Here is a 232,795-nt window from a genome sequence, read left to right as displayed (position 1 = left end):
TGTATCTACTGATACCACAATCACAAAAATCCTTGCCCAGAAAGCCTTATTTGGAGAGTGGAGCCTGTGTCGCTCGTTGAGTGGTGCCTGTTGATTATGGCGTACTGGTGAGTTGGGCTCTGGAAGTGAAACTTGTCTCCCAGCTGGACGACCTGGAGGTGTTTTGGGAGGTTATGATTTTCTCTCTTGCAACGTCTGTGTAGCTATGACAAAACTATTGAAAGAAGCATGTTATGTGAAAACACATTTCTCTGTTGAAAATAAAAAGGATCCTCTTTTTTAAGTCAGCGTCTTACTTTTCCTCGTTCTCCTTGGCTCCGTACCAAAGCTGTAGGAGGCAGAATTACTTAATATCCATTTTAGATGACCCGCAGAATAAGATAATTAGGTGTATCATCTCCCTACCAGCTGCAGAGTGATTAAAAAAAAAAAGAAGAAACTGCACGAATGTGCTCACGGTACACACAATTATATAAAATTAGTAAATAAGAAAAGTGCAATGAACTGCTTGAGGTTCATGTTGCATAGATAGGAATGTGTAAAAGAGCCCCTAATTGCAGAGATGTATAATTTTGTTAGAAATTGGTCACAGTGATATATTTTTAGACTTCATGTTTTAACTACTTTTATCTTCTACAGTATTTTACAGTGACTAGACTTTAGTTAATATGTAATTATAGAAAGACTCTTATGCAAACACCTATTACATGTAGGCTGCTCCGTGGTTCTAGAGTTACTGCAGGTCTGCAATTGGCTTGAGAAATTGCCAGTAGAAAATGGCAAAGATCCTTTTGAAACCATTTTATCTTCATTATTATCTTCTTTATTCTTGCTCTGGCCATCTGTTAATACACCACCTAATGTGTTCTTGAAGCTGTGCTTGAAGAAAGGGGAGACTTCCATTTTTGTTTCACATCTCTGTGATTTTTTAGAACTTTTTGTTCCCTAAAGTAAGTGAGCACTTTGTATCTCCTTCTGGGGTGATGTGGGGAAAGTTAATAAAGATAGCCTGGAGGAAAGGAGGCTCAGGGAGAACCTTATTGCATTCTACAACTACCTGAAAGGAGGTTGTAGCGAGGTGGGTGTTGGTCTCTTCTCCCAAGTAAGAAGCAATAGGACAAGAGGAAACGGCCTCAAGTTGCGCCAGGGGAGGTTTAGATTGAATAATAGGAAAAATTTCTTCACCAAGAGAGAGTTGTCAAGCATTGGAACAGGCTGCCCAGGGCAGTGGTGGAGTCACCATCCCTGAAGGGATTTAAAAGCCCTGTAGATGTGGTGTGGAGGGACATGGTTTAGTAGAGCGCCTGGCAGTGCTGGGTTAATTGTTGGACTGGATGATCTTAAAGGTATGTTCCAACCAAAACAATCTTATGATTCTAAGATCGTGACCAAAGGGTGGTCATGGGAGTGGTGGTTGTCCTCTGAAATTGTGCCATTGCAGAAGGAGGCAGGGAAATAGGCTGGAGACAGACACGTGCCATGATTTGGGGGAGAAATGACGAGGAAAAGACAATGCTCTTCTGCATGGATAAATAACGGGCTGGATGCGTGGTGCAGCCACTCAAGGACTGGACGCATTGCCCTCAATGACAATAACACAGTGTATTTTGAGTAATCCTCCAATGACAGCGGTGTAGTCTTCAACAGCACTGTCAGGGAAAGGGAATTACCAGTGTATTCCAGACTGCCGATTTATAGAGAAATAAACCAGTGCTCAAGTATTATATCCACATTGGTTCTTCGTGACTAATGTTGTTACAATGAATACCAGAGGAATTAGTAATGAATACCCACTTACTGTAAAGTGTCGCCAAATATATACTTAACTTGTAATGCTACTGGGAGCACATATATAATTTTTGTGTTTGTTATTATGTAAAAATATAACTTTGAGGGCTCATTGGTCTAAATTTAATTATGTAATGGCAGAAGTTAAACTGCATGAAAGATATATAATTATGGGCTGACTGTTCTAATACTATTAGCTGATGTTACAAAACCAACATTTTACTTCTATTTGTTTTAGTTTTGAGAGGTTTCACTTGCTCTGTTTGTGACCCAAAGAAAATGAAAGTTTTGCAACAGAATCTAACAATCAGAAAATGCCTATAATAAAAGCAGCTCTGTTTCACTCTTCCTTTCATACATAATATGAGATTAAGACCTAATTGATTTCATTCTGCCATGATGTATACCACAGTACTTTTTAATGATTTCTCTCAAGTTTCCCATTAGGAATATTTATTTTTCTTTAAAAACACCAAAAAATATGCTCTCCTACTAATTTACTGTCCCAGCATTTATGATGATGGATGTTGCATTGTTTTGTGGTTTGCAGAGGCCTAGACAAGAATGTTAAAAATATATGACTTCATAATTTTTAGTCTGAGTTGAATACTGTCCTCTTGTGAGACATGTAAAAATCTGTGGGGTTTTTTTTCTTTCTTTTGTTTTCAGGGAGACAGTGAAATTTGTAGCAACAGATCAAAGTCCTTATTCTCAATGTCTGGTCTGAAGTAAAAAAAAACATATTTAATGGGTTATTTGTCATATTTAAAGGGATTTTAGCACAGGAAACCCTCCTGCCATGCTCTCATAAATGTCCTGTGTGATATAAGGATCCTGCTGGAGAATCATCACTGCTCAGAATGACTATTAAAATTAGTAGGAAAGCTTAAAATGATATTTTTTCCACTGTGGAAAAATAAGGATCTATTCAGGTGGTCTGAAAAAATAAGGACCTTTTCAGGTCCTCAGGGGGAAGGTATAGGATGTCCAGAACATAGGCACAAATTACTCTGGTTTGGACATTTTCAGGATTTTTCTGTAACAGGTTGTTGGGCAGAAAAACCCTAGTGCTTCTTCCTAGGTGGCAGAATTTCATTCCCACTACAGCACATAGGGGGTTGATCAACAGCAGAGCACCAAATGGGAAGAGTGTGAAACCTTTTTTCTTTTTTTAGTTTTGCAGAATATTAATTCCTGTCTGGTAGCATTAACCAAGCAGGCGTGCGACAGGTCATCGCTGTGCGCTGCAAGGGAGAGCAGGGGTCATCAGTTACTGCCATAGGTTTGAGTAAGGAAATGGCAACACCAGAATGAGAAGTGGAGTTTTAGGGCTGTGCAGACACGTTGAAGAAGATTATTTATTTATTATTAATGAAGATAAGTATTCGGTCATGTGTTACTAAAGCAGAATAAAGTTTAGCTAGTGTGGTTTTTTCCTCTTCCTGGAGAAAGGCTGGAGGAGGAAAATGTCGCTGGCTAATTCTGTGAGGGGTGAAGCCGGGAGATGAGCCCTCCATCCCCCGGGATATCGATGCTGTCGGGTCAGGGTGCTGGGGGCTGTGGGGGTGCCCCAAGGCAAGGAGGGTTGAGCCCCCAAGGGAGGCTCAGCTGTGGGCTGGGGGCATGGGAGGCTCAGCTGCCGGTGGTGGCTGTGCTCGTGGAGAGCTCTGTGTGTTTGCACAACCGAGGGTTTATGCTACAAGAAAAGAATGTAACTAGGGACCGTGTGAGGTTTGGGTTTTTGTGTTTTAACTGCCGAAGAATTTAGGGGGTTGCTGTTGTTGTTGTTAAGGTCCTGTATCCTTGGAGCGGTGGGTTTCTTTGTTTGCTCTTGCTTGAGCTTCTCTTGGCTTTTTCACCCTTGGCCCCGTTACAGCAGCCTGCAACAGTCTCTGTGTAGTTTCCCTATAAAGTAGTATATAGAGCTTAATCAGCATTAAAGCAGAGCTCACTCCCCTGCGTGGTTAGAGGAAAGGAGCTGTTTTCCAAAATGATGTTCCAGTGGAGGGGTGGGACAAACTGGGCAGAGCAGGCAGTGGGGGAGAGGAACGTGATGAGCAGGTACCACTCGCCATCAGCCCTGATACCCTCCTTCCAGGGAGAAACGATGCTAGCAGGCAGTGTTCTCTGAACATGGCTTAATGGAAGGGGCTTGCTCCCCCAGATTATATTTTATCCCTGAGACAGATGAAAAATACTGCATCTCATTTATTAAACATATAAATAACTTCAGAGAGGCTGTGTCAATTTTACTTATATTTGAATATAATGTTATAACGCTTTACCATTCAAACAAGGTAAGGGTTGGTTTAGTTTCTTCTCTATCAAAAAAAAAGGGGTATCTGGAAACATTTCAGTTTTGGGGTTCTGTGATCCATGATAAAATTAATTCAGTATTATACCCTGTTGACAGGCTGTAGTGGTTCAAGGTTCTCTACAAGTACAAAGGACCGTGTTACCAACTGAGTAATCCTTGGTTCTCAAAGTCAGGAGATGTCTGTCCCTGGGTATGATATAGGGTATGATGTGGTATGATATCATATCACGGTATGGCTCAACTGGTATGGCTCTGGCTATGGTAGCTCAGCTGAGCTCTGTTGAAGTTCATGGGACACCAGCTGGGCACTGGGAGTCCATGGACTCGGACAACCAGGCAGACCGTGGCCTCGTGGCCGGCGGAGGGGAGACGTGAGGTCTGGATGCAGCAAGGTGCTGGCTGGCTTGCCCTCTGCTTACTGCTCCCAGCTGCACTGGCAAATTCAGAGTTTTAGGGCAGAAATGTCACATGGATTTGACATTATGGTACCTTTAGGGCAGGAAAGGAAAAGGTCATAACCAAAGCAAGGGGAGTGGAGGGGCAGGTAGGGATGTATTTATTGATAACAGAAAGGTAGGATTGCTGACCTGGCATTGCATTTCCTGCGCTGAACGACGCGGTTCAGAGCTGCTGTGCTGCTCAGGACAAGGCGTGCTGGAGCACACACTCGCTAAGGATACGGAGCGTGGAAACTCGCCCTTGTAGACCAGGAAATCTATAGCAGGTAACTTCTCTCAAGTACGTGCAGCGAACAATATTTACGGCCAGCATTTTGTTTCAGCGAGCAGAGCTGACGGATGCTGGTCTCGGGAGCATGCTATTTTATGTCTGAGCGTTGTGACAGAAGTCTCCAGCAAAGCCCTGTGGCTAAAGGTCACGCTGTATTGCGCTGTATCTGTGCCCGTTAATTACAGAGGACTGTAATCTGCCACTGCAGTCACAATTCAGCAGGATCTTGATTTTGCAGAGAGTTAATGAAGTGAGGGAGGACTGGAGACACAAAGTCTCAGCAGCTGGCTAAGGGGGACACAGATTTCAAAGGGAAAAGCTTTTTTATTTTGTTTTGTTTACTCTAAGAAGCAAAAACTTCAGCCTGGAGGCCCCAAAACTGTAGATCCCCGTAGCTAAGCCCAGACAAGTCTTTATGCATTTTGGCACAGATGGGAATAAAAGGACTTGGATTTATGGATAATACTCGATGCTGTGATTACAGTGAGGTTTCCTGGATATCCAAAAGGAGATCACAGCTGATCCAGGAAGATGTGAGAGCAGTGTTACAGAGGTGCTTTCTCCCCACCAGAATCTCTTCTCTTGAAATTGTTCAACTATCTGAGGTGGTTTATCCACTCTTCATTTAACTCAGGCTGAAATGCAGGATGCAATTCCTGCTCTAGCAGAGAATAGTAGTAGACATAGCTTTCTTTTTCTCTTTTTCTGTTTTTCTTCTTCTTCTACATTTTCTTCTTCTACATTTTCTTCTTCTTCTACATTTTCTTCTTGTTTTCTTCTTCTTCTACATTTTCTTCTTCTTCTTCTACATTTTCTTCTTCTTCTTTTTCTCTTTAATACTCCATACCCTATATCATACCATAATCCATCTCACAAGTGCCATATTGTTACAGTGCCTTCCATCTGTCACAAAAGCATACAGTATCATAGTCCGGAGGTTTTAAACTTAATATATGCTCTCTCCACTCCTTTTTTTTTTCATGTTGTCTCAATCAGTCACTGACTCTTTCTCACAACTCCTTCCTCTTTAACCAAGGGGAAACTAATGGAAGTTGATGTTTCCTTCAGTGCATCCTTCTCCTTTCTGGTGTCTGTACTAACCCATATGTTATGCTTGTTTTCAGGTAAGTTACTACAAACTAGTCTCTTCCATATGGCTCTCTTCTGAACTGACCTTTTCAGTGCCATGTGAACTAAAGCTCCTGCATGCATTAGTAATTTGATAACCAGAGTCCAAGCCAACTCCTGTATTTTCATACAGTCAAATATTAACTGTTAAAAATCACGAGTGCTCTTTACATCAAGTTATTTTCACATGTAAATGCAAACTGAAAGTTAAGCTGCTTCAACTCAACCTGTTAAAGTGAGACAGTGACACAAGTCAGAGGCAGGTATAAGAGCTGGAGAGAAAAGGATGCATAGCTGTAGCCCTGCTCCATGAATGACAAGAGGTAACGATTAATGCAGGACACATTCCTGAGCACCCTCTAAGCGTTACCAATTCTCACAGTGTCCTGCTCAAAGAGGCATGTTAAATGTTTCCAAACCACTTTGCCGGGAAGTGGGGGCGATACAGTTGAAAGAGGTGCCTGAGGAGGAGTCCTGATAGGATCTCAGAGATCCTTGTCACTTCATTCCTTGGTCTTTCCTCTAGCCACAGGTGACCCACAGCCCCGGGGTGAGATTTTTCATCCACACATCTCAAAGGACAGAGATGCTACAGCAGTGGGATCTGTGCTCTTCAGTCTGTAGCTGGTGGCTGGCTTGCTGTTTCTGCAGAGCAGAGGCTGAGGCTCAAAGCCCAAGTGCAAACCAAGCTACCAGCATATGCCACCCTCTGTCTATAGTAATAGAGAAGAAATAGCAATGTGTTAGGTTTTCCTTTCCTCTTCCCAAGGACATAAAAATGAAGAGCAAAAAGACTATTTAGCTGTTCATGTGCTGCTGTTATTGCAGGAAAACCCTAAACTAGCGTAGAGTGGAGTTCATGCTTTGGAAAGAAAAGCTACTCGTGCTTGAAGTAAAGAAAAACTAAATACATGGAGCAAGGAAGATAGGGAAGAAAAAAATGAAGGGGGGGGATGACACATAAAGAACCACTAGCAAAAGATACAAAGGTAAAGAAAACCCCAGAGGCAGTGAGACACCCCCACACCCCCTATTCCTGTTCCCCTGACAGTGCTAAAGAACAAAGCTGGGAAGGATGGATGGATGGAGAGCCATCGCCCGCGGGAACAACCTGGAGAATCGGGACTGTGGCCCTTTGAAGCAGCCACACAACCTGGATGCAATTTTCATTTCCTGCGGGGAAACTCAGCCTTGTTCTTCTGAAGTGGATAAACCAAGCCTCGTAAAACTAATTGTGGGAGGTGGTTTGACATGAGAAATTAAAAGTCAAGGTTTGGCCTCTCTTACGCACACAGTAGTGAAGCAGGGGCACTTCAGATTAACTTCGCTTTCCCTTGATTTTATTTTTCCCCAAAGTTTTGAAACTACTGTGAAATTGTAAGGTTGTTCTCCAGAACCAGAGGTAACTAATTCAGTAGCATTCCTACATGGATGTCGTTAATAAAATATTTGGGGGGTCTTTTGTGATAAGCTATCAATTTATCAACTTCAAGCCCATAAAATTAGTGTGGTAAAATGCGTTCCTTTCTGGTTAAGTGTCGGGGAAGGAGGAGGAACTCTGATAATATCTACTTCATTCATGCTAGTGAATGACCAAGTTATAATTGGCTCCACATTCTCTGTTAGTGAATCTTGTTACTCAAAACAAAAAATACTACCATTTAAGTGAAAAGCCATGTGGGATTACCAAAACTCTGTTTAGAAATCTTTAGTCCCCTTTAACTGACTTTTTTAATGGAGAAAATACCCTCAAAGAATAAAAATGTCTAAGTGGCTTTTATGGTGGCCTTCCACAAATGAATCATCTGGTTTAATTTTAATATTTTTAACCAATGTGCTGTGTGGAGCACGTGTGTCCTTAACAAGATAGTCGATAGAGTTCATTAGTTTATATTTTAAGGGATGAAATGTTGCTGACTATAGCTGTTAAAATGTAATTGATAATGGGTGAGTAGGGAAAATTAAGCATGTGGGTATTTAAAGCTACACATTGGATAATCCCCAACTGCTTGCAAGGAAAGGAGTTTCCTAGGAAGGGGCATGATGAAGAAAAAGTGTGCTGCTGAGGTGAGACTTGGGGAGTAAATGTAGACAGAGTTCAAAATTCGGAGCAACTGGACGTGAGTCCATGGGTTTATTTTTGGGTGGAGAGGTAAGGGGAGAAAATGGGCTTTTCAACTATGAAGAAAAGCAGCTGATCAGAGGCCTTTCTGCATATGTTTCACCATCCCAGCTCTTTTCCAGGTTTATTTGTGCTGAGATGGCCTGACATCACCACTGTTATCCTGGGGATGTGACTGTCCCCAGGGTGTTCAGAGATGCTCTCAACCACATGAAGCAGGCACTGTGCAGGACTTCAGCTTGGGAACCGCAGCGTTTTGCACCCATTGAGTTTCTGATGGCTCATTTATCTTCTGAGCTGGGGAGAGGCATAGTCCGGGTCACTGTGAACAGCTACCAGCCTCTGCTCCAGAACAGACCCAAATCCTTGGTTCCAAAATCAATATTTTAAGGGGGATTGCATGGCTGTTGTGCCTTCTGATGTACAGTCACATATTAGGCCAGTTTTGCCAGCTGTTCCATGCACAAGAAACATGGGGCCAATCTGCAGAATTAGGTATCAATATCCAAACAGTGAGATTTGCAAAGAATCTTAATAAATAAATTAAAAACAAAAGCGCACAGTAAAATTCTGTGAGGATTTACAGGATTAGAATCTTTCTTTCTACTGCTCTACAGCAACATGTGGGCATTATATGTGGTTTGGTGGTACATTAAGGAATAGATAATCTGTATTTGGTTATTCTCCCAGACAGTCAGTAATAATAACTTGAATGAGGAAGAGTTTAAAAAAATCCATCTGGCAACTCTGTTGGGTGTGTTGGGTTTTTTTCTTTTTAAAAAAAACACAATATAGAGTAAGTCGGAGGCACCAGAAACAACTCCGAAATAATTATCCCCGAGCTCTAACGTACGCAGATGACTTTCCAGAGGAAGCAGCCAGGGCTGCGTGTGCAGCAGAAATGGGGAAACCTTGGCAGCGGCAGGGGGTGGGAGGGGGGACCCCAGAGCCCCCCGCGCTGCCTGCGCGGCAGCGGGCGGTAGGACCCCGCGGAGGGGCGGCCGCGGAGCTCATTTGTGCCGCGGTGAGGAGCGCGGGGAGCGCAAGCCAGCCCGGACAGGCTGCTCTTTTATTGCAACGGTCAACAGAATTTTCCTTGCCAAAAAAAAAAAAAACCCTAAACCAAAACCCACCAATCCAAAAAAACCCAGCCCCGAACCTCTTTAAAAAGAAAAAAACAAAACAAAACAACCCTTTTTTTTTTTTTTTTTTCCCCTAAGAAAGCAGAGCCCAACTCATCAGAAGCTCATGCAGGAGCAGGAGGGGTTTTGGAGTTAACTGCATGCAGGAAATCTCTCACATCCTGAGTCCCAGCTCGCTCCTCTCTGTAACTGTATATTATGGTGCTGCTCTCCAGCCCCAGCTGATGAAAAGTTTGTCTCCCTCAGTCTGGGCTAAGATGTCAAAGCGTCTCCAGGCAGGGCAGCAGCGCTCCCCTCCGCCGCACCCCCCAGCCCAGATTTCCATGCTGCTGCCGCTGCTGCTCAGCCTCAGCTGCCTCCTCTCAGCATCACCCCGCGCTCAAGGTAAGTCAGCGAGACACACACACATTTTTTTTCTGAAATACTTCCTCACCCCACGCTCCGTTTTAGGGGGGCGAGCAACAGAGAAACGACTTTAACGCGGGGAGCGCGCTCGGCTGCGCGGGGGCCGCTGCCCCCGGCGCCTACTTTGCGCCCCCCGCCGCGCTTCTCCCTCCCCTCCCCGCGCTGCCCCCCGGCCTCCCCCGCTCCGCTCCGCGCTGCGGGGCGGTGGCGCCTCCGCGGTGCGGGGGAGGGAGGCGGGGGCGAGCCGCGGAACTGCCGCTGCTCTGCGCGGAGTGAGGACTTCCAGGCCCTTCCCGGTAAAACCCTGCTCTGCAGCCCCCCGGTCCTCCCTACCCCCCCGGTACCCCCTTACCCCCGCCGGCGTCCCTGCCCCCCGGTGTGTGTGTGTGGGGCTGGTCCCGGGGACCCCCGGGGGCGTGGGGTGCCCTCCGCGGCCCGCGGAGCAGTGATCCCCTAAGGGTGCCCTGCAAACAGGCACCCGCGGGCTGGGGCTGAACTGGGGGGTCTGAGGGTGTTGTCGGAGTTGGGGCTCTGTTCCCAGCCGGGCAGAATTGCCTGAAAAAGCCGAATATTGCTGGTAAAAGCGTCCGCGCTGGGTAAAAGTTTGCTCGGCGCTAATGTTCATTCAAAGTGAGCACAAGGCAGGGAGGGGTGGCTTCGGCTTTGGAGATGTTTTGCAGTGCTGGCTCTGTGTGATCCACGTTACAGATGGGGGAACAGCCTAGAAAAAGTGACTTGTCTCTTTGTACGCCAAGTCTGGGGCTTATTCGGGAATCACCGGAGGGCCCAGGCCCTGTCCTCTGCGTTAAGCAGCAGCTGACAATGCATATTTTATGTGAGAGAGGAAGGAGATTCTCTTGTATAAATATATGTAACGGCGCTGAAGAGGAGTGTGTGTGTCCTTGTGTGTTACTACAACTCTTGTCTTGGGTCTTTTTTCCATTGTAACTTTAAACTTCGTAAATGTTTGCTTGTCTCCAAAATTATTCACAGCAACTTTCACTGGGACTTTGGCTCTGGACTTGCTAAGAGAAAGATGGAGATATACTTTAGCACATGTTAGCCAGCACATTGAAATCCTAGGGTAGGCGGAACAAGTTGTTGCATTTAATTGAACACTTAGGATTTATGTTAATGAGTTAACAGGAGTTGAGGCTTTGCTTTGCCTTTGTGAGGGGTGTTAATTTCTCGTCAACATTTGTATTTACACCAAATCAGCATATTGGGGCTGAAGAAATTCTCAGGTAGATGAGGAGAAACAGGTCCTCCGTTCTGTTCCCTTTGCATGGGTCAAGGGTGGGTTTGTGTGGGTCAAGGCAGCAGATGCCCCTTCTCTGAGCATGGGAGATACTGTGGTGGCCAGGCCCCTCCGTGGGTTGGAGGTGTGATAGGATGGAGGGTAACGTTTGAGGGAAGGTGCTTCAAGCATTCACATGTGACAGAAATGAAGAAATGAATACAGCCCGAAGTAATTGTCCCTACAATAAAGTAAGAGGGCAAACTGTAGATGACTTAGATCTAGCATGCAGGTGAGAGAGACGAACGGTAAGCGGGGGTGGAAATCCTGTTACATGTGTTTTGGGATTCCCTAAGTGCGAAGCTGGAGCTCTAAGGTTACATTTGCACTGATGAATTAAGCTCTCTGTGAAGTTTGTGTCAACTGCTCATCTTTATGGTGCCCATCTTTAGGCGTCGAAGCTTGAGCAAGAGTGCTGCTTGCTAACCCTTGCAGCTCAGCTGGATTGCGGGTTTGCCTTGCTACATCTCTCCTACTCCTTTCCGTAACACGTCTATGTCTTGCTCTTTTGCGTCTGCAGCCAGAGCGCTCAGCGAGCATCCTCTCCTTTAATGCCTTTTTTTTTTTCCTCCTGTGGAAGTAGAGAACAGCTTTAGCTTTGCCAGAGCATGCGCTGCTTTCTTGATCGCAGAGGTGCTGAAAGTTACAGCCGCGTGCTTCTAGACCCAGCGAAGCTGCCCGGTGACGAAAAGTCCTCTTAGCTGTGCTGGCACGCAGCTCCACGCGGCGTTCTGAAGCTTTGCAACTTATACCTCAGCTGGCTTTACTGCTGCGCCTGCTCTGGGCCTGGTGATAGTGATTTGAGGTGCTGCCAGGACATCCTAATTTTTACATGAACACACGCTTAGTGATTAAGACAGAAGTTTAAGTTACGATACGCCTTGAAAACTGGTTTTGAAATGTGGCAAGAGACATGCATAATGTGGGACTGCCCTCTAACAACTCTAATATTAAACAAATTATCAGGTTATGAGCTAGACAACTTAAAAGTAGCCTTGCTGCTCACTTTTAGTATGACTTTCCTCTCCAGTTTTTATGGTTTTACAATTGCCTTTTCCAGTTTTCAGTATTGGTAGCTCTTGGTTGCTGACTAAAGGACCTCATGGCCAAAAAGGAAAAGTAAGTGAAGTACCAGCCTCAACAAAGCAAGATTAACTTTGTGTTTAAGAAAAGACTGGACATGGCACTTAGTGCCATGGTCTAGCTGACATGGTGGTGTCAGGGCAATGGTTGGACTCCATGATCCCAGAGGGCTCTTCCAACCTGATTGATTCTGTGATTCTGCTATCCTGGTGGAGGACAGTATCTAGTAGGTTAAGGTCTGATCTTATAGATTTAGTCAAATCTAGATCTAGATCTTGTGTAAGCTTTTTGCGTAGTCAAGGCCTTCCTGTATCTGCAGGGCAATGAAAGCGATGGTGTGTAAAGTTAACCTCCAAATTAGTGTGTGTGGGGAAACTCTTAAATCTCTTTTAGATATTAGGTGTTAGCTGGAAGAGCAGCAGAAAAAGGAAAATCCTAAAATTGCGGTCCGAAATTCTTCACCTTCAATTAAAATAACTTCTGTCAGATTTTCTTTTTGTTACTGATTGCTGCTGCGTTGGCTGTAATGGAAATAAATTACAGGAGAAGAAATCTTTCCTTGTCTCTCACTTTAAGCCTGATCTCTCCAACACGCTCTGTGTTTTAGAGCTCACTTTCAAATACTATCTTCTTTCAAACTGTTCCAGCATTTGTGGCAGATATTTATGGTCTGTGTATAATCACCTTCTTGTCTGATGATTATCCCGATCGGGTCCCCTGCAGATAGCCTGGCAGGAGCTGTCACTGGCCATGGGGCTCCATACATCCATGCCAAAACACACCAGCTGAGGATATTGTGCCCACTCTTCAAATCGTGTTCGCATCATTAACTCTCCTGCTCGCCGGGGAGCTGGCGGGTTGTTCGCTGGTGTTTTGTCAAGCTTCTCATCTCTTGCTTTCCTCGAGGTTTTTGGAAAGGTCTCCATCCAGCCACAAAGAACATCCTCGAACTAATGATTGACAGGCTATGTTTTGGGTGGCTTTATGTCCTGCTCCAGCGCAGGGGCTGCCCCAGTGGCACTTCCTAAAGACACATGAGTGACTGCAGCGGATCAGGGCCGTGTTTAGCTGTTACTTCCACTCAAGCAGTCAGCTGCCACCGATGCTATTGACCATGAAGTTCTGTTTTAAAAAGGCTGAATTCATGTAAATGCTTATTTGATCCTCCACCAGCCTTGTTCAGATCTTGCATGTCCTCATCCTGACAGATTTATCACTAGCGGTGTCTGTGTTTCTAACACGTCTCACATTGCGTCTTTGGGGGCTGATGGGGTGGATTTTATTTTGACTTTTGTTGTGAGAGTTGTTGTAAACCAAGAAATGACGTTTCTAGGGTGTTTGCTATTAGGTCTGGAAATATTGTTACATTTCTATGGCCAGGCTCTGCTACACCAGCAGTCTCATCCCAACTCTGCATCTCACACAGCATCCAGTCCTGCTAGGAGTCACCATCTCTGGATGTGTTTAAGAAAAGCCTGGACATGGCACTTAGTGCCATGGTCTAGTTGACAGGGTGGTGTCAGGGCAATGGTTGGATTCTATGATCCCAGAGGGCTCTTCTAACCTGATTGATTCTGTGATCTAACCAGAAATGCTGACTCCTCTGTTAAATCACTTCATGTTGTATCATTAATTTTTTACACCCCATATAAATGAGTTTGCTGCTTTCCATGACTTGGAGCTAGGATGAGAAATATTTGGTAGATTGCAGGCGGGGGGTTGTCCATTCATAAGGTCAGTGTGACGGAACCGTTGATTAGATGAACACGTTCTTTCTTGTCTGAAATATATTATCCAATAGGGCAAGAAGTGAAATGTTTCATGGTGTGTTAACCACGCTGTATAATATACAGCAAGGCATAAAAATCTGGATGCAGAATTTGGCACAAAAGAATCTTTAACTAGTATATTCCGAGATATTTATTAAGAGGAACTGTGTCAGTCCCTACAAATATAGTCTCATAGTATATGTCACATGCATTAAGTGAAAAACATTCTTCCGACAATGGTGAAAGTTTGCTGTTTTCTTGATTCTGTTTGATGTTTTCTAATTCTGAAAACAGCTGATCAAGCAAGAGAAATAAACCCCATGTGTGGCTGCTTACCTTTGAAAGAATGTATTATAATATTAACATCACTGAATCCAAGTGTCTATGGGATTTTGTTTTGATATAGGCATGCAAAAAAAAATTAAAAAAAAAATAAAAAATCTGGCCTTTGTCATAATGCTACCTTTAATAAGGTGAGCATATGGGCCTGACCATGCATGGAGCTGAGCATCACCAATATCTTTATTCAGCAGCAGCGGTAGTGTGATGAAGATCCTCTGTTACTTCACAGATTAGAAGATATGAAGAAAAGAACTATCCAGCCCAGATTATTTAAGTCTATATTGCGTTTTCTGCCCTTGAGAGCACTGCGGTGACAGAGCTATAGCTGAGAATAAAATGTAGCCTCTGCAGCTTGTGGGGAAGGATACAGCATCTCGTTGCTGATCCATGTTTCTTTTTGAATTGGAAGTCAGAAAACTGCATCCAGGTTAAAAACCACTCTTGCATTTTGACACGGATTTTAAAGCATGAGAGAAGCATTCCAAGCAAAATAGTCTTTATGTGTTCATCTATTGCCTCTTAAGAGAGGAAAACGTACCCCACTGAAGAGACACTTTGAGTAAATGCTTGTGGTTAAGGGGAAAGTGCAGGGTCATTGCAGGAGAAATCTTCACACTTTAGAAAGAAAGAGCTTGTCTCTTTATTTTGTGTCATATATGTTCCTTGTTTGTGGGTCTCATACTGGGGATGAAGTGTCTTGCCTCCATGGATCTGGCTCCTTTGTACAACTTGGTGCTGATGTTCTGTGCTATTCATTTAAAATCTGCTTGACAGGATCAGAGGATATGTAGGTTAGGTGAGCAAAGCTGGGAAGATATCCTGCCCTGAAGAAACAATAAAAATAAATATTCATTACTCCTGTAGCTCATCTCCTGAAGAAGTCTGTGAAAGTCAGAAGTTATGGATTGATCCAGTGCTTATGGTGACGTTTGTTGTAAGGTTGCACACATAAACCTGATAGCCACCAGGATAGGTGGCTTCAAGAACATTAAGTAGCTCTCAGTTTTCTGTTCATTCATGTTTCAAAAAATAGGAAGACAGACTTCAGTGACAGCTTATGTTAGTCCAGGTGCAGTTAATTTTTCTTTTTCTGCTGTTGTGTAATGTGAGTAGCAGGTATTCCCCACACAAACAAAAAACCCTGATGGATATTAACTCCCCAGCCCAGTAGCTCATTAGGTAGGCTTGGAAAAGAGCTACAAATCATTTGCCATGCACATTGACCTAAATTAATAGTGAAATTTGCTTCATCTGGATTTGCTGTGTTTTCAGTGCGATTTCCTGGAGAACATCTGAGTGAATGTGCCGAGCACAACGCAAAATCCCACGCAATAGTTTGTTTCCCTGATGATTGTATATGGGAAGGAACATCCCTCGATACAGCTATGCTAAAGATTCCTTGCACTTGGTGAGGGAGGCTGGTAAATCGTTGGAGAAAAGGATTGTACTGTACCTTTTAAAAGACCGAGAGGGAATTATATTTTGGCGAGTAATTTTGAACTTTATTCAGTGGAAAGTAGCCTTTCTTGAGGGTTTGGAGGGGAGGAGCTGGAGAGGAGCACTGCATCTGAATTTTTGGCTATTATGTGGACTCATTGCTGAAAACTTAATGTATTCAGTACTTTTTTCTTTGACATTGGAGCTCTACGGATTAGTTGTGTCTGTTCTTGTAAAGCACAGGTTATTCTTTCTCTACTCGAGTGTTTTTGTTAGGTGCTGCCTCGCTGATGCTGAAGGGGGCAAGGCTGAGTTTAGAGTCAAAATGAGAATCTCTGGGACTGGGATCCTTTGGGGAAGGAGCAACAGTTTAGGAAGAAGCAGATGTGCCCCAGTACTGCTTATGCTGGGATGATGCTGGGGTGATGCTAAGATAGGACATCCTTCACTATGGCATCCTGGAAATATCTGTGGGAAAATACCCACGAATCCATGGGCCCCAATGGGATGACCCATGACTGCTGAGGGAGCTGGCAGATATTATTGCAAAGTCACTCTCCACCATCTTTGAAAGATGGTGAACAGGAGAGGTGTCTGGGGACTGGAGGAAGGCCATTGTCACTCCAGCCTTCAAAAAGGGCAAGAAGGAGGACCCAGGAAGCTACAGGCTGGTCAGCCTCACCTCCGTCCCTGGGAAGGTGATGGAACAGCTTGTTCTGGATGCCATCTCTAAACATGTGGAGGAAAAGAAGGTTATCAGGAGTAGTCAACATGGATTCACCAAGGGGAAATCATGCTTGACCAATCTGATAGCCTTCTATGATGACATGACTGGCTGGGTAGATGAGGGGAGAGCAGTGGATGTTGTCTACCCTGACTTCAGCAAGGCTTTTGACACTGTCTCCCCCAACATCCTCATAGGTAAGCTCAGGAAGTGTGGCTTAGATGAGTGGACAATGAGGTGGACTGAGAACTGGCTGAATGGCAGAGCTCAGAGGGTTGTGATCAGCGGTGCTGAGTCTAGTTGGAGACCTGTAGCTAGTGGTGTTCCCCAGGGGTCAGTACTGGGTCCAGTCCTGTTCAGCTCATTCATCAACGACCTGGATGAAGGGACAGAGTGTACCCTCAGCAAGTTTGCTGATGACACAAAGATGGGAGGAGTGGCTGATACACCAGAAGGCTGTGCTGCCATTCAGCGTGACCTGGACAGGCTGGAGAGTTGGGCGGAGAGGAACCTAATGAAGTTTAACAAAGGCAAGTGTAGGGTCCTGCACCTAGGGAGGAATAACCCCATGCCCCAGTACAGGCTGGGGACTGACCTGCTGGAAAGCAGCTCTGCAGAGAAGGACCTAGGAATTCTGGTGGACAACAGAAGTTCACCATGAGCTGACAATGTGCCCTTGGGGCCAGGATGGCCAATGGTGTCCCGAGGTGCATCAGGAAGAGTGTGGGCAGCAGCTTGAGGGAGGTTCTTCTCCCCCTCTACACTGCCCTAGTGAGGCCACACCGGGAGTAACCGTGTCCAGTTCTGGGTCCCCCAGTTCAAGAAAGACAAGGAACTCCTGGAGAGAGTCCAGCAGAGGGCTACAGAGATGATCAGAGGACTGAAACATCTCTCTTATGAGTGAAGGCTGAGGGAGTGCTGTGCTCTGTGTGAACCTGCTTTGGCAGGGAGTTGGACTAGATGATCTCCAGAGGTCCTTTTCAACCCCAATCAGTCTGTGAAAGGCAACCCTTGGTATTTTTCATCTTTTATTAGTCCCGTTCTGCTTGGTTTTTATGAGAAAGAATGACCAGGCCAATTTATATGGTGTGCATCAGGACTTGGAAAAGAAGCAAGCTTAAAACAGGGTTTGCAGCAAGAGGACAGAAGTTCTCCTAAGCCAATGTGTCCTTCACTTTTCAAAGCTGCTTTGGGTTCGAATCTTACATTTACAACTGGCTCTTTTCTGTGAACTCCAAGCACTGAGCTCTTCCATGGGGAGAACTTCTCAATACATAGGCATCCCCCGGTGTGCCGAAATGCCCTCTGGTTCAATGCTTCGCTGCTTTATTCCTCTCATATTTTGAAATGCTCTCTTCTAGGAAAAAAAGACAACTCTGTCTTTGGACTGGTCCTGAATAGTAGTTCCTCATTCAAGCATAACAACATCACAAATGAGGCTGGACAGCTGTTTCCCAAATATAGTATACGTATATATCCTATACACGGTAATAAAGCTTGGTTTTCACTATTTGAAATGTTCTGCAGTCTCCCCGCCCCCTCCTGCAGTCAATGGCAAATGTTGTTCTCAAAGCTCCACTTGTCACATTTTGTTCTCGAGAACAGGGAGGATATTGAGATATACTGGCTTCTTTCCTTGAGTGCATTTCAATATGTATTCTGTATAATGAGAGCCCAAATCCTTCTCGCGTTACTTATGCTTTAATCACACTGTGCTCTCCCAAGATTGCTTTAATCGCATTTGCATCAGCAGGAGTAACTCTGTATGATGAGCAATATTTCATCTGCAAACAGAGGAGAAAGATCGCGGGCGCACGATGAGGAAGGAACTGGCTGTCCTGGATTTGTTACAGCACAGCTCTCTAGTGAAGAATGGTGTAGCATCCTGATTGGAGAAATAGGTATTCAAGAATTAGAATGAACAAAAGCTATTTTTACAGTTTTCTTTTGAGGACCTGTCAAGTGTGATAGCTCCCTTTTAATTTTCTAGTAAATGACTTTTTGGCATGTGTTATCTCCCAAGAAGCTCAACGCTGCCTAGTGCAGCAGACATCATTTTGTACTTCAGCCATGACATTACCGTATATGAGAACTGAAAAGTTATATAGATATTACACCAATATATAAACCATGTGTGTTAGAAAGACAAGTTCGGGTTTGAAATATTTGACTTAGCTATGCTTTTCACTTTCAATCTGTGCCAAACATGTGCTTGAATGACTGATGGAGTCATATGGTTCCCTGAATAAAGCACTTTATTGTGCGCAGACTTAGAGCCTTCCAACAGTTGTATTACAGAAGCTTGAAGATTAAGATGATCCAACCGCTTAGGGGGTATGTTCCACAATGAACATTTTATTTTTCTTTATTTCCCCTCTCTCTCTATTTTTCGCCTTAATACGTGTCATTAGTTTGTTCAGCTGGTCGTGCAGCGACACTGACCGCAGAGCCTTTGGTGGTGAAGAACAGCAAGTTACCTTCAAACTTAAGCTTTCACTCCCATGTCCATATTAAAATGTTGAACACATGACTTTTTCCGTGGAGTTTATGGAGTTTTGTGGGGGAGGAGGGGGAGGGCTGTTCCCTGTCGCACATTATTTCATCAGCAGAATTAGATTTAGGAAGGGAATAACTCATGCAAGAACAAGTGATGACAGGAGATAGTTCTTAGAATTATAAAGCTGAAATATTAAAAAGCATGTTTTTAATGCTGTTTAGTTAAAGGGGATCAGTGCGTCTCAAACTCCTAGTTCTCATCCGAACAGTCGGTGCCCGTGAAGCTGCTTAGTGTGAAAGATCAAGTGGACACGCTGCAAAGTCATACACAGATCGGTTCAAAGCTGACAGACCTGTCAAGCTGGAGAGAGGATCTTCTTTTATTAGAAGCAGAAAGAACAGAAAATTAAATTCAGAAATGTGTGGAGTCGTCTTGCTCCTGTCTGTCCTCAGGCTCATCAAAGACCTTTGCTGACTTTTGATGTTTTAAAAATTTTGTCCATGAGTTGCAATTTTGCAATGCGAAGGAAAAGACAAGATTGAAGCCCAAGAAGATCCATGGAATTAGTAGTTTTTCAAAAGCTACTTGTGCTTAAATGCCTGAGGTCTTGGGTTTGGGAATGGGGAGAGGAGCGAGAAAACAAGTAAAACTTTGTGCATAGTTATGTGGCTTGGTTTTTTTTTTTTTTCCTTTTAAATAATTATTTTCCAGGCAGGCCATGAAAGGACTAATTTTACTAGATTTTTTAGAGAGAATCAATGTACTGCTCAGATGTGCAAAGGTTAGTTGGAAAAATAATTTATGATTTTGAACTAATAAAAACTTTACTGCAAGAGATAAGATTTTTATTTTATGCACAGTCAAATCTTGCACAGACTTTTGTGCTTACATACAGATGAGGGCAGAGTCTGGCACGTTATGTGCTGTCTTTTTTAAAGCTGTGCAAGTGCTGTTAGTGAGATAATGGGAGGCACCTTATCAGTGTGGTGGAGTTACTGATTTTTGTCCTCTCTTTTGAGAAGGTGGCTATGATTTCAGCTGGTGGTTAATGCAAAATTTAAGATGGATGGATGGTTGACTTCAAGACAAACTATTGCTTATTTGACCCTATGCAAGTTACTGGGTTTTCTTTCTTTAGCCATTATGCACTGGAAATCTTGTACTGGTCTATTTTGCAGCATTTTCATATTCATTATCAGTTATTATTATAACTTGCATTCTGGTTGTATTAATAAGTGACAATTTGGTATTTTTCCTGTGTCAGACAGAACGGGTACCATTCTAGAAGGTGTTTTCAGCAAGATCTGTGCCTGGATAATGTCTAGCTTGGGTAATGTTTTGGCTTTTGCTGGGAGATGGAGTGAGATAGAGGACTGGAAGCACACAACCCCACTCCTGGGCCAGATAGTTGGAGAGTTGACCCTTTTTTTTTTTTTTGGCATGATATAGTCTGAGTCCTAATGTTAACAATTTCGATTTAAAGCAAGTTGATTTTTAATTTTTTTTTCCTTGATGCACAAGAGCTGGATGTGCTCCTCTTTGCTCAGAAGCTCTACACTGCAATCCAATCTAACTTTATGTATGGCCACTTTATACTCTTGCCATTTATAAATGTATCAGCACTGGCAAGATATACACCAAGAAGTATATAAAGCTAAAGGATGATCATGGGTCCTGTCATCTTTGGTTTTCTAGATCATGCAAAATAATTCTTATAGTTCCTTTCCTGTAATTCAGTCTTTCCACTTCCCTGATCACCCTGGCAGCCTTTCCAATCCACCAGCCCCAGGCTGAATTAATCTTTTGTGAACGCAGGTGAGGACATGGTCCAGTTGTGCTTCTGTCACTAACTCTCAGGAGTAACTTCAATATCTGATATTCACTGGAAACACCTCTTTTGATGCATCATTCCAGGACTTTCTTTGCTTCATGTAACATCAATGCTATACTGAATAGCATGTATGGGTCTTTCTTGTGTCATTTGCCTTTGAAGATTACTACTTAGAGCAGAAAATTTACTAGTCCCTAAGGGGGTTCCTCCATTCTGTACTGCTTGGTTTCAACCCTTTGCTCTAGCCCGCAAGTTATTGGATTCTTTTGTAATATTTCTCTCCTTCTCCATGCAGATATTGTCTCCTGACTTGGAGGATTGGATTTGAGGAGGACACTTGTGCATGTTGAGTAAAGGTTACTGATAGAAATATTAAGACTGATCCTAATACATTTTCTTACGGAACCCTGGTAGAAACCTTGCTTTAAGTGGTTGGTTAGCGATGTGCTTAGTGGGTAGTCTCTACTCCTTACCTAGTTTCACCCCTTTCCTAAATCACCGAAGTTCACTCCCATCTTGAAGGCAAATGCTTGGTCCTCTTCTCTCAGTGTATAAGCTTCATAATTTTGGATTAAAGAAGTTCTATTTTGAGTCTGGAGGTGATAAAAGAATCATCCCAAATAAGATCTGAGAGAGACGCAGCCGAAGGAGGGGATAAAGCTCTTTCCCATCTGCTGGGCATCCATGCCAGCAGTGGGTGGCTCTGTTGGGGCTTCTGTCCAGCTCACCAGGGTTGGGGGCACAGAGCAGCCCCAAGGAACCCTGAGCTACAGGGGAAGCTGTCTGGCAGCGGAGCCTGTGGGGATGCCTCAGTACCCTGCCACAAAACTAATTGCCAACGGTCCAGTGAGTGCTGGAGGCAGACACCTATGTACAGCCCTTCCTCCAGAGCCAGAAAAGACCCGTCCAAATCGTGGATCCCACTGACTGTGAACGAAGCTGAGGAAGCTGGAGAAAACGAGGAGGGAAATGGATCAAGTATGCCCTCTCTGTCTTCCACAGCATTGCCAAAGCCCCGCGAAACAGAACAGTGCCAGTAGTGGTTTGCAGTTTGCAGGAGGATTACTCTGTTCTATTAGTCTTTTCTATCCTAGGATTATTCTGGTGCATAGGTGTTTAGTTGCAGAAGAAAAAGCAGATAGGCTGTGACTTATGATTCTGAGCCCATTTGTAATATGAAAGGTAACACGAGGATAATTTAATTTAATTTAATTTAGCCTTTTTTTATTCCCCCACTCCCCCTTCTGTTATTTTTGTAACTCAGCAGTAACTGCAGTGGGTGACATGAAGGGTGTCTGGGCACAGTGTGCCGGGGAGAGGGCTGAGGTCTGGGCTGGATGTGGGCTGGAGATCGGCACCCCGCAGCATGGCTGGGGCTGACGGTCCCGGGCTGGGCTGCAGTGGGGTGCTGGGGCTGTAAGAGCCCTTGGGATCCTTGGGACCCTGACGGAATCACAGTAATGTGTGTGGGACGTGCGGGTGGGACTCCCAGAACATGCATATCCACAACGGGAAGGAAGCACGGTGCTGTACGTTGGCTTTATTGTAAATCTTTATGTTAAGAGATGGATGGTAGTCATAAACCACCCCAGGTCTGACGCCTCTCTCCTGTGCTGTGCCAGGGGAGAGGGCAGCAAAACCAGCACTAGCAGGATGGCAGGGCTGTGCAGTTGGGGGGGATATTTTTTTTTTCCCTTCCCCTTCAGCCTGTTTTATCCAGACCCACTCAGTATTGAGAGCATTCACCTTTTTTGTTTATCATAAGGACAAATAAATTGCACTGCCTGACTAAAAGCTTATTAATTTTAAGTAAATGCAAATCTGAAGTGTGTCTGGGCTTCTTCAGGAGCCAGCAGCCATTAAACAAAGATGTCACGTCACATGCTTAGAGTTTATGCTACATAGAGCTCGGAGGAACTGAAATACAAAGCAAAAAGATGAAAACTCTTCTTAACTTCTTTGCCACCAAGTCCTTGTATGATACTGTGCAAAGAGGAAAAGTTGTAGAAGTACATGGCAGATAAAAAACATTTAAGCTGCACAAAAGTCACTGACAGATAACATCTATTCATCTCGCTGTTTGTACAAAGTATCTTTTATATTTCTGAAAAAAAAAAAAGAATAAAGGGTGCTATATCAGCTTGTGGGCTGCTTGTGGATCAAAAGCGTTACCTTCGGTGCAGGCTGAAAATAGAAAACAGACATGACTGTGAAGTTTTTCATGTGAAAAAGTGGGAGACGAGCTTGCGTCAGGAAGAACTGGACAGAATTTCACTGAAATGGAAAATAAGTAGGTGAGTAAGTAGGTGCATGTGACACAAAAGATAGGAAACCTGGGTCTAATAAAAGTTTCTGGTAATACAGATGGCCTGATTTTCTTCCCCTCTCATGACACGTTACCGAAATTTAAATTCTCTGATTTCAATTATTACATTATTTATATTGCTGTAATACCAAGAGTCCCCGTAGAGAAGAGGCCTAGTTATTAATGTAACGCAAACAACTCTAATGGTTCCGGCTTCAAAGAAATCCTAATGAAAATGGGTAAAGGGGATGAAGAGTGGCAGAGAGGAAATACCAGCACGTCTGCGTGCATGAAGAACTGCAGCACTGGGAGCTCACGGGATGTGATGGAGGTGATGGAAACCCTTCGTTAGCACAGATCGCCAGTCCTGCCCCATCGCGCTCCTCTCCTGGTGCTCCTCGGGTGCCCTGTGGGAGGACTCTGCTTATGCTCAGAGATGGGTGGCCCGAAACCAACAGAAGAAAACTTTGACTGTGTTTTGTTCAGGCATTGTGCAAGAGACTGGGTGAAGTAGCCCTCGCTGGGGTAAATTCTTTGGTGTTTCCAGCTTTGAGGCCGGGGCCGTGCGTGCCGAAGGCGCTCCATGGGTGCCAGCAGCCGTCCCACCTGTGTAGCTGCTCAGCAGCCACACGGCTACTCAGACCAGGGCTGCTCGGGGGCTGCACAGCTGTTTGTCCCATTTTTTTAGTTTCCTGCACAATTCAGTTTCTATGCCTACATTTTTTTTGGCTTGCCTCTCTTCTTGTGTTTTTTGTTTTTTTGTTTTGTTTTTTTTTTTTATTATTCCTGACTTCCAGTTTTCCTCTACACATACCTTTTCTGTCTGCATCCCATTGTTCGGTTGAGCTCAGTGGCCCTTTAGGTGCTGTCATCTTTCCCATCTCAGATGGATATGTGTGGGTCGCTCTTTGTTGGCTGTGATCCCTTATTTTCTGCAACGTGTTTTCCCTCTGTACTCAGCACTGGTGAGGCCGCACCTTGAATACTGTGTCCAGTTCTGGGCCCTGCACTTCAAGAGAGATGTTGAGGTGTTGGAGCGAGTCCAGAGGAGGGCAACAAAGCTGGTGAAGGGTCTGGAGGGTCTGACCTACGAGGAATGGCTGAGGGAGCTGGGGTTGTTTAGCCTGGAGAAGAGGAGGCTCAGAGGTGACCTTGTTGCAGTCTACAACTACCTGAAGGGAGGTTGTAGTGAAGTGGGAGTTGGCCTCTTCTCCCAGGCAACTAGCGATAGGACAAGAGGACACAGCCTCAAGCTTGGCCAGGGAAGGTTCAGGTTGGACATTAGGAAGCATTTGTTCTCAGCAAGGGTCATTAGACATTGGAAGGGGCTGCCCAGGGAGGTGGTGGTGGAGTCACCATCTCTGGAGGGGTTTAAGACAAGCCTGGACATGGCACTTAGTGCCCTGGTCTAGTTGCCATGGTGGTGTCAGGGCAATGGTTGGACTCGATGATCCCAGAGGGCTCTTCCAATCTAATTGATTCTATGATTCTGTGTTTTTTGAAGCTTTGCAATCAGGCTGCAGAATCCTATTTAAAGGATCTACCTTTTTCTCCTTCCCCTTCTTTTGTATCTAAAGACTGAACTAGAGTTTACCCATCAGTTATACAGGTTTCTTTATTTTGTGGTCTTTCAGAAATACACACAGCAAGTAAATATAATGACCTTAAATCAGAAAAACATTATTATTTGATTTACAAAAGAAACCGTAATGTGCATACATCACACTGAGGAGAGTTGGGAGTTGAGCAAGTGCATAACATTAAGCATGTGCCCAAGTGCTCTTCAGAATGAGGCCCCATGACTGGGCTGCAGTGCTTTCTCCGCCTTCTGCAGGAAGCTGTGATTTTTATCACACCCAATAATTTAAATAAAAACATTCAGATAAGCAGCAAAATATTTGGCTGAAGGAATGCAACTAGACAGAAATTGATCTTGTGTTTTATAAATGCTACGGCTTCAGAAGAGTTTGCAAACCCTAAAGCTTGTCTGGTTTGTTTCCTCCAAATAAATTATCTTTTCCAATAAAGATATAACTGCTGCCTATAAACCTGTCTTGATGTCTGTCTCCAGGCTCTCAACGCTTCTGCACAATATGCATTTTCAGTGTGCAGATAAATAAGCATGTGTGTAAGATTGAATTTGCACATTGTAACCTTACTTTGTTATGCACCACAAGCATCTCTTTGTAATGATGGAATAGGGGTGGCAAAATTGAACCGCACTTTGTGTATATACTGTTCCCTTTTCCTGTGATGTTTTTATAGCGGTCACACTTTCCTCCACCACGCCATGTAATGAGGGAATAACACATCTGTGCATGAATGCTGATCCCTCCCCCCTCTCCTTTTTTCTTCTGTTTCAGGTAATGTTGTGATGTTAATGCTTTGCAGAATTAATAAAAAAGGCAGCTTGCGCATGTAGGAGTACCAGAAAGACATTGATTCTTCCTGATATCTAGCTGTAGCTCCATGGTATAAGACTGTGTGGCAGCAATGTAGACAATGCATCCGTGGGAGGAAAAGTATGCTCACAGGGTTTCTTAAAATTTAGATTTCATGAAACTTTCAGAATGCAAATCCTACAAAATAATAGAAGGGCCTGAGTCATTTAATTCATATAGTTGAGACTGCTCCAGTGAGCCAAGAAAAAAAAAAACGGGGCTAGAGCCAAACTTTTCTCATTTCTCTGAGATACGCTTCATAAATTTCAGTTCTGTGCAGGGAGATTCATGCCTGATAATCAGAAAAAAAGAGCTGTGAGGTTCTGTCTAGACCGTCCTAGGCAGACGAGATGGTATCTTGAATGCCTCCACAGGGGTGAACCCAATCGTGTGCAGGTTTTGGGGCATCTCTTCCAAGGACCGACACTCCCAGACCCCTGTCAGTTGGGCTTGAGCTGAGCTGAGGGTGAGGTCTCTACAGGAACATCCATATAACAAGCGACTTTCCTCTCCCAAATATACTTTATCTTTTTATCTTAGACTTTTTTTTTGGTGTTTTAGGGAAAGTGTCATGTTTTTCAAAGCATGCTGGAAAATACTGAACTTGTCTTCCTCTCACTTCAGCTGAACACTGATGACTCTGTAGATGCTTTTAAGCTCATTCTAACAGTGACTGAATTGGGCTCATTCTTCCCAAAACGTAGCTCTTGATCCTCAGTGAGAGTGTTAGGTGACCAGAGAGGGCAGGTCAGGTTGCTGGGATGGCAGTACTGAGCACTGGGCTGTGTAGGCAGGTCTGACCCTACAGCTATCCTTTCTCTCCCGTAAAAGGGTTCAGCCCTGAGCCATGGTTGGGCTGCTAAAACGCTGCCCCATCACCTTCCCTCTGCACCTCCTAGCACGAAGGCAATGTACGGCAGGAGGAAGAGAGGTAACGCTGGCCTTTCTTCATCTTCATGGAGGATGGACACATTTCTAGAGCACCTGCAAAGACTCAGGTCTCATCCTCATGGGGTCCAAGGGCTCAATGTGATGGCAGGTCAGGAGTGTGGCAAACCCTGCCAGCGTTTTGACTGTCCCACGGCACCTGGAAGCCGTCCCTGTTTTCTCTTTAAGATTTATTCTCAATGCCATTTCCAGCTCTTGTACTATGATACTGGTTTTAGGACTCTGCTTTGACAGGCACAATGCCATTAGTATGTTTAGTGAGAGGAAAAACACTTGATAGATGTTGCATGTAAATAGCTTTTTGACATTGCACTATGAATTGAAGTCGTCTGACTCTGTAGGAGTAGAACATGATTTCAGTGAGAGTTTATATTCTCTTTCAGACCTTTTTTTTTTTCCCCACTAATGAGAAAGTGCATCCTTGATGTTATGGGGTTCTCAGTGCTTCGTGACCTCCTTGCATGTTCAGATAGAAATGCTGAGGCTGCTAAGTAAATATTCAGTCTTTTGTTGTACACACTTCAGACTTGTTAAAACGGAGTACAACCGCACATTTCCATGTTTAGTGGAGTAAGATGGTGCATTAAGGAGCGTTTGGCAGATAATAAAATACTGAGGATTAAACCTGGTAAATCTGCTGTGTGCAATGAACCTGGAGCTTTCAGGAACCCCCAGCCAGGTTGTTCCATCTATGCTGTGACTCCAACTTGCAAAGCGTGAGGGCCAGCTGCCCCCACTGCAGAAATGGGAAAGACATAAGGGAAAATCTGGGATCACTGTCTGCCCTTAAGGAGCCTGGGTCCTGCAGCCGCAGGGTTTGTTCGCCCCAGTTACACCCCAGGGGCACTGTCCCCCCTCCTGGCACCACTGATTTGAATCTGATCGAGTGCGACTGTATCAGGGAAGAGGCATGGGGAGAAGAGGGATTGGGGAGTCTGGGAGGAGGGATGGGGAGAAGAGGGATTGGGGAGTGGAATGATCAAGGCTAATTTCTTACCTTAATTATGGAAAAATAGTCTTGATAAAATCTTCTCTCTTCTAAATCCCTGCAGCTTGCTTACCCTCTTAATGATGACCCTGAAAAGACAGCCACCTCCTGCGTTCCTCCCTGCTATCATCTTCAAAGGAAAAAAAAAAATCCTAACTCTAGTATGATTATTAATGTAGCACTTTAAATAACAGTGCCAAATTTTTTTATTTAAGTCTTGCATCCCAACTCCTTATCTTTGCATCCTGAAATCTCTACTCCTTATGTGCAGTCTTTGTCTTCTGCTGCGACAGAAATGCACCATTTAATCAACAGTGGAAATCACCTCGACACTTCTCTCCCAGAACCCCAACTCTCTTAGAAATTTGTGCAGGTTTCGACACTGACAGCATGACTTCACAATGTTTTAATGTTTAATTCTTTTCCTGAATTATTTCCTTTTGAAATACGCTGCCAGTTCCCTTAAATAACAAGGTTTGTGTTGTCAGATGCTGTTCCCGACTAATGTGAAGTTCTTTTCCCTGTCCCTAGGTGAGAATGTGGACAGCAAATTGGAGTCCTCAAGACAGCAGATGCCAAAGGACCAGTCAAAAGATTATGAGATAACAGTTCCCTTCCTTTTGAATGGAGAACAGTGGAGACCAGTAAATGGCATTTATTCAAAGGTTAGTCTTCATTTTGCCTGCTATTTTATTGTAAGATGTGTAACAATTGGAAGGCTTTAGGGGAAAGTAAATGCACTTTTTTCATTGTATCTGTTATAAGTGTAATTTTTTCTATTTTTGTAGAGTGTCTGCTGTCTAAAATTGTTATTTGCCTGATCAACCAAACACCTTATCCATTTTTGTTAAAATTAATACTTTTTTTGCTGTAAAGTGGCATCCTTATTTCCGATGGCAGAAATGGAAGCTTAAAGTGAAAGTTTGTTCGATTAAATACAGCCTGACAGCAAGAACTTTAAGAAAAGGTGTAAATAATGTTGCTTTGTGGGCTGCAGCCTGAGGCATTACCTGGAGCCCATCATGGGAGATGGCCCACAAATACTGTCCCATGAACTTCAGAGGACGAGTCTCCCTTCACACTCTGCTTTCCCTTTGCCTAACAAGGGGATAATCTGTCACTGGCTCTGACTAAGCAGGGATTGTTTCCCCCTCTTGACAGGACCTGATAAGCTTTCCTCCTTTTTTTAGACATGGGCTGATGATACGGGTAGCTGTTTTTAGGAGAAAAGGGCTGTTTTCTGTCTCCTTAGTCTCCTGCTTGAAGTATGAAGACAGTTTGTTTTCATTTATTATCACAAAAGATGTCACGGGAATCTCTTACCCAGCCGTCTTAACCCAAGTCCAGCCTTGTGCCAGTTTATTTATTATGCTGGTTTTTTTAACTATCAGAATTAGGAGAATAAAGTTAAATTTTTAAACAGATTAAAAAAAAAAAAAAAAAGAAGAGGAAAGAAAAGCAAAAAACCTCACACAGAAACAATGCAAACAGCCCAGACAGGCCATTAGAAACAGCTTGCTTTGCTGCATTGGGAAAGTCTTTCATGGAGAAATCCTTCTTGACTACTGCCACCGTTTGCGGGATGCATTTTGAATCATGCTGCTGATTGACAGAAGTAGGTGTGAAACGAGATTCCAAAACAATGGATCTGACTTTCAAAAAATCTGATCTGGATTAAAATTTTGCTTCCTTTTTCTTTTTCCCTTCCTAAATGGGAAAGAAGGGCCAGTCCTAGTTTTGAGTATCTGCAGTGATGAAAGGGGTATCACTGTGGGTGTGTAATAGCTTATCTTAGAGAGATAACACAGACGGCTTGGTCCTAGATGTATGTGCAACTCTATTTTTAGATCATTTAATTAGAAACAGGCGTTCTCCATATAGAGTTCTTTCAGCTACTCACTCTAGCTTTCTGAAAGAATTACAACAGAGTATCTTTATGTGAGTAATGATAATGTGATTTATATCATTAATTTGTTTCCCAGAATTGCTTTCAGTTTGAGATGAACATTAGAAAAGATTTGTGGTTTGGTAGAAAGATCCACATGCTGTATCAGCACTTTTTTTCTTTGAATACTTCTTTTCCATGGAAACTGTTATAAATTAAATACACAAAAGTGCAGATCAGGCTGTGGGAAGAACAACGGCATTAAACTGGTAAAGGAGAAGAGTAATGAATAGCTTGTCACATAAATATTGATCAAAAGCACAAAAGTTAAATACTGTTGTATTTGCTGGTTAAATAGGACCTATTGTTCTTCAACTCATTTCAAAGTGTTCCTCCATTTTATATCAATTTTATATGAAGTAAAAAAAAAGTATAAAGTACTGTGTAGTTGTAACCAGGGGAATGGTATTGCAATAGAATACACAGTAAAATAAATAATGTAGTGGTTATAAAAATGCCAAAGTATTAAAATTATTTGTGTATAGATAATTGCCTCTCAATGATAGCCCCATTCTCCAATCCTTTGATCATAAATACTCCTGCTTAACAATTAGTCCCTGAGAAACAACGTTAGTCATTTAGTGCAGCGTACTCTTTCTTTCCCATCTTGAAGATAAAACTGTCCTTTTATTTAACCCAGGAGTCACTGCAATATTGGTTGGAGTATCTCATTCAGAATCTGTCAGGAATTATTATTAAGCTAATGACTTTCTCGTTGAGGGCCATCTATGCAGTACACTGCGCAGAGCAGAAGTAAAAAAGCTGAAAGGAGTCACACTGTCTAATGGCACAAACACACGGACCTGCTCACCAGCAGCAATAAAACTACATTTACTGGGAAGAAAAAAATACAAAAGTTACTTAGCTATAACCTGGTGTCCTGGTTTGGCCTAAACCAGGCCAATTTTCCTTTCAGTGATTTTTACTTTCAGCCAAGTCTCTTCTAAGTAACTGCACTTTCTGAAGCTAACTGCATGTTTTGCAGACAGTGTCTGCTTCCAGGACTGATAACGCTTAAAGTTTGTAGTTATCACTGAGGCACTGGTAGAGATGTTGTGCAGAAAGGCTCTTGCTGTACTTGTTCTTAGAGAAACCAAGGTCACTGCTAAATTCCTCACTGCTTATGAGTGAAGAGCCGAAGGGGGGTCGCACCTGCAGGGAGGAGCAGACAGGGCAGGTGACCCAAAATTGACCAAAGAAGGTATTCCATCCCATACACATCATTCCCGGTATAAAGCGGGGGGATCACGAGGGTCTCAGCCTTCTGCTGTTTTGGGGGGCCTCTGCTGTTTTTTGGGGGCCTCTGCCTCCTTGGGCTGCTTCTGCTGCTTCGGGCTCCTTCTGCAGCTTGAGCCTTTGGCCAGTGTCCAAGGAGGACTCTGTCCATTTTCCTGCTGCCCCCGATCCCGATCCGGGCATCCCTGAATCCAGCTCTCGACCGTCGCTGGGCCCAGCCTGGGCCTTCCCGGAGCCTGCCCTGCAGTGCCGGTGGGGACATGGCCGACATCGGGGGAGCTCGATCTTGGTTTGGTATATATTTGTATATATTTGATTATTCCAATATTATTATTATTATACTCTTTTTTCATTATTATAGTTTTTTAAAACTGTTTTAACTTTCCAACCCGGAAGTCTCTCTCCCTTTTCCCTTTCCCTTTCCCTTTGGGGGGAGGGGGAGGGTTAACAGAGAGCGTCTGCCACAGGTTTGATAGCAGGCCCAGCTTTAAACCGTGACACCTGGTTTTACTTTAATACAGTTAGGCTGTACTTTTTCAAGGACATCTAATGATTTAGGTACTTCCTAAGAATGACAGTTAAATTAATGGTAAGGAAACCCCCAATTTTAAAATCAGACGTGTAATCAAATTATATTTAAAGAATTTGGGTTTCCCTAAGTATAAATGTAGTATTTTGTTTCTGGAGAGAACCTATCATTTACAAGGCAGACTGGTTTTTTTTTTCTGCCCTCCCCGCTCCAAGTCAGAGCTATAAAAGACCAAGACCAGGATCTCATTGTGGTAGTATTATTTCAGAAATTATATCGCTTCTTTCTTGTTTAAAAAGATGCACACGCTCATGCAAACACTTTATATAGTGATGCACATTTAAAAAATGAAATATGTGTACTTAAGAGAAGTTACTATGGAAATGCATGTATGTTTTTGCAACTGTACGATGCTGTTCATCTAGTTAGTGGTTAACATTTCTCCTGGCATCTTTTGTTGAATTCAGAAAATTTAGATCATTTTCAGTCAGAATACTTTAGCAGTACCTAGCTAAGTTCTTTTATTAACTGGATATAATATTCAGTTGCTAATCCTGAACAGGCTTCTAAAATTAGTGGCTACTATTTTGAGTATCCAGTTGTTGCTAGTCAGGACTACTGATGAGTAACTGTATTTGTGGGCGTGTGACAGCAAAATCAGGACCCTGAAGTGTTGTGCAACGTTGCTCTGTGCTTTCAAACAAGAGCTGCCCATATTCAGTGCAGATGTGATTTCCGTCTTCGATGAAATTTTGTGTGCATTATAGAATGTGTTGATAGGTCATTATACGTTATAGCTCCAGTTCTCCTTCCACTTCTCTCTTTCATTTGCTCATCACTTTGCAGTCTGTGTCAATTTTTTTTTTCCTCAGTTCTTGGTTTAAACCCGAGAGGTTTGGTTCTATTTTTCTTAAATTTTTCTAAGGTTTGAACAAAATAGTTTCATTTTTATATTATTCAAGTGCAGCAAAAAGACTCTTTTTCCCTGCATGTTTCCAGCTGAATATTTTTCTTCAAACTTGGCTTGAGACTCGCAAATCAAGCCAAGTGTGATGAGAGTTGGGTAAGTGATGTTTTAGTACACAGAACACTTTAGGGAAGATTTTTAGAAGACCATCTGTTTGGCTTCAGCTTTTATCCTCACACCCTGTTAGGGACACACACTGGTTAATGTGTGCCAGATCCCTCCATCACCGGAGCTGTAGGTCAGGTAATATTGGTTGTGTTAGACCGGAGCCTGAAGCATGTGCCTTCTCTTTGAGAGACGAGAGCTAGGCAGGAAGCTTTTCACATGGGCATTAAGGGTTTCTTGGCTCATTTTCTATGCTTAAAAGGTAGTAACTGTGGGGAAATGCTGCCTGCCAGAGACCATCCAGGGCAGCCATGAAATAGCTGTAGTGCTGGGGGGGTCCCAGCATGGCATTGCCCTGAGCTGACATTCATTCTCCTGGAGTGACACAGCCATTAATGAAGTTGGCTTTGTACCCAGGGTTTAGTGCAGATCTTAAAATACATAAAGTTTCTGGGAAATTGAAAGCATTTTTGTGCGTATATGATGTGATCAATTATGCAAGTAAACATAAGTCCTCGGGTTGTGGCATCTGTCACTCAGGTGTGGGGTTTTTCTCTAGCCTTGGCTGTGCAGGGTCTATAATACAGTTTCTGACACCTGCAAGGACTCAAATATAATCATGAGGCTGATCAAGTGCTTTGAAAGGTTTAATACTCTGAGGCTGCTAACAGCATACAAGCAAGTTAGGTGAAACTCCCCTTACTGGGTGATGCTTTGCATCCTCTGATGCTTATGCATATGCTTTTGTAATTCTGATCTCTGTATCCATCTAAGTGTAGTATTAAACTGCTCCATACATAGGTGCATGCTCCAGTCAGGCTAGGATTGCCATTTGTAAAGACAAATTTGAATGTAGGTGAACCCGAGCAGGGACTGAAGGACCTATAGCCAGGCAGCACCGAGCTAAGCATGGTTTCTGAAGAGCCACGTGAGAAGCTGGAAAGCCCTGAAATGCTTCAGGTTGCTTTGAGTTTGCAAGTTGCCAGTCCAGGTTGCTTTCAAATGATGCAGAGAATTTGGTTTTTAGCACTAAATTTGGGTGATGTATAGAGGACAATGAGCAAATTTTGCTGTGTAACTTGTTAAAAATAATTAACTATGAGAAAGTAGATGCACAAAATATACCTGTCAGTGGATTAGACCCTTAATCCACTTGAATCACAGTGAGTCTCACCTGACTCTTTTAAAGTACTGCCACTGACCTCAATATATAAAAAGTATATCGGAAAAGCAACCTCTCCCCCACCTTGCAGAGAGTTAGACCTCTTGTTTGGTGGCAGACACCAGGTGATTCGGATCTGTTGCTGTTTGGGTTAGTGACAAGCAAAGGAAAAGAGGATGGGAAGACCTGCAGAGGGTTCCCTGATGAAGAACAGCTATGACTCCCAACACCGATGACTTTTAAATCTAAATAAATCAGCAATTCGTTTCCCCTTGGGGGAGGGAGGGATGGATTCAGAGAACATTAAAACTGCTTCACCAAGGTTAAGCTTTCAAGGCCAGATTCTGAGCTAGTGTGGATCAGTTTCCTTCCTTTGGCTGGGCTGGTATAAATCAGGTTTGCAAACAGAAATCTTAAAGAAGTGTTTTCAGAAAAAGGAGAAAAGAAGGATGAGAAGACAGAGAGTCCCTTTTCTTGTAGCAACACTTTTTTTTTCTTTCTTGGAGTTATGTTTTACTTTGAATATAAACTCTAGCAATGAAATGCAAAGATAAAGATGAAGGCCAGCTATAAATATACACTTAGACCATATTTCTTGTGGTTTTTAAGTGTACGCTTGTCACAGCTCAAAAGATTCTGCCTGTAAAGTGGCAGAAGATGACCGTTATTTACTGCTTAGCATGCGTTGCATCTCACTGAGCTTGCAAAGAAGTAGCTTTTGCATTTCTGCCTGCCTCATTCACGAAGCATTGTGTTATGGATTGCGTTCATAAACAAACACCAGAATCTTCATTATCTGTATGTCATTCTGGACACTGATTACTTGAATCTCAATGGAAATTCTCCACTAGCTGTAAAAGTATCATGTGCTCTGACAGTTGTTAGTTATCTTTTTGGTTCTCCTGATTTATCAGATGTATCAGATATTACAGATTCTTTTCACCTTTTTTGCACTTTTTTCATGCCTTCACTGTAAGGGCCTACTTCAACACCTACTGAAGTAGGGATTTTTGCCATTGAAACAAAAAATCATTGGAAGGAACAAGAAATAACTTTAAATTTGTTAAAAAGTCAGGGATGAGCCTTACCTGTTTGATCCTATCTTTATGCTCTTGCATTACTGCATTTCTCTCACAAACTGGCAGAACAGGCACAGTCTATCAAAGTCCAGTCTATCTGCCAGAGTTATGGTGTGCACACCAGCTTCAGTATTGTTATGAAGTTATTGGTGCACCCCTTAGAAAGACCCCAATTTAACAAGATCTCTGTGTCAGTTCACATTTCACTTCTTTGCTGTACCTCTTGGTGTTCTCGCGTGACTCTAATATAGGGTTTGATGCATGGAGTACAGCTGAGAGGCCTGCTATGTCAGATAATTAATTTAGTGCTCGGTGTTTTCAAGAGCAAACCCATTCAAGTTTATTTCATAACTGGCATAGCCTTCGTGCAAGTGATAATTGTTTATATTCCCTTCAACAGAGCCTCCTGCTGTTCTTTTTCATTTGAAATAATTACCAAAGTTTAGACTTCTAGACAATTATATTAAGGGGAATCATACAGAGCTGCTTAAACAAGGCTTTGAAGGCTGAGAGGACAGCTTTCATAGCTCTTTTACATCGTTGTTTTACATATCTTAAGAGAGAGAGGCATAAACAGAATTTATAGTCCTTTCCATATTTTTATGACTCATGAGTATCAAACATAAGAGGCAGAGCTGTGCATGCTGCTAAGGCTGTGTCATCAGCTGGGAATGCAGCTTGGCACAGACAGCCTCAGCGGTGTGAGAAACTGCACTAATCCTCGATAAAATTCTCTGGGAGATCTCCTTCTTGAGCCTTTAATTAGTAACCTGGTAGTCATTAATTTAATAGCCTAGTAAACAATCTGGTATTTCTTTTGCTTTTTATTGTACCTATACCCCTGCCTTCTAGGGCCACTGTGAGGGCTAATTAGTTAAAATATGCTCTATTACTTAATAACTCTTCTGCATTTGTTAAATTCAGAAATAGTATCATTTTGGCATGGAAGCTATTAGGAAAGGGAGTGTGTCACCTTCTCTGGTACTCAGCTGAATTTCTGTGACTAGGCTGGTAGGGCTGGATTGCTTCACTGGGTGAGCAAAAGCAGCTCAAAGCCATCCCTCTCACCTTATCTTGTGTAAGAGAACATCCTCATGGAGGAAAACGTATTCCCTTCTTCTCAGCCAGCCCCGTGCCCGTGTTTAACCGATCGGTCAATCTGATAATTTCACTTATGAGATTTTTTAGCAATGTCAGTAGGTGTGTCCTGGTTCTGGGGACTCGCTGGATCTTACATAGCAGCTCCAGGCTTGAGAAATTCCTGGAGCAAGGACCACCGATAAAAACTTTGCGTTGGTGATTGAGTAGGGGAAATTCTTTTCTCTGTCTGCACTGAATCAGTGCCCTAGTTTCAACTAGATATACTAGTATTCATTTCCTGCCTGAAACGCTTGGGCATACTGGGAAGTGTTAAGCAATTGGGATTCATCCCAGAAAACGGTCCATTTCATTTTTAGCTTAAGTGATACAGTGTGTTAAGTTTCTAAAGTTTTCTGCGATAGTTTATGCACACTATAAATAGCAGATATTATTGAGAGAGAGGGCTATGTCAATAAACAGAAAATGTGGAGTTTTATATTGAACATCCACCAGACATCCCCCCCCCTCCCCTCAGCATCTTGGAGCCCTCAATAGGGTGAAATTCCCTTCCACGAGGTTGTATCACGCTGAGCTGTTGGGAGGAATTTTGTCATACTTGGCCAGTAAAGATCGCCAGTGATATAAGTCTTGGGCGAGCTCTGCCTCCCCGTACCACCCGGCCCCCCTCTGCCAGCAGTTGTATGTGACGGGACTCTGCAGAAGTGCTTTGTTGCGTTTGCTGTCTGTGACCCACCAGCTATGAGGTAGTGTCTCAGATTCGAGCTCGAGGAATCCATTCGTACGTTCCTCTGTAAGGTGATGGGGCTGAAGCGATGTTCTTTAACGTGAGTTTTCAGACTGGTATTTAAAAAAAAAAAAGAAACAAACAAGCAGATCATACTTTCCATAATAAAATGAGAAAAATATTTTGATCTTAATGATGCAGTTAATGCTAACAACACTTTAACGTGGTGTTAAAATCTAAAACTAAGTTCTTGCAATTATGCGGCGTTATGCTGGGTTTGTAAAGTGCTTGTACTGAGGCTTTTTCATATTGAATTAATTTAGCTTATACTTGGCTATTTCATGTCTCTTGCAACAGATCTTGCGAGCGTAAGGTATGAATTTCAGTGTTGGATTAAAATAATACTTTGCTTTCCAGCTGTGAGCATGTGATCATTTTTTTACAGGCAAAAGGAGAATCTCCCTTGTTCTTAATTCTTATTGTGGTTGCCTTGGGTCAAACTGAACACAACTCAAATCCTACAACAGGCTCTCTCCCACCATGTGCTCTTGGTATATGGAGTGTTCAGCTCCTGCAAGGAGTCGTTTGAGGGCTTGCAGGTAACGGCAGAAGAACTTGGGGCCTTTCCAAGGACTAAAGTCCTCTGAGCAGGGGAAGAGCGTGGAAACTAAGAGCTGCTGACATATGCTGTGATGAAGACCCTTATCTCAGGAAGCCCTAGTAAATTGAATTGTACTCAGTGTATATTTTAGGGATGAAGAGGTAAATTTAGCTGGTCGATTCACTGAGTCCTATTATTAACAAGCCTGATGCCTTTGTTGTTGACTTACAATCTATTTCAATATGATTTGCTTAAACCCCAGTTGATTTATGCCTTCTATAGGAATATTTCTCATTTCTCAGAACTGTAATGAGAAATCATAGCTGTTATACGCAGTTTAAAGCTTGATAACAAAAAAAATAATTAAGATTGATAATAAGCCTTTTTAAAATGCAGTAGTAATATATTGACAATGAAAGTACTTCAAAGTGTTTCTATTTTTCTAGAAATAAAATGACTGCCAAAAAATCTGCCAATTGTTTTTGAAAAGCTTGTGTAGATGAGGTAAAAATGATCTGTATTATTTTGATATTGTAGCAGAAAGTTTGTGTTCAATTTCTGCCTTGAGGAAATTACGTGTCCCTTTTGTGCACTGTCTCCTCAAGGACACAGTTTTGAAGTATAATTGAGCTTTCAAAGTTTAATTTAACAAAACGATTGCAATTTACAGCATTGTAGGCATGGTGGAGTGATGATGCTTAGTGACACTGGAGGAGAAATGCATTTGGGGATAATTTGTGCAATGCATTTCCATTTTTATGATGCGTGTGTGTGGTGGGGGTGCTGCCAGAGTCTGCAGGTGTTTTACTGGACTGGGTCTCATCCCTGTCCTGCAAGGATGTGCTTGTGGTATTTCTGGTCAGTGTAAGGATAAATCTGCTAGTGTTACTGGTTGCACTGAGCTATGGGTTTGCTCACCCTGACACAGCAGTTAGACACACACGGTTGCTTTGATGAGGCCACTGAATCCAAGGAGGGGTCTTGTCGCCTCTCGTTGCTCCTGAGCAAACCAGAATGCATTAGCTACATAGGTTTCCAGCTCTGACTTTGGCATTGCCTTTCCATCCTCTGCCCCAAGTCCCAGGATGCTAATTTGTTGTTTCCTCAGAAGTTTGAATCACTCTCAGGAAGCGCTCTTAGGTCCTGCCCTCATTCCTTTGCCCTTACTGTGTCTTCTGACTTAGGATGAACTTTATTTTGCTTCTGCTGAATGAACTTGTTCCTCCTTCCTCTTCTGGCCATCTCCCTCCACCAGGAGCTACTGGGCGGTTTCTTGGCAGGGTTCATCTCCTTGTTTGCTCCTTCGCTCTCCACTGACCACATCCTTTGAAGAGCGCTTCAGCAGTCCTGCACAAAAAAGGGTCTTTTTGGGGTGAACCCGCTGAACCCTTCCCAGCCAGTCATCACTGTCTGGAGTGATTTGCCTCCTTCTGAGGTGGCATCATTTTATATTGTGTGCTTAAAGTGAAGCCTATAAATAATTTCAATATTCAGGAGAATTGTATTTGTTACCTGAGGCTACTTAAACGGGCACAGGAGCAAACATTTTTAGTTAAAGCTGCTGCCTGGCTAGGGAAGGATCAGATCTTCATTGAGACGCCGAATTTTTGCGTGCTGGTGGATGCTATTTTCCGGCACGCTTCATTTGTGTGAGTGTTGGAGATGGCAGGCTCCTTCGGGCAGCAACCTTGGATGAAATCCTACACTGGTGTCTCTCAGATGACATTATTTACTTTAGTTTCACCCATTCCATCATCTTTCCCTAGATGTTTTCACATTTGGTACATCATGTACTGAAAAAGAAATGCTGCTGAAGGAGGTCTGCCTCAACTCCTGGCAAGTGATGATGAGACAAAAGCTCTTAGATGTGTTAATCTAAACAGCCATAGTATCCCTGCCCCACAAAGGACCGTTTCCTTGGCAGATACTGAATCTGCCTTTTTCAAAGGAGAGGGGAGTTTCTGGAAATGAATCTGTTGCGGGAAAAGCCAATAAGAGGAACTGTGTGATTTTGTCCTCAAAGCAACTTCTAGCATATTACTGTTTGAGCTTTGCACACTCCCTTCTGCCTACGCTGACACGGTCAGGGTGCGTTTTCAGCAGCAGAAGAAAAAGTGGGATCCCTAAATCAAGTATCTCCAACAGAAACTGCCTTTCTCTTCATTTCAACAGACAGAAACATTGTTTAAACCAGACTTTTTTTGGCGTTTACTGGCATTACTAAGAAAGAGTTGGCAAGGAAAGCTGGCAGAAGGAGATGAGTTGGATAAGCTTTAAAGATTTTTTTTTTTCCTATAAAATGAATATCCAGAAGCTGTGTAAATGTATTTTTTTCAGTTTAAAAGCTGTATAGAAAGACAACATATACACATTTTTCACTGAAATAGCATCTAAGCTGGCTGTGCCTTCCAAATTCTTTTACCTCAATTAAAAAGATGGGTGGAAAAAAAAAAAAGACAAAACAAAACAACACCTCAGGAAATCCCTAGAATGTTTATTCGGGAACAGACCAGCCTGTTACAGTCATTAGCTTGCAAAGGTATTTCTGTTATAGTCAGAGGGCAAAGTGAATTTTAACCTTTTATTGCCAAGAGATGTCATGTTTGTTAGTGAAGTAGCTACTGAGGTACATTAAGGCATGTAAATTACTGTAAATAAGTGAGTGGCATATGTAAAAAACAAAATCAAACCCCAGAAGTACACCCTACAGAGAGAAATTAAAATAAATTTAAATGCCCATAATTAAACATAAAGTACTGTATTTCATACTTTATTGAGTTTCTATATATTACTTTAGCATTTCTGGTTGTAAAAGGCTTCAGTTGCAAGATGTTTCAAAATATTGACCTCCTTTTTACCTTTATGATCATGGTATGGTGATCATAAAGGAAAAAAACAAAAGGAATAGGGCTGGGCTGGTGTAAACTGTGATCTGTGGGAGCCCTCCAGACCAAAGTGGTTGTTTCCCAGAATCCCGAGAGGAAAGGAAACCACTACTCTGTGGAGACCATTGGGAAGCATTTCTTCTCAGCAAGGGTCATTAGACATTGGAAGGGTCTGCCCAGGGAGGTGGTGGAGTCACCATCTCTGGAGGCGTTTAAGAAAAGCCTGGACATGGCACTTAGTGCCATGGTCTAGTTGACGTGGTGGTGTCAGGGCAATGGTTGGACTCAATGATCCCAGAGGTCTTTTCCAACTTGATTGATTCTGTGATTCTGTGACCAAGCATCCACAGCCTGGGAACACTGCAAGTCACAGAGGGCAAATTTAACATATGGATAGAAACAGTTGGGTTTTTTTTTTTAAGAGGGAAGCCTAAATTGTTTGCTTTGTACAAACATCTCTCCTTTTATTGTCTTGCACTTTTCCATCTATAAAATGGGAATAAAGTTTAATCCAAGCCATGGGACATCAATTTGATTTTGGTAATGGCCTTTTCAGATTAAAAGTGTTATTTGTATTCATGGTCTTGCTGTACAACTTCTAGGGAGCAAGGATTTGCTGTTCTGGGCGAAAGAGGGATGTCTTGCATGTGTGGATAAATCGCTCGTGTTGTCAGCACAAGGGAACAAATATTTTCAAGCTTTTAGTTCTCAAAGACTTAAAGAGGAGGAGTGTTTGCAATGCTGCGTACAAGGATTTTCACTGTTACAAACTTGGAGGCAATTTAAGAGCAGCTTGTAAGTACTTGGAAGAACATTAATTGAGGGTTTTATAGTGTATGATGAGCCATATAAATCAGTGCAAGTTTAGCATGATCACCTTTCTTTGAGGGAGATTAATACTGATGTGAAAACACTTTATTTTAAGGAACATTTTGAGAAATAATATTTTAGTGTATTATGTATTTTTCTTTCATTTGTACATTTTTACTGCTCTCAAATATGCAATTTAACCATCAAGCATCAATTTATTTTTAAAATTGAATTTATTAGTTTTAACACACTCCCATAAATCTTCTATTAACTAGTTTAAAGAGAAATCTCTATGCATAGAATTGAAATCAACTCTAGTTTCAGCCTTCACAGAATTAGTATTTAGCAATTTCTCCAAATCTGTGTGTTTAAGATTGAAAGAATGACAGCTACATTTGAGCCATTTGTTTAAAAGAGATTCCTGAGACCTCCCCACCACATTGCTGAATTTCCCAGTAGGTATATCTGTATTTCACAGAATCACAGAATGTTAGGGATTGGAAGGGACCTCAAAAGATCATCTAGTCCAATCCCCCTGCCGGGGCAGGATTGCCTAGACCATATCACACAGGAACGCGTCCAGGCGTATTGATACAGTAGGTATATCGATATCTATATTGCTATCTATATCATCTATATCTAGACATACATACAGATACTCTGTTTCCAACCTTGTCTCAGCATTTGCCTCTTAAATTATGGTTTGAAAATTTTTTGCAACAATATGTGAGGAAAAAATGTCTGAATAAGGTTACAGCGAAATCAAATCATCAAATCAAGTAGTGGAGAGGGAAGATACATGCCAGTGAGTGAAATTCCTGTCAATGTTTCTGCTTTGCTAGGACATGTTATTAGGAAGGAATTACATTTAGGAGCAGAGAGCTTATCAGTGTGTCCTTGTAACATACTTGCCAATGTCATGAACTTCATATATGTAGATAGAGTTGTTCTAATTTAGGACTAGGCAGTAGGAAAAAAAAAGCACATGTTGTAAAAGAAATAAGACCACTACTCAGTCACTGAAAGTGTGGATATTATCTGCGTAATCATTAAAGAGCTTAAAAATTGCAACAGGATCAGCTGCTACAGACATTTTGGCTGATGTATATGAAGTAAGTGTCTTGTGGCGCTCCCCCATTATTGTGTGTTAGAGCTGAAAAATATTTCCTATAATTCTAATAATTTAGGGCAGGCAACAAAGGAAGATTGAATATCTTTTTGTGCACAGAAATATGAAAAAATTCTTCACAGCCTTCATTAATAAACGATTTAGATGTAGAGTCCAGTCTCTGCATGAAGCTTTCAAAGAAAATGTTGGTTTGTTTTTTTCAGCAAAATCTTTATCTTTCTCAGTGAAAGACAAATCAATATGTCACTGGTAAAACACAAAGCTGCGTCCCACCAAGGTATGTTACTTAAGCTGAATGTGAATTCTTACATTAGCCGTCACAATCAAGCCAAATGATTTGGAAATACCACAGCATGCTTTTTTTTTCAGCAGCCACCGTGCCACTTTACATTTTTACATTCTATATTTTTATATTATATGTGTATATTTTCTTGTCACAGCAGTGAGAGTTTCTAAAGTTCCTCAAGAGCAATAGTGAAATTACTTTCATGATCCCTTCTTTTAGTGTGCTGTCTGGCTTCTGACAGTCTACTGTGAGCGAGTCAGAAATTTATTCAGCATAAAATAAAGTCATATGGCAATTTGTTGCTGTCTTTACCTATCCCACAGAATCATTGCTCTGCATCTCTCGGAATGTGCAGATTTGCTTCTTCAGTTTTAGGGAGCTGTATCTTGTCTGTTGATGCAATGTCACCATCACAGCCTTGATATATGGAAAGGAAATAACTTGTCGCACGTATTTAGCCTAAGGTAAAGTTTGTATATGCAAGGTATTCTTATCTGTGAATTTTGATTTGCAAACTAAAATTTGATTGAACTGTTTTGAGGGGGCTGTTGATATGCCTTCTTTATCAAATATATCATGAAATTTAACTTCTTTAAAAACAGAGTCTCTATGTAAAAGCAAATAACTTGTCTGATGGTATAATGTAGCATCCCTCAGCTAGAGTCAGTTGCTCAGGAGTCTCTCAGGGGACAAGTGCAGACATGGCATCTTTGCTCTTCCTAATTCTTTGTCTAAGTGCAACCAATTTATTCAGTCTTCAGATGTCAGTTTCTTGGGCACCTCGATGAGTTGTCCATCTGAGCTCCTCTCTGAAACCCTTCAGTCTTCTGGTGAGCAAGACTTCTCATTTAAGCTTTGTGATAGGGCTCCAAAAAGCTCCTTCCCTCATCATATCGGGAAACCAGCACAGTAGGGGGAACTCCTGCAGAGCCCTTCTCTATTTATATGTTGATGAGCCTGGATGAACATTTCCAAAAAGACTATATATAGTTTTAAACCTGCTAGAAGACTCTGGCTTGTTCCTGTGCTTCAAAGTCCTATTCTAAACATACTGTGTTCGCTGACGCTTTGCGATACAACACAGTGGTACCCGTATCTGGCAAACCCTTGCTATTTATAGAGACAATAATGAACCTTTCCAGAAGCCTTCCTCTTTGCATTGTGCTAACTTATATCACTCAGGAGAACAAAACCCAGAAGCCTGGTGCAATGTCATGTTTTAACAGGCAAAGTTTCATATGCTCATGTTGTTGAATTTCATTTAAATATGCAACACGGTGCAGCATGAAGGATTTTTTTTTTTTTTTTTACAAGGGCTGTGAAGCAGCAGTAGTTCAGTAGGTTAGGTGCATATCTCAATGAAAGGTTGGACTTCTTGCTTTCTGAAAAAAAAAAGGAGTGTTGAATGGTTCAAGAGTGACTGTGGGGTGCAAACCTGTTCATTAATAATCTAGTGGTTGGAGTACTTGTGAGTGTAGGTGGGAGGCTGTGGATCAGACCACTGAGGCATTGAATCTCCCAGGAGACTGCAGCCCTGGAGACTGTACATGTTTCATACTAGATCCTCATTGAATAATAATTGGGAAGGAGAATAGTCATTAAAATAAATGAGAGAGAGAGGTCACCTGGGGGGAACACAGGGAGGAGTGCAGGGAATGGCTGGAGGTCTGAAACCATGACCCCGTGGTGAGGATCGAAGAACTGAGACTGCCAGGCAAGAGAGAAGGAGGCTGGGCAGAGACTTGATACGTCTTCTAGTATGTAAATGGCTGCAGGAAAGTAAGAAGGAGTAATTAGTTTCTGTGTCACTGTTAGATATGCTCCCTGTCTAGCAGGGATAAGGAGAATGGTCTTACAAGGCAGCAAGTAAGTGCTCAGTAATGAAGATAATGAGAAAAGGATGTATTTACATGCATATAGTGAGGAAGGGAAGCTTTGAAGTCTCTCAGAGTGCACTTGGTTTTCATAAAAGCCAGAGAAACAGCTGCTAATGAGAGAGGTATAGTTGATCCTGTCACTGGGCAGGAACCTCTGAGGTCCCATAAGCCGCATTTTCTATGATTTGATGTAAAGCGGAGACCATTCTTTCTCCTTTGTAAAAACCTGCTTTGCAAACTTTTGCTATCTCTACATTTCAAAGAATAAGATTTGGATTTTTCTGAGTTTTTAAATACATAAAACTTCATAGGGAACACTTATCTTTCTTGCCCAGGATGAAGACTTTGTTGCCCCATAGCTTTTCTTTCTTCTTTAATTATTAGTTTTGCACAACTTAGAACCAGACTCTAAATAATACATAGACAACTGAAACATTCACTATAATCCTGTCTCAACTAGGTGAAGAGAAAATGCCCTAGCAGAAGTTAAGCCTTTTGTTCTTTTAAATTTCATTATTAATTCAAGGATGGACCCTGAAATCACAGAGGCAGATCAGGATGCCATGGAGGTTGGGATATGTATAACCTGAAGAGGTTTGGTTTAGGGAGGAAGTAGTTATGGCTCTGGAAGGACTTGCTAAATTTTGTATTGTGCTGCAGTGTTCCCATGTAATCACAGACAAACCAATTAACTTCTCCGTGCTGTCGTTGCTCATCTGTAAATGGAGACAGTGGCACATTTCTGCCTCATAGGTGCTCGGTTGCAGCAGTGATAGAGGCTCTTATGGACATGCAAGATAGTTTTAGGAAACAGTAGTAGACAGCTTGAGGAAATCCATTCTTTAAGGAATTTTGGAGGTTCAAGAGATGTATAAGGCATTCTGTTGAGACAGATTATGAAAAAAATATGGTGTCCATGTGAACTGTTGACTGCGTCCTGTAGTAGCACTTTCCTTATTGCCTCTTTCCAAAGTATATGCTATAAAATATTGCAAACAAAACTTGCATGGGGAGATTAATCTTTTGAAACTGGGTGAAGTCTCTTTTGTATATCTTTCTGGATATTTATGGAAAATTTGTTGCACAGAAATAATCTGGCTTCACCAGAGGCTCTTCAATGGCTTCCTGGGAGCATAATGCCATAAACAATGTTGGGTGTCAGCAGCAGATTCGTATCTGTGTCATGTGTTACTCCGAGAAGCATCAAAGCTTCAAAAGATTTTCAGGAAGAGGGAAGGGAGGAGAGGATTTAACTACAGTGCATCATAAACAGATCAAATCCTGAGATGACAATTTCAACTGTTCACAATAAGCATGAAGTAATTCAAAACACATTCTGGGACGTTCGGGTTGTAAAGTCCTGGTAGGTCACATGGGCTGTGTTGCAGAGCTGTCTTATTTTTAATTAGCAGTGAACAGAGACATGGTGATGGGTTTGGGGTTTGGTTTTTTTTTTAAGGATCATCTGAATGAAAACATGTTCAGCCCAGAGCTGGTTGTGAGTCTTTTTTTTTTCGCTGTCAGTATCTTCTCTGCAGTTTTGTGTCAGTAGCTATGAAGGAAGTAGATGGGATGCAGAGCATGGTGTGTTTGGGGCAGATAATGCTGTGGTTGGCCTTTTGTTAGAAATTTTCAGGTGTTCAACAGATTTTTTCACTCTGTGCTCCTCAGTAATATATCTCTTTTGTGGTTACCAACTCTTCCCAATTCTAAGCTGGAAAATACGATTTTTCTGTTTTCATTTTATCTTTCCTTTTTTTTTTTTTTCTTTTGCTACAAAGTTGGTTTGTAGGCCTAGGTGCAGAAGGAAGGCTCCTCTGTATCTAAAAGGAGAATTTTCCCTCAGAAGACAATAAATCTCCAAAGTGGACAGAAATGCAACAGCATATGGCACGCAATTCATCTAGTGCAAATACCTAAATACTCTGTGTATCATAGCCCGTCCCTGGGGAAACTGTTATATTTCAGTTTCCATTGGGGTTTAATCCTGCGGGAAAAAAATCTCTGAAACTGAAATAAGAAACAGATAATTTGAGACTATCGCCAACATTTAAATCAGTGTGTTGTCAGAGCTTCACTGCGTTTGCTCGGGCAAAACCGCATAAAATAGACTTGTCTCAGACAATCTTTATTATTCTCTGTTACCTGTGATAATTCACTGGCTTCTGGTATTGGGGAAGGCAGGCAAAATAGAGCAGGACTCATACAAAGAATGGAGTGACAAGAAGAGGGGGAAATATTGTAAATACATGCTTGAATGATATGTTAACATAAAGGCAACTGAAAGCTGTCCAGAAAGGCAGATAGACAGTGTTCTCCCATGATGGGATGCTCTGATACCCTGGGTTTTGCACAGGCAGGTCTTGGAAAGAGGTCTGGTTACATAAAGAACAATTAAAATAAAGTTTGCAGCATATAACTCCACTTGCTCCTCGTCTTTTAGCTGCACGAACGGCTGTTTTCTTCCATAATTTCAAAGCTACTGTCAGGTCTGTTTTCCCGCAGCCTCTGTGGGTGTTTGACTCCAGCATCCACTGGCTGAACTGAAAAATACTCTTGCTCGCTCTGTTTTGCTGCATTGGTCCATGAGACTGAGGGTGGGTGATTGAAACGTTCCATGAGCCTCCTGCAGAATTTTCATTTTTCTGTTTTCTAACCCTGTGCACTCAGTTCAGTGAAGAAACAGGAATATTTTTGTTCATTTACACTGCGTGGTAGAGCAGCTGAAGGTGACAGTGGACTTTTCTTTATATTTTTATCACATGTTGCAAATGCCTTTGAGATGTTTCTTTCTTTGTTATCTCAGAATACTCTGCTGTATTGATTTTTGCTTTTTCTCTAAGGGGCTGAAAATTTCAGCGCTAACCCTGAAGCCAACTGAAGTAATTGATTATCTGTTTTTACCTCCTCTTCAGTTATTTACCTCATGCCCTTCAATGGAGAAAGTGTGTGCTATTTCTAGATGATTTAGTGTAAAGCAGGTCTCTGCTGTGCTTTAATATCAATTTCTATAACCTCGATGCACAGGGTTTTTTTTTAGATCCACGAGTTTATCTAATAAGTCACGAGAGAGCTTGTTCTAGAGATATCATTTTATAGCTTATTCTTATTGAACCTATGAGTAATAAGAAATGAAAGAGATTTTGTATAAGCTCAGTTAGCAATTGAAAATACTTAAGCAAATTTTCTACAGGAGGAATTAGATGCATATTGGCCTTCTGTAATCTAGTTAGATATCTTTTAAAATGTATTTTATAATTAATAGATTTTGTTTACAGTTTTTTGTGTATATATTAATGGTAATGACATTTTCATCTGTGTTTTGTCTTTGCCTTTGTGGCAAGAAATATACTGGTCATTAATACTTTGAATCTCTGGGTATAATTCAGATTAAAACATATGGTTTTGTTCCAGGGAGTACTTTCTTAGATAAGTTTTCTGAGCTCTCCACACTATTTTGTGTCATTTATTTTCATTTGACATTTACATCATGAGAATGTTAATGTATAGATGGGGTATCTGTAAGGAAAGCTTCTTCCTAATTAAGTAGAAAAACGTGAGATGCTGCCCACAGGTTTGCAATATCATTTGCTTTACTAGGAAATCTTCAGATCCTTCTTTCTCTTAGGGCACATTCCAGGATATAAAAATGATTCATCTGTCTTGGAAGTACAGCTTTGGAAAGTTTGTCAAGTTATCTTGAGTAGCCCAAGACTGGGATGAAATCTCCCCTTCCGTTAGTTTAAAAAATATTAATATTTTATCTGTCTTTGTGTAACTCATTCATCATCTTCAAAAGATCATCAGAGACAAATTACAGTTTGAAAGAGTGGAAATTAGATACCGATTCCTCACTTCTGGTTTGCATTCCAGTATTTGTGATGCAAAAGGGAACTTGAATCCAGAAGCACATCTGTGATTGCAATAACAAATTAGTGAAGAAGATTTAATCTGAGCCACATAATACGAAAAGATGTTTAGAGAGAATGAAGTCTGAGCTCAGAGATCCTGGCACAGACCTGGTGCAGTGGAGCAGGGTGATTGGAGGGGAGTGGGAGGGATCTGAAAGTGAAGAACAGCATGTGAATTAAGCCAAATAATTAAGTGATTTAAGCATTAATCTAGCCAACCCTCCAAGTTCATTCAGAGAAGCAAAACATATATCATTGCTTCTCTGGAGATTGTTGCATTGTCAAGGGTTCAGTTGAGCCATGACATTCAGACCTACCCTTTACTTGCATTAAAAAAATTGTTAAATTTCTCATTATCTGAAACTGATTGTGTCTTTTTGCCGTTCAATAAGTTTCATTTAGTTGCAATTACTCTGGCTTCAAAATCTTGAAATCAAATGAATTAATGAAAATGGAAAATCAGAACTCTTTCCTAATTAAGAACTGAGCTTTTCAAGGAAAATGAAAGGATCTAATTTAGAGAAAGATGTTTGGAGAGCATGAAATGTGGCTTGAAGGAGATACATGTGCATTTAATATAACGTACTGAGCCCAGCCAGATTTGTATTGATGGGAGACAAAAAGCATCAGAAATCCTCTTGCAGTGATAGAATAATTCAAGGGCTTTCTTGAAGCTTTCTGCATTGACTTTCAGTTCAGGGAAATGGGTGGCCGTCTCAATTTGCTTCTCAGTGGACACAGTTACTACTGTATTATTTTTCATTATTTCTTTCCATGTTAGTTAGCTGAACCATGGAAATATTGGGAAGCGGGCTGACTATGGTTTTTGGTTTTGTTCTTCAATGGCTTTGTAACACTTCTGTATGGAGAAGCCTCCATTCTGGGCCAGTCGCAGGAGGCTCTGAGGATGCAGGTGACACTGAATGGACATAAGGAGTGTGGAGGTGGCTCAGATAATGTCTATAATAGGCACAGTTCAAAATAGACTTAATTATCTTTTGGCCCTGAAACACAGTTGTCTTGATCCGCTGCTTCCCCAGCACACACAAGTACGTTGTGCGTACAGTCCCGTGCGTAATACATGGAGCTCATCTGCTTGTGCCCTCCTCAGCATGCCAGACAACTCCCACTGTCGAGAACATTTTCAGATATAATCTGGAGGACGTGTCATTTCTTATCATTGGGAACTTAGAAGTAATTATCATCGTAATTCTTATCCCCCACAGTGCACAGCATATTGTGGGTTCCCCACAAATGTATGCTACCATAATTACATGCACAGAAGGAGAGAAGAGATGTTTCTAAAGAGGGTCAGGTTTGCTATTCAGTGGATGTGTGCATGGTAAAACGTAGAGCTATTAGATGGAAATACAGAAAGTATGGCAGGACAAAGGGAGTAACCTGCATAAAATATGATGTACAGTCTTTGACACAGTCAAAGGTCATGCTTGACCTTGATTTTTTGAGTACATTGGAAGAATACTCAGGGCTCAGTTTTTGGGCCGGTGCTGTTCAATGTCTTTATAGATAATCTAGACGCAGGGATTGAGTGCATCCTCAGTAAATTTGCAGATGACACCAAGCTGTGTGGGAGTGTCGACCTGCTGGAGGGTAGGAAGGCCCTACAGAGGGATCTGGACAGGTTGGATAGATGGGCTGAGACCAACGGCATGAGGTTCAACAAGAACAAGTGCCGGATCTTACACTTCGGCCACAACAACCCCATGCAGTGCTACAGGCTGGGGGAAGAGTGCTTAGAAAGCGGCCCAGCGGAAAGAGAGACCTGGGGGTGCTGATCGACAGCCGGATAAACATGCGCCAGCAGTGTGCCCAGGTGGCCAAGAAGGCCAATGGCATCCTGGCCTCTATTAGGAATAGTGTAGCCAGCCAGTCTAGGGAAGTGATCGTCCCTCTGTACTCGGCACTGGTGAGGCTGCACCTTGAATCCTGTGTCCAGTTCTGGGCCCCGCACTTCAAGAAAGATGTTGAGGTGTTGGAGCGAGTGCAGAGGAGGGCGACCAAGCTGGTGAAGGGTCTGGAGGGTCTGACCTACGAGGAATGGCTGAGGGAGCTGGGGTTGTTTAGCCTGGAGAAGAAGAGGCTCAGAGGTGACCTTATTGCAGTCTACAACTACCTGAAGGGAGGTTGTAGTAGAGTGGGAGTCGGCCTCTTCGCCCAGGCATCTAGCGCTAGGACAAGAGGACACAGCCTCAAGCTTTGCCAGGGAAGGTTCAGGTTGGACATTAGGAAGCATTTCTTCTCAGCAAGGGTCATTAGCCGTTGGAAGGGGCTGCCCAGGGAGGTGGTGGAGTCACCATCTCTGGAGGTGTTTAAGAAAAGCCTGGACATGGCACTTAGTGCCATGGTCTAGTTGACATGATGGTGTCAGGGCAATGGTTGGTCTCGATGGTCCCAGAGGTCTCTTCCAACCTGATTGATTCTGTGATATGATGTTGTAATCAAACATATAGTAAAAGGGAGTCACAGTCCCCGGTGTCCTTACAAAGAAGAGAAATTTTACTTTTAAAGCTATGAGTAGTTTTAAACCCGAATGGGATCTGCTAAATTTACATGGCGTAGTCCTCAAAGTTCACGTACATTTTAAATTGGCAAATATCAACAGCTGTTCATTCACATTATAATTACCCAAATTGCAACGGACCGTCTGCAACGGTTCTGTTCAATAACTAAGACTACCCAGACCCACTGCAATTGCTTCCGAGCTGCCGGCTCTGTTAACTTTTGTTTTGTAACACTTTACTACAGAACAGACATGTTTGTTTTCTTTGCGCTGCCTTCCACAAAGCATTGTTTAAGCAGCACATAATGTATTCCAACAATGAGGTACTTTTTGCTCCCATCTGTTTGATAGCAAAATGAACAGTTGTGATTCATATGTACAGTGTAAATACTGTGTAATGACTATGGGTTTACTTTGAGCAAATTCCAGGTTATTTCATTCCTGTGCTGGGTTTTACTCCATTTTTGAGTCAGGAAAAGATTTTTGACATTGGGCCTCAACTTTTCAGGTGTGAAACATCTGTCTAACAGTGACCCACCATCGTCCAGAGGTGGTAGTAAAAGGCTGCCAGAAGCAGGCGTGACAACGCAGCAGGTACCGGGAGGATGAGCTGCCACACGGCATCTCGGATCTCCAAGGCTGTGTGGTATCTAGTTGTCTTTTCTGAATACAAGACCACACAGACATTCCCCCAGAGGCTTACAGGGCTGTATGTATTTCTATTTTAGCCTTTTTCAGGCAACACAGTAAGGAAAAACAACGTAGCGAAGGATTTATTTATTTAACCAGTCTTTTAAGCAGACTCTTCAACAAGTCTTTTTTTACTATTAAAAAAATCTTTATATTTGCAGGCCTTTCAAAAAGCTAAAATCTGCGTTGGTGCAGTCGACCTCCTGCCCAACTTCTTTGTCGAGGTCGCAGTGTGTCAGAGGACAGGCAGGGCATGGTCTTTCCAGCCAGTTTCGGGAAGGGGTTGTGATAGCAAACACCACACCCCTCCATCAACCTCGGATTAAAAAGCACTACTGCTCTTGACCCGCTTCCAAGCTGAGGACCTACCAGTTGCACTGATGGTCTGCGTTAGAAAGTCCTGTGCTCCATGAAGTAGCGTCAGGACCTGAATTACAAAATTTGGTGGCCTTAGATAACCTTGTGGAGATAACCCTTCAAAGGGACAGCAGGCAGCACCTTAAGCGGGGTCTGTTTGGGAAACATCGTGATAAATGAGAGCTGGCTAAAAGCATACATGTTTTTTTATTATTTTTATTAGTTGTTCTTAATACAAAATTGAGTTCACAGTTTGGTGCAGTCATTTCCATTCAGTCAAAAACCATATGTTGTTTCATTTTCCTTTCTTACTTCCTTTGTGATTCGTGAATCTAATGACTCACCCGCTCCCAGATGCGGAGCAGACTCCTTGCAGGTCATCGGGCACGCAGAGAAGTGTCATAAATACACACCGAATGGTGGTTTGTGTTGGTTTGCATCCATCCTGCTGCAAAGATAGAGGAAGGGCTTCAATACCTCGCGCTGGCTGGTTTGTGTTACAGCACGCGTCCTTCTCCCAAACCACATCCTGAAACAGCGGATAGCGGAGCTCGCTCCCCATCGGCTTGTTCAAAGTGTTGGCAACACCAGTCCCCCTTTTTCATAATTCACTAATGTTTGTTCTCTGAACTTGTTTTTAGGAATCTTTGAAACGATTTTGTTTCAAAGTTTGTCCTGAAAAGGGAGGACTGATTTCGACCTATTTTTAACCAATATAGTTCAGCAGATAATTGGATAGCTGCTTTAAAAACCAAGGCTGCCCTATTTGCTCTGCTTAGATTTAATTAAAAAGAAAGAAAGAACACATTTTACTTTTTTTTTAGTGTATAAAGTTGTGAATTCCCTGTTAATCCCTATTTAGCTGGCCAAACGCACATAAGTATGTTTTAGTGCAACTTCAGTGCCTGATAATGAAAACGTGGCGTAAATGTTGAATTCAGCTTTCCTGCCTGACTTTTTACTGACACCAAATAAATCCACAGCGTAACAACTCGGCCTCAGAAGATGCAGATTTCTTTAAAACATCAAACTAGTTATTTTGGATTTGCTCCTGAAATATTTGATCCCTAGTGTTATAACATTTTGAACATGTTTTAGCTAGGTTATTCTTTAATCTTAAAAAAATGTACATCAAGAACGCTTCACAAAAAGGATGTAGCTGAATTGTAAGCATGCTTTCCCTTTCCCAGAGTAGTCATTAGCTTTGTATTTCTGCATGGAAACCAGGAAGCTGTGTGCTAGAGCTGTGCAGTTTTATTGATTTTGGTCTGGCGCAATTAACTTCTCAGCTTCCTCTTTCTTGAGTGTTATTTGCTTGAATTTTTAACTCTGGATAGGGATCCTGGGACACTAACAGTGAGCAAGGAACTGTTAATTTAAATAGCCCTTTACGGGGATTTGTAGGAGCTTCAGCAGATGTTGCCAAATAACCCGATGGCCAGAGGCTGGGACTACCAGTGGTAGAGAGGCAGTGCACATAAACGTTTATTTTTTTACATTTTAGTTGAAAATCTTTTTAACTTATGAAGCGAAATCTGCTGAATTTGGATCATTCCCAAGGTTATCCTGTTGCTCCTGGTTTGTGCATGTCACATAAGCTCCATGATGTGGTTTTCTATCTCTGTAAGGAAGCCAGGGAGGGGGCGGAAGAGCTGCTGCCTTTGCCTTGTCCCTGCTTTAGGACCTCATGTGCGATAGTTTCTGCCATGTCTTGTGGTGGGCAACAGTGTAGGAAGTGGGAAAAGAAGAGGGTGGAAAAGCCTGACTGCCTCCAAGCAGCAGGTTGATTTGCTATACAAAGAGGTAAGAAAAAGGGAAAAAAAAAAAAAAGAAAAGAAAGGAAAAAAAAATTAGATTAGAAATTATGCCTTCCAGATAGAAGAATCTTGCATCTGGCAAGTGTAGAGTCCTGCATCTGGGCAAGAACAACCCCATGTACCAGTATAAGTTGTGGATAGACCTGTTGGAGAGCAGCGTAGGGGAAAGGGACCTGGGGGTCCTAGTGGACAGCAGGATGACCATGAGCCAGCAGTGTGCCCTTGTGGCCAAGAAGGCCAGAGGCATCCTGGGGTGTATTAGAAGGGGTGTGGTTAGCAGGTCGAGAGAGGTTCTCCTCCCCCTCTACTCTGCCCTGGTGAGGCTGCATCTGGAATATTGTGTCCAGTTCTGGGCCCCTCAGTTCAAGAAGGACAGGGAACTGCTAGAGAGAGTCCAGCGCAGAGCCACGAAGATGATTAAGGGGGTGGAACATCTCCCTTATGAGGAGAGGCTGAGGGAGCTGGGTCTCTTTAGCTTAGAGAAGAGGAGACTGAGGGGTGACCTCATTAATGTTTATAAATATGTAAAGGGCAAGTGTCATGAGGATGGAGCCAGGCTCTTCTCAGTGACATCCATTGACGGGACAAGGGGCAATGGGTGCAAGCTGGAACACAGGAGATTCCACATAAAGATGAGGAAAAACTTCTTTACGGTGAGGGTGACTGAACATTGGAACAGGCTGCCCAGAGAGGTTGTGGAGTCTCTTTCTCTGGAGACATTCAAAACCTGCCTGGACGCGTTCCTGTGTGATATGGTCTAGGTAATCCTGCTCCGGCAGGGGGATTGGACTAGATGATCTTTCGAGGTCCCTTCCAATCCCGAACATTCTGTGATTCTGTGAACATTCTGTGATCTATTTGTACAGTCAGCAAGAAAGAGAAGAGTATGGCCATTCTGTTTTCAAAGAATCGCTTTATTTCAAAGTTGGGAACAAACTTGGAAGTTCTTTGGCTTCCTACATTATTGGAGTGGCTCAGCCAATTTGTTAAGGTGCTGTGATTCTTTGCTACGGCATTAAAAAAGAAGAAAACCCAACTGCAAAACACTCTGTTGTCTTTGTTGTTATTCATTATATACAGCCACAGGGATATATGCTTGTCATTTGACAGTAAGGAAAGCACAACTGAATTCACTGCCCTCAGGAACTTGCAAAACAATATGAATTCGATGTTTATATTTTTCATGTCCTCATGAAATATCACTTGGTTTTGGAGGTGTTTGCAAGAAACATGGCCTATTGTGTTTAGTTCTAAACTAAAGCCAAAAGAAAAGGAGAAAATACTGATCGATTTAAAAGCAATGCACGGAATTTATAGTATCCGTTGCTGATTGTAATTGTCTTAAATGTATATACTCTGTAGACAGCTTGCATGTGTCGGATTGAATTCCAGTTATCACGGTACGATTCCCTAGGTGGCTTTATTTCGTATAGATTTCCCAGCTTTTCCCTATCTCTGTATTACAGATAGTAGAGGAGTAATACGAGCCCAAAGATCTGATACCTATCAACATACCTTTTAGCTTATGGAGGCACCAACACAGAACATCAGTGTGTGATAAATAAGGGGGGGAAAAAAGGTATTTTCATATAGATAACAGAAAATGGCATTGACTTTATCCCTCCTGGAAATAATGTACTCTTTCCTCGGTTATGCAATCTCTAATTCCTGATGTTAGCTCTTCAGATACAAGAAAAAGCATCTAGATCTGTGTGGAATGTAACTATCTGATATATCTCAAAAGTCCTTCATTTTCAGAGCTATGCTTAAAAGACAACATAAACTTATGACCCTCACTTTTTTTCTGTTGGAATTTCTGTTTTCTGGAGCATAGAGGAGAAAGTAAATAGGGTCTTACCCTTAAAGTAAATGTTGGTGATTTTTGCACTGTTTAAGACTCTGGATTAAAAAATACCCCCAAATTATCCTCTGGTAGAGTGCTTGGACTATCACATCATCAAGTCTGGTTTGATGTGTGTTAATGCTGGGGGAAATCAGGTAACCAAAAAACCAACAGTCCTCATTGGCTCTCTGTGGCCAGTTGTGAGTAGGTAATTTCTGCATGAATGAGCTATGGGTTTAGTTTCATTCTAAATACATGCTGAAGTTTCAGAAACATATCCTGGTTTCTCCACATTATGGACATGTCTCTTCACTATTCCTCTCACTGTTTTCATGAACAAACACTGATTTGCTTGTGCATCTGACTGTCTTGTATTACACCATGTTAAGCTACCATCCATGACCACATACCCATCAGAGCCTGGCTGGCTTTGTGGTAGCTGGTCAAAATAAATGACACTCGTCTCTATCTTCATCCTATGGGAAAATCATACTTTGTTACTATGGTCTGGTACAGCGATCACAAGCTTTGTGCAAGGCTGGAGTGGCTTCCTGAATCCCTTCTCCTGAGCCTGTCACTGATGATGTGACTTCTCTTACTTCAAATAAAGCCCAGGCAACTAATTATTAAATGTGACAGTCTAGAGTTTTCACTGCGTTTTCATTTTTACTCCATGTTGAATGTCAGGAGCCTTGTGGCATACAACTAGTTGCAATCCATAGTTCTCCTTATAATTATTTTTTTCCTTACCATCTTGCCAATTTTGACTGATTTCAGACTAGGAGTGTCCCACCAGTGACCTGTCAGGTCAGTTCATGCAAACTGTGGCCTGGCGTGTGACAGGCACTTCATGAGTGTAGCTCAACTTGACCGTACAAGCAGAGTTGACCCTGTTGCAAGGTTGGCTTTAGTGAAGTTAATAGCAGCTCTGTAGGGACTGGAACACACTTTGTTAGGTTAAACAAACCTGCCTATTTCAGTCTACCATGTTAGTATATAATTTAAAACTTTGAAACCACAGAAGCAAAATCATCCCTTTTGGTTCTATTTCTTGTGCTGATCTCTGTCCTCAAATGCTGGATTTGGACATCTGATGCAGCTGAAAATGCATTTCTCTTTCTGAATGAATTAATGCTGCTGTTTTGAGTTTATTTACGCTCTTTCCCTTGTCTATAGATATTTCCTTTTATTTCTATTATGTAACTGCTAGAATATTTTTTTATTTAAAGTTGTACGTGCTGGTCTAACTCATGTATCTTAATCCAATAAAATCCTTTATCTTTTATAGAGAGGAAGTTGCAAAGATATATGCACTAGAACTGTCCACTTCATCAGTTTTCTGTCTTCTCAAATGTAATGAGAAATTACTTGAAGTATTCTGTCCCATTCTCCACAGTCAGTATCAAGGGAAAAGCTCACAGTTCCTGTCAACTCCACAGCCCACAGGAAAAGATGATCCATCAGTGATTAAGACTTTTTCCTTGATTACTGTGCAGAAAAATATGTTCAGTGACAACTACTTCATATTCAAATTCCAGAATGGGCATCCCACCCAGGTGAACAAATCTGCTCCAAATGGACAGCTACTAGGATTTCAGGCATAAAAACTAAGTTGGTTTTTTTTGAGGCTGTCGTATCCTTACTAATAGAAAGTAGTTCCTGAAGGTATGAGGGTTGCAAAATCTGCTATTGAGACTCTGTCTTGGTATTCATGGTGATGCGATAAAACATGAGCAACTAAAGGAAAAAAAGGTGTTATTGCCATTTTTCAGCCACAGTTCTTGTAATGCCTTGATGCCTTCACCAGAAGGAAGGTGCCTCTTTGCTCACCTCTGTGTGTAGGAAGCATGCCTTTAAAACAGTTTACGTGCTAAGTAGACAAAGACAGGAGGATGAAAACTATTGCCATGTCCATTTTGTGGAGGCACATTGGAGAAAATAAGTAGAAAGGGTAAGTGAAGCACAAGAAGAGTTGAGGAGTCACCATCTCTGGATGTGTTTAAGAAAAGACTAGACATGGCACTTAGTGCCATGGTCTAGTTGACATGGTGGTGTCAGAGCAATGGTTGGACACAATGGTCCCAGAGGTTTCTTCCAACCTGATTGATTCTCTGATTCTGAGGTGTAACAGTTTGGCTCGACTGGAGGGTTTTGCTGTTGCCCACGATGAAACGCAGTTGTCCCAGCCAAGACACAAGTCAGTGGTAGAGCTGGGCTCCCAACACCATCTCCCAGTTCACAGGGGAAGCCCTTAATCCCCAAACCATCCTTTCTGTTCTCTTTCTATATGACGATCTGGAGATCAATGTGATTTAAAAGGGAAAAAAATAATAGCACCTTAAAAACATGTACTAGTTAAACTGGTTTTACTAGTGCATAGTGATTTTAATTCCATTGCAAGAAAACAAGATAACTTTTCTGACTCAGAAACTGGCTACTGTCTCACCAGCTTCCAGTTGTTCAAGTAGTGCTTTTATCTGCTTTATCAGAGAGAATTCTTGCTTGGCCTTAACTTATTGTTTCACTAATTTACTTCAGAATTTTGTTTCACTAATGCCAATTCAAACCAACGTCCCTCAGCAAGCAAACAAGCAAGGGGCAAATTAATGGAGGAAATACTTTTCCTTTTCTGCTGATACAATTTGATGTAGATTTTGAAAGTAAATCCTCTAAATAAGAGAAGAAAGTTATGGAGAGTACTATTTCAATCATCCTGAAGTCAGTTCTGCCTCTTAGGATATCAGGGAACAGTTTGTGTGCATTGATGAAATCTCTTATGCCACAAAAAGCATTGCCAAAAAGAAAGCAGCAAATTGTAGTTTAAGAGTAGAAAGAACTAGACAACCTAAGTCTGTAGAGAAAAGAAGGTAGAATCATACAAAATTATTATGGTTTAAATAATGCTACTCTCATTACTTTCACATTTGATAATTTTAAAGGGATCAGTATGGGAATAAGTTGTGGTATCAGCATGGAAATTATTTTTTATGGTTCTTAAGAAAGGCTTATAACAAGTGGTTCTTTCTGAAATGTTCTGAGCGGAAGAGTATGTGCCTTCACAACGTGCTTTTTTGGTTATTTTAAACAGAAAATAGAAAAGAGCGATCTAATATCTGTATTTCTAGTAATTCCCATTTCATCTTGCATCTACGTTTTGAAAATATTGATTGTAAGGGGAGAGTATTTTGGTGCTTCATGAGATTCAAAATGAGCTTTTAAGGTCTTATAGCAGAACAGTGGAAATACTTTAGGGGAGACTCCACCACTGCTGCAAAAAAAATGTGAAGTCCAAGGTCTGAGTTCGTTTCACAAGTGTATACGTTAAAGAAAGGGGAAAAAAAACCCCACAAACCTAAAATGCCCTTTCTGAACGATACTTATTTTTCTTTTACATTATAAAAGTACCATTTTAAGTGCTTACATGTTTCCAGTCACTGAACCACCTGAGCTGTGTGTAATTTTTACTGTATTTATGCTTATGACTGCCAGTCAGAATAAGAAGAAATATAGTTTCATCTCTTCCCAGATGGCAAACAAGGAAATGAGCCATTAGTTTGAAAGAAAAATCTATGATAAAGCAAGAATGTGAACCTGGGTCTCATGCAAAGCCGTGCAGCACCCTAACTGGGGGCATCATTGTGCTCCATAACAAGAAGTTTCAGCTTTAGGAATTCTCTGAGAGATGTTTTTGTCTTGTAACAGTCTGTTTTATTCTGCAGCTGCTTTTTTAACTTTACAACTTACTAACATCAATTGACTGTCAAATAAGTACCACTGTGAACTCATGAATAAGCATAGTTATCATTTACATATTGACAGGGCCTTTAGCTGAAGAGAATCCATTTGTGCTACTGCAATATCTTAATTATTTACTGTGTTATATTGTAATTAATTGTATTTTACTCTCTCAAAACGCTATAGTACGTATATCTTACAGGGTTTGGAACCAATGCACTGACATTATAGTGGTAATCAACACTGTTTCTAAATATTCATGCCAATAAATGACTCCCATGTGTTTGCTGAATGCCAAGAATAGTCTGAAGCATTTATTTAGCATTCTGGTGGGATCCAGTTTCTGCAAAGTTCACATAGATGCAGAATTCCACTATTGTTGTTGTTTTGCATGGGGAGAGGGAAAACATGTTTGAATTTGCATGAGCAGTGGGGCAGGACACTTAAAAGAAAGGAATGGTATCTCAGTCACAGTCTGTGCTTAATAATGTCTGAGAGCACTGGGGAGTTGTCAGCTATTTTTTATTATAACAAAATTACAGTTTTGTTTAGTCTACGACAGCCTTCTTATAATTTCACTTTTTAATAAACATCTACAATTTTCCAAATAATTTAAAAATAATTTCGTTTCGTGGGCGGGGTGCTCTGAGTGTCACACAGCCGGGGCTCCATCAAGGCACCGCTGTAGCAATCACAAATTCAGACACATTTCTCAATAAATCAATTATATACTATAACCCTAAAATTATCCTGCTTCAGTAATGCAGTTGGCTGACATAAATCTTCAGAAAAGCATATTGAGTGTACAGAGGAAGAACTGATTTACTGAGCTACTGCCGGAATTTCAAAACAAGGAAATACTGTCTCGCAATCCAGTGAGTTTGTTTAATGAAATGTAAGTTAAGTGTAAACAGTCTTAAAATATATGTGAGTTCAGTCTTTTGGATTAAGAGTAGCTAGCATATCGTAAACTGTGCTTTCTCATTTGAAGTACAGTTTCAAGAGCCTGTAGAGGTGCACTGCCCCTTTCTGCAAACAAGTGTTTGAGCCTCCGCGGGCGAATGGATCACCAGACCTTTCTGATGCTCTTTCACAGCTTCCAAAAAATAATGGATTTACCTTCGGATGCTTGAGATGAAAAAGAACTTGTTTTATAATCAGGGGAATGGTGACATGAAGATTGCACGCAGTCATGCTGGTGCTGAAAATGCAATCCAGATGTCCTGAGCCCTGCTCCATGCTGGAGTGCGACTGGGATTTCCGTGTGCTCTCCTGTTGATGTCTTGTTTAGAAAATTCTCTTAAATACTTGTATATGTACAAATACATATACAACATATACATGTTGCAGTCTACAACTACCTGAAGGGAGGTTGTAGTGAAGTGGGAGTCGGCCTCTTCTCCCGGGCAACTAGCGATAGGACAAGAGGACACAGCCTCAAGCTTCATCAGGGGAGGTTCAGGTTGGACATTAGGAAGCATTTCTTCTCAGAAAGGGTCATTAGACATTGGAAGGGGCTGCCCAGGGAGGTGGTGGAGTCACCATCTCTGGATGTGTTTAAGAAAAGCCTGGACATGGCACTTAGTGCCATGGTCTAGTTGCCATGGTGGTGTCAGGGCAATGGTTGGACTCAATGATCCCAGAGGTCTCTTCCAACCTGATTGATTCTGTGATTCTGTGAAATACTTTGTCTATTGTTCTCACAGAGTTACTTGATAACACTGTTGACCATATTTCTAATTGCTCCAACACCAATTATTTTTTTTAAGCTAAAACTTAATTATTCCTTAAGAAAAGTTTAAAATACATTATTAAAATATTTAGCTGTTTATAGGGAAAAAAAACAGTTGAGCATGACTGTACTTCATGTTTAGTTTCCATGATGGTCTTAGATCACATGTGCAGTTCTACATGTGAATATTTAGCGTACTCAGCCTTAAGGGAAAAATCATTTCTGTTAGAGCCGCCCTGCTGACCGTGGTCATGGCACTAACAGTTCTGCTCCTAGTGCAGGAGGTACTAGCTTTGAACGCAGGGATCTTAAACTGAAAACGGTCATGCAAAGCCCCAACCTGATTACCTGTACGTCGCTTTAAAAATTAGTACAGCAAGACTGAGCATTAATGAGAGATTGTATTAGTGTTTAATGTAGTTATGCTGTTATATGGAGAGGAAAAAGAGAAAATTCAAAACTGTTATCAGATGTCTCCTGGAAGCGATGTGTACTGCATCGCTGTGCTTATCTTCCCAGGCAAGATGTGCTCTGATGTGCAAAGTTGCAAGGGATGCAATTGCTTGAGGGCGCACCATGGTGTCTAGAAGACCCGGGTGTGAAATCCTGCAGCACTGTGCTGCCTCTTGACGTTTGTTCGCACTGAGCTGCAGCTGAAGAGCTGTGACACCGCAAACACTTCTCTTTGTAGCTGCTTGCTCCTCCCAAGCAGGGCCTGATCCTGCAATGACAGACGTGTGCCCAGCTCCTTGGCAGAGCAGGGTGCAGGATGATGAGCTCTGGGCTTGGACTCAGCCAACTTTGTTTTTCTTTTTCAGAATCACCCAGCACTGCTGCAGTTTGTAATACAAGCTGAAAGTAAACATCTAGTCATCAATCTGGAGAGGAATGAGTAAGTACCCTTGTTGCATGTTCACTTTGTACTTCGGGTCCTCAGAGAAGGGTTATAATTTTAAAATTGATGGTTTAAAAGTAACCTGGGGCCAAGTTTGCTACTGGTCCCTTACAGAGCAGGCCCCTAACAAGAGTGTTTTATTCCACTTTGGATTGTGTGTATTTGCACACTGCTTATAGAGCAAGAATCTCTGTGGTCATCTGCATTTATTTGGCACTGAAAATGGACATGTTGCCTCTCAGTGTTTTCCTGTTGATCGTTATTTGTATTTCGTTTGGGTTTGTCCTCCTTTCCCGTGGTAAGGCCTTTCATTTACAGTAATGTGGAAAATCCTACAGTCTTTGGAACTTTTTTTGGAGCACTCGTCCCTCCTAACGCTGCCTGTGACCATGGTTGCCCCTGTGCAGTGGCCATCGGCATCTGCTCGGGGAAGATGCGTCAAGAGTTTAGGCTTAACCCCTGCTGGACTTTTAAACGGGAGCTCTCTGGGTTTGCTGGCAAGGGGCTGATGATGGGATGTTTGTGCTGTTCGTGAGGACTGTGACCAAAGCTGGCCTTGAGCCCTTGGTTGTGGGCTGTATATAGTGCATCTTCTTCCCTGTGCTCTTGACAACTCCTGTTCATACCCCTAAGCTTTCAGAGAGGGATACCAGGGGCTGCTGTAGAGATGGTCCCATGGGCAGAAACCCATCAGAGTTTTTGCAAAGGGGTCCAGAACCATACAGAAATGAAGTAATTTCTCTGAAAGTCCGTTTCAGGTGGAATCAAAGTCATCAAAGTCTTAGTCTACCTTCTCAACTGTTCAACTGCTTTTCCTCTAAGACCATCTCAAGTATATAGGGAATACAGATCAGGACAGCTATGTGCTGTTTGTCAAAGGAAAACCAAAGATCACTTTCAGCCTAGGGAAAACTTTCTAGAGATGTTAGCAAGGATCTATGTGTTCTATAGGTTTCCCTGCTGTAAAATAAAAGCAGCAGAGGTATTCTTTTACTGTAATAGAGAGACCACAGACTTAAGCGGTGCAGCTTTATGTGTTAAGATGAAGGAATGTGCATGTGAAAGAAAATGTCCAAGGGAGTCCGGGTACGTGCTGCCTTGGGCTGGTGATGGACAAGTTCAGTGGAAAATGATGGGGCACCTCTTTAGTCCTCTGTAGTACAACAACACAAAATGTTTTTTATTTCCAGTCATTTGGATGAACCCTAACATTATCCAGCTGTGACAAAATCCAGTTCACTTTATTATTCAAGATGAGGCCTAAATCTTGATCCTTCTTTACATTACTTTTAATGCTCCTGAGTTGTTCATTTCCTATCCTTGAAGTAGATCCCCTATGCATAGGTTGCTCTGTTTCGGTAACTGGAGGAGGATTTAATTCCTTTAGTAAGCAGGGATTTAACTTTATATTCTCTTAATCTTTGTCAAAGGGTGTGCCTTGCTTCAGGAATGGGAAGTATGCAGCAATTGAGGAAACTATTTACATTCCATGTCAGCGATTAAAAGAACATAAAACTGCTAATACAGACCTCGCTGAACATACCAAGCTCTCTTGTACCTGTAATAAAGTCAGATTTAGAAAACTGGCAGATGCAACCTCCACCTCTTTTAGAAGCAGGACGTGAAAGTACAGTAAATTAACTCTATGAGTGTCTGACTAACCAGATTTGGAGATGTTAAGATCTGCTCCTTAAGAAATATAGTATTTATCAACGATTATTATTTAGTTTACCTATCTCTATGGTGGGCTGTTCAGCAGAAGATTTCCATTCTAGAGGAGTTGTGTATGGTGTTAACAACATGAGGTTCCTCATCTTAGCAGGAGCTTCTAGGTAGTAGTGTGAAATGCTACAATTAGCCTTGCCTGTGTTTGGGATTTGTAGCATACGAGGCAGTTCATAGATCCCAAATCACGGAAAAAAGTTGGTCATGGTTTTGCAAAATCATTTTTCCCTTTTCTCCAGTATTACTGACTTTGGTTTTCAGAAGAAATAATGGTCTGGGTGGTGCAAGTGCGTGCAGAAGTTGCTTTGGTGGGAGTGTGTGTAGGTCTGTTTGTTACCTGTTTCTGTAAATAACATCCGTCTGCACGACTGGTCTGTGCTCCCCAGGGCAGACAATCTCAAGGCCTCTGTGCTTGGCTGTGGAAATTGGTGGTTGCATTTCTTCTGCCTGTAATGATGGTGTTGGGCATGTTGTCAATGGCGTGGAAAGGCAAGTGGCAGCAGAGAAGGCGAGGTGTTTGGGGCATGAAGCAAGCAGCGTGGATCAACCTTCCAGGGGGCCCTGCAGGTTCATGGAGTGAAAAAATAATGTCCAGGAGAGAAATGAGAGAATGCATTTCTGCAGAGCAGAGGATGGGGAATAATGGCTGGTGACAGCGGGCCAGATTGGACCTACGGTAGATTATGGACTGTAGAGTGTGAGAAGGTCATCGCATACCTGGAGAAGGGAGCAATGTTTCTGTGCTCCAGCTCCTGCCCATGAGTCTCCAAGGCTGCAGAGAGGACCAGCAGATGTGCATACAGACTCTGTCTCCTCCAGCCTGCTCCATCTTCCTGATGTTGGCATGAAACAGGCAGCTCAAATATCTTGAAAGCATTGATGCTGAGCATTGGAGTAGCCATTAAATCAGCGTGCTTTAGGTAGAAGTAGAGCGCTAAACGCAAACAGCTTTTCTTGAGTAATAAGTGACAACACATATGAAGCTCTGATACATGTGCTGTTATTTTGCTGTAGGTTCATGTAAAGCATGTTATTCCTTGGAGAATGATGGGGGTGGAGGTGGATGGGACCCCCAAATTACATAATTTCTGCATTGGGTCATGCAAAAAAAAAACTGGATGCGATTTTCCATGGTTAGTAGAAACAGCTGCTTTGAGTAGCCTTGACATTAAACTCCATTTATTGAAAACCTTAGAGATTTTCCAAACCTTGAGTTATGTTTCAAAACATGATTCAGATGCATTAGGCAACCCCAAGTGGGGACCGATGTGTTAAACCATCTGTTATCTATGGAAATGTTTAATGTCAGTTTGGTGTTTTCTGATACTTAGACTCAGCAAGATGTGTTCATATGTATTGGGCAAGATGTTATAAGTTAGTTCTGGAAGAGTTACTGGTACCTAACTTCACAGCTTAGGATTTAAAATCTTCTCTATGGTTTCCAGGTGTTAAGTTTGCTTTTGTACATATTCATTAAATACCTTAGCAATTTTTTTTTCAGGCATTGCACATTTGTAATTACAAAAACAAAATTATTTGCTGCGAATTCAATTTGTCAATCACAGAAAACCTGCTAGCGAGCTTACGTTGCAAGTACATTTCTTACTTTGATTTAGTTGCAAAATATGATTGCACTCTTGAGAACCTTAAGCTCTGTAGTACTTTAAATGTTTTAGAAACACTTGTCATATGGAGAGATTTCCAGAATCAGCAAATCATCGATCAGCTGCAAAATAAACCACCCTTCAGAGCAGCTGACTGTACTGGTGTGCATTACATCAATAATACTGATGCACTTCTGTTGTGCGAGGGACAGTAATGTATGCACATATAAATTCCTTTAAAGTTGATTGCATCATGTGGGTCTTAGAGGAAAGCAGGCTTACTATTGTATAAATGAAACAAAACCCCTGTAAGATTAAATCTGAGTTGGAGAGTGGAACGGTATGTGACTACTGGCTGTTCTTCTGCAATTGGAAGCATTTTACACTGTCAGAAATAGGTCTGTATACAGCAAGGAACTTAAGCGTTCTTTTAGCTTTAAACATATGAGTAATCCAGGTAAAGTCAGTGGAATTACTTATTTTCAAAATTAGTTTCATGCTTAAATGATTTGCTGACAAAGGTCATAATTATGAATGTCAAAGAAATATAACCCTGAACAGATGTTAGAGAGCTTTTTCAATGCTGACTCCTGTATATACCTGAGTCTCTATGGCAGATAAAGATAAAAAGCTGAGACAAGTCAAGAGCATGTGAGGGCAAGTATAGAGGTAGGATGGCTTTGCCCTGAGGACATTGTCATTGGCAGCATCTCAGGTGCTGGGCAGTTCCTCCTGGTGGGACTTCATTGACCAGCTTTGCAGAGGGAGCAGTGAGGGTGTGATCAGCGGGTTGTGGCTGATGGGCCATTGGCAGTGTCCAGGGGAACGTGGAAATGGAAAGACAAAGCTCAAGTATTTCACAGAAGCGGAGTTTACTATTCTTTTCCCCATAACATTATGCTCTTTTTTGTCAGGTTTATAACACAGCCTTTAACAAAGCAATATAAAAAAGGGAGTATATGAGGTTAGATTGCTGCCTCTTATTCCCCCAGTAAAAATCCTTCTATTTTGTCAGGAGGCAAAATCCACCACAGGCCATGGTATAAGTCTCCATCTTATCCTTTAAATCCCCTAGGATCCCAGAGATGTCCAGAAGTTTAGAGCATCTGTGGCTGTCCCCCTTGCATGTTTACCACTCTTACATGGAGACACAGTACCAGGGATGTATTGGGATGTAATGGTCCAGTATCAGAGGTCACTTTTAAAGCTTAACTCCAGGACAGAGGAGGTTCCAGCAGTATTCCCTTGGTCAGAAAAGCAGGCAATAGGCATCTTCAGGCATAGTACCAGTGTGACATGTTCCAAAGAGGCTGTAGTGTTCAGAAATCTTTTGTATTCTTTTTTTTTGGTTTAAAAAAAAAAAGTAGTTGTCTCTTCTCTTCTGTCTGACCTTCCTGAATAGGAGCGCTGATTGGTGTGCAAGTGACACTCTAGCTGGATTAATTTAGCAGGGAAACAACCCGTTCCCAGTGCCAAAGGAAATAGCTGACAAAATTTGTTAATGAATTGACATGCTTATATACAACCAATGCCTTGACATACAGATAGAGGAAACAAATGTAAACAAACAAATACCAAACAGAGAAATGGGACCTCTCAGAATATATTTATTATAATTCTGTGCTGTAACTTAGCCAAAAAACTGTGACCCTGACTTTTATCTGCAAACACTGGAGTTGGCAGCTGTACTGCAGTGTTTCAGTGTGGGCTGACAGTTGGGGTTTCACTTTAATTGAAGTAAAAGTTTCACTTTAATGGAAGTAAAAATTTTTCCCTTCTGTAATGGCAACAGTCAAATGGTCTGCACCACACTGAAATGTGAAGGTTCAGCTGCATTAATGATGGTACTGATTTGTGGCTCTAAGGGTGCAGGTATTTGCTATAGCTTTGTGGTGTAAGGATGCCATATTTAAGTGTGGGCATCGAGATACCAAGGTTTGGTCTATAATTGAGTGAGTATTAGCACAGGTTGGTACCAGCAATGGTAGTCGAGGTTGTATGGTTGGGGCTACCTTTGGCTGCGTCGTTTTGGAGCTGTCTGTTGGAGTGAAAGGGTTCAGCTCCATCAGGAGAGAAACTGCTGCTTTCTTGTTTCCTCTCCTTATATAAATACACCAACAGAAAGGAACAATGAAAGAAGATATTTATATGCTGATAGAATATACTGGAAGCAGAGAGGATAAAAAGACTGGAATTTCTGTTCTGGAGACCTTCTTGTGGCTGAATGTCATAATCCTAACACGGCCAAGCTGCTTCTCTTCCCATGCCCCATAAAACAGCAGGGCAACGGGGCTGAGCCGAGTCCCCTGGAGAGAAGAGAGGACTGTGTCCTATTCACAGCCCAAACCCTGGGCCCGGGGGAGTGCGTGGGGTCAGGAGAGCCAGTGCTGCTCCGTCCTTGCGTTGCAGCCCTGGCACGTCTCCTTCTTGTCTCCTTGGAGTCTCCTTCTTGTCTTCTTGGAGTCTCCTTCTCTGGAGACATTCAAAACTCTCCTGGACACATTCCTGTGTGATATGATCTAGGTAATCCTGCTCCGGCGGGGGATTGGACTAGATGATCTTTCGAGGTCCCTTCCAATCCCTAACATCCTGTGATTCTGTGATGTGTGAAGGACTTGGGGAGCGATCCCCTTTCTCAGATGGGAAAAGTGCGATATGGGGAAGCTTAACATTTCTGTATGTACCGCAGAACTACAAATCTAGTTCGCAAAAAAATTAGTCTGATGGGTAGGGCAGGTACTGCTTTCCCTGCGCGAGTGTTTTCCTGAGGTTGATAGTTTCCAGTGCTGCATCGGTTGACAGCTTTGAAGCAAGTTAACGCAAAGTTTTGCTTGTTCAGTGTCTGTCAGTCAGAGCAACCCTAGCGCTGTACCTTCCAATTAAATATATAACAACAATGGAGAGGGAAATATACTTGCTGGTGCAATAAATTTAATAAAGAAGTGCCTGCTTTCGATTTTGCTCCCTAGATATACCGCAGCAGTAGAATATTATACTTGCAGAACTGTGTTTTAATCTCCCTTTGTACTGCAGAATGTGAGGTTTTCAGCATTTCATTTCGGCATGGCTCAGCAGAGAGGTCGGGGAGGAGAGCTGGCGATAGGGAGACAATAGGAATGTGCGCTCCCTCCCTCCTGGAGTCAGCTCGATCACCATGATAACGAACACACAAGCAAAATATAATCATCTGGCACTGTAAAATAAATGATATGGGGAGAGACAAGAGATAAAAACGGCTTTCTGGCAACCTTGTGCTCTCCTGCTGGTAGTCCTGTGGCAGCCCATGTGGCGCAGCAGCCTTACGCGCCCGAGGAGCGATGGCCTCGCAGCCAGCGCCGAGTCGTCTCACAGGTTGGCAGGCAAAGTGTGGGTGCATCCAGCTGGACCCAGGCTTAGCTCACAAAGCCCCCGGGTGTTCCTCACGTGTTTCTGCTATCTGGTGCCTGGGCAGGTTTCAGATCACTTTCGTTTGTTAGGGTTTTTTTAATTTGTTTCTAACAAAAGTGAGCAGCGTTTCAACAGGCAGCGAAGGGGAAGCACTGAATTCTGCTTTGCATCATCACGTGCCCCAATGTTACCCAGGATGTTTGGTCTCCTTTTCACAACACATGTAAAGACACCAGGCCAAAACCGAGAGGATTCTCTTGCTTTTCAGAAACATTTGTGGATATTGCTTTCTGGCTTCGGAAGCACAGAGAGGACAGTAAATGAGGTTTCAAGTTAAAATTGAGGCTGAACCTGCTTTTAATGAGTTTTCTATTAGATATTTTCCCTTTGATGCTCAGTCCCAGGGGTCCAATGTCTTTGAATAAGAGCAGATATGTGACAGTACATCCAGCGTCTTTCTTTTTGCATCTAGTGGCATTTCGCTGGCACACGCTTGGTTCCTAGGATCGCAACTTCTCCTGGAGGCTTTGCAGAGAGAACAGTGTTGTCTTCATAAAATTCTATAGGGAAGGATGCCAGCTATTTAATTTGCTTATAGTGTTCACTGTGTCATGTATTTATTTTTAGGGGATTAGTAAATACAGAGTACACTGAAGTACAGTTCCTTAGATGAATTCTCCTTTATTTTACGTTGCATGTGGAAATTAAGTGTTCAAAAGGAACAATTCAGTTCTGCTCATAATCCCTGTCCGGGAGCCTGATCCTCATCCCCACCAGGCACGGGGATGGGCACAGCACGTGCCTCCCAAAGCAGGCACTGGCTTCCCAGCTTGCGACTGATCCCCACCAAAAGTGGCCACGTACCTGCTGCAGACCTTTCTGGTAATCTGTGGGGGATCATTCCTAGAAGCATCAACAGTCAATCTCCTTGTCCGTGTGTGTGTGGTTGCAGGGGTCCCTGCACTTGGCCTCCCGAATCACACTCTGCACAACTGTCATTGTTTCCTTATCGTGAATATTGAAAAATGGAGTCAAGTTCTGTAATGCCGATTTGTGTCTATAGATGTCCAAAGTTATGTAAAATGTAAATCAATCTTCAGCATCTGAGCAGACGTCCACTCAGCCATTCCCCTCTGACCCACCTTGCACATCTGCAAGGAAGAGGTACCCCTTATTTTTTCCCTAAAACACATATATTTTAATATGACAGACAAGCTATATGTCAGATTGCTGCTGCTGTTGGCACCTGTTTGTATCGTGGTCCGTTCAGGTAATTGTCCCTTCCCTGAGTTTGCACTCCTAGGATTTTAGCTGGGTGGTGGATGTACCAGAAAGGAGATAACAGCAGGAGGAGGATGTCCTGTGTCCTGGCAACACATGTCCGTGTCAGTACAAACTGGGAAAAAAAATGCAAGTATTTGTGGTTCTTTTGAACCTTCTCTTTTCTTGTGATATTTAAGACTCATATCCTCAAGCTTTTCTGCTCCGTCATAAGTTAAAAAAACCCACACCAAAACAAAACCCTAATAATACTGTCACAGTCATGGTAAAATCCTAAGGTTTGGCAGCTTTGCCATGCTGTGGCCATGGAGTTCAGGTACATGAAGGTCCAACAAGACATTTTTATCCCCCACACACTCCACCCCAAGTGATTTGTATTTTGAGGTCCTGGGACATGGTTTTACATCCCTGTAGCTTTAAAGCAATAAACGTTTATGAAGAACTGAATGTAGGAATATTTTTAAGGGGCTAAAGTGAAATTAGTCATCCTGATCTCGTGAAGAGTTCATACCTTCGTTTCCTTTAAAAATCTCAGTTAGGAATTGAGTGCAGGAACTTCCACACGAATTTTCATCTAATCTGTCTCTCTTTTTTCCTTTTTTCTTTTTTCCTTCTTTCTTTTTTCTTCTTTTTTTTTTTTTTTTGCCCTTTTTCAAATCCCCTTTGAAAGGGATTTCCAAGTGTGTATGAATTTCCATAGAAAAGTAGGGCAGCCTTCAGCATTTCAAGTTTTTCTGTTCTGCCAGGAGTGCAGGTGAAGAGGCCAGTGTGCACAGACCCCTCTAAAAATATATGGGTCCTCCTGTCTCACAAAATACAGGGAAAGAGGAGGGCCAGCGGGAGGAAGGAATTAATGCCCCGCCTCGCCAGGAGAAGAGTACGATCCCTGGATGTTTGTTTGGGCACGATCTGATTCAACATCACTGATGTAACGGTTTCTTTTACATTTTTTGCGAGAGGCATATGTGACTCAGGCAGCAGGCATGTCTGCAGAGCTGCTTGCTGCAACAGCTGTTTCTCTGCATCTACTTATGGAAGGTTTTCCTCTTAAAAAAAAAAAAAAAAAAGAAAATAAAAAGGTAGAAAAAGAAGAAGGAAAATAAGAAAGAAAGAGAAAAAGCCAGACACAAGGTACTTAAGGACAAGAATCTTCTGTATAGGGCTGGATTCCGAGGAGACGCAGATACTTTCCTGGACGCTAAATTTGAGCCTCTTTCCAGAAAATGTCAGTTCCTGTCCAAGTGACAGAGCAGTTTCTCAGGGCTGCAGGGGATGGCAGAAAGCACTGCTGAAGGAAGAAACACATGCCCACTAGCAAAGTGCGGTGGGGTGGGAGTGTGCAGCCGGGAGGTGCCCGCGCCACGTCCGGCTCCTCTTGCCCTGGGCCAGGTCACCTCACCTCCCCACCGCCGCCTGCCCGCCTGGGAAATAGGGCTTGGGGTATTTATTTATTTCATTCCTTTGAGTGGAGCCTTGAGGATTAATTTGTTCACATTTTGAAGATGAAAAGCAGCATATGAGTGCTAAGTATTGCAATATCGGCCAAGAGGGATGATTCAAAAAGCAGAGTCTATATGAAGAGTCTGAGTGTGGAGGAAATACATATATGGAAACATAAGCTTGGCAATAGGGCACTTCTTTTTTCCCCCCTCTTTGATGTCTGGCCTCAGTAATCCAGACAGATTCCTTCAAGAAATTGGTCCAATTTATTTCTGTGCTTTTATCTTACTACCTGCTACTTGTTCATTTGAAATAGCTATGAAAAAAATGGAGTACCTGGCTGTGTGTAGAAGTATGTTTTTCGTATGAATAAGGTAATTTGAGCACGCTGTACTACTCCCCTGAAATGGGACTGTTCTTGGCAATTTATGCTTCCCGAGTCCTCTCGGGATGAGAGCAGAGCTTGCCTGTTCCTTCATCTGACCCACATATTTGCACTTTCTCAATGTTGTTTGGTCCAGTAAAAGCACACTGTCCTCTTCCTATCTGATGCTGTTTTTTCCCCTAAGGAAAAAAAAAAACAGTTATATTCAGTTACAGCTCTAGTTATGGTTCAGTTTCTATCATGTTACATATTTTATCTGATTAGCATTCTGGTATCTGTGTTTTGCTAGTGCTTATGTGTGAAAAGATCATGACTTATTACAGTTTTTCTGTAAAAACAAAGAATAAGAGGAAGTATGTATCTCCTGTGCTCTTATCAATAGAAGTAAACTTCTGGCTTCAGAAAAGTTGCATATGATGTTTAGAAACAAAGCAAAGCAAGCCTCCTAGTCAATCTTAATCAGAAATACAGATATGCAGCTCACTCTGACTTCAGGGGGATGGTTCCTGATTTACACGAGTAAAGAATTTGATAGATATGAATGTTATTTTTCTTCTAGATATTAGAAAAAGGAAAAAAACCTAAACCTGAATGGCAATTAGGAGATGGCGGTAGAGATATTTTTACAACTTAGCCTTTACTACATCTCTGAAAACCACGGAAATAATAGTTTTATTAGCATTACGTACAGTCTCTCAAATATAGCCTAGAATTTTTGTCTTCTTCCCTCTGTGACTTGATGCTGTTTACAGACAGGTTCTGCCTTTTCTTCTCAACATAGGTCCTTGTTTGCATTTTGTGCTCTCCAGCCCTTCCCCTTCAAGTGACAGGTAAAGCAAACTCCACATTCTTCCCACCACCCCCCGACATCATTTATTCTTGTTATAATTTAATACCAAGGCAGCAAATGCCTTATCAGTTTTGAAACAGCGGTCTGGATAATTCCAAGCAGATGTCTCTCTTTTTTTAATCACAACATCAGTTATTTCTTGGTCAGTCTTGATTAGCTGATTCTTACATAATGAGAAGTATAGTTAATGGCCACTTATATGTGGGTTGAACATGCTGAAAAGAACAGCTTAGCCCCTTGAGAACAAGAGGCTGATGAGCCAGTAAAATCAAGCTAAATGGAATGAGTCTTCATTATGAGTCATTAGAAAAGATGACGCTTTGGCTAACAGATGAAATGTCTTTGATGAAGACCAGTTGTAAAAGCACAACTTAATGCTTAATAAATATATGGGGGTGACTCATAAATTCAACGTACACATTTGTTTCTTTGCAGTACGTGTCAAGTCCGGTGCAGCACCATTTCCTGTGTTAGATGTGTCCCCTGGCTGGATATGGACTTTAAAAAAGACACTCCTGCAATCATTGGATGAGAGATGACTGTATGATAACTTGGCAGAGGATTCAAAATGAAAATAAGAGTGTTCAGACCCACTGCATTTGGCTGGAAAATGGGCAAATCTCCCATTATGATCTGGCTAGTGCCTGTTAGGTGTATCATTATTTGATTAGATTTGAAACTAATCTAGTTGGAGATTGGATTGGATTGGTGGAAGCTACAATAGTTTAACTTGTTCCACTGACCCATTGGATAGTTTATGCAGTTTTAGTTGGACAAATAAAAAGCTAATTCATGAAACAGCAGGGATTTTGAATGCTACACAAGAAATGAAAAATTGAATATATCTTATACCTACATAAACAGCAAAAAAACCCCCAAATACAAAGTAGATAATGTCACGTTATTAGCTGGGCGATAGTGTTGAAGTAGCATAAAAACGGCAATGATTGTAACATAAATGCTTCTGAAACAAAAATATTTGGGGAGGAGAGGAGGGAATGTGATAGGAAGATTTTTTTGGTTTTGTTAAAGTAGTGGGTAGCTATTAGTGTCTTCTGAAAATAAAGCAATCAAAAGCAACTAGCCACTATTTTCACTTTTCCTTGTGTTTGGGTCGAAGAGTAGTACAATCTTTGTCCGTAAAGGAGTTGCATCATCTTTAAAAATCTCCATCACTTTATTTTGTGGACATAAATTGTGGCAAATTAATGTATTTCCGAACTATTGTAGGGATAATGCTCAAGTAGAACATGCACCCGACTTTCTTCGCACTCAGAGGTATAGTGGTTTGGTATATCTTTTTTTTAAAACAAAAACAGTTCCTGTTAAGATATTTTTATTTAGATGATCTTTTTAAATAATAAGTGCTGTTATTTTCAGAAAAAAATATGGGTTTTTATACAAATTTAATTTTCTCTTAGCTTAGCAGTTCCTGGAAGAAAAACACTCACCATTGTCTCGGCACCATCAGAGGGACTGGTTTATTTTTTGTTTTCCAGGGGGTGAATTAATTTGTTTCATTTCCACACCTCGTAATAATTTAGCTCAGATCAATGGTGCGGTCCCAAAGACTTTCTGTCCTTCTTGCTGCAGCAAGACCGACATTGTTATGGACCCAAATCCTTGTAACAACAGGAAGAGACATAGTTGCATCTTCAATTTTCTGCCAGTGCTTGTGCTGCCGGCGCAGTGCCTTCTCCTTCGCCCCCTCTGGACGAGCCCCAGGGGCAGGCACCACTGTCCCTGCCAGTGAGCCCCAAGGTGTTGGGGTCCAGCAGTGAGTCACTGGGAGCAAAAGAGCCAGCAGCAAATATATATTTTTAAGAAGTAATGAATTCACTTTAGTAGGAAAGGGCAGCGTAGAGAATGAATTGTTTAAGAGATTAATGTGAACGTCTTTTATATTTTATAAACCTCTCAAGTCCCTGGTGTGCTGAGCCAGGTTTTGTTTATGGACATGGAAACATGAAATCTTTTCCAGTCCCTGTGCAAATAACACAGAATTGGACTTCATTACACTGGCTAATTTAACAAGTCCTAGGAGGCTTTTTGTTACTCGGTAATAGAGGAGGAGCCACAAACCCCAGAACTGCTGCACCAGCACAATCTCTTTGAATGAAATAATCTTCCCTGCTTTCTAAGCTCTCCATGAAGGGTTTTCCTGCGAGGCCTGAGTTCACAATGAACAAAGATTTGGGGTGAGACCCAGGTTTCCTCTGGGGCTACCTGAGCTGCTGAGCAGCAGGCGAGAGCCCTGCTGGCAAGCTCCAGCCCAGGTTCCTGCTGCAGTGTACTTTATATTAGTTTCCCAATAAATAGTTGGAAGCATCCAATTTTGGTGAAGCTGTGAGCTTTAATGAAGGATTTGAGGATCTTTTCTTTATAATGAAAAAGCATTAAAATTCTAAAACTGGGAATTTATTTATCTCTCATAACTGGTGGATAATCATGTGGTGTTGAGAAGCGAGGCATTTTAAACTGCTGATATTATTGCTGCTATGCCCGTTAAATAGAACTAATGCAAGCGGTGCATAAATATTTTAATAGCTTTTTACAGTATTTCTTTAGAAAATGTTTAAAGAGCCACCTAATGTCAGGCAGAGATACTTCCTATGTAAACCCTTGTTAATTCTCTTTTAATGGCTTTATTAACATTATTTAATTGAATATTGATATTTAGCAGCCCTTTAAGCATCCTATTTTATTGAAGTTGTACACTCACATATTGATAAGTAGCACAATGTAAGAGCACTGATTAATTACATCTTTGCTTAATTCTGTTTGAACTAGTTCAACATGAACGATAAAATGTAGGTACAGGAGATCTCTTTTTTTTGATCAACTTTATGTATTTTATATGCATAGTTTGTACCACTTAATTTAGGTTCATTTCAATTCCCAGTATGCCCAGTTAGTGTATGATCACACTCTCAGAACTAGGGGGGGTCTAAATATTTTACTCTGTGAAATGTTCTGTCTTTTATCTCTTCTGTTATGAATAATTTACTTGTTGGTACAGCTTCAGAAGTGAATCCTGTTCTGCAAAATCATATATATTTTACTGGAAAAAGTAAGTATTGCAGTGATATTAGCTTTCTCCTTGGAAACTGTCCTCACAATATTAGAAGTCTGCAGGGAGGTGGATGCCTTGTCTTGTGTTACTTTGCTTAATAGCCATCTGCTTTTCTTGTATACTTCCACAAGAAGCACTGGTATTACCATACATATTTAATCCTAACATGGTTGCTTTTCTCATCTCAAATGTTCTTTGCTTCTTTATACATGTTTTTAACAAAGTTCAAGCAGGGTGAAAATCACTTCAAGAGCAGAGGGACTGTGGAAGATCATGTAGTGTATCGAAACCACATCTCTAGGGTTTTTGCTGTTGCTGGATTTTTGCATAGGCTTTCTGCACTAGGGTGAATTTTGTAGATTTTCCCAACATTCACTCACCTACTGTTAAGACAATTAGAGGTGTAGCAGTTCTATTAAGTCAGTTTTTCATGCTTATATCCATTCAAAACATCAGCTGAAACCATAATATCCCTCGTGCTTGTGTAATCTTATCAGGTAGGTTTTGAATGGTCTGCCAACATTTGAGAGTTAAAACAGAGCAGTATGTGTCCTTACCTATTTTCAGTTCAGTGGGAAAACATTCTCATTTTTGGCAGTAGAAATGAAAGGAGAATATCTTCTGTTGACTTGCCCATAATCCTATTAAAAGAAGGGTATGGATTTTCCATACAGGTAGACTATGGGGAGAGTGTTCAATTTTTAAGCAAACATATAAGATAGGAATGTGGGATATAGGCAGACTTTTTAGCTGTGACTATAACTTCCTTTCAACACCAAAATGAAACCACTGCCACCAGGGCTGAGGCTCTTGACAGATAGTCATTTCTCAGGAATGCCATCCTTGGCTCACATGTGAAATGTTGGATTAACAGGACAAGGGGCAACGGGCACAAACTGAAACATGTGAAGTTCCATCTGAATATGAGGAAAAACTTCTTTACTGTGAGGGTGACAGACACTGGAACAGGTTGCCCAGGGACGTTGTGGAGTCTCCTTCTCTGGAGATATTCAAAACCCGCCTGGACGCAACCCTGTGCAACATGCTCTGGGTGACCCTGCTTTGGCAGGGGGTTGGACTAGATGATCTCCAGAGGTCCCTTCCAAACCCAACCATTCTGGGATTCTATGAACAGTGTGGTTGTACAGGGAAAAATTGTCCTGATGGTGAAAGAGGCAATCTAAAATTTAGCTTTTGGGTACTAAAGTATTGGGGTATTTTCACGTTTGGGAGTGTAGAGCACCTAGGGAGTAACTGAACAGAAATGCCTCTTCATTTGGACATAAATCAGTAATTCACTTTAGACATGGGCTGGATCAGAATCCAGTTAACTCTTCTAGAGCTCTGCATTGTTAGCAGAAATATATTTGACATAAGTTAAATAAGTGGGAATATCAGACACAGGGCAGAAACTCATTAAATGAGACTCTCATGTTCTTTGTTTAACAGTTTCAATGAGGCAAAGGTAGAGAAACAAAGTGGTGGAGTAGTGACAAAAGAGTCTGAGGGAGGAACTGGATGTAGACAGAGAGCAAAATTCAAGTCTTTTGTAGAAGAAGGAGTAGGACTTTTACGATCATTGATGATTTAGGGGAAAAGGGGAGAAATGGAGACCCCTTTGGTAAAGGTTTAGCACTGAAATGCAAAGAGATCAGTAGGAAAAAATTCCTTGATACTATTGGCATGATAAAAGGGGAAAAAAAAAGAGTATGTGAAAGAGAGCTGAGGTAGTAGAGAAGTTGTGATGAAGTTGTGATTGATAGTCTGGAAGATCTAAGAGGCAGTGCTGATACTATGAGGGTAAGGAATCTGGGGGGGGTTCTGAATGCGGATGGGTTTGCTGATGCACTAGATCACGGAATTAACTCGCCTAGCTTTCACACAGGCATGAAATCCTGCAGTGAGGTGGTTCCTGAGGAGGCATGAGAGGAGGCTGTGATTGCAACCTGGTTTCCGTAACACAGCATATATGCCATATAGTACTCCATCCTGGATGCCACTTCTAGCTGTTCACAGCAGGCTAAGGAGCACTAGAGAGGAAGATGTGTGTTTTGTGTAGGTGATGGCAGAGAAGAGAGGCTCAGGTAAGCTATATGCATAGGAATCTTCTAGGGAAATCCTTTTTGCGCAGCAAGGTTGCACAGGAACTGCTGTTAAGGAAAATGGAGTTGCTGTGGTGAGCCCTGGAAGTCAGGAGATCATGTATGCACCCAGCTGGACTGCTGAATCTTGTGTTGGTTTTCACTCCCGGAAGGATTCTGAGAACAGAGTTTATTAAGAAGGGATTATTGCGATACAGAGATAAGGAAAAATTAAGATAATCCCTCAGTCCAAGCAAAGGAAGAAGGTCAAGTATGTGATTGACAGTGCAACTATTGATACGACTAAAATATGCAAATTACTTTAACCCTGGAAGCTTCACACCAGGTACAAGGTAGTGTGCCCAGCTGGTATTGGAAGAGGATGTTGGGAAACTGTCTTTCCCCTTAGGAAATTATGTCAGGAATGAGGTATAAGGAAACTGACACTACATGATAATTCCTGACTAAAAAATGTGCAGGAAGAATAGGGGAGGTCAAGGGGACGCATTACTCATTTAAGGTCATCTTAATTTGTAAAACTGTAATAGTGTCAACTACGAGCAGTTGTGTGTTCTCCATAGCGTTATCTTCAGGTGCCTAAACAAAAAAGATATTTTTAAAGAAGAGGGGAGAGAGAGAGGAATACAACAGGTAGCAAAGGGAGAGAACAAATTGGTCACAGGATAGATTCTTTGCTTTACAAACCCTATGTTAAAGAGAAAACTACTGGAAAATATGCCATAACAGAGAAGTAATAGGAAACCTAATAACTTAAGAGACTTGAAAATATGCTGGTTCTATAATAATGTGTGATTTTTAATTTTCTCTGGGGTCTTGAAGAAACAATTTTATTGATACCAGAATTGGCTGGCTGATTTTGATTGTTGAAGCTTGTACAGAAGAGAGAGCAACTCTGTTTTCTATAGGAAAATGGAGAACCTTATATTTAGGAGGGATAGAAATATAGGATTCAGAAGCTCAGGATTTTTCTCAAACAGAGCATAGACTGGAGTCTTTGCATCCACTAACAAATAAAAAAAATCATGGCAACGGTGTTGAGTTGAGGTCCAGTGAAGGATCCTTCAGGCTTAGAAAGAAGTTTAGGATATGACTTAGGGTTAGGGTTAGGGTTAGGGTTAATTTTCTTCGTAGCAGCTTCACAGTATGGGGCTGTGTTTTGGATTTGTGCTGGAAATAGACTGATAACACAGGGACGTTTGAGTTATTGCTGACCCAGAGTCAAGGCCTTTCCTGCTCCGCACACCACCCCACCAACGAGTAGGCTGGGGGTGCACAAGAGGCTGGGAAGGGCCACAGCTGGGACAGCTGACCCCAACCCACCAAAGGGCTGTTCCACACCATGTGATGTCATGTTGAGCAATAAACTAGGGGATAGGTTGGCCAGGGGACCGCTGCTCAGGGACTGGCTGGGCATTGGTGGGTTGGCGGTGAGAAATTGTTTTCATTTGCATCGCTTGTCCTTCTTGGGTTTTATTTCTCTGTTTGTTATTTTCCTTTTCATTACCATTTATTATTATTGTTATTGTTATTATTACATTTCAATCACTGAACTGTTCTTATCTCAACCCACAAGTTTTCTCCCTTTTACCCTTCCAATTCACTTCCCCCATCCTGCTGGGGCGGGGAGCGAGCGAGGGGCTGTGTGGTGCTTAGTTGCTGGCTGGGGTTAAACCACGACAATAGCCCAATTTGGAGCTTGGGTACACTCGTGCGTTGTATCAGCTGCACGCGCTCATTTCAGAGGAGAATGGGAACTCCACTCAGATACGCTTAGAGAAGAGCTAATATACTATTCAGATCTTTTAGTGAAAGTCAATTTTAATTTATATTTCTGTGTAATACTAATGTCATTGCATGAATCATTGCAAAAGATATGGAGATGAGAATAAAAAAAAAGCTAAATTGGAAAGGCCTAGTATTTTTCATACCTTGTCAGTTATGACATTTAATCTTAATTGTGTCTGAATTTGACTGATTTTCCAATTGCCTGAGTTTAGCAAGAGTTATGTTGTTGCTAGGACACAGCTACTTCATGTGATACATCTATCACCAATGTAAAATAAAGATTTAAAAGACTGATTCTTATATTTACACTCACAAGTACATACTGAGATGTGGTGTCCTAAATGCAGCAGGACCATAACGCCCTTATTCTGAAATAAAGGCATCAAGTGGCGGTTAAGAAATGTTTCCCTTTTTAATCTCCCCATGGATAAGTAGGAAAGAGGAGCGTGCTCTACTCTTCTTCTTGTTTCCTGTGATTCCTTAGTCATGGTTTGTTTACCATTTTCATGTTCTCAGCAGTGAATTTGATTTGTTCTGTTTCTGTTCTGTTGCATGTGAAAGCTTTCCTAGTACCATTCGTTTCTGCCACTGATTTGTTTCCTCCTTTGGAAAATTAATCATTAATTTTTAAGAACAGTCACAGATACTCTGCTGGTTCCACATTCCCTCACAGGGTATCTCTGAATTGCTTATTTTATTATTATCATGGCCCAGGGGAAGTCACTACATGTATTCATATGGACCCTGAACCATACGTGTAGTAATTCTATTCTATATTACAGGTGCTAATTATATAGCGGTGACTTCCAAGGCCAACTTCTGTAACATTTTTATGTTAAAGACTTAAGACTGTGATTTTTCAGTGGGCCTGAGCGAACAGAATGCCCGTATCAGCAACAGTGCATTCATTTCTGACTCTCTTACCCCTCAAAGGCCACAGTAAAATTTCTGTAATGTTGCAGAGTAAGATCTGTGAGATTCTTGTCTTGTTTGATTCATGTCCCTAAAGCCCACAGAAGCTCTGCGGGTGGCTTGGATGTAGAATTGCTCCCCATAGGTGTAGTAAATGAGCCTCTTCAGTGTTAATTGGTTTGAACTATTTATATCTGTGACCCAACTGTCACAGCGTGTCACAGCTCTGGATGCATTTCAAGAACCAATACCTTGCCCTTGGTGACCTGCCAGGTTTTTTTTTTTTTAATCCTGAGAGACAAATAATGTGGAAATGGACTCATTAAGACTCATCTATTAGTTAGGGGTCTTCCAAATTATGGCCATGTTTGGCTCCTAGTAAGTTCACACCGCAGCCTGGCCATGTGGTGGACTAGCTCAGTCACATTTATTCTCACTACACGGTTAGTAAATATGTAGGATGATAGCGTGGTTACAGGAGCGGAGCTGGGAAATGCTTTGACTTCCTATTTTTCTGTTCTGAAGACAGGCATTTCTGGAAAACCTCTCTAGAACCTATTTTCTTCTCCTGAGAAAATACTTCGAAGGAAAACTTTTAGCCATTCAGTCAGGAAGGAGAAGTAGATGGTGTAATTAGTATAACAAAAATGGGATAGCTGGACAAAACCCTCAAGTTAATAAATTAATGAAAGTACAGTGTATGGGGCTCCAAAATAATAACGAATTTGAACTGTATATGCACACAGTTTTATCTAGGAAATAAGAGGACCATTTAGAGCATGTTAAAACATTTATTTTCCCTACTTTATAGAGCATTTTATTTCAGAACTTTTGCTTGATATCAGCTATTTTTGTTGGAACTTAATGTTTCAGCATGGCAACACAGTGCAAGGCCAAGGCCATAGCAATGTGTTATGAGAACAGTTAGAATGTCATTCATCTTCAGAGTTCATGAAAAACTGAAAGAAGCTTGAAATTTATGATAGTAGAAGACAATTACTATTTTACTAGGGCCATTTAGGACTGTCATTTGCATGAAATTAAGGATGGTCTCTTATAAATTTATGTATGAAGTTCTGACAATCCACATCATTTTAGAGACAAAGATTTAGAATGTGATACTGGCATAACATTTGGTAGATATATTGCTAGATCAAAGTCTGTTGATATTAATATGAAATCTCAGTTTTCTTTATCTTTTACAAGGGACTTTTTTCCCCCCCCTGGCGCAGTCTCCAGTAATCAGTGGTTCAGCAGGATTTTAGCATGCCCTGTGCAGGGAAGGGTACAACACTTTTTCAGCACTCTTTGCTGTTTGATGTGTTTAAAAGGTTTCTCCAAATGGGCGCTTTTGAGGTGAGAATTCAGTAGAGGAAAAAAAGCTCCTTTATCCAGTATGAAAGCTCAATATGCCAAAAGAACAGATAGACATTTAATGATGTACAGAGAAGCTCTTGTGCTTTGAGGGTGGAGTAGTGTGTAGGACCATAATACAAATTCAGATGCCATGAAAGAATGTAAGCAGTAATGTTGTATGCCAGAAAAAAATAAATGGACGATGTTCTTCCAATAAAATATGCTCGTGTTATCACCCTTGGCTAGCAGTACTGACTTAGCTTGGGTTTTGTATTAATTATTGAAAATTGTGGGGTTTGTGCTCCCCAGAAGAGTGCTTTCTTATTACAAATACAGCTGACATCTTGCAGCTGCCAGCACCTTTTTTAAACAAATTCCATCTTCTTACTTCTGTGTTTTAATATATGCATCAGCTTGCCAGAATGACACTATATTAGAGTATTAGACAGCATGGCAGGGGCAGGCAAAGTAAGTAGCATAAGTAAGGCAAAGCTGAAAAATAAGAGCAAAGAAACTAGTAGAGGAGATCTGTCATTGACATAAAATCAATGTCCCTGCAACAATTTATCTGAGCTATGTTGATTTACAGTAGCTGGTGTTCTCATACAACAGGTAGTAGAAAAAGCGTATTAGAGTAGATGTAATAACCTAGCATTCATCATTAGGTTAATGATTCATTGACATAATGCTCATCTTTGGTTAATAAATTTATAATCATGATTTCCAAAGATGTCCATAATATCATTCATGGTCTGTAGCCATGGTAGGCTGTGTGTTCCTGGCCGAGACCTCACAGTGCGATTGCTTTCTTCAAGTGTCTATGGCTACTAACCTGGTCACGATTTGAAGACCTGGTCAGTAAAAAGTGCTCTAGACATCTAGGTTCACTCCTGTAGCAATTAAAGACACAATAAATCATAGGATGTTTACACAATGTAACTATAGTTACAGAATGTAACTATAATGGATGATTTCCAGAACATCTGGATGGACATGGATAATGATGTGCAACTGTAATGGATCTGGATGCAACTGTACTTAATTTATAATTAATATTATATCTAGATGGTCATCTGTAGAAATATTGTTTGAACATAATACTTTTTATTTTAAGAAAGTCTGTTTATTTTGATAGTAACAGTGGATTTCCTCAATAATATGGAGGTAGACGAGCAAGTACAAATGTCTCCAGATAGTTTAGCTGTCTGGGTGTTCTCAGCTAGCAAATCTGCAGCTGATGGAGGGATCTAAGACAGTGGCAATACCTTTCATCTCTCCTGCTGTCCTCCTGTGGCACAGCAGAGTTTTCTGGCTTCTGGGCTTCTTTTCTGAAGGCTTTTGTTTCATTATGAGATTCTGGGAATTTCTCAGCCTGAGATGAATGGAGCTGATGTTATACACACCCGTCCGAAGTGAATATTTTATTACCAGGTGATTCCTTCTAGTCTTGCATTCCTGTCATTCTTTTGCAAACTACTATGTCATGTGATTTTATCAAGCAGCACCGTAATTTAGTCATTTGAGGGTGGAAATGTAAAGATCAGGGACCTAGAATATTGGGTGAACCTTTGTGGCCTGTTGAATTGAATGATATCTAAGTATATAAATATTAGGCTCCCTGAAAGCAAAGCTACAATCCATTGTTAATATGTAACAAGGGGGTCTTATCTGCTGAACAGAAAATATTACTTTATATCAGGTACAAATTATCTATAGATGATGCTTTAAAACTAATGTCAATATTAACATTTTGTTGATTAAATTTTCAGAATGTCATTTAAGACCTCAGCTTGTATTGAAGGAAAACATGCATGCAGGATTTGATTGGTATTCCAGTATGGATCCGTGCTAATGATGTTAACGCAGGAAGATAAGTCAGAATAAACATTAAACTATTTTGGTGTTTGTGCTTGTGTCCGTGCAAGCCTTGCGTAGTGCGGTGGCTGATTTCTTCAGGGGAAGATATCTTTGAACATAGTGTTGGATCAGTTCCCTGCAATCTAAGTCAAGCTTTCAATATAATTTTCAAGCACGTTTCTTTGAAGAAAATATTTGACCTAGTAGATCGTCACATTTCACTGTCACAATTATCATTCCCTTGATAATTATCCATGTTTATCCAATTTCAGATGTTATGTTGTTCCTCACTGGTTCCTCACTGGAGCATCCTCGGAGGCTGATGCTTTGGAAATGCCGTTCTGGCAGGGGATTATGTGACCTTGAAGGACAGACCTGCAGTTTATGACTACCAGCTCTTTCTCCAGAGGCCTTTTCTGGGGTCGACCAAGTGGACTGATGAATTGTCCTTAGTGTAGGACCATCCCTTTCCTGGGCACCACGTGGGGACAGAGTGGGGAATACAACCCATGCACGTATGGTGTGCAGTAAATCAGAGCCTTGCAGGGAGTGCTGGTCCTTCTCTGTTCAGGTGAGGTCCGTAATTAGATTGGGGACTGCGTTGTAAGGCGTTACTGAAAGGACGTGGGGGTTGGCGTGTCACTGCGTATCAGCGATGTGAGGAGCCAGGCAGGAATGGAAAACTTCCCTGAAGGCTTTGGAAATAAAGGTCTGATCTCCATGACAGTTTTGTTATGGCTTAGGGAGATTCAGCAATGTGTGTGGTTGCCAATCGAAAGCGGTTTGGATTCCAGTGTTTTAATTTGTTCCTTTAGCTGAAAAGTTTGTATAACATAGCTGGAGCTGAACTCCCAAGCATGCGAAAAGGCATAGCATGAAAAAGGCTTGGAAGAAGACCCAGCTGTTTAGCAACCAGTCCGAATCATCAGCTGTGAATCCTTTCGTTGGCCTACAGAGGAAATAATATCAGGTTAATAAATGAAGCATTCAGGGTCTGGGCTGCGAGGTATGCAGGACTGAATAACATACATTCTAAGCAAAGACAAACTCAGATTGTAAATGGAGCAAAGAAACCCTCCACGTCTGAGCAGTCTGGGCTGTGTTATAACCTGATTTGGTCGGGGAATTAAGAATTGATCCTTTTAGGGATTGACACTGAATTGTTGACACTCCTATGTGTCCTCTAGCAGCTTTTACATCTACGTGAGACTTGTTACACTACACTCTAAAATATCTTAATTTAGAACTCAATGTTGGGTTGTATTTTTTTTTAAAGGAAACTTGTTACGGTGAGATGGGCTGAAAGACTGAGACAACAGCAAGGATGCATTTGCCATTTATTTGCAAGTGTCACAGTTAAACTCTTATGCTGTAAAGGACTTTTCCACAGATCTCACAAAACCCCAGCTAGGGCAGTAAAACTGACTTCCCTGTTTTGCTTGTGGAGATTCAGAATTATTCCTCTTTCTCTGGGGATCACAAGGAATCAGTGACAGAATATAAAGGCTGTGCATGAGATTTTCCAGTACTGACCTACTTCTTCTCTCATTAAAATCACTTTGAGTTTTACCATTGACTTTTCAGGCAGAGTCAGGCCAATATTGTGTGCTAATGAAATTGCTTTCCAAAAAGCTTCTCCAGTAGTTGTGTCCAACCGTTCCAAGCCATGGGTCACAATACGATTTCCAAAGTACTGAGGAGCCCGTCAGCATTGTGAAACATATTTCCTGGCCCTGGGTGGCTCAAATTTGCATCTCGTAGGCTGTGGCAGGGAGGAGAAACCACACAGAAGGCCCACTTGGGAAGAATCTGCTGGTGCATTTGCCTCTGTGGTCTCCCTCTTCAGGTCTGGTGGAGCAAAACTATCATGTGGAGGAACCTGGCAGGAATATGGAGGGGAACTGCTCTGCTGCAATTACCCCTACACACTATGTAGCAATTGCATAAGACAAGCAGTCTCACAAAATTCATTGCTTTATGATTTCTATTGTGTGATATTGTGTATATTTCTTTTTTTATTAATTCTTTTGTAATTTGCACCATAGCTCAGTGTTTCACGCTATCTGGACACTTGACAGCTGAGAGAGCTCTGCCAGAGGAGCACAGGCATAATGAAAAGGATTTTCTTTGGGGTTCAATGCATATCCTTAAGAAGGAGATTTACCTGGGTCAGGTTTTTCCTCAAGTATCTAGAGGAAATGCTGAATAAGCATAACAGCCTAAATGGGTGGAAGCCCAATTTTCCTAATATTAAGGGTAGAATCAGAGCCAGGGATTTGGTTTTGGTCTAAACGAACTCCAGGATATAAAGCCGAGACCAAAAGAAAAACAGAATTTTAAACTGTATGCTTTAAAGTTAATGAATAGTTACACTGTCTGGAACACTACACAGGAAATAAAAACTCTGGGGTTTTTGGCTTTTTATTTTGGGGTGTTTTTTTGGTTGGTTTTTTTTTTTTTTCTTGCACAATTTGGTAGTCAGAGATCTATAAAAGGAAGAATTGTGCATTGAGGTAACTTAGGGAGATAATTTTTTTTTCAAAGGAAAAAAAGATTATCTGTCCAAAAATGATTGTGATAGCCTGTGAAATCCTGCGAAAGCAGCAGCAGTGTGCCCTCCAGTGACAGGAGCTGCTACAGCAGCGAGAATGACAGTCTTGCAAGCTCTCAGGGGACTTCTCTACACAGGGAAGCTCGGAAAGTTAAGATGAATTAATCAAAAATATGAAGCTAATACAGGCTAAGTGAAAATATCTACATTCCAGTCTCACCGCCCTCCCTTCAGCAGATGCTTTCATTCAGACGTGAAGGGCTCTTAATTTGCTGCAATCTTCATGCCCTTGGACATTCATAGAATTGTTTTTGGCTTGTAGACTAAAATATACCAGGAAAAGAATGCAGTTTCCACATACATAAGTAGCTGTCAGTTGTAATAATTTTATATACTTTGATGGATAGTCTTGCAGGAACAAGGAGCTTTGTGCTATGTGGTACATGAGACCTTGATTTTGCAACTGGATTCCAGAAGGAAACCCACTGGTTTGGGGCAGGGAGCTGTGACTGAGGGTGCTCAGCATACTGCCCTTCCTTGCACTGCAATTACTCCAAGGACTGAGCCCTGAAACAAAACAGGCTGGGTCGCAAAAGAGGAGAGAGAACCTGGTGTTTCTACTGTCCTTGGGGCAAAACGCTTGTGCTGGGGGGAAACCAAGACGACCATTGTAAATGTAGGGTTTTGTGCTAAGAGGTGCAGCATTTGGCAGTTGGTCTAAGCACTTCCAGCCTGATGGGTCATTAGCCATTGGAAGGGGCTGCCCAGGGAGGTGGTGGAGTCCCCATCTCTGGAGGTGTTTAAGAAAAGACTGGACATGGCACTTAGTGCCCTGGTCTAGTTGCCATGGTGGTGTCAGGGCAATGGTTAGACTCGATGATCCCAGAGGGCTCTTCCAACATGACTGATTCTGGGATTCTGTGATTCTGTTTGCTGGTGGGGCACGAGTGTCTCATGCATGGCATACTGCTGGTTTGGTTTTACTTTTCTGTATTGAGGCAGTTTTGTCAACTTGACTGATTTTACGGCGAGCGCCATTATAATTGTGCCTTCGTTTAGGTTTTCAGCACTTGTGTGCCCTAGGGGCATCCCCAAAAGACAAAAGGTAAATAGAGGTGTATTTGTGTGACAATGTAATGACTTCCAAACTGAGTCTTGTTCTTCTGCATGGAGGGGCTGTAACCACTGAGATGACAGGACAGCTCTTTGCAGGAATTACGTTCCTTCTCCAATATTCCTCCAACTGTTGTTGCTCTGCAAGAGGGGCAGGTCAGAGATGGCATTTTTTTCTGAACCCTGTTTTATTGTTTGAAGTGCGGGTATCGATGCAAGATGTGCCTCACCTTCCCGTTCTCTTTTTCTCATGCACACACATCTGCATGCAGAGAGAGAAAGAAATCCCAGAACAAACGGGAAACAAAGAAAGGAGAATGAAATCAAGAAAAAATAACAAAAGGCAGGGTTTTTTTTAAGAGTCTTGTTTTGTTGATCTGGGTGACATGAGCAGAGATTTATGGGCTTGCTTGAGCAAAAGTTGAATTGTCTGTCATCTCATGCTGCTGAATAGTCATATTGCACATAAAGGTCTGACTTAAACATAGGAGGAGGGAAATCCTTTCTTCCCAATGAAGTGAGCAGATCATACAGAGAGCAGCTGGAATTGAACTAGATCCTGATTTAACAAAATACTATTAGTAGCGAGACTACCTTACACTGTCATGGCAGCACTTTGGTGTGGCACTCAAAGTAGTTGCCAGGTGGGAATCACCGGCTTTTTAACTATTATTTCCTGTTTTGTTTTTTTTTTTTCCTGCACTACTTTTTCAGAAGGGGGGAAGTACAGAGAGACCTCAGCTTACATAGACATAAGTGGTTACCTTTGGCACAAAAAGAGGTATTTTGATCAGATCACTGTAATACATCAACTTCTTAACAAATATTTTTAGAGCTTTAGAGTGCAGCTGTTTGCACATTGTTTCCACACCTTCATGTAATTTTGAAGAGAAATAGTTGGGTTACAGAGTAGAAGAAATTGCTGGTTTGCAACAAGTATGTCATTGAAGAGAAGATGCAGGTACTCAAAACCACCTTGGGTTCCCCCATGGTGGAAATAATAGGGTTGCCTTCACTGAAACACTTATTAAAGAATTAAATAATTTGATTTTTAAAGTATGTCATACAGTGTGCAAGTTCTCTCTGGTGTCTATAATTGCTCTGCTTTGCAATGGGAGTCTTCTATGATAAAGAAGTAAAGCTCAGAGATACTGACTGAAAGCTCTTCAGGACCCTTTGTTTTAGTTTGTTTAGTACCAAGGAGAAAATTATTTCATATGTAGCCGAGGTTCCTTGACTTTCTTTTGAAAGTAATAATTCGTAATAGTAGACTAACATAAGGAAATTTCTGTAGAGCAGAAAAAAGTCACTATTTTGCTCTCTTCCAGTTGGAAGTGCCATATCCTGCTCCAAGCCTGCAGCTTGTGCAAACCCTGAATATGTGAATAATGTTGATTCCCGTGGTACTTTTCACACACTCGTAGTTATGCATACAAGTATCTAGTTGGAGAAAGCAAGCCTAATATAAAAAAAATTTTTGTGCACTCTTCCACAACCAAATTGGTTGATGTCATCAGTAGGTATGACCTGCAAAGCTCGGAGAAGTTTAGCTTGTGCATATCTTTGTGCTTAATACACCTTGGAGTATTTAATTCCTAATCCGATTTCTTAATTTCCGCAGTCTGAATCATATAGGCAGATTTTTATTCTTTATAATCTCACCGTGTTGATCAAATTTCGTGTTGGTGTCAAGGTGTGTGGGTGAGGAGAGCAATGAAGTGGAGGCGTTTGCACCTATAATGGAAATGGATCTAAAATCTTAAAACAGTCTTGGCATTGGTGAACACATTTTGTTAAGGAAGAGGAATTCCACTGCAGTGACATTTCAAAGCAAAATCATTAGTTTCTGTATTTGCTTTAAATTGATTGAACCATGATACAGTTTTGTCATTTTTATTTCAGAAAATATGCAGCTCTGCTTAAATGGATGCTAAAAGAAAAACATAAAACTATGAATAAAAAATGTACCAGACATGATAGGGCTAGTAATTCCTGATTAGAAGTCACTGCTACAGTTGTTACGGTTGTAGATCAAATTTACAGCTGTCTGAAGGTGTTACATTTAGAATAGTCTCATTTGGAAATCATTATCAAACTTTGAATACACTTTAGGGGGTTTGCCTTTTTTTTTTTTTTTACCTTATTTACAATCAGCACGTTGAAACAGTTCCTATTTCTGTTTTTCTTGTTTCTTTCCTATCTATGTTATTAGGGCTGCAGACTTCTAAAAGCAAATTTATTCATTACAGGGGAGGGCCATGCTTAATATAGAATTTATGCTATTTATCAAAGCCTAAAAAATAATTATGGAATTTGTGCATGAAGGAATAGAATTTACACATGTTAGTAGGGTGATATTGTTGTTTATCCACCAGAAAAAATCTGTTCGCCTGAGGCCAAAAAAGTGTAGTATTTTGCAAGACCCACTTATCAGAAGCCTCCTAACTTTGTATGAATTCTTATGTGGATATAATTGCCAGCCATACTCTTCTCTGAAAGAAAAAAAAAAATAAAATGAGAGCCTTTGGTAATTTTTTTTCAGTGATTTTGAGGTGTTCAGTCTCATTCTGACCTTACAAATAATTAGAGATCTTTTTGAAGCAGCTTGTCGTATTGAAGGTGCAGCTCAGCTGATCTGGGACTGTGCTGGGGAGCTATTTTGGGTATGGTGGCTGTCTTGAAGAGAAATTACTCTGTCTTTGGGTACCTGAAAAATTTAAATGTACGTTAGACTTTGCTTAGTTTTCAGTGGAGGTTTTTATTACAAAAGTTTAACTACGGCTTTACTTTTGTTATCTCCATGAATCTGCCTATTGAAAGTTGTCGTTTGAAGCCAAGTCATTTTTACTCAGTTGCAATTCGGCCTTGTTTTATTTATATTTGTAAATATTTCAGAAACCTAGGGTATTTCTAATTACTTAATTCACAAATTATACAGCAGAAGGCTTTAGACTGAATCCGCCTCTCCCCCCCAAATCCCAAGCATTCCTGAACAATACAGACAGCAGCCCGTGGTTAGCCTTAAATGGGTGTTGTAGACATTACTTTTCCTTTATAAATCACAATTTCAGTAGTGTTCATTCAGAAGGAAAAAGTAGAAAGAGAGAAGAGAGTCAAGTATCCGAATGAAGCCCCTTCCCCTGCAAAACCCTACCTGAACAATTTGAATTGAATTAAAGTGAATTAAATCTCTGTAGACTTTGGTCATGGTAGACGTCATCCAAGTGTATCCCTAAAGGCGTGAAAACAACGCACCAAAATCTTTCCCTTCAAATATTGTCACCAGCAAGGGACCTTAAAACTTCGATGCAAATGTTTGCATTTCTTTGAGACAAAACATATATACACAATCTGCTGGTTGCACAACGGCTAAACTAAAATGAATGCAAAATTGTATTTTATGACTTATGTAACCTCCAGCTGTTTAGCTGAATATATATGCTATTTTATGCAATAACAGTTTGGAATGCTATAAAAATAATTACTTTAAAAATCTATACTGCACATATGCAGATGGTTAACAAACTCTGGCTCACTCACCAGATGAAAATGATATTGGGAAAATCCATGCTCTAGAGATAGTGCCATTCCATTATAAACGTGCAAAGTATGCAAAAATATTACATCTACATTGTTTTCCAGAACGGACTGTGTCTTAATGCCAGATGTTTTATTCTTTGCATGTCTTGTTATAACTTAGCAATTACTGTTCTTTGAGTTTGTCCAGACTAGGAAAGGAAATGTGCATTGTAGATGCGCTAGCTGAATGCTTGTCTGGTACAGACAGAAGAGGTTCTGGCTGGTTAATCTATCTACCAGCTCTCTCCTGGTTATTCATATCATCTAAATAACACATAACTCATTTTGTCCATGCTTGGGTTTAAAGCATATTAATAGCACTGCAAAAACATAGCTCTTGAACCAGTCAGGACAACCAGGTCCACTGGAATAAATGAGAGTTTCTGTCACCTGGAAAGAAGATGGCTTAGGCACTAATTAACTAGCTGAGCCATTCTGCTGGCCCCACTAGCCTCATTGATTTGTCTTGTAGCCTGAATGAAAGTTCATCAGTGATAGGAACAACCACTTGAAAATTTCCATTTTGTTATAGGTCCAAACCAAGATTTTACTGAACTGAAAGTTGTAACACTTTAATTTAAACATTTAGCTGCACTTCTAGAGAGGATTAGTATCTACATATTCCACAAAACTGCCCTTCATACACTTCCACAAAACCTTCCCTTTGTATGGGATCATTGCCAAGGGGAGCAATACCATTGCACTCTACCTATGGGTAGCATTATGTGCATCAGACGTTTACAGCTATCCCAACAGTCACATTTATCAGTTAAGTCAAGATTTTTAAAGTCATTTGTTCAGTTAAGACTGAATGAGAAACAGTAAATTTCCTGGTTTTCTTTTCACTAAACCACTTTTCCCAAAATTTGTAAAGCGCAAGTACATTCTGTCATATACAGAGGGGTTTTCATCGTGAATTAAATCTATTTCAGTTGTCATCCTTTATCCTTATTCCTGAGTTACTTAATCAGTAGTTTCTGAGAACAGCCATAATAACTGTCACAGATATTATAGGAGGGTCATCAATACTCAGCATGTTAATAAAATTTTGGAGTTTTGTTAGTTTTCCAAGTGTTCCTCTTAAGCACTAAATGCTATTGCCAGTGTTTTGTCCACAGTATTTCATAATTGAAGGAAATCTTTCTTTAGATGAGTATGGACTGCAACTGTAGGAGCCTTCTAAACTGCAATACATATTCTGCATAAGTATGCATTAGGAAAAGAATCAAAAATATGGTTTAACAAGCATGTGACTATAAATTAGGGAAATACATTTTGATATGTGAGAAAAATTGCTTTCCACAAAAATACTCATCTCCTCCTAGTCACAGCTGTGACTTTTGAATATGTATTAAGCTCTGCAAGGATAGCTAAGCTAGGAATTTGGCAGTAATAGTATATTCATAAATATACATGAAATGTGAAAAAATAGTTTACAGAATTGAAAGTGAACATTGGAAAGGATAAGCGTACATACCTTGAGATAAAAATTGCAATTCATTGTCAGCATATGAAGCCTTTGCTTTTAACTTATAAATGTTAGAGTGTCATTATATTTGCTCATATATGCTGCATTACTTATAATTGAATAGCATATTAACAAGCGAATGGTTGTTTAAAGGAAGAGAAAGAACCTTCTACCCAGGCAGTTTAAGTTTTAATATCTACTCTCCAACAGAAACAACTCATTTAACATTCAAAGAGAGATCTTGGCTTTTTCTCTCAACTCACTTTACCTCAACAAACCAGATGGCAAATGTCTCACTGAAAGAGCCAGTGAAAACAGTGTCTGCATCTGCCCACCCTCATGTTTCTCTTGCCAGTAAACGGGAAATGATATTAAATTTAGGGTCTTCTAATAAACACTTCTAGCTACATTTCTGGTTCTTCCCATTTTGTATTCTGACACTTCATTGGGCCAACCTACTGACAGATTTTACTTACTCTGGTGTATAGCAGGGAATGAAATTTATTTATTGACATCACATTTCATGTGGCATCTTCCAACAATGCGCAAATGCGCCTTTGATCAGTATTTGATATTTTCCTGTAAATTTTTCACTGATGTATGTAGAGATCTGTTCATTTCCAAGGTGATCATCTGTGATTTGAAGGCAGAGTTATCTGGTAAATAGATGGTTTTTATATATATACATATATATATCGCTCCAGAAGCCTTGCATAGCACAGATAGTAGCTTGATTTACCAATTTTACACTTAAACTTTCATGTTTAAGGTAGCCAGAAAACAACTGAGATTATTTCTTAGATTTTTTTGTTGCTTACATCGCCATTGAGAGCTTTTGTAAGCATCGCACATTGCCTTCAGATTTGGGGTTTTTTTTCTGCATCCTGTCAGCTAGGAAGAGTCAAGAAACAGGAAGAATGAAGCATATGGAAATTCTTTTCATATTTCTTCCTGTGAAATCTATTTGGCATTAATATTATCACATTAAGAATTTGATTATTGGCTGATGAAGTGAAAAGCGAGGTAATAAATTGTGTTTTCAATGAGTTCATGTAGGAAGAGTAGGTGTGTTTTAAAGGTCGTTAAATTATGACAAAACTTACAATAGTGCAAGAACTTCTGGTCCGTGTCGACGTTAAAGGGGAGATCTTTAGAAGGAAGGATATTGGAAGAAGAAAGGTAGTGTACCAAGAAAGTAAATGAAGCTATTGAGTCGGATTGTGTTTAGTAAGAGCCAGTGATTTCATCTTACTTATTTTGTATTGCACATGTAGATATTTTCTTTACCTCTCTTATTTAACTTGCTCCTTGGTGAATTTTGCAGTGGAGGGCTATGCACTGCAACATGGATTGGTGGTTTTAAAATATTCCAAATAACGGATAAGAAATGCATTGTCAACATAAGCACACTTGAGAATCGCAAGTGAACTCAGAGCAACAGTAGTGCTTTCAGGGACCTTTTCCTGAAAGCACCACCACTATTTTCAGTAAAGGGAGTGAAGGGAAGGAGAAGAGGGAAATCAGATGTTTTTGATGTTTTTAGATTACACTTGAGATGGAAAATAGATGTGATCAGTTCAGAGAATCAGGGTAGATTTTGTTCGCATAAATTGTAGCTGCTCTACATACTTAACCTTGAAAGACTTCTGCCAGAGAAATACCATGTGTTAAAGAAGTATCAAGACTCCTGCTCTGCAGTATCTCATTATTCTGGAATACCTTGCATTCCCGGGCAGACAGCAGGAGCTCTGAACACCATTATCTGATACTTGTCCATTTGAAAAGCAACGTCTAATTTATTTATCCAAACAAGGAAATGGTATTTGTGGAGAATTCAGATTAAGTTTGAGCAAAAACCCTTACTGGAAATTCATACATGGACTAAGTAAGTGACTATTTGAGTTTTCAGACCACAATATAATCTAAAGAAATATATATGTATTTAAAAAAAATCAACTTTTCCTGGTGCATATTTTAACCTGCATCACAATAACCTGATGGATGTAAATATCCTTTGAAAATTGTCTCAATTTTCTGCTACCTGGGGGCACTTTTCCTTATTCTCTCCGTTTTGGGTCATTCTTTCACTTGGCCACTTTTTCTCACGTCCAGAGGCCTGGATGGCTGATATTATTACGTACAACTGTGTATTCTTCTATGGTCACTGTTTTCTGAGAAAAAGCTCTCCTTTTATTTCTCACTACTCTGTGGGTATATGCTGAATTCATACTTGTTTAAGAAAATAAAGAACACCACTGATGTGGAGATGTTTCTAATGGATCAATGTCTTTGTATTTTGCTGCACTAGTAGACATCTTACTTGAAGTGGCCCAATTAACAGCACAGTCCTTTCTTTCTCATCATATCAATTTCCTTCCAAGTTTGAGTAAGCTGCATATTTTGTGTTTACTTCAAAGCTGTTGAGGGCAGTGCAGAATAACACGGTGCCTGCTACAAAAGCCTGTGGAATCCCACCAGGAACTGAATAAGAGCATTCTTCACTGACACTCATTTTTTTTTTTAATTTTCCTGCTTCACTAATCCCTATTTCATTTAGCACATCTTGTACCTGGATCTTTAATCAGTACGCTGTACTGTACTAGGTCAAATGCTTTACAACAGTTTAAACCGTGTAATAATCTTTATAAGAACAAACATGTAATCATATCAATGAATGAAATCAGGTTTGCTTGACATGACCTATTTTCCTCCAACAATGCTGGCAAAGATTCAGTTACAAAACTTCCTTTTGCTCACAATTGTTTTATAGGTCTCAGCCTTTTTAAAATGCTAGTTCAGTGGCTTTCATCCTGAATCCAGGTTAAGCTCTTATGTTCTTGATAGGCAGAGGAGCTCATAGTGAAAACCCTGCAGGCGTAATGTTGTAATATTGCTCCATAAAGTGGGGTAGGTGAGCTGAAGTCACTCTCGGTTCGGTGTCTTCTGCAGATGTCTGATAAGGGGGGAAAGAAAGGAAGGGTGATTAGAGGTAAGAAATATGGCCTGATATAAAAATAAAGCACATGGAAGCCTCTGTGATTCTGCTCAAAGAAATGTTCTTAAATTAATGAAAGCTGGGGTATTAAACATAGAATCATAGAATCGTACAACGGTTTGGGTTGGAAGGGTCCTTAAAGATGATGTAGCTCCAATCCCCCTGCCACGGGCAGGGACACCTTTCCTGTAGACCAGGTTGCTCCAAGCCCCATCCAACCTGGCCTTGAACACTGCCAGGGAGGGGGCAGCCACAGCTTCTCTGGGCAGCCTGGGCCAGTGTCTCACCACCCTCTCACCACATCCTGCATTTAATATAGCCCCATCTAAATTTCTCTTGCTTGTTGGATTAGACCCAGTAGCATGTTTTCTTGTTTTGATTGTATTGTTATAATTATTATTTACCTGTAAGTTTTATCCTGCTGAACGATGCCTCACTGGCTCAGTTTAGGGTTTTAAGTTGTACGCAGCACTTGGCCAAACTCTGAGCCTTTTGGTATCGGTGACAGAACTTTCATCACATGCTCCCTTTTAACATCTCAGTTTCCTAATACGTGCAGCAAATGGGTACCATTCAGGTAGACACAATAGTGACTATGTGAGTGGAAGAAAGGCTGGAATACAACCGAGGAGAATAAGATGCTGAAGTCATGAGACGGAGTACAATGGGAAGCTGAAGAGGTCTCTTCAGTAAGACGCAGCCAAGATGATAAGATCACAGAGTCTATAAGTGCAAGAACAGGCAAAGACTCTCTATAGAATCATCGCAAAATTTAGAGCTGGAGAAATAGCCGTTAAAAATGTCAGAATCCAGGATTGGCTGCTTTATATTGCTTTTGTATCGCACATGTCTGCACCTTACAAAGCACTTGAAAACCTTGTCCTCCTGAAGAGCAGAGTATGATTTTAAACGTGTATTAAAAATGTGCTTTGAAATGCTAAGACAGGAAAGATGAGTTATAATTTTAATGTATTTTAGCTGCTAATGCTGAGGTCCTCTCTAGGTTCTCCTTCAACCGACTGATGTTAAAACTAACAGTTTGGGGATCATGTCTTTGAAAAACAAATGACTTTGCAAGATCTTTTTTTTTTGAATACTTTATATAAGAATACTTTTTAAACTTGAAAGAAGTGGTAACTGTTATCTGCCTGTAACTCATCACGTGAATCTGAGTTTTGCCTTTTGATGCAATGGGACAAGGGTGATGGAGAAGAGTGTGAATGTAATAATAACCTCTTTAGATGAGTGCCTGGAAACTTACTGTGACTGAGAACAAAATAGAGGCCTTTTGCTGCCAGCTCTTTGTCTGTGCTCACACTGTTCCTCATTGTTTCTTACCAGCTAAATAACTTCTTTAAAAGGTAATGAATACTAAGTATTTTAATAGAATATCATAGCTATCGGAGGTAGTCTAAAACTGCTAAAACATGAATGCTTGACAGCAGGACACCACAACGTATGTTGTTTGAAGACACATGTGTAACAAGATTACAGCAGAGTTTTATTGGAAAGGTAAAGATATAGAGGTACTGATGCAATTCTAAAATGAATTAACAATAAGAAGTTATATATTTTTATACAGACAGCAGTAAATGTATTTTTAGTTCATTACTGAAATAATTTGTAATTCCATATGCTAAGGTTGTTTATTATTTAGGACTGGTTCTTTCTTTCCTATTTCCCTTCTTCTGGATCTTCTCTCTTACCTGATAATACAATTCTGTTCGCTTCCTGAATTCTTAAGAGCTGAACATGTAATAGTCATAAAGTCTTTCTCTACTGAAGATGTGATAATGTCTTTTGTGTTGATAATTAATGGTAATCAGGCTAACCACTTGGCTAGGATTTTCCATCGTGAGAATAGTACAGGATGCTGTATCATCAGCTCTAATTTGCTTGGCTGTAGCCAAGACACATGTACAAGTGTCCCTTCCCTCCTATGACTGGAGCACTCCACCATCATACCCATGATGCTACTGCCTGCACCAACCCATTGCCCCGTGCTCCTCTTCAACCATCTTTGTGCTGTGCAGATTTCCTCATCTGAGCATGGAAGTTCCTCGCTTCCATGTTTGTCCCCTAACACAGCCAGATTTTTAGTGTTATTTTCATTATTCCTCAGAAGTTAAGCATCTGAATTATGCTTCAGCTTTAATTAGGATTTTTATTTCTCTTTAAGACCTTGCATTAGAAGTCTGGAAAAACTAGATATGAAAGACTTCACATTGCGTAACCCTGGAACTATATATGTCTTCTAGCATCAGACTCCATAGGGCTACGTAATGTCAATGGTGAAGGTCTAGAGGTACCACTGTCTAGTCTGCAGTACTGGGGCATGAGAGCATAACTGCGTTTCACAGATGAGGAAACTAAGGAGTTGGACAAATGAAGAGAATTCCTGAAGGTGCTTCAGTAGAGGAGTTAGGAGTAGAACCAAGAGGTTCTTGCTGCTCATTTTTCTGTTTTGTGTCCCTCATTACTCACTACTCTCACGTATTATTTCAGATGTTTCTCTTTTAGTTGATCATTAAGTATCAGATGTTCTTTTTTTTCCCTTCTTCATCATATTAAGGAAGCGTCGTTGTGTGTTTCAGGGGTGGTGGTTATTTATTCTTGTAAGGGATAGAAGGGTTAAGGCTATCCTAGCGCTCCCCAGTATAACCAAACCTTAGCAGGGACTGATAGTTATGCCAAAAGACATACTCTTCAATTTCCTTAGGAGTCTTCCTGTAAAACAGCAAAACTCATTCACCTTCGCACTCTGACATAACAATCATAGTGCAATTCCATAAATGAAAGTCTTCCAGTACCTCTTTATACTTAAACCCTTTGACTTCTTTCATTTTATAATGATGGATCAATACCTTTACAAAAGCCTTTATCTAGGATTAACACCCTCCCCAGTCTATAGCGGTTAGACTAATGTCCTTGCCACTTTCATTCTTTTTCTTTCTTTTCTCATGCTCACATTGAAAATCCTTTTCTGTTATCAGCTGATGTTTTAAATCCATTTATAGTGACTCAGCACTTTACAACCCCACACAGAAGTCTAACACTGCGTCAGTATTATTGCATTATTGCAGCCTGAGATATTAACGTTAGAGTGCAAAGTGGTAAGAAATAGTGAACTAGGTGGAGTTGCATGTTTAGTAAGTCATAGCAGTTGGCTTGAACTGGTTATGAACATTTTGGAGGCCTTATGGAAAAGATGCTTGTATTCTGGAAATTGTGTAACCACTGATGCCTCAGAGTACCATTTGGACCAGTTATATAGGATAACGATCCTCCCTTGTACTGTACCACAATTTCTATTGCTATTCTGCGCTGCTTGGCTTAAGATACTGGAGAGCTTGAATGTTGTGGGATCATGGCAGGCTGCTGGGTTAGGTAGCACCTGGTGTTGGCCTGGAGAAGACAGACAGGTGAGGAACTGTAGAAGCAAGCCACCAGTTTCCTGATGCAATCTCCAGATACTTTTAAATTGCTATAAATAAACTGAGCAGATTGTAAATTGTGCTTTATCTCTAAGGCTTCTGCAGTCTTCGGATTTTTCAGAGCCATAATCCTTGTCTCTTCCATTTTCTCTACATATATTGAAATTTCTCCAGTGAATGTTATTGAATTTCATTCTGCCTGGAGTACAAGAGTTGCTGATATTGGAACTGTAAATACCACGATGGCTTCGAAGGGACTCTTTTCTGTAGTTACCCCTTCTTTTATTTTCATGGAGATTTTTGTAGTGTTTTCCAAACTCATATGACAGTGAATCAGATGCGAGGCAGAAAACTTTTGATACTTGTGTTTGACCATGAATACCTGGGGGATGCAGAAGCTGGCCTCGCCTCACGTGCTGCACAGATCCCCGCAGCAGCATAAAGACCATTGAAACCAAACTGCTGGTGCCCCATCAGCCTGGCATTCAGCAGCTCAGGGCCCGCCTGGTTTTTGGGAGGCAGGAGCCAAGCGGTTAGAGGACACTGATTTCTTAGCCACTTAGGCCAGATGCCTAAGGATAGTTGGAGAGAGAGAAGAGGCGAAGTAGTAAGAATAGAGATGTCATATTATGATTTTCGTTTAAATGGTTTTTTTTTTAATGAAAATACTTTTTTCTTGCCTGTACCTGCTGAATGACTTAGGTAACTCGTCTGTGTTCCTTCATGACAGGACAGGGTGGTACTTGCCATACTCTCTTCTCTTGGTGTTTGATTTGCTCTCATGCTCAGAGGAGCCAGCGTTGTCCTGTCTGTTCCTGGGTATAAGAGCCGCTGCAGTCCAAATCATGCTCTCACGTTTTATAGGTACACTGAGCACTAGTACTCTGTTGTTGCTCTTCGTGTGTTACGGATGATTTCTTTGTTAAATGGGCCACAGTTAAGAGCCATACTTCTGTCTGGATGTTTTCAACAGTTACTGTGCACAAAGGAGGTGACGGACAATTCATTTTTTTCCCTTCCTGTTTGTTGTACGTTGGCTTTCTAGATATAAAAACATCTTGACAGAGAGTGCCCTGAGCAAACCTGTCTATGCTGTACAAGTCCCAGTTAAGACCTGCACACTTGAGTGCTGCTTCTCTTCTGAAGGACTCGGTTACTTAACATTTGCTTTTATCAAACAGTTTCAAAAAAAAAAAAGCTTGAAAAGCTTCAGCCATGTGCTTAAAGACTTCTCTGAAGAGAGCTGGAAATAAGCATGTGTTTTTACTTAAATGGGTGCTGAAATCTCAGCTGGATCCTAGCCATAGTTCTGCAGTTTCCTATTTAGTTTTGGTAGGCTTTACCCATTGGGAAGAGGAGGAGATGTTTTTCAAAACAGGAAAATGAAATTGTACCCCCCCCCCCCGCCCCGCAACTGGCAGGCGAATAAAGGGAAAAGAGAAAACTTGAAATATTCTTCACTGCAATTTAAATTGACTAGACTTCATTTTCTTGGCAGCCGTTCACTGTGGGGATACTTGCTGCATGTCTACCTCTGTGCAGACACAGTTTAGCTCTCCTATGTATTATCTGATATGTTTCTGGATGTCTGTCTTAGATTGAATGCTGTCTGCTGGCTTATTCCTTTCTTCTTCTACCTACGGATAAACAATATTTGCTGTAATGATTTGAGCGAAATCCTGACCCTGATGAAGGCAGCTTGGGTTTTGACTCCAGCAGCCAGGTTTTTATCTTGTGTGTCAGAAAGTGACTGTATGACCTGTAGCATCATCTACACCAACCAAGTGTGAAATCAGCTGTGCAGAGCAGCTAGTACGTTACAACGAGGAAATAATTTCGCTGTGGAAATAAAATATTCATGCTAGGGCACACCTGCTTTTTTAACATAGAGACATACAGTGAAAAGGAGGGTTTGTCAGCCTTTCTTCTTCACTGCTGCCCACAGCTGACACCTTACAATAAATACGTGGTATGTTCAAGGCTCTGCTACAGCAAGAGCTGTGTCTTCATGAAAGAACAGGATTCCTAAACAGTGATGTTTTCATGGGGAAAAAAAGGTCTGAACAGTCCACCGAGAGCTGCATCGGTGAATGCATGCTGACCTGTCATGTTTATTACATGTGGCATCTTTTCCTGAATTTGCAGCCCTTAGAATGACAGTTTCCCTTCCTCCCCCATCCTCGATGCTTTTTTTGCAGACATTTTAAAACCTATACTGCTGGAAAGGTATTATTTTCTTGAGGATTTCTCTGTGAACTGTTACGGTCTTCACATCTGTGATTCCAGGAGCAGATAATCATTAGGAAGTAGCAAAGCTTAGAAAGAGCATCACACATTCCTAATTTTGCTGGTGGGCAAAAGCCTGCGGGTAGTTGTTCAGTCTGGACTGCAGAGCGTGTCTTTCTGTTACCTTGGCATTGATGTTGTAAGCAGAAGATTTTCTTCCTTTAGTTGTGAAGTTTTCCATAGCAACTCAGCACAGAAGTGCTGTGATTTAGCAATTTTATATGAATTTGCCTTTCGAATTAATCTTTGACATCTTGAATTTGGCACTTTATGGAAAAGATACACTGATACAGAGTGAATTAGTTCTACCATTGCAGTGACTGCAGTTGAGAGAATAGACTCATACCTTTGAGAGGCCAGAAGAGGAATAGTCTGGGAAGTAATTTGAACTGATATTGTCGGGAAGGTAATATTGCTTGACATATCTGTTATGACAGCTGAAGATATGCTGAAGCATGAAATAGAAAAGGAAAAGACAGTTGTTAGGTAAACGACGAGAAGAAACCATACTACTTACGACAGCTGTTGGCAGCATGATATCACTGTCCTCAAGGTTTCTACAGATCTGGAGTATTAGAAACTTCAAGATCACGTTCGTTGCGTGCTCCTAGAGATCTTGTTAGGGGTAATGCTTTCTGACAGCAGCCAACTGTAATTGGCAATGGGGATTCTTCAAATAATACAAACAAACATACAGAACGTCAACATTTTCTTGCTGATCCTTTCATAGGGTGGTTAGCCATTGCTTTCCTACTGGAACCATTTGCATCTCAAAAAGTTATAAGACTTTCTTGCTTCTAGACTGTCAAAGAAAAAAATATATATGAAGAAATGTAAAAAAAATTAAACTCAGTGAGATGCAGAGGGGCATTTTGGGAAGCGGGGGAAGGTTTGCCTTTTGTTTGTTGAGGTGCAGAGTCACAAGCCAAGCTGATATGTTTAGAAAAGCTTTCAAGTAAACAATATCTTTAAAACTCTGTAGATATCAGCAAACTGGCCAGCAGTGAAACCTCACTGAAAACTGATGTTCCTGTGCCCTCCCCCTTCCAGACACACTCCTGGCTATTTTTCTGCCACCTAGGCTTTCCAGGTGTTTCTGCTGAGGTTCTGCTACCTTTCCAGCTTTTAACCATCAGGAAGCTGAGACAAGCCAAATAGTCTCTGGTCAGGTCTTGTTAAAGTTTAAAATGCCTTTTTGGCAGCACGCTCTGTATCTTGGCAGATTTGGGTCTCTGTAGCTGCAGTTACTTTCCTGTTTCAGTGACACTGTACTTTGAGCCTCTCATCCATCAGAAAGGATAAGAAAAATTTCCTCTTAGGAGAGCAGATTTCTGGAATTCCAGTGCTGTGATGGGTTTCTTTTCTTCTTTCATAAGCTACAATAACCGTCTTGCACTGAGTTCAAAACTCAGCTTCCTTTGTTCGCTGCCTGATTTTAATCGAAGCATCCAGTCTCTTTTGCATTCTGTTTTTTATTGTCGTATCTCTTTCGGCTGATATGAATCACTGTAGCTCAGTAGGAGATAATGAGGTTCTGCTGATTTGCAGTAATGTTTATGAAATATTGCTTCCTGCGCTCATTCTAGGTGTGTCCAAAATATGCTTATGAAACCAAGTATGTGCATTCATCAACTGATGCGCTCTTTGAGAGTAAAGATTTCTGTCAGATCAAGGTAAAGAAATGAACTGCTGCACTGAGGACCATCTTCCAAGGAAAACTTCCTCATAGCTCTCGATGCTAAAAAAAAACAGTACCTTGGGCTGCAGACCAAAGCTCATCTCTCTTGGTGTGTTATGGTATGGGGAAACAGCATGTCTCAGAAAGTCGTGTGAATTGAAGCCATTGCACCTCCCAAAGCACAGCTGGAACATTCGTCCTCTCTGGAGCATGACAAACTGGAGCAGACTAAGGCGAAATCCAGAACCAAGCAGTTTGGCCTTAAAGGGCAGAATCAAGTAGAGGTATTTTCATTAATGGCATCTAAAAATGTTATAACAGTGGTTATCATAAAAACTTCTACCCTACCTAAACGCTGTGGCAGGGTACCTGTGGTTTATTACTGAAACGAAGGGCCTGACTTCTATGTGGAAAATTAGGCCAAAATATGAATGCAATTATGGGGTTTTTTTAAGAAACAACAACCTCTTCCCATAAAAAAATATTCAGGAGATGGGGAAGAAAAGCATTCAAAGCAGTAGAAGGATGTTCCTAAAGATTGCTGACACCTGGAAAATGCCTACAAATATTAAGGAAAAATTCTGCGTATGCTTTGGTGGTTGTTGCTTTGGTTTTCCTAGGTGTTTGTTTCTGGTTTTATTTCATTCCTTTTATTGCATTAGTTAGCTGTCTGAGATGCTGACCTAACATCCCTGGGACTGATGAGCTTTGTATGCAGAACGTGTAAGCCAGTTTTACTGCACCCTTCTATACCCTGCCCACTTCGTATACCTCAGTCATGCTCTGCCGCCTGTCTCCTAGTAGAGAGAGAATAGTTGGGAATTTATGTGTTATCTCCTTCCTGCTCAGACTGATAACAAAACAGACAGTTGGCAGAATAGAGGGGGGAAAGGGGTAGATTTGAGTGTATCCATTTGGCTAGATTGAGTGTATTGTACTATGATATCACTGTCTAATCTCAGACCAGGTCATTTTTTGCAATCTACACATCAGCCATCAGTTGCTAAAAACCTTTCCATTATTTTGGACGAGGATCTAATTAAAAGCAGAAGTCTGGAGGGGAAAGGCTCAGTATCCCATTACACGTTTCCCAACAGTTGAATTCCCTGCTATTTTGTTAGTAGCTCTGATTGTGTCTTCTGTTCCCTCACCTAACTGAGCTGGGTTAGAGGTTCTTTTGTTCAATATTATCCAGATGTCCCTGACAACCTGGCATCTCTTCTGTAGAGTGTGCTCTCTCTTTAACCTCTGTCGACAAGGCTGTTGTAGGCTTCTCCGGCTTTGGGTAGCAGACAGACATACGAGTGGTAGAAAGTCTCCACGCACCTTCAGCGGGTGCTGTGTTGTTGGGGCAGCTGACATGGTACTGGCAAAATTTTGTCATCTCCTGCTTTTTGCTGTGGAAGTGTTGTAGCTAATTCCTATGGTGCAGCACAGTGTAACATCTCTCATCAAGTGAAACAGCCTCATCATTTCCCTATTAGTATTGACCTAATGGCAGAGGTCAGCTTAAACAAAACAACACCCTTTATTGTAGGTAGGACAATCAACAATAACATATCTTATGTATTTTTTAGGATGTAAATAAATTTAAAGAGTAAAAATTCAGCGATAGGCAAGAAAGCAAACAGATTTTTTTTTTGGTTTTGCAATGCAGTGGACATTTATACATTGATTACCTCGAGCCTCTAGTGTATCAACAGTCCTTTGCAGAATTCTTTTGGAGGGGCTTACTCTAGGGCTTTTGTCGTTTCATCCTTTTGGATATTGACTGGCATTAGCGTATGTCTCCACATTCTCTGGGTTTAGGTTTCTTGGGTTTGCAATGTGCTGTTCTGGGCAGAGGTTTTTGTACTGCTAGCACAGCCGGCCCAAGGCACTGCCTCCTGCTCCTGTTGTCAGGAGAAGGCAAATTTAAGGGACAGGATAATATAGTCTTGTCTTTTCCATGCCACAGTCTAGTCTTAAGCCTGTTGGTAAAACTTTTTTTGCCCTTTTCAGTTCCTGGTTGATGAGTGCTGTTTCTTTGACTGATGTGCATAGGCAGGGGAACAGTTCTACATCACTGCCCAAACTTTCCCAAACATACTTAAATAATTTACATAAAATCCAAATCTACATGTGAAATATTCTCATGAGTCAAGGGTTTATTCACTGTGAATTCATTCTGTGAGTGGGAGGAAACCTAAGCAGTCTCGGATAAAATGGCCTTTATAAAATATAGATCTATTTCCTAATATTTATGTCAGATTCTACTCATTATATTTTTTTCCTCTTTCTTACCTCAGCCTGAAACTACCTCACCAACCGCTTGCTAGCACTGCTTCACATGGATGTTAATACTAAACCATTAGTTTCTTCTGTGCTTGTGTCATTAAATAGTCTATCTCTGATTTACCAGAATGTGGATTATAATAGAGGCATTAAAAAAGCATATATCTCTAATTGCTTTTTAATGCCATTGCTATTTATGGGTAATTTTAGTGTCAAAGTAACCTGGAAAGTCATGTCAAAACATAAAGCATTTGATGATAAAGGTGTGCCAAGAAAAATTCATCATACATGATGTTATTTAATTGAAGTACTGTTAAGGATCCTAGAATGAAGCAGGTTTCTAGGTGCAATGTATTATACTCATGCAAGTCAAACTCAGTGTTGTACTGATTATTGCAAACTCATAAACAGTAAAAACGAAAATCATGTGTGTGTTTTATATGAGCATTATTAACAATTATCAGAGCAGTTCCAGGTATGACAGACATCGCCTGATCCATGAATAGTAGAAAAAGATATTTAAACTGATGTTATTTCAGTGCTGTGTGGAGATGCAAGCCCTGCCTTTATACAGCAATCCAGCCTTTGGTATGTGAATGACGTGGTTCCCAACGCAGAGGAAGCCGAGTTAGCTCAGAAGTCTCCTGATGGGTTTTACATCTCTAAACAATATCTCATTTAAATCCTAGCTCAGGAAGGATGGCTCTCCAGCATCCTGGTGAACAGTTTCTCAAAAGAGAAAAGTTTCTGCACTCTGGGCACCTTCTAAGTTAGTAACACCTACACAAAATAAAGCAATATGCTGCCGAGATTTCTCCACTCAAGTCTGCAGCAGTAGTGTACATATGCTTTATTGAAGTGTGAATAGTTCCTTCACTGAAAGGGTTATCAAGCATTGGAACAGGCTGCCCAGGGAAGTGGTGGAGTCACCATCCCTGGAGGGATTTAAAAGCCGTGTAGATGTGGTGCTGAGGGACATGGTTTAGTGGTGGGCTTGGTAGTGTTAGGTTAGTGGTTGGACTCGATGATCTTAAAGGTCCTTTCCAACCAAAATGATTCAATGATTCTAATTCTGTGCAGTGTAAGATGACGGGTCATCAGGTGTCTATATTTCATATAGGTAACAGATAAATATAAGCATGGCAAACATTTTCTAAAGGGATTTTGTGTGTCCAACTTGACTAAGCGCCTTAGAGAAGACTGATTTTCAGAGGATGGTTACTCAGGTGTCTGAAGTTGTGTATCTGAAATAACCATTCACTTTTAAGACTATTTTATGTATGTGCAAATGCATATAGTGCTCTAAAGTGTATATATATGTGTGTGTGTATATGCACATATCATTTCTGCATGTTTGACTCATGTCTGTATATATGAATAGTTTGTATATCATTTTGTGGAATTTTATTTTCTGGCAGATGAGTCAATTCCTAAAACCCTGAGCAACAACAGAATTACTTTGCAGCGTTAGGAGGGAAAACGTTACAATAAAAATGAAGCATACTTTTAATTATCTGTAGTTATTCAGATGAAATCTATAATGAGCTTGATAAATGCTGATGCTCTAGGCATCAATTTTTCAAATGACAGTAGAACCAAAAATATCTGGAAAGGCATTGTTAGCTTAGGCTACACAATATTTTTGAGGTCTTAGTTAGTAGGAATAATTAAAATGACTTATGTAAGAGAAGTGTCATATCTCTGTCAGCAACTAAATGTTCAATGTTATTATAAATTAATTACTTCCTTGAATTGAAAAGAAAATTATAATTTTGTGTCTTAACTTCTAAAAGTTGTTCTAAAAGACAGTGTCTGATCCTTCTCTCCCAAGCTCTTTACCAGCATATCTTCAGTGCCTTCGGTGCAATGAGATGCCCTCCAGGTGGGTGAGAAGCAAGTTTGGACCCCTGGGCCAGCAAAAAACCTTCCTGGAGCAAGAAGTCAGAATCTGCTTCTGACATTAATCAATTCCTAAATAAGTAAAAGCAGAAGCAGCTGATACTGTGGGGCTTGCCTTTGTGTTTCTGACCGCAGGCTTGCCGCTGGAGTGGGGAGGAGGGATCCTCATGCCCCAGCCCCACTGCTGGCCCTTCCTTCCCACATCCATGTGCTGCAGCTCTGCCACGCTCATAGTCTGCAGCGAGCCACAGGCATTGATCTGATGTTTTCCTGCAGTCATTTGCTGTTGAATTAATGTGTTTAATTGGTTCATAAAGGGTTCTGACACATGGCAGAGACAAGGAATTAGATACAGTGGAAGTGTGCAGTAGAGAGGTGAAAAAAAAAAGGAAAAAAGCTAAAAACCTAGTTTACCCTTACCCCAGTGTCCTGATTTTGCTGGCCATTTTTCCTTCCCTGCCTGAAAAACATGATCTTGGAACCTGACCTGACAAACAGGGGTGATGATCTGTGTTATCTCCATTAGAGCTCCCACTGAAGTCGTGTCTTGTGGAATTGGTCACTTGGTTCCCTGGCAACTACCAACCTCATATGCCGTGTTGTGGTACCCACAGATCTGAGGTTTGTTTAAGAAAAGCTCTGATGTGGTTGTGTTGCTCTTTGGTGTCTTGCTTACTAAGAAAAATGTATTTTCTGTTTAACAGTGAAATAATACACATAGGCATGTAAGAGGTGATGAAAGGCGGGCTATGGAGGAATAATGAGGGGAAAAGGAGAGGGAATGGAAAGATGATGAAGAATGGCTAAGGTAAAATGCAGGGAATGTAGGAAAGTAATTAATGGGTAAGGAAGAGGAAAGGAAGGGGGAATATTTCAACCCCCATCCTTTCTCTCAGATGCCTCCACCCTATAAACTCACTTGTTGCTCGATACCTCAGGCCAATGTGTTTGTTCTGCAAACATCCTAATCACCTCATCCCAATTTCAAGTCATATGTTGAAGCAGAATTAGTTGGAAATGAGCCATAATCCTCTGAGAATATAGCCTAAAGTTACTTGAAAAGTCACTCAAGTTTTCCCAAGTCACCTGCAGTGCCATATGCCAACAGCTGATGCAGTGTTTGGGATGCAGCCCCCTGTTGCAGGGGCTGAGGCAGTCAGTACAGGGCAAGAGCAGCCTACCGTCTTCGAGCCTGAGCAGTGGAGGATGTGCTCATTTCAGAAGTGGTTTAGAAAACATGCAGTTACACCTCCGTGCTGCTAGCAATGCCAGAGAGTGGTTGTATTTTTATTGGATTGGAGGAGAGTTAACAGGAGTCTGTGATCTCATGCTCAGGTAAGAATAACCCTTACACACTTGAAACCCACATGAGCACTTGCAGTCAGCCTCCAAACAAAAGCACAGAGGTTACTGGGACAGTGGGTATCTTACTGGCTGTTTTTCTGTCCCAGTAAAATTGTTCTAGAGACCGAAATCAAAGCCTTATCCATCAGCTTCCATGGGAGCAGACTTCAGAGCACACCATGCTGTAATTGCTGCCATTAGCCTTAACACATTGCCCGAAATATGTAACTGCAGTCTTGTGTTACCAAATTAATTGATCTTCATGGAAGTCACTGCTTTAATTGGAAAGGAAGAGTGTCAAGGGAGAGTGAGAACACCCTTGTGGGTTCTTATTTAATCTCAGAGTCTCCGCTCCACAAAGGTTTTCCATTTGTCCCTGGCTTATAAAGGATTTGGAGGCAGAATGGGAGCAGTGTTTTGGGGAAATGTAGTACGCTTACCCTCTTCATGAGTTGTTTGCCTAGCATTGGCCACTGTTCGAGACAGAATATAGGGCTAGGTGCACCTTTAGTCTGGCAACCTGCAGCCAATCACAGAATCACAGAATCACAGAATCAATCAGGTTGGAAGAGACCTCTGGGATCATCGAGTCCAACCATTGCCCTGACACCACCATGGCAACTAGACCATGGCACTAAGTGCCATGTCCAGTCTTTTCTTAAACACCTCCAGAGATGGTGACTCCACCACCTCCCTGGGCAGCCCCTTCCAATGGCTAATGACCCTTTCTGAGAAGAAATGCTTCCTAATGTCCAACCTGAACCTCCCCTGGCGAAGCTTGAGGCTGTGTCCTCTTGTCTTATCGCTAGTTGCCTGGGAGAAGAGGCCGACTCCCACTGCGCTACAACTTCCCTTCAGGTAGTTGTAGACTGCACTAAGGTCACCTCTGAGCCTCCTCTTCTCCAGGCTAAACAACCCCAGCTCCCTCAGCCATTCCTCGTAGGTCAGACCGTCCAGACCCTTCACCAGCTTGGTCGCCCTCCTCTGGACTCGCTCCAACGCGAGTCCAATCTTTATGACTTTTTCACCTACTTAGTTTTTAAATGAAGATGTGTACCACATTGTATGCTTGAGACTTAAACACAGATTTTGCACAAAAATACCGTTACACATCTCTGCCCTCTTCATCCAGAATTTTAAAAGGTTAGTGAGAGAGACAGTGAAGCGTAGGGCAAAGTGAAGGCATATCTGTAAAAGTCAGTGGTGTTCTGCAAGTGATATATGAGTACAGCTTACTTAGAGCAAATGGCTCATTCTTGTGGTAAGGAGAAAATTGTGGGCTTAGTAAAACAAAAATGCTATTTTGTCTTTCAACAAACTGGCAGAAAAGGCAAGACAACTTCATTTAAATTAAAAATGCAAATGCAAATGAAACCTGCAGGCACACACTCAAAAGCCAGAATAAGATACGGAGAGGATGTGATTATTGCTTAGAGTTTAAGAATAAACCGAGGCGCAGTGTCTTTTCATTAATGTAAGAGCCTGGCTTTCTAAAAGTATTGCAGATGCTTGCATATAACTTTTTGTAATCCCACAGCACTATTTACATTTTGTTAGTTATATTTTAATAAGTTCTGATTTTTCATTGGAGTTGCTTAAATTTCTATGTTTATAAATTTTCCATGTTAGGACTAGTTTTCTTGGATGCTTTAAATAGAATTCTGCACTAGTCTGGAAACATTCAGATGAAAGTACAGTTAGACAATTTGCCCAACAACATCTGCTCAGCAGCCTAATTTCACTCGGCTACAAGTGACATATATAATTGAACGAAACATTTCAAATAGACGTTGACAGCTTTCCAGACCAGCATCTCCAAACTTACTATTTAATGAAAACTATGCCATCCTAGAAGTGTTACAGGGACTATAAGAATTTGTTTCATGAAAGGCAGGACTGTGATGTTAGAAACGAATGCATTAAAATATTGTGTCTGCCACTTGTGATATATGTACTCCTTAGCTTCTGAACCATCTCAATATTTTCTAGTGAATCCTTTGAGCGATGATTTTACGGTGCTGTCTGCGTTGCCTACATCTGTAACTCTAATGCTGTGTTCTGCATGCAAGATCAGAATGTTAAAAAAAAATCCCCTAGATTATCTTGTACGAGTTTTAGTGGAAGCATAATAATAGGAAGTATGCATTTCATAAGAAACCACAGTATTGTCATCTGAGGAACAGCTCCATGGAAGAGGAGCCAGAAGTTTCAGAGCTGTGTTAGTCTTTAGTCTAGCCAAAGCCAATTCAGAATACTGAGTGGTGTAAATTTGTCCGGGTTCAGCCTGCAGCGTAGCAGTGCACGTTACTTTTGATCTTTGCCATAGATACTTCAGAGGTGTAGTAGCTCAGTGGCCATTTCCAGCATAGTGCTTTTCTTTTGGCATGTTGCTTCAGGGTTTCACGGGTACTTCCGTTATTCTAAGTTAAAGCTACTTAATATAGCTCACACAATAAAGTATCTCTAAAGCAGTCAGCCTACATAGTTTGCCTAAGTGTACTGAGTTGTATTTTTCCACCAAAAATCAGTTAGCCCATAAGCGCTGTCATCTCTCTGTAGCTGACAACAATTTGTGGCCAGTGGTGTTCTGGAGCCTTTCCTGAAGGTGTTTGCTTTTCATGGCACACTGCCCAGCTGAACCAATAACATGATTTCTATTATTCCGCTACACAGGGAAGCTCAAGGAGGTAATATAAAATATTCCTCACAAGGAGTTCTCCTAGGACAATCCTGTGAGAGAGATGCTGAAAACTGTCAAATGCTGCTTTGGTATATTGGAGTGGGCCAGGGAAAAACAAAGTCAGAACATCTTCGAGGTTGACATGGGCGGGATGCTGGGAAACCAGTTCTGACTTTGGCTTTGTGTGTGCGCGAGGTGAGCGGTTTCTGTTAAAGCTCACAGAAGTGGTGCCATTCCCTCTTCTGCTGGAGAAGTTCTGCTACATCTCCAAGCTCCCTTGCAAAGACAGAGTGAACCTTGCTGGCATTCCTCTTGTTCCCTCATGCATGCCGTGTGGGTTTCTTCTTCCCTTGACGACCATCTGAGATGCAGGGTATCTAATGCTGTCCCATTATGACTACCCTGAGGGTTTTGGCCAAGCTTAAGCCATTTTAGGGAGACAACTTGTTTTTACCCATCTGCTTTGTTGGAAAACATGTTGTCTATCTTCTTCCAAGGGAGAACACGCTTTCACCGCAACACTGGTTAGCATTAATGTTTTGGAATTAGAATGATAAAATAAATGATAGAGTTTTGGCAAGCGAATGTTTGCCGTAAACATTGCAATGAGTGATGGAAGCAGGGCCTGCAGCCGAGGGCCTGGAACAGCACGGGAGGCCGCTGACGTGCTTAATTTCATTTCAATCATTTTCTATCGAAGTCTGGGGAGGTGAGGTACACAGTTTGTTTTCCAAGCAGTCAGGAAACAAGAAAGCTCTCAATCACTCAGTGATTGCCAGCTAGGGAGGTGGTTTTCTCCCTTCGTTGTTCAGATTTGTTTGCTTAGGCTGTTCTTTGGTTTTCTATACGCTGCAACCTCATTAGTGACTAGTTCTGAAGACGGGATGGTTGTAGGCTTTAAAAGCTGTGCTTGTCCCTCTTGTCTCCCTATGCCCAGCACACCAGACAGCAGCTATCAGTGAGAGTACCTGTGTTTCAATACACTGTCCAGGGACAACTCAGAGCGTGGCTGTCGCTTTTAATGTTGTAGCATGTGTTTATGAAAATCTTTGTTCCAGACACTGGTCCACTCATGCAAGGGGCTGGGAGTAGTATTTTAACACAGACTTCAGTAGACTCAGGATTATATGAATTTCTGCATCAAAAGAACTGGGTAGAAGTACAGAGACATGTTTTTCAAATGTAGCGTATGATCAACTCAAATTGTCTATCTGCAGAGCATGTGAAATAGGCCAGAGGCTACTACCGTAGAGTTACTATTGAAACTTTGGATGCTTGGTTGATTTCCTAGCTATTATAGTTTTATTTTGCTCCTCTCTTTTCCTCAGAATTGTTGTGCTAATTAAGCTCGGCGAATTTCAATCTCTCAGGTTCTTCAGTTATGACATTGCAGTCCCTCTATGGCAGCACACTGGAGTGTAGCGGATAGGATATTATGAAGTGGAGACATTCAATGGGAAAATGTCCAAAAGCATTTCAAATCACTTTAAGATAATTAAACAAGGGGAAAGAAAGAGGCGTGTTTAAAGAATATGTGGTGGTTTTTGCGAATAGGGTGATGTTAGGTGTCTGTGCATGGGAAAGTCATTACCCGTGCTTCACTCATTCATTATATTGTAATGAGAAAGAAGAACTGAAAAACGCCTCTGTGAATGTTGCTTTTGTGAATATCAGGAGGTACTTGCACCGAGACCACCACTGCAGAAGCAGCAGGCTTGAGAGACTTCTTTATTCCTATGGGTATACCTGTGAAGAAATACAGCAATTGAAGAAATAACAGTATAAACTAATTTATAACTAATTCCAGTATAAAGGTCAAAATGACCTGAATTGAGATGCTTAAGAGTTAATGGAGTACACTGGTGTCTGTAGGCAGAGGTTTAGATGACATTTTTTATATCTGCCTATATGCCACCCTGTTTCACTCTCCTCATCTCCCCCGTTTGTGGGCAAGGTTTAAAATGCGTAGCTGGAGGGCTTTTAATAAGGATTTGTATAACAGAGTGAGGCAGTGCTTGGATGGGGGAGAAGACAGGCACTTTATCATTCGGAAGGAGGAGAAAGAGTAACAAGTATCAGTAAAGGTCAGATGTCTGTCTGAGCTGCCGGCAGCATGTCTGAGGAGAAGGGGGGCACCACGGCCAGGTTTGAGTCAGCCTCACACTGCCAGCAGGTTATTATGATCAATGCTCCCACAGAGCAGGCAGAGCAGCTGACTGCCATCATTTAAGAAGTCATAGGAATATTTAATGTTCTTCCTAAAACACTGGTTCTTGAAGTCCTGTAACTATACTGGGATGTTAGTCAAAACCAAAGGTAAGGAGAAAAGTAAACTTAAGATCATGAAAAGTGTATGTTCCTCTCTGAAGCTCAGTAGGTTCACGGCACCTTCTCTATATCCTTAAAAGCAACCCTGTGAAACCTCCTAACCAAAGAGTGCATTACGTGTTGGACCCCGGAACAGAGATGTCCATGCGTGACCATATTTGAAACAAGATTTAAGGTGACAATTATTTGCATTTCCAAAGCTTTCCACCAGATAAGGAGTTGCAGAAACAAAAATGAGATCGTACACCTCAGTGCTGTGAGTCTTGCAGTGTATATGCAGAGTACCCAGATTCATTCCTAGGCATGTCAGACCTCAGAATCAAATATTTGACAAAGCCCTAGCTCAGATTTGAGGGTGCCTTACACCTCCATGAGATTCAAAAGAGAACACAGCTGGTTTTAGAAGTTGCTTGTGGTGTTTCTATTTCAGGCATGGGATTTTAGCTAAGTCTTCAGTTCTTGCTTCACTTTACCCCACCTCAAAGTCCTAGTTAATGCTTGATGGCAGTAGGCAGATCACACCACCTTCCTGGGAGTGTTGGGAGGGTTTGGTCTGCATGTCACAGAGCATCTGCCCAAGAGAAGCAGCCCAGGTCCCTGCTCACTCACTAGCACTAACAATCAGACAGTGCTAGCAGAAGCACGGATTTGTTACTGGAAAAACTTAGGTCTCTTCTGCCTGCCCTGATTCCCTTCTGAAGCAAAGGCTGGGTTTTATGCTCCATGTCATGCCAGAGCAAGGCATGGTCCTTCTGAGATGTGTCAGTGAGCCACACACCACCCAGGACATTGAAGAAACACGTACCAGACTATCCAGACATCATATTGTTTGGCTTCAAACAGTGCTGTTGAATCTTGGTTGCTGGGTGTCACTTTAGTCTCACAGAGCAGCTTTGAGAGACTTGTAGATGCATTGTGATGGATAATGCTGTTGGTGTCTTTCCCCTCATATCTTTATTGCAGGGGGATGACCTGGAACAGGGAGGGCAACCGAAGGCATTTCATCCTAAAAGACAGAGCGAAAAACAAGCCTATGTGCTGTGAGAAAGAGATTTACTCCTTAGGCTTTTGTCTACCAGTTTCTCCTATATCACCAAGGGAAACCGTGGTGTCTGCTCCTACTCTGATAATGTTTAGATTTTTCCTGAGTAGCACTAGCATGAGAAATACACAGCTCTTGTCATTTTTTATAGCCTGATATGCTATACTTGGCCCATGGATGGTTAAGGGAGAATTTGGTAATCATTTGGACCTATCTGAATGATATATGTACCAAGAAGGAAAAGCAATTGTTTCAGCTAATGAAAGAAGTATAACTAGGAAAAACTAGAAAAGGCTGAATATTAGGAAATGCATCATGACAGTAACATCTGTTGGAATGCAAAGTAGTCTCCCTTTGAAAGTGGTGGAATCAGCATTGCTTCCGACACTTGAAGCTCGATGAGACAGAACCTAATTTGATCTACAGCACACTTGGCTTCCAGGGAGGCCGTCTGTATGATCCACTAGACTTTTTCCATCTCTAACTTCTGCGGCTCTGTCTTTCTGACTCTCCCTGGGTGATGAAACATCATTATAACCTTTTGGAATAATATAGTGGTGCCTGGAGAGCAGAGACTGATTTTCTCATTTGCAAGTGAGAGGCAGTATGTTAAATTGCCATTCCTGTCATAAAATGGATTCAGTAAAAAATTTGATGTAGTTGAAACAGGACATTTTCCCTCTTCCAATCAAGCTGCCTAAGACTTCACGTTGCGGGGAGCTGGGAAGGTGAGGATTGGAAGTTTAAATAATGTTCGTGATATTCCCTGAGGCTTAGGTTAGTCGAAGCTTCTTGACACCTGAAAATGTTACAGCAAATCTGACAGGTAAGCTTCCTACTGATTTACAGAGGGTGAGGAAGCCTGTGCTGTGTCTTTCATAGATCAGGAGGGATGAAACTTGTCCTTCTGGGCCATTGAAGACTACATGTTAATCTGGCCCTGGGAAATGTGAAAAAACCCACGGTGCTGACAAACAGAACGACTAAGTGCATAAATAATTTAACTCAAGAATTGCACTTTTGCATTTTCGGAGAATAAATGAGAAAGTTTTGGTGTTGCTTCAATTGATTTTTTTAATCGTATCCAGCAGTTGATGCACTTCTCAATAGCATTTGTTTCTGCCTCTTCATGCAGTGCAAAACATTGATAATCATCTGGTACTGCTGAGCGTTGTAGCTGACAACATTTGAAACTCCAGACATGGTGATGAATTGCACTATGATATATTAATGTTATTTTGATCCCTACTCTTTCAGAATTACATTGATCCAATTAGGTTAAGTAGCTTGCCATCTAAATTAATTTACTTTCCTCTATTAATCTCCTTTACTGTGGGTCAAAACCAGAAATGTAAATCAATCTATTACATTGCATAACTTTGGGGGGCAGGGGAGGGTAATTAAATTACCTAAAAGATACATATGTTGAATTCATTGTTTGGTATGTTAAGCATTATTGCCCTAATTGGAAAGTGAAGTGGTGCACACTCAGTTGTGGAATTAGAGTGCTTGTTACACTTAGTTTTCATAACCTTTCAAGCAATGCCTTTACATGACTTGCTGCCCCTGGATACTAATGCTGCATGCTTATACAGCTATAAAGCTTTTAAGATATTAGGCATTTTGAAAGTGGGGATAACAGCTTCTTTCTCTGCCAGAAATTGTTGGACCCCCTGGCAACATGTCTTGTAGAGGTCCCCAGCCTCTACAGCGTGGAGAAAACCTTTCCTCTGGCTTACTCTCAAACTAGCACTAGCACCGTACGTGGCAGGAAAACAGATGTCTCAGCCATGATGTCTTAGTTACTGAACTGAAGGAGTGTTAATGCAGACTCCTGAAAAAACTTCCTCATTTTCTTAAAAAGATCCTTCTGTGGTACACGAAATTTCCATGATTTGAAATCCTACTTTGGCTTCTACATTGGGGCATATTTTTCATTTTATTAGGTTAGTCCAATAGTGGGACTCCATCATCTTGGTGCTCTTACCAGTATTTCACTACTCACACTGGGAATTCTCGTGTTCAGACAGTATTTTCATCAGGTTAGACAGCAAATTTTCATCCTGATAGGGAGATTGATGACAGCTATGCCAGGAATTTGTTTACTTGCTGTATTTCCTTTGGTAAGTAGAATTGTCCATGAAAGACTCAAATGAAAATGAAGCATTGATGTAAGGGAATAAGATCCAGTGGCTGGAAGCTGAACGTTGCCACTGTCAATCTAGATAGAAAGTGCGGTGCTTTAACATTGAGCTTAATTAACTCCTGGTAAAAACTTAGCAGGCTTGTGATAGCCTCTTCATCACGGGAGATCTAGACAAGGGCTCTATACAGTAAGAAAATGGATCTGGTTCCATCACGGTTATTCACTAGAAGATTAATTCAAGTCAAATGACCTATGTAGTGAGGCAGGTCAGATTGCTGATCACAGCGCTCCCTTCTGGTATTAAAATCTCTGAATCTATGGAATATTTTATTAATCTGTGCCTGAGGGTAGAATGAACAGACGCAGAAAGGTCACCTTTATCATCACTGCTGTCAAACACTTTGGAAATAGCAGAGCACAAAGCGAGTATATTACTCAATCACTTTGCTCTTATGCTACATCTGTTACCCTTTCCCTTCCCTGTATTTTGTCCCATTAAATGAAATCGCTCTTGTATCCTATATGAAACCCCATTTCCAAAACGTGCACAGCAGAACTCTGTTGGCTTCAACAATGATGGGATCTTACCTTTTGCCTTTACAAAGGTAATTAATGCCTGCTAAGCACAGAAGTTAGCAGTGTTGTTACAGAAATAATAATGATGATTAAGAAAGCAGCTGCTCTTTGTGATAATGAGACAGTAGGAAACATGGATACAGCCCACTTTGTTTCAGGCAGGCCTTCTAGAGGCTGCAGGCACAAGAGGCGAGATAAATGTTGGTGTCAAGTGCCCTCCAAGATACCACAGGTTGTTTGAGGTGTCCCTACGGAGCTGGTTGGTGAAATATATAGAGTATCTAAATCAACACTAGATCCTTGGTTGGGCAACCAAATCCTGCTCGAGGTGTGGTGGTTGGCTGAGATCCAGAGCAGCTCCTGTACAACTCACTAAACACTGCAGTGTTTTAACATGCGGAATCTATTAATATGCTAATATTTCCCACAAGCTGAAAACTGTAAAGGGAGAATCTGTGCCTGAATACTCATTGTGTTGGGACTTTGCTATCTTCATCTTTTTACGTTGCCATTTCCTTCTTTTTTTTTTTTCCCCTTTATTTTTTTTTCTTTTTTTGGTCTTGTTTCATTCATCTTTTTTTTCTCTTCTATCTTAAGATAGAGGCTTTTAAAGATGGGTTTTCTCTCTAATAAGTGTTTGTACAGTTCCTAGCACAACAAGGTGCTAGTGACTGAGCCATTGGATATTAATGTGACGCAAATAAATCAGTAATGAAAATTAAATGTTTGTTCATGTTCTAGTTTTAATGTTTATACAAAGTGAAAGAAATGTGTACCGAGACTCTGTGCTATTTCACACTAGTATATATGCAGGAGTGCACCATTAACCAGCTTTAAATAAAAGAAAGGGCCCGGTTTGTTCAAATGAACAACCCAAGAGAGGAATGCTTCTTTGAAGTGGAACAGAATATTGTGGAACACTGTGCCAAAGATTTTCAATAGTCCAAACTCTGCAGTTTTCGGAAGGTGATGGTGGCATTTATCTTTGATTTCTTCTATATTGTATTTTTGCATTTCACTAGAGTGTTTGTCAAAAGTCAAGCACGTTTGTGTTGAGGTACGTAGCTTAACACCTATGTTAGGAGTAAATGCAAATAAGTATTCTTCCTTCTGGCCTTGTTAGAAATGCTCTTTAGACAAGGAGATGAAAAACAGATCAATACCAAAACTCCTTTTTTTTTTTTTTTTTTTTTTTTTTTTTAATAAAAATGCAGATGCTGCTTTCCCCATTCCATGAATTTACTACAAAAAGAAAAGTTTTCATAGTTGTCACACACATGCCCCTCTCTGGAGATTTCCGGAAAATGGTAATTGCAAGTCAAAATTTTTTATATCATTGCCAAAAGCAGAAAGGAAAGTGTGGAGAGAATGAGAACAAAATGTCTCATCAGAGACATGGTCTTTCCCCCTCTCCTGATACATCATTTTGAGACGTTAGACTTCCATTCATGAATATCCTTTTCAGATGATCAGAATAAATCCAGTACTCTTAATTTCTGTAATGTTCTTGTAGTGTTTCCTTGAGTGTCAATGGAAGAAGTTGGTTTCATTTACTGACAGCTAAACTAGTCTTTGGGTGGTCACTTGCTGATGAATACAACACATCATATGATAAAATCAGTAACAGAGGGAAAACATTTTCCTTTTCCACAGGCCACCATTATATAACAATAGCCCAAATGTCTAGATTTCGGATTTAATGTAACAAGTGTTGAAAATGACATGGAAGATTCAATACTGAGCTGTGCTGGCATGCAGTCCTCATTTGGAAGAGAAAGCAGTCTGGTAACTTGTAGTCTTTTCACAATTAACGAAGGAAGTGTTCAGGTACTGCAGCTTCACTATTTGGAGTTATATTTTTCCTTATTTTACACATACTCCCGGTAGTCATTGTATCATTAATGCTCGGCTTTGATCACTATCTCAAACGGAACAACTAAAGGATAAAGTCAAGGTGATGTGGCCTTAATATTATATATGCTTTATTTTTTTCAGGGGCCTGTTAGCCAGCAGCTTCACAGAAACACATTATTTGAAAGACGGCACTGATGTGGTTCTTGCACGCAATTACACGGTAAGGTTGGCGTTTCGTGGGTAGATGATGCTTCATCGTTAAAACCCAAAGTGCTCTCGGCCAGTATCTGAGCCATGGGATGAAACAGCTCGATATGTGATCTTTTTTTATTGTTACCTTCAGTACTTTTTTGACTGCTGTGATCCTACACATGAATTTTTAGAGACAAACTTTAAAGGCAAGCTGTGGGGTTTTAACCAAGTGACTTTTGAGATCTGTAAGATTTATTCAGCTTTTTGGAAATATACCCATTAAAATTTTACAATAAACGCAGCCATTGTTGATCAGTTATGGAGGAAAGTCCTGGTTCAGTTAGGAAGCAAGCCCTAAATATCTGATTTCCATAGTGCAGAAGCTCACATCAGAGGTTTTGAAGGCTTGGGTGTCTTTCCACATTGGGGAAGCCATGGCCGGGGTTTGGTAGAGGGGCTTGGTTGTTTGGATTTATTTTTTAAGCCAGACCATAAGACTGTTATGGATATACTTTTTTATATATATATATATGTGTGTGTATATTTATGTGTATGCGTACATACGTATGAATATGGCTAATACAATCCTTGTCAAAATCAGTAGTTAAAAGCTGCTTTTTATAAGTAAAAAATGCTTTAAGGCAGTAATGTTTTTGTCCTCTGACAGTATGAATGCCTTAATTAGAAACAATGCAGCAAGCGATTTTAATTACAAACTCCATCTTTTATCTGCCTAAGTCCCATAAAGTTTTTGTTATGTTACGTTACTTATTTATTGACGCTGTCAGAAGAGGCATCGTGCTTTGTGTTCCCATCCATAATGGGCTTTGCTGGTATCAGGGAAAGGCATTATTTCTATGCATAACATCTTACTTCTGAAAAAGCATCTTCATTATAGCCCCAGACCTCCCAAGTAACACAATCATTTTGAAAGCTTTCAGTGTTTGGTTTGGTTTTTTTTTTCTGGATGCTTATATCTTCTTCAAAATCAGCTTAATAGAAAATAGTCATTTGTTTTAGAAACAAGAAGGCTCTATAGACTTCTAAAGGAAGTAAAAGGAAAGGAGTGAAGCACACACTTTGACAGATTAACCTACATTAACATGAATATGTGTGCAACTAATGATTGCTAGGCTTTCCCTGGCTAAAAAAAAAAAGTATCAGTTTTCATAATGGCAGTTAGTCATGATTAATACTGACAGTGCATTTTGCTGCCTGAAATATTTTGAAGAGATCAGTGAATTCGTTTTTTATTAAATGCTGCAATATGGTTTAAAACAGATAAGTCTCTGTGATTTTATTTTTATAACTCTTCTTTACTGAGGGCATCAATATAGTCTGTAGCTGAAACCAAATCTAATTTCCCATTGAAAAGTTGCTTAGTCAAATGCTGCTTGGAGGTCAGAGCGAGTCAGATTTGTAGAGCTGTCAGGTGGGGAGTTTCTCTAGCACAATAATCAGTGTCCAGGTTGTTCCTCTGGTTTATAGCACTTGAAAAATTTGCAGTTGTCAAAAGCTGTTATTTCTTAAAGGATCTCAAGTAAGGGTAGAGTACAGTTTTAAGTATGACAAATCAGCCATGGTAATTATTTGGTTTTAGGGGGTCATCCATTTTATATACTAGTTTACAGGAATAAAAAGATTTGATAGGAGAAAAGATCCTGCAGTTCAGTGGAGTTACTGAGCTAGAAATCAATTTTCTACCAGTTCAATTACAGGCCACGGTCTGATACGTTTACATTTTCGATATTGAACTTTGGCATCATACAGCATGTGGATCTCAGAGAAGCTGTGAAATGGGCCACAACAAGGAGCTCAAAGTTAATAAAATGGCAAGTTGTGTGTGGAGAGGGAAAGAAATCAGGACCTTTGCCATAATTCACTGTTTGATAAAGACAGCAGCAGCCTGTGTGGGATGAGACATCAGCGTGCCCTCCTCCTTTCACTGAGGACTGTGCTTAACACTGGTGATGCTAAACCCCAAAGACTGCCTTCTTAAGAGCTCTGAACTGCACCTCTGCCTTGTACTTATTTTAAGGGACAAGAATAAACCTCCTTTATTTTTGAGTTTAGACTGTTTCAGGGTCACTGTATGAGAGTCAGTGCTGAGGCGGGGGGTGTTGTTTTATCTTCTGTCTTATCAACTGGATGCAAGTAACTGGTAATATTAAAATAAAGTGAAATAGTACACTCTTGCTGAAAACTTTGACATCCATTGCAATTGTGACTGAAGCAATCATCCCCCAAAAATTCAGTCTATGACTTCCTCCCTTTTATTGTGGCTTTATCATTGCTAATGTGTTACTGACTCTTATGAGTACTGATGATAAAAATACCCAAGAGTAAAATACTATTGCCCTGTTTCTGTCATTTCTTTCACCGAGAAAAGCTATTGAGATTTGTATTTAGAAAGTCAGATGTTGCTGTTCTGTGTTCAGTTGCTCATGTTGGAAATATAAATGCTATAAACAAATATTTTTCATGGTATGACCTTATTTGCAGAAAATTCATATCTGAATTATTCCATCTTGCCCAGCATTTTTGTGGCTATTGCTTTCTTTAACAAAATCAAGGTGGACTTTAGAAATCTGCTCTGTGAGGCTTCCTAAGTGAAAACCATACCCCAAAACTGAAAAGGTTAATTAATGCAGCTGGATGGATGTGAATGAACCGAGTAATAAAAAGGCACAGTGAGATGACAGGTTGAAGCATGAGTGATAACTTTCCTTTGCACTAATAAGATAGGAACCTTTTACAACAGTGTTTTCAGTTTCCAGGTGACATTCAAAGGAACCACGAGAAAAGATATGCTGGACGTGACACAATCATTGCTTTCCAGCCAGTCACATAATTGGGAATGTAATATAACCTTTAGTCAACAATAAAATTAACCTTGATTCCAGACAGATATGTGTATGTGCTGAGAAAGTATCTCTGTTGTGGGTGCCTTTTGCAAGCAGTGAGTTATTAAGGAAATACAATAACCTGGCTGCAAAATGAAATTGGATTGTTGCCCCTCAAAATAGAAGACCCTCTTACTCTTGGTTGTTCTTAATAACATTCAGCCACTCAGTTGGATAATTCAATAAAAGGTTTCCTTTCCAACCTGCTTCCCTTCCCCTTCAGTTACTCTGTGATTTTTTTTCAAGCTATGGGGTTGGGATTGGCATTTTTTATATTTGCATTTATACATAGCTACCTCCTATAGACATGCATCAATGTAAATGACCTTAAATAAAAATGTGTGTGTCTATAGAAAGTAGTAAAATGTGTCAGCTGATTAATTTTATAAAATATTCCATACTGTAGCTTTAAATAAAATAACACAGAAAAAGGTTGTCAGTCATGCAATTTAAATACCATTGATCCTCTTTTAAAAAAAAAAACACAAAAGAACAACAATAACAAAAAAACCCACCACCCCAACCTTTGGGTTTGGTTTTTTTTTTTTCCATTTAGGAACCCTTTGGACTGTTAAGTACAGTGAATATTTAGTGGGGCAGGAAAGGTGCTGTCGATGTGCTTCTGAATGATACTGAAAACAGCTTTGAAAACCATGAGAAAACGAGAGAGTGAAGAGCTTTTGTGATTACTGAAATGTTTTCTCTTTTTTTGCCATCAGGGTCACTGCTATTACCATGGCAGTGTGCAAGGGTACCCCGACTCCTCAGTCAGTCTCAGTGCCTGCTCCGGACTCAGGTGAGCCGATATTTCAGTAATACTTGAGTTTCTTATGAAACCATTGGGTTTTTGTTTTGCCTTTTAATGAATGTACCAATACCTGTTTTTCAAATGTTGGTACAATCTCTGTAAAAGCCTTTTCCCTCTAGTTGCTCTGAAGAGAAGAAAGAAATAGAAAATGCAGTCTGGGGAGGTTCCATAATGTTCCTTCTGTCTTGCTGCCCATCCTTGTCTATACCCTTTGCAGCAGCGTGGTGCTTGGCACATTTTTGGGCTGGCAGTGCCCCAAAGCTCCTTGTCCTCCTTGTCCTCAAAGCTGTTTCACCAGTGATGGCAGGACTGCTTTGCAGCTGGGAACTCATGCACCATCCGGCAGCCTCATCATTAGGAGAGTTTGCTTTATGAATGTGGCTGTGGAGCTCAATATATTGCGTTCGTGGCAGGTATGACGCTCAGCATTAGGATTTGAGCTTCTTGTTAACAGAAGAATAGCAGGTTCACATTGCTGAAAACCAAATCTCTTCTGAGTTTGAGAAAGGAACAGGCTGACAACATATTAAATACACAATGGACACAGTTCAGGAAACAATTATCTTCCTTACTTGGACAATCAGAGACTGGTATTTACTCACAGAGCTGTTCCAAATCACAGTAATTAACTGTAAATTGGCTCTAGCGTTCTCCCTGGAAAACCCACTTTTCCTGTCAGATTTCCAGCTGTCTCAACCTTCTCTGGGTTTGTTTAATTTATCTACAAAGAGCATGAGTAGCTGGAGGTTTTTTCCCTTGATTTTGCATTTTGTGCAGTAGTGGTATTATCAGAGTATTTATAATGGAGCTCTGGGACAGACAGCAGCAGAGGGAGCAAACAGTTTGTTACCAGGACCCCTCTCCCTGTCTGAGGGACCCGTTTGCTGTAGTGGATGGGATTCCTGTGTCTCATTCCCACGTGGAGAGGGGTTTTATGGGTCCTTCGGTACGTGTCTGGCATCTTCCACAAGTTTACTCTAATTAATCCCTTGCATGGACAATGGTAGTCTGCATTCACCAGTCGTTCTCAGAGTCTGTAAAAATACAATGCAGTGCTCTCAGTATTGTAGTTAAAGGGGTTGCAGTGCTGCAATGTCCACAGGGAAAATTTGCGCCGTGTGGGACAGGGTCTGCACTGATGTCTTGTTCCAGAGCTACCTAAGAAATTAAGAACTCTCAGGAGAAATTATTCTCCACATTAAACGCATTTTCTTTCTTCTCTGATGTGCTCTTTTTACAGTTGTTGAGCTCACAGAGTCGTTTCCCAGTTTTAGGTAGTCAGATATGTCAAGGCAACATATGCTGGCAGTGACGTTTTTCTCTCATCTGGCACTATTGTAGATAAATCCCCAAAGTGCAAGCTGACAGTATATTTTCCTTCCCCATAGGAAAAGCGTAGCAGCATTTTTTTCAGTACAAGTTTTCATAAATTTCCCTGCCAATGCGTGTTTTGCTCTAGCAGGAGATCAGCTGAGGATGTATCTTAGTATCTGTGCCCATTTAGCTGCTGCGTTCGCTGCTGAGGTTGGTTAAGAGTGTCCACAAGCAAGAACAGTTTGTGATAAGGGTGCATGTTGACTTACTCCACAAAACTCATTTCACAGCCTAATAGCCAATAGTAATAACTTCAAGTTATTACCTGTGCTTGATCTGAGCCAGCGATGTCTTTTTGAAAGGTTTCATAATGCACTGCCAGCTTCTTGGACCATCCAGGCCTTCTCATTAAAACTGGTTAAGAATAAAAGGCCAGGCAGTGTGAAAGAGCACTAAGCATCTTCCAGAATCAGGCCCACAGGTCACTGTATACCTCTGCCACCAAAACATTATTGTGTCAATGCGTCCCTTGAGAATTTGGGTGAAAAGATCTAGTTGAAGATGTCTCTGCTCATTGGTTTATGGTGGACTTGGCAGTGCTGGGTTAACAGCTGGACTTGGTGATCTTAAAGGTCGTTTCCAACCAAAACAATTCTATGATTCTGTGATTGCAGGGAGGGTTGGACTAGATGACCTTTAAATGTCCCTTCCAACACAAAGCATTGTATGATTCCATGATTTACTGCATGTGATCCAGTCTGAAATAATACGAGGTGAAATAGGACAGTTCAAAACTACTTCGTGGCTTACCTTGCTGGCAACTTTACTGGCATTACAGCTTGAAAGAAGTTATGGATAGAATAGGGTAGGGTAGGATGGGATGGGATGGGATGGGATGGGATGGGATGGGATGGGATGGGATGGGATAGGATAGGATAGGATAGGATAGGATAGGATAGGATAGGATAGGATAGGATAGGTGTACTTGCCCACCAACTTGCTGGAGTAGGGATTCTTGTTTTTCCATGGCATGATAAAGACTGCAAGCTGCAGGGGTAAAGACATAAGACATCGTGTGGCCATGGAGCCCCAGGTGAGGACAGTCCCTGAGGCAACCATTTCGCTTGCTGCAGCCAGTGGAAGGAAAGTCTGGTCTCATTCTCAGTCTGTTCCTGGCTTTGTGACAGTTTCTAAGAAAATGGGACAAATCTTTCTGTCTCAGTTTCTCCATCTGTGAAATTCATTCAATGATTCTTACCTACCTCACACGGCTGTTCCATGGGGCTAAAGTTTAAGTGTCTGAAAACATCTAATGAAAGGAAGTGCAAGCTGTTAGCTCACTGAAATCTCAGAGCACTAATATCCTCCCACTCCGACTAGACAAGCACCCTGGGCATTGTTCCAGGTGTGGATAGGTAGGGACTGTGTCTTTTCCCCCAGATTAGGAGAGTTCATTAAAAGACAGGAAGCTAGTCATAAAGAATAGGTTCCACATTTTAGCGTGCTCTGAAGCCTGAGTGCTCAGGGGTAGTCATAGAAGCAAAAAGGATCACAGGAATTACTGAGTCATAAATAGAGGATAGAACAAAAACCCTCATTACCACTTTATAAATCCATAGTGCACTTACGTCTTGAATTCTGCAAGCAGTTCTTGTTTTCCCCTCCCCATCCCCATCTCAGAAAAGGAAGCATTATATCCAGAAAAAGTACAGAGAAGGGCAAAAATTATGATCAAAGGTATGGAACAGCTTTTATCCAAGGAGAGAAAATAGACTAGGATTTGTCACTTTTGAGAGGAGCTGACAGAGAAAAGGGCTATGATGAAATGAGGTTGAATGTCATGCTGAAGGGGGGACAATGGAATATCTTTCATAACCCCAAAATTAGGAGACATCAAATTAAACTTTAGAACAAAGGAACTTGATTCACCACATAATGAAGCTGTGGAGCTCACTGTCACAGGTGGGTGTCGATGTGGAAAATATCAGTAGATTCAAAAAGATGAGACAATTTGGGGAGGGGAGCTGGGGGAGCCTCTCCAGGGCTGTCAAACCCAAAGATGTCCCTGACACTCATGCTGTCAGAGCTGGGGGTACCAGCTGGGGTGTGCTTGTTGCATTCTTATCTCTTACCCCCAAGTATCTGTTGTTGGCCAGGGCCAGAGACAAGGTTTTGAGCTGGAGCAACCTTGCTCTGACCTACTGCAACCATCAAGTTCTTACCTACAGTGCAGCCACATGGCTGAGCATTCGAGATGTGTTATTAGCTTGTAAATATGACATGATTACTCTGTGATGAGCTACAGGAAGAATCAAGTATGAAATCTGCAAACGAAGAGAGGTTTGACTAGTCTACGTTTTTCAGGCAGGTAGAGGGGGTGAGATATAAAGATAACTGAGAAGTAGACTCGGCTCTCTTATACACAGACACTCACGTATTCCAGCTATGTTACATCCTCTCAGACATAACATCCGAGGGCCTCGCTTCACGGAGGATTACAATGGCATAAATAGTTGGATTGACACTGATAACTGCCTAAAATGCAGGTTAGAGGAGAATATAATCATGCCATAATCTGTATCCTGCTGGCTCCTCCGGAGGAGGAAGAGCTGAATGGCAGAGAGGAGGCAGTAAATGCTGAATGCACGAAACGGGAACAATGGGCAATCAGGATTTCTGGCGCTTCCATCTGGATAAGAAAACCAATTAGACTGTCAAAGTTTGTGGGAAGGTGAAGGTACAACAAAGTCAAGTCGTTTCCTTCCTGTCCTTAGGAAATACCCTTCTGTTTATCTAGCTTGGAGGCTCTTCAAGTTTTTAGCAAATAATTTTGGCTTGTAGCCACCACACACATCTTCTAGGATAAATTTGTATAGACTCAAATGATTTCTCCCTTATTACTTTCTCTGCAAGTGCAGAACCCAGCAAATACACACAAAAATGCAGCCTGAAGAAGAGCACCATCTCCACGGTCCAGGGGCTGGCAGGGGATGCTGGCACAGGGACATGCAGCTACAAAGGCATCCGCAGTGACCTCTCTGGTGGGGGAAGCCTGAGAGGTGCTCTCAGAAGTGGCTCGGTAGTTTAGGGATACAAATCTCCCAGAAAGCCTTTTCTTTCTAAAACACCAAAATGCTCTTGAAATCCAAAGAATCCCTCGGAGATACCCAATTGCTAGATAATAAGCCTAAAAGTATTCAGTCATTGTCCAGCCTCACCAGCGACAGAAAGATGCTGTGTCCAGAGCGACAGTGATGGGGGTAAGGTCCCAGAACCGAACACACAGTCATTTTTAATGGGTTTACATGATTACACTACACAAGGCCACCAGTTCTAGAGCCATCCATTTTTCAAACAGTCTGGCTGAACTCGCTGCATTCCAGACACCGTCAGCTGAAGGGGGGATTTAAATATGACACTCCAGACACCAACTATTTAAAAAAGGAATGGAAGTAGGAAACCAGTGAGAAAAAAAATTAAATTCCTCATGACTCCTCAAGCATGACTTCCCCACTGAAGGGGAGATTTCATCCAAAAAAGATGTTAGGAGAAAATTCCAGCTGAGAAAAGCACCACTTTGGGTGTGTGCTTTTTCTCCATACTTTCTGAAGAGCTTTTAGTTCATAGAAACATCTCACACGGTTTGTAAGTTATCTGACCGTGAAACTACTGGAGGTTTTCGAGCTTAACGGTCCAAAGCATTCAGCTTCTGGGGTTTCATAGCTTCTGTATTCTGTCTGTTCAAGTGGTAAACAGCTCCTGGATCACAATCACCTCTGTGATCTGAGGTGAACGTTATCTCCATTCTTTGAGAATTGCGTGCACGCTGTCCCCGGGTGCACAGGAATCCCCCAAGCATCACTGCTGCCGCTGGGACAAATGTGATAGATGGTCTGTACCTGGCTGAGCCTGCCCCTTCTCCATCAAGCCTGTGTCTGACAGCAATTAATTTAAAAAGAAAAACAAAAAACTGAAACTAAAAATATTTTTACACGTTTTGTGACTTGAAAAGACGTCCTCTGAGCCGTACTGTGATGTGCATGTTTGAATCAAGCTTTCTTTTGTTGTTAGGCCATTTGCTGCACAGTGCTACAAAATGTGCTCACTAAATTGGCACTGATGCCAACATCTCCTTCCTTCTTCATTTTTCTCTGCTTTCCTTGGTCTGTCTTGTCAACCTCCCAGTTGAGCTCACACGTGACACTTTCTCTGATAACACAATTACTGTTTCTTGCAACCCAAATGCTGGACATGAAATTGCATTATCGCTTTAGATTCAAGTAACTCCCTGTTTAAATTCCAGGCATCAAAGTTGCAGACCAGTATGCATTCACTCTGGACAAATCTGTCTTGCACTGAGAAAGGATTAAGTGCTTGCTACAGCAGTCTCTGGGTATGGCTACATTTTAGACACTGTGCTAAAGAATATATTTTCAGGTTAATGAAAGGCATTGGCTGGAATGAAACATATTTGATTAATGATGTGTCTGCGTGAGAACACCTCTGCCACTGCTGCAATATGTAAACCCAATAATCCTGCTGCTTTAACCTCCCTTGGAGATGTTGCCCTTTGTTGATTTGGGTCAGACTTGTTATGTTACCGGAATCCTGATGTGCAGTATAGTAGGCTAATGGTATTGCTTGGGTCTTGTGTGATGCTCTTCATCAATAGGTAACCATTGCGTGTGGTTACTAAAATTTACCCCATTTTAAAGGTGGGGAACTGATGCAGAAAGGGATGAATTGCCTGTCCCAGGCTGCCCAGGGAGCAGTGGTGGAGACAGGAGTACTTCTGTTTCTGGAGTCCAGCTCCCACTCTCTGTATTTCTCATTCCTTTAAACTTAAAGAATGAACAAACCATTTCAAAAATATCTAAAGATCACTTAGCCCATTAGAAAAACAGTCCACAGATGATCTTGTTCATTTATCCCAATAGTATTATATCGGCAACTAATTAAAACAGACTAAAAGTGAAGTTTTCATTCACTACTTCATTTTTCTTCCTTTTTTGTTTATTTGCCTGCTTAATTGCGTGGGAATTTGTTATACAAAGTCCTGAGAATGTAGAATTGATAAGAAAAATAAATAAAAATGCCCCATCACTTTACGGATCACCTTCTGCTATCATGCCTGTTGAGAAACGCTGCGGTGAGTAACTGCTGTACCCCCATCCTGAGCATCATGAGAACAACACTCCAGGTGCCACATGGCTCCAATTCTGCTCTCTATTCACCTAAAACTCCCATTGAAATTGGTGGTAGCTGTGGGATCAGACCCTTCCTTTAGAAGCTGTAGCATTAATTACGAAATGAAGGTGCTGTAGGTTTTTAAGTGGCACTTTGAGTACTGCACAGCCTTCATGTGAATATGTGGTGTGTCAGCATGACAGCCCTCTATAGTCTTAATTAATTTCTTACAAACTGGAAACATCTACATTCCTCTTCCAGTGGTAATAGAGCTTTTTATGATTATTGTTTAGAAATGAGTATAACTTTGAGCTTTATTAAAACCAAATGTTTAATTGCATTCGCGGGTATCAGATTTATTGATTTACTTAACTTTCCCCGTACAGTACAGCAGCATAATATATCGCAGTTTCATATAATGCTGTCCTAGCCAAGTTTTACTTCAGCATCACAATTTCTCAGACAAGTATGCATTGATGGTTTATGTTGGCAGGGCATGTGCTTCTGCTGACAAGTTGGAAAAGAAAAATCCGATTTATATTTTGAGATTTCCTAAAGCCTGTTGATTTATAAAATATGACTGGCCTGGCATTAGCTTTTGTTTTGGTTTTTCTTTTTAAGAGGAAAAAAATATCACATTTGACTTTATCGACAATTTAAATAGTGGAATTATTCCATCAAATTACATTTCCCTAATTGAGAGATTCCTGGCAAGTTAAACAGCAATTAATAACAAATTAATTATTTAAGATATGTTTTCATTTCTTTTTCTTTTGAGAGGGAGGGAGTTCTTCCATCACAGGCCATCTCATATACACGTTCCCTGTGTGTCCATGTGGCAGATCATGGCATACAGTAGGCAAATACCAACGAGTCACTCGTGTTTAGAGGTGATTAGCAGCAACATGGATGTGGTTTATTTGCTTCCAGTTGGCTTGGAGCCTGTGAACTGATGTCTGGACATACTGTATGATATAGATTTTTTTTTTCCCCTCCCTCTCTGCTACCAGTGAAGAAAAGGACAGCCTGATAGTTTTAGGTAGGGTTTGAATTGTCTCTTGTCTTTCCTGCCTGGTTCATTTGCAAGATCTTTCTGACTTCCCAGCATCAGTATAGTTTGTGACTGGGGAAAACACAGATGCCATGAATTAGATACCTGGAGGCCAAAAAGTATATACTTTATATTGCATTTTCCCAAATATTTATAAGCTTGGAATTCTGGTAGTCTTTGCCTGGTAGAGGGAATGTTAGAAATCCCACAGATTTCAGTAGGAGAAATTGGTCTTAAAGGATAGCCACTGCTTGAGCACTCACAGAGTTGCTGAAATCCTTTTGGGGTTCCTTATATCATTGCTTGTTGGGGATCTGTAGTTTAATACACTGTCTATTTGCCACGTTGGAAAACATTATATTATTTAACGTTAATGCCTCCTGAAAAATGGAAAAGTTACCCCATCTTGGTCTTTGGGGAACGTGGGCTGACTCAGGAGTGTGGAGAACCATGTTCAAGAGGAAGACACAGAACCGGTGCAGGAGTAACAGAGGCTTTTGTGAAACACCTGGCAAAACTGGAAGGGAAAAGTAGTTATGGGTTTATTTTACTTGCATCAAATTTTTAGTACTGAATGACTGGTAAGTATTGTTCATCTAATCCTGCCACACCAAAAAAAGAACGAAACCATAGCTTTTGAGTAGGTAGATTTTCAAGGTGCTGTGCTTGGCACTGATCAATGGGGGGAAAATGCAATTGTAGGAAAAGAAAATTAGTCAAAAACAGAGAGCTGGCCAAGAAAATTCATATTTGATATTCATTATCTTATTACCGGTGGTCACAAGCCAAGTGCTGATATCCTGTAGGCAGCACTCAAAGGATAAGTGTGCATTAAATGAAAAGTATATTTTCCTTTATGCCGAATCTGCAGATTTTTTTTTTTTTACCATGGAATTGCTTCATATGGAAAAGTGGAACTGATCTTAAAGGCTCGTGCTGTCACTTGGGGTGGGAGTCTCAGTGGCAAGTTGAACAGGCTGCCCTGGCTCTGGCATGCTCAGTAGAAAACATAATTAATCACTCGGGTGTCTGATCATTTGTCCATATCTTCTGCAGTTAAAGAGAATGAAGGGTAAAGAAATGGTTATTTAGTTGTTTTAGACAGTAGCTGAGTATGCAAGGGCTATATTGGAAACCTGGCATTGATGTGGCATGTTTTGGCTATTAACTCTTGACAACAAGATGCTGGCTTTAAAAAAAAAAAAATGAGGGAGAGAGAGCTTTACCCAGTAAAAGGATACTACTAAGTCTCTCCCTTTCTAGTGTAAATAATTAAAGAAAATTATTGAAGTCTATATTTTTTTAAGTTAGTGTTCTAAGCAGGATAAAGTTTAACATTAAAAAAAAAACCTTCATGGTTTTTTTGTTGTTTTTGAATTGTCAGTAAAGGGAGATGGTCAGGCTGGCCCATTTCAAACAGCGACTAATGGACTTCTGCCTCTGTTGCTGGTTCCAGCTGCCTCCAAAATTAAATGATTAATTGCACAAGGGACAGACAACAATCCTTATTTGATTATGCTGATTACAGAGTTGCTGATTATTGGAGTAAAGGGAATATATTGCCTAAGTTTCCTAAATTCTTCAAGGAATAAGGCAGATCTGAAAATAATTTAGAACTGGAGGGTGTAAGGTTACTGAAATCATGGGGTGACCCACTCGGAGGTCTCTCATATGTCACGCATGTTATGGTGTATCCTGGCTGGAGCTACACAAGGGTTGCTGCGATAAATCAGCCCTGCTTTTCCAACTGTGATCCATCATACACAGCATGCATGTGCAATGGATAAATAATATATCTTACCTAATTTGCCCAGGGTACTAAGGAAGCTACAGATGAATTATCAGACCCTGACTCTTGGTTCAGATCGGTAACGCAGGGTCCTGCGAATGCTGTTGCACAGCCTTTAATATCACTTTTTTTTTTTTCTTCTCTGGGATTTCTAACTGTTCTAGTTAACAGTAAAATGGTCAGCTGTTGGCTTGGCTGAACTGATGCTAATGATGTTTTGTAGCAAAACTGCACAGTCACCTTGGAACGAAAATCTCAGTTAAGTGGTTAGGAGGCCAAAGACTTTGAGTTTCTTCACCATATCTTGCTAACAATAGAATACTTAGGGCAGCTTTTTCCTAATAATTTTACTTTTTATTTTTAAATCAGTCTTTATGGTGTCATTAATCTACCTCTGGGTCATTCCTCTTTTTCCTTTTTTTTCTTTTTTTTCTTTTTTTTTTTAGCTTTCTGCAGAAGAATTGTGTAGAGACACTATCAGTCTCACAGTGGTTGTAGTATCTTACCTTTGTTGCAGTACAGACAGAAATAAAAAGAGCAGACACTTCCTATACAGCAAAAAGACACACTAATAAAATACAGCCAGCTTTGGGCTGAAAATAATTGCTGTTTAATAGCATATATAGGCAGTATAGCGCAGTTTAGAGGAGGAACTGAGGAAGAATGCCTTGGCCAATTAAAAGTTTCATGGAATTCCAGGTAGGTAGACTGTAATTATTGCTGCTGAACCTTTGCCAGTTCTTAGGGATTAATGCCTTCATAACTTAAAGACAGAGAAGAAATTAGTAATGCAGTGCACTATTCAGTGTAGAGTCTGATTGATGAATGCTTACAACACCCAGAAGCAAATGCTTATCCCTAGTTTAGAAAAGAGAAATGGGCTTTAAAGGGTGCCTTCCTCTGGTCACACAGTTACCCAACACAACCTGATGTCCAGCTGGATGTAGGGATTATCTAGGACCCTGCTGGGTGGTTGGCAGTATGTGTCAGGATGCAAGGTGGGTAGACACTTGCAAGTTAGGCACAGAATATTAAATTCCTTTCTGCCCTGTCTGTAAACCTATTTCATGTCTTCTTATGCTGTGCCAGCCCTGATGTGCAGTAGAGCAGTCTTCTTACTCTGTGGTCCTACAGTTGCAGTTATGATTACTAATTCCAGTGGTATTGTTGGAGATCATCCTACTTTATGCCATATAGTACCAGAAATACTGTTCTAGCATAGCAGACCATGAGAGAGCAGGTGGTAGTGCTGTAAAAACTATTATTTTGGGTAGTAAAACGTGTTAAACAGGAACCCACTGGTTAATATATTTGAGCTTCATTCTGCTGCCCCACTGTGCAATATTTAATAATCCATTTTGATACTGCAATGCCTCTTTCATCTGGCAGAACTGATGCTTGCGTCAGCATTTGGTTTGAAAGGTATAATGCCTGCTGCAGATCATAATGAATACTTTCACTCTGTACCTTTTCTTACAAAAGCATTTCACCACGCTTTTGTTCATCACTGTTTGCCATGGGTCCTCAGAAGCCCAGTCATCGTGACTGCACTCAGCAATGGCAATGCATCACTGCGAGAATGGAAAACACATAAAAAACAAATGTAATTTTGCTCTACAGTACAGCACTTCAGAAAAGTAAAATTTTCTTTGAGCCATTGCTTCTTTTAAAGTATAGTGTGCTGCAATGACAAATGCACAGCTTTGATGTTTCCTGCTCCACCTGACCATGACATTGTGAATCAGTGTTATGCTTTTTCACACTCTATCATTATTAAAACCTGTTGTAAATTTTTTGTAGACAAACATACGTCGTCTCTTGAAAACTGTGGATCTTACTCTAGTCTCTTCTGTAACAGGGGAATTATTGTATTTGAAAACAAAAGCTACATTCTGGAGCCCTTAGAAGGTGCTACAAGTGAACACAAGATCTACCGAGCAGAGAATCTGAAAATAGCCCCAGGATCTTGTGGCCACCAACTGGACATCTCTGCCATGAGAGCTGATGACAATGACACATCACACCATTCTCAAGCTGGCAGGGTAGGTGGATGATGCACTTTTATGTTTCTGGTTTGCTGAGTATGTCACTGCTAGCATTTCCATATTACTGTCCACCATACCTCTGTTGCAGAGTCCCTACAGAGAAAAACATTAAATCATCTGATTTCTGTTGACGTCGTGTTCTTAAGTGCATGCTTAAAATTAAGCAAATACTTACACACTTTGCTAAAGCTTTATTGCTTTTTCTTGATCCTGCACACATAATTTGCTTTTTACTTTCTTTTTGGTAATGACATAGCACAGAAAAGTTTATGATTTCATATTATGGTAATATATTTTTGTTCATATATGATTATTACAAGAATTTAGGACCCCATAAGAACACTGAGCAATGTCTGCAAAAGTTCTTGCCCACCCAAGATGGAAGAGAACATGATAGCTGTGATGCTTTGCTAACATTAGATTTTGAACCTTTACATTCTAGCAGGGAAGTATCTTATGCAGACAAAACAAATTCTCACCATTTTATTTTAGAGATATATTGTTGTAATTGTTTCTGTGTAGGAAGAAATGCACTCAATATGAAATGCATCTAGCTAATGGAAACCGTAGAAAATTAAATGAGCAAAAAATCAGGAAGAGGAAATACTGTAATAAGTTCATCTGCATATTGGATGGGGATTGTAGAAAAGACTGGTTTAGGTGCTCAGAAATCATACAATGATACAAATTTGCCCTCAGCATTTATTAAATGTCACGTATTGGGATTTATACTTACATGTACTACTAAGCCCTTACATCAAGTTAGTTGTTAAGGAAAGCAACTAAATGGCATCTGTAGATAATTTTTATGTAGTGGAATTACGTTATTTTACATTTTAGGAATATTAAATATTATATCTAATGCATTAGCCTTTGCATACACCATTTTCTGGGCTAAGCTCGTTTCTGAAATACGTGTAGGTTGAAAGTATTGGAAAAATGCTTTTCACAACTTTATTAAGGTTGCCCCAAAATCTTTTGGCTTTTGACTGAATTTCACCGAGGTAATCAATGTAACATTAGGCAACTGAAATAAAATGTGTGCATACAAATAGCTGATAAAATCAAAGCAATTTTACTATTGCCCTCATGGTTCTCACATTTTGTTGATGGCTTCATCTACGTGCCAGAATTCACCTTAAATATCTGAAAAAAATATTTTTGCTGTGGTTCAGTGGACATAATTATAAAAACTGTCAACAGTCACATCACGTGGATAGGTACAATATATGTAATGAATATGTTGGATATGCTTCTAATGTATGAATTTTGAAAGTTGTCAAATGTAATGTGTGGAGTGAGTTTTCACATTTCAATGTTGTCATCAGCTAAATAGACTGTCAGGACATGCTGAATAAAGATGACCTGCAAAATATAGAGACATAAAGCTGCTCCACATTACACTGGGTGACAGAAGTAAGCAGAAATCTAGTCTCAGTTTCAGGGCATGATGGAAATTTTGCGTTTCTTGACAGGTTTGGAGGGAGGGTTTTATTCATTTTTTTTCCCCTGACCCTTCACTCAACAGCCTGCACTAAATTCTTATTGAGCAGAGCTGAAATGTGAGATCAATATAGCACAAAGTTAGAGTAGCCTTTGGATTAGATTTAAATACAGATAAAAGATGGGACAAACAGCAGACTCAGCTTCCCAGATCAAACATGAGGTTTAACAGAGCAAGTCCGATAATGTAGCAGATGTGTGCAGACATATTTTGCCCCATTGGAGCTGGGTCTCTGTAAGTACTGGGTCATTTCATAACTCAGTGGACCCTCAAATTGCAGCAGGGAGTGTGTTTTCCAGTTGAGCACCATTGAGATAAGATCCTACAGAAAGCAAGCGTGATGTGTAAAACACCTCTACAGTATGGCTTTTCTCTATATCCACACAAAATCTATGATTCTATGAAAAAAAGCCACTTTGGTGGTGCTGGTGGACCACAGATCAAGCAGGTGAGCCATTTGGGGCAAGTGGATCACAGAGAAAGAGAGAGGCTGCAACACTGCAGCGTGAATCCAAGCCATGCCAGTTCCCAGGGAGAGGAGCATGAGGAAGGACCACAGTGGCATGGGACAGCAGTTTTGTGATAGGATCAGGTGTGGTAGAAGCAGGGGAGAAAGGCAACGGTGAACAAAACAAAGCATCTACTGCTGTTCCAGGAGCAGAGGAGGGGACATGAGGACTCCTTGGTGTCCTAGTTCCCAGCCAGCATATCACCAGGCACCGCTGATGACCAGCGTGGCAGATGAGGTGTGGGCATGTGCACCAAGTCTGTGCACACACCATGACCCCATGGTGGTGTCAGTTGCCTCCAGCAGAGCACAAGAAGGTGACAGAGAACCTCAATACCAGGAGAAGTTGTAAGAATATCTACTTGAGCTCATTTGTCAGACCCTCTAATAAGTGTAATCCTGTGAAGTGTTTGTATCATTGCTGTTTAGTTCATTAATGATAGATTTTACTGCTTTCTCAGTTCATAAATACTGTCCAAATGGAACTTAACTATTTTCCAGTTATTGTAGCTTGAAGGCTGTGTAACACTATTAAATATGAGTTTGAAAGTCAGAGTTACTAAAGGTTACATATGTCACTTTCCTCTAAACACAGTGCTGCTTGCAAAATATTCAAAATCATTAATCTCCAGATAACAAAGAGGAGCACTTTGGTAATGTGAAGAAAACTTTGTGAAATTTGGCTGGAAGGTGATGTCCAGCCTTGGCTTAGCTTAGGGGATCACACAGTTTGCCTTGGAACAGTTTGCTTTGGAAAGCTTTAGTCATGTTTTAGGTTATAGAGCATTGGTTTAGTTCAAGACATCATGGTCATTAGTAGGTCAGACATCTGCTTGAGCTCCTTAAGTTCTGGCATGAAGATCAGATATGCTGCTGAGACCTCTTTTCCCTAACTGTCTTATTCCAGAAATAAGGGAGGAATGATAGAATAGATGCTCAGCTGCTGTAGATCACAGAACCTTTACAGGCATTAATAAGTCATTTAAATTTAGGGTAGCAGAGGAGCTGTGCTATGATTAGTACTATTACAAAATCATTTCACTTTCTTCAAAGATCTTTTTGCATCTAAGCATTATGATTCTTTGAGACCTGCATTTAGGACTGCAAGTAGCGTGACCAGCTGTTTTATATGAATATACAGTTACAAAATTAAATGTATGCCTTCCGTTTTTAGAGTATTAGTTTGCTTCCCCAGACACTGACAGTTCGTTCCAGGTTTTTCTGCAGTTTTTGGCCTTGGGGTTTTTCTTCCTACGTAATTCATCAGTTGACCACTTGATCTCTTCTCTGCTTCACTCGATATCCCTTTATCTCTCATTTTTCTTAGTAGCCAATTTGTCCATTTTGTGAAATGTTTGCTAAAAGTCATCTCATCATTTCTTTAAGCGTGCCTTGGAAATAGCAAAGGTCTTTCTGCTAGAGATTATATTCTTCTGCAAGGAACGATAACTCAAACTTTTCAACTGCAGAAAGCTGAAAGGTTGAGAGAGACTTTGCACAACTTTCCTGCTTGCTATGGTCAAATCCTGGGATATTTTTTTTTTGTAAGTACCACGTAGACTATTTCTGTTGTAGTAGATAAAAGGAAAACTTCCACGAGGAATACAATAAAAATTTATATGTAGTGAAATCTTTGGAAGTCTGAGATGTTACGAATCTCCTCTTGCAAGCACTTTGTTGGACTGAGGCAGAGCTGATTCCAAGGTGACTTAGTGCAAAAACAAAATACAATTGTCATCTTTTTTTGACAGTACAAGAGGGAGACTCTGAAGACAATGAAGTATGTGGAGCTTGTTATTGTGGCAGATAATCGTGAGGTAAGAAACTTAAAACTAAAATGTTATGGGAAGCACGGGTATTGCAAGTCATGTGCTTCAGACAGTAACGTGGTGGTTTTCAAAAGTACAGCTTCTTCCCTCATTAGGGCTAAGCAATGGAAGGCACTATTAAGACAGGGCAACACTCAGTCAGTTGTAAATGTTTCTTGCAATACTTCGTAAGGAATTTGACTCTCAAATAACTGGGAAGAAGAAGTAAATACAAATTCGCTGCCCAGGATCTCCTTGAGCTCGTTAAGTCTTCATTGCCATCACTGCCTCTGCCCTCAGCAGGACCCTCACTGTTTGGAAGACACTGTAGGATCCTGCACTAGCTTTTGAAGGAGTACTTTACCATCCCATTGCGTGAAGCACGACTGCCTTCCTGATGGTTTGCAAAGAGAGCTTCAAAGCGAGTAACCAGGGCTGGCTGTAGGAATGTTCCAGTATGTTGAATGGCAGCCAAAGATCTAAACCTTGGTTTGAATTATTTTGCTACTTACATTTTTTTCATCTCCTTGAACACTGCTAGTTAGGGAATTACAATCTCTCTGCTACAAGAGCCAGAAGAGCCTTTTCTTTTTCACAAAACATCAGTCCCTGGAACATCCCTATGTAAGACTTAGGGATTTTAAAATCTTTTCAAGAGAACCAAAATCCTATCCCACAGCCTGTGCTTATTCTGAGGCAGACCCTGGTCCCATGAAGCCCACAGGAGTCTGCCAATGGCCTTTGGTTGCACTGTGTAATCCCCAAACATCACCAACAATGGTGGCAGAGTAAGGTTGGGGGGAAACTACATGATATTTGTGCTGCTAGTACATTGATTATTTACATTCCAAGTTTCAGAGACAAGGCAAGGATGTGGAAAAAATTAAGCAGAGGCTGATAGAAATTGCAAATTATGTTGATAAGGTAAGAATATGAACATTATTTTACTTTTTCCAAACTTACTATACTTTCTGAATGTTGTTGCTGTGAAATCTATGTTTCTTCTAGTAGTAAATTAAGAAAGCTTTTAAAGCTTAAAAATTATACTTTAATGAAAAGAAAAAGAGCTTGTCACAGAGATTTACTGGTAAGAATAAGTCATGCATTTCTAGTATTTCCTTTCTTACTAGGGACTCTGTCCCCATCATGCCCTCCCAGTGCACCCACCATGCTCAGATCAACAGCTTTCACAACCTTTGCCACATCTCCTTATCCACCCACCTTTTCAAAGAGCTAACCTTGCAGCTTTCCTACTACTCCAGTATTTCAGAGCAATGCTTCTCTCCAACCAGTAAAACCAAAAAAAATGAACTTAAACCTTTCGTATGACCTTCAACATACTGAGCTGTGAGCTCTGCTCTCCTCTAAAGAGTGCTCAGTAATGCAAGAACTACGTATGGGAGACATATATCTGTGGGAGCACTATTCCTAAGGAGATGTACAATTTAGCCCTAGGATTTTATTAACCTGGGAAGAGGGTGGGGATAATCACACGTGGAACAGACCACAGAAAAAGGATTATTTTGAGGAGGAATTTGGAGAACTAAGTCCTTTGCAGCAGCAAGGGATGGTCCACTTGTAAGGCCAACAAAGGGCTGGTGAAGACACGGTCAACAAGATATATAGCCCAAGGAATGTGGCAGAATTAAAAACATGCAGTGCTTAAGGAAGCAGGAGTTGATGGCTCAGTGAAAGCGGCAAGAAAGAGACATACACTAGATTTTTTGTATTTTAATTTCTTGACAATAAACGCTAAGAGTCCTCTACAGTGTTTCTGAACAAATTAAAGTTTATTTTTGTTGTGCTGTATGGCCAGAAAAACAAGGAGTCTAGTAGTGAAATTATAACTAAGGGAGTTTTAATTTAGCTGAGAACTTATCAAGTGATACTTGAAGGGCAATAACTCAAGGAGAAGTATTCTTGATTAAAAACAAGCTGCTAAAGACACCTCTACCTCTTCCTTAATTGTCTTGCTGACTTATTACTGGAGGGCAGGTGTTTATATGTTACCTGCTCAAAATTAATTTTGCATGTTATAATATATTTATGTTTCATGCTTAATTTATGTTCAGCAAATGCCAATGTTATCCAAATGACTGTAATGCATACAAACAAGACAAAGATCTAGTGTATGCTTTTCTCAGACTGTCAGACAAACCTGGACTTGATCGATTCTTGCATCCTTCTTCACATTAGTCTCAAATTAGAATTGTTATCTCTGCTCCACTGCTAATGCTGCTCCGGCTTCCCTCTTGTACCAACTGTGGCATTTACAAGTGTAATAATAGCGTATGTAGCCCACAGTGCTAAAATCACTTGGTTTTATCTGCTGTGAGCAAGACTCAATGACTCTGGTTAAATTTTCAGCTACTGTTTTGAACGCAACCATAATACAGCACAGCTGCCTCCACCTCTTGAACTGCATTGGTGCTAGTGGTGGAGAGCAGCCGGGGAGAAAGTCATCTGCCATAGCAACAGGTTTGGTCAAGAGTGAAGGACATGTGAAGGTAGTTGCAGCCTTTCTTCTTGAAGGAAGATTTCCAGACTTGGGTGGGACATAGACAAGTAGCATCTCTCTGGATGTCTTTGAATGCCTTGTGGGTATCTAGTCAGGTCAGAACTGTTTTCTTTAAGTCATGGAAATATTTTGCCTGAGTCAGTCCTATCAGGTGTTCACTTTTGCCATGGAAGGGGAGACCCTTTGAGCCTCTGCAAGAAAGATTCATGTGCACATTATGCTTATGTTCAAATATTCTAATCTACTGTGGTCTAAAATGGGCTTGAGAGACATGTTTTTATTTTTCTTTTCTCGTTAGTTCTATAGGCCACTAAATATTCGAGTAGCCCTGGTCGGAGTGGAAGTATGGAATGACATGGATAAGTGCTCTATTTCTCAAGACCCTTTCACCAGCCTCCATGAGTTTCTGGACTGGAGAAAGCTAAAACTACTACCTCGTAAACCCCATGACAATGCACAGCTGATAAGGTAGACTTGGCACTGTGTTTAACGTCGGCCGGGATTTCAGTGATTTGAGAGTAGCTGTACTGAATTCTTCCCCATTTGCTAAGCTGTTGGGAGGAACATCTGTTCTCCTGTGGGTTTGTCTTTCTCCTCTGCAAACATCAAACATAAAAGTGCTTTGCAAAGCCCTTCAGCAGATGCTTCAGATGAATTTCGTTCCACAGCTCTGCAATAGCCCTGTAACTTGTAGGCCTTTGCTGAATACAACTCATGTAGAAATGTAGATGTGTGATAAGCTGGTAAATACTGGTATGCATTTACAAGCAGTTTAAGCTGGTCTCAGTCTAAATTGTTACTGAAAAAGTCAGCCCTGCCCTCACCCCAGAAGCAGAGCTCAGGGGCCATTATGTGAAGCCTGTTTGTTAGTGGAAAGACCTCAGTAAACTTTAAAATGCAGTCTAAATTGCACAATTCATTTGCATTTGTTCCTTTAAAATTCAGTCATACACATCTTTTATGCTGCTGCTGTTTCCTGGGTTAAAGTAACTAGGTAAATGTGCTCAAAGTAAAAGCACTCTTAAAAAAAAAAGTGAGTAAGAGAAAGACCTCTTTCTTGAACTGGATATATCATTTTGATCAATAAACCATCCTTTATACTATACAGATAAACATACCTGATGTCTTAGTAATTAAAAGGAGCTCTTTACTCGTTAACATAGGTATTCCTATGTTATCTGTGTAAGAATAGAGTGAGCCCTTCCAAACTGTCCCTCATGAGATATTTGATTACTCTCTATGTATAATAATACTTAGTTTGGAATTATTACATTCTAGGCTGTGTATTATAACAAGTAGCGTGTAAACTTCCCACTGCATTAAAATAACCCTTCTTTGAGCTAGAGACATTATTTTTGTGTTTGTGTTTCTGTTCCCAACTTCAGTCAGGGAAAAAAGAAAGGAGAGAAGGGTCCTGTTACAGCAGTAAACGCAAAGGACGGTGATCAAATGGATCTTTCTCATAGCAGGGATGCTGTCATTGTCAGTTCGGCAAATCAGCATGACTAATCTGTGCTTTTCAGTGTCTTAAACCTGCAAATGTCTGGAGCTGACACATTTGAAACGGGATCTTTGTTTGAGATTGGCAGAAATACAAGACTGAAAATAATAGGGCGGTATCTTGGCACTGAATGGTGATTCTGTGATTCCTCTTCTCCTTTCCCTCCCTCTTGCAGCGGGGTGTACTTCCAAGGGACTACCATTGGCATGGCGCCCATAATGAGCATGTGCACTGCAGAGCAGTCTGGAGGGGTCGTCATGGTAAGTGGTAAAAGCACGGGACTTGAAGCTGGCCCACCTGGTGCAACACAATCTCAAGTATTAACAGTACTGTATTCTGTACCAGAATATCAGCCCCATTTGTTCCATTTTCAATCGCAGTATTATCTGTATCTACATTCAGATTGCTTGTAAATGATAGTATCCATAGTGAAAAAATCAAAATATTGCATTAAAATATAGCGTGACCTCTTTGCAAGAAACCTCTACTCCTAGTTATCATTAAATCAGGTGCTGTGAAGGACAAGAACTAGAAGATGTGTTTGTTATGCACTTGGGTATACTAGTGTTACAGGCAACAACAGTCTATCCTGAATCTTTTGTTATATTGATTTTATTCTGTATTTACAGAGTTTCCTGTGTAAGGCCTTATTTTCCATCTTTGCAGCACAGTGATTTTATTACAGTGCCAGACAATGAGAAAATACAATGGCAGCATTTATTCTACCTGAGCCTCTCTCAAAGAGTATTGCTGGTATTGCTGTTGTTAGACGCTAGGCATGATGAACGTATAAGTAAATATCTTAGTCAATTTCTGGAAGTAGTTCTGGAATATCTTCTTTCAGAATTTTTTTTATTATTATTTTTAACTTTTTTGTGCAAAAGAGGGGGAAAGAAGTTCTGCGTTAACTAAGCTTTGCAATAGAAGTACTTTAAATAAAATTAGATGTGGACTTCCAGATCTTGCAGGCCACTAGCAGGCTCAGCTCGTGACCTCAGAGCTCAACTCCAGAGCAGAAAGCAAGGGAGCCCTAAAACCTCTTAGATAATTCTCTGAGTTCAGCCTGCACATGCTGAAAACATTTGTGTTTCCTACATCTTTGTCTAGACTTCTAGCACGTTAGGTCATGTGGTGCGTCTCTCCAGCTCTGCTGGACACCTCAGATGCAGATCCCTATATAAATGAGGTGGGAGCTCAGGAACACAAAACGCCCAGAGCTCCTGGTTCTTCAGAGCTTCATGGGGCTAAGCTGGGTCCCGGGACACTTAAGGCTTTTGCCTCAAGACAAACTAAGCTGAGGCTGGTCCACAATGCAGGGCTCCTCTGTGGTCTCTCGGACGAGTAGGCAAGGAGCCAAGCTGGGGCTCTGTGTGCATTCGTGGAAGATGATGTATAGATGGTTCAGACTGGGAGGATTTACAAGGTGGGGAGGGAAGCTGAGGTATAGGAAAGAGCAGGAAAGAACAATCAAATCACATAATTTGGAGAAAGTCGTGACAAAACTGTAGAAAAGACAAAGGCTTCAGTCTCTTGGTAGCTTTAGAAGCTGAGTCTCTAACTGGTGTTTGTTACAGCTTTTCACTGGGTACCTGGGGGATAGGGACAAAAGGAAAAGGAGGAAAAGAGGAAGAAAAAGCTATAGGAGTCTCCCAGTGCACTTCCACATCTTGGCAAAGGCATATGTGAGGCAGACAGCCCCATTTTATCCATTTCACCCTCCGGCCAGCAGTCACTGCTTTGGCTTTATCTGCAGTCAGAGATGCCCTTAATGATGACTTTTTTGTCCTTTTAACTTTTAGCATAAGGTTTAAAATATGCTACAGTGTATTTTACTGCAAAGTCAGTCCTCTTCACTCTGGAAACTGTCATTTTAAACAGAAACAACAACAAATATTTCATTCCAATAACAAGAAAACAAGAATCAGCATTTCTTTAAAGTGCTCTCAGGGGTCTGAGAGAGGAGACACTGATTTATATGTCCAGGAGAAACCCAGTGTCTGTGTACGACCCGTGGGCCAGGCTGTAGCTTCAGCCTTGTGGGGGAGTGTGATGTTTCCCAGAGACTCCCACCTCAGTGAACTGAAACTTTTGAGGTGCAAATTAACTCGAGGCTTGCACAGCATAACTAGAAATGTTTTCCAGGTCTTCAAGCAAATCCTCAAAAAGGATTCAAATCCAAAACAAGCAAACCCTCACTCCCAAAACCGAAATGGGCAGCTGCCCAACCTTCCCCCCAGTTAACAAAGGCTGATTCAGGCATGTACAAATAAGTCTTGATATATGCTGGTACCTACAGAAAAAAGCTCTAAATTTGGAAAATACACAAATGAAAGAACGAGTAACTGTTAGCCTGGGAGGCTATAATGCTCAAATGTCTCAGCACTGGGCAACTGAACATTTGGCCATCCTTATAATTCAGCCAACCTCTTACCCATCCCACCCCGAACACTCAATACCAAAGAGCTCCCACACTCTCAAAACTGATCTGAAAGAAGAGACAATGGAGAGATTGCATGAGAAATAACATTTGAATACAAGAACGGGAGTCATCCTTGTATGATCTGATTTTCCTGACTGTTTTTGCAGTTGCTTAACTCTGCTATATGATCTAAATTCCTCTGTCATGCCTCCCTCAGAGCCTGCCCCTCTCTACTTTTATATAGGGCTGAATTATCTCGGTGGTAGGTGACACCCTGTCTCCCACTAATTTTAAGAGGAACTCAAAGTGGGGAGAGCAGGCATCCGAGTATGAGAAGCTTTTGGTATATCAAGAGCATTATAATTTTATTATACTGTGGTGGTTCTGTTGTGTGGTAGAAAGGCCAAACAAAAGTTGACATTAAAGCAAGTCTTTGACACATGATTCAGTCTTCATTCTGTTTCAATAGATTGCCTACTAAATTCATGGTTTTAAAAGTAAAATACTGCTGCATTGCTGTAATGTAGTGTGGTATTCTCACCCATGTCAAGTTTCTGTTGACTTCAGTGGGAAGTTAGGCTAAATGACAAGCGTGGAACCGAGACACTTACATTTCAGAGAATTGCTTAAATGAAATAAAAGTGTGGTTTAGGAAACTTGCTCCTACAACTGAGTGAAACTGCATGGAAAGTACCAGGATTGGGGCATTTGCCTGTTCTGGCTGTAGGTGACAGTACATTATTGTTACGCTTTGATCTGAATCGTAGCGGAATGAAGCAGAGTTCAGCCGAAAGCAGCTGCATGTTTTGTGCAACAGCTTATAATGTCTTAACAGTAGATGGTTGCTTATTCAGTGGTTGTGAAACTGTTTGGTAATGACTTTTACTGCTCAAGTTAACTTTAAAAGACCATGGTGGAATAAATCAGTCACATTGCTATTAATTTCTTTAGTCCTTGTGATATTTAAATGGTCTCAGTATCAAATGGGACATGTCACTGTTTGTTTTGATAATCTTCATTTATGCTGTCTTCAAATGACCTCTTTTGCTGAGACATCACATTCCTTGTTTTAAAAACCCTCTCTCGAAACTGATAAAATTGCATTCCAAGTGGATCTGAGCAAGTAATGAGAACCGCATGGGCTGTATAATTGTTTGCCTGTTCAAGACCCAAATTACATTTCAGATCATTTATTGCTCTAGTTTTGGAGTGGACTCTGTCACTTCTTGTTTTTATTTTTAATTGCCAGCTTTAGAGCTGTTCAAAAATATAATCTCTGTTCAGTAAGAGAGACTGGCAAAATGAAGAAAAACTGAGCTCGTTTTGTTGTCTACCTGGGTAGCTCAAAGCTTAGAGGAGTTACTGTCTTGACCACATAGCCCTAATTTCAAGGCATCACTCCAGTGTGCTGCTGGTAAATTATATGGAATTATATCATTGTTTTCTTAATCTTCAGTCTTGGGTTGTTTTCCAGTTGAGTGAGAAGTTGTGCTCTTTTTATGACATCAGGTTCAATTACACTGAATTCTCTAAGTATTTCATAGATCACTATGAGTACAAAGATAAATCAATCTGTATGTGACTAGTATCTAGATAAGACATCTCCATATGTAGGCATGGTGCAGGAGTATATATTTTCTTGATTATTACAGATTATTTGCTGCATAGGTTTATTCTGTTTTTTCTTTTACTAGGACAGGTTGTACAGCTTCTTTCAGCAAACAGGCATCTTCTTAGAATATATAGCTGCACATAAACTGGCTGTTATGTTAGTCACAGGATTTTTACATTAATATTTTAAAATTCAGGAAAAACTAAAAGGAAATCCTTTGTTAAAAGATAAAATTCTTCTGGGTTTATTCCAAATGCAGAAGGAGTAGTTTCTTGTTTTCAGAATTACATTCTCTTTTTGATACTGTTTTCTGATTGAGAAATGATTTACTAAAAATATTAGCACAGACAGATGAAAGAAGAAACTTTTAAATCTACCCCAAGTCATGTATTAAGGGCTTCATTAATATATAGCTAATGTTTTAGACAGTTTTACCTTCCACTTCTTTTTAGTGTGAAGGTGGGTTTAGATGATACTAAAAGAGTTATTTAAAATGAATATATTCATATATGCTTTTAGAGCAGGCAGCTGTACATAGTAATTCCATTTACTGACTGATAAATAGTGGATCATGCATTTATATTACATGTTTATGCCTTTAGGGAAAGCTTTCATATGAGTACAGCGGAATTTTTTTCCCTCAAGGAAAATGATCAATGTGGAAAGGTCTCTTACTTGTGGTTAAGCCAAAACATCAGTTTGATCAGCAGCCTGTAATCAGACCATGCAGTGAATTTCTCAGAAATAATTGTCCCAAAAATCAGTGTTTCAACAAGGATTCATGTTAATATTTCAATTTTGACACTTGCAATATTTAGAATATTCATAGGTGTTAACAAGAGGCCATTGAAGATTTCGACTTGCTTTGTCTTTTCATTTTAAAAAGGAGGTTTTCAAAGGTACTTGGTTTTCCTTACAAGGCCAAGTGAAATTTCTTGCTACATTTGTAATTTACCTCCTGCCATGAAGAATCTTCTCACTTTTCCCTCGTCACACTCATCCTCGCCCATAAACAATTACCCTTTCCAACACTCCACATCTGGGTGACTGTTTTCTGCCACTGCCATGTCTTGGGAGTTTGAGGGATTTATTGAACAGGGGAATTTTAAGCCCTAAATAAAGAGGTGGCCCAGATGTTCAAAGCTGCCCAATCGTCTCAAATGTCTAATGTGCTGGGGAAACTGGGTGGCCAGGACAGATAGGCTGTCCTGAAATTCCCATTCTGCACTTGCTATATGTGGATGGATTTAGAATTGTGTCCATTTAACAGCAGTGTAACTACAGCTGGTAAGTTTATAAAACATTTCAAAGGACAGGCAATAGGACCTGAGAGGGGGCATGTGTATTTTGAATTGTTTTTATCTGTTGACTTGACTATTTCTTTTGGGTTTTTTTTTCAAGGATCACTCAGAAAACCCTCTAGGTGCAGCAGTCACCCTGGCTCATGAACTGGGACACAACTTTGGAATGAATCATGACACATTGGAGAGGGGCTGTAACTGCAAAGCCTCTACCGATAAAGGGGGTTGCATCATGAACCCTTCTACTGGGTAAGTGTGAGGGTAAGCACTGACAACTTACAGTTAGAGTGGAAGATTTTTAGTTTCATTTTGTGTCTCAGGAATATTTAAAGGGAAAAAAGAAAAACCTTTTCAACACCTGTCAAATCTTCTCAGAGTTATCCCCCTCAAGCTGAAACAATTAAACTTGTTATTGTAGCACAACGTGTACCATTGTACCTTTCTATTTCCATGTTGCCAGTGTGAGAGACAAAAATGCTGTAAGAAACTGGTTAAGTTAAAAAGAAAAACAAACAAACACAAAACTGCATTGCAAGTGTTGAATCAGAATTTCACCTTCTCTCATCTTGCCAACTATCAGTCGTAATAGGAAATGAGCAGTGTCCCAAGGCCAAGACTAAGATGAATGTATAGGAAAGAAAGTAATGCAGGAAATATATTATTAGTGTCTGTAAAGCCTTTTTTGTGTGCAGAGAAGGTTTTTAGTTTTGCTTAAGCTTTTGCATTTCACTCCTTGTTGTAAGCATGTGGCAGTATTAGCATGTGAGCAAATCGAATCTGTAAGGTTAGTGGGGTTGGGCTGTTCAGTGGCCAGAGGGAGATCTTCCAAGAACAGATATCAGACACTTTTATATGGAAAGTGGGAAATAAAGCCAGTGAACCCGTGCTCATCTCTCTGAGTCAGTGCTGAACAGTTACTGTGCTGATGATAAAGGTGCTATGTCAACGGAGAAGACCGGTGTTTTTGTAGACACAAAAAGTACAGGCACCATGACCAGTATAACTAGCTACATCTTGCTTCTCTATATTTTAAAGTAGCATTAGAAACTGAACGATATAATGAATGTGTTCTCCATGTCCATATTCAGGCAAGAACTGGTAGGATTAAACTGAAGTAAGAGAGGGTAGATTTACCAAAGTTTTCTCATGGTAAGTGATGTGCAGGACTGGACTGCCTGCAGAAATGTTACTGCCTGTGACTGGAAGCTAGTAAGAACCAGTCGGACAAATATCTGTCAGCAGCGTCTTGTAGGTACAGCTGGATTTGCCTCAGGGCAAGAGGACGGTCTAGATGATCTTCTGATGTCTCTTCCAGCTCCAGCATTCTCTGTGTGTGCTTAAACTTCATCTGTTGCTTAAAAATCTCTTCTGGGAATTGTGATCAGCTCAGCCTCTGCCTTCTTCGAGACTGCATGTTTCTGGGAAAGAAGGATAGCAATCTGGGAGAGGCCAGGGAGTGTTGGGCAGGATTGCTCCCTGCTGGTCAGCCTAACAGCAGCCTTGGCCTTTCTTCAAAGGCATGCTGTCACCCTCCTTCAAGGCAGAAAAAGGGGTTCTGGCCAGAGGCCAAGCACAGCAAGTTCAGAGACAAGCAAGAGAGAGTTGTGTGTGTGGAGGAGAATGAGAGTGATTTCTGCAGTTTGGAAAAGAAAAATAACTTGGCTCTTCTAAAACAATAGGTAGTAAATATCCATGTGGAATTGCATCCTGCAGCATGCCAGGGCTCGTATGCATACTGTGAAAACAAACTGAACTTGGAAACAGGGCTCTGAGGTGGGGTGATGCAATGGGTGGTAAGCAGTGGGCAGACAGGTCTGAGCGCTGAGCTCCTGAAAGATGCATACAAGCTTCAGTCATCTCAGCTGAGTTACTGGTTGGGCATCCAGTTACTCCATTTTTGGAAATAAATGCAGGAGATGCTACTCTTAGGACAGAAATTTCTAGACACTTTGTGAACTCGTCCTGTGAACATATCATCTCTCATGTGAGATTAGATAGCTCTTCCCTGGTTCTGCCTTCTGCACTGGAGTCCTTTGGGTGAAGAGGAGGCTCAGAGGTGACCTTATTGCAGTCTACAACTACCTGAAGGGAGGTTGTAGCGCAGTGGGAGTCGGCCTCTTCTCCCAGGCAACTAGCGATAGGACAAGAGGACATAGCCTCAAGCTTCACCAGGGGAGGTTCAGGTTGGACATTAGGAAGCATTTCTTCTCAGCAAGGGTCATTAGACATAGGAAGGGACTGCCCAGGGAGGTGGTGGAGTCACCATCTCTGGAGGGGTTTAAGAAAAGACTGGACGTGGCACTTAGTGCCATGGTCTAGTTGACATGGTGGTGTCAGGGCAATGGTTGGACTCGATGATCCCAGAGGGCTCTTCCAACCTGATTGATTCTGTGATTCTGGGTGTATGTGAAACTGTCCTCTGTGCTGGATGTGCCACTCCAGACACTTGGCTCTGGGTTGACTAAGGGCATGGACAGACCAAGGTTGTACCCGCTCAGTGTATTCCTCAGAGATGAGTCCAAGCAGCTCAGCTCAAGTTATGTTGGGGTTTCTATAGCACCCTACAGGTTAAAGGCTGTGCTTCCTTCAGCCACACTGTGCCCAGCTCCAGCGCCCCACCGGTTTCACAGTTTGGGGAGGGGGCCATCAGGTGCACTTCAGCTTTGTAACGCTCTCTTTGGATTTGTATCAAACTTTACGTACAACTTGTGCCTGAGGAAGAGTTGTGGCATTCGCAGAACTGAGTAGGCTGGTTTGTTTGAAGTGATTATTGATTTATAAATGGAAATTTTAACATCAGGTTTATAGCCTTAAGCTTTACCTTCATACTGTGCTGTCAATCTGAAATAAGTATTCTGGGAGAATACCTTATGCCTTAAGCCAAACTGCATTTTACCAATTTAAAATCAACACTTTGAATATTTACCCAACATCTGACCAATAGCAGTATTCCTCTGAGCACCATTATTCAAGGGACACTGAAGAGTTTTCGGCTCTGGAAGTACGTGTCTGTTAAGGAAAGGCCAAACGAATATTCCCTCCCTCAAATGCATTCTTAGAATAGCAAAAACATCAAAACAAAGAGCATCCCAGGAAGCCACATACATTTAGAGAGGCAGCCTGCGCTCTCAGTGTGCTCATTGGCACTCACTCTGTGCTCTTCTAATTTCTGTTGGTTTAAGGTAGATTTAACAAGTGCAAGAAAAAAAAATCTTTGGGCTGAAGCTAGTGTAAAAAGTGCAAGCCCCTGAGAAGTCCTTATCTGATATCTAAAAGGAATAGGAAATATCTGGGTTATAAGAGAAAGACCTCTGTAAACTTTGGAGTCATTTGTCTGGTTGTGCAGCAAAAGGAAACATTTTAAGGCTTTTTACTTAAAAGTGATTTCATTAATTATTGCCATTTCTTTCAGTTCTTATGTTTCAGTCTTTGAAGAGGTCTTGGAAATTACTTCTTGGTGGAAAAAATCTCCAGGGATCAGTGTGGAATTTAAGCTTTCTTGGATCTATCCTTTAATGAGCTTCCTATAGCTTTTAGTCTTAAAAGATACCAGCAAGATGCGTACCACTTGTGTGTGAACTACAAATGCCTTAAAAACCCGCTACTTTAGCAAAACATATTTTGTATAACATGGAATTAAGCATGTAAACCCCAAAATTTGTGGCACTCCAGGCCTTTTAAAGATTCAAATATCTGCTATGGAAATCACCTAAATCCTACTGTAGAAGTTTTTGACTTTGCCATACAAATAGCATCAATAAGGAAATATTCAATACTAACACATTGTTCCCTTTTTTATGCATATGTTGTAATCTTATTCCTCCAGTTCTTTTAGATTATTTTGATCATAGACTGTTCCAAGTGAAAAAGAAGGATATAAGGAGTCTTAAAGAGATTTGCAAATCTTTTTACTGAAATCGCAGTTATCTGAAAACTAAGGGACTAGGCTGAGCCAGCAAGGCCATTTCAGTATTCCACTTGTTTTCCAAGTATCTCCCTAAAGTTTCCACTCTTAGGAGTGAAAATATTCTTCCTAACAACTAGATAAATACAGACAAATTCTGGTGAAACCCAAGGCATTAGTCTAGATTTATACCACTTCAACTAAAAGCAGAATTTAACACAAACTGCAGAGCAAAATTATGACAATTAGCAGTGCTTGTTTATTTAATAATTCTGGAAATGCACTTTTTATGTGCTCCTTCATCAAAATGGACCACAGGTATCTCCCATGGGAGTTGAAATCGGGTGAGTTCCCCCATAGTAGCTGGAAGCTTAGGAGTTCAGATATGCTTGAAATTTCTTGCCAGCCTTAAGGGAAGCAAAATTTTTATAGTCTTCTCCCCTCCTGTAAACCCAAGGGTTTATACTTCCCCTCAGCCACATGTCTGTGTCCCTGCCAACAGCATGCTCTTCTAGTTATATATAGGTGACTTACACAACTAACTTGTCATCGGGGAAGATGAGCGTACTGGAAACATGTTCTTCCTTCCCTCTTACAGCAAATACTCCTTGATGCCTTTCCACCTGGCCTAGTTTAGGTGTTAATGAGAGCCCAGGAGTCCACTAAGGACAGCTAGTCTTACCGAGCTCATTGAGATCCTGATCCTACTGGAGCCTCCATCCCTTTGTGGCATCCCCTGACTTGCTATAATGAAAGCTTCTTTCATTGTCCTCTTGCAGAAGTGTGTTGCTCTTAGCAGAATCATTTCTTGTTGCTGAATCATCCCAGCCATGGCTAATTGAAACGCCAGGCAGGCTCCTAGGATAGAGCCATTTTTTTTCATCTCTCTTTGCACTGCTGTAGACAGAAGCAGGTTTTCACCATGCTGATAGAAAAGAGGATGATGGGGAAAGGGTTGCTTTGTAGTCTCTCCTCAAAGTCCCTTTTGCACCTGGCTATGGAATGATAGAGATTTTTCTTCATGTCTGTCCTGCTGCCCACACCCCATTTCTTTTGCCATCCGTGCATTGTGAGATGAAATACCTCTTATTGACCTGGAAGGGTGCATGCTTTAACCGTAGGCTGAAAGCTATAAATCATGGCAGGGCTTTTACACACCCAGCTTGGAGTTTGTCCCTGCAAATAAGTACGATAGTAGGAAGGCAGAATGGGTTTGTGCTGAGGAACCGTGGCTGGGTCTGCAAGGGCATGCCTTCAAATGCACTTGAAGGCTCCTAGGATAGAGGAGCATCAAGCACCATCGCTTTATGTCCAGTCTTCCAAATTCTACTGCACGTCAAGCACAGCCTGGCAGCAGGTCGTGTAAGTCTGCTTTGACTCTTATTTCTACCTTGGCTGTAAATTGCTTCTCTTCAAAGACCATCATGAAGAAAAAAAGAAATAAATGTAAAATAATTGAAAATAACAAATCCTTAGGAAAAGAAAAATACTATATGGGCTATTGTTTCAAGACGCGAAACAAGTGGTATATATTTAGGAATTGCAAAACCTGATGAGTGAGAGAGGCCTTGGACATTGCTATTTGCTTGACAGACTTTTGAATGGAAGAATATCTCTTCAGAAACTTTTATTTTCATCTAGGTTCCTAGTAGACTTGTTTTTCCTCTGTTCCAAGAGTTGCCTTGTCCAGGGCGTATGCTGGTTTGCATCCCAGTTGTGGCACGAAGCATTAGGGACAGAAAGCCATTTGGTGCCATGCAGGAAGGTCGGGGCCAGTAACATCAGCAAGGAAGCAGCTTCTCTATGATAATTTCTCAGCACAACAAGTCCTCTTTGTTGTGTTCCTATTAGTGTGATGTTCCTTTTGAAATGTCAAAGAACGAATTGAATCCCTCAATACCTGGCTTTTTTGAGGGTTTTTTTTTGCTGTTCTTATCTTGGATTTTGTGTTACCATTTCCATTTTCACAGCTAGGATTTAAAGTCAGTGTATCTTTCTGATTTGGTCAGGTTTTAAATTCAATTTACCCAGATAAATATGACTGCATATGTTACAGGGGAGTGGAACTTGGACTGTGACACCGTGACTTCATGCTGGTGGAAATGCCTGTGTTTTGCCTGTGCTGCAGACAGCCCCTGCTTGGGGCTCTGCTCAGCCAGGGACCAGGTGATCACAAGGGGAGAAAAAGGAGAAATGGAATTGCTATTGATCAACAATTTAGAGGATTTTTATGGAATTATGCCTCTTGGTAGAAAATAACAGCTAATTTTGAGTAATTGCCTTTCAGTGCACAATTTCACTTTAATTATTGAGTTTTTTGAGGCAGGGTTTGTGGGAGGAGAACAATTAGGAACACAGAAAGAGCACATAGTAGAAATCATACAAAGTATGAAGAAAAATACTGGTTCATTTACTGCTCAAATTTGGAGAAGACTTTTTTTTTTTTTTTTAACCGACCCAACTGTTATCAGTATGTTTTCAAGTAAAATTGAAACCTTGATGTAAGAATTAAAACAGATAGCCAATGGGAAGCTGCGTATTTGTGAATGAGAGTGAGAGAAAAATATGATCTGTTAAGAATCGGCTGAGTGACAGTCCCAAATTAAACTAATTGACTCGATCAATATGAGGAAAAACTTCTTTACTTTGAGGGTGACAGAGCACTAGCACAGGCTGCCCAGGGAGGGTGGGGAGTCTCCTTCTCTGGAGATATTCAAAACCTGCCTGGACATGACCCTGTGCAACGTGCTCTGGGTGTCCCTGCTTTGGCAGGGGGCTGGACTAGATGATCTCCAGAGGTGCCTTCCTACCTCAACCAGTCTGGGATTCTGTGATTCTGTGATCTAAGTAACGCTGAGGAGAAATGAGGAAAAATTAAATAAAAAACACTGTGTACGTTAGATACAATTAAGGCTGAATAAAATATTTAAGTGGAAACATAGCAATTTTTCCTGAGTAGTAGTACCAGATGTCTATGAGAGGCTAAAAGGTCATACCATGCAAGACCATGAGTTGCACAGAGGATATCATAAATGTGAATATTCCCATTTGCCCCACTGGTGATAAGCTGGTCCATGGGTTCATTATATGAGTGGCCCAGGCGTGCAAGGATTAGGTTAGGAAACATTTGTTCTTTGTTGCATGTTACAGGCCAGTTCCTAACTGTTTTGAAAGCATAATGCTGTGTGATCTGGGAGAAGAAGCTATCCTTGAAAGGCAGCTTTCCTGCAAGTGAGAAACAGTTACATTTGATGCTGTCGTACGTTAACTTCAGTGGCCAAGGGGAGGTGCATTACACTTTAGTTTATGTCATTTATAGCATCCATTTCTTCTGGCAAAGAAAAATTTGTTTTATTGGGTACCCTCCATTGAGAGCCCTCTGTAGTAGCAAGTATATTATCAGACACATCTGAAATAGCTATTTCTTTGCTTTCTCCCCTTCCCCCCAAAGTTCATGCTATTTTCACATTGTTGAAAGACTTGTCTTGTTTTGTTTCCTGATTTTCGTACTGTAAATGCTCTGATTCAGATTCTGCTGCGCTCAGACTTTTAAGATTTCTCCAGTGTTCATGCTCAGTGTAAGGGTAGGGCTAGTAGAAGCTTTAGCACTCACATGTAGCTAGTAGTTCAGGAGTCCTGCAATCGGTATACTCCCTCTTCCCCAAAATGCTGGGGTCTAAGAGTGGTTCTGGAAATGCTCCCCGGAGCCACTGAGGTGTTACAACTTGAATTAGGTATTTGTTCTCACTATTAAAGTAAAATTAAATGGTAGGTCATGGGCATGTGAATTATAGAATCTGTGTATAGGGTCTCTATCCAAAAGCCATCTGATAGGTCTGATTATCGCATTACACCCACACCATGGAGTATGGATTTGGGCAGAGAAATTGGCCTGTGGATCTAAACCCCAGCCTGGCTTGCTCCCGTGCTGCAGTTTACTTACACCTCTAGTGAACTGGAATAGCGTTTTGTGGTGCTACGTGATAATCCAGATGATGGAAATCATCCAAGCTTAAAACAAGGCTTGTAGGGGCAGGAGAATGTGTACTAATGAGGATTATTTAGTGAGCTGTCTGGCAGTTCAGGCGCACTGGGGTAACCGAAGAGCGGGATTGGGTCAGGGTGAGGAGATGCTCAACAGCTTCTTTGTCACCTTCATCACCAAGGGAGCAGCACCCTGTCATTGGTGTGTTACACAACTGATGTCCTTTGGTGGTGCTGAAGGTATGTTCCTCCCTCATGTAGCACCCATTAACATTAACGAGGTTTAGGACTGCACATCAAAGGAAGGCTAGTAACAGTAATGCATGAATATATATTTGCATGATAGATGGGTGGCTGATGTCTCCTGGAGACCCATATTGCTCAGTGGGGTTGGATCTCAAAGGCTTTTGTGAGGAGCCTTGTTATTTTGTCATCTGCTTTTGTTTGATATTTGTTTTTAAACTGCCATACAAAAAAAAATATTTAACTACATTATAAACATGTGATTAAATAAATAAATCATAGCTAAAAACTATTAAGGACAAGTTAGGAAAGTACTAATCCTATGTGTCATTTACTGTATTAAGTATTAGTTTCAATCACATTTCTTCTTTTTGAAAAATGACCTCAAGGAAGTAGGATATAAGTCTTTTGGTTATTCAAACTCTGAACTGGAGTCTACAGAACCGGGCTATGCAAACATACACCTGCCAGAGATTTCCAGCACTTCAGGAGACAGTCAGGTATGCCATGAGAACAGCATCTTGGCTTTGGCACCAAATCAACTTGGAGTGAAAACCACTTATTCCAACACTTCACAAGGTAAAAACTAAATGCATAATTTAAAAAAGGTAAAAAAAAAAAAGGCAAAAGGTCATGCTGGAAATGGGACAGAAATCAGAAATGCAGTGTGGGAAAGGACACTTTAATTTACTGACTGGTTGTTCTCTTCTTTCTAGACATCTCACAGCATCTTGTAGCTGCAGAGCTGTTAAACATTAGAGAATCAAGCCATTATTAGTTAGCACAGTATTTCCTGACCCCTCTCACTTTGTTTTCAGTTGTGCAGACCTCACTTTGCATTTTTCAGTCTGGCAGCTTAGAGACATTAAACTGTGGAGTCAGCAGAACTATCTGGAATTACCTCTGTTACAATTTGAAGAAAATGAAATTATCTCTAAGATGTAAACAGTTTCTAATTAAACTCTGAAGCTGTTTATGTTTCCAAACCAGTCCGAGCTGAGCTCTGCACAAAGACAGACTTCCTCATTGTCTTTTTCTTTTTTTAATCAAGTTGATATACTGATGTAATAAATTGCTTGTGACAGAGCTAGGTCTGTCGTGCCAGCAGTGCAACTGCTTTTTTAAAAAAAGCTTAAGCAACGTATCCCTATGCCCCAGTAATTCAGCACGTTGCATTCTGGTCCTTCCTTTAGTAGGAAACAGCCACGAGATTACAGAATAGATTTATGTCAGTCTTTCACTCAACTCCAAGTAGCCCCATGTCTGCAGTGCATTTGGCATTCCTTTTTGTTAATAATTTCCATATTTAATTGTGGAAGAAAATAAGATCTGCATTGAAGAACTGGGAGTGTTGGTTGAAATACATTGCACGTTTCCCAGTCCTTTAGAGTGGGTCACTGTTAACAATTAGGCCACAGAGCTGTGGGGCAGGTCTTTAAAAAAAAAAAAGGATTTTGCTTTTTATTTTAGTTTACTCTTTCACATTTCAGTAGATGTGCTGTTAGAAGTGAAAACATTTGGCTTTTCTGGTGTATTCTAGAGGAGAACTCGTACAGATTTACAGCATGCATTTTCTGTAAGTGAAGCTGACAAGGAGAGAGGTTACTTCTCAAATGAAAACACATTTTACTTCTGGTGTGATTATTTATAGCAGATACTTAAGGACAAGTCATGTTTTCTACTATGTTGTGTATCCAGAATGGGTACAGTTTTACTGGCTTGCATGCTGGTATGGGAGAGCTCAGCAGCATTTTGTCTTGTCAGTGTAATATCCATAGAAAATATGGCTCTGTAAGGGACATTTTTCTCTTGCAGTACTGCTATTGACATGATCCATGCGAACAAATCATATAAGGACATTTCCCTTATCTTAGCTTTCTGTTTCATCAAAAATCCTTGCAACCTGCGGGGATAAATCTGCAGTGCAGTGAATTAAGAATTATTAATTATTCTCTTCTGCATGGAGAATTAAGAACACAATGGCCAGTTTTAATTGGTGTTAATGGATTCCAAATTCCCAGAGTATAAATGGAAACTTACCTTAAAGGGCATATTCTTAAGGTCACATGAATGCTCCTTTTTAAACATGTGTTGTATGCCCTGAAGCACTTTAAGGAATTGAGCTTCACTTGGAAGGCTGAATCACTGTAATTAAATGATGCCTACAGCTGCATTTGCCACAGTTGTCATGGGAATCACAGAGTCTTTTGTGCCTGGGATAGATGTGCAAAATGTTTAAAATTCAGAGAGGGGAAGATGTCCATTTTACCCCCACAATTGCTTCCTGCAAAGTCATTCTTTTTCTTTTCTAATGTCAAAACCTATTACAAAGTCACAGATGCATTTACTGTAGGATTCTTGCAGCAGAAATGCAGGTAGGCTCCATTTCACCTCTTTAAAACTGAATGGCACAGCTCCAGTCATGAGATGAAGATAAGCAACCACCTATTTTAGTGTCAAGTCACTGAAAATAAAGAGGCGAAATAACTTTGGTGACCTACGGAGCTTTTCTGGCTTCTAACGTAGCATGGAAATTCTGTTCATCTTTGTCATTGATGTTCTCCTGGCAGCCAACCAGCACTAGATGTGAAATACAGGCTCCCTCGAGGTTGATAGGAAAGCTCCTATGGACTTCAGTAAGGCCAGAATTTCATCAAGATACCACAGAATCACAGAATCAATCAGGTTGGAAGAGACCTCTGGGATCATCGAGTCCAACCATTGCCCTGACACTACCATGTCAACTAGACCATGGCACTAAGTGCCATGTCCAGGCTTTTCTTAAACACCTCCAGAGATGGTGACTCCACCACCTCCCTGGGCAGCCCCTTCCAATGGCTAATGACCCTTGCTGAGAAGAAATGCTTCCTAATGTCCAACCTGAACCTCCCCTGGTGAAACTTTAGGCTATGTCCTCTAGTCCTGTTGCTAGTTGCCTGGGAGAAGAGGCCTATGGATTCCTTTAGATTTTTCAGGAGCCTTTCATTCCTGTGAGTGAAAGCTTTAATTTGCTTGCTTAAGGATCCCAAAGTCTCAGATTGTGACTAGATCCATTCTGTTCTCACGGCTTGAAATAATGATTATATACAATACAGATAATAAGCAGTTTGTTTTATTTGTCCAAGCTCTGTGAAAAAGAAAAGGGAAGCTAGAAAAAATGATTCATTGTTATTTTATATTTAGGATTTTTTTTTTAAAGAATTCCACTTCCATTTGTCTGAGGCTATTTGCGTGTCATGGGAAAAGCTGTTTTTTTTTCTCAGTGCTTATGTTGCAGTATGCACACAGGGAAGGTGCAGATGCTGGGGGAACGCAGTCTGGTTTCTGGCACTGTTATGCCTCACTTATCGTTCCTCTGGATCTTCTAAAAGAAAAAGAAAAAGAGCCATGCTGCTTACAAGTCAAATACTCCTGTCTTGGAGTCCTGATTTACTAAGAGACTAGGTAGGACAGATGTTAAGTGAAATCAATATGAGCCTGTCCTCCCACGTATATATTCCTTCCAGCTTTTTGCAGGGCTCAGCCATTTTTCTCCAGCACCCATGCCTCAACAACTGGCATCTCTGTAAGCTTCATTCTCTTAATGCTTCTGCTACTGCTCTCCCAGTGGGCAGCTTCTTCACGTGCTTTGTCCAGAGGGCTGCGTCTCAAATCTCATCTCCCTGGCCCAGATTCCTCCTTGTGGGGTTTAGCCCTCCTCAGAGTCCCCTTCCCTTAACTTGCTGTCACTTGATCTGTTCCTCTGACATACAGGCTCATCCTCGCCCAAACCCATCTGCTGAGGCCAAGTACCCACAGCGTGGCAGGTCTTTAAATCAAGCTGGTCACACTGATCACGACATTGGCTGGGAGGATAACCATGTGTGCTTCTTTCGTTCTTCAGGGTGCAGGATGTCATGAGTTGTGTTTAGGATACACACAGGCAGGACAAGGGCTTATACTGGTGAAAGGTGGAAACGTCCATAAATAAATATCAGAGGGTGTTTGTTTCTGTATTACAATCTGGGTTTGATATCCCCTTTGGTTTGGTCTGCTTTGGTTTTTGAAAAATGATTTTGTTCTTCTCCCTCACCCAGACATGCTCTCTATGAAGTGCTCTGCTCAAAACCAAGTTCCCAAAGTCAGATTATTTTTTTTTTCTCCCAATCTGCTCCTGACTCATTTAAAAAACAATTCCAAGGTTTTTCAAGGGAGAAAATCAGAATGTAACTGCCTAAAACAAAAGCTGATTGTAAAATCATGTTGGGACCTACATGAAGCATCATCATGTTGTAGCGCTGCCCTGGCATTTCAAGCAGGGTCAAAGTGTCTTTTATCTAACCAGAAATCAGTAGGAAGCTGATCTTCAGCAAGGTATTTCGAGCAACGGGATGGACAGTTTGTCTTTATTTGCTTGTCATGTGCTGAGGATGTTGTGTTTTGTGTAACAAATTTAACCACGGGGCATTCTGGTTGTGCTGCTTATCTGCAGCTTCCTTCATCGCCGGCAAGTGCTGGCAGGCACGGTGCGCCCGCTGCCCTGCTTTTCCTCAGCCTGGGACCAGACCTGGCCTGGCCTTTTCATCCCTCCCTCTGCTATGGGCTGCTTTTTCACTTTTCCTGTAGTCAGCATTGGATTAACCTCAAATTCTGAGCAGTAGATTGTGAAACCTGAACTCTCAGCAATCCAGCAAGTTTTTATTAATGAGGTAGTGGTCTAAAAGGAAACAGAGCAAAAGATGAGCCAGAGGCAAATTCAAACTGATTATAGCTACTTTCCTTGGCTGTCTGGTTTGCAACAGGAAGAACAGTTGTCTGAGTTCAATTCCCATAAAGCTTTTGCAATGCAGATAACTCCAGCATACAGTCAGAATACTGTCAGGATTGATAAATTGGTTCAGGATTGCTTCACCCCCAGAACGCAAAAAGGGGAGTCACAATAGGCCTCTCAACAAGAAAAAACTTCTCTGACTGTACATTTGTCAAAGTAAAAGTAACTGCTAATAATGTTTTATTTGGCAGTTCTGTGACTGCAGAAATACCAAGCCATGACAGTGTATACTGTATAAAGCCATTAAATGCTGTTCCTTTGCAGAAAGTATTTTTCTGAACCATCCAGACGTTTGTTTCAGTGCTGCTTTCTGCCCTGAAGTCCCACATTCAGTGTTATAAATCTGCCTTCTCGAATATTTCAGGTAGTTAAATTTTCACCTTCGTTGTAATGGGAGAGGTCAAGTCCTGACTGGGGCTGTGACAATCCAATCTAGACACCTAAAGTGAGATTACTTGAATGCATTCTGGGAATCTGCACTGTCCCCAGGGCCAAATCAAAATGGACCTAAAGCATTTGTGTGTGAAGTTTAAACATTTACTTGGAAAGACTTTCTTTTCAATAACCCTGGAAATTTCATTGCAGCACAACAAGCCATTGCCACTACACATCAATTAAATTAACCACTAGTGTGACTTATTCACAGTTATTTATTGGCAGTGTAAAAACTACCACGTAGTGAACATGACAAAAGCTGTAGGAGAAATCTAGGCTTGTTTTTAAATCACTGACCATGAACTCAGACAGCAAGAGCTTTGCTGTCATGTATAACTACATGGCCTAATTCCATGCTCTACTTTATTGATGCTCTAGGGATTAAAACTATAAAAGGGGGGCAAGAGAGTGAAAAATAGGTTAGAAAAATAAGTATGAGTTGTCAGACTTCTGCTGCCTTTTGAAGCAAACTTCCCGTTTCAATACTTTATATATAAATATAAAACCACGCTACATTGTTAGTTAACTCCTTCCAACACTGCCGAAAAAGGTGTGCCCCATCAGTTCTGGGACTGGTGTCCTGCACAAAGCTCTATCATGTGCTGCTTGCAAGGGCCTGTACCTCTTCCAGGAACCCAAAGGGTCCTCCAGTTTACCCCCCTCCTCCCAGTTGTCCTGGGTGTTTGCCACTTGCAAAAGGTTTGGGTGGGAGAGAATCTGCAGATACCTTTAGAGTCTCCCTTTATTGTGCTTGTGGGATCTACTTTAAAACTGCATTTATGTCCTCCTCCCTCAAAAGTACTTACAAATGAAGACATTGTTTAAATAATTAAACAGCCCTTCCATATTATGGCACTTGTCTAATTTTAAACAATTGCTATTAAAACATGAGGCGTATGAAATAACGTGTAATGGCAGCACTTGATACACGAAGGGATCTGTAGTGTTTGAACACGTATTTCAACATCAAAGACAACGGGATTTTATCTCCTGCTTAATGCCTGATTCTGTGAGGTTCTTTATGCTTACTAATTCATTAACATACATGCTGTACAGAATAGCTGAAGTGTCAAAAAATGTCGTCTAATAGAAAATTCAGTTTTATTCTAGTAGGCTCATAGCTCTTAGGAGACCATAAAAAGTTGTTTGCAAGAGATGGAGAGCAGTAATGATGTCTAGAAGGTTAAAACCAAGGGGGATGCTTTTTAGTGGGAAAGAATTATGTCAATTAGATCAGGAGTTAGATTAGGCTGGAAGATTGCCATAGTTCCTTGAAATCAGCACCTCGCTGGGTCTAGAAACATTAATGTCACTTGAGCTTCTACCTTCTAGAGGTTTATGCTTGTGTGACGCTCTCCACTGCTGATATTTTTTCCATGGAAAAATCATTTATATCTGAATTAATAAAAGCAAGCCTATCGCTGTTCTTTAAGTTAAAAAAAAAAACAAAACTATTTTTAGGTTCCTATGTAAAACTGGAATATGCAACAGAAAACCTACACCTTTGTGTGTAAGTCATTCTGTAGAGTCTGAACAGGAGGGAGCCCAAACTCACATTTTCTACCTCCAATAAAAGGATCTGAGTTGCTCTCCTCCTCTCCAGGTGTAAGTGAGCCACTGTGCAGCCAAAAGTCAAGAATTTTGAAGACTAAGGAGAGTAAGTATTCATATTTGTGAATCTCAAAGGGTCCTAGGGTCAAGACAGACACAAAGAGACACTGTGATGTTCAGTTCAGACAAAGGTTGGAAATTCAGGTGCTTGACTAGTGAAATTTCTGACTCAGAGGGCTGGGACTCAGCACCCCTCTTGTCTTTGAGCACCTTCATGCTCCTAAAAAGCACAGCTGATGCCTTAACTATTCCCAGATATGTCCTCTCAAGCTTGATTTTTCAAACATTCTGGACAAAGCCCGGTCCCAATTTTCTTCACCTTTGGAAATTAGCTAGTCAACAGTTGTTTCAATAAGTATGCTCCAGAAAATCAAAATGCCGTTTTAAGATTAATCTAATCTCCAATTATTGTATTACCTCAGGGAGGAAGGCCTGGTGGTACTTAATAGAGCTCTTTGGGGCTGTTGTGCATTTTAATTGAGTGAATTGTAAAACGCTTCAGGGCCTTTTGGTAAAAGGCTCTCTATAAACATTGCCATAATGCTGAATAATCAGGTTGCAATATGAACTGGAATAAATGAACCCTATAAATTGTTATATAATTGATATATACATATAATGTATGTGTGTGTATATGTACCAATATTTTGGAGAGAACAAGGCAGTTACTTTATAAATCTCACAGTTCTTGAATAAGAAAAAAGCCCGAGATTGGATAGCGATAATCATAATAATCAAAATGTTGGTTTTCAAGATATTGTGAACATGCAGTTTATCCTCCTGTGCAATGCATAGAGAATTGCCAGAAGCTTTTATGGTATTACCACTTCAGTGGTGCTTCTTGAGAAACAGCGAAATATGGCATGTTCTATGGTGGAGGAACACAGAGGAGGAGGTAGATCCAAGGAACTAGATGTTTAGATGCCTAAAGATGTAGATAGACATGGTTTGGAGGAACCAAGGAGGTTTCACTTCAGATGGCTTTCCCAAGGTATTGCTGCAATGCAGTGGTAGGGTTTGGAATGGAACAAAGATCTCCTGCAGCCCAAGTCAGTGCCACTCCAGGCATTTTCCACATGGAGCAAGGGGAAAGACAGCAATGGTGAACATGGCACAGCAGCCTCGGCAGTGGGATCAGTGCTAGGACTGTGGCTGATCTCCTGTGCTACCCTGCCGCCGTCAGCAGCCACTCTGTTTCTTCTGAATGCTTTGGCTGTCTGGTCTCTTAAGACTATAATTTTCTGGGGCAGTGACTCTCTCTTTTTCTGTGCTTGTACTCTCTTGTTATTCAGCCTGTTAGGAGGGGGAATGCCTCTGAAATGGAGATGATGGAGATGAACTTTTATGGTTCATGCAAAAAAAAAAGGCTATGCTTGGCAACGCGGTGCTAGTACAAAGAATTCTCTATTCTTAAAAGGGACTTGACACAGTGATGATGCCACTTCACTTAGTTAATGAAAGGAGCTATCTAATACAGGCTAAACGCAAAACTACATAGAGGAAACTGGCATTTGAATGGCTTGAGTGCTTGAAATATAAATGAATGGGACAAGGCCAGACTCTGTTTCTAAAGGAGTCAATTACCAGGCACCCTCTTACTACTGTGAAGCTCTCGTTTGCAGGAACAGTCAAAGCTATTTTTGCTGGGAACTAGGATATTCGTTGCTTGAGATTAAGCACACCTTTTAAGCACCAAGGGGACACTGAGGAATGCTGTGGATTCAAGAGGGGTAGAAAGACTCTGACATTATTTTCCTTGCTGTAAACCCACTGAAGAGACTGATGTGGAACTGGGCACGATTTGAATTCTGTAGAGTTGTACCCACAGCCAGGATGGCTTGACAAAATGATCCATTGTGTATTAAATCTACAGATTCAGACAGCGTAGAAAATGTGTGGGCTGTTCAGCATGTTAGAATAGGAATTAGGTTGGACTAAAGTTTCCTTTCTCTTTCCAACTGCAGAAAAATAAGGATCTGTAAAAGAAAATGTCTTGAGTGAAGGATAATGGAATATACTGACTGCTAATGAATTTTTTACCTCTGGAAGGTTCTCCAATGGCCTGTATGAGCTGGTAGCTGAGGGGTTTTTGCAATAGGATAAGTGTCTGAGCTATGACAGAAAGCACGAATATCCCTGTTTAGCATGTTACTGAAGTCTTGGAGACAAGTCAAGGACTGACATTACTGTGGACACCCCACAACCTTTTCCCACCCAAAGGCAGTTCTTTCAGGTGAGGTCTGAAGCCTCTTAACAAGGTAGGGAGAGGAAGCTTGCTGCATTTGTTCAGAGGACGAGTTTCTTTCACATGACCATTACTTTGTCAATTTTCACAAGCTCCAGATTCACTTAAACATCATGCCTAATGCTACTGACATCTGATATCTAGAGCTTCCCTTCACATCTGCCAGGGATTTCATGCTTCTGATGAAACAGCTTTAAAATTGCAAAGACAGCCAAAATGTAACCTGAAATCACAATGATCAAATGCTGTGGCTGTTACATGGGATTGTTTTTTGTCAAAAATTTGAAGAATTGTTGTGTGTCAGAATATCACAGTATTAAAGATCAATTATGTTTCCAATGAAATAACAACTGGCATCAACTGATGTGAGATCTTCTCTTGCATGGTGTGGTTACCCTTCAGTTGCTCTGTTTCCACTTGTTGGGTTCGTCTTTGGTTTTGTATTGCTTTATTTTGGGCATGCTTGGTAAAGAAAAAGTATTTTCAGAAAATTTCATCAAATAACATGTGCTGCACTGATGTCAGCTAAGGAAATCAGCGTCAAGAGCAGGAAAAGCCAGAAGATGAATGGATCTCTTAGTTCAAAATAGGAAACAGCTTGAAGTTCCTTTGGGAGGAAACAAATCTCATTCATTAACAATGACATTATTTCACCTCTGGTACAGAGTAAGGATTCTGTTCTCCCAGTGGCGAACAGACACATCTTGCATTCATGGATACAAGGAACAGCCCTAAAATATTGATAGCTTTGACTGGCGAGCTGTCCTCATGATTTGTGTGTGTCTGAGACATATGGCACTGGGTAAAATGCATTATTTGTGTTCCCAAATTGGTTTCAGTGTGTGTAAGGTATGTATGTTCATCTCAGTGGATATCAAAGTAAATCTGTGTCACTGAAGTGAAGAATCTTGCCTGGATGCTGCAGTATTCCTTTATGAGCAATATGAGGATATGACAATCATGTCTGATCAAGCGCTCGTATATTTTGTGCAGGATTTATCAGTCAGATGTATCTGGGTTTCTGGAGCTTTTTGCCTGGTGTTTGATAGTAGTGTATGTCCATCTACTTGTTCATAGTCACGTACACAAAATTTTGTGGGTTATTTCCCCCCCCAAAAAACAGGGCAGGAGTTTGTGACCTGTTAAGGTCATCTCCAATTGGTCAATGTAAAATGGTCAGTAGGAGGTTTCCCAAGTGCCTTTATTTTCTGTTCCATTACTTCGAGTACCTTCTCTGTTTTCCCTTGGGGCCCAGAGCTGCAACTAGCAGCCTGACTCCTACCTCATGCTATTCTGAAAATTCTCTATTATTTATCTTAGACTCTGTCATTTTGCCTAAACATTGATATTTTCCAGAAATCAGCTTTTTAAGTGGAGATGCCTATTAACTTTCTGAAGTCATATGTCAGTGAATCACAGAACTGTTTAGTTTAACTAGACAAGCCCGGTAGTGATGCACGAAAATTGTTTTCTTCTTCAGAGTCATGTCGATGTTCTTCTCCAATGAGCTGGCTGTTTTATTGCAAAAGAATCTGTAGAAGAGGTAATTTTAAATAGCCACAAAATAAATTACATTCTGTAAGGTACCCATAACCTTTCTAGAAGATCCTAATTAACCTCCTTATGTCAGCAGAGGAAGCTGTATCGCATTTGTAATTGTCAAACATTTCTTTTTTTTAATAGAAATGATCCCTTTCTGATACCTGTAGGCGTCATCGTTCACAAAGCAAGCTTTTTGTTTCAGGATATTAGAAACAACAGTAGATTAATCGACATCTGAAGTTCAGCAGTGCAGAACTTCCATCTATTATCTTGCTTGTCTGTAAAGATCAGGCCATAATAACGTGTGAGTGATTCAAAGCATTTAGGGGATAAAGTCCAGTCATTATCAGGTTGGCTCCCTGTGCTGCCATGGTGTTGAATTACTGCTGGAGCATGAGACAGCAGTGACGAAGGTGCCGAGTCTTAGGGGAGATGCTGTTTTACGACTTGGTTGTGATCCAGATGCAACGTAACCATGTGAACATCTCGGTGCGGAGAGGGCACAGCAGACTTCGGGACGTGACTCTGATGGCCACATCCAGGTGCCACTTTGTCTCTTATCTGTGAATCAAACTGCAAACCTTCATTAGTGAAAATGGAATTAAGTCCTCCAACAGAAAAAATACAAATTATCTGGTGATATTCGTACGACAGTGGATCATTTTGATAACATTGTACATGGGTTTTCCAAAAGAAATCACAGCCGCAATGTGCCTGCACAGCAGGGCCAAATCCTGCTCTCAGCAGTATGAATTCAAAATATGGGTATTTTCAGTAGTGTCTTCACAGTCATCCTGATTTAAAAATAAGAACTGTATTTGCTTTAATCATGCAGTTCCCAAGCTCAACTTTGATGAATTGCAGAAGCAGGCTCTTATCAAGTAACTTGCTGTTTTTCTCTAATTTATTTTCCTGAAAAGAGCAGGAAGTTTGCCATACTGCAGGGCAAGATGAATGAATTTGCCATTTGAGGCTGAATCTTCCAAGAAGGATTAGAATGTTTTGCAGTCCTGTAAATGCGGGAATCCTCCTTGTAAGCCCAGTATTTCTTTAGGCTCATGATCAAAATTTGCTCTATAACTACATATGCAAAAGAGGGAGAAGGAATTCCAAATGTGAACACTTTCAATCCTTAACAGCAGCTACAAATTTAAGTGAAAATGATGGAAAATCCCTTACTCATAGTCAGAAATTGTTAAATGTTTTTGGCACAGTTTCACAGTGAATTGCTATTTCTCAATCCCATGTTAAAGGGTTAAAAAACTGAACACAATCTTCTTCTTAGTGCACAGATGTGCTAAAAGGTCACCAGCGTGACAGGAGAGAGATGTTTTCATCCGCTGATGCTACCTCTTTTTTTTTTGTCTCTGTGTATTTTTCTTCTAGCTACCCATTTCCCATGGTATTCAGTAGCTGCAGTAGGAAGGACCTGGAAAACAGCCTGGAAAAAGGAGTAGGAATGTGTCTGTTCAACTTGCCTGAAGTCAAGGAGTCCTTTGGTGGGCAGAAGTGTGGGAATGGCTACGTGGAAGATGGAGAGGAGTGCGACTGCGGGGAGCCTGATGTAAGACACCACCTGAGAATTACTGCTCACCTCCTCTCTGCAGGTTTTTAACAGTAAAGACAAGTCAGAATTGGTTTGGCACGTTTCACGCTACTTGGTGTAAAACAAAACTCTCCCTTCACTGCTTCTATCTTATCAGCTTAAACCTCAGAGACCTCAGAAATGTGGGAAGTTTCTGCTTGACATGCATTTGAGTTGCTAAAGTTCAGGCAGGGCTTTAGTTAAGAATGTGCTTGATTTGCCATTAGAGAACAAACTCTCTCATGGCTTGTCCAACAGGCTTATCATGACTAACTGTCATGAATCTAACAACAGAAATTCCTTTAAGTACTAGCGAATAAGCTAAACTCAAAATAAACTTGTCAACATTGCTCAGATTTCTCAAGATACCATGTGTTAATTGAAGGTTTGTTTCCATATATAAGCCACTCGTATATTTATAGTAATAACAATATAAATATTTACATAAACATCAATATTGCCTAGGTGTTTTTTGGTTGCAGCCATCTTCACTTTTTAGGTACAAGACATTTCCCTCCTTCACTATGGGATTTTTCTTTGCCGCTAGCCAACTACTTTACTAACAGAGATAGCCTTTACTACCTCCCCAGAAGATTGCTACTACTTCAAAGATCATTCCATTTGGTTTAGCGAATGTGTCAGAGGACTGCTCAGATCAGGAGGAGACAGGCAAAACCTGGGGTCAAATATTATCCGAGCCGACATCCTTATCCCTTTGGCTTCCCATGCTCATTGGCTGTGTTGAACCTCTTTCAGATTATCTGAATTAAATATATCAGCAGATGAGGGATTTGTTTCCTGTGATAAATATGGTTGTGCAGACAAAATAGATCGGGGCAGTTAAAACAGCGAGATATTGCTGTATCCTGTCTATCCAGTGTATTGGATTTACACAAGCCATAAGGATTTCCTGACAGTTCACTCATTCTTCAGAGTAACAAGGTTGGAGGAAGCAGGCTTATCTTCTTGTTTAAAGTCAATAGAGTGCAAGCAGCTTGCAAATGTCTTTCTAACCCAGTTATCTTTCTCATTTTCACTTTTGAATGTTAGCGATACCTTTTCAAGTCAAAACCACTTAACATCAGCAACCACTGACTTGTTCCTCTTTTTTTCTATGATTTTTGGTTTTAATTCTATTGGAAAACTGCAGCTTGGGCCCAATTAAATTAATTTTGAATTTACTGCTATAATCTGAGTGGTACCAGAAAACCGTTAGACTCGTTAATAATTCACTGCCCAGTCATTTATACCAGCTGAGTTTTGTCAATAGTGTTGCAATATTTTATGGCATGGAAAGCTGTACAAGAACATATGCTAGTTGTATTTTATCAGTGATCAGTATTATATATCATCTGAATATGTAGATGTAGGTGGCTGGTAGGGCTATTTCTCCTTTACTCTAAGTAAAATATTAGCCTTGTGTTAGGTCTGTGCTCACTGACATTCCTTAGCAGTAGGACAGCAATGGATTCATAAGGATGGAGACTCATGACTGTAACACATCTCCCACCCTTCAGACAACTCTGGAAACACTAATGCAGCAGGGACTGTTTGACTACCTCCACCCATGCTGCGGTCTTGTGTGCATCAGGTGCTGGTCATCTTCTTGAGTATAATGGATGACAGCATGCCCACCACCAGGCCAAGAGTGTAAGACCTGACCAAGGACGATATCACCAATTGAGGCCCAACTTCATTTTGGATTATATTACCAAAAATGTCTGACATTCTACAGTGTCTCTGGAAGGAGGGTTAATGTAGATTACACATGGAAAGACAGAAGAAGGAAAAAAAAAAATTAAAAATAAAATCCTTGTTCCCTGAGAACTGAAAAGTGACAAATGTGGGTGTTTTATAACGGGCTGCAAGGGGGATCAGACAACTACAAATTGGTAAAGCAGAAGTCAGACAAATTACTTCCAAATGTAATTAAGAGCTAGTGCCTGAACAGCTGTGACATGCCAGGGACAAGTCAACACAGCTTTTGTGCCAGGAAATCTTGTCTTACAAACCTATCACAGTGCTTGGAAGGACTTAACAAGTGGATGGAAAGGGACGATGCTGTTATTGCAGCCTGTTAGCAGTTCAGAGAGGCTTTAGGCCAAAGCCTTTCACCAAAGCCTGTTCAGGACACTAAGCAGCTGTAGGATGAGAGAATATTGCCTGGGCAAAAATTGGGTTAAAAGGTAGGAGATACAACCAGGTATAAATCATCCATTTTATGCAGTGGAAGGAGATCTGCTATGGTGTATCCATGAGATACATGTCCTGGGGACTACAAAATTCAGCATACTCATAAACAGCCTGGGAAGAGGAATAGTCTTGAATTTGCTGATGATATTAGTTAGGATGGTAGAGATGAAAGCTGGCTGTGAAGAACTGCAAAAGAACCTTCTGAGACAGCTGGACTGGGCATTAAGATGACAAATGGGATTCAGCATGAAGTGATGCACATCCCAAACATCACATACAAGATGATGGACTCTGAGCTGACTCTGACCATAGAGGAACAAGACTTCATATTGCAATAAATAGTCTCATGAAAATGTCAGCTCAGTGCTCGAGTGGTCTAAAAGGTAAATAGGCTGTTAGAAATTACTGGGGAAGAAATAGGAAAACAAAATAAAGCACCAGTAGGCCTCTATAAATCTGCAGTGTGCAGCTTTTTTCCTACCCCTCCCTGATCTCAGGAAGGATAAAGCAGAATGAAAAAGGTTGAAAGAAAAGCAATAAGGAGGTTCAAAGTTTTGGAGGGTCTCTGGCTAGAAAAGAAGGAAATGAAGGAAAATGTGGCAGAAGCTGATTAAATCGTGAGGGAAATGGAAAGAGTGAGTAGGGAGCGATTGCCCCATGACAAGAAGTGTGCAAATGAAGTTAGAAAATGGCAGGTTTCAAACAAGCAGAAGGAGCTGCTCCCCACACTGTGTCGATTACTTGCAAGTTCCTTTCCACCGAATGTTACAGATGCTAAAAATGCCCATGGAGCCAAGGGAAAGCCAGGAAGGTGTCATGTATGTGTGTTCACATTCTTGTCCTTAAGCCTTTTCTGCTGGCTGCTGTCAGGGGGACACAAGGCTGGAAGAGTTATGGGCTGACCCAGTGTGGTCTGTCTTGTGTTCTTAGAAGAGAGGAGGTGAAAACAAGATGTCCTGCCTACAGTATCTGGCATCATGTAGGTGATGCTGGAATTGCTGTTGCGTTAGTCTGTCTGAGATGCTCTGATGAGCTCAGGAGACCTACACCAAGAAACCCAACTGCCATCATTGCTGTTGTTTCTACTAATAACTAATAATAACAACCAGCAGTATTTTCGAGTGGCAGCTTCCAGCCTCTGAAAGCCTTGTGAGCCTTTTCTGCTTGCTTGCCCGTTTATGTAAAAACCATTCCTGACAATTTAATAGCCCAGGCACAAAAACTATTTACCAAGCTCATCCCCTATAATGAGTAATAAGTGAGTGAGCGATTGGAAATTTCAAAGGCTGCAGTAACATCATTCAAAGGGCTGTGTGTCTTCATCCCAGTCTGCCTGGGGAATGCCGATTGCTTGCCATGGCTGGCTGGTGTAGGGCCAGGTGATGGCGTATAGGAGCTGACCGTTTCAGAAGTATCTTAATTGAACTGACATTGCTTTCCTCCACTCTGCTCTTCTCAGATTGCTGTTGAGGTGAAGTTATAAAATGTGCTTCTGTCCAGAGGAGTGTTACTTCTTGAATACAGCAGCTGCACAGAAATATTTGCGCAGCCTGCTGCCTTCTGGCGTGATCAAAAATAGGTGCAGGAAGTTGTTCCGCTGCCTCAGAGCAGCACGGTTAGCTTTGTGTGTTCAGGCAGATACTATCCAAGAAAACAGTGAAATGCTGAGAATCATTTTGCTCTTTATTTGTGAGTGCAGTGGTCGCCCTGTCTTCCAGTTGGAAAGTTTACAAATGCAATAAAGTAACAAGAGGCTGTGAACATCATTCTAACCCACTTATTTTTCCTGTGTTCCCTACATTGTTAGTGATCCCTTGTTAAGTCAAACTGACTTAACACAGCTGAAGAGCAATTTTATCTGCTGCTATTTTTGTTCGAGAGATGAGGTTCCAGCGCAGCTGATGTGACTTGCGGCTTGCGAGCATAATCTTGGAGAAACAAATCCATTATTTTCTGAAACTTCTTACTAGCTCATTCTACTGAGACTAAAGTTTGCAAAAGCCCACACATGCCACCATCTGATCCCTAAGTGTGAAATTGGGATGTATCAGTTAGTGAGAATGCAATTCATACTCATTTCATTCCTCAAAGCTCTGTTACTGGCACACCCCAATAAGAGATTACACGGAAAGGTGTCATCATCTTTCTTTGTGGCAGCCACCAGCTCCGTGCAATGCAGAAGTTTGGTGAGCAGCTATCACAAAACAGAGAGCTGTAGTCATGATGTTCAGTAACTGCAACACAGGTGCTGGATCCTCGCTGGAGGCAATGGAATCAGTCCACTGATAGAACACCGTACTACTGTGTCAGGATTGGTATAAGCATACTTGAGCTGTTTGTGATGTTTGGGATTAGATCCATAGCTAGAATAAACCAGCCTTCCTCAATGGCTTCTCTGGTTTTACTACAATTATTGCGCTTGTTGAATCTAAGGACAGACAAGACAGTTTGGATCAAGCTGTAGAATTTCATACATAATTCATTATTTCATGCTTAGCTTTTCTTGGCAGAGCTATAGGCAGCCTCTTGATTTACAGCTCGTTGTGACTGAAAGTTGTCTGCTCTCAATTTATCCCCCATCTAGGAATGTACAAACCGGTGCTGTAATGCAACTACTTGTACTTTGAAACCAGGAGCAGTGTGTGCGCATGGACTTTGCTGCGAGGACTGCCAGGTGAACCAACGCAAACGTGTCTTATCTGTGTGGGGTGGGCAGAGTTCCACAATCTTCCCAACTGCAGCACAGTAAGCAAGGATGGAGAACAAGCAAATTGGTATCATTAAGCATTAAGGCACTTGCATTTCATGTAAGCAATTAAAAAAATTCTCAAATTGTAATAGTTATTGAAGGAGCAGATCAACAGACCTTTTTAATGGTGTCTGTGCTATTTGTAGCCACTTCATTTGCTCATGCAAAGCCTCTTCTTTTTCATGAACTTCTGTATGCTTTGATTTTTTTCATGCCAATATGGATGTTGTGCTCTGGCAAGCAGTCATTAAATGATGGACCCTCTTTTTATGGGAAGACTCTTAAAATATTAATTCAATCAACAGCACATATATTTTTAATGGCAGATCATCAGCTCTTGTGGGCTCCTAACGTACTATAAAAAGCCAACTTGCCACAGGCGTTTACCTTCTTGAATTCTCAGACCATCTCTTGCATATGGGCTAATAAAGCATTCAGCAAGTTTGCATTGTGTCTGTGGCAACCATCTGCCTAAAAGCTCAGTAGCAGCAAGCTATCAGAACAGCTAGCAAATGCTTTTGAGCAAAATCAGTCTTCACGTCTTTTTGCTTTTTTACCAAAGGCACCGTGGTGGTGCAGTTAAAATTCAGTGCTGCTCCCAGAGCACACCCATCTTCTGTGGTTATTGTTGATAAGTGAATGTTCAGACTGGCACATTGCACCATTGCCTACTAGTTGCCTTCAGCTCTGAAAAAATGTAGTTATCCAGAGAAATCAGAACAGTTAGATGGGCTAGTTGTATAACTAAGTTGAAGCTGCTCCTGATGCCCGTGACAGAGTGCCATTTCCATGAGGAAATGCACCTCCATCCCAGGAAGTTGTCAGGGAGCTGAATCCAGAGTCAAGTGGGCTGGTGGCTTCATGAGCCATAACATAACACATAATGTTACGGGGTCAGCTGGCTGCCCTGGTCACTGCTGTGCTGTTAAAGCCACATGGAGGAAAATGTTTCTGGTCTTGCAAAATGCTTCTGTGCCTCTGTGTTTAGGCGAGATTGCAGGAGGCACGCTGAAAACTTTGGTTCATTACTGAAAACGAACAAAAGGCTGGATTTACCTTCTGCCCTGAGCCATGTGAGCCATGTTTGCAGCTTCAGCTTCAGTTTGGCCCTCCTTCCTGCCAAACCCTTCGCAACCCGTGTCAAATAAATGTATTTAAAGAGCTGCGTAATCCTTATACTGTCCTCTGCGGTCAGTTGGTGCAGAGCCTGTGGAAAAAGCTGTTCACGGGTTATACCACTGCATTGATTGGAATTACAGCAGTGAAGGGGTTTTGTTTGTTTTGCAGTTAAAGCCAGCGGGGATTTCTTGCAGAGAGTCGAGTAATTCCTGTGATCTGCCAGAGTTTTGCACAGGAGCCAGCCCTCACTGCCCAGCCAACGTGTACCTGCACGACGGGCACGCGTGCCACAGGGTGGATGGCTATTGCTACAATGGCATATGCCAGACCCACGAGCAGCAGTGCATCACCCTCTGGGGCCAAGGTGAGTTTGGGAACTAGAGATCTGTTTATGCGATAGACTTGGAAAAAAAAAGTGTGTGATTATAGCTGGAGTTGGAGGAATTTTATACAGTACCAATCTGTACCTATTCTTTTCTGAAATGGAGAACTGAATAATGAGGGCATCATTTTGTGATTCATTTTTTCCTTGATTTGCAGTCATGTTCATTTCTTGCAGCAGGAGGTAGAGAGCAACAGTAACTAGGTTCATTCTGCAACACTGCTGCAAATGGCTATGTGAACTTAGACAAATCATTTAATACTGACTTTGATGTGGCCTTATGTCATCCTACAAAGTGCTGAATGCTCTTGACAGGTTGAAATCACATCCCTTTTCAGACTGGTGTGTAAGCTTCCTTCTGTGCTCTAAATTGCTCATCTGCAAAACACATATGTCTGTCTGTATCCAGAAACAGAGGTCAGTATTTGACATTGACATAAGATGCTTGTATATTAGTGTGTATTTTATTAATTGGTGTTACCCTGTATGCAGTCTCTGGCAGTACTCTTAGCACAGTACATTCTCAAAAGGAAAGAGATTTTAGTCTCCCATGGGAATTTACTTATTTTTTGCAAAAATCTAATAGCGTGAGTTCTTGGGTAATCTGAAACAGACGATATCCCAGGAAAGCCGTTCACCTTTCTGTGATGTCCTGTGGCCCTTCCACTGAAATACGAGTACTAACTCAGCATTGTGCTATTGTCTCCTGCATCGCTGGGGACAAGTCATGACTCCTTCAGCATCTCACCCCCTCTCTCACATGGGAAAACCCCCTTTTACCTCTCCTGAAGAGAAGCAGTATTTAGAGCTAGATTTAATTATTTCTTTTAAACTATTTTTTTCAGCTCCCTTAGCCTCTTTCAATTCAGGATCTCTCTGCCTTTAATTCTGTTCCAAAACTTATGTATCAATATAATGACACACAGATGTTTCCCTTGGTCAAAACCCTCATCAGAAGTCTATTGAAGAATTTATCTGTTACCTTCACGGGGACTTGGACCATTCACAATTTATTTTTAAAAGAACATTAAAGCATCTCAAGAAATAATGTCACTGATACAGATAGCAGGTTAGCTTGGTCATGTGGGTATAAGAACATGTTAGAGTCGTCCCAGTTTAGAACTAAACTCCCCATGTGTAGTAAACGATGTATCTGATATACTCTTCTGAATCCCACTCGCGTCGTGGAGTTAATATGAGCTCATATAGGCATGTACAATCATAGCCTCCAGTCTTAGTCATACTGGGATTTTTAATCCCCTGGATACAGAGACATTTTCGCTTGTATAAAGCAAAATCTCGTTATGAACCAGTTTCCCATGCCATGGAAAGTTACTCAGTCGGACTGTTAATAATTTCAGTTGCTGAGAAAAATTCAGCTAAAGGTCAGGGAGCTGAATTGCTGCAGCTCCTTTGCCAGGTCTGTTTCCTAACACAGCACATCCTCCAAGCCCCAGGGCTCTCCTAATTCTTTCTAGTCTTCCTTCTTGGGGCTATTCAATATGGGCACTGCTGTGCGTGGAGTCTCCAGTGGTCAAGCCTATGGGGGTCTGCTTATGAGAAAGATGACTTTGTTAAGAGCAGAGCTCAAACAGACTTTAACTGGAATACCCTTATTTATCTTGGGAATACCCAGGGATAAAGATTTTGAAAGGGAGGATGGGACATTACCAAACCTGAACTGAAAGGCTCGATTCTGATCACATTGTTGGAAGTATAAATTAGAAATAATGCCAATAAAGTGAACAATCAAACAGTTTAGTAGATAGGGTTCAAGAAAAATCAAGGCCTATAGTCTGGGTTTAAAGACTAGGGATGTGAATATCCACCACTTGATCACATCTGGTTGGAGTATGAGCTGGCAGATGCGGGGTGGAATGGGAAGAGGGCTAGGTGGGCCACACAGCTAGAAAAATATCATGGGACAGATAAAAAAAAGCTTTCCTTCCAGCCTTGCTTGTAGCAAAAAGACAGACTTGATGTTCTAAGATGTTGTCTGGACATCGTATCAAAAAGATACATTTGAACCTTTTACCAGATTGTTGTAATTGATTAAAATTGTTTTTAAGAACTGTATGTGTTAGAGTGGAGTGAAGGAGTAGTTGTGTGGGGTTTTTTTAAAAAAATTCAGTACCGTAAAGAGAAAACAGGTCATAGTTCATTTACATTAATTCCTTTTTTCTTCTTCCCAGTAGGAGAAAACCATGCAGAACAAAATACAATAACTTATCTGAAAATAATATTCAGTATATTGAATTCCTTATCAATGCCTTCTTTTGGATGTCTTTATTCATCAGAGTACATATGTTCAGTAGCCCAATGATAAATACCAGTCTTAATGTTTTTAGATCTAGTTAAAGAAAAATTATAACAGTAAAAATGGTAAAGTTAAGAGTAGGCTGAACAATAGGAATCTGTTTGCAGGAAGTACTTGCATTTCCTTGGGTTTTTTTTGTTACTTTCAACAGATAAATTCAGATCAAATGGAGGAATACTTTTTGCTATTCCATATCTACAATAGCATGGAAAGTTTGGTGTAAAAGAGGGGAGGAGCACCTGGGGACAGTATCTGAAAGTAGCCATGAATTCCCCTTAAAGACCAAGTTCATTCCCAGAACACACAGATTTCCCTGTTCTCTCTCTCACCTTAATTCACGTAATTTTTTCTCTTTAAGGAGCAACATGCATGAATTGCTTGTGACCTTTTTTGTTTCATATTCCAAAATATCAAATTGCACTGATCTGACCTATTGATAGTAGTGTGACTGAAAGATACATCGATAGTAATGCATCTGTGTAATGTCTGGTACTCCACTGGCATTTTCTGGGAGCAACTAGATACACAGATAAAGCTATTTAAGAGAGAGAAATTATTGATTACCAAGGAATAGAGGATTCTCAGCTTTAGACTCATGGCTTTTTCTACATTGACAAGAAAATGATTCCTTAGGGAAGGAAAGGAGATGTTTGTCAGTGTGTTTTCCTACTTTTCCCTGAGAGGGAAAAAAGCAATGCCTTGGGGGAGCCAAAGGCAGGCATTGACTTCATAATTACAACACACTAAAATTTGTTGCGTAGACGTGGCCATTTGTTTAGGCAGAGGCAATCTTAATTTTAATGTCAATATTTGTTACAAAGGCCTGTCACTGGTGTAAAAGCTTTGCAGTTTTTTCCAGGTACTACCCTGTAGGCAAAATAGATGGGCTTTAGCTGATGAAACCATCACCAACTGGTTTTTTTTTTTTGCAAAACTACTAATTTATCCAAGCACTGTAAAGATTTGAACCCAGTAAAATCAAACTCTTTTGATCACCACAGATTTATGGCCAGGCCTTTTTTTTTCTGTGGAGACATAAAAGGTGTTTATCCGTGTTTTCAGAGCTAGTGAGAGCTAGCATACTCCTTAAGTGCAAAAAAATAACAGCTCAACCCCATCTCGGTCTTGCACAGACTTAACAACAGGGATCAGCAAGAGGAAGAGAGAGGCCAAGGGGAGCTTGTGGAAAGTTTGCTTTGCATCATCAGTGCAGTAGAACAAGCTGAATGAGATATAAAATCCAGATGCAAATCACGTGACAGAGAACTGTATTTTTATGCTTATATTTATTTATACAGTTGTTTGTGGTGCTTGTTGGTATACTCTGAGCTACAGAACTCCAGTCTTTTTCTCAAAGGGTTTTTTTTTTTTCCTCTCCACACCCATATACACTGTATAATATTTTTTTTTGAAATAAGTCTGAGACAATGTTGGGAACTGAATTGAAATGTCTTTATTTTCCAATGCCAGCCTGATAATGGGTGTTTCTCTGTTCTTGGAATCAGCACCATGGTCAGAAATTTCTCTCTTCTCTTTCAGGAGACCGTGATGGTATTTTCTCGTTGCAGCAGGTCTTGCACTGATCTGAAATGACACAGCATTTCTGTATCGCTCCCAAAAGTGTAGAACATGTCTTTTTTTTGCAACCGTATAGAGACATAAATGGGCTCATCAATATACATATTTGGAGGAAAAAAATCTCCAGGCTGACAACTGCAGTGGCAAGCTTTGACCTTCTGCAGTTTCAAATGGCTGATTTAATCCCTTGAATAAGGCTTGGCGTGGAAAGGCTGACAGGACCTTAATTACAGGGTCATGATACTATAATTATCAATAGCAAAGTGAAATAAACTCTGCTCGTCCAGCTCAAAGCACTTAATAACCATGGGAAATCTTTCACAAATCATTTTGTCTTTGCCTGTGCAGGTAGCAAAATAGAGAAAGACAGGACTTTCTGCTTCAGTTTGTATGGTGTAATCATGATAAATGGGTTTCCTCCAGAAACACAACATTACAATTCTCTTCCTTAAGCATCCTCTGAAAACCTCCTTTTAACTTGGTGGCTCCATCTGTTCAGCTGCTTACACTCTGATATGTTTTCATCTATAAAAAAGTCCAAATATTGTGAGAAACCAGTCAGGAGAGGGAACAGCCATCCGAACCCCAAGCAACAATGTGTTTTGGTTCGATACCAGGCAGAAATTGAAGCTGGATTTCGGTTTCCAAGCTGCAGATGATCAGTGGGTACCAGGTGTTTTCACACACAGCCTGCTCTGAGCCTGGCAGGGGAGCATTTTTTTGTGCTTCATGAGATCTGTTTTCTTGTCAAGTATTATTGGTTGGAGTTAAAGCTCACTGCCTGAGCCCTGCAAGGATGCTGCAGATGTGTTCTTCTTCCTGCAGGCTGCTTTCCGTCATGTGTAGCACACTTGACTTCTACATTCAAAAAAATCAACCAAACGAAAAAACTTTCACCAGGTGAAAGAGGAAAATAAATACCTTAAACTCTCGTAGTATTTCAGTGAGCCCTTTCTCTTTTTAACACCATTTTTTTTTAATAAGTCTTTGTTGGGTCACTTACAGACAAAGCACAGGCCATGAGCATTCATTTGGCTTTTGGCAGCTTTTGGAGCCACACACGACTCTGGGGCAAGTGTGTCTGTGCTCTGGGCTGCTGCTGACACATCTTCAAGGAAGCCTCCAGCCGTAGCAGCGGTATGCCGTTGGCTGAACTAGTTGGGGCACAAGGTTCCTGGAGAAGAAAAAACGAGACCCATAGCGATTGCATATGATCCTGGTAGATGGGGGGGGAAATATTCCTTTGGCAAGTTAGGTCCGAGCAAGTCAGTCTTTGCAGATGTGGGATAAAAAGCTGTTTTCCTCAGCCTCTCACTTACAGCATGTTTTTTTCCTTCCTTCCCCTTCCCTTCTAAAGCTGGCATAGTATATGCACATGTTAATGTTTGTATCAAGCTGAACAGTTAATGTGCCTGCCCTGGAAAGACGAGGAGGAATCTACATGCTGAAAAAGGAAATTTTACTTTTGCTTTTTGCACAGTGCCTTGTCTGGATGCTTTTGTTGATTTTTTATATTATTGCTTGTGGTTTAATGAAAAGAAGTGAAAGAATCCTCTGTGAGTCCCTTGTAATCGTTCCAGATTTGAGAAATATTCTGAACTCAGCAAGATTGATTGTAATCTTCCAAAGAATTTCAAGCTCTTGTCCTGCTCTCCAGGGAACCAACAGCTCATATTCTGTTCCTTCTGTGCCTTTCTTTCTGAGTTTTCCAGTTTCGGTATGTAAAAATGTTAGAAGGAAAAGAGAGTGCCATCTTAAGCCTCTCCAAGTTTTAATACTTTGTCCTTAATAGCATTAGATTGCTGTTCAGCAGTATATAGTATTAGTCAAGCTTCTGACTGTGAAATGCAGATAATTAATTGAGGCTTTAATCTCTGAGTTATTAGTGAAAAGATCCACACTAACTGGAAGTTTTACAATCATATTTGTATTTTCTTCTCCAGGAATTTGACCCCTTTTTTTTTAAAAAAAAAACCAAACTTCTTCTTTGAAGGCTTTCAAATGAAATCTTCAGGGTGGCTTAAATAAACGATATGTTTTACCCACAGTTAGAGGCATACACACTTGGAAGTGGCTCAAAACATTTATAAAAAATGTAACATTAGCTCAGATATTCTGTCTCTGTTAAAGATCAGGGAACACTGTAGAAATGGTCTATTCTCAGTCTTTAGGCTATCACATCATTTGTTGCCAGTGCTTTTTGTTTTAGTTTGGCTGATCAAAAGTACAAAAACGTATCTAGCAGATATCTGTTAAAGTTTTAGCCAGTGTGTCTCCTTACGACCTTGTCTCCTCAAAGCAAGTCTGTCTATTGGAGTAGTTGAAATGTTGGTAATAACTTGATTGTGCTATTAATGAATCTCATGGAAAGAAAATATGGGGTAGTAAAGGGCCCTAGCAAAAGACCTCTTGATCTTGCAAGGAGCAGCAATTATTGGCTGGAAACAGAAGCCACATTTCACAATAGAACAAAGGGATTAATTTCTAATACACGGACTAATTAATCATTGCAACAGTCAAACCAGGGAAGTTGATCCTCCACCTCTTAGTCGTTTCAGATGAACGCATGTATCTTCCCCTAGAAGATATTCAATAGTTGGTCATAATCTAGGGGAAAATGGACAGGAGATTGTCTGTATAAGACATTAGAATAGACGTCCTAATAGTACCTTTTAACTTGTAAAATATAGGGGTGAGTAATCTGTCTGCACAAACATTTCCAGTACTACTCCCATGAGGGAAGTTCCTTTGCCGTTAGGATATGTCTCCATCATAAAAGACCACAGTAGATAAGAACCAGATGCTGCCTGTCTTTCCAGATTCCTACTTCTACCACCATGGTAGAAACGACCCTTCTTTCAAGTCAGTCTTTCCTCTCAGGAGCTGATTTACTGAGGACTGAGGTGGGATGGGTTCTCTTCCTCTCCCCAGCTTCAGCTAACAGCAGCATATTCTCTTTGCCATGTCATGTGGTCGTGTTTCTACAGTCACACAGCACTCTAGTTTGCAACTGGATTTTTTCTGGTTTCTTATTTTGAATTGCACTTTAAAAGGCCTTTCTTGAAAAGTATTTTCTTTGGCTTCAGCTCTCGGGCTCTCACAAGAATCACGTGGACTACTGTAAAAAGAAGGGAGTTAACTTACCAGCTGGCCTTTGTCTTTCTTCACCAAACTAGATTTGGCATTTGCTAAAAGTTTTTGTGTCCTAGGAGGATTCACAAGAGGGATATCATCTAGAGAAATTCTGAAAGAGAATGAGTTCTGCATTGTCTATTGCTCAGCACTGCCAAGAGAGACAAATAACCGTGGAAAACCCGCACACGCAGGCTCTTCAATTAGCATGCTGATCCAGCACAACTGTTTTGTTGTGCTTCGTCAATATGCAGATCACATCTTACCTTCCCCTAAAGCACCAGTGGAGCTCAAAGAAAATTATTAAAAACTCCTTGTATGAGATAAGTTCTGATCAGGTTTTGTTTCAGGTGCGAAACCTGCTCCTGGGATCTGCTTTGAGAGAGTCAATTCTGCAGGTGATCCTTACGGCAACTGTGGCAAAGACTCCAAGAGCTCCTTTGCTAAATGTGAACCCAGGTAGGGTCTCTCCCTGCAAACACAGGAACACATGCACGGTGGTGGGAGGGAGCTTGTAACATTTAAAATTATTTAACTCATTTTTTATTTTGTTTATTTACTTCAGAGATGCTAAATGCGGAAAAATTCAGTGTCAAGGAGGAGCAAATCGACCTGTCATTGGTACCAATGCTGTTTCTATAGAAACTAATATCCCACTTCAGGAAGGTGGCAAGATTCTGTGTCGTGGTACCCACGTGTACTTGGGTGATGATATGCCCGACCCTGGTCTTGTGCTGTCAGGAACCAAGTGTGAAGATGGAAAAGTAAGGTTCTGAAATACCCCCAAACAAGGAGAACATCCTACCCTCATGTTGCAAAGTATTTTGTACTAAACTGACTCTTTCTTGCTTTGGGATTTTTTCTTTTTTCTACAAAAGAATTGTTTTGTGTGATCACACTGAGTCAGATTTTTACTCCCTTCTTTTGGCCACCATTCTGGATTACAGATTTGCAGATGCGATGCAAGTTGCTCAAGTTTATAACTGTTTTTTTGAGGACACTCCGGAGTATCTGTCCATGTAGGCTAGAGGTTTTCTGCAAAATAAGCACAGCAGAACAGGTTCATTAATGAAATTCTGATGAGTTCAGTGTGTTCAGTGATGGAAGTGAGACATAGAGATTAGCACTGTGGTTGAAATGATTTGTAAGTTACCAAAATCCAGGGTTGGATGTTTCCCCAAGCCCTCTAAGTGTCCTTTGCACTGGTTCAGAGGGCTTGGCTTGTAATGAGCTCTGTACTAGGTATTCCAGCTCAGTGAAGCGACCTTGCAGTTTTAGTAGATTATCTAAGTACATAAAATCTGGAGTAGCACGAGGAGCAGACACTGACCCCTAGGAATGAAACAAATCAAATCAGGTGAGGAATTTAGAGCAAATAAAAGGGGATTTTTTTTTTCATCCTGTGAAAACTGTCAAGGTATTGCCACAAAACATTGCAGATGTCAAAGGTATGACAGCGTTCAAAAAAAGTGAAGTAGCTTCACTGGGGAAAGGTCCATCAAGAGTTATTGAACACTTGTGGCTTAGAAGTGTTGAGATTTTAACGGATTTTTCTACCAAACTTTCCCAGTGTCTATTGGATTGCAAAATTGTCATTAACTTCACTTTAGGTTTCAAAATGTTTTATATCTGCTGATTATACCTCCCCCCTCCTTTTCTTTCTTGCAAGAAAATCTCTCTCTGTATGCACTATTAGAAAAATATAAACCCATTGATGTTCAGCCACCAAAACTGATTTTTGCAATCCTATTTTGCAAACTTTGTGAATTATCTGGTGTGAATGTAGTCCAAATTTCATATGGCTGTCTCATTGTTAGGTTTGCTTTTGTGAGAAAAGGAACATAGAGGTGGGAAACAGCTGTGAGTTTACAGGGGGGAGGAATGGAAAGGAGTCCAAGAACTATTGAAAGGAAGAAGGTTTCCATACCCTCAATGGATTGCTTGCAAAATGAATAAAAAAGTGCTTTGATAATTTGTGGTAAATTCAAATAAGCCTCTGAATTTCTGAATGCTTTTGAATTATGTTGGATTATCACATTGCATTGGGAGCAGGTTTAAAATATGTCCCTAGTGAAACTACAGTTCTGTTACAGGAAAACAACCCTTCCAACATTTCTAAGTCAATTTGTTATAAAATGTCTTTTCAAAGAAAATTCAACGCTGGGAAAACACCCCATTATGTTTTACTAATGAGTATTTAATCTTTCTAATCTATCTAATCATACACATGCACACTATAGAATACACAGGCTAATACTTATGAAATTGTATGTTTTACTTTGAGGACATTAGTGCATTTGTATTATGGATTAAGAATATGAATTTAAATATTCTTGAGTTTTCTAAGCTGAAGATGCACAATTTGAAATGCAGCCATTTTAATGTGATCAAAATTCTGTGAGCTACTGCACTATGAATATTTGAATTGTGAATACTGCTGTAATCAGACCATATTCTCTACATGTGTGCATGTTGATGCCAATTCACTCTAATTTCCTTTCCATTTTTCCTTCTCCCCAGGGGATAAGTGCCCCGATTAAGCATCCCTGTCGTCTCCTTCAACACTGTTCCCAGCTTAATGCTAATTATTGTGACTGACTTTTAGTACTACTGAACTGAACTGCAGTTAAACATGAGCAAAATTGTGCGGGGATTTTTTTTTTTCTATTTTTTTTTTTTTTGGTCAGCGTAGCACAGTTACAGTTATTCCAGTCCTAATCTCTTCTTTTTTCAGTTTTGAGTAGGATAACTTCTCATTGCTGACATCTTAATCAGTCATTTGATTGTTTGATAGTATTATTAGACGGTACTAATCTTGCTTTGCCTCAGTTTTGAGTTACATTGGCAGAGTAAAGTTCACCTGTAATGACTGGAAAACAAAAAAAAATTTTAATTTTATTATTTTGCATATGCTATTTGTTTACTTCCATTTCTTATAAGATTATTATTACACTTTAAATATGGTTGGTTTATATTTGACACCAAAAAATTGTTTAGCTTGGGAAAACTCTTCAAAAGGTCTCAGTCTTGCTGAAGAACAGTAATGAGCCCATGTATATCAATGACCTCAGCTAAATATTCAGGCCGTCCTGGGTCCAAGTTGTTTGCGCTGTTGATACAAACAGAACTATGCTAATTTACCCCATGAGGGGACCTGAACCTTTCCTTGAGGAATCATCTGCTGCTGTGAAGACGTGAATGCAGCCAGACCAGGTACATGAGAGACTCATGCTCAATGCATTCCTAGTCCTTAAAAAAATGCAAATGACTGTTTTTTAAATTGGCTCACAAAACGCCAAACCCCAGCGGCTCACCACTAGTTCCACTTCAGTGAAACTGTGTGTTTATTTACACAAGCTCAGCAAACCAAATATGAACTATGTCTGAAATTCAGTCTTGGCCAGGATGCCGATCGAAAACGGTGTTCAGCTCCCACAGATTTGGACCTAGAAGACTTACAAAGGCGTAGGAAGAAGACGACACCTAATTCTGGTGTCCTTATCTTTTTGTCAATAGAACGTTGTCAATGTGTATTGGGAAATCTTTACCTGCTAAAAGAACCGTTGATGGATGAGGAGGTGTACAGGGAGCTGGAGAGGGATGTGATGCCTCGTGAGCACCAGCAGTTCTGTCCCTACTAAAACTCCTTTTCTCTTATTTTGCAGATTTGCCTTAATCGCCGGTGCCAGAATACGAGTGTTTTTGGTGTACATAAATGTGCAACAAAGTGCCATGGACGTGGAGTAAGCATTATAGGAACACTTTTTTTTTTTACAATCAATCAATAAACACTAGACAAGAAATCATTTCATGCAATAGCTTTGGGATCAGTGATTGTCTGTAATACATCAGTCAAAGTCACTGCAATACTTTTTTATTACATATTTCCATTTTCAGTGTCCCTTATATGAACTGCAAGCAATGAGATTATTTTTCTTTAACAAAGAAATATTTATCAGAGAGTAATTATCTTGTTCTTAATTAACAGTCTGTGATAAAAAGGAATTTTGTCGTCTTCAAGTCAATTTTAAGTCTAACCTTCCTTCATTAAGAATTCCCATTAACATTTAAAAAATACAGTTTCTATGTGGATACAGAGAAGTGAAAATATGCATTTGAATTGAGCTTCAAATGGAATAGCACTTCCAAAAGTATTAAAATAAAGTAAAACCATATTGATGGGTTTCATGGTATGAAAGTGGTGTGGGATGAAAAAGTTGATGATATCAATTAATAATATCAAAGTGTTTTGAAACCTAGTTTATATTATTAAAATGTTAATTATGTCAAGCTATGCCTTATTAACCTTGATTTGCTGATGATGTTTGTTTCTGTGAAAAGCTGTGGCAACCACATTGGAAGAGGCACAGGAAACTCTCTGTCCTCTCCTGAGAAAGGATTTTAATTTGCTTTAACTTATTTTATCATCCCACATTTGAAAAATTGTTCAGTGTTGATGGTGCTGCTTGTTATCGTTGTGCTGGAAGGAGCATCAGCTTAGACTGGCATCTTCATGTCTGTACGATGGAGAACCTCTGGTGACTCCCGAGTAGCAAAAAATGACCTTGTGGAATTGTAGATGGGAACTCCTGTAGCGCTTTAATTTAAAAAATAGTGCTTAACAAATGATATTTTATATCTTTTTAGGACCATATTGACAATAGCCCTAAAAAAAGTTTATTTAAAAATCAGTTGGAGCACCTACATGTGACTGTGCCATCTCTCTCCTGTGCAACAAAATTTTTGGCTTGTTCAGTTCATGTGTTCTGTCGCTACAGCACAGAGCTTTAGCCTGTCAGTCACACAGCCACTGCTTGTGTGGTAGCAAAAGGAAATAAAAAGCAGCCCTTCTTTGGATGAGTGTTTGGGACTGTGGGACCTCCTGAGGAAAAAGCCATGAGCCTACCGGCTCCTTCTGCTCTGTGCAGCAGGAACAGGCTGATGTTAATGATGGACTCCAGTCCTTGGGAGCTCTCTTATTCTGCAGGGAGCATTTGATAAATCAGGTCTTGCTAGTTGTTCCTCAACTTGGATTAAAACCACCAGAACACTGAGGACTGTATCTGTATAGACAGTGCAGGTGAGATATCAAAGCGGGGGTTTCCTCAGCCCTGATTCCAGTTTCACATGTTCTTCCAGCAACTGGTTCATCTTAGAGTTGGGGGATCTGAACAGTGGGATAATCAGTATGCAGCCTAGTGCAAGCCCTTGATGGATAGGAGTGTTCAAGTGGGCTGACAAAGCTTTACAGCTTTAACAGTGTGGAGAGACTCTTGTTGCTGTGAAGGCAGAAGGAACAGAAGTTAGAAAGCAGATAATGTTGCTGCTGGAGGCAAAGAGAGAATAAGACCTGAGAGGTGTGTGATTATCCTTATATTATTGAAGTTGTCAGCTGGTGCAACTCAAATGATTACCTGCCAAACAAATAATGCTTTTTTAGGATCCCTGTTACTCCATGGTGTCTTGCACTCGGAGTTGCTTTATGCCATCTTAGTTGTGCCAACAGGCAGATACCAGTACGTTGCTTTTCTTCTGTAAGTTTTATTTCTTTCAAATATGTCACTATCTGATTAGGAGGTCTTATCAGCCAGTGCTGCTCTGAGGTGTATAGGGTAATCCTTTTCATGTTAAGCCATTTGTCTTGTTTTTCAGGTCTGCAACAATAAAAAGAACTGTCACTGCGAGGCTGACTGGGCCCCCCCCTTCTGTGACAAGCCAGGGTTTGGTGGCAGCATAGACAGCGGACCGATCAGGCAAGCAGGTCGGTAGTAATTCAGGCTTTACCTGTTGTTTCCATGATAAAGAGTGGAAATACAAAGTGTCATCTTGTAAGCAATGATCTTACAGGACTGGGAAATAAGTCAGTAAATCAAATAGCTTAATCCAAATGCATTGGAACCAACTTGAAAATTCAGTGAAGCAACACCAAGGCAGGCTGAGCACATCAGTTTTCTTGCATAACTAAAGGCACAGTGGTCCTGGTGAGTTCTTTTCTTTGCCTTTCTTTGTCTTTCTCTTTTTTTCAAGAAACATGAACAAGTTTAGTAGCTCACTGCAATAAGTAGGAAATGGTATTGATTTAAGCTGAGGATGAGGAGCTAACTCCCACACTTGAGCTAATCCTGTTGCCATGGTAGATGAATGTTGCAGTACTCTTGGATTCACCTTGAGATATGCCAAGCTCCTGTGTTCTCCACTGAGTGCATCAGGATAGAAAAACCTTATTGTACACACAACCTGCTCCTATAGTTACATGCCTAATGAAGAGTGGATATTGCAATGATTATAAATGAAAAAATATTGCATAATCAAAAATAAAAAATATATTTGATATTGTTCTTCTAAGGAGGATCTTTTGTGTTGTGGAAAATAGAAGATATCTGACCGTATCAGATTAAAACTGCATTTTATAGACAGCTTCTACATATTTACCAGAAGTCGCCCTCACATATGATAGCAGTAGGAGACGTGCATTTTCTATAACTTGTATTTCAATTTCCCCTTGTTCAGTCTGCAGAACATTGGCTATAGTATATCTTACTTCAACTTTGGCCAACCTCAGAAGGGATTATTTCTACACAATGTGAACTTTTATAGGATTTGATAATCATCACATGCCAATTTTTCTCCAGAATACTGTAACTTCAGTGACTTCCACAGACATGTTTCTGATTTATGTCTGAGGAAGTGACAGGACAAGCAGCCTACTCACATATACGTATATAAACTAAAACTTGCTGGAAAACGATCTGCATGTTTTCATACGAATAATACTATTCAAAACCAAAAATGGATTGTATTCTCTACGTGCCAGATCCCGCAGTGAATTGTAATACTGGATTTATGACATCACGGTCATTTCCATGACAAAGCTTCACATTATGATTTCACTGTTGAAATCTTTTAAACACCTACCAGTTGGTAAGATAGCAAAGAAACCATGCTCAGGCACTGAACAAGTGCGATTATGTGTGTATTAAATGTTTTCTTTTAAGATTTGCTCTAAAGCATCATAGTCCTTTTTCAGCTTACCTGAAAGCTAAGTATCTAGGGAACTAAAAAATATATTATAATAATGTGCTGCATAGACAACACTAACTGGAGAGGACAAATATAGGACATCTTTGATAATTCTGGCATTTTGTGTTTTGGAAGATAACTCTTCAATTTAACAGAAAATTGTTTTAACAATAGTCTAATGGGGTAGTTTCACTGTTTTTCCCACAAGACTGATACATTCAATAATACTGGGAATCAACAAATATGGAAACTGCTAGAGGACCTAATTTTCTATTGCTGACACTTGGATTTAAATATGAACAGTTGATGGGGTGGTTTGGATTATGATCTGAGTAGTTTGCACATCTCTAAATCAAATTACAGAAGGATTAGCCCAATAAAATACTTTCATCTTAGTCAAACAAGGCACATGGTCTCATTAGTATTTAGTAACTGATTTTACCCAGCTGACTTAAAATAAACCTGTGAGTTTGACACTCTATATTTTATCTTACAAAGAAGCCTTAAATATTTAATTGTTAGGTAGAGAAGTTAATTTAAATTGTGTAATCTTAGCTTATTGATTTTATTAATCTTTTAGAGACGGTGAGGGATTTATTATTCTATGGTGCTACAAGGTAAAAAGCATAGCATGCCCCATCAAGCCCCACCTGTATTGTTCAGTGTTCCTGGCTGTGTTCATCAGCATCCTTGAGCTTAGGCCAGTAGATGAGAGCCAGCTGGCTGAAAATCCATCAGGGTGAGACTGAGACAGTGATGACAGGTTACCAGAGCAAAGATTAAAGGTGTTTCTCCTACGTCGGGAGGGTGCAGTTTTTAGGTCAGCAGCCCTGAAGAATCACAACACCTTCTCCTCCACGCAAGGATCATAGCACATATCCGTAACGATCAAAGCTGCTGCATACCTTTTCTTAAAAATAAGGCTTTCTTCCAGCTGCAAGTCATCCAGCCAAGGTTCACTTCACCATTGTGCCTCACTTAGGTCCCAGCAAGGTACCTAAAGCACTCTGAGACCAGAAGGAGTACAGGAGGCTGCAGCCCCTCACTGAAAGGCGCAGCCCCTGAGACCACACAACACCGTTGCCAAAGGCTTTTCTTTGGCTCCTCACTTGCCTCCAGTCTGACTTGACAACCACCTGGGCTGCACCAGAGTAGGCCAGATTTCAGACTCTTTGCCCAGTGTTAAAGCACAATGAAAGCCTTAAAATCTGGTTATAAAGGAGCTAGGGTTACTGCTTGTGTTTGAGGGACAGCCCATGGAGAAGGTGCCAATCGGCACTGCTACGGTCATCACCCTGGGGGTGTCTGGAGGAGGCCAACAGCCTGTACACCTTATGGCCCCCTTTGCAGGTGACAGCCTAAGCAGGACCTGAACAGAGGGGCAGAGAGTACACACAGATGCTCATGTTTGGACACAGATATCTGACTAGAATAGAGTAGAATAATTCAGTTGGAAGGGACCTGTAACGTTATATTTTAACCATGTTTTTTTTTCTCAGTGTTAAAGAAATAACTATAAAACAGGCCAAGATTCAAGCATCAAGCTAGAAGAAATAAGAGTTTATTAGACTTTAAGTCATAGTTTATTCACTTCACCTGCATTGTAGTTAGAGACCAGGGCTAGGCAGCAATGTCCTTCTCCACCCACGTAACACATTTCAATATAGATGGCTCCTGAGAGAGGTTAACTCCATGTGTTTTGTTGCAGATAATAAGAGTTTAACCGTAGGTGTGTTGATAACCATTCTGTGCCTTATCTTTGCTGGATCAATCATGTATCTGAAAAGGAAGACTTTCATGAAATGGTTGTTTACAAGTAAAAAGACAACAATAGAGAAACTAAGGTATGATCATTGTCCCTAATTGTACTCTAATAGTTATTAGTAGAAAGTAGCTGTAAACTTGGCAGCTCTCAAAAATATTCCCCAAGTTTTAACAGCGGTGTTTTTCCTGGTTTAGTTTAACTTTATTGATTGTCAGTAAATCATATGGATTTTAGTTTGACTATATACCTCTTTTGTGATAAAAAAACTAAGAAGTGAAGGAAGTATTGCCTTTATTTTCATTTGCTTGAAATCGTTTCATTATATTGCATGGCCTTTTATCCAAACTCAGTCGAGTGAACTGAAACTTTCATATTTGAGGTCATTACTGTTTAAATGCTAGATTCATTAGAATAGTCTCTGGGGTGTTACAAAGCTGCATTGCCACAGATTGCAGAAGCTAATTTAACAGACTACTGGTTTCCAAAAAATCAATATTTATTTTTATTCTTGCAGGAGCACTAGACAATTTTTACTTTCCTTGTTTACTATAAAAAGTCAGAAAGTCCTTGCAAAAATCTCATTCTGAAAAGAGGCTACTGCCTAAAAAAATGTTATAAAGCAGAATGTTGTGCTCAATAAATACATGTTTGTATTGCAGGTCAGTGAGTCCAGCAAGACCTCCCAGTTCGTCTGAGCCTAATCATGTTCATACCACATCTCTCAGTAAAAATCTCATCATGAAGCCACAAAATACAAACATACAAAAAGTGAGTCTCTAAATAGTTAAAAAAAAAAAAGGAAAAAACCCATATTATATATTTTGGATCTCATTTAAGTAATTTATTATAACACAATTATATCGTGTAGAGCTAACAATGTGTAAAATGGGAGAAGATGTAGGCTTCAAAATACCTTTCTGGCTTCCATGTTTTGGACAGGTGGAGATGTCAAGTGCAGAAAAAAATAGTTTAGCCTCTGGGACAGAGCCAGCCAGCTTACACCAGAACACTACACCTAATGGTGAAGGATTAGTACTTGAGTAGGACTCTGAAAGCTGTTAATTGCTTCTCTGGTTGCAGAGGTGTTGAAGGTAGATGAAAGCAGAGTAGAAGAGAAAAGCAAGTGAATAACATAGATTTTTAAAGTAGTAATATTTATGTGAACTCTTGAAGTCTATAACTTGGTTGGGGTGGGGTTGTTTTTACAGAGAGATGGTCCAAGAAGACCACTGCCGTATCAGATCATTGACATCAGTAACCCTGTGAAGACACATGGTTTGCCACAATTAAAAACACCGCAGCGAGTCCTGCCACCCCTTCCCCAGCTGCCATGTCATGAAGCTGTGCCTGAAAGACCCTTGCCAGCTAACCCTTCGCTGAGGTTCACCCAGGTAACCACGGATTTTCATTTAGCTTCTATTTAATCTGCAGTGTGTGAGGATCTGCATGTGGTGAACAGGAATGAAGTGTTTTCTCATCCTTCAGACTGGCCTTTTTCCACAGTATTTCCTTTATAATTTGTACAAGTTTAGACATGTGGTGTAGATAATTTCATAAAGATATCTTCAGTTCCCAGTTTGCTCAGGAGGGTTACATTGCTTTATGCCAACTGAGGCTGTGATCCGAAAATTTAGGATCCTGAACTCTTCTTTTCACCCCTCAAAAGCCACAACAGTGTAAACAAGCTCCATATTCCAGGCAAACACAGGCTCATCTTGCCAGCTGCCCAACCGGAGGGGAGACTGTACGGTTTGTCAGCAAGGTGCCAAATACAGTGGTAGAGCTTAGGACATCAAGTTGCAGATGTCTTGCACAACAGCAAAAGGTACATCAGCTTGATGTGCTGCTGTTCTGCTGAGGGGCGTATGAATGGCATATTTTTTTTTTCCAGAGCACAAATCTGAAACACAGACTTATAATTACCCACACTGTTTCATGTAGATGTACCTTTCTTGCAATGTTTAAATAGAGCTGGTAACCCTTTTTTTTTTGTAATAAGATGCATCTCAAGGCATTTTTCAGGGTAGATGAAGTTGTCTGTGCAGTTGTCTGTGTTAAAATGTCCCTTTTCTTGTCACTGGCTTCCCGCTTTTGGTTGCATTTGTAGCGTGACGGTGTCTAAGCAGAGGAATCAGGCATCCAGCTATTTCTGTTTTGTATCTATTGTCTTATTCTGGTACCAGAATTCTATAATACCAGATTAAAATGAAGCGAATGTCGTTATAACCAAGCTATCTTAAATGAGTATCACATTGGCTTGGATGCACATACTGCAAATCCGTACTCAAAGAGCTGTGTCTTGAGTGACTGTCCCTATCTGTAACCCTGCTAGGATGTCCAAGGACAGAGCACCTTCTTCCTGCAGCAACCTTGTGAGCGACGCTGAGACACTTTCCCACTGATTTATAGGAGGATATGGCTATGAGAAACAGCTGCTGAAGTGCAGTGCTTTGAAAAGTGGTTGTAAAAAGAAACAAAAAGGGATGAAACGGTGCTGAGCTGCCATGGCAGTGTGCTTACATGTTGTGACAGCAGCAGAAGGGTATCTAGTTTTAATTTTGTCTAAGTCTGAACATTGAATCACTCAGGTTAGACCAACTTTTACAAGTGTAGCCAGTTTATTAATCACTTTCAAAGTATTTAAGCTTTTTCTTCTTCCTTTTTCCATCTTGCTAGTCATTTACTTTCCATCTCAGGGGAATGGGAAATACTGATTCTTTCTAAAATCAGTTTTCTAGGAAATCTGAAGTAGTATTTGTTTGTGTTGCTTTTGTCTTTAGCTCCAATGGTTTTGTTGTTTATTTTCTTGTATTCCTTAAAACATTCAGTATATTTCACAGTGGTCAAAGTTAAGATTTTAAGTACAAATGCTTTTCTGTTTCTTAATCAAATGGTTCCTTAAAAAAAAAAAAAAAAAAAAAGAAGAAATTTCTTCTATTGCTTCTTATCTAGCAACTTGCAAGCTTATGCTGTCTCCCACTAGCAGAAGACAGATGGGGAAAAGGCTTTCCAAGAAGAAGTAACCGTTTCTCATTCTGACGGTGCATCTGTATCTGCCCCAGCCTGTCATCGCACATCAAAGCAGCCTGATGCACCACTACAATTCACGTTCTTAAGTGCCCTCCCCTTCAAATCCCATATAAAGTGCAAGGTAGAATATCAGATCTCTCGTACTATCATTACCAAAGACTGACAGATCTGAAACTGCCAAAAAGCTTTTCAGTTTAGCAGCTCAAATTAATCGTGACGGTTACTCCATCGAGCACGATATCACCGTTTTCAATTTTCAGTTGCTGCATGAAACAGAAGCAGGAGAAACAGGGGATCAACTCAAGGCAACCTAGTGAATAAGCAAGAGTGGCTTTTTCCAAGTTATGTCTGTAACCTCAATTCAAGATTGTCAGAAGTACTTTTTATATCCTAGAGACACAGAAAACACTGTATGGGAAGAAAATCTTTTCTTCTGAAGTTAACAGTGTTACTCCCTCAAAGCTTGGAAGAAGTAAATTAACTCAAGATTAGTTTTGGTCTAGTTTATATAGATACTACTTAATATATTGCTTCAGCACTCTGCTGGAACTGCATCCATCAGGTCATCGAGAGGAAGCACTTTAAAAATCATTGCTACATTCATAATATCATCCAGATGCTCAGTACTGCAGTGTAGTGCTGAAGAAGAGTATCTGAAACCATTCACGGTTTCTATGGCTTCACAGCTGCCTCCTTCTGCTTCTCCCTCCTGAGAGGTATATTTAAGCACGAGCGACTTCCCTGCTGCCTCTGGGCTTTGTGCAGTGGATAGCTTAGGCACAACATAGTAAGTAGACTCTAAACCAACTCTTTTCCTCACTAGTGGCTGTTGAGACAGCAATGAATGGATTATTATTTTGCTATAAAATTTCCTTTCAGATGTAATAGTAAAAAAAAAAAACAAACAACAACAACAACAACAAAAAAATCACCAAATGAACTGTTGCCAAGTCTAATATTTAACAATCTTTTGACTGATAAACACCTTTTTCTCCTTTCAGATGCTCTCACAAGGCAAACAGACTTTATTTACGGGCCAGATTCTCAGTCAATATAAATCAGCACAGCACCATTGAAATCAAGGAGATGGCGCAGGTTTATTATACCGACCGTGGTCTCAGTCCATGCATTCCCATTTGATCACTTCCACTTGGTTTTGTTACTGTTAGCATTCAGCTGCTGCCTCCGATACTGTCATCATCTTATTACCAAAATATCTCTCATATTTTACAGGTCATCCTTAGTACAGGAAATATAGCTTGGTGCTTTTACTTTTCCCCTAGTAAAACTGAGCTGGGCTCACCTGCTGCTCCTTCTGCCACAGTTATTCTTGTTAATACCTCTCCTGTGTCACCTCAGACTGGCGTTAGACACAGAGGGCCAACACAAATTAAGTTCCCATCTAGACAGATTGAGGAAGGCACCGCTTCTCACCTGTGCATTTCAGGCAAGAACCTTCTTCCAGTTGCTTATTTAAAAAAATATATCAGTGAAATAAACTAAAGCTTCATGCACCTGATGTCTTTTAGCTGCTCAATATGAGAATTATGTTTTTCTTTCTAGCAGAGCTGTAAAAAGAGATCATGACAATATTTAAAACAATACTTCCCCGAATACAGAGACTGAACGCATTAAATGCTCAGTTGTTGATATAAAACTGGACAAAGAAATCCACCCATAAACTCTTTGTATTGAAGAGCTGAAGTTCTGCACAGGGAAAAAATGGGCTGGGGGAAGGGGGAGAGAGATGAAGCAGGGAAGCACAGCCATGGTGGTACTATGAGCTGTGCTAGGGACTTGCCAGGACACCAAAGGCTACAGCAAGTTTCTGCACATGTTAATGTACAAAGCTGTATCAATTTGGATTCTCCTGAGGCACATAAAGAATATAAATGACCGTCCTGAAATCAGTCTGGGGGATGGGATTTATTTCTTAAAATATTTTTTCCTCTGCTTCCAAGGATGTGTGTTTTCATGGTGGCATTTTCCTGTGCTGACATCTCTTTTCTGTGAATTGCTCCTCCACTTTGCTTCATCTCAGCCATTACACATTCCCCATCTTCATTTTTATCTGAACTCCCTCACTTCTTTTTTTTTCCTCTTTCTTTTAACCTTTCTTACCAGCTTGCCACATTAGACTTTGTCAAGCCACTTCCTCCTTAAGAGTATTAACTCAAGGATGACATTTTTATGAGCTCTGGGGAAAAAAAAAAAAAGAAATCAAGTGTTGGGCTTGTGTACCCAACAGAGTTATATTTATTGTATGATTGCTGTTTCAACATACTTAAATATGTTTCCTCTGGAATAAGAGGGCCTAATGAATTAGTTTGCCATAGGCATCACAAGATTATCGTAATACTCAGCTGTGAGAAGATGCTCACTCCACAGCTGAAGAACTGTTCTAGATCAGCACATATGGATTAGCCATTTCAACCAGCTTCCCCTGCAAAAAGGGGGGAAAACGCAATTGATAAGGTCCCATCAGAACTTAGCTGCTCTGAGCTTCTCAGAAAGTCAATCCTTCCCTACTATCAGGTGTTGCAGGTGGTGATTAGAAGACATAGGACACAGCTAATAAACATAAACAAACAAGGACAGTTGTCCTCTCTTTTTGTTCATTCATCCTTACCAGATCTGAAGCTCTTCAGACCTTTGTTTCTCCAGATTGCCGAGCCTGGATCGGTTCCTCTTCCCAATTGTGGTACCCAAGCATTCTGCCAATTGAAGAGTAAATACAAAGCATGCAATAACAGTTAGGGACTGATCAAGCAAACAGCTGAATACTCAGTGATCAGACTAATTCCTGTGATTAATCACGTAAAAGTACTTGAGGGAAAAGGCCACTTCTGTGAAGGCAGTCAAGGGAATAAAGGTTTTATGGTGTTCAAAGATGCATTCGTTGTTTGCTGTCTTTATAATCTGATGGGTTTGTTTGTTGCATTTTTTTTAAATGCTGTCACACTCGAGTTGATGATGCATATATTCTCCCACGTAATAAACATTATAACTTTAAAAAATTGTTCAGAAGCAACTTAAATTTATACTTTACTGTAGAGATAATTCAGTTATTGAAAAGGTATCAGTTTCTGCTGCGATCTAACTTGCCCCAAATTGATATATTTTACTTCAAACCAAACATGTTAAGATCTCATTGTGTAAGAAATTTCGTGCACAAAGTAAACCCTGGTTAAGTAATCCTGATGGCAAGATTTCTTCTCTTAGTAGTTTTAAGGTTCTAGTTCTCTGTCATGGGAAACCATCATGTTTTGAAGAACTTCCTTGCAAGTGTTTAATTAAACTCTGTGACTTTCAACAGGATAGCCCTACGAGATAAAGTGTTTATCTTGTTTTATAGTGGAAAAAGTTCTTCTGGATGATAGTTGAGACTCATTTTTGTATTGAATGAGAGATTTGGCTACAAGAATAAGTTAAAATAAGAAATTATTTTCATATTGCTGTTTCTTATTCACTCAAGAATTAGTACATGTTATGTCGATAGTGAAAAAGAAAAGGGACATTCTATCCAGCTTTAAAATGTAGTTTGTGGTAAATTTGAAATGACTACAAACAAGGTTTACTTAAGCTCCATATTTTTTCTTTATCAAAATGCCTACTGGTAGTCAACCTGCATTTTCTTCTTGAAAGAGCAAACATTTTCCATGAAAAGTAAAAAAACTAAGGGATGCTCAAAACGAATAACGAAAAGTTGTACTTTATTCATGAACAATTCATGCCTCCGATTGCCTATTTTGATTACATCTTTCAGGGGATCTTTAACTAGATTATGCTTGTAAGCTCTTCTTGTTTCTTTTTGGTCAACTTTACTAATGATAGTTATGGCAAACTAGCAGTAAAGAGTAAAATCACTTAGAAAAAGCATGACTATGCTGTTCGAATAGTAGAAGGATCTGAAGTGAGTTTTTGGATATACTGGAGAGTTTTTGTGTGCCCTGAGCCAGTCACTTGATCTATCCCAGTTCTTCATAATGAAGACCGCAAATAGACATGTTACCATGTTTGCAGTGCTGCAAGGACCACACAGAAGAGACATTAGCTCATTCCTGAGAGCAGATGACTTCTGTTCTTTATTAATGAATCATTTAATGCCACAGAATGAAAGCACAGCAGCATCTCTCAAAAAAATTCCACAGATGCTACCAATTCAAACTGGACTTGAGCAGTTTGTTTCTGTGGTCATCTGAATTTGCATTTTAAAGTCATTTCTAGTATTTCCATCATTTTATATAAATACTTTTACAGTTTTACGTATTCTATCTATGGTTTTTGTTCACTTACCACCAATTAATCATCAACTCCAGCATAGATGCACTCAATATTTCTAGAGTAAAGAACTGAAAGAAACAAAATCGTTAAAATACAGTATTAAAACTTTGTTTTAAATGTAAAACCCTGTTTATTAAAAATATTATGGCTTACTCATTTAAATATATTTGGTCAACAACTACACTCAACTCGTCTTCAATGTATCTCAGTTGTTGCTATGTTAGGTCAATTCCAAAGACTAATATGACTTTATGTTTTATAACAGGAAAACCACAAACCAAACCCCCCGCGGAAGCCTCTACCAGCAGACCCTCTGACCAAAGCGCGCTACAATGGTGCCTGCACACCAGTGCCTGGACACACAAAAGCTCTGCCTCACGTTACTCCTGTAAGGTTAGTTCTGATCAAAATGGCTTGATTTATTGCATTTCATTCAATGACTGGTCTAAAATGTCTTCGAGCAGATCCGCTATGCTCTGAGTAACTATGCTCTGCTGTAATTATTGTTGAGAGCTACGCAACAATCACTTTCTATTTGCTTACGTAAAAGCACGCAGGGTCAGACTGATCATCACTACATCAGCACAATTGCACTGACATCCACAGAAGTATGAGAATTTATTCTCTACATGAAGGCTTGACTGTAAACATCTGACTGTATATTTACAGAAACTGCCCAATAAATACAATTCCTTGTGTGAGAAAGGAGTTAATAAGCACCAACTTCAAGAGAAACAAAACTCTCACAGAAAAACATTCCCTACTGAGACCACCTACAGAATTAGGCTGAGAACTGAATGCTGTTAAGATCAACCACCAATAAAAGTAATTTTCCGTTCACACATTTCACAATGGAACATCCATTTGTATCATCTGAAAATAATACCCAAAACATTCAGAAAGCCCATAAATCGTACACTTCAAAATAAAAAAAAAAAAAAAGGATGTTGAAAAAAAGCTATCTGGAAGTGAAATAACTATACCCAATGTTAATGGGCAGAGTCAATGACATCTTCTTACCCAACATTCTTCAGTTTCCTACAAATAAAAGGTGAGCTCCAAGGAAGATAAAACTAGTGTTTTAAGCTACTGGAATTCTACTAGTGAAACACTTAACATTGCTCAGAAAAATTAAAAATAGAATTAAGTCAGTTTCCTAATACTTCTAGCAAAAAGACTGGAAGAGTGAACTTTGATTAAGCCCTTGGCTGTCTATTCTAGTAAGATATTCTGAAAGCAATAATATTTCAAGCTGACTACCACAACTTTTTGAAACCAACTGCTATTCTACAACATTAAGTAGCATTTTTGAACAGGTGCAAATTGATGAGCACACAAATTAAAAATGATTTTAAAAAACACCACCCGAAACATTGAGCTAGCTTACCGCATTGGCCAGGCAGCAATTAAAACAGGAACTCAAAAAAAAAGTCTGCTGGTACCATTTACACTTCTTGATGAGACTTGTGTAGATGATAGTAACATGTCTGATCTCCTCCCAGTATGAGAGTCCCATGCTACGTGTCTGAAGTTAACTTGGATAACTCTACGAGGTTTTACCATTCATCTTCATGCCTCAAGCAGGGTGCTGGCAGTGAGAACTAACAAAAGCTTAAATAACAATTTGCTATTTTCTTTCTTTCTGACAGACCTGCTCCTAAGCATCCACCACAGGTATCCAGGTCCAGCAACTCTGCTGATGTGAAATGAAGAGAAAAATCTGACACCTTTATTTTAAAAAGTGAAGACAGAAGTTTGCACTATCTTTAAACTCCAGCTGGAGTTCATTTTTATGACAATACTTAGAATTTTTAATGTTTAAAACAGCATTATTTTTAAGAATTCTGAGCTACTGCCTTTGGTGCTGTGCTGTGCTATGGTGCTCTGTATACTTGCTCAGGTACTTGTAAATTATTAATTTATGTTGAATATTTATTACAGTGCAGTGCACTGTAGTAGATATTTTTACCGTAGCTGAGTTTTCCTAAAAAGGAAGCCTTTTTTGTAAGATTTCATTGAACTTGAATAATTCTGCTCTATTGGTCTTATGTAGAGTTTTTAGTTTTGATCTATTCTTTAAGGAGGGCTGATAGTCATGGATAAATCAAATGTATAAACAACTCAATCTCAATGGTTCATAACAAACTTTTGAATAAATATGTCAGGGTAAAAAAAAAAAATCTCTTCTGGGACATGGTGAAACGCCCGATATCTGCACACAGATGTGTAACATGTATTTAACCAAAGTGTCACTCAGTGTTAGCAGCTGTACTGTAATTTCAGCTTTCACTGTTTGAAATCGTCGAGAAATCTGTGCTGAAAGAGGATGTGTTCACTTTGGGCAAGTTCTCTCACTGAAGAAGTACTGTATACCATAAAACTGTATTTTTTTGTAACCTCATTTTCCTCAAACACAATATGGTTAGTACATTTTAATGCAGATATCAGGCCTCCCAGTGTCATCACCTTTTTGATGCTTTGGTAATTAAATCCAACGACACTGTGTAAGGTAGAACCATCTCACTATGTTGCATAGCTGTTCTGGTTAGACTGACAATACGTTACACGCCGGGGGAAGCCAAGTATTACAAAGAATTACATTTTAAGAATCAACTATTATACTTATTTCTTTTGCCTCATCGCTCTGCTTATCAACTGTATTTTGCATATTTACTACTGTTTTGTATTTAACTTCTAAAATATTGTTCTGGGTTTCTTAATTTTCAAACCAAAATGCATATTTTAATACATAGACTTCGGTTATCCTAAGAGATGGAAAAGAAATTTAATCTCTCTCCTATGTGGTAGCATTACCTCTGATCTCTTCTGTACCTTCTCAGTAGCACTGCTGAACACAGTTGTTTCACCTATGCTGTAATAAAAACAATTTTCAAATATCAGTTGAAATAGAGGGAGAAGGAACTATTACCTTATATGGGTTAGTTTCCTCATTGCTTGTAGTTTTTGTTTCTTTAAGCAAAAATAAAAGCATTGATAGAAACTTGGATCTCATTTCAGTAAGTGTAATTGTATTTAATTTGCCCAGTTATTCCCCATTGTAGCGATATAACACTCATGTTTATTGATAAACTAAATAAACCAAACTAAACCATAGTTTAGTTTGTTGCTGAGTAGCAAAATAAATGCTTCACAAAAGCATTTCAATTCTTAAAGCAACTCTAATAGCAACAACAGTGCTTCATGTATGGAGAATCACTGCATGAGTAGGGTGCTGACTTACCCTGGCTCAGCAATGCAGTTGGAACCAAAATGATGCTTTTTATGTATTTTATATATTTTGTATTTAAAACACTAACTTCTTACTGTCAAAGTAGCTTTATATCTAAAATGGGGGGGTGAGAGGGGCATCTCAATTTGAAGCAGACACATGATCTCAGTTTGCTTGTTTGAATACTCCCAGGTTTAGAACGACAAGTCATTCTAATTATCAGAATGTTTCTGATAACCACTGAAAATCATAAGATGAAACTGTAAGTAGTGAAAGAAGAAGGTGAAATTAAATTACTAGAAAGTTTGTATTATCTGCGTCCGAAGTTCTAACATCTGAATTTAATGGCACCAGCTTAAGTAAGACTTAGCACATGTATAAACTTAAAGCCTTAAAGTGACCTTTGGGTTTAAAATAAACATGGCCCACCTCTGCAGTCTTACAAGTATAGAAATAGAAATATCCATACAGGGCACCCAGTGCTATCCCTGTGATTGCAAACAGCCATCTCACCAACACAGAGTCCAGAAGAGCCCACGGACCATCTGTTCTGGACCCGTGCACACCAAAGTTAGAACACTTCTCAGGTCATGCTGTTGGACACACTCATGAGTGCCTCTTCCCCCCTAGAGAAACAACACACACACAAACGCTTTTTCATATGTTGAGGAAGACAGCAGAAGAATGATAAGGACGCTGGGTAGGTGTCCCCAGTCCCAGCACAGTGGAGTTTTAAGACTGAAATGCCTGGTTGGTCTTACTCACTGGCTTGTATCCCTCAAGGAGCCCCATTCCTGGCTGTTAGTGTATTCCTGAGCGGACGAACAGCACCAGCATCAACACACACTGCCTGCAATCACATCTGCTGTTGCTAGAGGAAGGCAAGGTCCAGCCATTCATCATGGATGAGGCACAAGAGGACATCCACGGCTTCTGCAGATCAGCAGCAGGAGCCCAGAGGCAATGGGGCATCGTTAATGTAATACCTTTTACCTCCTTTAACAATTCATCAAGAGAGAGAGCGTGTGCAATCTGGGAAAGAATATATTTACACAAGCTGCGAACTAAGCAGATTACTAAGCAGAAAAGTATATAACAAATTTATTAACTATTAACACTTTTCTAAAACAAGCAGCTGAAGCATATATATCCAGTGACGTGGAATCTTTACTTAAGAGTGCAAGATTACATGACCATATTATCTAACGGAGTTACTATCTTCTGTTAGACGTGGCTAAAGCTAGAGGTTTCTAGCTGTTTGGAAAAAAAAATCATAATCCCGTGTCTGAAACAAGGGCAAGGAAACCCAAACACCCTGTAAAAATAACTACTGTTACTTGAAACCAACGCAAGGTAGCTATTGGCATACTACAAGCTGATCTTTTTCATAGCAGAACAGACAAGGAGGTGCAATGTATACAACAGTCATATAATCTATAAGCCTTCCAATTAGTAGATGCAAATATATTTATACATATTCAGGTGCAAAATACTACACGCAGAAAAGGATCTGTAGAGTTTGTAGAGGGGGAAAAACCAACCAAACCAAAAAAAAAACCAAGGTATCAAATATTTCTTTTGTTTTGATGCAATTTTTTTCCCCAGGATGTGTGAGTAGTAGCTGGCTGTGTGGTTTTTCCATACCAAATTAGTGTCGTTATGATTAGACATGCAAATGTCATGTAAAATTCCACTGTGAAAACCAGATGAATGGTTTTACATTCTTAAGGACAGTGTAAGCAAACAAATTACTGTGGGATACACCAGGATGTGAAATTCAACATTTGCTACTCTGTGGTAGCTGCTCAGTGTACGGACCTGTAGTATCTGGTTACAAAGAAGTGCTGTCAGCGCAGGCTTTAAGACCTCATCATATAGTCACCTATCTCTATGCTCAGCAAACTTTAACTTTTAAATAACTTTTAAAAATTAAGATATATCATCCTTTAAATCCTCAGGTTTTTTACACTGTTCGATTTATCTTTGTGGGAGAGGTCTTCGGAGCAGACCGTGCTGCTGTCTGCTCTTCCTTTCTCTCTCCTTCCATACACATCTCTCAGCCTCCTGCCTACTCAACACGAGCTGCTGATCCAGACAAGTCCCCTTTCTGGAGGCGAGGCAAGAACATGGTGGGCTCTCCCTAAAGCACTGCGTGACAATCAACACAACAGTAACTACAAAATACCATCAAAGAAAATCAATAAATAAGCAGTAAACAAAAAGAAAATTGCCTATTTACCCTCTTTCTCCGCATCAAATCTCAGGTTTAGTATTCCTAGATTTTTTTAAGAGCTATCATTATCAGAATAGCAAGATTTTTTTTCATTTCATGGAATATTTTGAGAGCCTTTCAAAAGCTCAGAAAAGAAACAGAGACTTAGCTTTTTTCTTAGTTTCAATTCTGAGTTCTGATCATTTGAGTATACAATACTCATTCTCTTTTATTAACTTCCAATCAAATAACAGTATTTTTTAATTTAACTACAAATTACCACGTAGCAGTAAACAAATTCATTCTTTATCTTACAAGAATTCTCCCAAACACAACTTTCTAAGCTCAGTCATGCTAAAACTCATTCTGCACACAGACCATCCTCCCAGACAACTGTACCACACGGTACCAAAGGTTAAAGATGCCCCATACCTTACAGGCGGCTGCCCTTGTCACATAATACCTTAAGAGAGAAGCATTAAAAAATTAGAGCATATTGAGATAAAGTTTTGAACTCCTGGAATTCAGTTCATTCAGAAATCGAATACCCAACATCATCATCATGACAAAGATTTGTTTCTTTTCCACTACCCTCTTTCTTTCCCTTTTTTTTTGAAGTAATATGCAAGTATTGTGTGTCTGTACAACAAACAATTTTTAACGCTTTACTATGTGTCTAATTTTTACATATCTAAATTTATATCCTTTAATGTACTTACGAATACACAACTTTCTGGCGCAGCAAGCATCAGCACAAGAATAATTTTATATATTTCAAAATATAACATTACATCACATTTCCTGTGATTGTAAACAATGAAACTAAGAGAAGGAACAGAAGCATTTTAAGAACACTTTAAGGCAGGCTATCTAAAAATACGAAGCATATTTTTTATTTGAAAAGGTGCCACTGTTAAAAAGACATTTAGGAGTGGTGAGTAATTAACTGTTTAATGTGTCATTACGGACCGTTTGTGGTATGAACGCAGATAAAGCAGCGTACCGTGTTTATGAACCATTCATTTACAAGCCTTCAGTCAAACTTCAGTTTGCTAAACTTTTCACAATCTGGGAAAACCTACGTAGCAGGTTTTTACCAATGCAGCAGGTTTTAACTTACATCTGCATTTCTAGTAAAATCTTCCACTTGAAGGTGCTTCAAGCAAACACAATTCGACAGCTGAACTCTCTGCTCGTGCCTGAGTACTATCTCTCAAGAAAGACATTCTTAATTAGATTTGGTGTTTTGCCTATGTAATTACCCAAATGGTTAAGAAAATGCCAGAGTTGCCTCAACATAAAATAAAACGTGTAAAGAGGAAAGGGCACCTTCCTGCATGCAAGCTCTCACTGCTTCAAGTACACGTATCAAATAAAAAAATACTATGCAACAGATTTCCTTTTTCTTGTATGTACCTTTCCTTGGCATGTCAATGATGTTTATATATCACAGAATCACAGAATCAACCAGGTTGGAAGAGCCCTCTGGGATCATTGAGTCCAACCATTGCCCTGACACCACCATGTCAACTAGACCAGGGCACTAAGTGCCATGTCCAGTCTTTTCTTAAACCCCTCCAGAGATGGTGACTCCACCACCTCCCTGGGCAGCCCCTTCCAATGGCTAATGACCCTTGCTGAGAAGAAATGCTTCCTAATGTCCAACCTGAACCTCCCCTGGCGAAGCTTGAGGCTGTGTCCTCTTGTCCTATCGCTAGCTGCCTGGGAGAAGATATGCAGATATCCCCAGAATATTTTCCCTCTGTTAAACAGAACTGAAAAGAGAGGGGATTTGCTAAATAAAAGAACATCAGTTAAACCAAGAAAAGCATTCCGTTCAGGAAAAAAAAGAGCCATTAGCTGCATCGTCTGTGCTGCAAACTGAAGGCACAGAAAGAGCACGTAGGAGGGACACAGAATACAAAGTGAGAACCATTAAGCAGAAAGTGACACGCAGCAGCCTTTGTTCGGGTGATTACAGAGCAGAAATTTAGTGCTGCAGAAGTAGCTTACCTGCTTCTCGTTGGGCCACAACTGGCTTTGGGCGAGTACGCCAGACAGGTCGCTTCTCAAGATTTTAAGTATACAGCATTGCATGGCCTTGCCTTAGTGCCTTTCAGCTGTGTGTGAGCACGCCAGCGATTTTAAAAAGCTTCCAACCCTCTGCCCTGCAGGTTTTGGCAAATTTGCAAGAGCAGGGGGATCATTGCCTACAGACCCTTTCCACCATAGAAAATGTAAGCGATGTGTACATAGTACTGCTTTTATTTTACATTATGTCTGTGTGAATGACCCTGTGGGGAAAAACAGAAATCCCTGATTGTGCCATATATTAGATGATGCTTTATTTGGAGGAAAGGACTGTATTTTTTTTTAAAGCAAATTTAATTTTGCATTTTTCAATACTTGACTTGGCAATTTTGATGTTACTTGATATAAAGACATCTAAGACTAGTTTTTAAACCCTGAAAATACAGAAATCATACCTTATGGCACGCCTGACTCTACCTGACCACCCTTTTTTGTAATAAGCAGTAGCAATAGATGGTCTTCCAGAAGCAGCAGCGAGTAGAAGACAAAGCCTGATACTACCTTGAAAGAGAAGGAATGCTAGAAATATTTTCTGATTTAAAAATGACCTGAAAAAACAGAATAGATGAAAGCATATCCTAAAATATGGTCCTTTTTCATTTTTTAAAAGCCATCTACATATAAGAAGCAGATGGTCTAGTTGCCATGGTGGTGTCAGGGCAATGGTTGGACTCGATGATCCCAGAGGTCTCTTCCAACCTGATTGATTCTGTGATTCTGTAATATCACAGGGAGATACTAGTATATTCCCCAGTAAAGTAAAATGTTTCTGCAACAATTTTAGAAGCTTTCTCCTTGTAATGTGTTCAAGTAACTTACAGAATTATTTTTTAATTGTATTTTAATTTCCACTTTCAGTTTGCAATAGCACTTCTCTATGAATGTATTTGTTGTTCTGGCAGCTTGTCCACATCATGGCTTAAAACAATGATGCGTTGAGGACTGGTAGTATAAGCATCTTTGGGGAAAACATAACAAACAAGAAGGAAAGAGAAAGCCATGTTGCTTTTTTTCATTATCATGAAAGGTAAGAAATATTGATTAGAATTTATCAAAAAATGAAAGTTATTTCTTCTTGGAGCAAACTTTGTATTTTGACATACAGTTACCCCTGTAAATTTGTACAAGCTGTTCCGTGGGTGCAGGGTACCACGGCCATTTCAAAGCAAAGCAAGCACCTGACAGCACTATAACATTCTATTTTACAACCTGGAAAGAATTACAAGGTATTTAAAAAAAATAAAGTTTTAAATGCTAGTCTATGCATATTTCATGCTGTAAAGTGCAGACAACCATCAAATACTAGCGGTGGTTAAGATGAGTTAACATATAATTTCTACACCCTTTTCTCAAAGTTTACAGTGTCCTATTACTACGTAGTCCTCCCACTGTGAAAATTTAATGTATTAAAATACAAATATTCCTCACCAGTCTAAAGGAATTCACCTGTTCTCTCTTTGCAATCAACATGGTCTCCTACTAAAAATGTGTTGATATAAAAACATCATTTCCTTTAAGGTTTTGTAAGGCTATGTACAATAATAACCTACATACAATAATACAATAACTTAAAGTAACTTAAGGCATTATTTAATACCAGGCTAAGTCAAATGCAAAAATAAAGGTTTTACATCCTTCAAGGGAAGAGTATCTTTTTCTGAGTAGAACTGAACAGTGGCAATTCATTTTTACCTTCCCATCAGTGTCACCGTTACACAGGTCCAAAAAGACCTCAGGACACTTATATCAGATTATTTTACTATTAAAGTTGTAAATTACTTTTTAATTCTGAAAGCCAAAAGCTATAATATATTTTTTTTACAAAGATACATCAGGTTAGTTGTAGCCTAACATACTTTCTGAAAGAATAGAAGATGCCCTAACACCTTGAACATATTCTTCACTTCTAGAGCTGAAGCTAAATTTGCTGCACAAACGTTGTGCTCATGATTTGAAGCAAAGAAGCATCTCCTTGGAAAAATTAAAGATTAGTATTAACAAGGTTGGGTAAGAAATGCAAATTGTTTTTGTTTACTAAAGGGACTGTCATGAAAGTAAAAAACATCTTGAAGAAGAGAGGGAAGCAGTAGAGAACAAAAAAATAATTCAGAATTTTAATTTCCAGCAGCTTAAGGACAGTTTGCAATATCCTCAGGGGAATGCCAAAAAGTATGTTTGTTTATTTGAATTTCTTGCTTTACATCTAAATCTGCATGCAAGAGGGTTTTGGCTTTGTTAAAAGGAAACAGTGACTGTAAATCCCATGGATACACTTAAATACAGGAGAACATGCTGTAGAGGAGGCTGAGCTCCATGATTTAATGAGTGCCAAGGACCCAGAAAACTGAATGCTAGAGGTGAAAGAGAGAAGTTACAGCACTTAGGTGAGGTCTAGTATTCAGATTTTCACTTTCTTGGTGGAAAAAGCCCACCCTCGTTCAGTTATCTGGGTCACCCATCTCTGAGCTGGATGGTAGGGAAACAGCAGTTTTTCTCTCAGTTTTTTCTTCTTGTCTTCTAACAAAATGACCACTCTCCAAACAAACAAAAACCATAAAAAATGGAGAAGGAAATACATTTAAAACAATAAACCCTGAGCCAGAAAATCAATATTTAGAAATTATTCACCTCTGCCTGTGGAAACTTCCAGTCTTCCAGGAGTCCTGTACAATGCTGAAAGACAAAACCAATAGCATATTCCTTATAAAAATAAAAAAGAGAGAACGCTATGTTCACTTTAGCTATCTCCTTTTAACAGCAGTTTCTCCTCCACTTCCCAGCAGCACCAGAACAAGTTCTCCTTGATTATTTAAGAAGAGCACTTTAGAGGAGTTGCATTATGTTACCTGCCACATGCCAACATATATTCGTCCTGTGCAGCCCCAATCATGATGACAGACTTGAAGGAGAACCGTAATAATCAATACTTTGTGGAATCATCAACATTAGAAATAAGATCCTAAAAAAAAATACCTGAGAAAACAATCTCAACAGCTAGCTGTTGCAGCTGCGCTCCTGGGAACTTTCTCCTGGAGCCCAAGGGGCACATACTGAAATAATAACCCTAAATCCTCTTTGAAAGGTATAATCTACATCCTATACCAATCTAATCCAGGGTGCTGGTGACTGGCATTAAAGTATGGACTAAGGGTTTAACAAAGCATAAAGTACCAAAGCACTTTAATACCCCTGTTGCTACTTAGAGCCCGCACAAGGATGCAACGCAGAGTCATTAGGTTGGTACAGAAACTATTAATTTGATTTTGGCAGTAAGTAAAGCCTAGTAACTTGGAAAATTGCATCAAACAGATGGTCTGAAAGAATTTTTAGGTAATGCCCAAGTAGTCTGCATGAGGCTTACATATTTATATAAAAACATAAGTCAGGAACAGCTGCAAAAATTAATCAAACTCCTCCTTCTTTATCACTAGCATAATTTTGAAGTACATTAGGGATGTATGAAAAACATATTAATACAATGAATACATTCAGTGCTTACAATTCTTTTCCCTAAAAATGTATTTTGGATAAATTTTGGACTATTCCTTCCTTTCCAATTATTTTCAACCTGTTACCTTAAATTACTAACCTAAATTAAAGAAAAACAACAGCTCCGAAGACAGAAAATCCTCCAGATTTACTACAGCAGAAAGATTACATAAAATTCCAATATTCTCAAGCATTCAATAAGACATAACAAACCACAGGACAATAGCTTTAATATGATTTGTATGTTTTCAACCTTCTGAAGCTTCCCTTTCTACTTTCAAGCACGTGTCAACACCCACAGAGCACATACCTGCACCCGAGCAGCCCTGCAACAAGCACAACTTTAGCATTTTGGGGTCTTTTTCTGCCACTCATGCCTTCTTTTTCTTGTGTCCTCTTTCTGGATGTGTTTAAGAAAAGACTGGACATGGCACTTAGTGCCCTGGTCTAGTTGACAGGGTGGTGTCAGGGCAATGGTTGGACTCGATGATCCCAGAGGTCTCTTCCAACCTGGTTGATTCTGTGATTCTGTGATAGACTTACGGCTCCCCTAGCCAATATTATCTAAATCCTCTAGATGAATGAGCTCCTTTTTCCCTTCTTACTTCAGCCAGGCCTGTCTTTGGAGCGTTATCTTTGTTTTTCCAAGGCATGCAGGCTCGAGCCATCCCCACGGCGAGCTGTGCCTGGCTCGGATGGGCACACTCGGTATTTCTGTGAGGAGCGCCCCAGGTCCCTAGAAGCACACTGTGGGTACAGCTCATTTGCTACACCAGGTCAGAGTATAAAGCCAAATTCCAGATTTACTACTTGAGTAATTCCCAGTGTCAGCTTTCAACTCCAGAGTACAGCAGCACAGATTTTGCTGGGGCACAATTCTATGCACAGACCATTTTTTTTTCAGCCGTTCAAGCCAATTGCAAACCTAAAGATGATTACAAAGGAAGATCTTATACAAGCGTCCCTAAGGAATCTTCTTTTTTCCCTTTTTTCCCCCTTTGTCTCTAGTTTCTGCCATGAAACTTTGCAACCTCAGATGTACACTAATACCCAGAAGCACCATCATAAATAACAGGAAAGACAGTTAATTGGATTGATTGGAATAGATGAATTACACTTTCAATATGCCCACATTTCAGATTTCTCTGAAACAACTTTGACTTTTCTGGACTATTGAAATGGCCTGAGACATTGTTTCTTCATTCTGTGAAGCCACACCTGGACACCGTCTCAGCACTGACTGTTTACATTCCCCCCATCTGGAACGTACTGAAGCATCTGAAGGCTGTAACCAAACCTTTTTTTTTTTCCAACAAGAGTTCTGGTTACTGCTGGAACTTTAACCTTACTAGCTTCTTATTTCATCACTTCAGCCAATGATGACTATTGACAATTCCCTCTGTCCAAAAAACTTTATTTTTGCAAAGCCAGTACTTCTCCCAGCACCAAGTTCTAATCACAGGTGCTTTAAATTGTTTTTTGTGTGGATACGGTCTCCTTGAGGGCTCAGTTAGTGCTATCAGGAACTCATTCACATAAACATATTCACCACCTGACTCCATTAGAATGGGTACAGCTACAAGCACTCCACACCAAAAACCAAGGACCAACTTTTCTGTAGAAGTCTGTGACATAGCCAGAGTGGAAATTAAAAGTCATAACAACCTATATCCTGAGTGACTGTGTAGTCACTGGAGTCTTGGAATGCTTTAAATACAGATACAAAATCGGTGCAGCAATTTTATTAAGAGTGAACAGAGCTCATCTCATCAGATACCAAGCAACTTCAATGCCTTTCTTACAGAATGAGCCTATTCCAAATACTGAGGATGCAGGAATGCAATAAAAACGTTATGGCTTCAAGGAAGTTCTGGAGAATGTGTTGAATGTGGTAGTTTTCCAATTGATATTCATCTCCAATAGCAGCCCTAAGTCAACCACAGTACAACAAGCAAATGGGCAAAAGCTTAAAGAAGAAAAGTTATTTCCCAGGGCAATACAGTTCTTGGCGAGGCGCTATCCTGCATCTTTCCCTTCCTCTTCAAAATCTCTTGTCTTTTGAGGAACAAAAAACATTACTGTGCTTTATACTCTGGAAACAGCATGAAAAAGGTCAAGACAAATGCTTCTCAGCAGCTACTGCTAAACAGGAAGTTTTCCCAACTTCATCTCTCAGGACACATTCACCCACAGCAGAGCGTGCCCAGGGGCAATGCCTCTCAGAGAACTCCAGCTCCCAGTAAATAACTTTTCCTTCCTTCTCATCTAAAAGCAGCAAACCATAAGCATGAATAGCATGTTGTACTGTACAGCATTACAAATATATTAAGTAATAAAAAATAAATAATTGTAAGCACCTTAGGCATAAAATTACTAGTATAACAAATATCCAGTAGCATTAAAGCTATTAAGACAGAAAATTCTGGCAACCTACTGATGGCTGAGACAGTAATACCCTGTAAATAACGAGGGGACTCTGCTCCATCCTGCTCTCCAGAGCTGGGTCATTGCTACAAGCACCAAATCTCCATTTCATAGTTTACATCCTCCCACCCTCTCCCAAAGGCAGTGAAGCAGCATTTCTGCCTCACCCCAGAGAACTGCCACAACTGAGTAACCATATGCTTAGGCTAATGTTGGGAGCAGAGTGGTGGGAGCTGAGGGACAGAGAATCTCATCACAGCTCACACCTCCCAAACAAGACAGCACTGGGAAGAAAAGGGATTTGTAACGGGATAGGAAACCCCAGCCTCACCCTCAATTCTACAAAAGGCACACGAGACTAAATTCCATCCCACAGTATACAAGTTTTGAGTGACACCTACACTATTATAACACATATTGTCCTGACTATGTTTAAGAAAACCCTTAGGCAAAACTTGAGCTTATCCAACACATACCCAGTCTTCTCTTGCCCCTTGCTCTGTCTGCACTCCTGCAGGAACTTCTATCCATCTGATTTTTTTCCTTAATCTAAGCTTGTTTTACAGGTCATCAATTTAATTTCTCAGTGCTTTAAGTTCTCCACTATTCTCAATTAGAATAACATTATATCCATCAAGCCTTATCTCTGAATCTTGAGCTTTTCATTTAGCCTCCCAGCAGTCTCGATCAGAGCTTTTCAACACCTTATCAACTGCAACCATGTTGATTAAATTATACCATCCATTTGCTAGTATTTACTGAGCCATTACTAAATATTTCCAATTTTGTTTGCTAATGCATGTTTGTGTCTATGATGTGAAACCAAAACCAAGCAATCCTGCCTATCTCCTGTTTCTTGGAAACCTGCGAATAAAACAAAATATCATACTTCTATTAAAACTAAAAATGTACAATTATAGGCAATGAAGGTTCCCTATTATATCCCGTATCAACTACTAATGAGAAAATTTCCTTACTCATTGTTCCCTATTAAGGAACTGTTGTTTTCCCGTTAATTAAATATAGGTAAAGAGGAGAGATTGCAAGGATGCAGGGAGGCAGGGGACAGGCTGCAAACCACCTCACCCTCTGTGGGGCAGGGGTGCAAGGATGCAGGGATGCAAACCACCTTGTCCTCTGCAGACCAGGGATTGCAGGGATGCAGGGAAACAAGGATGCAGGGATGCAGGCTGCAAACCACCTTGCCCTCCACGGAGCAGGGATGCAAGGATGCAGGGATGCAGGGAAACAAGGACGCAGCCCCTTTACAACAGGATGGTGGGCAAAGAACCTGAGACCCCCCCCACAGCAGCAACCGCTTGGAGAGGCTGGATCTCACCGAGCCCCCTCTTGCTCACCCCCAGTCCCCCATTCCCAACCAAGGATGCTGTGACAAGCCCCCACGAGTGTCCTCCTCCCCGTGGGGTGCAGCACCCTGCCGTGGAGCAGGACCTTCCCCCCAGGGGAAGGAGGAGAAATGCGTTTGTGCTCCCTGGCTTTTCCTCACAGGCTCTTTTCCGGCAGCGGCACTCAGGGAGGTGCTTTGCAGCATCTCTGGGCTACTGAGTTTGGCTGCTGAGGACTCTTACGAGTGCTTTTTGTCTCGTGTGGCATTGTCATCACCCTTTCAGGCAAGTAAGTTTCCATTAAGCAGCAGCACTCCTTTGCCCAAAGGATTCAGAAATTCATCAGTGCAGGACCAACATGTATAAATAATTAATCTCTTCACATTTGGGACAATGCTGTCTTCTCTACAAAAAGTTGAGATGGAACACCTACATTACAGCCATCATCAATCATCCATTCCATAACATGACAACGTCCTCCACCTGAGGCCCAATGCAAAGCTGTACGGCCTCCCGTTGTCAAGTCATCAGTGGACTTCAAGCATCTATAGGATTAGACCGACTGAAGGTGTCAGGGAAGATTAAGATGTTAGACTAACAACTGTTTGTCTTGCAATTGCACCCTCCTCCTTTCTCTCTCTTTATTGAATAGTGTGCTTCAGATGCTCTCAACATCATCAACTGTACTAGCCACACCAGTGCTTCTTAAATGATCCTCTCCTTCATTTAGTTTAAAATCATTCTCATTCTCAAAACCTTAACCATAATAGAAAAGAAAATAGATAAAATAACTTTTGATCAGAGTAACAGAAATAAAGATACTGTGAAAGAACAGTCTAATATGGTAGCACTCCAGCTAAAGAAAAATCTCATCAGTGATTATTCTTTTACTTATTTTCTTAAATGATGAAAATATCAGATGATTGTGTTGATTTTCAGCTGACATCCTCTGCTACTATGACTCTTCTCCTGTCCCTCAGTGTGGTTCCACAGCACCCCTCTATATGTTTACATATAGTAGATATATATACACATATACATGTATCTTAAAATCTATGAATGCAGGACTTAAAGAGATCTTCCAGGTCATCAAGTCTGGCCTCCTGCTATTACAAGCAATCATATTATTTTATGCCTTTCAAAAATTTAGCACATACAGTCCTCAGTGTAATGAGAATTTTTCCCCTGCTAGCTGGACAGCTATTCAAAAAATCTCACTATGCTGATAAAGAAAACCTTCTTTTTTCACTGAGACAGTTATCTTTTTTTTTTGTTTCCGTGTGTTACAGTCAGCCCCAAATCTGACTGGTGCTTAATTATCTGCATTTATCTCTCAGAGGTTACAATTAACAATACTGTAGGACTCTCTCAACTAATGAGTCTTCAATGCAGTGCTTGGCCAAATAACATTTCTGTGTCAATCACATCAAAACCAAGCTCCAGTTATCAATAGATGAAGTTTTCTGTTTATTTTTTTCATTTCTAAATGAGAAATCATTTATATTTATCACAGTGCTTTTCCAAGTACTACGATGTATTTATCCCACTCGTAAGCAGACCAACTGCCATGGAAATGAATATGCAAAATGTCAGCTACACTATGGTTAAAATCAGCAGAAGGTAGTTGACAGACACATGGATGCTCCAAGGGAAAGACCTACAGAAGTTGTGTGGCCTTGGCAACAGCCTAGAAATTGAAGACATAATCACCCACTTGCAGAACCCTAGACCTAAAATAACATTATTTGGATGGTACCATCTAGTTCACAGAAAATTGTAAATGAAGAGCAATGACTAATGCAGATTAATTCAATTCAGAGCTACCTCCCTCTTTCTTCAGCATTATGCTTCTGCACATCCAGAACTCACCTGCCTGAGCTACATAACCGCAGCTTTTTAATCCTTCAGTAAAAGGGACTTAAAATCTGACCTACAACACACAGAAACTGGTATTTACTACATATTGGATTTTCAGTGAAAACACCGTACTACTACTTTCAGGATGCAAGGGCAGATAATCAGGAGGACACACAGCAGAGTGTACAGTGACTCTTTGCTTTTGAATATGGAAGGAGGTTTTCTTCAAGCCACTCCCTCACAAAATGTACACGAAATGGGGGTGCCTGCTGATTATCTGGCAGAGCTCCCGTGTTATGTGGAATTCTGCTAGAGTTTAGCTTGGGACAGCCATTTTTAAATAAAGATACTAATTTTGTTTGATTTCTTTCTGTGCAAATCTAAGAACACATACATGGATTAGTGAAGGGGGAAAAGATCGCTGTTGGTTAGTCACGTACATACAGACCTTCAGTAATACATAAAGAATATATACAGCAAAAGTTTCCTCTCTTTAGATCCCTTCTGAAAGGCATCACGCTTCTGACCTACAACGTTCAGTGCTCAGAACTGAGGCAAAAGTGGATTACCAAAGTCCCCCAGTTTCCTGAACAACATGGACATGAAGGCACAGACAGAACTGTGCTATACCCAGCTACGGGGCTGGGTGCTATTATCCCTCAGCTGCTCGATACCAATCCTCTGGCTGGAAATCATCATCCCCTCCAGAGAGTCTGCGAGCAAACTCTGATCTACTGCAGCACAAGTTCAACCAGCTCCAGCCATATTCACTGGATAGTAAACGAAGTGGCTTAAACTAAGCAGATGAGAACGTGCATCCTCTGCATGGGCTAAGGGAATGGTACCCTCCAGCCAAGGGTCTGAACGAGCCTTTCATTGTTTTCACCTCCAACACCTATAGCAAAATCTGGAAAACATCTGACAACCCAAGACAAAAATTAACAAGATATTTTTTAACTGTGATCTAAACTAGATCATAAATCACAATCTCCAGATATGAAAAGGCAATGACATAAAAAGTACTTCATATATTTTAATATAGATATTGATATGATTCTAGATATATACAGCAATGTTTATATGTCATATAGAGTCTATGTATCATATAGGAAATATACTCACGCTATAATTCTTTTCCACTTCCATTTTTCTGTCCCTTTTTGCTTCTATATAAATGCTTGCAGAGGAAGTTTTAGATAAAATTCGCAAATATAACAGCTAAGCCTGATAAAGAAGAAGATACATTGGTAATCGAATTTTCAAAGTACAATAGCATGTCATTTATGGTATTGTAACATTATAACGGCAATTATAATGTAAATAATATTTACAGAACATTGTATAACACCATTATTAAAACATTTAAACAACATAATAATGCTATTTAACACTTCTAAATCTGTTCTTTTAGACCAGAACATTTTCTTACTCTCCTTGAAGAACGTAAAAAACTGCTTCTGCATCGTTCCCACTAACAGCCAATGGAATTGTTCTCCATTCATTGGTTCTCCTATAGAAAGCAAAGCACAAAGCATTTTTTCAAGAAAAAAGCTGAACACATTCATTTTAGTCGTATAGTATTAAGCTACTGCTGGTAGATGATTAATCTTCACGTTTCATAGTACCATGTTCTGATATCTTTTAGATTCCAGTTTACTTGCTCCAACAACAGAACCCATATCACAATTTTCAGTTAGCTGGTTTTCATGTAATATATTATTCAAAGTTGTGATAAGATCTGATATCATTAATATGACAAAATAGTTCAGATATGGCCTTCTTTGGAGACTCTGAAATGGCTTCAGAGTCCGTCTTAAAAATACCTTCTAAGGGAAACAGAGTAGGATCAAATTAAGTGTTTGTATCCTTTTGTTTGCAAGTAATTTTAACTTCTTTTTATTAAAATAAAAAGAGAGCTTACATTTGGATTTTGCATTCTTATAGTTCTTTGTGTTTATTAGCTAGGTAACCCAAAGCAAATATTTTTCAGTTAAATACGTAACACTGGAATAGCCCCAGAATCATGTAGAGAGGCTCCTAACAGCCGCTCCACGTATGAAGAGGGGAAACAAGGACAATGAAGGCTCAAAGAAACACGTTGCAAAACCAAAATATGATGAACAAATCTAGAGGCAAGGGCAAACCAAAAGATAAGAACGTAACAACTAAGCACAGTGACAGTGCTAAGCTGCAAAAAATTACTTGCAAGGAGAAGGAAAACGAGATACAGAAGGAACAAGACAAGAGAGAAAAAATACGAAAGAACAGGAAGGGAAGAAGAAGAAAACACTCAACTTTTGTCAAGTTGAATTGAAGCCTTGTATTTCACTATGTTATACTTCCCTGGAAAACTCTGCAACTCCGCTGCAAACCTACAAAGGAGCAGTCAGAGAGAGTAGGACAAAATCCCAACCCAAAAGAGGAGCTATAAATTAAAGTAACAGAGAGCTTGCGGAAAATAAATACAGCTAAATGAAGACCTACGGAGAAGGGGAAAAAAAGAGAGAACGGCTGCCCTCAGCTACCGAACAGAGCGTGCAGAGGAGATGGAGAGACTCTTCACCTGGGTCCAATGGAAGGACGGGTGGTAACACTCACCTCGGATGATGGGAGATTCTGACTTGATATAAGGAAACCATATATTTTACCATGAGGTGGTAAAATGCTGGAACTGGAGCACAGAGAAGCTGAGCTTCAAAACTCAACGGAACAAGGCCTTGAGCAACCTGCTGTAGCTAGATCTGATCTGAGCAGAAGGCTGGACTGGATGACCTCTGTGGGTCCCTTCCAACCCACAAGAGGCTGTGGTTCTACAAGAGAATCCTTCTTCAGAGTGGGAAATATTCACAGTTTGGTACAATTTTTAACAAGAAATTAATCTTTCAGCTAGGGAGATTAAATGAATTTTTCCCTTGGTTTCACACAAGAGATCTGACCTTTCACAGGAAATGTGATTATGAGAAGACAACAATGAATCTGTGAGGGTGAAGGTCACATATTTGTCTTTTGAAATAAATTCTTCATGTATATCTGAGCTGCTTAGTTGCAAATGTGCAGGCAGTCATACCGCGTGGTGATAACACCTTTATTTACAGAATTTAAGGCTGCACCGAAAGCAGTGAATAAATGATGAGTCCATTGCTGAAGACATTTACCAATTAACAAGCAGCAGCTGTTTGTCTTCTTTTCTTAGGGTAGAATTGATTAAAATTGCATGCTTCATTTAAGCAGAATTCTCTTGTACTTTACCAAAGGGGGAGAGAAAACTTCTTTCAAATAGAGCAGTTTCTTTTCTGATGTATTGAACATCATTCCAGCCGAATACAAATTAGAAACATATTCTGGTTTGTTGTGTATAATATGCAGACAGTATTTTAAAAATCAGACTTAAAATATTTAGAATGTTAATCAGAAATAAACTGCAACAAAAAAACAGTTGGTGCAACAAGTTCTTTCAGGCTTAAACTAGACTTCCTTTTCTATTTAGTCCACATGTGTATATACACACAGATACACACACAAACACACATATGTATGTTATATACATGTATATAAGTAAGAACAGACTGCTTTGTGCAGTTATGAAATATAAAAGCTTGAATGCAAATAGAAACTATCTAAACAGGGAGAAAAAACTGATGGTGACATCTCAGCTCTTCACAGAATCAGAATCACAGAATCACAGAATCAACCAGGTTGGAAGAGACCGCAGGGATCATCAAGTCCAACCATTGCCCTGACACCACCATCTCAACTAGACCATGGCACTAAGTGCCATGTCCAGTCTTTTCTTAAACCCCTCCAGAGATGGTGACTCCACCACCTCCCTGGGCAGCCCATTCCAATGTCTAATAACCTTTTCTGAGAAGAAATGCTTCCTAATGTCCAACCTGAACCTCCCCTGGCCAAGCTTGAGGCTGTGTCCTCTTGTCCTATCGCTAGTTGCCTGGGAGAAGAGGCCGACTCCCACTCCACTACAACCTCCCTTCAGGTAGTTGTAGACTGCACTAAGGTCACCTCTGAGCCTCCTCTTCTCCAGGCTAAACAACCCCAGCTCCCTCAGCCGTTCCTCATAGGTCAGACCCTCCAGACCCTTCACCAGCTTGGTCGCCCTCCTCTGGACTCGCTTTAACACCTCAACGTCTTTCCTGAAGTGCAGGGCCCAGAACTGGACACAGGATTCAAGGTGCGGCCTCACCAGTGCCGAGTACAGAGGGACGATCACTTCCCTAGACCGGTTGGAAATGTAATAGGCAAGGGCAGAGTAAGATGCATTGACTGGACATTGAAACGCATGAAGTACATGAGTACTGTGATTCTGTGATTCTGTGAAGTACGTGCCAGAAACAAGGTGTACCTTTTTAACAGGAGTAATTAATCTCTGGAACAATCTACCTACTACTGTAGTGGATTCTCCACAGTTATTCCACTTCAGCCATGAGCAAGAATTTGAATAGAAAATCCTATTGCTTGGGTTATGTCAGAGATTAGATGCTGCCTGTAATGACCTGGGCAACTTGTACAGCAATACTTTCCAACTAAAAAAAAATATTTTAAGCAAGCTCTGATTACTTGAAAAGCTGAAGGTTTGTCACAAATGCATGAAGAAATAAGTCTCAGGTTTGGAAGATCTGCTTCAAAACAAATGAATCTGCTAAAGCTTACATTACTGCATCTAAGTCTCTTAAATATTCCATACGACAATTCTTAAACACTATCGGTTTTAAACATCAAAAGCGTCTATAAAACATATGTTCACATTTTAGGAGAGCTCTCCTTCACTGTGGAGGAAACATCTGCGATGCCAACGTGGAAATCTAATTAAAAAGGCTCATGGTAAAAAACTAATTCCTGAAGTCATTTCAGGTGTCATCTAAAAATATGCAAAACTAGAACTGAAAAACTTGAAAATGAGATGCCTGACTCTAAGCAGACATTATTCAAGCCTGAGAATGTTAATGTAGAAAAAAAAGTATTTATTATTTTCATCATTATATTTTATATTTTATATTATATATTATTCTCATGATAGCTGAACACCTGCCCGTTACAGAAGCTACTCTTGCTTCTGTCTGCTTAAGGACACCCTTTCTGTAGCTGATCTCATCCCACTGAGCACCTCCAATGTCAGTTTTTGACAACGTCAGAAGTACAACATGTTCAAGGCAAGGTATTCACTGGCCAGTGCCTTGAACACCTGAAAAGAAATGTCACTTATATTCTCAATAAAAAATGCTAAGTAAGTCACAGGAAAAAGCACGCATGTCTACACTTTCATTAATAGAAACATTTCTGGTATCATAATCATATTCTTCCTAAATCCAGAAGGCATGAGATAGGCTACATAAAAAGTACACAGCTGCTTTTCCACCTGCTTACCTTGTACGGCCAGAACTTGGCTAAGGAAAAAATATTTTTAAAAATAGTTTAAAAAAAAACAAAAGAAGGAAATCAAGTTATGTTTTATTCTTCGTTTGTAAAATTATGTTAGAGAGCACTCTAGAGACTACTATAACTACAATTTAATCTGCAGAATAACTTTAGTCCATATTAGTTAATCTGAGTATTAAGGTAACATTATGTGATTTCCCTAATGTCTGCTCAGAAAACACGTTTTTTTAAGAATTCCTTTTTTTTTTTTTCTTTTAAATCTGTCTAAGGAGTCCTTGAATTAGTCACTTCATTATAATTTAAAATCTGTACTACTTTCTAGCAGGGAACACAGAGATAACTGGACTATAAGCGAAAGCTCTTTTAGGGCGAGTGACCTTTAATTGATATCTGTAGGACACTCTTGGCTCACAGCCACGTACAACATGCTTTGTAGCACACCCTCGAAAAGGAAAAGAAAGTCTCTTATGTTCCTTGAAATATTCTTTGCAAACAGTCCAGCACGTAGCAAGTGATCAGAGATCACAATGTTTTCAAAACATATGCGCTATCCCTCAAAATAAAACGTCCTCTTGTTCTGCATCACTGCTCCCATACTGATGCATCTGTCAAATCTGGGCACCAAGATATAATCTATAGTGGAACATAATGATTTTTTTCAATATGAGCTAAGTCATAAATTAAGACCAGAATACAAATGGTATAATCACCATTCTTCCAATTAGAGCAAAGCTTTTTTAGTTTTGCTTATGTCCCCAACTAAAGAGACTTAAAATTGCCCCACACAGAAAAAACCTAATTTGTAAGTGCCCTTAACTGTGGCTGTGAATTAGTTGTTCTCATATGAAAAATGGCATTTAGAGACAAGGAAAGACATTTGCACATATAAATACCTCATCTGCATACGGAGTTAAAGCTGAATATCATACATCTTTGGAAAACACCAAAGGGGAACAACATGTTTTCATTTACAGATCATCTACAAATTTGATTACTAAAATATTTCTAAGATGTGGGAGTGAAGATTCAGTAGAAGAGCAGATTTTATCACAAATTCAAAGTGAATTATTAATCCAATATTTACAACAATTCTGAAGTCCAGCATACTATACCTGCTATTTTTTTTAAAAAAAATACTCCTTCAAAAGCACTGCATTTAGCAGAATTTATTTTAACATTTAGATATTTTTGAATGCTGCGTATAGTCAAAGAGGTATTTATGGAATAGAAAGAAGCCAACTGGACAAATCATAAAAAATGTTAGTACTAATATAGTCTAATTCTGCCACCTAGTGACAAACTTTCCTACGTAAATTTTCAAAGGACTTTATGTGTCACTAGAAAACACATTTATCTGTAGGAAAAGGACCAAAGGCCTTTATAACCAAACCAGCAAACTCTGAATTTCACTATCACCACCATTTAGTTCAAAAAAAAGGGAAACAGATAAAGACTCCGTACTGATTTGTGACTACCTAAAAAGGGAATATGTTATCTAAGCATATGGGAAGTATTATTGGTTTGTTACAAGTGACTCCAGGATTGTCAAGAGCTTATTTGGAAGAGACTCAACACATAAGCAGGGTGAAAAAAAAAAACCAACCCCAGTGAAGTCAATAGGAGTTGTGCATGTTATCCCTCCACGGACTGACTCTCTCTGTATAAGAAATCACACTGTCATGGATGTGAAGAAGGAAGACACGGCAGATTCCTAGGAAGGCAACAGCTCTGAAATTATTCAGGACTCACAATGTCCCCTTCTGAAAAAAAAAAATCCACATGCAGCAGAGTAGAAAAATATTCCTTGATAATATTTACAGTAAAAATGGTATTATTCAAGATATTTATTAATAAATTACTTTACATGTTAACAATATAATGCAAAATTCTAATTTTACATTTTACTTTTGCAAAAGATACATTTACAGCGAATGTTCAGCATTTCAATCACTCTCAGCTTTAAAATGCTTCACAAATCTGAAGACACTACGACATTAACTTTGTACCTACATGTACACGACTCTGTGAGTATGCAAGATTGGATCTATCTTCGGTTGAATATTACAACCATTGTCCTCATGATCCTTTTCTATCTGCTGCTTCTTCTGGGGCCCAAAGCAACTGAATACAGTGGTGTATCACTCCTGTAAGTGGAGGGAGTGTTTTATTGATGGTTCTTTTTCCTGAAAACGATTAAATATTTCAAAACATTACTTTTATGATATAGTTTGTAAATATGTTCACATATGAGAAAATGGATTTTGGACATTCAGTAATAAATCATGTTATCGTTTGATTTAGCACTTGTACCTCTAACAGGCGCTTGGAGAACCACAAGTACACACAAAAACTATGCACATATTTTGCATTTATATCTAAGTAACAGAATCAACTTTTAAATTCACTATCTGATGGAGAAATAATACCTAAAATTGCATTGGATTACTTTAGAAATCTGGCTTGGTTGTCACACTAGCATACTGAGCCTATGCATTCTGTTTTAATGCAGTCTCTACTTCTCACTATAAATCTTTCTATACACACAGGGCTCCTCTTACCGAATTTCTTTTCAACAAATCTGAGATGCCACGTGCTTGCAGGAAGGCTTTGGGCTGCTGTATACCAACATGCAGCTCAAGTTACAGAGCAAGCAAATCTAGGAAAAAAAACACAAAAAAAAAGACCAAAAATTTGGAATAACAATTCAGTTGTTCCCTTCTATTTTTCTATTTGCTTAAAAAAAACAAAACCAAAAACTAACCAAAAAAAAACCCCAAACCCAAAAAACCATATCTATATAGTCTAGACAAAAGAAACATATTGGTATTACAATATATTGTTAAAAAAAAAATTAAATTATCATGCACATATGGGTCTACAAAGGGCTGCTTAATTAACCAATAACTGTTCAACCCTAAATACTGATTTTCCTGACTGTTTTAAAGTAAAATCTCTATTTTTGTGACGACAATAAAAAGCAGAGATGTTGCCCTCCTGCTGCTATATCCTAGATGACAAAACACATGGTGCCCTATACTTGCAAAGCACTGCTTAACAAACACCCACTCAAAAAGTGAGGATAGCAAAAAATCTGTATGCAGGAATTTTAAATTAGGCAAGAAATATTCAGTTAAGACAAACAATTTTAAAACCCAACCAACATTTTTGTTTCTGGTTAAACTACTTCCAGTAACAAAAATCTGGATATAAGAAAGATATTTGTGAAAACGAAACGTGAGTCTTGATAAGATTGACTATACTGAGAAAAATATAGAAATGAGAAAAATACAGAAATGAGAAAAATACAGAAATGAGAAAAATACAGAAATGAGAAAAATACAGAAATGAGAAATATCAGTCTGAAGGGTGAAAAGAGACAAGAAAATTTGACGTTATAGATCTTCAGGGAAAACAAGATCCCATAAAAAGGGCAGAAGAGTGGAAGATGCATTTCCAATGACAAGATGAGGAAAACTTTTGATTTTACAAATGATTAGGATGTCTGACAGTCAGACTGGCAAGAAAGTATTGCTCAAAAACCCAGCAGGTGAGACTCAAACTCTGAAAACACACAGACACCCCTGAGGAGCTGAGATGTCCAATAATATCGACACTTGCAGTTGACTCATAAAAATTTAATTTTTACACAAATTTCCTTTCATAAAGGAAAAAAAGCAAGTTCTACAGGTGCCAGTATCATAAATATTACCTGAACTCCATACAAATATTGCAAGGTTTCCTTAAGAAGTTTCCATTCACAGAGGCTGTGAATGGAGTAACCTTAAAAAATTGCTCTTCAGTTATGTTTTAAAACATAGCAAGATATACTTAGTGGTTTGAAACAACTATGAGAAAGCCAGTAGTGTTTTCTGTGAGCTATACTACACTGTAGCAAAACAGTATGAATACTGTATTTTTTTAAGCCAATGAGAAACATAAGTCCTGTTGCATTTAACAAAAATCCCTCATTATTTATTCTCCAATTCATACTTTTCTGCATTCATTCCAGATAAGCCTATGTAAGCTAGATGTCTACTAAACTACTTCTCTTATGACAAAAACACCTTATAGAGATATGCTCAACATGTTACTAATTAATTATACCCCTTGACTGTAAAACATATCAGTTTTGTACCACATGGTAAACACCAAAAGCGGTGGGCTTAGGTAGAAAGTCACCAGGTTCAGCAACATCCATACAGCATAACTAACTGATCTAACGTTCTCCACCCCAGTGGTACTAATGCTTTGAGCAAGTTTTTACATCCTCTCTGTGTAAGACATCCCTTTTTCAGGGCACATTCCCTTTCAACGCACAGTCTGAGCTACTACAGTGTCTAAATTTGCTCTTGTTAGAAGGACCTGAGCTACCTTGGTAGGTGCTTGCTCTTTTGATAGAACAGTTTCGTTTCCCTGAAGAAGAGTTGTCTCTCATTGCAAAGTCGTGAAGCAGCATCTAATTTACAGGGAAGCCCTCTAAGCTTCCCATTCCATTATACTTTTACACGTGGTCAACTACAATTTGTGTAGTTTCCAGAAGCGTGCAATGGAGAATGGTGTATTAGCAAACACAAGCCTTCAAGACTTGCTACTCCCTTCAGAAATCCTAAAAAACAGAAAAGGAGCAGCCTCGTACTAGAGGAACTGAGCACTCTGTCCAGCAAAGTTATTTGGCCAAAGAAGCCTTCAGAAAGAGCTGGGGATCACGTAATCCAACCCTTGTTTTATGGTTACATTGGTGCTGCCAGCCTGTCTAACTACATCCTACTCAAAGGAACTTAAAAATTCAAACATTTCCTGAATGATTTTCAAATCCCATCTTACCTCTGTTGATTTTTGGAGCACAGAGAAACAGTATCAACAAATGATTTATCAGAAGTCTATATTCCTCTACTCACTCACACCTACGGTTCTTCTGCAGTCTGGAATAGCAAAGTTATACTAGAACAGTGAGACTACTTTTCTTCAAAGTTAATCTAAAACTTTTACAGCTGTTTGTGTATAAAGGAATATGTTATACACACACACTGAATTTCTATTACCATATACATACCTCTACCATTTCCATCTCATGATTTGCTCTCACTTAAATCTCATTTTCTCTAAATAAAGAGAAAATACGCTCTTCATTGGCAATAGTTAACAGGTGAATTCCTGAGACAGCTAAATGTCTGCCCACTGAATACATTTTAGCAATAGCAAATACTGTCCTGTAACTATTGCTATTCATAAAACAATTTTAATCACTAATCAAGAATTTGCATGTTATTAAAAATACTCTGTGTGTAAAGAATTAGAAAAAATCTTGCCATTTTGATCAAGGAAATCACATTTTCCATGGACAGTGAAAGTCTCAGAATTTTCTATAGTTTAAACCCACTGAAAAATAATAAGTGCAGGAGAAAGACAGTAATTTTAGTCCATTTTGGGCACTCTTTCTTCAGCAGCCTCTGCAAGCACAATTTTGATTTTGGCCCTAGGCACAGAGCAAACCAAGCAGGATGCAATGCTGTTGCTCCTGCTCCAGAGATCAGAAATCATATGTTAAGGTGGAGAGAAGGGTTGAAGGATGGGGGTGTGGTTTGGTGGTTTTTTACCTCAAATTATTACATAATGTGGTCACTGGATTCCCCACCTGAGAAACCAAAGCTTATCCGCACGGAGATTTCAATGAGTATGATTTTACTGCTTTAATTATTATTTCTGAAAAGCTTTTCCCCACCACCACTGAACTCGAATCACATTTGTCTCACTTCACTGTCATTTCATCAAACATGCACCATCATTCCTTCATTAAGCAGGAAAGCATGTACAACCCAGCGCTTAGTATTGGATATATTTGACCTATACAAGAAAGAAAGAAACAAAACCCCCCTCCTTTAGACCTTGCTAGACTGTGATACATTGCCCCACTTGTAGAAGATTGTTCTTAATTATTCATGACTGAATGTAACTGAAAAGAAAGAGTGTAGAAATACTGAGTAGGTGAACTTGAATATTCAACAATTCATTCAAAGCTCATGAAAACATGTGTAGTTCTTAGAAATAAACAATACCATTTAGTCCATCCAATTATATTCGGATGTGTAAAACAAAATACTACCTTTACACTCCTATAAAATGCAGATATTATATTTGCCTCCCATTTCAGAGGCTCTAAATTTTTTTTAATTGAGGTATTTATTATTATAAGAGATACCAGATTTCATTACCATGCCCATATAGCCTTTCCTAACATATTGTAAAAAGGTTCTAGTGCTGCAGTTTGCTTTAGCACTATCAAAGGAAAAAGTCAGTTATCTTTGTAGAAACTTTCAAAGTTAAGGTGACATAAAAGGTGAAATTTTCTCGGAGTTACATAGTGAGAATGAAGAAAAAATAATAAAGCAGGTATTTTTCTTAATCAACATGTAAAATTATATTTGCTTTCTTCTACAGAGGTAAACAGAAATTAAAGATCAAGGGATCACGCATTATCTAACATTTCGTTTTTGCTTGCATCTGAAAACTGTAACAAATTTTGACCCCACATAAAGGGTTACTCTATCTTCAGAAAATAAACTACATTTCCCTAATTCTTTTAACCACACACGTCTCACAGATATATTAACAATGTTTTCTGGAAGAAAATTTGGCTTGATTCATATCAATGGCAAAATTCCCATTAAATTCAAAGGCCAAACATTTAGTTCTGCATCTGCAATGAAGCAGACCTTCATACTAAATATTATCTGCATATACAACAACAAGGAGGACTTGATTTGGCAGAGTATAGCCATGCCAACCCACATTGACTTCCCTAATATTTTGGCTTGAATTATGACTGTAGGGTAAAAGCCAAAGAATGAAGACTGAGTCCATTTATGTCTGCCACAAAACTCCTACTGACCTGATTAGGGTTGGAATATTTTAATATCTCAGGCAAAATCAATGCGAAATGGTGGCCAAAGCAATGACATGGGATGTTCTGGGTCTCAAGCCGGCGACCAGGGCATTACAACAGCTCTGTAACGACACCCAGCAGTGACAGTGACCAAATGCAGCTGAGAGGCACGGAGCCAGGGCAGTGTCACATGAAAACAATCTCTAATGTCAAAACAAAACAAACTTTTATTTCGGAGCACATTGATCCTTGTCAGTTCCCAGTAACTGTATGACCAGAGGAAAACAGCCATGTCAACTCCAGCTCAGTTCAAAGAGTACTGGAAAAAAAAAAATGTTCAAGCCCAGCATGCAAAGTCAACCCTTCGTAAAGGCAAAGTTCCCATCCTTTTGCCTCGGTTTTCGTTTGCAGAACTGCACATTGTGTTTTGCAGGAATGCAGTATTTGTTTATCAGAAGACATCTGTTATGTACAACATTTTCACAACTCATGCTTCATTAAATAAGTTATTAAGTTACAAGTTCCTTAAAAGTTAGTATGGATAAACGAGTACTAATAAATGAAATTTTTTGGAATGTGAAATAAATCAATAAAATTTGTCCTTACAACAAAGTAGCCACGAAATACTTTTGATATTAAGAAATAAACTAGATTAAATTTATGTATGTTTTTTTCCATTCTGCATGATCTAAAGCATTAGAAATCCATACTCACAGAGAGAGGAATAAACTTCAGTGTAGAGAAAGGCAGACACCTGTGACACAAAAACATTTGGGGAAGGGTGTAATATACTTTATTGGGCAAATATAAAAAATAGCCACATCAATCAAATCCTAAAGAGGCAGCTGGAATATCTTAGATACAGAAAATTAATTCTAGAGTAAAGAGACTTCTCATTCTCTCATCCATCAGAGCAGCAATGACCGCTCTAAAAGTTTCGCGCCTGCTGCCAAAAGTTGTAAAGAAAACCGAAGCCATGAATTCCCAACAGAACTGCTCAGCCACGCTCTGCTGACGCAGCAGGTCTGCTCGTCTCTGCAGTAACCTCTTCTGCACCTCAAAACATCTTCTGATTTTGGGCTAGGTAATTTGAAGAACCCATATAACTCCTTCTCAAAGTCTTTGGGTTAAATCACAGCTCCTTTTCATCAACTGCAAAAGCCTGCTGACTGCGGGGTGACTAAAGGTTTGCCTTCCACTTGATCCCTTGTCAGCTGCCCATAAATCTATCACCACCACTATTTACCACTGTCTGTAAATGCTTCACCGTGTTCATTTTCCATCACATTGCACACCTTTCTCTTTCACTGCTCAATATCCCTTCCATATGCTCCACTTTACCTCCCCAAAATCCAGAAATTCATATTCCAGACCATGAAAACATTTCAGCCTTCTCATTCAAAGAAAAATATAACCACATCACTAATATTTTCACAAACATAGTTCCCAACTTGTTCCAAGAGACTTTCCAGAGAATATTTTTCATCAGTTTATAAAGCAAAAGCTCTCTCTGACAAACCACCTGATGTTTCTCTATTCCCTGCGCAGCTACAGCAGTAGTTTTTGTTGCTGCCCCACCAGACATTTTGGCTCCTACCCAAACTTCTTGTCTGTAGTTCCCGTCATCTGGAACAAAATGTACTAATACTGTCTAGCTGACTCTTCATCTCATTTCAAATCCAAGTTCAAAATATCCTTTATTCTCTTCCCTGTGAATTATCTCTGTTTCTCCCTTCTCCTCCTCCTGCTGTTCCAGCTCTGGAAAGCGTTAAGTCTACAGTATGCATGAATATTGTACTAATGACTCGAAAAGAGAATGCTGGTCTTGCTTTTTTCTAAACAACATAAAGAGAATAGAAAACAGATGAAGATATCCCATTACATTAAAAAAACACTAATAAATTAGAATAAAATTCCATTTAGGTCTCCTGTCATCCGTCTTCTTAAGATGGCTTGGCGTTTAGATAACACTTAAAGCCATTCTCTAAAACAGCTCAGGAAAAAAAGTACTTGCAAAAGATACATATAGCTATTAGTTTGCTTTTCATATCATCATTCAAATGAAGAGTAAACAAACAGATCAGATGCCTGGCTGACAGTTTTGTGGATAATGTCCTAGCACAGCTATACTACAGATAATGAGACAGACGATGGTTTTATTAAGCAAATGGTGGTGATAAATATGGTAATAGATAAGAAAAACTTGTTTTGAGCTTTCTTTTCTTGTTTAATTATGGAAGTCAGAGGCATTCAGCCTGTGTCCCATATCAAGCCAGCCCATCCCACAGTCCTCTCCTCTCTGACAGTAACCTCCCAGCCTCTTTCCTCACCACCTTCTCCTCTTCCCACCACCCGTCACTGAAATGAACAATGAACGTGCTCACCAGACTCAGCAAAATCCCAGCAGCTCTGGGTTTGCTCGGCAGGTGTGTTAACTGCAGTACTAAGGGGAACCTAACGCCTGTTACTCGACATGGACATAATGCCAGGTCTCTCCAGAAGTACTGTTCAGGCTTAAAAGGTACATAAATTAAACTTATGTATCCTTATCTACAAAAGGATACTGATATCACTAAAGAAAATCATTAAAATTGCTCCTGCTACTGATTTGGGATGGGTGGGATACGGAACAATTAATAAAACACTGAATCTGTATATTTAATTTACTTTTTCTCCTTTTAAAAATAAAACTTACTTAAATTTCATGTTAATTTATAACAAACAATATTAAGTCCTGAACTCACTATAACCCATTGGTAGAAATAATACTCCAGTGGTTTACATTTATTGCCACTACTGAACTGAGCAAAGTCACTGCATTGTACCCAGAGCCTGCTGGAATGATAAACCAGCTTCTGACCATTAAAGACTCCATGTGAAAAGAGAATATTTTCTTGATTTGAATCTCGTAGGATTATACTAAACTGAAACTATCCTCTCTAGTCACTAGCTTCCTTTTCTTAAGAAATCTGATTGGAATTTTAAAATATTATATTTTTGTTATTATTTTCAATACTATTGAATATGTAAAACAATTACATTATGATTTTTAAGTGAATTCCAATTTCAATCCATGATTAGCAAACATGAAAAAATACCCCAAGGAGTGCCTTACATACTTGTACTTCACTTTCACATCTATGTGAAAATGACGAATCTCAAAACCAAGCAAGTATATTGCTTACACATGCACAACTTCAGCTCAAACCCATAACATTCTCATTCAATACTGGGCAACCAGTGAGTTAAAACTAGATTTTTTTTTTTGTATTTGCTGACTTGAAAAACATTGTTCTAAACCATTCTATCACTGGCTGTCAGTACTTTTAAAAGCAGTAACGCAAAACTAATATTTTACCAGCCAACAAAACCTTAAGTGGAAATTAAAACACAATGGAAGTGTAACTCGCCTGTACTGCTGCAGTCTCTCTTATATGATGGAAATTCTCTATTTTAGTTTCACATTTTGCTCAACAAACAGTAATATAGTTACAGTATAACCAAGGTTAAATGTTGCTGTCAGTAGGCCAACAGAGAAGCTAACAGAGTCTTCAAATGAGAGGGGTTTTTTTTCCACATTTGTTTGCTGTCTGTTGGCCAGGCATCAAGCTCCTATATTCATAGGAGTATAAAAAGCAACCAAAAAAATTTCCTGCAGAGACTATTAAAGTGTCATTTTTAGCGATAGGACTCCATAAATCATGGTGATGTTCTCACCTCCAGGTTCTACTAGCGCTTGGCACTGCCTCCCCCTGCAATCAGCGCCAGAGGGTTTCTGCATGCAGGTTACTGGTTCAGCTTTTATTATACACAAGGAGACATCCATCTTTGTCCCCTGTCCTACTTTTATCACAGAAAAGCTCTTCAATAAGGATTTAACACGGGCCAAAATCTAGCTATCACCCAACCTTCCTACTTGCAACACTTGCCCTGGCAGGCTGGCTGCCCCTTGGGAACAGTGGCACCACGGTACTGTAGATGATGAGCTGCAAGACCAGGGGACAGCCTGGGCTTCTCCTTGTCCTGGGCATGTTCATGGCCCTGGAATCCCACATCTGAGGCCACCAGCCTCAGGCCATGGGAAACCAAGGGTGGCTCAGCAGGATAATCCAGTCCCAGGGAACAAACTAAGCTATCTGGGTAGGTAAAACAGAAAGATACCTGCTTTTGGAGGCCATCTGTCTTCTGAACTGCATTGGCTCCACATAACCCTCATCTGGTCTCATTGAGAGAAACAGCGTTCAAACAGATGACAGCTCCTGGTCTAAAGTGCAGGGGAGCAAGTGGGTGTTGTACCAAGCACACAAATAGTAATTTGTTACCAGCATACATATTTTTTTATGTTAAAAGGGAAAATCAGCAAAGCATTCAGGAAAAATATAATTCAAGGTTAGGAACAGCCCCTCCACTTACAGCTGCAAAGAGTCAGTTCCACGTTCCAGTGGACATACACACAAGTGCTGGAGGGATTTGGCATCGAAAGATTTTATGCTGGAAAAATAGGATGGAAAGAGGAACTGTTCATGACAGCATCTACTGGTTCTCATCTAACAAGAATAAACTATAATTTTGCCTTTTAAAATGTGATATACTTCACATCCATGTTTCATAGGCTTCATTTGCTTCATTATAAATTGAATTAAATCTGAAACTCTCTATTTAAACAACATTCTTGGAGAAAAAAAGAAGTGACACTCTTAAATTCCTATTGCTATTGCAAACTATTGCTGCCAAAATGGGGGAAGAAAAATGAAACAGAGAAGAAAGAACATTGTAATGCTGTTGATATTACAAATCCAAATTCTGTATGAATTACACATAGAAAAATCCTCCTCCTCTGAAAGATTTAATAGCAAAGCTGCAGAGAGTACCTATATATGAACAAGGCTTTATTAAAGATACAGAATATGTTATGTGGTATTTACTGCTTTCCTACAGCACTTTATCATAAGCACTTGCACAACAACATATAATTTAAATGAATAGCAACATTCTCACTGGTACCTTTGAAAGCAGCTTATACCCTAGTTTACTAAAAGCACTCATCTGCAGTGAGCGTTTCTGTTATTTATTAGTATTAATTAAATCTTTCTGTATTATGTTAAAAAGCATATCTTGTAAATCCTTAAGGGCCTGCTACAATGACAGCAATCATAAGAGAGGATCAAGAAGCCTCACATCAGAAGCCAAAGCCAAGAACAACTGCAATGACACTCCAGGAGACATTCAAAAGCAGGTGGAGTGACAGAGACCACGACAGAATAGACAGACATCATGAGGTCAACATCAAGGAGTAAAAGAGACGAGATCAGAAGCCGGTACTCTGGAAGAAAATGGCAGAGCTCTAGAAACGAGGCATATTGAGTAGGAAAGAACTACTGCTTGGATGTCTCAATTTCCAAAGGCAACGCTCAATCACGCTCCTCGCCCAGGGTTTGGCTGAGTTCATTAGGCTCTCTGATTGCCAGAGAAGCTGGCTGCAGAGAGCTTTAGGCTGATGCTCCAGGAAGAGACTCAAAGTACTCGATCAGATACCTGGCTGAAGATCAGGATAAAACTGTGAGATGGCCCATTTTAGCAAAGATAAATAATCTAAACCAGTTAACAACCTGCTATTACCATGAAAGGAATATTCGTTTCATAATATGTGGTTTTCAAATAGTAAACATGCTTCTTGATTTGGTAATTTATTTCAATTTCCTCTCTTCCATTACAGGTACCAAAAAGGAAAAACAAAAAAATTGCTGTGCTCTGACCATTCACTTTTGTTCAATGAACCAGAAAATATTGCTGCCCAGTTCTTATGGTTTGAAGAAAAGAAGCCGCTACTGCAACTGAGGAAAGCAGAGCACATACTGCTGCTGCTGCTAGGCATAGGAAAAACAAGCAAAATGCAGGAAAACAGCAATTCACCCATTTGCTTCATGTCATTTTAAGCTGAATTTCACAAAAAACAGCCTCTGTAGGATTGTGCGCTGTCAGTCCCCTCACAACATTTATGCCTTATTGGGTGATTTCAGCTACGTCCGAGAGAGGCAGAGATCTCAGCGGTAGGGAGTTTGCAACAATAAATAGGAATGATGTAACGGAAAATGAGATAAAACATTAGACATCGAGGGATCCACTAAGGTCACAGAAAAAGTGACTTCCAAGTTCAGCTGAATGTGACATAATTCAGTGTCATCTTCACAGATATCATGGTATGTCATCCTGTCATCTTCACAGGTATTAGGTATGTCCCCACCAATAGTTAGTCTGAAGCATATTTTGCAGCACTGCAGTGCCAGAGAGTGGGCAGATAACTCACCTGGCCCTTTTGCCTTTCAGAGATGCTCATCCAGAAGATCACGTTTGGTTCTGGCCCTCAGACTGGGCAGTCTGTCAGTCTGTGCCGCCAGCCGCTCTAAGTGCCAATAAGCAGCCTGTTTTGTGAGCAGCATATAATTAAACTTATCTCATTTGGATTGAGATATTCAGACTACTGAACAAAAGATTTTCTCCTACTTCTCTTTGTTGGTTTTCTATGCTGCTGTCACCAGAGAATGCATTAATAGCATTGTAGCCAACATGGTCCAAAGCTGTGAAACAAGAAAAATTTGTAAGAAGAGGCAATAACTTTTATTATATTATTTAGCGCAGGAAAAGCTTGATAAAGAAAAAGCACACAAGCACTGTGCTCATAGTCTGTTCATCAAGACATTATCAGTATCATTGTTCAACAGCAGACTTGCCTCTGGAACTAAAATAAAAAATGTTATTTAATATTTGTGTTACAGTACAGATCAGTCAAGATTAGGAGACTCTATTTTGCTACTTTCGAGCCCAAAGAGTCAGAGTTACTTTATGTCAGTAATTTGTTCTTCCCCCATCTTTCAAGGTCACTTCTGGTGCCCTTGAAGGATTACAAGTGGCATCTCTCTGCTTTTTTCAATGTGTTAAGTATATTTTAGATTTTTACTTGTGGCAAAAGCTGTTAAAGCCTTGCAAGAGTCCAAGTAGAGTTAATATACGGAGTACATAAAAAGACTCTTTACTACTCTGACTCTAAAAAACTGCAAAGAACATAAAATAAAAACACTGGCTGTTCCTGACGGACGCTTTCACGCGGCAGTTACCTCCCACTAACTGCACTCTCGCAGCCCCTGCGCTGTTTTTGCTGCACCCAGGGGTGAACCCCATTGTGCCGGGATTAGCCGGCCACATGACCACCTCTGCAATCACAACAGTGGCCCCGTAGCCTCCTATTCAGCC

The 232,795-nt window shown here is 40.4% G+C and overlaps 1 protein-coding gene across 1 annotated transcript; it reads left to right on the top strand.

Moving 5' to 3' along the window:
* The first annotated feature begins 9,483 nt into the window (after nucleotides 1-9,483).
* Nucleotides 9,484-198,332, top strand: ADAM12 (ADAM metallopeptidase domain 12). Its single transcript, XM_068397466.1, has 23 exons — nucleotides 9,484-9,610; nucleotides 27,825-27,958; nucleotides 61,154-61,227; nucleotides 118,376-118,454; nucleotides 122,049-122,125; nucleotides 133,337-133,520; nucleotides 137,287-137,352; nucleotides 138,196-138,267; nucleotides 140,160-140,329; nucleotides 141,538-141,622; nucleotides 146,795-146,943; nucleotides 166,855-167,032; nucleotides 171,831-171,920; nucleotides 173,283-173,478; nucleotides 180,874-180,982; nucleotides 181,089-181,287; nucleotides 184,189-184,266; nucleotides 186,176-186,284; nucleotides 189,252-189,387; nucleotides 189,968-190,076; nucleotides 190,517-190,699; nucleotides 196,888-197,015; nucleotides 198,272-198,332. The coding sequence occupies exons 1-23, from the start codon at nucleotides 9,484-9,486 to the stop codon at nucleotides 198,330-198,332; spliced, it is 2,793 nt and encodes a 930-aa protein (XP_068253567.1).
* Nucleotides 198,333-232,795: the final 34,463 nt, after the last annotated feature.

This window comes from Nyctibius grandis, chromosome 4 (genome assembly GCF_013368605.1).
Source record: "Nyctibius grandis isolate bNycGra1 chromosome 4, bNycGra1.pri, whole genome shotgun sequence".
In the NCBI taxonomy this organism is placed as follows: domain Eukaryota; kingdom Metazoa; phylum Chordata; class Aves; order Nyctibiiformes; family Nyctibiidae; genus Nyctibius; species Nyctibius grandis.
Note: the sequence above shows the minus strand (reverse complement) of the source record. Positions and strands in the feature narration are given on the sequence as shown.

Coding starts and splice junctions, on each gene's coding strand:
- ADAM12 (XM_068397466.1), top strand. CDS start 9,484: ATGTCAAAGCGTCTCCAGGCAGGGCAGCAGCGCTCCCCTCCGCCGCAC. Junction 184,267..186,175: donor CAAAGTGCCATGGACGTGGA/GTAAGCATTATA, acceptor CTTGTTTTTCAG/GTCTGCAACAATAAAAAGAA. Junction 186,285..189,251: donor CGGACCGATCAGGCAAGCAG/GTCGGTAGTAAT, acceptor GTTTTGTTGCAG/ATAATAAGAGTTTAACCGTA.